Source organism: Lissotriton vulgaris, chromosome 1_1, assembly GCF_964263255.1.
Source record: "Lissotriton vulgaris chromosome 1_1, aLisVul1.2, whole genome shotgun sequence".
NCBI classification, from domain to species: Eukaryota; Metazoa; Chordata; class Amphibia; order Caudata; family Salamandridae; genus Lissotriton; species Lissotriton vulgaris.
Window position 1 is genome coordinate 1,256,296,056 of NC_141685.1, and position 288,358 is coordinate 1,256,584,413.

At 45.5% G+C, this 288,358-nt stretch overlaps 1 protein-coding gene across 1 annotated transcript; it reads left to right on the forward strand.

The window, feature by feature from the left end:
- Positions 1 to 57,685: 57,685 nt before the first annotated feature.
- Positions 57,686 to 238,967, forward strand: LOC147748951 (uridylate-specific endoribonuclease C-like). Its single transcript, XM_086964594.1, has 7 exons — positions 57,686 to 57,844; positions 103,007 to 103,184; positions 225,893 to 226,095; positions 228,784 to 228,897; positions 230,766 to 230,872; positions 237,160 to 237,302; positions 238,817 to 238,967. Exons 1-7 carry the CDS (start codon positions 57,700 to 57,702, stop codon positions 238,926 to 238,928), a joined length of 1,002 nt encoding a protein of 333 aa, XP_086820720.1. The 5' UTR covers positions 57,686 to 57,699; the 3' UTR covers positions 238,929 to 238,967.
- Positions 238,968 to 288,358: the final 49,391 nt, after the last annotated feature.

Here is a 288,358-nt window from a genome sequence, read left to right on the forward strand (position 1 = left end):
TATATATATATATATATATATATATATATATATATATATATATATATATATATATATATATATATATATATATATACAAAAAAGAAGCAGAGAACTATATACATATATATCTATCTATATATTTATATATCTATCTATCTATCTACATATATATATATATATATATATATATATATATATATACAAAAAAGAAGCAGAGAGCTCTGGGTAGTTCCCAAGTTTAGGTGGAAAGCGCACTCTCAACACCAGCGACACTCTAGATCTGCTCACCGCAAATGTCTGCTTTTCATCAGACTCTTTAAGCATAGGATTAGCACAGTGCTGTCCACGCAGAGCTCTTCCGGCATTTGAGGTGAGCAGATATAGAGTGTCGCTGGTGTTGAGAGTGCTCTATACAGGAGCTGCTTTCCACCTAAACTTGAGAACTCTGCTTCTTTTTTGCATAATTTATGTGTCACTCTATGCCTGAATGGGTATTGTTTTGACTTATACTTGGTGCTCCCTTGTGTCTGGACAAAGCTATACCTCTCTGAAGAGCTCTAAGTAGAGCGAAACACTGTGTCAGGGGTTGCTTTTACTCATTTCAGGTTGTCTTGGTTGGTATTGTACTAATTCAAAGCTGTCATTTTGTGCCTGGAGTGGTAATTGGCTTTGTCATTTTACAGTTCTGCATGGACAGCACTGTGCTAGTCCTACTCTTCAAGACTTTGCTGTAGAAATGGCAAAAGACTTTGTCCATTTCTATCTCCGTGTGGATGGCACTGTGCTAATCCTATGCTTAACCTCATCGCTGCTTGAGAGATTCCTCTGCTGTGCTGGACAGCAATAAAAACGGGTGTGGTCATGACGAGCTCAGCTTGTCATAAGCACACGAGCACTGTGCTGCATGACGAGCTGAGCTCGTCATGAGCATGGAAGGGGTTAAAGACTTTGATAGAAAAGCAGACATTTGAGGTGAGCAGATCTAGAGTGTCGTTGGTGTTGAGAGTGCTCTATAGAAGAGCTGCTTTCCACCTAAACTTGCAAACTAACCAGAGTTCTCTGCTTCTTTTTTGCATAATTTATGTGTCACTCTATGCCTGAAAGGGTATTGTTTTGAGATATATATATACATACACACACACACACACACACACACACACTTAAACATATATTAACAAATATATCACACAATGAAAAAGACTAAAATAAATAAAAAACAAACAAAATTAAATTACAAATTACAATGATTTTTATGAATATTATTAACATTAAAGAAAAAATAAAACACAATAAAGAACAAAATCAATCAAAAATAAACAATATTAGCTAAAGTGTTGGACTTCAAAGGAGTCAAATACCAATATTCTAACTCAGGTTTAAGTAAAAATTGTGAAAGCGTTGTATGTTGTAGGAGTTAGATTTACTATTCCTACTCAAACATAAGCAAAATCAGGTATAGTGTTGGACTTTGGAGGGGTTAAATTTACTATTTTTACTCCAATGTAACCAGCAGCATGGAAAATGAAAGACTTTGGAAGGGTTATATTTTCTAAACCCACTCCAGTCTAGGCAGCACCATTCAAAGTGTTGGACTTTCAGGGGTTACATTTACTACTCTCACTCCAAGGTCGCAAAATCAGAGAAAGGTTTACATTGTGGAAGGGTTACATTGACTCTCAGAAGTGGACAGGCATTTTAATCAAATAACCTAAAGATCTCATTACAGATAAAAAACAATAATTAATATTTTAAATAAATTCCCTCACTAATATACTGCAAACCCAACAGTACACTACTCAATTACATAAAAAGTAATTAAACTGTAGACAAATGTACACATCACAGGTCAGAAAATGCACTTAAGTAATTAAAATAAGTATTAATTAAATAATAAAATAATTAATTACTAATTATATAATTTGTTCACCTCGAAATGATATAAATACGAATTTCTCCTACAAACCAAACAACCTGTTGCTAAATAACAAATTAGCAAATAATCCTCAAAAACAATAAATTACACAATTAAAAAATCACAAAAGGTGCTTAAATATTTAAAAGACACATAATCAATCAAATAATTTACATAATTACCAATTAAAAATGCAATTGCATGAAATGACTGAAAAATAAAAAAACAATTAAATCTAAAGAACTTCCCACCCTATTCCCCACAAACTAACTACAAATAATTGTATTAATTACTAAATAAATGTAACATTTTGATTACACATTGAAACTTACACACTATAAAAAAAGAAGAAAATGTTTATAGTAACTAATATAAATTTAATTAATTAAAAATGACATTTCATACAACTATATTAAAGTAAAGAATATTTATGGAATATGTTTTATTAACGAGATTATACACAGAGAAAAAACAGTATTCTTACCTGCTATATTCTGTTGCATAATCTTTTTTACCTTACATTTTTTACACAAAATGTTTACACTACTTTATTTTTTAAACAATATTTTGGTCATTTACCCCATGAAATATGGTCCACGTAGACAATCTGCCATTGAATGGTGCATATCTTCAAATGTCTGAACATGTGCAAATTTGTTTGGGACAGTATGTCACTGTTACTCATTGCCTTGGTCTGAAATCTTTCTCAGCAAAATGGCCAAAGGTACACAGCCGGAACAACATTTAGACTAAAGCTGGATTGAGTTTTCTTGGTTTGCCATTTAAAGGGACCTGGCCTGGGGCTTGACGTGTCCATTTGAAACATGGCAAAGGCTTATGTGGCTGTGGCAGCTATCACCCTGAAGTGGCATAGTGGGTGAAAAATGAAAGACTAGGAAGCTGCCTGAATGGTTGATGGTGGCTAAGACATTTTTAGACTTACACCATCACATTTCAGTTTTCCCAAAAACAATTAAGTGCCACAGTTATAAGTTGCCCTGTGTCAAGTTCAAACAATACGTTGGTCATGTAACACAAGGACTTGTGGATCATTGTTGATGTTTTAAGTATGTCTGGGCCAAATGTATATTATGCTTGTGTAATTTTAGTAATTTAAACAATTTTGTGAACACTTGTTACCCACAATTCCTGAAATTACTCTATTATGCCACATCGTGCAACTCTGCCATAATTGTGTAAAAATTATAGCACATAAGTGCAGGAACAAAACGAACAACTGGAACGATGGCAGCTATTGTTTTCATCAAAAGGTTTTTTATGAGGTAAGAGATTTTTAGTTGTAAATCTTTTTATTGAACTTTTGCTGAGTGCACATCAAATGAAGCAATCATTTACACAAAATGTTGTAATGCAAGGCAATGAGGATTGACATTGTTACCATTGCAAATGTTGATAGACCTGACATAGATCATATACGTACAACTACGAATGCATACTATTATTACCTTTGACTGTTGTCCACTGGATCTCAACCCCCTCCACCCAGCCTCTTTCAATCTAACCTTCATGTGCTTCTATATAAGCCCCATTTATCCCATACTTTATAATAAGGTTTGGGGCAACTCCGACTATGATAAATCACATGCTCTGCCTGTTGGCACCAATCTAAATCATTTTCCCAAACCTGAACACTTGAGGGTCAGCTCACAGGGAATAGATTTAATCACGATTTCTAATTAGAGATCTACTCTCTTGCAGTGACTCCAATAACACACTATCAATGCAACACTATGTAAACAAACCATTAAATAAGACATGCAGGCATCGAATATTAAGAATTTGCTTTTAGGTTTTCCCAGTGAAGGCCTCTAGAGCCAAATGGCCTAAATACCAGAGCCTGCCTCAACAATGCAGACTTTGTCAATACCACCAAGAAACTATTGAGCACACTGTATCTTTCTGCCCAGGATTGGAGATTGTAGTGTCCTTTATCTAGGTTTAGAATGCTTGTGCCATGACGTTCTGACCACAAGCATTCTATTTAGAGTGTTGTGCTTTGAAAGATGACAGTTACTCTGACTGGGTGATTGCTGTAGCCCTTGATGGCTACATATACTTTGCCAAAAAAGGGGAGTGTGTTGTCAACCTCTTCAACCCATCGAGTTACCTAGTAGGCCTTTGGAAAAGATTGGGATTGACCTGGTTGGGAGTTTCAACATGCTTCCTGCTAATTCCAGATTTGTAATTGTGGCCATAGATTATTATTTGAAATGGCCAGAAATTCGTTTTATCAATGAAGCTAATTCGAGAAATGTTATTGACTTCTAGAAAGGTATTTTCTTGCGAGAAGGGTTCCGCTCCAAACTGTAAGTGACAATGGGGTACAATTTGTTAGTTTTGATTGTTTTTTGCACCAAAGTGGTATTACACATTCCAAGAGTGCGCTCTATCACCCACAGTCCAATGATTTGGTGGAGCGTATGAATAGAGTAATTAACAACTGTGTTCAATGGGCGTTGGCTGGAAAGTGTAATGTGCAGAATGCTGTGAGATCCATGTTATGGTTCTGTCGCACCACGCCGCACTCTTCGACAAAGGTGTCTCCTGACAAACTACTACGAGGGAGGAAACCGTGCTCAAAAGTTTGTCCTGGATGGATGCCCAGATGGGTAAAAATGGACTTTGTGAGAAGAGTGGTAAAGGTCACTGAACGTTTCAATCAAATTCCATCGTGTAGTCGTAATGATGATTTTATCAATCAAAATTCACTGTGTAATCAAAATGATGTTCCTGTTTCATCTCGTCTCACTATGGTGGGTTTACCCAGGGGTTGCTGTCAACATTTTGTTCCTGCCTGGTATCGTTAGAATTCCTTTTTCATTCTCCAAATGTTATAAGTATTTCTATTTTTTTTCTTCTTTATCTTGTCGGTCTTTTCTTCTTTCCTTTTCTTATTTTTTAAGAGGAGGAGGATAATGTAGTGTCCTTTATCTAGGTTTAGAATGCTTGCGCCATGATGTTCTGGCCACAAGCATTCTATTTAGAATGTTGTGCTTTGAAAGGTGACAGTTACTCTGACTGGGCGATTGCTGTAGCCGACTGCTGCGCAGCACCTGTCTATTTTAAAAACTTCATCTATACCATTCAATCTGGAGTGGATTTACTTGCTACAGAGATTGAACAACAGTTGTTGTTACAGCCACTCGTCCTGACTTACTGCATAAGAAAATGCACAGACAGTTTAAAATGTTATTTAAATGCTATGACGTTTTTGGAACTTGCAAAGTCTGGAAACATTTTACATAACACTTTTCAAAAATTGGACAGACCTCTTTTTTAGGGGAAGAAATATGTAACATTTGAAGTTTTTAAAAATGGGAGAATGTCCTTGTCCTTTTAACTGATGTAATAGGTAGTCATAGCTTTGTTTTGCATTTGAAATATTTTAACTTATTACTACATTAAATCTATCATCATCATCGTTTATTTTATTGCACTATTTGTTTAGCAAGAAATGTGTCATTGTGTGAAAAATAGAAATAAGAACACATTTCTTGCTAAAATACATCGTGAAATAATGGATTTGCATTTTATATAATTATATGTAATTTCACGTAATGTTGCCAACATTTTACGTAAGTAACGCAAAAGCAAATTACTCAAATTTGGTACACCCCTAGTTTTAAGGCACCCCACATATGGTGTAATTTATCTTATTATTTTAATTACATGACCATGACTGCTTCCTTCTACTTGCTATAAAGTGTTACACATTCCGCATTGAAATATCTAACATACTGTAAAATGTACACATATATGTGTTTTACACCTCTTAAAAAAGGCACAATTGTCACGGTTACTGAGCCATCACGACTACTAGCTTCACCGTAAAGACGGAAAGTAGGGTTCATACAGTTTTTTTTAAAACCTACTAGAAATATATGTGTGTAACTATGTTTTTAAGCAGTGATGTAGTTAGTATTGTGTGTATTTTAATAGTTCGAATATATTTTTGAATTTTCAATTTTTTAGTTGGGTCGTGGTTATTGAATTTCTGCTTTTATTTTGTGATTTCACAACATGTTTGCAATCCTTGCGACGTCATTATGAATTCAAAGATGACTTAATAAGAAAAGAAACAAAAGTTTCGGCTCTTGAGTGGCTCTGACAAGATCCTTTGTGTTGAGAGTGTTTAAAAGACAGATAAGACGGCATGCAGAGTTTCAGGTTGCTTAGAAACACCCTGTTCTCTTCATTCGTAAAGTGAACTCCATCACTTCTGTAGATTCCATGCATGTTAAAACGCAAGTTGTTGTTGTAGCTGGAGCCAATGTTATGGTCTCTGAGGAAAGCGGAAACAGTTTTATTAACGTTTCCTGGCTCTGTCAATCTGTGGACAGAATTGATTAGACCAATTCCATTTCTATCTTTGGCACATATTAGAGTACATCAAGCCAGTGTGAGGGAAAAGCTTCACCAATTCAGCAAAGGTATCCTTCATTAGGAATTCCAGTCCTACTCCAGTTAATGTGCCTAGGTCATTGCCACCACAGTGCACAATCAATAGGTCAGGGGTTGATGTATCCACAATGGTTTTAACCAAAGGTAGTGATTGATGCAACTTTAATTTAATCCTCTCTGTCCAATTCAAATAATCCTCACATTAGCCAAATCCAGGTCCCTGATAATACTACTCTTTCTTGCAGCCTCAGTAGCCTAACAAACATAGCTGTGACCCACAATCCACACTATCATCATTTTGTAGGAAGGAGGAGTAGCACACAGGACAGGTCTGCAGATGAATATCACAGTTGGTATTATGAAAGACAGTGAAAATGCATGTGTGCTGGTGCTTTGAAAAAGACAAAAAATTTGATTTGGTAGAGAGTATACGCAGATAAAAAAAATAGATAGCATTTGGAAATTATTAGTAAATAGATGTTTGATTGGGTCTGGTAAATAGAAGAACATGTAATAAAGAATTTAATATGCTTTACAGTATGTGCAGTAAACCACACCTTCAGTACTTCATTTTGTAACTAGTATGACCCTTCTGGAATGTGCTATGAACTTGTGACAGACTGGGTCTAGTGGGTTTCTATGGAGAATCTGCAGTGGGTGTATTGGGGAAGGGTGTTAAAGAGACAGGTATTCATTTTTTCAAATTGGAGAGGTTTAGGTTCATTGTTTTATAATGTAAGTAAGATTACCTAGTGAGGATTTAGCAAAAAAGTGTTGTATAGTGTTAGAAATATAAAACTATAAAGGAAATTAGGTTTTCTGAGTACTGTTTTCTCCACGAAGTCATCACGATGATTGTGATTACGTCCTGAGTATTGACACAGAGGCATCCATTTTGAGCTACCTCTAAAAAGAAGTGAAAGGGTTAACAAACAGTAACTATTTAGAAAAGCAGTTAGAACAATGAACTATGAAAGGAATAATTTTATTGGCTAACTTTTGCGGCATTAGGCAATGCAAAGTTCAGGAGGTTGCCATTTATGATCGCTTTGTATGAGAGTGGTATGCCATTCTTGTGCTACGTTTTTACACACCCTGAGAGTATTGCATCTATATAATAAGAGAAAAAAAGTGATTTTACTGAACTCAATATTCTGGTATGTTAATTACATTTCTATGTAAGGAAAAACTATTTGATTTATAAGGTATATCATTATGTCATATTGTGATTAAAGATTTTAAAATACATACAAGTATTTAAAAAAGAAAGGATGATATATAATTGAAATTGTGAGTGGGCCACCATCCCAGTGAATGCTATCCATTCCTAAAGGGAGCACAAATTGAGCCTGCCTCATTATTATTAATGAGGCATGCAATTTGCATCCCCATTAGGAATCACAAACAGTGTCTGAGACACTGTTGTGCATTCCAATTAGCGAGTCGCAGATGCGACGCAATATGCGACTTACTAATTGGCCGGTCATATATCTGGCCCCTGGTGTCTGTCAAGTTAGTTTAGAATGTGTTTCCATGGAGGTATATATTGCACTTTTATTCAATTATTCTATTCTGTTAGTGGTAGAAGAAAAAAGTGCACAGTAATGGTTAAACTTATATGTATTAATGTATAAAAGATGTCAAAGTTTTATATGTGTATATATCCTGTGCTGCTTATAATTAATGTTTTTATTTGACTTCTGGAAGTTGTAGTCTCATTTGTTCCTTTATAAAAGAAGACTAGAACACTCACATTGGAAAGTGGAATTTATGCACTGTAGCTGTATATGAATTATGAATATGCATCCAATCAATCAGGCACTACCCATGCAGTCATACACTTACCCAGGCACTACCCATACACATATCTGGTCACTTAGGCACTCTTCAAATCACCCAACCACTACTCATTCACTCATCCAATTACCAAGGCACTACCTTTGCACTCATCCAATCACCCAGGCACTACCCATCAATCACACTGGCACTACCCATATACTCATCCAATCACTCAGGCACTACCCATGCTCTCATGCAATCAATCAGGCACTGCTCATGCACTCATGTTAACACTCTGGCACTACCCATGCCCTCATACAATCACACAGGCACTACCCATGCACTCGTACAATCACCCAGGCACTACGGATGTACTCATGCAATCACTCAGGCACTACTCATGCACTCATATAGTCACCCAGGCACAACCCATACACTCATACAATCACCCACGTACTACCCATGCAGTCATGTAATCACCCAGGCAATACCCATGTACTTATGCAATCATTCAGACACAACCGATGCACTCATCCAATTACTCTGTCACTACCTATACACTCATCCAATCACATACAAAAACCGAGGCACTACCCATGCACTCATACAATCACCCAGGCACTACCCTTGCACTAATACATTCACTGAGGCATTAACCATGCACTAGTCCAATAAACCTGGTACTACCTACACACTAATCCAATCACCCAGGCACTCATCCAATCACTCAACCACTACTCATACAGTACTACAATTACTCGGGCTCTAGGTCTGGAGGCTGATGATCTGTTTCTCTGTGAAATTTTAAGTTGCTTCTTGTGGCATGTTTTCAAGTGGTCAAACATGCTTGTTGTAAACATTAATATTTTTTGCTGTGCCTCAAGATAATGTCTTCTCACATATGCTGCACTTCACTAATTTAGCAGTGGCCTTCGATTCACCAGGTGGAATAGTGAAAAAATCACAAGCTATGCTTTGTTTCTACATTGATGGTTCTTCATCAGAAGACTGTTCATGTTAACTGAGTTGTTCTGCACTTCAACAACTTCAGCCAGTTGTAGGTATTCCTCTGTTTCTTCTAATTCAATTTTTTTGTTCTTTAAATAGCCAATAAAAACAGAAACACTCTTCTAAATCAGTTTGGGCAACTCGTATAATAACTTAACCAGTACCTGTAGAGTTCAAGAAGGGAGAAATGGGTGTGTACTTCCTTTCATAAAGGAAACTGTGTAAACCAATGAAATTTCTTTCTTTGGTAGTCACATGCTAATCACGAGTACCAATGTTGTTGCGACTCCCGGTGTTGCCATAAAAAGTTATGTTTCAAAACTGCTCTTTTTGCCAAATGAGTAGAGAAAATAAACTTATACCAATATGTTACTAAACAGGTAGAGTTAAACTTTATGTAAATATGTCTATATTTGTGTGTTTTACACTTTGTCATAAACATGCGGTATTCGCTACTACCAGCGTCATTGCGACCGCCGGTGTCGCCGCGAACAAGGAAAATGCATTTTTGATGCAGCCTTTTTCAATAAATGAATACAAAGTGGTAAGTTAAATTGAAATCTTACAAACAGCTGGACTCAAACGTTATGTAAAATATGTCTATATATGTGCTCTACACTTTGTCAAAAACACACAGTATTCGTGGTGTGTCCGCGGCGATCGCAACGTTGCTGTGAAAACAAAAAATATCTTAAAATAAGATGCTTAATGTACTTTTTAAATAAATAGATGACAAATACAACAAGAGGTGCACAATGCTGATGTAATGTTTAATAACATATTATAGGAAAAAGAAAAAAAAGTTCTAGAAGTTCACCAAAAAAACAAAGGAAATATTGGGTTAAAGTTAATTTATACATTCTTAAAAACCTTTGAAAACCAATTAGAATCTAAATGTTACAGAGACATTATAGTTAGGAATGAGAATAAAAAGAAACGTACAAATTCACCAAAGAACACAAAGGTTACAGAAACACTACAGGTAGGAAATAGAATCTAAAAAAAACTTACAAATTCACTGAAAAAAAAAACCAAAGGTTACAGATGGTATATATATGAAATAGAATTAAAAAAACTTTACAAATTCACTGAAAAAATAAAGGTTACAGAGACGTTATGTTAGGAAATAGAATTTAAAAAACCTTAGAAATTCACTGAAAAAACAAAGATTACAGGGACGTTATAGTTAGGTTGACACTTCACTCATACAAAATCAGAGTAATTCAGCAGTTATAGTTACCTAAGATAACTATAACTTACTCCCCCATAATGCACTGCTTATGACCTCACATATTACATCACTCCTGACATGGTCAGTTACATCACTGATGACATCTCAAATGACATCACTGATGATATCATTCACAAAATCACTCAGACACCCACTCACCCCATACAACCACTCATATACCCACTCACACCCACAAACCACTCACATGCCCATTCACAGACCTATACAACTACTCACACACCCACTCACTCATCCATAAAGCCAGTCACATACCCACTCACTCTTTCACACAGAAACTCACACAACCACTCACTCACCCATCTAACCACTCATACACTCACTCATACAGCCTCTCACATACCCACTCACTCACACTCATAGACACTCACAAAGCCACTTGGACACCAATACAGCTACTCACACAGCCAGTCACACACTCATACAGCCACTAGCACATCAACTCACTCACTCATACAGCCACTCAAGCACCCTTTCACACACCCACCCACATACCCACTCACCCAGCTACTTGCACATCCATACAGCTACTAACACACCCACTTGCTAACTCACATGCTCACTCGCTAACTCACACACTCACCCACTCACAAATACAGCCACTGACACAATCACTCACTCTCCCACACAGCTACTCACACCACCACTCACTCACCCATTCAGCCAGTCACACAGTCACACTGACCCATTCGGTTATTCACTACCCACGTATTCACCTATACAGACACTCAGGCACCCACTCACCCATAAAGCTACTCACACACCCACAAAGCCACTTGCACAACCATTCAGACACCTACTCACTCACTAATACAGCCTCTCCAACAGCTACTCAATCACTCACCCACACACCTACTTATTTACCCATACAGCCACTCACACATCCATAGAGGCACTCAGACAATCAATCACATACGGATACACACAGCCACTCACATATATGTTAGAATTAGTACCATTCATTAGTAGTCCACCTAGCATGCTAATTTAACTTCTGTAGTAGTTTAGTATATATGTTTAATACTCATAAACTCTTAGAAAACACTTACACTCACTGGATAATGTCATCAGTGATGTCATTTGAGATGCCATCAGTGATGTCACCGACCATGAGTGATGTAATATGTAAAGACATAAGCTGCGCATTGCGGGGGCATAAGGTATAGTTAGCTGAGGTAACTATAACTGCTGAATTTCTCTAGTTTTGTACAAGTACAAGTGAAATTTGAGCATTATTATAACATCCCTGTAATCCTTGTTTGTTTCTCTGAATATATATTTAACCTGTTGAATTGTGGGGGGGCATGGCTTGGCCGGCTGCAAGATGGCCGCACTCTGAGTGGGCTCTGCCAGCCAAGCTTCCTTATCCTTCAAAATCCTGCTGCATCCTCACTGCTTTCTGCACAAAAGCTGGTATTTTGGACAGCCTGCGTTTCTGTGCATCACCCGCCCTAACTCCCGCTATCCTACTGGTCCTACGGTGGAGTTACGGATCTCGGGGCTGGCGCTGAGGTTCCATCTTGGCCCCTGTTGTGCCTTCCCTGCCGCTGCTAGTGCCGTGTGGGCCCTGGGGACCCTGTCTGGACTGCTACTTCCTCCGTTGTGGTGGCTGCCTATGCGCGGTGAGTGGCGCTCCCTCTGGGTGTTAGTTGGCGGGGTGGGGACCGTCTGCTCTGTGGCGGGGCTCCGGGGCATTGAGGCCTTGCTATTGTCTTCATCCCCCGCTTCTTCCTACGCAAGTGCCGCGGCGCCCGGGCCTAGTCGGGTGAGTGGCGGCCCCCCGTGCCTCCCTCATCTGATCTCTTTGGGGGTGCCCTTCTCCAATGTCCGGCTCTGACTGATCAAGCCCCTGCTGTGTGCCCACCTTTGCAGTCCTCTGGAGGTGCTGCCTCCCTTCATTGACTCGTCGGCCTGCTGCTGGATGTGCGGCGGGGTGGGCTTCCCCCATCTACCAGCCTGCCCATCTGCCTTCCGCTGTTCCGGCCTGCTGTCCTCGGCCTACCAGCCGGTCTGCTGCTATCCCTGGCACACTCTTCAGGCATGCTGCCTGCTGCTGGGTGTGCGGCGGGGGGCTTCCCTGCTTGCTGGCCCTATGCTGCGCACTGGTTGTGGCGGCCCTTTGAAGTCTGCCGCGGGATCCTGGAGCTGCGGGGTCCCCTCCTTCGGAGCCGGCTATCTTCTGCATTGTGAGGGGGCCTGACTCTGCCTTGTGGAATCCTGTGGTCTGCGTGCTGTGGCCTGCCCTCACCTCCCGGCCTATTGTTGAGCTTCTGGCTGTGGTGCTCCAGTGGGGATCCCCTACTGCTGCTCCTCCCTAGGTCTCCTGCTGTGCCCTCTCCGCACCTGCCTGGCTCTCCATGTTGCACTACATGCCTGCTTCTGGGCCATTGAGGAGGCCCCCAGCTTCTTCTGCTGTTTCCTGGTCTGCTTGGGCGTCTGGGTGTCTTGCTCCACCTTAGGATTTCCTCTCCTACTGCTGCTCCTCCTCAGGTCTCCTATTGTGCTCTGTCTGCACCTGCCTTGCTCTCCAGGTTGCACTGTTTGCCTGCTTCTGGGCCATTGTGGAGGCCCCAGCTTCCTCTGCTGTTTCCTGGTCTGCTTGGGCGTCCAGGCATCTTGCTACATTTTAGGATTTTCTCTCGCTGTATCCCAGTCCACATTGCCGCGCAGATTGCACTTTGAAACTTTATCTGGGCATGCCGGCCTGTCGCTGGAGGCTGCTGCGTTAAAGACTCTTTATCAGCTTCAAATTTACACTTGGGACCCTTCCTCGGACCTTCTTGTTGGGGCCGCCTGGGACCGGCCGGGTGCTTCGGGCTAGACTTGAGGATTGGCGCGGCACCGGCTACAGTGTGCTACTCAAACCTCCCCTGCTCCCTGGGGCGGTGTGTCCTTCCGTCTCACCTGGCTGGGCTCACTGCTCGCAGGGACTGCCCTGGCCTCGGTGCCCTCTGCTCGCCATTCATGTCTTGGGTGCCCCACACCTTGTTGCGCTTCTGACCCTCCTCGCACATTACCGGCTGGCGGCGTCTGGTTAACGTTCAGCATCGCAGGCCCACACTCTCCACCCTGGACTGTCTGCTGCTGGCTGTGCTGTGCTGCCGGGGATGCTCCTCCAGGCCTGCTGGAACCTCCTCTCTTCTGGTGCCCGGGCTTTGCTCCCTGTTGGACCCTGTGTTGTTGGTTACTGGCTGCTTGAGTATATCTCCCCCATCTCTTGCTCTCCTCGCATCTCGGTTGCCAGGTGCCCATTTTGAGTTCCAACGCCATGGGAAATCGGACCCTAAGCAGCCCAATATCGCCTTTGAACTCAGGAGGTCCTCACGTCAGGACGGCGCAGGCTCAGACGGAGCCGACTCCGCTGCAATGATGGACCCCCCTTCGAGCCGAGACGACGACCTTAAGGTGAGGTAAAATCTACTGTCACCGGTATCGGGTCCGAGCTTGATCAGCTTTCGGCTCGCCTCGACTCAGTGAAGGCTCGTGTTGACTCCCAAGATAACAGACTGCTCCATGTTGAATCCAGGATCTCGGACGCCGAAGACGCAGCCACCCAAGATAGGCAGAAGCTACTCCAAATGGATAAGATCCTGGCAGTGATTCGAGAGAAAAATGAAGATTTGGAAGCTCGCTCTCGTCGGAGTAACCTCCGCATCACGGGCCTTCCGGAGTCCGCCGACATCTCCAAAATGGAAGACGTTGTCGAGCAGCTGCTCAAGGAGCTCTTCGGGACGTCCTGTCCCACTTCTTTGTCGTGGAACGAGCCCACCGCTCTCTCGGCCCGCGCCCGGGTCCTGGTCTGCCACCCTGCCCCATTGTGGCAAAGATCCTGAACTTCTGGGATTGCAATGCTATCCTTCGAGCTGCTCGTGACAAGGGCACAATTACACACCAGGGTAACACCCTCTCCTTCTACCCAGACTATACCCTGGTCATTTAGGCCGCCAGGAGAGAGTTTTTGCCGGCCAAGCACATCCTCCAGAAGCACAACGTTTCATAATTCCTGGCCTACCCGGCAAAGTTGAGGGTCCGCCAGGGTTCCAAGACGCTCATTTTTCCTGACCCGAGGGAGGCCCTGGACTTCGCCAAGAGACTGGTAAAAGAATCTCGATCCTCCCCTCCGAAGTCCCCGCTTGAGAGTGCTAGTCGCCTCAGCGACAACGATTGACTGTGCAGACAATGTTTCTTGATCAGCATGTTATATGTTTAGTGTTGCTGCTTCCTATCTCAAGCTTGGCCACCCTGCTCTATTGCAGGGGTGTTCGCCGAGTCCTGCCATGCCCCCACTGGGATGATTCCCATCAATGATGCTACGTTTGTCCCTCCAAGTTGTGGGTCCCTGGGGCGGGGTGGGTGGTTTTCTCAGCCTGATTGGAATGGGTGTGGGGTGGCCGGGTTTCTTTCTGTTTGGTTTGAGGGGGATGATTTGGGGTGGTGGGTGGTTGGTATTGTGGGTCTTTTCCTGTTTGGCTCTTGACAATGCATCGCGTTTCCTTTACGGCACCGTCACAAGTCAGTCTCCAGTCTGCTTTCTGTATTGTTTGGGCTTTTGCATGGTGCAATGCCTTCTTACTGGTCTTGATTGTACTCATGGGTTATGTATTACGCTTCCATACCCTGCTCCACTGGTTTCTCCCTTGCTTCCTTGGCTGCATTCTCCTGTGGTCAGACATGTCCAGTGCTTTTGCCACCCACTGGCGCGCTTTGCACCCTCAGCCACACTTGCCAGTCTGACGCTCATGCACTTTGTCCTAGCTGCTCCGTTGGTGGGAACCCCCCATGTGCTGTCTGCCTTTACCTGCGCTGCTTACCATTAGCGTTTCCCCTTGCTTCCACCTGGCTCCCTAATTCCACATGGGTGCTGTTACGAGCTGCGCTGGCCGTCTTCCGCAAGATGCTGTACTCTTCCCCTCCCCCTAATGGCTGACATTGTCTGCTGGACTTGGAATGACTACCGCAAGGCCCGTCTGATACACTCCGATCTGCAGCGCCACAGGGTGGATATTTGCCTCTTACAGGAGACGCACCTGTTACCCGGTTCCGTCTCCAGACTTCTCTCTCGCTACTGGGGGGAATCCCACTCCTCAACATACTCCTCGTACGCCAGGGGTGTCTCTATCTTGTTGCGGCGTTGCCTCCCGGGTTCTTCTCTATCCGGAGGGTAGATATGTAATCCTCCACGGTCTGCTACTGGCCCAGCCTGTTACGATTGCCACGGTGTACGGCCCCAATTCTGATGACCCGGCTTTTTTTAATCATGTTTGGTACCTCATCTCTACCTGTGGCTCCACGGCAATTGTTTGGGGGGGGGATTTTAACGTTACACTTTCGGCAACCCTGGATCGTTCCGGCTCTTGCACGTCTCATCTGCGTGCAGCAGCAGCTCTTACATCTATCTTAACTGATAATGCACTGTATGATGCCTGGTGCCACCTACATCCCGTTGCCAGTGAAGGCACCTGGGTAACTGGCGAGCAGGGCTGCTGGTCACAAATTGACTTCTGGCTGACCTCGCCGGATGTCCTGTCCTGGCTTGCTGATGCTGAACATATGGCTCGCACCTTTTCCGACCATGCACCGTTCCAGCTCCGTTTTAGGCCTCCCCATGCCCAGCGATATGCCTTTACCCGGCGTCTTTCTCCTAACGCCCTCCGTGTTCTGCGCTGAAATCCATAAAGCGATCACCAACTATTTCGATCTCAATGCAGGTTCTGTTGACTCCTCCTCCACCCTATGGGAGGGTTTCAAGGTTGTCATTCGAGGCGAGTATATTTCCGAGCAGGCAGGTCTTCTCCGCCCCATTCGCGCCATCTCTGGATAGGCTTGAGGGGGAGATTAAGGATCTAGATGCCGCCCAGGCGAGGTGCCCCGGCCTGAGACACTGGCGTTGCTTCGCCAAAAGCATACAGAATTCTCAGAAGAGGCCGGCCGTGAATTGTCCTTCCTGGGTAGAGACGGTCGAGCGCGCCGCTTTGGGGAGGGGGACCGCCTTGGGCGTACCCTTGCCAACCTCCTACGTCCACCGCGAGCTGCCTCCTATATAACTGCCCTCAGTGACGGCGGCCCGGATAGGACTACCTCTCAGGATGAAATTAAATCCAGTTTTCTCAACTTTTACTCTCACCTCTATTCTGCCGGCACTCCCTTGCCACAGGAGGAGTTCGACCAATATTTTGAGTCCATCGCCCTCGTCTGGCTCGAAGACTACCATCGTAAATTTCTCGACGAGCCATTCTCCAGGGATGAAATACTGGCTGCCATCAACAGTTTACCTAGCCTGGATGGCCTGCCCGCCTCGTTCTACAAATCATTCGCTGACATCTTGGAACCGCATCTGGAAGCCATGTATAACGAGTCATTCGACACCGGGCTATTCCCGCCGTTCGTACGCCAAGCATTGATAACGTTGCTCCTTAAACCTGACAAGCCTGCCGACTGTTGTGAATACTACCGCCCTCTTTCCCTAATAAACATTGATAATAAAATCTTCGCCAAATTGATTGCCTCCTATCTTCTTCACCTAATGCCCACCATCGCCCTCCCTGATCAATCTGGCTTCATACCTGGCAGGGCAACCTCTAATAAACTTCGCACCATTTTCTCTGTCCTGCATCAAATTCACCCTAACATGCCGGCCGTGGCCGCACTACTCGACGCCACTAAGGCGTTCGATACGTTGGAGTAGCCGTTCCTGTTCTATATTCTACTGCGTATGAGTTTCAGCGCTCACTTTCTGCGTAATATCAAACTCCTTTACACCAGTCCCTCCCCATGTCTCCGCATTAATGGACAGGTCTCTGACCCTATCAACATTGCCAGTGGCACCCGCCAGGGGTGTCCGTTATCGCCCATGCTTTTTGCCATTGCCATGGAGCCCCTGGCTGCCAGGCTTCGGCAGCACCATACACACAGGGGTATTGGTTTCTCGTCCCGCTCTCTCCTAGTCTCAATGTACGCGGATGACATCACCCTATACGTCCGCCACCCCCAGGAAAACCTTAGCCCCCTGGATCGGGAAATCATACGCTTTGGCGGGCTCTCGGGCATCCAGGTGAACTGGAGTAAGTCAGTCCTATGTCCCCTGTCTGATGCCACTGTCCCATTCACACCAGACTTTCCATTTGTGTGGGCATCTTGCCCCACACGCTATTTGGGCATTTGGTTAAGTAGGGATTTGTATGAATTGTGGAGGTCGAACTTTGGGCGGGCTGTGGATTGGCTTGAATCCAGAATCCCTTTGTGGACCTGACTGCCGCTATCCTTGGCTGGCCACATCGCCATAGCCAAAATGGTAGTCCTGCCTAAATTTCCCTATCTTTTCTTGAACATCCCTATCCTCCTCACCTCTTATTTCTTCCGTAAACTGCGCTCTCTAGTCATTTAGCTTGTTTGGGCAGGTAAACAACCTAGGGTGGCCTACGATATCCTCACCCTCCCTATGTCTGCCGGTGGGATGGGTGCGCCTGACTTTCAAATCTACGCCTTATGTGCCCAGGCCATCTTCTTGCATTTTTAGACTCACCCCACCCCATATCAGCCCCACGTTGCAGTCGAGACCGATGTGGCCTCCCCTTGGCCCTTGTCCACTGCTCTGTTCGCGCCAGTGGTGCGTCCCCGGGTGGAGGTTGACACGGTTGAGACGCTGCGCTGGGCGTGGTCCTGCCTTCGCCTGCTCGCTTGTCTCCCTCTCCTCTCTGCCAATGCAATGCCAATTGTAAACCACCCGGATTTCCCATAACTCCAGTCTTCCAGCATGTCCTGACACGCGGCGCGTCTGGGCCTGCGAACTGTGGTGGATCTTTACCCGGGGAATTCCTTGGAGTCAACATTTCGGAGGCCGACTGGTTGTATTGCTGTAATCAGACCAAAAAGTTGTCCCCGAATTACCGGCTCTGCCTGATCCACTTCAAGTACTTGCACAGGCTGTACCACACTCCAGTGCAGCTCCACCGCTCCGGCTCACCCCTGGAGATACATGTGTGCGTTGCGCTGCTCCCGCAGCGGACTTTGCCCATTTAGCGTGGCTCTGCCTCAAGGTCTCTCAGTTCTGGCAGGCGGTGTGTTCCACCGTCTCTGACAACACCGGCGCTGCAGTGAGCCCAGACCCTCCCCTGTGCCTCCTTGGCTTTGTTAAGTTTTGCCCTGATGCTTCCCGCCGTCTGATCTTGATGCTATTGGTCCTAGCCAGACGTAGGGTGGCCATGTGTTGGGGTCAGCGTTCTGCTCCAAGGGTTAAGGACTAGTTGGAGGATGCCTCTCGTTGCCAGACTCTCCTCTCTGAGTTTTGGGATTTAATGCCTGCCAGGTCCCGCCCTTATTATTATTATTATGTTATTATGTTTCTTATATAGTGCCTGAATCGACCCCCGAAGGGGTATCTCCACGCTTGCCTTGGGAACCCGTCCTGGCTTTTCCCTGTGAGATAGCCCCTACAGGGCATCCCCAAGGTGAAAGCCAGGCATCCTTCCGCTGGGGGCCGTTGTGGAGATTAAGCAAGCTTAATGCCCAGAGTTGCAGAGTGTGAACCCATGATTAGGTCAGGCACCGAAGCGAGAATTATCGAGTCCATGGACATTTGAGCTCAAGACCCTGCCGCGTCGGGAATTGAACCCTGGTCCCGGGTCTGACCTCTGCTTCAGGGTCTGCCTGCTCTAACCAGTGAGCCACACTTCTCCACTGGTCGACATTTGGGGCCCCCTGGGCGCCTATCTCCTTTCCCGCTGGGTCCGCAGCGCCTGCCGGTGTTGGCTAGTGAATGCTCCCACCTCCCCTATTCCTCATCAGTGCCTCTGCTGCCTTAGCCTTTCATCTGTTCTGGCGCCTCTATGCGTGCTTCTCCTTGGGAGGCTGTAGCCCTGGAACGTGGAACTGTGTCTTTAACATTCCTGATTTCTGCTGAATTACTGCAAGCATAACCCAATTGTAACTCAATGTTTATGTTGTGAATTATCTTACTACTGCGTGCGGTGATTCTGCACGGTGTAATGTATCTGTTATGTAGATATTCCTTAATAAAGGTTTTTGAAAATGTTTTTAAAAAACTGTTGAATTGTGGGATTTGCAGTCCATAATCTGTCGTTTTTTGCCTCATATTCCCTGTGACTATCTTTTTTTCCCTCCTAATTTCTCCCTTGCTCTGCCCTCAGACCTGTATGTGAGCAAGTGAGTGAAACCAGACCACTCCCTTTTACCCCTTTGCAACAGGCATATTGTACATCAGAGAGTGAACAGAAGGTGCTAACCCTATACATAATTCTGTTTCAGCACCCACTACAAAACCCCACAAACCACACCTGTGCAGCCTTCTATCCCAGCTACCACACATTTGCACCATCACCTACAAACAGTACACAATTCTATCATGTACCACTAACCAATTCACTCATGACTAAACAATCCAATTCTGAACTATATCTCAACCAGACGCACACTCCCTGCTCTAATTACTCCTAACAGACCCCTTTTTGTCTCTTACATACCTATACTCAGCCTTCCATAATTTCTTCAGCCAACACCCACTTCTTTCTACCACAATAACACACCCACACAATACTTACACTCCACTACAGCATACATATTACCTCTTGCAGCAAACAAGTCAAAGAGAAACACTCACAACTCTAGTTCCCCTACACACAACATACACTCTACTGACAAACACATCACCACCCTTTTTACCTTACAACTTTCACTCACAAACAATACTAGCCCAACAAATGCATAACATAAAACAAATACAAAAACAACAGTTGATGGACAGAATTCAGAACAATCTAATACATTCACCCCAGGACAGAGATATGGACCTAAATCCAATCGTTTTTTTGCTCACCATGCCATTCCAGTTTGAACCCAGCCAAATGCAAATCAGTCTTGACCCTGTGCCCCATGGGAACAGTCCAGCCCAAACTGCCAAGCCAGGCCCTCCATGGACTGGAACCAAGCATCCTAGGATCGGTTTCGGGCTTTCAGCCGTCATCAGCCAGGATAGCTTGATTCCAGTGGCATGGAGAGCACGGGACTCACGTCTGAGCATACCCGTCCCACTCGGGTTGACAAATGCAAAAACAACAGTTGATGGACAGAATGCAGAACAATGTCATACATTCACCCCAGTACAGAGATCCGGGCCTAAATCCATCGTTTTTTTGCTCACCATGCCATTCCAGTTTGAACCCAGCCAAATGCAAATCAGTCTTGACCCTGTACCCCATGGGAACAGTCCATCCCGAACTGCCAAGCCAGATCCTCCCTGGACTGGAAACAAGCATTGTTTAAACCCAGATCTGTGACTGGGGGTGAATGTTTTGCCATTGAGCAACATTCCGTCCATCACCTTGTGTGTTTTGCTGTTCGTCCTGTGTGGGAAGGGTATGCCCAGACGTGGGTCCCGTGCTCACTACGCCACTGGAGTCAAGCTATCCTGGCTGCTGACGGCTGAAAGCCAGAAACCCGCACAACAAAATCTTTCAAGCGAAACACCTCATAATACTTACCATCACAAACTACAAATGTACACCCACCTTTCAAATTACACAAATAAACAAACTCCAATACCAAGCTTTCACTCTTCCAGCATACCCAACACAGACACAGCATCACAGCAACTCTCTTTTATTCGCCTCTCATCCAGTCGACAATTTAGAATCTTACTACATGACCCACATACTGCACCGCCACCCCTAACTCAAAACACCTTCTGTCCTAAACAGACACAAATAAAATAAGCAACGTGCCACACCTCACAACTTTGCTACTCCATGTCTACTGCGCAACAAGGTTACACTACAAAAACAATACTGCAAACCAACTCAATCTCAAACACAGTCTCCGACACCTACTTTCGCACACCTATCAAAATGCCTTCTTAGCCTGCTGGACGAAGAACACGATACAGAAAAGCTACACGATTGCTATCCTCATATACCTAATACCAAAACTAAGGACTAAGAACCAACTGCAAGCCCACAAAACACTGCTTACTCCTCTACAATACAAAGTCACACTATCTCCAAAGCACATTCTCTAAACTGTCTACTAATAAATGCTCGATTGCTCTCTAAGAACAAACATCACAATCACGACCTTCTCACTGACGCAAAACCAGACATGCTATTTATTACTGAATCATGGTTGGGAGATGATATGGCTCCAGTCCTGCATGAAGCCACATTAAGCCGTTCCTCTAGGCTATCAAACGATCACCCAAAATAGTATAAGCAAAAAACGAGGTGGCCTACCAGTTGTGTTCTGGCAAACATTACATATCACAAAAGTTGATGGAGTCTCCATAAAAAATTGTGATGCCCTTTTCACCAAATGCAATCCTACACCGTTTTCCTCCTGTAACTTCCTGCTCCTTTACAGACCTCCACCCAGCAAGGCAACTTTCCCAGATGCACTTCTAGACACAGTTTCAATCCTGAAAACACTACACACCAACCTATGCACTCTGGGTGACTTCAACATTTACAAACCAAATATGCCCTATCCAAAAACAATCATCGCTGGCCTAGAAGCACTGAACCTGCATCAGATCATCCACAAACCCACACACATCACTGGACACATCTTATATGTCATTTTTGGTAATACACAACTAGTTACCTTTCAAACAATGACTCTGGTCATATAGTCAGGCCACCATTTGCTTGCCTTCCAACATAAAACAACACTGAGCAACACACCTAAGACCACCTTATATGCATCCACCTATCGGCCGTGGAAAAAACTCAATTTGGAACACTTAGAAACCCAACTAACATCCAATAGAGAACTAGAAACAATAAATTCTGTTAAAAACAATAGGAAACATTCTATATCCTAATACTACTAAAAAACACACAACAGAGCAAATGAAAACAAGCACTGTGGAGAAATACAGAGAAAAAAGAGCTGCTATCAAAAAGGCAGAGAATAAATACCATTCAGACAGAATTCAAAATGCTAAATGTGAAAATAAAGAATTCTTTCAAATTCTCAATGAATTTCGTAAACCAAATTGCCTCGAAGCAGCTCAGCCTGTTACTCAAGAGTCCACAGACGAACTGGCAAATCATTACTCAGACAAAAGCAGACACATTGGACTCATCCTTAAGACAGAGACAAAGCATGCCTGACCTTACTATGGTTACCAGTGTACAGTACAGTCCCCTGCCTGACCCCAAGATGGCTTCCATAGTGGCCCCCTACACGTTGTTTTATTTCCCAGGTACAACAATTGGACATTTACCAGATCTTGTACCTATCCCCTAACCTGCCTACACATCAGGACTTGGAATCTGCTGAACTTACCCCAGACTGTGGAGACCTAGCGATTTCGCTGATGCCCAGTGGAACTACCATATAGCTAAAGAGGAGATGGGTTGTGGACTCCCCCTTCCTGCCGTCACCTACCCAGCCGGACCTAGGGCAGATTTTCCCCTCGTCTCTACATCCTATTTTCCTCCTACCCCTTTACCCTACCCCCTTAGCCTCCCTTGCTTCACTCACCTTGTCCCCTATGTTCTTAAATGCTTTTCTTGATACTTATGTAACTTTTAACTTATGTGAATTGCAACATTATTGTCCCTCATGTAAAGCGCTCTGATTCCATCGGGTCTAGCCAGCGTGGACTCCCCCTTCCTGCCGTCACCTACCCAGCCGGACCTAGGGCAGATTTTCCCCTCGTCTCTACATCCTATTTTCCTCCTACCCCTTTACCCTACCCCCTTAGCCTCCCTTGCTTCACTCACCTTGTCCCCTATGTTCTTAAATGCTTTTCTTGATACTTATGTAACTTTTAACTTATGTGAATTGCAACATTATTGTCCCTCATGTAAAGCGCTCTGATTCCATCGGGTCTAGCCAGCGCTATATAATAATTCATTAATTAAATTTGTTCCCATTTAGTAATCTTTCTCTCTTTGTCTACCTCTCTAGCTCCAGGCTCCTATCCACTCTCCCCTGAAATCTCTCACCTTGCCTGCTAGTCTGCCTAGCCCCCTGTCTTTTGTGCCCTTTGACTAAGCACTCCTTCTCCCCTTGTTGGGGAAATATCCAATATTTATACTCTGGAGTCTCAGCGTATCCGCTGAGAGAGTCCACTGCACCAAGAGAGCCACTCACAGCTGAGGTATGGTATGGCACCCCTTGCCAAAGCACTCCCTCGCCCCTTTTTGGGGAAGGATCCAGTTTGTAGACCTTGGAGTCTCAGAGACCCCTCTGAGAGAGTCCACTGCGTAAAGGGAACCTCCCGCAACTGAGATAGGGAAGTGAAACCACTTCCCCTGGGATCACAGCTTACTGGACTTTGGACGTTGCTTTGACTCGTCTACCGGTTTGTGTCCCCGTCGCCCTTCCCCTCCTCTTTCCATATGGTGTCCTTCACCCTCCCCTCCTCTCTCCCCCCTTCATTGCTTGTCTACTTCCCCAGTTCATTCCTCCTCCCCTGAATCTTTCCCCTTGCCTGCTTTTCCCCTTACGTATTTGTGCTTATTGTTTATATTGACCTTACAAGTAACTATGTTTCCATGCTTTAATACCTGTGTAACCTTTGTAACAATGTAATCCTGTAACTATGATCTGATGCCCATGGAAAGCGCTCTGATACCTCCGGGTCTAGCCAGCGCTATATAAAACCTTTTTAAATAAATTAAATAAAAATTAAATTAACCCTTTTACAAAGCTACAATCCAAGAATACTCTAACCCAGCCTCTTGGTTCCTTCCAACACATTTCACACAATAAATTTGTGGACCTTGTCAAGGCAAGCAGGCCTGCCGGCAGCCCTTCTGGCCCGTGTCCACCGCAAACCTTCAAAACTATTCTTTTAACAACGTTTGCTGCCACTCCATTAAGGAGAATCATCATCCACAACTCCCTAACAATGGGAATATTTCCAGAAGAACACAAAAAATCACACATACGCCCATTACTGAAGAAAACAAACTTAGACCAGCTGAACCCTGACAACTACTGACCGATTTCAAATGAACCTTTCCTGGGCAAACTGATAGAAAAAACAGCTGTCACCCATATGTCACAATTCATTGAAGAGAATGCCATACTTTCAGATTTCCAAACGGCATACCATCCAGGAAGAGGCACAGAATCTGCCCTTCTTGCCATCTGGGATGGCCTGAAGAACACAGTTGACTGCAATGGGGTTGCTGAGCTACTTCTCTTGGACCTCTTGGCTGCCATTGACACGGTTGACCATGACACTCTTATATAAAGACTCCACAAAGCTGGCATAGAGGGAACTGCTCTAGACTGGAACACGTCCTACCTTTGCAACAGTGCTAATGTCATCCATAAACCCACCTTTGCCGTCCAAACTGTATTTCACAAAAGCAGCGGTCCCTCAAGGCTTTATTATCTCAACATCTACATGAAGTCATTACCAGCAATGATCAATCAATTTCACCTCACATGCTATAACTATGCAAATACTCCTTCAATTAAAATGCCCCAAAAACATTGGAAACTCGCCAATTTTCAGTTGTCTCAAAGCTGTGGATCAATGGATGATGTGGAGCCATCTCTAATTGAATGCTTCAAAAATGGAAATACTCACGTGCGGCGAATGGAAACATTATGACCCACTCGCCATGTGGCCTGATGATCTGGGAACACTGTCTAAAATATTGAAGGAAGTAAGAAACCTCAGAATGACCATGGACTCCAAGCAATCGATGAATGCCCAAGTGGACAAACTAGCTAGATCAAGCGTTGTTACTATAAAAACTCTGTGAGGAATCTTCCCCCATTTGGGATTTCCCCACAAGGACCAGGCTACCATCTCCCGTGTTTTGTCTAAACTCGATTACGCCAATAGCCTCTACCATGGATCACCTTTAACAACCATGAAAAAACTACAATGGATTCAGAACTCGGCTGCCAGACTACTCTTAAATATAAAACCCTGAGACCACATCTCCCCTGCCTTGAAAGCCCTGCATTGGTTACTGGTTGCCAGAAGATCCACGTTCAAGATGCTCAGTTTCACCAACAAAGCGATACATGGAATAGGAGCCCTCTTCATAAGCAAACACATTCAACAAAGGAACCTCTGCTATGGAGTGGCACCTCACCTCAAAATCCCAAGATGCAAGAAAAAAACAATGGTTGGCACATCATTCTCTGTTCAAGCAGCCAAACTCTGGAACTCTCTACCCCCAACATAAGATCCATGGATAACCAGCTTATCTTCAGAAAGCTACTCAAGAATTGGCTCTTCGACACATAACCCCCATACAAAACAGATAGAAATAGACAGCATATCTCTGTATATAAGTATTTATTTGTACTATAGATATCTACCTATATCTGTCTATTGCTTTGTATAAACGTGTAGAATAGTTATGTTTTAAAGAATTATTATATATAGATATTCATTAGCTCTGCTTAACAAATGTACATACTACTGTTAGGTACATTATTCTATGTTTTCAACATGTATATAAGTGACTGCATAAATAAGTAAATATTTTTATCACAACAATTTATCTACAATTGCTTCACTATTGATCTAAAAAAAATAATATATATACACATATATATATATATACATATATATATATATATATATATATATATATATATATATATACATATATATATATACATATATACAACCAATTTAAAGTACAAAACTTGAAAGCCAGAGTTTATTTAATGCATCTTTAATCTACATAAACTACCTTCCTTTATGCATCTATATACCTTCCATACACTTATGGAACTATATATTTAATACTTTTGTATCTACATATTTATTACTTTTTCTTATTTATTACTTTTCTTCTAATTCAGCATATCCATAGCCCTACCCTATTTTTCAGCCTATACCTCTCTCCATATATCCTCTAGCTCAACTTTCTGACTCATCTCAAACCTCTTTCCACTAGACTATTTTTCTTTTTTTTTTAAATATAATTTTATTTTATACTTCAAAATCAAAGCACACATTTTAAAAGATTATACAAATTTCTCTCTTACATTTGTTCATCTCACAGTATGAAAGGAGAACTTAAACCAATACAAAATAAACTCAAGGAAAGGAAGCCATTGCAACAGTGTAACGTATTATAACATTTTCATAAAATCAGAAAATCAACAACAAATCCTATCAACCTATTCCTGTTCTCCACTTCTCCAAGGGCCCCCAAATTTTAATACCTCGAGCTCTCCCCATCCTACCTTTTCTTGCATATATATGTTTCTCTAGATTATGTATAGAAATAAGATTTGATAACCATGTTTGCATGGATGGGGGACTCTTATCTAGCCATAATCTAGCTAACATTAGTCTAAAGACAGCAGATACCATAAACAAAAACATTGCGTCGCCTGGATCCATTAGAGCATTTTCCGCGTCAACTCCCAACATAATTAAACTTGTTGTAAGGGTTATCTTTATCTTTAGTGAGTTATCCAAAAAATACTCAATATCCTTAATTAATGTATATAACTGAGGACATGTAGCAAACATGTGGACAATATCTGCCTCAGTGGAATTACATCTGGGGCAAGTAATACCCTCAGTACCCCCCCATTTCGCAATCCTGGCTGGAGTGTAATACAATGAGAACAAGGTTTTGTAATGTTGGGATTGCAAGGGGGCAGAGCATAGCATGGACCGGCCTAATTCAAGGGATTTGTTAAAGGATTCGGAAGTAACCTCTATTCTATCCCCCCATTTATCTCTATGCTTGTCGAGGTCGTCTGGTCTATTTTTTGACAAAAAAGCATATATTGACCTAATGGAGTGTTCCTCCCCCGTGGTTATCCCTTCCATCAAGTCATTAGGTTGAAAGCCCACCGGTTCCCCTTGTTTGTTTCTTAAAAAACTCCTAACCTGAAGGTATTTAAAAAAGTCTCTTCTATTTATTTTATATACATTTACCAAATCCTCAAATTGCACAATCGCCCCTGAATTTCTTAAATCCCCAATTTGATGTATCCCTTTATCTTCCCAGCCCGCCATTACTGAGTCAGCGAAAATCTCTTCGGGGAAGGATTTATTTTTATATACTTTGGTATATCTATTGAATCTTCCCATGCCTGACTTCTTCAAAAAGGAACTCCAGATTTTAAGCGCCGCCCTAAGAGTCTTATATGGCTGTCTTCTAAGATAACCCAAATCCGTAAAGTACAGGAAGCAGTTTTCTGGAAAGGGGCGACCACTCGGTCCCCCCGAACGTATGGTTGGGTGCCCCGATCCCCCCGGGAAGCCATTTTGGGCGGAGGGCGTGGCTCGGCTGGTATGCCCGAAGCGGCGCAGCCGGGGCGCGCCTTTTCCCACCCAAGAGGGGTTGTCCTAGACACCTACACCGAAGACCACGCCCAGTAGGCGTACCGGAGGAGGGTACACCCCCTCCCGCTGAAGAATAAATAGAGCGGGAATCCGAAGAAGCGTCCTCTTGTTTCTGTGCTCTGAAGGCTGCACCCACTCGTTGCTCGTGAGCCCTCGACGGAACAAGCAGCAATTTTGAGAACTTGTAATCTTGTTGTTTCTCTTTCAGTTATTTGGAGTACGAAGGATCCAGGACCTCGTGATCGACCAAAGAGCAGAATACTCAAAACCATGGCTGGCAAGAAAGCAGGAAAGGGCTCCGAGATGGAGAAGGTGTTACGCCTGTTGTCGAACCGAATGGCTGGCATGGACCGAAAGCTCGGAAAAGTTGATTCGATCGATCGATCGAGGTTTGTCGGAGGTTAAGAAACAATTGGCGGCCCTGAGCAATTCAGGTCGCCCCAAGAAGGTAATAGGCCCGGCCTTGCCGGGAATCGTTCCCGATGGTAGGGGGAAGCGGGTCAAGAGGAGGGCGGTTTCTGGGGAGGTCCCGGTTCCTGAGGTTCCCCCAGTCGCCCCCGTCACGCCGGCAGACAACCCGGTACCAAACCCAGATGCGGGTCAGCCGATACCGGTGGTGATTACTCCCGCTAATGATGAAGAAATGCCTCCCGAATTGACCATCCAGTTGGCAGCATGGCTCAAGAAGAAGGCAGGGGACGCAGTGGCCCCTGGAGTCCCGGCCGAAGAGGCCAGACTACTAATCGAGCAATTGCGGCAGTCGAGAGATGCCGCAAAGGCGAATGTTCCTCTTGTTTCCCCACAGGTGGCACCGGTAGGACCTGCAGTTAGTCACGAGAAGACGGCGGGAACAACGGCCGAACCGGGTAAGCTCGCTTTGCCAATGGCGGGGGAGGGTTCATTACCCTCGAGGCGGGAGAAGGTGGCACAGCACATCCCTATGGCCACGAAAGAGTTAATATGGGGAGACAAATACGTTAACATGTTTTCATTATTAACTGACCATCGCGAGATGGAATATGCTAAAACCCAGAAGGATTTGTGGCACCCGAGCGTCTGGCGCGCCAAGATGGCGGAATTCAGGGTGGATGAGACAGTAACGAACTGGGTTAAGGCCTTTTCTATATTTACTGCAGTTATGGGGGAACGTAAACCCGAGGTGTTGACTGAATTGTCTTGCTATCAAAATCGTATTATGGATTTTTATGCAATGTATGAGGGGGAGGAATGGAAAGGTTATGACATGAAATTCCGGAAAGCAAAAGAATATGAAGCTGCTCTGACGTGGGATTGCCTGGACTCGGTGTCATGGCACAAGCAGCTCCTGCCAGGGGCGGCAGGTACATCCTTGCCAGGCGGGAGTGGGTCAGGGGTCGTCCGCCAAAAGCCCGCGGTGCCCTTTCGAGCGGGCGCCAGAGGGGATTACCAGCCTAAGACCGGCGGGAATGGCGGCAAGCGTGGGGTCTGTTGGGGCTTCAATCGAGGCAACTGTAACAGACCGCAGGGAACATGTAGGTTCAAGCATGTGTGTGCGGGCTGTGGGAATTCCTCACACCCGGAGAGTTCATGTAGATCTAAGAATAGCGGGACGGGAGGAAAAGGAGGGTCCAAGCAGGAGTGAGGTAGAACGTTGTGACCGATTGCCTACACCCGTTGATCTCATGGCTATGACTCCTTGGTTGAACGGATACCCTGATCACGTATCCGCTGGGGTGTTGAGGAAGGGATTCTTACACGGCTTCCGCATCCCGGTGGGAGATTTTCGGGGGGACTCCTTTTGTAAAAACCAGTCATCTGTACAGCACAACCCAAGCGTGGCAGAGAGGAAAATTGCAAAAGAAGTCAGCCTAGGGCGAGTGGCAGGGCCTTTTCATCGCCCGCCTGTGGCGGAGGTCATCTGTTCCCCGTTAGGGGTTGTCCCGAAGAAAGACCCAGGGGAGTTTAGACTTATTCATAACCTGTCTGCCCCAAGGGGTTCCTCTGTGAACGAGGCCATTGACCCGGAAGTTTGTTCAGTGCGGTACGCATCGTTCGATGATGCCGTGGCCATGTTAAATCGCCTGGGCCCCGGGGCGCTGATGGCGAAATCAGATATCGAATCGGCGTTCCGGTTGCTCCCGGTACACCCACAGGATCAGCGCTTGCTAGGTTTTGCATTTCAAGGAGGTTATTACATGGATAAATGCATGCCTATGGGTTGCTCCATTTCTTGTGCCTATTTTGAAATGTTCCGCGGTTTTTTAGAGTGGGCATTCACCAAAGCCACAGGGCATAGGCATGTTATGCACTATCTTGATGACTTCCTGTTCCTGGGGGCAGCCGGCGATACGAAGTGTGCGCAGGCGCTGCACGACTTCTGCATCCTCATGAGGGAGTTTGGAGTCCCATTGGCACCAGGTAAGATGGTTGGACCATCTACTTCACTGGAGTTTCTGGGAATTGAGCTCGATTCTGTGGAGGGATGTTTCCGTTTACCGATGGAAAAGGTGGCCAAGTTTAGGGCTTCCTTGACGCAATGCCTGGGCAAGGAGAAAGTGACCCTGCACCAGTTACAACAAACAGTGGGTCAGCTTAACTTTGCTTTGAGGGTGATACCAATGGCCCGCCCCTTCTCACGCTCTATTGCACAAGCTATGGTTGGTCTCAAAGAGGGGCACCACCGTACGAGACTGTCGGCAGAGGTTCGCCAGGATATGCGCATTTGGTTGGCATTTCTGGCGGACTTCAACGGTCGAGTCGTGTGGAACAAGCCGCCAGCGTCTTCAGATGAACTAGGTCTGTGGACTGACTCAGCAGGGAGCGTGGGATTTGGCGCCATCTTAGGTAATCGATGGTCGGCACAAACATGGCCGACGTGGTGGCACTCCAGCGGTCTCACAGGTAACATTGGGTTCTTGGAGTTATTCCCCATTTGGGTTGCTCTGATGGCATGGCCTGACGACTTCAGGGACCGCTCAGTGGTGTTTTGGTCTGATAATATGACTGTTGTTGAATGCATTAACCAACAGGCAGCACGCTGCAAATGGATCTTGAGATTGTTGAAGGAAGTTGTGCTGCTTTGCATGAGACTGAATGTACAGTTCAGGGCGAAACATGTGCCAGGCGTACTGAATCATGCAGCTGATGCACTCTCTCGTTCACATATGCAGGCGTTCAGGGGTTATCTACCTACAGCGGACCTAGTGGCGGCACCATTCCCCAAAGCACTATGGCTAATCGGTGCCCCGGATTACAAGACCTCTTGGCAGCAAGCTTAGCCCCCAGGACAAGGAAGGCATACGAAGGAGCGTTTTGTTCCTATTGCACATTTTTGGGTCCGGCAGGGAGTCAGAGCTGGGGTCAGGAGGAATCCTTCCTGGGGTTCCTGGTAGCGCTGCACAGAGAAGGCCGATCAGCGGCAACGGCCAATAGGCATAGGGCGGCCATTTCATTCATGGCACAGGTGTATGGCATAAAAGACCCGACGGGTTCCTTTTTGGTTAAGAAGGCCCTTCGCGGCTGGCAGCACCTCGAGGGTCGCAAGCAGGATGCGAGGCACCCGATTGGCTTAGACAGATTGTCTCTACTTGTAGCGAAACTAGACGAGACGTGCTCCTCCCATTTCGAAGCAGTTCTGTTCCGGGCAGCTTTCGCATTAGCATTCCATGGGGCTATGCGGGTGAGCGAACTGGTCGCAAGGAATAAGAAAGACATTGAGGGAGGCTTGCGCAGGGATCACTTCCAAATCAGGGGTGATTCGATGGTGGTCTCGATAGCCAGGTCCAAGACCGACCAGGGGGCTATGGGAAATAGTGTTGTCGTGCAGCGCGCGCGAGGGTCCCCCACGTGCCCGATAAAGTGTATAGAGGAATACTTGGCACTGAGGGCGGCTACATGGGGGGGAGTTTGCTGAGACACAAGGATGGCACCCCACTGACGAGGTTTCAGTTCCAGAGGGTGCTAGCACTGACAATCGCTGCTGCAGGCATGGACCCGTGCGATTTTGGGACCCACTCCTTTAGGATAGGGGCTGCTACTGAAGCTACAGCCAGGGGTCAGAGTGCGGAGGAAGTGAAACAGTTGGGACGATGGTCCTCGAATTGCTTCAAAAGGTATGTGCAATTGCACATGTTGTAAAGATCAATTGACATGCACTCACGCTTCTTGTCTTTTGTTTGAATTACAGTTTCGCGAGCCTGTAACGCGGGCGGAATTTGCAGTCGACCCAGCACCAGGAGACCAGCGGTCAAGGACCACCGTCTGGAGAGAGAGTGGTATGGGTCGTGGGCCACTCATATGTGAGGCGCGCCGGGGACGTATTCAAAGCAGGTGACGCGACTCACGCAGCTGGGGAATACGGGTACAGAGTGGCCTTCCATGGGAAGGGCGGGCTCTGTTTTGACCAATTCGAATCATTTTTTGAGGGTCTCTTAGGGCGGCAAAGGTCACCGCCATCTGTAGTTATAGTACACCTGGGGGGCAATGACTTGGTGACACTGGGTAGACGAGTGTTGTTTGAACAAATTTTGTCTGCTGTTAGCTGGTTGGCTAAAAGAATCCCGGGGTGCACGATTGCCTGGTCCCACATAATTCCCAGGAAGGTATGGCGGGGGGCCTTTCGGTGTCAGCACTGAACCATTCGGTGCAAAGGGTTAATAATAAAATTGGTAAATTGTTTCGCTCTTCGCAGTTGCATAGCATTCCTCACGGGTGTATTCGGGGTGATCTCATGTATCTGAACGATGGGGTACACTTGTCCAGGGAGGGGAATGATTTACTCATAGGAGACTTCATAGCTTGGCTAAGGGGTTTGAGGAGGCATGACCTTTAGGAGGAGTTGGGGGGGCCGGATAGTCGGTCAACTATCCGGCCTGTGGCGGTAAGGTCATGATCGGTGAGCAGTAATTTCAAGGTCCCTAGAGGGGGGCGCCACCCAGAATGGATGGGAGTGCCCGGGGGGAGGCGGCCATTTGCCCCTTCCACGGGGAGGCGGCACCCACTAAGGATGGGTCGCCTAGGGGGAGACGGCCAAAGGCCCCTCCCAGGGGGGGAGGTGGCAAGATGCCCCTCCTACTAATTTCCCGGGGGCCGGATATCCGCGACGGCGGATAGAGAGTGTGGGGATGGGGGGGAGTCCACGCTGTCCTTCCTACAGATACCTCACACGGGAACTCGGACGACCTTTAAGATGGCGTCGAGTGGAAAGGGGGCCCCCACCACGACAAGGGAAGTTACAGTTGGCAATGAGGGGAGAGTCCTCTGCGCATGCGCCACTCACACCGTGAGGGCGAGAGTTTTGGTAGTAGGGATCTGACACCGGTTAAGACCTTGCCGTTGGCCTTTAATGCTAGGATGTACAATTTTAATTTAGAATGTATGCATTTGCAGGATGTTAGACTCGGCTAGGAAACCTTTGTATTAGAGATCTGTTAAGGTTAGCCAAAGAACATGTCTTCATTGAAATGTAATAAATGTAAAATTGTACATAATTATGAAACTTTTATTTAATGTTTTAAATTTTGTTTCATATTTTAATAAATACGGCCGGGTGGGTGACTCCCTCCCGCCTTCCAAAAGTTCAAACCTGTGTCCGACTTCACCCATTCTTGGGGATTGTGTTGGGAGGGGGTGGCGGGCATCCCGGCCATATGGAAAGGGGCGACCACTCAGTCCCCCCGAACGTATGGTTGGGTGCCCCGATCCCCCCGGGAAGCCATTTTGGGCAGGGGGCGTGGCTCGGCTGGTATGCCCGAAGCGGCGCAGCCGGGGTGCGCCTTTTCCCGCCCAAGAGGGGTTGTCCTAGACACCTACACCGAAGAACACGCCCAGTAGGCGTACCGGAGGAGGGTACACGCCCTCCCGCTGAAGAATAAATAGAGAGGGAATCCGAAGAAGCGTCCTCTTGTTCCTGTGCTCTGAAGGCTGCACCCACTCGTTGCTCGTGAGCCCTCGACGGAACAAACAGCAATTTTGACCCACCCACCAGCCCCTTATGGCAATGTTTGTTTTAAATAAAGTTTTTGCTGAGATAGGCCTTTTTCCCTTTGTAGAAAAGTGAAGGAATGTTTAAGATAAGGATGTGACTTCTGCCTGTAGGATAATGTTTTTCTTGGTAGGAGTGAGTAGTCGATGACACATCGAGGAAATGTCAGAATTTTTTCCTTCTTTAGTAGGTAAACAACTGTCGTATTTATTTTTGTTGGGCGGTAAGGTCATGATCGGTGAGTAGTAATTTCAAGGTCCCTAGAGGGGGGCGCCACCCAGAATGGATGGGAGCGCCCGGGGGGAGGCGGCACCCACTAAGGATGGGTCGCCTAGGGGGAGACAGCCATAGGCCCCTCCCAGGGGGGGAGGTGGCTAGATGCCCCTCCTACTAATTTCCCGGGGGCCGGATATCCACGACGGCGGATAGAGAGTGTGGGGATGGGGGGAGTCCACACTGTCCTTCCTACAGATACCTCACACGGGAACTCGGACGACCTTTAAGATGGCGTCGAGTGGAAAGGGGGCCCCCACCACGACAAGGGAAGTTACAGTTGGCAATGAGGGGAGAGTCCTCTGCGCATGCGCCACTCACACCGTGAGGGCGAGAGTTTTGGTAGTAGGGATCTGACACCGGTTAAGACCTTGCCGTTGGCCCTTAATGCTAGGATGTACAATTTTAATTTTGAATGTATGCATTTGCAGGATGTTAGACTCGGCTAGGAAACCTTTGTATTTGAGATCTGTTAAGGTTAGCCAAAGAACATGTCTTCATCGAAATGTAATAAATGTAAAATTGAACATAATTATGAAACTTTTATTTAATGTTTTAAATTTTGTTTCATATTTTAATAAATACGGCCGGGAAGGTGACTCCCTCCCGCCTTCCAAAAGTTCAAACCTGTGTCCGACTTCACCCATCCTTGGGGATTGTGTTGGGAGGGGGTGGCGGGCATCCCGGCCATATGCATTTTGGCCTAGTACCGCTGTGTAACCTTCAATTGACATATTAATGGTTTTTGATAACCCACCGCCTCCTCCTATTAGCTCCTGCATATACTGGAGAGCCGCAGCCAAATAATATAATCTAAAATCTGGTGCACCCCAGCCACCTCTATCCCTTGGTAAAGTAATGAATTTATAAGCCCTACGGGTTTTTCCTTGGGCCCAAATAAACCTGTTAGCTAGACTCTCCAACATGTTGAACCATTTGTTCTCAAAAATTAAAGGAATTGATCTAAATAAATACAAAAATTTAGGCAAGACCATCATTTTCAACACATTAGTGCATCCAACCAATGATAAGTGCAAGTTATTTATTCTTTCCAGGTCGCTTTTCACCTTCGCCAACAGCGGAGTCATATTGCGCTCGACTACCTCCTCCAAATTTGCAGAAATATCAATCCCTAAATAAGTTGCACTGTTAACCACCCTGTTATCCAGACTAGTTGCAAACCTATTCATAATTATCTGGGTGTTTGTTTTGTGTAGGCTGTATCCTGAAACCCGCCCAAAGACATGGGCCTCTGCTTCTACTCCCACCATAGCTATATCCGGATTCGGAGTCAATATAGGCACGTCATCAGCGTAAGCGAGGGTTTTCACAATGCATCCATTCAATGACATAGACTGTATTTCAGGATTTCCCTCCAATTTACGAAGTAGTGGCTCGATATATAGGGCGAAAAGCAGCGGGGAAGACGGACAACCCTGCCGAGTCCCTCTTTGTATATGAACTAGATCTGAGTGCCCTCCGTTTACTCTAATTTTTGCAACCGGGTCTCTATATAGGGCTTGAATGGCCAGTATATACCCTGGCCCTATGCCGCACCACTTCATAACTTCCCATAGATATTCCCAGGCGACCCTATCAAAAGCCTTCTCGGCATCTAGGAAGAGTACTGAAATAGGGTCGCCTGTAACTTCAGCTGCATCAATCATGGTTATCGCTGTCCTAATATGCTGAGTAGTACCCTTCCCGGGTATAAAACCATGTTGTGATGGGCTCACCAAATGTTCAATACAACCTGCTAACCTCTTTGCCAACATCTTTGAGTATATCTTAACATCTGAGTTCATCAGTGTGATTGGCCTGTAAGAGCCAGGGAGAGTTAAAGGCTTCCCTTTTTTAGCAATGACAATTATATCGGCCCCTCCCCATGAATCCGGTGGTTGCCCCCCCTGTTGTACATATAACATAACCTCAAACATATAGATCAACAAACATTCACGAAATGCTTTGTAAAACTCAACCGGAATTTGATCAGGTCCAGACGCCTTTCCTGATGGTAAACTACCCAATGCATCAATGAATTCCTCCAGGCTCAAGGTAGATTCTAATACTTCTTCTTCTTCCTTTGAGAGAGATGAGGGGACTATATCTTTAAGATAATTACTAATTTCTACAATTCCCCCTGTGTCTTCCCGTGTATACAGTTTTTCATAAAATACTCTGAAAACCTCTCTTATCCTATCCGGATCTGTGACAATAATTCCCTGTGGATCCAATATCTCTTTTATCTCTGCAGCTGCCCTCTGCTGTCTAGTTTTAACCGCAAGGATATGACCCACTTTCTCACTACACTCATAAGCCTCCTCCTTTTTAGCCAGATATTTCTCTGCCATCTTTCTCGAAAAGCTTTCTACAGCTTCTGCCATTAATGCTACCAATTTTAATAATAAGTGCTCCAGACTAGATTTAGATTCTACTGCAGCAGCCAGTTTTCCTTCCTCAGTAATCAACTTTTGCCGGATAGTTTCAACCTTTATCCTCTCCTTCTTGCGTCTTGTCAATACATAACTCAATGTTTCTCCTCTGACCCCAGCTTTAAAACAATCCCAAGTTTGTCCTATAGAGGCAGTGCCATGATTGATTTTCCAAAAGGACCTAATCCACCCTTCCATATACTTCTTGTATTCGATATCTTGAAGAAGACTCCTCTCAAAAGTCCATGTTGACCTCTTACTATGTGATTGCGGAATCCTCACTGTCAACATTAACGGACTATGATCGGAAATAATCCTTGGTTGTTTTTCAATCAACGTCTCCGAAGCCAGAGTCCTTGAGACTAGAAAATAGTCCAATCTTACCAAAACCTGATGTGGTGCCGAAAAAAAAGTACTGCTATCTAACAGTGGATGTTGCATCACCCAGGGATCTACCAATAGATTATGATTGACTATGCTGGCAATAGCCCTATATACCTTTCTCTTTCTTCCACTATACACCGCTCCTGTATTCAAAAATGAACTTGTAGGATCATGCAAATTGAAATCACCACAACATATTACTGGTTCAGGCCACTGTGCTAATTCTGTATCTATAAATTGCCATATCTCAGGATCATCCTCAGTAGATCCATATATAGTTACTAATGTTAACCTGAGACTTTTAAAACATAATTCCACCATAGCCCATCTCCCCCATTGGTCTTCTTTCTTCCTTTTAACTATCACATCTCTTCTTCTCCCCAGGATTGCAACCCCTCTTGTCCTAGATCCTTGCCTACTAGCTGCTAGCACATCAAACCCCAACTGATTCATTAAATATATCTGCTTTTCCTCTATATGCGTTTCCTGTAAGCATACTAAGTCCACTTGTAAAGTTCTAATATAAGCTGCTACATTCGCCCTCTTCCTTGGATCATTTAAACCACATACATTTATTGAAACTAACTTACAAGACATTGTGAGTTGTCAGAAAAAACTTTTCTTCGTATCCCGACTATTTCTTTAGCTATCCTTTCCCCCTTTACAACCTTTCTCCTCTCTTTTCTATTCAAAGATATAGACAACAAAATATATATGTAAACAATGTGTGCACCCGGATTCTTCGCCGGGATCAGTGTCTTCAGTGTCTTCAGCGCTACGGGCGTCTCCAGCTCAGTAGAGGTTGATTTACTGATCTCCATCCCGTCTTTAGTCTTCACTTTATCGGCCTTTGCAGACCTCAGGGGCATTTTAGTAATCAGCGAGTAGCTTAAGCCTTTTATTCCTCGTACCGATATGCTCTTGACTTGCGACAGCAGGCTGCTTGTGAGTGCTCTTAGGTTCCTTCTAAGCCTGTCAAATTCAGCAACCACACTGTCTCTAAGCCGACTAGTATTTGACTGTGCAGGATTGAGACAAACACACTCCCCAGCTCTGAATCCAGCTTCAATGAGGGCAGGGTCAACAGCCATCTGCGGGGTCTCGCGCTATCATTATAGCGCCCAGCTACTGCATGCTATTGCGTCCGGGTGGGAGAGAGGTTTTGGTCCGACTGCTCACCACAACCCACCCGCGGCCATCTTGCCTCTAAAACCCACTAGCCTATTTTTCAACCTATACCTCTATCAATATATCCATTACCAACACTATCTCATTCATCCAAAACCCCATACTACTACTATAATCCCCAAAATAACCCTTTCAAGACTCTTTTATACTTCACCTCTCCTTGCATCATCTCATATCTCTTTTTACTATTCTGATCCCACAAAACAATCCTTCTAAACCCTCCCTCAGACTCCTCCACCTCCAACTCCCTTTTACTCATCCCATTCCACCTCCCTTTACTCATCCCAAGTTTCCTCCTGCTGCTATGAGCTCCAAAACAAACAACAATATAATTCTGAAATAAAAATCTAAACCCTTCCCTTCTATACCTCCACTATTATTTTCAATCCAAATAACAGACTGACACCACTCAAATTAATTTCATATTTCACTATACTAATTCACCACTGATCATTTATGGGTTCCGGAGTAGCGTGCTACTCGCCAAAAAAACACTTCAAAGCCCCATCAGGGGTAGCAAGAGCTATATAAATGCAAACCTTTGTTCCCTTCTCTATTCCTTCACTATCCTTCTGAATCCAAATAATCTAACTAACATATCCACCACTAAAATTACTTTCATATTTTCAATATATTAATTCAATACTAATCCTTTATAGGTCCAAAGTAGCGTGTTACGCAGTGAAAAATCGCTACAACACCCCATCAGGGGTAGCAAGCGCTATATAAATACAAACCTTTTTTCCCTTCTCTATACCTCCACTATCCTTTTCAATCCAAATATTTTGAATAACATATTCACCACTCAGAGGGGCGTATTATCAAGGACGGCGTTAAAAATGATCGCCGGTTTAGCGGCAGAAAACAGCAGCTAAAGCTGCGATAATGGGCTTGATAATATGCCCTTGAGAATTCCAATAGAAGTCCATGTTCTTGTGTGAATATGGGCTTCTATTGGAATTCTCCGGGGCATATTATCAAGCCCATTATCATCGCTTTAGCAGTAGTTTTCTGCCGCTAAATCGGCGATAATTTTAACGCCGTCCTCGATAATGTGCCCCAAATTACTTTATTCTTTTTAGTATACTAATTCACCACTAATCTTTTATGGGTTCCAAGTAGCGTGCTACGCACTAAAAAAGCGCTACAACACCTCATCAGGGGTAGCAAGAGCTATACAAATGCAAACTTTTTTTCCCTTCTCTATCCCTCTACTATCCTTCTCAATCCAAATAACTGATTAACATATCCACCACTCAAATTACTTTCATATTTTCACAATACTAATTCACCACTAGTACTTTCTAGTTTACAAAGTAGTGTGCTACTCGCCTAAAAAGCTCTTCAACACCCCATCAAGTCTAGCAGGCGCTATATAAATGCAAACTTTTTTCCTTTTTCTATCCCTCGACTATTCTTCTCAATCCAAATAGCTGACTAATATATCCACTACTCACATTACTTTCATATTTTCACTATACTAATTCACCACTAATCCTTTATGGCTTCCAGAGTAGTGTACTACTTGCTGAAAAAGTGCTTTGACGCCTCCTCATGGGTAGTAAGTACCTTATAAATGTAGTTACAATACAATACAATACGATACATTTGTATTTTATTTTTAGTGCCACAGTGGGAGAATGCATTTTGTGAAAAGGCATATAGCAAGTATGGAGGGCACCTGTCCACATGAAAAATACTGGCCATTTGTTGTTTAAAGAGTCTGCAAAGGCCTTGCCTGGACACTAAGGGGCTCATTATGATGTTGGGTGGAATCACTTCCGCCCAACACCGACACCTGGTCATCAGTCCTGACTGCCCCATTAGGATACGACCGAACACTGTTTGGTCACATTCCAATATTTCACAATGGGAGCATGCATTACGGCTGTACACCGGCCATAATGCATGCTCCCATAGTGAAATGGGAGGTGCAGGGATCAACAGGGGGGTACCATAGGTGCCCCCTCGGCCTCCAACCGGAGGCCATGTACCAAAGGGGGCCCTGCTGGGCCCCCCCAAACATGCTTTCTGACATGTTTTCCATGTCAGACCGACCAGCATGGAAACCATGTCGGAAAGCGTGCATTGTAATCTCAAGGGCGGAAAGAGTCACCGTTGAGATTGCAGGCCGCATTTCAACTGGCGGACGGGCTCTTTGAGTCTGTCAGAAGCCAGCTGCATTGACTATTCAGATTCCTTTCCAACCGCCTCCATCAAAATGAGGTGGTCAGAAAGGAATCTGACCGGCCCATTACGATGCAGCCATAAATGCTCTGACTAAAGGTCAGAGCCTTTACGTGCCGTATCCTAATCGCCCTGTAAATAGGGTTGTAAATAAAAAAGTATGTATTGATTTGTGACACGACTTTTCTGTCTTTCTTTCCTTTAATTATTAGTCATTGATCATTAATGCATTCCTGGAACACATTCAAAACTGCTGTCTATTTATATTTGATGTTTAAAGTATGCACAGATAAGGGCTAAAACTACCGGCTTTAGGTGATTTTGCTTATTTCTGTACTGGCTTGGACATCAAAATACTGGTGGTGCTGTTAGAAATCTGATCAGCTGGCAACCCTAATGAGGAGACTGAAAGTTTGTTGCAGGATCAGCACATTATTTGTTTCCTCCACCCTCTATCCATGATTAATACCATAGTAGGAATGCTTTAGCTTATATCTGAAACTCTATGCCAGTCATCAATACAATGCTGAGTTACTCCAGGTGTCTGGCAATACATCCTACATTCAGATAACTCAGTCCTTATTCTCACCTCTCACCCTTCACTTTCACGCCCCCCCCTGGGCTCGCAGCAATCATTCTAAACTCACACTGCTCACTATGCACCCATGCCATTCACCGTTTTCCTACCCTGCACTCACACGAGCACACTGCTCACCCTGCATGCACATGACTCTCCACTCACTTGCCACTTTCACCACTCACCCTACACTCACAGCAATCAGACTGCATTCACGCTGTTACCCTGCACTCACACGGTTCATCCTCCTCTTACCCTGTGCTCACACGAGGACAGCACTCACCCTGCATTCACAGCGGCAACACTGACTCATGCCCCTTGCCATTAACTCATGCCGTTTTCCCTCCACTTACCCTGCATTCACATAAGCACACCACTCACCCTGCACTCACAGTGATCACACTGCACTCACACCACTCTCATGTACTCACGCTTTTTTCACTCTGCACTTACATGAGCACACTACTGACCCTGCACTCACCGGTCACTCTCACTGCTCACTCTGTAATCTCACTCAACAGGCACATCACATGCATTCATTCCTCCCATTCTGCACTTTCACCAGCATCCAAACTCATATGTCACATCACTCACCCTGCAGTCACTGCTCTCACTCTTGTCTCACGGTGTCACATCATATTGCTAACTGTGCGCTCACATAGGCGCTCCTGTCACTCACACAGCACACCCTTCACTCACATGGGCACATAACTCACCCTGCACTCACACCACGCAAAGAAGCACAGCACTCACCCTAAAGTCACATCACTCACCCTGCACTACTGTCAGTCAGCCTTCTTACCAGCACTCTGTTCATTCTACCTGCACACAGAGACAATAGTCTGCTGGAACTCACAGGGACACACCACTCACTCTGCACTAACTGCTCTCAACATACACTCACCAGTCTTTCTCACAGATTACCCTTCACTCTTGCTGCTCACACTGCACCAGACATAGACACACCACTTCCCCTGCATTTTCACTGCTCACACCCCCCGCCACTCCTCCTCCCTTTCTGCACGCACTCCTCTCATTTGATACTCAAATGGGCTCTCCTCTCACATTTCATTCCTGCCACTCACCGGACACTCTTCAGCACATTTTCACCCTACTCTTGAACCGCTCACACTGCACTCACTCACGCTGTTCACCCTCACCCAGCACTTACATGAGCAAACCTCTTACTCTGCACATATAAAAAGTACACAACTCTCATGAAAATATACATATTTCTAGAAAGGCTCCCACAGAATACCTGCTATTTCCGTAATACTAGATGCCTACTTAATTCCATCTGCAACAACAGGGCTGGTGCAAGAGGGGAGTGGAATGTGAGTGTGGAATGGCACAAGGAGGGGAACTAGGGCTGAGGCTTTGGGGTATGGTGCTGGATTGAATATTTTGTGACACCTTCCGGCATTCCTGGCTTTTCATTTACCACAATGCTTCATTCCGAGGCATGTAGTTTTTATTTTTACATTGTAAATTGGGTCTCAAAAACCCCAAAATGCTAAATGTTACTGGATAAAATCCATGGTAGCCCAAGAAGTCAAGCATTTCATAAGATTAGTTGGGTGCTGTGATATTACATGTTAGAACATGGATTAGTTCATTTGCAATAATTTAACTGCTTGATCCACACGTGAAACCGAATATAAGCCCCGTACAGCTATTTTAAGGAAGGTCATTTTTCATTTGTTTCCTTTCAATCACTTTATTTTGGTCAAAGACCTTAAAGTAGTAATCCACATCAATATTTACAATAGTACATGTACATTTTACAATTCAACATATAATATGAAAAACATTTAACCACTACGCTGCTAAGCCTCCCTCCCCACAGCCTCCCCACCCGCTAAGCCTTTTTCTTGGCTATTTGGTGTAGTTCGCGCTTAGGCCCCTGTAACTTTTTGTCCACATAAGGTATCCACACATGGGGGCCGATTATGATAGCGGTTTTTCAGCATCCTCCGGGCCGGCGGAAGCAACCGCCGGCCCGAAGGATGAGGAAAAACCGCTGCGGAGCCTCCAAAGACCCACCGCCAAATTAGGATGGCTGGTGGGTCTGGAATTCCGTCTGCAGCTTTTCCGCCGCGGTCGCCTCCGACCGCGGCGGAAAAGCTCTAACATGGCTGGCGGTGTCTATCAGACACCGCCAGCCATATTAGGATGGTGATGAATACATGCTTTTCCACGGCGGCTCTTCCGCCGTGGAAAAGCAAAGGGTCTTTCACTTTGGGGGCCCTTTGCGGGCCCCCTGGGTGAAGGGGGGGTGGGGGGTGCACATGGGGGGTACCTATGGTTCCCCCCTGCATTTGCGTGCACAAAGCAGCAGGCACTGCACAGTGCCTGCTGCTTTGTGCATGTAAATGCAATGCATGCATTTTTAACCTTGCGGCGGGTGCAGCTTGAAGCTGCACCCGCCGCAATGTTAAAGATAGAGGATGTGACCGCCACCCTGGCGGTCACATCCTAAACTACTCGGAGGGAACGCCACAGCCCCTGCGGACGTTCCCTCCTCCTCAGGGGTCGCGGACGGACTCAAGTCCGTCCGCGATCCTAATGACCCCCCAAATTCCCATCCTTTTCTTCCAACATCCTGAGGATTCTAAAGGCACCCAGGGTTTGTGGATTCCCCTGGAGGGGTCCCAGAAATTATCCAAAATAGAGCTAATTGTTTTTTTTATTTTTAAATGGGAAAAAAGTGCTGCAGAACAAAGCGTCTGTTTTTCCCCCTGCAAATGGTATCACTATCTTTCCAGCTTTCGGACACTGGAAGACTTTTGCAGAACACCAAACGTTTCTGCACAGTTTTGGCATTATACTGGGACATAGTCTAATTTTCCAATTTTTTGTGCTTTCAACCTCCTGGTAGAAATGGGTGTGAAAGCAATAATCGATCATGAAAAGCTATACGTTTCTGAAAAGTAGACAACATTCTGAATTAAGCAAGGGAACATTTCTGTAGATCTCTTCAAGGTTTTCCTATAGAAACTAATAGCTAAAATTAAAAAATTGCAATTGAGTTGAAAAAATTGACATTATTGCCAATGTTTTCACCTGTAACTTCTTCTAAGCATGGCTGATTTTTTAAAGCAATATATCATTACATCCGTTAGACCCTTCTGGTTGCAGGGAAATATAGGTCTTGTAGGTTCACCAAGAACCTGAGGTACCCAGAACCGACTATTTTAATTCTTTATAAATCATGTTCAATTAACAGTGTTGTACCATCATACATAGTAAAGTAAGTTTATTGTTTGTAGTTAATTAAAACCTTTACAATTTTGTTGCATAAAAACAAATGATTTAGAGGTAAAATGTACAAACTAACAGGATGATTAAAATAAAGATTTCTGTAATGTCTATGTAGGTAATAATATTCTAAATGAAATTACAATGTCTCTATTCATAGCACTTCACACTTCGGTTTTGTGCCTTTTTCTCTCCTATTTCTCGGTGTTCACGATAAACTGCAATGCCTTTTGACAAAATCTGGCAGCCCTGCAAGCTGTCTGCAGCTGGTGGCTGTTCAGTGCTAGCATGACGGCCTGGCGGAATGATCTAATTTGAAAGAGACGGAATATGTGGAGTAGATAATTACGTCTCAAAGTCCTCAAAGACGGACAAATACATAATATATGCATCAGTGATTCTTCCATTTGGCCACATATTCTACAGGCAGAAGTCGGCCATGTTTGTTTCCATGTGGGTGTCTAGTCTTTTAAAATGAAGGATCCCAGCCGTAAACTTAGTAGTGTTTTTTGGGTGGCTGGAGTTATATGGTTAACTAAGTAAGGTTGAGGTTCCATTTTCTCATACGTGGCCAGCACCGTCCAACCATGTTTTTTCTTCGCTAATGCAGCTTTATCTGTTATCCAAGATCTTTGCTTTGCCGCCCCATTGGCTGCTTTTTTGAAGGCCGCAAACGTTTGGTTGGTATTCCATGCTTTTTCCATTTTGAGGTTTGACAATGCATCCTCCAATACTGTTTTCCAGGCGTTTTTCGCCTTTGTCTGGTTGTTCATCTCAGTCCAACAGAGGCCCATGAGCGTGTCCTCTTGTGCTGCCCTTAGTTTCCAACCTGTTTTTAGTGCGGCCGCTTGTCTGACTTGGTGCTGTTCTGATAGACCAAATTCTAAGTGTATCTGCGCTTGGGATACGAATCTCGGGATCCGAAAAATGTATTTGAACAACTCTGATTGTTGTGTGTTCAGGAAATTTGAGTCTTTTCCTTTACACAATTCCGACCCGTATGTAAGAGATGGTAAGAACTTCGCCGCGATTACCTTCAACAGGTGTGAATTAGATGGGCATTTCAATTTCGTTTTTAATAAATTTAGAGCGAACAGTAGTTTATTTGCCAACGCCTTTCTATATGATTGATGCTCTTTCAGACTCCACCTGGCGTCGACTACTACTCCCAGATATTTATAGGAGTGGGTCTGCTCTATTATGTTGCCTGCGATGTGCCATTTAAAGGATTTCCTCCCTGCCTGTGAGGCGAAACAGACGATCTTCGTTTTTTGTGGTTAATTTGTAAGCCTTGTGCAACGATGCATTCATGGAGCTTCGAGATAGAACGTTGTAGGCCCATCGGGTATGACTACAAAGTACGATGTCATCTGCGTACTGTATGCTCCTAATTTTGTGGTGGGCCAGTTTCGGTGGATCACTTTGTGTCTCTGCAATGCACTTGTCCAAGTCTGCGGTGAAGATGTTGAAAAGAGTTGGTGCCAGTACACAGCCCTGCTTAAGGCCTATGTGGGTGGGGATTTTTTCTGTTGTTTTATCGCCATTGCCTAGTTTTCTTCTGACCCAGGTGGATGAATATAGGTTTATGATGGCCTGCAACAGCTTTGATGGTATTCCCCAATTGGCCATCTTTTGCCATAATGCCTCCCTCGGAACTGTGTCGAACGCCGCTTTGAGGTCTACAAAGCACGTATACAGCTTAGTTGACTTTTCCCTTGCTTTATCCACCAAGAGGTTTAGCGCCAGCAAGTTGCATGATGTATTAGTTCCCGGCCTAAAACCCGTCTGCGTGATCGGCAGGATCTTATTTGCGCTAACCCAGTCTTCCAAGGCCCTCAGAAGGTTCGAAGCATAAATTTTGGCCTCGACATCTATAAGCGCAATAAGGTGGTAATTGGCTGGATCAGACCTTATACCTGCCTTGAAGATAGGATGCAAAATGCTACCTCTCCATGACTGGGGAATACTCCTGGTCTGGAATACATTGTTGTATAGTGGGGTAAGATATTCTGCCCAAAAATCTTGATCTTGTTTAAAAAGTCCATTCGATAAACCGTTTGGGCCTGGTGCACCTTTAGACCTCAAGTTTTTAAGTACCCAGAACCAATAACTAAGCTGCACCTTGCGATGTTTTTTCATTGTGTACCAGGTATATGGCAATTAATTTGTTAAAATGTAAAGAGTGAAAAATAGGTATCGAGGAAATTAGAGGACATTTTTCAAAAAGGCTGCCTTTTTTACACATTGTCTTATATTTGGAAGGCAGAAATGCATAGAACGTCAATTGGTAAAAACACTTGTTCTATTATTATGTGTTCCCCTAAGTCTCCCGATACAAAAGGTACCTCCCTTGTGTGGGTAGACCTAGTGCCCACGACAGGAAATGGTCCAAAACGCAACGTGGACACATTACATTTTGCAAGTGAAAACTGACCCTTTTTTCACAATGTACCTAGCTGTGCATATTGGACCCTAGATCAGCCAACATCTAAGGAAACCTAGCAAACCTATACATTTTTGAAAACTAGACACCCAGTGGAATCCAGGTTGAGGTGATTTGTGTGCCTCTCACCAGGTTATGTTACCCAAAATCCCTTGCAAACCTCAAACTTTGTAAAACACTCACTTTCCTGTGATGGAAAGTTTTGAAATCTGCAGGGAGCCACAAACTTCCACCTACCCAACATTTCACCAAGTTTCCCGATAAAAATGGTACCTCACTTGTGTGGGTAGGTATTTTTTACAATTACAATTTACAATTTATTTTATCTGTGAAAGGAAAAAGCCCAAAACACAACGTGGATGCATGAAATTTTTCTAGTGAAAACTGATCCTTTTTGGCAATGCGCCTACCTGTGGATTTTTGTCCCTAGGCCGGCTGGCATCTAGGGAAACCTAGCAAACCTGTACGTTTTTGAAAACTAGACACCCAGGAAATCCAGGATGTGGTGACTCGTGTATCTGTCCCCAGGTTTTGGTACCCAGAATCCCTAGCAAACCTCAAACATTGTTAAAAAAACACATTTTCCTCACATTTCAGTGTTGGAAAGTTATGGAATCTGCAGAGAGCCACAAACTTCCACACCCAGCATTTTCCCAAGTCTCCCGATAAAAATGGTACCTCACTTGTATGGGTAGGCCTTGTGCCCGTGACAAGAAGCGGCCCTAAAACGCAAGGTGAACACATCACATTATTCCAGTGAAAACTGAACCTTTTTTCGCAATGTGCCTAGCTACGGATTTTGTACCCTAGCTCAGCCAGCACCTAGGAAAACTTAGCAAGCCTGTATATTTTTTAAAACTAGACACCCAGGGGAATCCTGGATGGCGTTATTTGTGTGGCTCTCACCAGGTTCTGTCACAAAGAAGCTCTTGAACACCTCAAACTTTTTCCAAAGAAACGCATATTCCTCACATTTCTGCGATGGGAATCTGCAGGGAGCTACAAACTGCCACCCACCCAGCATTCCCCCAAGCCTCCTGATAAAAATGGTACCTCACTTATGTGAGTAGGCTTAGTGTCTATGAGAGGAAATGGCCCACAAAGTACTGTTATCGATTACAAAAAGACCTTGTTCTGTGAGGGAGTTACCTTCATTTTTGATCCCAGGCTTGGCAGCCATGTAGGGAAATCCTACCGAACCTAGACATTTCTGAAAACTAGGCACTTGGGGGAGTCTACAGAGGTGTGGCTTGCGTGGATCCCCTATCGTTTTCCTACCTAGACTCCCCTGTAAACTTCAAATTTAGCTGAACAAATCACAATTTTCTCATATTTCTATGTGGGAAAGTTGTGGGATCCCCACGCTGACACAAATTTCCTATCACTCAGCGTTCCCCCAGGTCTCCAGATAAAAATGGTACCTCACTTGTGTTAGCGGGTCAAGTACCCTCGACAGGTAAGGGCCTAAAATGTATTGTGGAGACATCAAACTTATCTAACACAAACCAACCTGGTTTTGCAAAGGCAGAAAGACTGTCCAGTTTGTTTAGGGGAGTGGGGGCCCTAGCTCAGCTGGGACGGGGGCTCAGATGGGGGCTGCCCATTTCGGGCAGCCCCCATCCCTAGATTTACATTTAAAAATCCCTGGTGGCTAGTGTGCCTTCTGCCCCCTCCGAGGCATGCAGATTGGGGGCCATTGCCCTTATCTGTCCACCGGGAGGGGGGGAATAGAATGTTTGCAATTGCATTTGGATGGGGTTATGGTTTTGCCCCTTGTGAGCTTCCCCCACCCCTCTTTTATAAAAGAAAATCAGTGAGTCTAGTGGGCTTTCTGCACTCCCGGGGGCAGATCTGTGGTAATATCCCCAATCTGACCCCCAGAGGGACAGAAAGACTGTCCAGTTTGTTTGGGCAGCACCCATGCCTAAATTTACAATAAAGAAAAATCCCTGGTGCCTAGTGTGGTTTTTCCCCCCCGAGTGGGGCAGATTGGGGGCCATTGCCCCCATCTGCATCCTAGAGAGCAGAAATACTGAATTTCGCCCAAAATGTTGGGGAGAGCAAAAATCCTTGCCCAAGGGGCCGCCCCCCCCTCCCTGGTATCTAGTGGTAAATCCCTGCATGGGGACCACTGTTCTGTGGTGATCCCCACGTCGGGAGGGGTAGCAATGGAAAGGGGAGATTCCCCCATTCTAATGATACCTCTCTCATCTGCCTACGTTCTTGGAGGGCTGAGATAGCAGACGAGCACACAGGCAGTCAAAGTGAAATGAGACGATCGGCTCATTTCACTTTTGTTTTCAGTTAAACAACGTCAGTGCGCCATGTGCGCTGATTGTCATTTCACTGACAAAATCAGAACATCCTCAGGAGCTGGGGAGCTTCTCCAGCTCCCGAGGCTGTTTTGGAACAAAAGAAATCCCTCTGGTGCCTGCACCAGAGGGATTTCCAGTTCCATGTGCTCGGTTGCCCGTGAGCCGTCCAACGCACATGAGCACTGTTGCATAGGACGGCTCCCGCGTGTCTGACGCATAGAACGGGATAAAAACTTTCAAGGTTATTTGACAACAATCAATAAAAACAAATACAGTATCATAAATAGTATACACCCAAATAAAACTTTATAAAAACAAAAGATTTGTAAAATCAGCTCCAAGAGGATTACCCAATATTAAAAAAGCCATATGGCATAAAAACATATAAAATACAAGTTAGAATACTTTAAATCTGATCAATAGCACATTCAGCTGGGAGAAAACAGTTCATCCAATTTCCAAAGTACCTGAAAAACTTAGCTCGAGTCACGTATCTCCCATTAGAGAAACCCTTTGCAGACACTTGGAGCAGATAGGCCAAACACTTTCAAGAAATTTTGCTATATGGAATATTATATAGGAAGAGGTGTCTGATCTACACATTCTTAGTGCAACCTTCCACTGTCAGACACTAGAATTCCTACAGAGTGGCACAATCCAACTCTTTCTCTGACGTTTAAATACTGAGCAAACACAAGGAGATGATGGACGGAGTGCTGAAACTTTTCAGACACACCCTCAGTCACAGATCTGGGTTGAATCCATCATCATTCTTTACCTTACTTTGCCACCTCAGTTCAGACCCAGCTATATGCGAATCAGTCTTGACCCTGTGCCTCATGGGAACAGTTCAGCCTGAACTGCCAAGCCAGGTCTTCCCTGAACCAGAAACAAGCATACTGGGACCGGTTTCTGGGTAATACCCTTCATCAGCCAGGCTAGCTTGAATCCAGTGGCAAAGTGAGCAAGGGACCCACGTCTGGGCATACTCTGCCAACTTAGGGGGAATAAAGCACACACAAGGGGATTTTGGACGGAGTGCTGAACCTTTTGAGACACTCACTCCCAGTCACAGATCTGGGTTGAATCCATAATCTTGCTTTAGCTCACTTTGCCACCTCAGTTCAGACCCAGCTATATGCAATTCGGTCTTGATCCTGTGCCTCATGGGAACACTCCAGCCTGAACTGCCAAGCCAGGCCTTCCCTGAACCAGAAACAAGTACCCTGGGACCGGTTTCTGGGAAACACCCTTCATCAGCCAGGCTAGCTTGAGTCCAGCGACAAAGTGAGCAAGGGACCCATGTCTGGGCATACCCTGCCAACTTAGGGCTAACAAAGCCAACGCAAGGAGATGATGGACGGAGTGCTGAAACTTTTCAGACACTCACCCCAGGTCACAGATCTGGATTGAATCCATCATCATTCCTTAGCTCCCGTTTGCCACCTCAGTTTAGACCCAGCTATATGCGAATAAGTCTTGACCGTGTGCCTCATGGGAACAGTCCAGCCCGAACTGCCAAGCCAGGGCTACTCTGAACCGAAAACAAACATCCTGGGACCTGTTTCTGGGTAACACCCTTCATGAGCCAGGATAGTTTGACTCCAGTGGCAAAGTGAGCAAGGGACCGACGTGTGGGCATACCCTGCCAACTTAGGGCAAACAAAGCAAACACAAGGAGAAGATGGACGGAGTGCTGAAACTTTTCAGACACTCACCCCCCATCACAGACCTGGGTTGAATCCATCATCATTCTTTAGCTCACTTAAAAACCGGTCCTAGGATGCTTGTTTCCAGTCCAGGGAGGACCTGCCCTGGCAGTTCGGGCTGGACTGTTCCCATTGGGCGCAGGGTCAAGACTGATTTGCATATGGCTGGGTCCAAACTGAAATGGCATGATGAGCAAAAAACAATGGATTTAGACCCAGATCTTTGTACTGAGGTGAATGTATGACATTGTTCTGCATTCTGTCCATCAATTGTTATTTTTGCATTTGTCACCCCGAGTGGAAGGGTATGCCCAGACGTGGGTTCTGTGTTCTCCATGCCACTTGAGTCAAGCTATCTTAGCTTATGAGGGCTGAAAGCACAAAACCGGTCCTAGGATGTTTGTTTTCAGTCCAGGGAGGACCTGCCCTGGCAGTTCGGGCTGGACTGTTCCCATTGAGTCCTAGGTCAAGACTGATTTGCAAATGAGTGGGTCCAAACTGGAAAGGCATGGTGAGCAAAAAAACTAAGGATTTAGTCCCAGATCTTTGTACTAGGGTGAATGTATGACATTGTTCTGCATTCTGTCCATCAATTGTTCTTTTTGGATGTGTATATACTGGGCAGAAAAATAAAAATAGCTCATCTGTTTCGTCTGCTCTACAACAGGCTTGAAAGGTTTTGCTCCCGTCATCAGGGCTTTTCCATTTGGCAGTTAAACTGGCTAGCGGCAAGACACCCTGTCTAAATCAAATACAAAGACCCTTTATAAAAGGTGGTCCAATCATGTCCATAAAGGGGCTCAAATCCTGGGACTAGCTCTGTAAGGGAGCCCTATTTTTGGGAACATAGCATAACGGTATCTTCATTTCCCAGAAACGAGTTTGAACCAGTCACAAAGAGCTGGAATAAATGTAATCAGGATTAAACGAAAGGTCATCTGAGGCCAGATTTGCTAATATCTCTTTCACTTATTTCAGCCAAGGGAGCGTTGGTCGCAATATTTGTTTCCTCAGTAGGTCACTAATGGCATACCCGTATGGTGTGGCTCTGTAGTACTCTAGATTCTTATCCAGTATAGGACTGGTTTCAATCTAGCTTGGGAAGTAGAGTAAGGCATATCCAGGCCATATTTAAAAATTAGAGGGGTGCTTTAGGGAAGCTTTGGAACCACCAAAAAATTACTTTCAGCGCCTCCCAAAGAATCAGCATTGCAATAACTCCAAGTTTCAGCTCCATAAATTATAGCCGCCTGCGCTCTCCATATTTCAAGAGGAGGGAGAAATGGGATGTATGGAAGTGTTACTTACAAATTTCAATATGGCTGCTGTCCTGTGAGTTAGCGTGAGAACACTCTTTGAAATCTGATTAGCCCATGAGCCACCACTAGATAGGCAGATGCTGAGGTAATCACTATCCATTAGTCTCTCAAGAACTCTAAATCGCGGTGGGGAAGAATAGCCACAAACGTAGTTTTTGAAGCATTTATAGCTAATCCTTGTTCAGTGCAGAACAAGTCAGATCTATTTAGTAAGGTTTCTAGCCCTTTTGGAGTTTTAGACACCAATAAGGTGTCATTTGCAAATAATGTAGCTGGGTTTTAACCTCCCCTTCCCCTCCCCCTGTACAGGTGAATATTCAACACAATTCAAAAGAAGATCTACACACCCATTTGTAAAAATATGAAATAAAGTTGGAGCAAGCACACAGCCTTGCCTAACACCCTTGGTCACACTAAACCCCTTTGTTGTCTCACCCTATTAGCCCCACCTCACTTGCGCAAAATTATCTGTGTGAAGGAGAATTAAGATATCTAAGAGCGAAGGTGGCAGTCCCATTTCTTTCAAGGTGGATCAAAGTTTTTTTCTTGGGACCTTATTAAATGCCGAACTTAGGTTGACAAAGGCCACATAAAGGCTATCCCCAGAAAGATCCACCACCTTCCTTTTCAGAAGCAAGAATATGAATGTGTCCCTCCGTACTTGTTTTGGTATGGAATATCACTTGGAATAGAGAAAGGATGTTGATTTATTCTATCCAATCAAGGAGACAATCGAGTATTTGTTTACAATAATTTTGTTTGGGTAACATCTATGAGACTTATGGGATGATAATTCCCTGGCTCTGACTTACAGCCCTTTTTATGGAGGGGTATTATCTCTGCTCCGCTCCAGGTGTCAGGGATATAGGCACCAGCTATAACGGCGTTGGCAACTAGATGTAAGTAGGGGGCCTACACAACCAGTTCTGACCTAAAAAGGTCCCCTGGAATTCTATCAGGGCCTGGGGCTTTCCCAGCTTTCAGTGCGAAAATTGCTCGAAAAGTTTCCACCAGAGGGAAAAAGGCTTTCAGCTACTACCTTTTTAAAATCCCTGCACAAGAGCTACAGAAAAGATGCCACTATCAGTAGCTTTGGGAGCTACAAGGGTACCACAGCAAGGCTCACCTGGTCCGTCACGGTATAACGCTTGAAAATGTTATACCTAGTCCTGGGAAAGAGAGTTATTCTCAGGCTTCATTAAAGAGTTTTTTTGAGCTGTGGCTAATCAAATGCCAAAACATTGACTGATTTCCTACATGGGCAGCAGTTGGGAGGTCATTCCATACAGAGGTATCCCAAGCTACTTCTTCCTGCCCTTGTGCAGTTTCGTACTCAATTCTGGCAGACTGGATTAAAGAGCGTGATCCTTTTTTTATGGCTGAAAATTGTGTTTTTATGGACTCGCTACACGTTTTATTATACCAGGAATGTTTATCAATGGCAACAAAAGACTTTTGGGGGGAGAATTTAGTGATATAAGAGTTTTTTAACTCTGCAAAGCACTTGTCATGTGTGGCCATCATCACCTATGGGGAATCTCCTGAATCAGCGAAATCGGGTTAAATTGTGTTCATAGAGGCATAAATCCTGGAAAGTAAAACTTTTTTAGTAACTATAGACTCCCATTTTACATTCCTCCGGTGATTAGAGACGAACAAGCTACTGATTGGCTGAGATGTGTGTTTGGCCATCTGTCCCATATTAGCCTGAACTGTAAGGAGCATAGGAAAATGTTCGCTTTCATGTCGAGGGACGATCTCCTTATCAATTTCAATTTCAATTTCAAAATATCTTTATTTCGGTAAGAGTTTTACCATAAAAGAGCATAAAAGCATACATTTAAAACTGTTATTTTATAAAAAGTTATACAGAATAATAAAAAGTGTAAGATCATGCTTTACCAGAGTCCCATTTTACACTGCCGTGTCCTGGATACAGGGGGGTCAGTTGCCAGCCCTAAGGCATTTCCTTCTGGTAATCCAAATGGCACCCAAGTATTTGGCCACTGCAAACACAATGTAGTCAGTCAAGTTGGTTTTCAGGACTCTAAAGGCGGCCTGACAGTTCACAAAACCCAAGTTTCTGCATAATGGGACAATCCATTGTTTGCGAATTTGTCGGTAGGTAGGACAAAAGAAGAGAATGTGAAGTTCAGACTCATCAGAGGATCTGCATGCTGGGCAAGTACTGGTTGCGTCATTGCTCCATTTGTTAGTAAATGATCTCCTTATCAATAAGAAGGGACCATGAAGACAAGTCCACTAAGATATAATCAATATTACTCAAATAAATTTGCCTTTTAAAGGTCTGACGACTATTCAGGTCTGACTGAGTGCGACATTTACATGCTCTCAGATGGCAGTTTAGGCACAAATCTTCCAATTGTAGTGCTGCCTTAGCAAAGAACAATTTGGGTTGGCCTAAGAGTTTGGGAATACCCCAAAATTGATCTTCCAACTAGCAATGTCCTTCAGGAGGGCTGAGAGTTCCAAAGAGGTGTTGACATCTCCGCCTACAATAACAGTGGCATTGTTAGGTAGGCCTTTAATTTGATTCCTCAGTAGCGATATGGTTGGAGACTCCATGTTCTTCGGGGTGCTTCTGTCGTACACATTAAATATGAATTTTCCCATGCCACAGGGAAATCCCTATCCCTAGCAGATACAGTGAGTCGATGGATAGCTGTTTGATAGAGCTATCCAGATTAACACTAAGCCATAAGGCAAGGCCTCCTGAGGGCCTGCCAGCCACAGACTTTTGGGCAGGTATAAAAAATGGTTTATACCATTTCCTGTAGGAGGGGTTCCAGTACCCAGGTTTCTTGGACCATAACAAAAGCACTGGTGTCCCAAAAAAATCCCACAGTCCACTAGGGCTAATTTGCACCTTAGGCCCGCAATGTTCCAGGAGATTAATGATAAGTGGTCCTTCACGGAGTAATTTTGGGGGGGGGGATATAGGAAAATGGTCAATGTCATGACCTTCGGAGAGAGGCCAGTCCAGTTGTAATTTGGGTTATGTTAAATCTTCAGCAAGATCAGGATTACGATCTGAAGTAGGCAAAACTTCCCTGGGAATTCATATCTTGATTTAAAATGATAGGGTTAATGGTGAGTGTGTAAACTCCTCTGCACAGTTCTTGATGTAGCTCATTCGTCAGGTTGATAGAACCACTAGATGGTTGATCTAGGCTAGTGCTACCTGTGGGCTCGAGTCCATTATTTGCCAGGGCCTTAAAAGGAGTTTTGATCATTTTTCCATCTCTTTGTAATGGTGGTCAGGGTTTGAACTACTGGATGCTAGAGTTTATTGGGGGACAGGTTCAGGCTTCCAAAGCTGGTAGCCTATTAACTAGAGACGGGTGGTAAAGGGTTAACTCAATATGATCATATGAATCGTCTGCGGATGGTGACCTGATCGCCCCAAGGATATCTGAATGAATCACACTGTAACAACTACGGACATCCCTAATCCAATGTATGGATTTGTTAATAATGGAGACTTCATTTTCTCTGCAGTGTGGCGAAATCTTAGGAACCCCTGTCATGTATATAGTCCTAAAATGCAAAAAAGTACCAGATTCATGGCTGCTCTTCCGGTGTCCCTGTATAGTTGGGGGAAATAATTTTGAGTAACTATATTGTCGGCATTGCTATTAAGAAATCTCATCCTAGGATCTTTACGGCAATTATAATGAGTGAAACCTCTAGTGCCCCCTGTGAGAGCAATAGCGGAAGGCAATTTGAGGGTGGCAATAATAAAGGGACTTTGCCTAGAATTGCAGGAATTTACCTAATTGCTTAGGTTATCCAGGTGCCAGAGAGCCTTTCGAGCGGACACTCAGTGGACTGAGATGAAGACGAAATAGTCTTCCTAGCTCGACAGAATAGCTTGGGAATACAGACTAGCCTAGCGGGGCAGTCTTTCATTTTACTGGGTAATAATTCATTATAGGCTGGTTTTGAGAAAGCTCCATTCAGGCACCCTTCAAACCAAAGGTCTCTTCCAGGGGCGGCTTTAGGCATGTGCAAGCTATGCACGCGCGTAGGGCCTACAAACCCCAGGGGCCACTACGCCAATATATATCCTTAATATAATAATCCTCTGAGGATGGATACATATTTGCGTAACGGCCCCTGGCAGGGATTTGGCGGCCTCCGGCTCTGTTCCACTTCCAAACACCCTGACCCGCCCCTCTTCACTGGCGTCCGCGCTCCGCCCCGCCTGGATCCCCTCTTCCGGGGCCCCCTACCTACGCTCCCCTCCCAGGGCCGCCATGAGCCTAGAGCCGCCCCTGCCTCTATCTACCACTTTGCCCTCCCGCTGAGGTCGCACCCTACCTAGTTCAAAAAGTGTATGAACTTTTGATCTTAAGTCCGTGATTTCAGCTCTCATAATAGTTATAACCGCCCAAAGATCGTTTATTTGTTCTTGCGTCACCTCGATCTTAATTGGCTGCTCTATGGATAACGTCCTATCTCGAGAATCAGTCCTAGCCAATGCCGCGGGGGCTAATGCTGCAAAGCGGTTAGATCAAACTATCACTGGTTCCAGGGGGACTTGATTTAAACATACATTGGCGGGTTCTGAGTGCGAGTGAATTGATTGGTTCATGGATAACATCAAGGGATCTGAGTGGGAATCCTGAATGAAACAATCAATAGATAAACTATGCATTGCTAGAGGGCTCAAGGGTCCGCGAGTTTGCCTGGAGGCAGCTATAGAATCTTGGGAACTTTATCATTTGCGGGACATGTCTTTTTTACTGAATATGGGAGCAACTTTAATCAAATTGCATTGTTTAGCTTTAACTGTGGGTGGAGGATCTGCTCCACTTCTTGTATTAGATTATCTATATCTTGTAAAGTGCAATTATTTGAACGTGGGGGAGACATTTTTTTCTTGTTTATGGATTCGCCCATGATTTTTTTTTCTTTTCTCCATATTCCTCCCTAAAAAAATATTACAAAACTGTTCACTTTCGACAGGGTGAAGATACAATGCAAGTAAAAATCCCTGTGATTTTACCTTGGACCTGTCACTTTGTTTTAATTTGTAGTACCCAGATAAATTAGAACTTTGAGTTATAGAATTCCGGGCATTTACTTGCAATGCTTTAAACCAAGAGAACATACATCGACACTTCAATCTGCTGTTAACCCCATTTACATAGCACGAGACTATCTGTAGGGATTTAAGTGCCATCTCTAAAATAGAGTAAGTACTGTATACAAACCCAACTGTATTCTTGCACTTCTTTACTACTGCACAATTATTATTTTCCCCCTATGACCCCACCTCCCATTCTGCCAACCTCCACCCCTGTGACCCCGAGACACCTCACCCCACCTTTCCTCGGACCGTCTTGCCTGTTGAAGCTCCCCGTCCAGAGTTACCTAGGTGCCCCCCCCCCCCCCTACCCCCTTCGCTGCATTTCATGCAGGCCCGACCCTCCCCAACTCTAAATTGGAGCGCTGTGACATGGCACTCAAAGAAGTTGAGCGAGTGGCTGGCAGCCGTATTGGAAATTAACCCTCATGGCAGGACTCCCTTCCAATCCACAGTCTGCGCCCCTGCGTCTGATGTTCCTGCCATCGATTACTTTGTCACACAGAGAGTCTAACCAGCAGTTCCTTGCAGGTCTCTTAGTGTAAGGTAAACAAACACCCAACTTCATTTTTTTCTGGAGTGCTGAAGGCGGAGGGCCAAAACTAATCCAGAAGTGGAAAGGCTGCAGAGTTTACGGTTCCTTCAAACGTCATGAGGCCCCTGGGTTGGTAAAAGCAGCTGAAAGCCTTGCTGGCGTAATAGGATACTTTTTGGTAGCGCGCGTGGAGCTTCTGCCCCCGCCGCATGCAATCCCCGCCCGTAGCAAGCTGCCCGCTCTCCCTCGGCCCGCGGCAGGTGTCCCTGACTTCCTTTATCTGCGCATTAATAAATGTGCTTGTGTACCGCACCGGAGCGGGTGGCGCGGCTCTCAGACTTCTATCCTACGCGTTAATGTGTTACGAGAGCAGCTATAAAGTGCCCACGGCTCACGGTGGCTCCATCCAACGACCGACAGCAGGCGACAAGATGCAGTGGGCCGCTCTCTGGCTGTGTCTCCTCCCGAGCTTCGTCCATGGCGCGCCGCAGCAGGAACCCGGTAAGCAAAATAAAACACACACAGTAACACTACACTAACCTACACGCCTTCTGGTGAGATGGGTCGGGCTGGGGTGGTTGCTGTCGCTGCTCATCTACCGAGCTGCCCAGCAGTCTCCTTAGAGAGGCCGAGCACGGAATGGGCATGACACCTTGACTATCTTCTGTCCTGTAGAGAATACATTTTTCGTTTCTAAAGAAATCAAATGGGTACTTCTAACTGAGAAAAAACTGGTTTGCAGCCCCGGGCGTTGCTTTTTGCAGACCTTTGCATCCAGGGGTTGTTTGAGTCCGTCTGTTATAAGCAACATGATTGGAGCCGGGGTGGTGAGCACAAGAAAGAGGTGGAACCCTCCACACATTGCATCACAGGGGCTCGGTCTGTAATAGTGCCCTATGTTTCTGCGATTGAACCATAAATGACATCTCGATGAAAGCATGGAAGATGAAATACAAGGACAAAAAACATGGGACCTTATTCACAAAAATAAACTTCGACTACAAGTCTAATTCAGACCAAAAGTCTAACTTTAGGTCTAAACTTAGATTTTTGGTCGAAGTTTACATTTGTGAATCAGGCCCGATTTGTGTCCTGTAGGGCATAAGATAGTTAACTGTCTAGGAGCTTGTTCACCAAGTCAACTAAAAAGCCAAGAATAAATACATACTAAATAATAAAGACAGCCACTTGCGGTCGTGGATTAGACACACTGGGGCAAATACGGCTGTGAGAGAAAGTGGTGCTGGCTACCTCCTTGCAGAACATGAGGTCCGTGTGCAGTAGCTGCACAACTTTTCTTAAATTACGCAGCACTTGATTCGCTTTGAAGGCAAATCGTGCAGCACTTCTGTGGCATCATCTTATAGTTATTATCACATTTTAGAGGTACTGAAACAAAAGTGGATTCTAGCGCTTTCGAAAAGAGAGTTGAATAAGATACAAATCACGCATTCAGCCGTGTTTTTAGACAATGCTACCTGCCCATGATTAATTATTGAGTCTTACATAGGAGGACGGAAACATACATTTAAAGGTACATTTGTGTGTGATTCTGAACAACTTAGATTAGTGGGACTGCATGTATGCAGGCGGACCTCGTCAAAACTGTAATGTACTCATGTGGAGTCATTTTTACAAGCGACCTTTTCTCTCAGCCACTTTCCACACAACCTATAATACATTAATCATTAATTGTCTGAGTACTTTGGTACATAGGAGGCGCTTCAAGGTTTAAGACATCAACGTTTACAAACAGATGCAAACTGATTGGAAATGTAAATTGATACTTGTATTGCGCACTACTCACCCGCAAGGGTCTCAAGGTAAGGGTCTCAAGGCACTTGTACGAATACCGATTTGGAACCCATCCTGGCTTTCCCTGTGAGGCGTCCACTCCTGGGCACCCCCAAGGTGGAGACCAGGCATCCTTAGCGTTTGTGGGGGCCGTTGTGGAGATTAAGCAAGCTATTGCCCAGAGTTGCAGAGTGGGACCCCATGATTGGAATAGGCACAGAGGCGAGAATTATCAGGTCCGTGGAATTTTGAGCCCTAGACCCGCCAAGGCAGGGAATTGAATCCTGGTCCAGGGCTAGACCTCTGCATCAGAGTCTGCCGCTTTAATCATTGAGCCACACTTCTCCACTCCACTGTTTGAAAGAGCGCTTGCCCTCTTTCAATGCTTAAAAAACATTAGAGACACTCTTTTTTCATGATAACATCTGAAGCACAGGCAGCTTTTGAAGGCAACTTTTGATCAGTTACCTAGAAATACAAAATGTTGGTGTTGAAAATGTAATGGTTTGGAGCATATTGGAGATTATGTGGCAAACCACGGTCCATTCATAAAGGGGGAAAACCACATTGTGGCTGAAGAAATGGGACAATCAGATCATTGCCCTGGTTCGCAGAGCCACGTCTTTGCCTCCCTTGAGCCAGACTCGAGGGTCCACCCACACATAAATTCACAACAGCACTAGCAACCTGACAAGCATGATCATAATATAAACGGAGTAGCATGCAGTACAAAGACAGCAGCACATATATTACCGAGTAAGCTGCATGCCAGCTCTGTGTCACAGTGAAATAAAGTCCTGAACTCAGCAGCTTAGCACAAAAATCGAGCTGCACATTGGGAGACATTAGATATAATGAATTGGGCGAACTAAGAGGGGCATTATGATGTCGGTCGGGCGACTTCGTTGTGGAAAACAGGACCGCTGACAAGGAGTCGGCGGTGTTGTTGCCATTATTACAATGCGACCACCTTCACCGCAGATGCAAAGTGTATATTTTTTATTGCTGCTTGTGCTGCGGGCTGCAGCATAAGCGGCAATAGAAAATATACACTTTTAAAACATCCCTGCACCGTGTGGCACACAACATGTGTTGCCTGCCACAAGGTGCAAGGATGTTTAGGGGGCACCATAGATGAAGAGGGCCCTGCTAGAGGCCCCGAAAATAACTGGTGAACCGCCATGAAAGGGCATGCAGAAAAAGACATTCTAATCCCTACGGTGGTGCCTGAGCAGGCCCCACTCCATTGTAGGAATTACTGACCCTCTGACGGTCTGACTGCTCCTTGAGCCCGTTGGAAAGCATCAGACGGTCCCTGCGTCTGCTGCGTCCAACCGCACGCATTGTAATGCAGTGGTTGGACCGCAGCAGCAGGTGTTGGTCGGACCGCAACCAACAAGCTGTCAGTTGCAGTCTGACTGACATCAGAATGAAGGCCTAAGTGTTGGTGCATCACAGCTGCCTGCTTTACCTTGGAGGAATCCCAATGTCGTGGCAATTCATTTTGTGTTGCCTGTGAATGTTTGGACAGGAGGATGCATGGTGTTACATGCTTGGATATTTTATAATTGTTATAGATTTCCTTTCTCCTTCCACCCTTTCTGCTCTCCTTTCCTTCTGTCAACATACCCTTCCACTATCATATTGGTTCTGCTCTAGAATAATGAATAGTGCATTTTCCTGATATCAATCTCTCCTGTACTGACCATTCAATAAAGTAGAGGGTAGCGCAATAAAAAAATAAAAAATATTTATATGTACACTTACCTTGCTGCGGGTCCCGCGTCTCTGCTCCTGAGCTCCTAGTGGGACAGGAAGCCAGCAGCCAGGAAGAACAGCCAGGCTCCCCTGACCAATCACAATGATGCAATGCAGCATTGTGAATGGTAAGCACGCAGGCTCCCCTGACCAATTACAGCGCTGCAATGCAACATTGGGATTGGTTTTGAGGCGTCTTGGTTTGAAGCTCAACCAGGGAATGGGGACCAGGGCATGCTCTCCACATAGGCTGTAATGCAGCCATAGTGCAGGAACCACCACTGCTGTCTAGCACAAGCAATTTAGGTGTCACCACCAATGAAATTGTCTGGGACCAGAGTATGGTCAACACAAATAATAAGCACATACATGAGAAATAAGCAATAGAAAAAGCGTATGCAAGAGCATTTGTGGGTAATGGGTGACCCCACCTTAAGGGAAGTCATTAATTAATCAAAGGCCATTGAACAGTCTATATCATATGCCAGAAAAGAAAATTAGGTATGCTACACCAACGTTTAGCCCAACAAAATGATCAATAACAGATACAGAAGAAATAAGTCTAAATAGTCTGCAATAGGTGGGTCAGTAACTCTCATGTGGCCAATTACAAAGGATGATGCCCTGCAGCCAAATAAGCTACGCTTGTCACCCATTTTTTTTCATGGGCCTTTCAGGTTTTATATATCTTATAAGCATTGCATTGCATTGCATAGAAGTCACCCACGTCAGTTGGCATTGGTGTAACTTGTTAACGGATTCCACAAACAATTACTTGCCAGGGACTCAGGTGCACACCTACAAGACCCCATCCTCTGCCACACTGTATCCCAAGGCATGTAAGGCTGCATTACCTGTGTATAGAGAGGGGGTAACATTTGGTTAGTTGTGTGGCTCTTTAGTGCAGCCACTCCCAGGGATCAGTGACAAATGTAAAATGTAAATGTAAATGTATAGGCATTTATATAGCGCACTACTTACCCGGAGGGTCCCAAGGCGCTTCGACCGCTGCGAAACCCTTCCTGGCTTCCCTGAGAGATGGTCCCTTAATGGGTATCTCCAGGGTGAGACCAGGCATCCCCGGCGGTCTGGTGGGGCCGTTAGTGAAGATGAGGCAAGCTAATGCCCAGAGTTGCCGAGTGTGAACGCTGATCAGAGTGGGCACCGAGGCGAGAGAATTATCGAGTCCGCTAGAATGCCAGAATATCGACTTCCTATCTATAAACAGGTAAGTACAAAAATATCGACTCCAAAATATCGATAGGAAAAAATAAAGACAGTCAAAATTTTCAATTTTTTAAATATCTTAAAAGTAATTTAAAAGTAATATAATAATAAATATAATTAATTTAAACATACTTAAAATACTTAAATAAACTTACAATTAATAAATAATTATTGTAACGTATTTTTTTTATTTTTAAAAACATATATATATAACTAAACATATTATTAACAAAACATATACAATATTATTTCCATAGGATAGCGAGAGGGTTAAATTTACTATTCACACTCCAGAGAGTGCAACAGTAGGGAAAGCGTTGGATAGCGTAGGGGTAAAAATTACTATTCACACTCCAGAGTGCGCAACAGTATGGAAAGCGTTGGATAGGGTAAGGTTAAAAATTACTATTCCCACTCCAGTGTGCGCAACAGTGGGGAAAGCGTTGGATAGCGTAGGGGTAAAAATAATTATTCCCACTCCAGTGAGTGCAACAGTAGGGAAAGCGTTGGATAGCGTAGCGGTAAAAATTACTATTCCAACTCCAGAGAGTGCAACAGTAGGGCAAGCGTTGGATAGTGAGAGGGAAAAATTACTATTACCACTCCAGAGAGAGCAACAGTAGGGAAAGCGTTGGAAAACGTAGGGGTAAAAATTACTATTCCCACTCCAGAGAGTGCAACAGTAGGGAAAGCATTGGATAGTGTAGGGGTAAAAATAACTATTCCCACTCCAGAGAGTGAAACAGTAGGGAAAGTGTTGGATAGCGTAGGAGTAAAAATTACTATTCCCACTCCAGTGAGTGCAGCAGTAGGGAAAGCGTTGGATAGCGTAGGGATAAAAATTACTATTCCTACTCCAGCGAGTGCAACAGTAGGGAAAGCATTGCATAGCGTAGAGATAAAAATTACTATTCCCACTCCAGTGAGTGCAACAGTAGGGAAAGCGTTGGATAGCGTAGGGGTACAAATTACTATTCCAACTCCGGAGAGTGCAACAGTAGGGAAAGCGTTGGATAGCGTAGGGGTAAAAATTACTTTTCCCACTCCAGTGAGTGCAACAGTAGGGAAACCATTGGGTAGCGTAGGGGTAAAAATTACTATTCCTACTCCAGAGAGTGCAACAGTAGGAAAAGCGTTGGATAGCGTAGGGGTAAAAATTACTATTCCAACTCCAGAGAGAGCAACAGTAGGGAAAGCATTGGATAGCATCGGGGTAAAAATTACTATTCCCACTCCTATGAGTGCAACAGTAGGGAAAGCGTTGGATAGCGTAGGGGTAAAAATTACTAATCCCACTCCAGTGAGTGCAATAGTAGGGAAAGCGTTGGATAGCATTGGGGTAAAAATTACTATTCCCACTCCAATGAGTGCAACAGTAGGGAAAGCGTTGGATAGCGTAGGGGTAAAAATTACTAATCCCACTCCAGTGAGTGCAATAGTAGGGAAAGTAAATACTTCATATATAAATATAAATAACATAAATATTAATACCAATTACAAAATAATTAAAATATTTTACAATTTTATCAAATATATTAATTAAGCAATTAAATATTTAAAAAATGTAATTACTTACAATTAAACTACTTCCCAAGCTATTCCCCTATAAACACACAACCCACTACAGAAAATAATGTAATAAAAGTAACATATTTATCAATTAATCAATTACAATAAATCAAAATTATATTTTAATTAATTACCAATTAATAATTAATTAACAATTAATTCTAAATAAATAACAATAAATAAAATAACATATTTAATTAATTATAATTAAATTACTTCCCACCCTATTCCCCTATAAACCCACAACCCGCTACAGAAAATAAATGACTAAAATTAACATATTTATCAATTAATCAATTAAAATTAATTACCAAATATATTTTAATTATTTACAAAGTAATAATTGACAATTAATTTTAAATACATACCAATAAATAAAATAACATATTTAATTAATTAAAATTAAATTACTTCCCACCCTATTCCCCTATAAACCGACAACCCGCTACAGGAAAGAAATTACTAACATTAACTTATTTATCAATTATTCAATTAAAATTAATTACCAATTATATTTTCACTAATTACCAATTAATAATTAATTAACAAATAAATCTAAATAAATACCAATAAATTAAATAACATATTTTATTTATTATAATTAAGTTACTTCCCACCCTATTCCCCAATAAACCCACATCCCGCTACAGGAAATAAATTACTAAAATTAACATATTTATCAATTAATCAATTAAAATTATTTACCCATTATATTTTAATTAATTACCAATTAATAATTAAATAACAATGAATTCTAAATAAATACCAATAAATAAAATAACATATTTAATTAATTATAAATAAATTACTTCCCACCCTATTCCCCTATAAACCCACAACCCGCTACAGAATTATATTACGCAACAATTAAAAATGAATATTAACTTACCTTAAATTCGATATTTCTGTTGTCTATATTATGTCTAGTCGATATTATGTCCATTCTATATTTTTGATTCAATATTATGTCCATTCTATTCGATATTAAAATTTTCTAGTCGATATTTTGGTATTCTATATTATGTCTAGTCGATATTATGTCTATTCTAATTTTTTTACTCGATATTATGTCTAGTCGATATTTAAAACTCGATATTTTTACTCTATACCCACTCCCAGGCTGTGCATGGGTTCATGGGGACAGAATCCTTTGTGTGTTGAGCACATTACCACTGTGATGTCCAACTGTTCAGTTATGAGCATGAGTCATGGACACAGTTGCAGGTTGGATATGTGTATGCCATGTCACATACACCCTGAGTCCTGGGTGGGATGTTATATACTTCACAGCAAAACCCATTGCCACAATTCTGATGTACACCCACAGCCTGTGTGCATGTTTTGTCTCAGATGTCTCTGATTGCATGTGCCCTATGGGAGATAGTCTCCACATCCATGTGGTTTGTGCATTAACATTGATGTGTGTGTGTCTCAGAGACGGTTATGTATGGCATGCAGAGACAACAGGGGCCACTACCTGTGGGACTCATGGTTGTTTTGTGGTGTGTACATGATATGCCATGTCATGCCAGTGTCCATGTGGCAATACAGGGACCCTGGCTATCTGCCTGTCAAAGAGCTGTGATGCCTGGGAGACATTAGTCCTCACTGTCACTGTGGTGTGTGTAAGGTGGCGCCCTTTCCCCATTAAATAAATTGTCTGTTCCAGAGCATGTGTTGAGGGTTCCACCCTCAGCGGGGCCCAGTGCTTCTTGGCGTAGTGGTGTATTGCAACATGAGTTAAATATAGATTACCTGGTATCCTGTGTTTTCTGGCGAAGTTCTCATGGTCCTTCAGGGCTTGTCACTAAACAGCGCCCCCACTGTGGTGACCACCACCTCCAACTACGTTTGATGATTAAACCCGTTGGGGTGGGGATACCAAATAGTGGTGTGTTATCGGCATACAGGGGAAAATTATGCGTATAATGCAGTATTTTCCTCCAGTATGCGAGCGCCGCACATAGTAATGTCGGGGCTCCCGGTAGTACTGTGGCCCGGGGCAGCAGAAATGTGTGCAGAGTGCCTCGCTCAATGTCTCGGGCTGTGGAGATGCTCGTCACCCATGAGGGTATCCGGGCACTGTCCATGGGCAAGGGGAGATTAAGTGATTTGCCCACAATCACAGGATAGTTGCGCGGACAACGAGACTCAAATCTGGATCCCAAGCTTCCGAGTCAGCAGCTCTGGCTGCTGCACCACATCCTCTCCCTGCATGCACGAATGCAGTATCTGCAAAAGACTGGGTCACTTAACCAGAGTGTGCAGTGAAAACAACAGGAATAAAAAAATTAGAATGGCACATATTTATGAAGGAGTCTCAATTGATTAATACTTAGATAAGCAGGAATTAACTGCCAATGAGGGGTGGTGCTTATGGCTCGAGATAATTAACATTCTGTTCATGATAAGCCTTCCAAATTTTTTACCTGTACATTAACCATTCTAGGAGTTCATTTGGCCTTTATGGCAGATTCTGGCTCACCACGCAGAATCATATCTAAGGTGATCTTTGAATCCTCATTTTCTATGAATGTTCCTAGTCTATCAGCACCTGATGTGAATGAAATGAAATGAATGAAATGAAATGAAATGAAAGAAAATTTATAACGCGCAGACTAAGCCCCAAAGGGCATCAAGGCGCCTAGCTCAATATTGGTTATCCGTCCCAGGAGCTGATTACTGGTAGGATTTCTTAAAGCACCATGTTTTCAGGGCCTTTTTAAAGAGGGGCAGTGAAGATAGAGACTTAAGTTCCAAAGGGAGTGCATTCCAGAGACGGGGGGCGAATGTAGAGAAGGCTCTACCTCCCCATCTGATCTTCTTGGTCCGAGGGATAACCAGAAGATTTTGTTGCCCTGAGCGCAGACATCTGCTGGGGACATAGCTGGTGTAAGCTGCAGTGACCTATGATGGCAGCCAACGTAATTTCTTTGAATATTTTAATGCCACTGCAGAGTTCAAAAATAGATCCGCCAAGGTCAAAATATATGTTGCAAAGAAAATAGAATGAATGCTGGGTTGGAATGAACACAAATCGGAATGGATCCAGTCATGGTCATCTCAGGGGAAAACGTAAGTAACCAGATTACCAATTCGTTTCTGAAAGTGTTCAATATTAGTATTGGGAAACCAAAGGGATTTTCACACCACATAAAACTGAAGAATGCTCCTGTCACCGTTAAACAAAACCTAGTGTTCAAAAGGATTTAGAGTCTCTCTTAGAGAAGTTACAGAGAGATAATATAATTGAGGAAAAAGTTTTCAGGCTTGATCTCACCCATTGTTTTAGCAAAAAATAATAATGGCGGATTAACACTTTGGGGGTCATTAGGATGTCGGGCGGATTGCCTCCGCCAGGCTGGCGGTAACCACCGCCGGCCTGGCGGAGGCAATCCGCCCGACATCCACTGCCCAATTCCCCCGCCATATTAGGATGGTGGGGAGGACCGCGGCGGTGTTTCCCCGCCTATTTTCCGCCCGGTCGCCTTGCGGCCTGGGCGGAAAATGTTTAATATGGTGGCGGTGTCTGTTAGACACCGCCAGCCATATTACAATGGGCAAATTGGCATGTCTTTCCGTGGCGGGGGCCCCCAGAGTTAAGGAGAATGGGGGGGGTGCACACAGGGGGGTACCTGTGGTACCCCCCCCCCCCCCACATTTACATAATCAGAGCGGCAGGCACCGCTCGGTGCCTGCTGCTTTGGTTATGCAAATGCTGCATATCATTTTCAGTATTGTGGCGGGCGGTGCAGAGAGCACCGAACGCCACTGTGGTGGGCACATCCTAATTCCCCCTACGGGACCCCCGCACTTATGGCGGGCGGTCCCGTTCTCCATTAGGGTGGAGGGCGGACAAAGTCCGCCCGCCATCCTAATGAGCCCCTATGTATAAATCTAAGGACTTTGAATGACAATATCACAGTAGAGAGTCACCCGTTACCAAGTATTACTGACCTTTTGTCTATGCTTGGTGGTGCTACCATCTTCTCAACTTAGACATTTGCAGTGTGTTTCATCAGATTAAACTTTCAAAAACATTCAAATCACTCAAATCTCATACCTCCATCTGGAAGTTTATAGTATAAGGGGATGCAGTTTGGACTTGCCTCTGCCGGGTCTGTTTTCCAGGTTGTGGTGTATCATATTTTTAAGGACATGAACAAAAATGTAAGGTGTTTCCAAGATGATATACTTGTTTTCACAACAAACACTGAGGAACATTTTACCATCCGACAAGAAGTGTGCACAAAGTTATCCAAAGAAGGTTTGGTTCAAAGCCTATTAGATAAATGTAATAAATTGAAGCCTAAAGTTGACTATTTTGATTACATCATTTGATTTGAGGTAGTGACTCTCAACGAGCCTTTGGTGGATGACATCAGAAAAGTCTCTGCTCCAGATGAAAAAGAAACGTTGAAATCTTTTGAAGGTCTGTGTGAATACTATGCTAAATGTGTTAAGAACTTTGCCACAGTGATGGTACCACTGTGGAAGCTCACACTCAAAAATGGTTAATGTATGTGGGGCACAGAAAAACAAAATGCCTTTGAATCCATCAATCAAAAATCAAGTAACCAGTTGTTATAAATGGGGTTTCTGGTTGGCTAGGGTATGCACCTAAGCCAGGCAGAACCAACCACTCTAGTCAGGGCAAGGGAGTTACACTGAAGATAACCCCGGCTCACCTCCTTGGTAGCTTGGCACAGTAGTAAGGCTTATCCAAGAGGCGATGTGTAAACTGTTTACGTAATACACTCAAATAACAGTGGCACACTAGGCGCCTCACAAAAGAGACTCCACACAAGGATATATAAAAATATCCTTTGAAATTATCATAAAACACATTAGACCACAATCACATATATTCATAAAACACATTAGATCACAATCACATATATATCACTGCGCCACTAGCCACTTGTCATGACTTTACAGGGATTACACAAATCACTTTGCCAACGGGCAATTGTCATAAACATCACAGTTAGGATAACCAGTAACTACTGGTAGGATTGCACCAACATAACTCTATGCATAAAGAACTTCAGCAGTGCACTAGTAGGCATGCCACAAAGTTAACGCACATGTCCTACCTTTTACCTGCACAGCACCCTGCCATAGAGCTAGCCAGGGCCTACCTTAGGTGTGACTTGTATGTAGTAAAAGGGGAGTTTGGATGTGGCAACCACTTTGCCTGCCACGTCACTGTGGCAGTGAAGTCTGTGCGCAGGTCCTGCAGTGGCAGAGGCCTGAGACAGGTTTGAAAGGCTACTTTGTTGGGTGGTGCAAGCAGCACTGCAAGCCCTCCAGAAGCATTTAATTTACAAGCCCTGGGTATATGGGTTACCACTGTACAAGGGACTTACAGGTAATTTAAATATGCCAAACAGGTGTAGGCCAATCGTACCAAGTTTTCCATATATAGCACATGCACTTTTGCACTGATCAGCAGCAATAAAGTGCCCAGAGTCACAAAACCACCAACAACTGGTAAGAAACAATACAGGAGGAAGGCAAAAAGTTATTGGATGACCCTGCAAAAAGAGCCGAGTCCAACACCAGTGCACCTAAATTACAACCTTTTACCAATGAGAAACTTTGTATCATTTCAAGTGATGCCAGAGCCTATAAGTTAAGAGCTGTTCATTCTTAAAGATTGGGCAAAAGTCAATGAACCCTGTCCTATATGTCCAAGACACTAAGGCCCTTATTAAAATTCTGGCGGTCCAAGGATCACCAGACTTGTGGGGGTGCAGCAGTGATGGCCGAGCAACTGCTACACCGGCTATCCGACCACATTATTAAGACTTTGGCAGTCAGACCGCCATTGCACCGCCACAGCCGCCAGGATACAGCATTCCCTGGTGGTCCCTTGGTGGTCTGAGGACTGCAAGATGCTTAGTGGTGCCCTAAGGCTCCGATAAGCATATTACATCTTTTCTCACTGACAGCTCTTCCTCCATGTAACTGCTGGCGGTGAGGCAAGAAATGGCCCTGTCCTGCCCCTGTGCACGGTGCATGCATATGGGGGCACATGTTGTGCCTCCCTGTAGATTTTTACCCCAGTTCCTGCACACGGAGGAATGCTCAACATGGTGTATTTTTTCCAGTGCAGGAACGTGCACTGGCGGTCCTGCAGCAGTGCTGTGTAAGGCTCACAATGAGCCTTTAAATAGCACTGCCACAAGACAGCCATGCCACCAGCCCACCAGACCACAAAATTCCTTGTAATCTGGCAGGTGGGAAGTGGTAATTGTTGGCAGTCCTGAAACGTAGCGGTGGCGTGCCGCCTGCTCCAGGACCACCAAAACTTGTAATCAGGCTCCAAAGGGGTGATTATGAGTTTGGCAGTCCATGGATTGCCAAACTCATGGTGGTGCAGAGGTCCAGCCACCGCCTCACCGGCAGTCCGACCGCCGTATTACAACTTTGGCAGTCGGACCACCATTGGACCGCCACAACTGCCAGGGAACCATGATCCCTGGCCCCTGGTGATAGCCCAGCGGTCAGGAACTTACAATATGGTGGTAGTGCCACTGTGGCACCATCTGCATATTACAAGTTTCCTGACCGCCAAGGAGCTTGTTAGTCCTATAAACTGCTGGTGGTTAGTAAACAAAGGGGGCCCTACAGGGCCCACTTTGCCCCATACATGTTTGTGGATTTTGGTATCCCCCTGTGTGCATGGAAACCCAGTTCCTGCATTGCATGGACTTAACAGCCCATGCCATGCAAGTACTTGCTTAATCGTTCCCACTGTGGTGCCTTTTTCAAAAGCACCGCAGTGGGAACGCCAAAGGACCGCCCTCCAGACAGCAAGAAAACTCATAATCAGCGGTAGAGTGTGGCGGTGAGGGGTAGTGGCGTGCCACCCGCCCTGCCAAACTCATAATCAGGCCCCAAGTGTAACAGAGAGATGATATTTCGTCAATAAATGAGAGTTGCTAGCATGTGTGTGGGCTGTAGATCATTTCATACATTCTATATAGGGAAGTTGATTTTCCCTGCAGACAGACCACATGCCCCTTATGTGAATACTATCACCAGGAGAGGTTTATTACCACTGCACGTGTGACAAGACAATGCCCAAACTTCAGGAGTATACATTTGATAACAAGCAGTTGCCACTCTATCCTACCTGCTAACTGTTTATTTAGGTTAACTTTTACAAACTTCCACAGTACGTCTCTAATTGATTGTGAATTGTGTGTGGATGCGTCTGTTACTGATGTCTGTGGGAAAGTGTGGATGAAGGCAAATGGTTTTCTGAGAATGTTAAGAATGCAGAGCCAGCAATTGTTAAACAGTACACCTGTGAAGGTTAGTCTCAGTCCAGAAATCATAAAGTTTCTCTGAACTCCTTTTCTCAGGCTGCTCCTGCATTGATTGTAAAGGGGGATTTGGTCTTTCTTAATGGCAGATATATTTCCTCAGAAAGTGTAAGGGAGATTTTCATAAATGAGTGCCACTAGGGAAACATGGGTATGTCATCTCTTAAAAATCTTTTGAGAAATTATTTTTGATGGCCTCGAATGGATGCTGCAAATAAGGAAGTGTTTGTCTGTGTAAAATGTGCTCTGCCTCAGATAAAACCTGCAAAATTATCACACCACTTTTGCGCAATGTTCATTGGCCACTTCTGCTTCCAGAAAGTGGAGTTAGACATTGCAGGGCCATTCAAGAGTCTCTCTGCAAACATGAAACATGCATTAGTCCTTGTTGATTACTACTCAAAATGGCTTGACGCGATATTTACTGACAGTTTCCACTGCTGTAGTCATAGATTTTCTCATGGACATTTTTAGTTATGAGGAATTCCCCAAATTTCTTGTTACCAACAATGGTGTACAGTAACTATGGAAATACAACAGTGTGAAGTTCACATCTGCAGTAATGACTGTGTTCCTTAAAACGAACCTAACAACATCAAACAGGTGAGGACAACATTATACAATCCCCAGTGTAATGGCAAAGTTAAATATTTCAATATGTACTTGAAAGACAGCAATCACATGACACAAGTTGGGAATATTCCTCTGGTTCTATTCATCGGAAAAAGAGTTTGAGCCTATAGGATTACTCCCAAGTTAGTCACAGGCATTTCACTTTTTCTTTTGTTGAAGGGCTGAGAACCCACCTCTTCCATTTGTCCCTGGTGGCTCAGATTCAGTTCCCAGCTAAAGTAATTGACAAATCAGACACTAACTCAAGCAAAGTGCAGCGAGAGGACCACCAGAGTAAGCGTAAGGCATATATTGATGACAGACACAATGCCGCCGACACTAAGGTCAAAGTTAGTGACCTAGTCAGAATTTGCATTTCCAGGCATGTTGAAAAAGAGAGAAGTACACTTTTCAAGCCAATGTAAGTGGTCAAAGTCAACAAGGCAAGAATCCTCACGCAGAATGGCAGGGGTTGGACTTTGAGCAGAGTGTCAAAATTTACCAATGACTCTTTACCTCCTTGATAGTGATGAATTTCAATGTGACCAGTGATAGCTTTCAACAACACCTGTGACTAGTCAATCTCTGGTTAGGGAGGGTTCTTCACAAACCCAGACCTCAAGCACACAATTGTCCAATTCTGATCTATCAAGTTCAAATGAACCTGCAGTTACCCAAGGGAAGTTTGGTTCCATGGCTCAGCAATTGAAGAATCTATTCAGAACTAGTATTACGTCCATTAAAAAACTCTTCAGGAATGTAAACTGTGTTGTTTTCCTTTCTCATAAAAGGAGATGTGTTACATCATTTTATATTTCCTTATTGTTATTGACCTCCTCCCTCCCTCCCTCCATCCTTCCCCTTTCCCTGCTTTCCCTTTTCCATTATTATATTAATTCTGCCCTAGAATATTTTACGAGTGTTGTTGTTCAAGTGAGTTTAACTGCCTTTCCCAATGCCGATCTCTGCTGTACTGACCACTCAATAAAGGTTCTGCTCTTTCACCACTTACTGAGTAGATATCTTCAACTTATCACCTGGACTTGGAGTTTTTATGCTGGGAGAAGGATCTTCCTCCCGCCAGGGTCTTGCAGATCAGTGGGATAGTGGCCAGGGCCAGGTTGCTGGAGCAGAGGTGTCGTGTGGGAGTGTAGAAGGAGAGTCGGTGGTTGAGGCATGCAGGTTTGATGTTGTGAGGGCCTTGTAGACATGCGTGGAGAGCTTGAAGGTGATTCTTTTGATGATTGGGAGCCAGTGGAGGTTGGCGATGTGCAGTGGGGAATGTCCATGATAATAAGTCTTCCTGCGACAGCATTCTGAATTCTTTGCAAATTCTTTTGGAGCTTTTGGGTGGTCGAGGCATAGAGTGCAGTGCCGTAGTAGAATTTTGCTATTGACTAGCGCCTGGGAGACTGTTCTTCTGGACTTAGTTGGGAATGAGTGATGTTGTAAGCTGTACCATGCTGGGTGAATGAATGCAATTGGTGTGTTTAAATTATAGAAGGGTGACGTGGTATAAGAGGGCTATCATTTGTTGTAGGCACAAATAATATTGTATAGTGTTACACAAAACCTAGAATTTTTTTTTATACATTGCTTCTAAAGATCAACCGTTCATATCAGACAATGTGGCCAGGGCAACTTTCTATGACTAACCCGTCATTTTAAATGGATTACTGACACAATATTGGAATCAACAATATCATGTAACACATATATTGTGTAAAAAAATATTGTTTACAAAAATAGTGTTCCTATCCTTATAATCGTACGTGCAAAAATTGTGAATTTATTTTTCCGTTCACACTAATATTGTTAAAAAGCATACAAAAATATTGTTTCTTAATATATTTAAAGTAGTGCATCTTAAATATTTTCAAATATACCATTAATATAATGTTACTTAAATAAATCTCACTAGTATTTACAACTATATATATATATATATATATATATATATATGCATATATATATATATATATACAAACTCATATAAACACACATACAAATATATATCGAACACAAATTCCCGGTACAAGCTAGTACCCGCTCACGAGTGGGTCGTTCCTGGGGTCCCGGAAGCCCAATAAATCTCACCAAACGTTTTCCTTCAGGAAAATACGTAGACGACACACCAGGAGTTTGCTGTGCTGTGGAAGTTTATTGGCAGCAAAAAACAAACAACGCGTTTCACCTCACGCTTGCTCACGTTTGCTGAGGATTCTAAAACCTAGTCCTTTTACATTGTCTATACACTCGTCATAGAGGTAGGACTCATCCATAAACACCAAAAGTGCAAAGTGTGGGGGACATATTGGAACTGGAAATTACAACATTCATGTCAGGTTGATATTTACAATTTACAAACATAAAGTGGCAACAGTGTATAAATGTCTCCTGTATTGCGCAAAATAATAACGTTAGAGTCCTGACTGCAAACACGGACTTATTCGTGTGTGTCAATGCCAATCCTTCTTGGCTTACTCTAGCCTGTCAAACAATGATTTTAGTCAGTGTCTCTCCGCCACTTGATGTTGTAACATGTTAGGCATTTGAGGTAACATGAAATATGAGGTAACATAAAATATAATATAAAATATGATTCAAGGTCCATTGGAGGACTGCGATTAGGCCCAAGTGGGCATAGTTTTAAAGCTGGCATGTCTTAGTCATATCACAGTGTCGATGACATTATCTCTGTCACAATGTACAATTGCAGAATTGAGCCCAAGTGGGCAAAGTCAATAGTCTTTTAAATTATATGCATATACTTGCAACAGATTCAATATAACTGCGTTCATAGTTCGTTAACTCCAGACTTTCTCATTTCGTTTCAATCCTCCAAACACATTTTCCTCCATGTTAAGTAGGCTTATTGATTATAACTGACACTTCTGTGCGTTAGGGTTCCAATGTCCAACATCATATAAACAAATTCTGTGAATTAAAACATGGAAAAAAGTTTTAAAAAGACGCCTTACGTTCAGCAGCTAAATATTTCTGATGTGAATACATCTAATATTTCATGTTCAAGCTAATTCATATTTACATTTCTCTCTTATTGTTCAAGGTGCACAGAAAGTTCCTCATGATTATTCAAACCCTGAGGAAACGTGGTTTCGAAGTCAATGATGTATCTTGATTCCATCTTTCTAAGACATGTTGTTCTGTCCCCACCACGTACTCCTAGATCAATCTTATCCAGCACCACCATTCTAAGCAAGTTTTCATTTTGAAAGTGGTATTCGAAAAAATGCCTGGCCACAGGGTATTGTACATTATGGTTCTTAATTGCCCTGAGGTGCTGTAGCACTCTTTCCTTTGCTTTAAGTGTGGTGCTTCCTATATACCACTTATCGCATGGACAAATAAGTAGGTATACACAATACATGGTATTACAGTTTACATTCTTCTGTATAGAAAACACCCTTCCAGTGCTCGGCACAGTTACCTCTTTGCAATTAATGCTGTTGCGACAAGCTTTACAGGATCTACAGCATTTAAACCCTGGTGTATCAGTCGGTTTTGCAGTGCTTGTCACTGAATTCGGACTGAGCTCATCCCTCAAGGATTTGCTCCTCCTGAATGTAACCTGCGGATTGGGGCTTAAATGGGATTTTAAATGTTGATCTGTCAGAAGCACATGCCAATGTTTCATGAGAATCTTTTTCACATCTCTAGCTTGGCCTGAGAAAGTAGTGATGAATCTAATATTAGACTCTGTGTCGTTGATCTTGTTAGTGTCTAGAAGGTCTTTCTTTTCTTTGGTGTTCACCCTTTTCACAGCTCCCTGTATAGTTTTGTGATTGTACCCACGTTCTTTGAAACGTTTGATCATGGTCTCTTGCTCCTTTTCAAATGCCTCCTTAGTACTACAGTTGCGCTTTGCACGTAGTAGTTCTCCATAGGGGATACTGTCTATGAGGTTTCTGGGATGCGCACTTCTAGCATTTAATAGACTGTTGCCCGCTGTCATTTTCCTATAGAGACTGGTAGTTATTACAGTTTCTTTGATCTCAACACATATGTCCAGGAACTCTATCTTAGATTTGTGTATATGCTCAGTAAATCTAAGATTAATGGCATTGTTGTTCAGCTCACACCCAAATCTTTTCACTGATTCTTCCGTGCCGTCCCAGATCACAAAGATGTCGTCGATATACCTCAGCCACAGGACAACATTGGTGTTAAAATTGGCGACCTCGCTGGACACCTGCTCCTCCCACCACCCCATGAAGAGGTTGGCATAACTGGGGGCGAAGCAGGTGCCCATCGCCGTGCCCTGTGACTGCCGGTATATCAACTCATCAAAAATAAAGAAGTTGTGATGCAGACAAAATTCGATGAGTTCAAGCAACATTCTGGAGTGCTCTAGGTATGCAATGGATATAGATTTCAAAAAGTGTTCCACTGCTTGTATGCCTGTACTGTGTTTTATGCATGTATAGAAACTATTTACATCAAGGGTAACCAGGATGTAAGTAGGCTCCCAGACAATACCCTCAATGCTCTTCAAAAAGTGTGTTGTGTCCTTAAGGTATGTCGGTAAGGCTGTTACAAAGGGTCTCAGGTAATAATCAAAGTATTGAGAGGTCTTTTCGAGTAGTGAACCCATTGACGATACAATAGGTCTCCCTGGTGGATTAGTGGCATTTTTATGCACTTTAGGGAGCAGGTATAGAATGGGGATTCTGGGATGATCACATTTGAGAAACACATATTCATCCCAGGTTAGCAGACCTTTTTCTCTGAAGTCATATAGCTTAGCTTCAAATAACACTTTGGTTTCCCTGAATTCAGCAAATGAACTTGGTTCATAACAGTTTGTATCTTCTAACTGTCTACGCCCCTCTGCCAGATAGTTGCTTTTGTCTAGAACAACCACGTTGCCCCCCTTATCCGCATGGCGGATAACTATATTGGCATCTTCCTTGAGGCTAACGATTGCATTGTGCTGTTCCAAAGACAAATTCTTTTTCTTGTTGGGCATACGATCATGTCTCAATTTTTTCAGGTCTTGCAAAACACCTTTTTCAAACACTTCCACTGCCTCACATGCAATTTGGGGAATAAACTTAGATTTTACTTTAAAGTTACTTCCCGGATTTTCATTGATATTAACATCATTATTGTACAAAAAATCACTACTGTCAACAGTGCCAGATGAAATGATTTCCATTAGTTCAATGTCATTCAGATCCAAATTACTTTCAAGATTGTTTCCCACCATTGGTGGGGGCTTGGGAGGATGGGTTTCGAACCACTTTTTTAGTTTTAGTTTTCTTGCGAAATAAAACAAGTCAATTCTTGTTTGTGCATAGTCTAGATTGTTACAGGGGCAAAAAGATAATCCTAATGAAAGAACCTCATGTTCATATACAGTTAACGGTCTAGTAGATAAATTGATTACCGTCATAGTTGTGTCTTGCTGCCCCTTGTTTCCATTCCCATGGGCTGTTTTGCGGCGTTGTTGCCTGATTTTTGCTTTTTTGTTCCTTTCGGTCTTCCTCGAATTCCTCTGCCTCGTCCTTTTTGGTTTCCTTGATCCTGTTGTTGATCTGTCCGTCCCTGATTTATCACTTGAAACTGCAATAAAAAACGCTTCCTTATTTCCTCCTGATCATCCACAGCACTTTGATTTAGACCTGTAGCAGTAAGGTCTTGCAGACTTCCATCTGAAACATCACTTTCTACTGGTTCTGCTTGTGCCGGTGTTGAAGCATTATTGGTCATTTTAGATTTGTCGTACAAGTGATCATATCTTCGGTGAAAGGTTAAAGTGCGACCCGCCTGATAATCTTTATAGTCCCTTAGGAATTTTCGTTGCTTTTTAGCTGTTATTTCTTCCTCCAGTTTATGCATCTTTACTTCTAGATTTTTCGCGTGTACATCAAAGGCATCCTTGCCCATTATCGGGATTATTTCCGCAATCAATGTCTCAATCTGTTCCAATAGTTTTTTCCGATCTTTAAGTGCATATTTGACCAAAATGCGCATCATTGTTATGGAACAGGCCACTGAATTATTCGACCATTCATCCAGCATGTCTGGGTCTGGATCCTCAAAGGTGGGAACTGTGAAGATTCTCAGACCTCGCGGCACTCTTCCTGCATCAATGTACCGCTCCAGAGATTCTGCCTCCCACCATTTCCCAAGTTCTTTTTTGTATAGTTTCTCTAGTTTTGAAAGTAACGTTTGCAGCTGAACCTCCTTGCTCATATTCACCGCTTGTGTTTTTGGATCATCCATTTTGCCACCTTGCATAAAGAACAGCTTGTCTGCTGCCGCTTTGCGTCTCGAATCCATTGCTGCCATGTAAGATATTCCACACCTGTGTGATTAAGCAAACTCCCGCTGATTTCGGAGGACGCCTCCTCCTTTGTAGAATCAGTCTCTACCTCCGCTCAAAGTGTCCCGTGTCAGCCCACCATCCGTAACTGCACGTACTCCTGGAACACCGCCACAGTCCTACCCCCGCAAGAAACTGCCCGATAGTGCGAGCATCACAGGACCGCGGTCCCGTTTCCACACGCACCACAGACACACTCACGTGTAGGCAGTCCGCGGTCGGTGTCCCTTCTTCCGTACAGGAACTTCGTGCGGCTTGAAACTACAAGGACCACAATCCTTTGTACCTCACGTCGTTTTCCCAATGTTGAAAATCGCCGATTACTTTTTGTTCAATGACCAGGCGCGGTTCCGTTCTCGTTGGTACCGCTTATGCGAGACGTACGGTGAGGTTGGCTTTGGGCAGGGGAGCGGACCAGCCGAGGTAGCTAGCGAACACAAATTCCCGGTACAAGCTAGTACCCGCTCACGAGTGGGTCGTTCCTGGGGTCCCGGAAGCCCAATAAATCTCACCAAACGTTTTCCTTCAGGAAAATACGTAGACGACACACCAGGAGTTTGCTGTGCTGTGGAAGTTTATTGGCAGCAAAAAACAAACAACGCGTTTCACCTCACGGCTTGCTCACGTTTGCTGAGGATTCTAAAACCTAGTCCTTTTACATTGTCTATACACTCGTCATAGAGGTAGGACTCATCCATAAACACCAAAAGTGCAAAGTGTGGGGGACATATTGGAACTGGAAATTACAACATTCATGTCAGGTTGATATTTACAATTTACAAACATAAAGTGGCAACAGTGTATAAATGTCTCCTGTATTACGCAAAATAATAACGTTAGAGTCCTGACTGCAAACACGGACCTATTCGTGTGTGTCAATGCCAATCCTTCTTGGCTTACTCTAGCCTGTCAAACAATGATTTTAGTCAGTGTCTCTCCGCCACTTGATGTTGTAACATGTTAGGCATTTGAGGTAACATGAAATATGAGGTAACATAAAATATAATATAAAATATGATTCAAGGTCCATTGGAGGACTGCGATTAGGCCCAAGTGGGCATAGTTTTAAAGCCGGCATGTCTTAGTCATATCACAGTGTCGATGACATTATCTCTGTCACAATGTACAATTGCAGAATTGAGCCCAAGTGGGCAAAGTCAATAGTCTTTTAAATTATATGCATTTACTTGCAACAGATTCAAAATAACTGCGTTCATAGTTCGTTAACTCCAGACTTTCTCATTTCGTTTCAGTCCTCCAAACAAATTTTCCTCCATGTTACGTAGGCTTATTGATTATAACTGACACTTCTGTGCGTTAGGGTTCCAATGTCCAACATCATATAAACAAATTCTGTGAATTAAAACATGGAAAAAAGTTTAAAAAAGACGACTTACGTTCAGCAGCTAAATATTTCTGATGTTAATACATCTAATATTTCATGTTCAAGCTAATTCATATTTACATTTCTCTCTTATTGTTCAAGGTGCACAGAAAGTTCCTCATGATTATTCAAACCCTGAGGAAACATGGTTTCGAAGTCAATGATGTATCTTGATTCCATCTTTCTAAGACATGTTGTTCTGTCCCCACCACGTACTCCTAGATCAATCTTATCCAGCACCACCATTCTAAGCAAGTTTTCATTTTGAAAGTGGTATTCGAAAAAATGCCTGGCCGCAGGGTATTGTACATTATGGTTCTTAATTGCCCTGAGGTGCTGTAGCACTCTTTCCTTTGCTTTAAGTGTGGTGCTTCCTATATACCACTTATCGCATGGACAAATAAGTAGGTATACACAATACATGGTATTACAGTTTACATTCTTCTGTATAGAAAACACCCTTCCAGTGCTCAGCACAGTTACCTCTTTGCAATTAATGCTGTTGTGACAAGCTTTACAGGATCTACAGCATTTAAACCCTGGTGTATCAGTCGGTTTTGCAGTGCTTGTCACTGAATTCGGACTGAGCTCATCCCTCAAGGATTTGCTCCTCCTGAATGTAACCTGCGGATTGGGGCTTAAATGGGATTTCAAATGTTGATCTGTCAGAAGCACATGCCAATGTTTCATGAGAATCTTTTTCACATCTCTAGCTTGGCCTGAGAAAGTAGTGATGAATCTAATATTAGACTCTGTGTCGTTGATCTTGTTAGTGTCTAGAAGGTCTTTCCTTTCTTTGGTGTTCACCCTTTTCACAGCTCCCTGTATAGTTTTGTGATTGTACCCACGTTCTTTGAAACGTTTGATCATGGTCTCTTGCTCCTTTTCAAATGCCTCCTTAGTACTACAGTTGCGCTTTGCACGTAGTAGTTCCCCATAGGGGATACTGTCTATGAGGTTTCTGGGATGCGCACTTCTAGCATTTAATAGACTGTTGCCCGCTGTCATTTTCCTATAGAGACTGGTAGTTATTACAGTTTCTTTGATCTCAACACATATGTCCAGGAACTCTATCTTAGATTTGTGTATATGCTCAGTAAATCTAAGATTAATGGCATTTCACCGAAGATATGATCACTTGTACGACAAATCTAAAATGACCAATAATGCTTCAACACCGGCACAAGCAGAACCAGTAGTAAGTGATGTTTCAGATGGAAGTCTGCAAGACCTTACTGCTACAGGTCTAAATCAAAGTGCTGTGGATGATCAGGAGGAAATAAGGAAGCGTTTTTTATTGCAGTTTCAAGTGATAAATCAGGGACGGACAGATCAACAACAGGATCAAGGAAACCAAAAAGGACGAGGCAGAGGAATTCAAGGAAGACCGAAAGTAACAAAAAAGCAAAAATCAGGCAACAACGCCGCAAAACAGCCCATGGGAATGGAAACAAGGGGCAGCAAGACACAACTATGACGGTAATCAATTTATCTACTAGACCGTTAACTGTATATGAACATGAGGTTCTTTCATTAGGATTATCTTTTTGCCCCTGTAACAATCTAGACTATGCACAAACAAGAATTGACTTGTTTTATTTCGCAAGAAAACTAAAACTAAAAAAGTGGTTCGAAACCCATCCTCCCAAGCCCCCACCAATGGTGGGAAACAAACTTGAAAGTAATTTGGATCTGAATGACATTGAACTAATGGAAATCATTTCATCTGCCACTGTTGACAGTAGTAATTTTTTGTACAATAATGATGTTAATATCAATGAAAATCCGGGAAGTAACTTTAAAGTAAAATATAAGTTTATTTCCCAAATTGCATGTGAGGCAGTGGAAGTGTTTGAAAAAGGTGTTTTGCAAGACCTGAAAAAATTGAGACATGATCGTATGCCCAACAAGAAAAAGAATTTGTCTTTTGAACAGCACAATGCAATCGTTAGCCTCAAGGAAGATGCCAATATAGTTATCCGCCATGCGGATAAGGGGGGCAACGTGGTTGTTCTAGACAAAAGCAACTATCTGGCAGAGGGGCGTAGACAGTTAGAAGATACAAACTGTTATGAACCAAGTTCATTTGCTGAATTCAGGGAAACCAAAGTGTTATTTGAAGCTAAGCTATATGACTTCAGAGAAAAAGGTCTGCTAACCTGGGATGAATATGTGTTTCTCAAATGTGATCATCCCAGAATCCCCATTCTATACCTGCTCACTAAAGTGCATAAAAATGCCACTAATCCACCAGGGAGACCTATTGTATCGTCAATGGGTTCACTACTCGAAAAGACCTCTCAATACATTGATTATTACCTGAGACCCTTTGTAACAGCCTTACCCACATACCTTAAGGACACAACACACTTTTTGAAGAGCATTGAGGGTATTGTCTGGGAGCCTACTTACATTCTGGTTACCCTTGATGTAAATAGTTTATATACATGCATAAAACACAGTACAGGCATACAAGCAGTGGAACACTTTTTGAAATCTAGATCCATTGCATACCTAGAGCACTCCAGAATGTTGCTTGAACTCATCGAATTGTGTCTGCATCACAACTTCTTTATTTTTGATGAGTTGATATACCGGTAGTCACAGGGCACGGCGATGGGCACCTGCTTCGCCCCCAGTTATGCCAACCTCTTCATGGGGTGGTGGGAGGAGCAGGTGTCCAGCGAGGTTGCCAATTTTAACACCAATGTTGTCCTGTGGCTGAGGTATATCGACAACATCTTTGTGATCTGGGACGGCACGGAAGAATCAGTGAAAAGATTCGTGTGTGAGCTGAACAACAATGCCATTAATCTTAGATTTACTGAGCATATACACAAATCTAAGATAGAGTTCCTGGACATATGTGTTGAGATCAAAGAAACTGTAATAACTACCAGTCTCTATAGGAAAATGACAGCGGGCAACAGTCTATTAAATGCTAGAAGTGCGCATCCCAGAAACCTCATAGACAGTATCCCCTATGGGGAACTACTACGTGCAAAGCGCAACTGTAGTACTAAGGAGGCATTTGAAAAGGAGCAAGAGACCATGATCAAACGTTTCAAAGAACGTGGGTACAATCACAAAACTATACAGGGAGCTGTGAAAAGGGTGAACACCAAAGAAAGGAAAGACCTTCTAGACACTAACAAGATCAACGACACAGAGTCTAATATTAGATTCATCACTACTTTCTCAGGCCAAGCTAGAGATGTGAAAAAGATTCTCATGAAACATTGGCATGTGCTTCTGACAGATCAACATTTAAAATCCCATTTAAGCCCCAATCCGCAGGTTACATTCAGGAGGAGCAAATCCTTGAGGGATGAGCTCAGTCCGAATTCAGTGACAAGCACTGCAAAACCGACTGATACACCAGGGTTTAAATGCTGTAGATCCTGTAAAGCTTGTCGCAACAGCATTAATTGCAAAGAGGTAACTGTGCCGAGCACTGGAAGGGTGTTTTCTATACAGAAGAATGTAAACTGTAATACCATGTATTGTGTATACCTACTTATTTGTCCATGCGATAAGTGGTATATAGGAAGCACCACACTTAAAGCAAAGGAAAGAGTGCTACAGCACCTCAGGGCAATTAAGAACCATAATGTACAATACCCTGTGGCCAGGCATTTTTTCGAATACCACTTTCAAAATGAAAACTTGCTTAGAATGGTGGTGCTGGATAAGATTGATCTAGGAGTACGTGGTGGGGACAGAACAACATGTCTTAGAAAGATGGAATCAAGATACATCATTGACTTCGAAACCATGTTTCCTCAGGGTTTGAATAATCAAGAGGAACTTTCTGTGCACCTTGAACAATAAGAGAGAAATGTAAATATGAATTAGCTTGAACATGAAATATTAGATGTATTAACATCAGAAATATTTAGCTGCTGAACGTAAGTCGTCTTTTTAAAACTTTTTTCCATGTTTTAAACCACAGAATTTGTTTATATGGTGTTGGACATTGGAACCCTAACGCACAGAAGTGTCAGTTATAATCAATAAGCCTACTTAACATGGAGGAAAATTTGTTTGGAGGATTGAAACGAAATGAGAAAGTCTGGAGTTAACGAACTATGAACGCAGTTATTTTGAATCTGTTGCAAGTATATGCATATAATTTAAAAGACGATTGACTTTGCCCACTTGGGCTCAATTCTGCAATTGTACATTGTGACAGAGATAATGTCATCGACACTGTGATATGACTAAGACATGCCAGCTTTAAAACTATGCCCACTTGGGCCTAATCGCAGTCCTCCAATGGACCTTGAATCATATTTTATATTATATTTTATGTTACCTCATATTTCATGTTACCTCAAATGCCTAACATGTTACAACATCAAGTGGCGGAGAGACACTGACTAAAATCATTGTTTGACAGGCTAGAGTAAGCCAAGAAGGATTGGCATTGACACACACGAATAGGTCCGTGTTTGCAGTCAGGACTCTAACGTTATTATTTTGCGTAATACAGGAGACATTTATACACTGTTGCCACTGTATGTTTGTAAATTGTAAATATCAACCTGACATGAATGTTGTAATTTCCAGTTCCAATATGTCCCCCACACTTTGCACTTTTGGTGTTTATGGATGAGTCCTACCTCTATGACGAGTGTATAGACAATGTAAAAGGACTAGGTTTTAGAATCCTCAGCAAACGTGAGCAAGCCGTGAGGTGAAACACGTTGTTTGTTTTTTGCTGCCAATAAACTTCCACAGCACAGCAAACTCCTGGTGTGTCGTCTACGTATTTTCCTGAAGGAAAACGTTTGGTGAGATTTATTGGGCTTCCGGGACCCCAGGAACGACCTACTCGTGAGCGGGTACTAGCTTGTACCGGGAATTTGTGTTCGCTAGCTACCTCGGCTGGTCCGCTCCCCTGCCCAAAGCCAACCTCAACGTACGTCTCGCATAAGCGGTACCAACGAGAACGGAACCGCGCCTGGTCATTGAACAAAAAGTAATCGGCGAATTTCAACATTGGGAAAACAACGTGAGGTACAAAGGATTGTGGTCCTTGTAGTTTCAAGCCGCACGAAGTTCCTGTACGGAAGAAGGGACATCGATCGCGGACTGCCTACACGTGAGTGTGTCTGTGGTGCGTGTGGAAACGGGACCGCGGTCCTGTGACGCTCGCACTATCGGGCAGTTTCTTGCGGGGGTAGGACTGTGGCGGTGTTCCAGGAGTACGTGCAGTTACGGATGGTGGGCTGACACGGGACACTTTGAGCGGAGGTAGAGACTGATTCTACAAAGGAGGAGGCGTCCTCCGAAATCAGCGGGAGTTTGCTTAATCACACAAATGTGGAATATCTTACATGGCAGCAATGGATTCGAGACGCAAAGCGGCAGCAGACAAGCTGTTTTTTATGCAAGGTGGCAAAATGGATGATCCAAAAACGCAAGCGGTGAATATGAGCAAGGAGGTTCAGCTGCAAACGTTACTTTCAAAACTAGAGAAACTATACAAAAAAGAACTTGGGAAATGGTGGGAGGCAGAATCTCTGGAGCGGTACATTGATGCAGGAAGAGTGCCGCGAGGTCTGAGAATCTTCACAGTTCCCACCTTTGAGGATCCAGACCCAGACATGCTGGATGAATGGTCGAATAATTCAGTGGCCTGTTCCATAACAATGATGCGCATTTTGGTCAAATATGCACTTAAAGATCGGAAAAAACTATTGGAACAGATTGAGACATTGATTGCGGAAATAATTCCGATAATGGGCAAGGATGCCTTTGATGTACACGCGAAAAATCTAGAAGTAAAGATGCATAAACTGGAGGAAGAAATAACAGCTAAAAAGCAACGAAAATTCCTAAGGGACTATAAAGATTATCAGGCGGGTCGCACTTCAACCTTTCACCGAAGATATGATCACTTGTACGACAAATCTAAAATGACCAATAATGCTTCAACACCGGCACAAGCAGAACCAGTAGAAAGTGATGTTTCAGATGGAAGTCTGCAAGACCTTACTGCTACAGGTCTAAATCAAAGTGCTGTGGATGATCAGGAGGAAATAAGGAAGCGTTTTTTATTGCAGTTTCAAGTGATAAATCAGGGACGGACAGATCAACAACAGGATCAAGGAAACCAAAAAGGACGAGGCAGAGGAATTCGAGGAAGACCAAAAGGAACAAAAAAGCAAAAATCAGGCAACAACGCCGCAAAACAGCCCATGGGAATGGAAACAAGGGGCAGCAAGACACAACTATGACGGTAATCAATTTATCTACTAGACCGTTAACTGTATATGAACATGAGGTTCTTTCATTAGGATTATCTTTTTGCCCCTGTAACAATCTAGACTATGCACAAACAAGAATTGACTTGTTTTATTTCGCAAGAAAACTAAAACTAAAAAAGTGGTTCGAAACCCATCCTCCCAAGCCCCCACCAATGGTGGGAAACAATCTTGAAAGTAATTTGGATCTGAATGACATTGAACTAATGGAAATCAGTAGTAGTAGTTCAATAATCTTTATTCGGCAAATTTGATCACCATAAAAGAATACATATACATAATACATTTTCAATTCTCACGCTAAAACTATAAAATGCTACGGCGTATAAAAGAAGAGTCCTGGGTTAAGGAATGCACCACAGTCACTAGTTTACTGCAGGCGGTTACAAACATCAGACCGTTGGTACCCCAGAATGCAATTTCAGTAACCGGGAGCGCGTCACCCACGCACTGCCCAGAAATTTTGCCACCCCGCATATCATGATGGTGGATGATGAGTCTGAAGAAAGTACACGTAGTGCCTGACTATGACACCTCAACCCCAGCTCTCTACATACAGGTTTCAGCCAGATTTTCCGGGCCACTTTGTAGGCAGGGTAGGCAAAGAATAGGTGGGCCACAGTCTCCTTTGGTGCTGCGCAGCCTGGACATGAATGCAGTGGGGCACCAGAATTGGACCACCTCGCCGTGAAGTCATACACCGGGAGCGTCCCATACCTCAGTTTTAGATATAGCGCTCTATCTAGGGGTTTGGTTATCAGGTCGAGGAAGGGTTCCAGTTTTTTCACCCATTTAATTTGCTAGAAACGATCCGTGAGTGAACCTCCATCCAAGCCACTCAGTGCCTCGCTCTGTACCCAGTCCCAATATAGCTTTTTAATCACTTCCTTGGGCGGCGGCGTTTGGGACTCCCAAGCATCACTTAGTCCTAATTTAAGAACCAGGTTTCTCACATTATTCAGCCATCCTATTTTTTTTCCAGTGTCAAGCTGAAGAAGATCATCCAACCCTTCAGCATATTTAGCAAGCTCCTCAGTCCTTCTTAAACGGGTCCAGAAGAGCAATGGGCGTAGTCTCACCAGATCCTTAAGGGCTCTTCTGCCCAAATCTAGTCTCAGGGGGATCAATGGGGTGGAAGCGGGAAGAGCCACCACCTTCCTCAAAAAGCTATTTTCTGCTGTGGAAAGATCTGACACATTTTCGAACCCCCAGAGCTCGGAGCCATATAATGCCGCCGGGAAAATCTGACCCTCATAAATCGCCATGGCCGGGGAGACAGGTTTACTACATGACTCGCGGAGCTCCCTCAGAGTCACCCCAGATACTCTTTGGTGGCTGAGTAACATTTTGGCCAGATGGTCCTTCCAGGTCATTCGACTATTAATCCGAACTCCAAGATAGTCAAATGAATCGACCATCTCCAGGGGAGCCCCATTAAGCAAAAAGTTATTTTTAAATCTTTTGGAGGGGGAAAATGCCATCAGTTTGGTTTTCGAGGTGTTGATAATTAAGCCTCTATTGGTACAGAAGGAACTAAATTGGTTCAAGAGTTTTTGCAGACCCACTGGGGATTTGGAGATCAATAAGGTGTCGTCGGCGAAGAGTAAAGTGGGGATTCTTTCCCCCGCCAGGGATGGGGCATCCGACTCTTCCCCTTTCAGATGGTCCACCACTCCATTCACAAATAGGGAGAAAAGAGTCGGGGCCATGACACAGCCCTGGCGTACTCCTCTCCTCACAGGGACCCTATCCGTTAACTGTCCCTGGGATCCCCATCTGACCCTCGCATAGTTCCCCTCGTGGAGCTTTACGATTAGACTCAGAAGTCCACTAGGAAATCCCATCTCTCCTAGAATCTCCCATAGTTTAGCCCGGGGGACCAGGTCAAAAGCCGTCCTGAGATCTATGAAGGCCATATATAAACTGCCTTTCTTGATGGTAACTGCCTTCCAATAGATAACAAAAAAGCGAAAGACCTGGTCCATCGTGCCTACCTTTCTTCTGAAGCCCGCTTGAAGGTGGGAGAGAATACTAGCCTCCTCCATCCAATCGCCTACCCTTGAGATGATGACCCTGCCGACCACTTTCTGGATTATATCTATCAAACTGATAGGTCTGTAGTTCGCAGGATCATCTCTTGCCCCCTTCTTGAACACTGTTACCACCTCAGCCCCCTTCCAAGAATCTGGCACCGGGTGTCCTCTAGCGATCAAGTTCATAATTGTGGCGATTAAATTGGCCCAAGCCAGCGGTTCCGCGATCAGCAGGTCCCCAGGGATCCCATCCGGACCGGCCGCCTTCTTGGGGGTTAGATGTTTAATCGCCATCGCTACTTCGGTGGCCGTAAATGGGAGATCGTCCGCCCCTGAGGTGTCCCCAACGCTAGAACTAGCTACCCCGGGGCTGTTTAACTCTTCATTACCTCCATATAAGCATAAAAAGTGATTAAACCATTGCTGGCTGGTTATGTGAGCTGCTAATGGTTGCGATTTCCCCTGCCTGGCTCTGTTAATTAGATCCCAAAAGAGGTTCGGGTTCCTCCTACTCACAGCATTGGATAGGTCTTGCCAGTGCTGTTCCTCCCACTCACGTTTAGCCAGCGATAGTGCTTTCAGGTAGTCCTTCCTGGCCGCTCTAACCAGCAAAGGATCCCTAGAAAGCAGGGCTTTTGTCAGATTTTTCCTTTTGCCCTTACACTGGTCTGAATACCAAGGTTTATTTGAGATGGGAGGTGTGATAGTTTTTCTGTGACTTTTCCCTTTGGAGGTAAAAAAATGACCAACTTGTTCAATTGTAGCTTTATAAGCTGAGTCAAGGGAAGTGTGAGGAGACGTACTAGTCTGGTTTTCACAGTCCCAGGCCACCAGGTCAGAGTTCAGGCCCTCCACCAGGGATTTAATGGTTCCTAGGTCGTCCTCCTTCAGGTTAGCTTTGTCCCATTTCAATCTGCGGTTGTTATTGCATGGGATGATCTCTTTGGTTGTCTTTATGGGGGCATTCACTCTCCTGTCTTTATGGAAGCCCCAGTTAAACTTACAACACAGGGGATTATGATCGCTATCCTGACTTGGGAGCACCTCCATATCAATAAGGTCTGCCCACAAACTAACATCCATTAGGATGTAGTCAATTCGGGACGGCCCAGTAAGTCTATTGAAGGTCAGTGCCCCTGCCCGGTCGGATATGGTCCTACCATTGAGGGCTCTTAACTTATGGTCCCTAGTTAGTGCATTGATTTGGATTGCCCTAGCTGACCATTTTCTAATAGGGGGCAGGGATAGGGTTGGAATGGACCATTTTGAATCTTCGTCTTCAATACCCAGGGGGTCATCTCCGAGGAGGGGTTCAAACGTGCAGTTGAAATCCCCCCCCCACGATGATTTTTTCTGATGAAGGGCAGTTAGCTAAGGCTAAATCCAGAGCAGTTAAAATTGAGGAGGCGGTGTCCCCAGGTGCCCCTCTGGCATACACGTTAAATAGATCAAGCCTACTTCCCTCTGCGTTTCCTCTAGAGAAGAGGTGGAGTATGTCACTACACTCCATGTTGTGGCGTTTGACCTCCCAGTCTAGGTCTATTTTTATCCAGACCATGAGGCCTCCCGCCGGTCTACCCTTCCCTTTACTTACCGCTGGCAAAAAGTGGGTGGTGTACCCCGATTTATTTAAGGGTATTAGGCTCCAGGTCTCCTGAAACAGACAAACATCGAACTTCTCGATGAATGTGTGCCATTCCAGTATATATAACTTCCTTTTTAACCCCGCTACGTTCCAAGATAGCAAGTTTATTACCCGTCGACCATAGGGCACTTTGGTGTGAACCCCCTTATTCACCCCCTCATTATCCACTGTGGTCATGCAGCTACCCACCTCCTGGGCCAAGGGATTAGTATTTGCAGGGCAGCTACCCACCTCCTGGGCCAAGGAATTAGGATTTGCAGGGCAGCTAGCCATGCTGGCCATACTCCCGGCTACCGGGGAAGCCTCAATAATGGTGTTAGTAATGGGAATTTGAGATATGGGTGGTCTGACTTGCCCTGTGACTATACTGCCACGGAGTCGTGGAGCCTCCTCACCAGGGAGACCACTTCTCTCCCCCCTGGGTACTGAACATCAATCGCAATCTTCCAGCCCAGAGAGCTGTGAAAACCGATTGTAAGTGTCCAAGGGGGTAAAGGGTCTAAGATGTTCCATCCTGGTGCTGTGGTTCATTGTGTGTCTATGGGGCACCGTGGACCAGGCAGAATGGTGATCAGCCACCAAGGCAAAGTGTTGCCCATACTGGGGGTAAATGTTGTTATAAGGCAAGGTAGGGGGTGGCCTATAGGAGTGGAACGTATTTGGATATTTAGGAGCAAGGGCCACTGACCTGGGATAGAAATGCGTTAGGGCCCGAGGGATGATACGAGTGTCCCCGTTTCCAGGTGGCCAGTTTAAGATATAATCTACTGCCCGAGGATCTCTAAAGTTGACCACCACTAGGTCCCCCTCTATATCTTTACTTCTGCTACCCAGCCAGTTAATCCGTCTGACATGGACTATATCCCCATCTATATTGGGTGCTATGGGCCTATATGTCCTCAACCAGTGGATGATTTTATTTTTAAGATCAACGTACCCCTCCTTCTTGTTTTCTGCTAACGGAGGGACCCCAGTCAAGACCACCACAAAGGGCACTGCTTCTGGGGGAATCTCCACTTGTGGCACCTTTTTCCGTGGGTCTCTAGTATATCTACCTACCCCTTGGTCGTACTGTTTATTACTTGTCGGGCCCTTTGAGACTAGCTTTTTGGGGTCACCTCCTGTTTCAGTTGCTGGTGTGATTAGATGATTAGGAGGGGGTGGATTTTGGGAGCAAGGGTCGACCCTACCCTGGGGCTGTGGCTTGTGTTTGACCGGCTGAGATGGGGCAGTTGGAATATTAGGAACAGTGGTAGTGGGGAGCTTGGCCGGAGGTATGGAATGCGCCACCCCACTCCCCTGGGCTTTGGTCAGAGTGACCATACTGTTTATAGCAGTCTCCAAAATGGTCAGTCTAATTTCAACCTTTTTAATGGACTCATTAATAGGTAAAAGGAGAGATCTCAGCAGAAACTCCAAGTTCCCTATTAATGAGGGGGGAGGTGGAGTAACTGATGCTATAGTCCCAGCATTGCTGTCAGGAACCACGGCCTGTGCAACAGCTTCAGGTGAACTGTTTTCCAATGACGGTACTACTGCTGGTGGAGGATCCGACCCCTCTGCTAGGGCACTCTCAATTTGATCGAGGGTTTTTGGCCCTTTACCAAAATCAGAATGCAGGATTTTGGCTTTACCTAGTGCCACCCTTAGTTTCCTCCTCTTTTTGCTTGGCGGTGGGCGGTGAATCTGGGCAACAACTAAATGCTTAGGTTTCTGTTTCCTAGGCTTGGTTGTGACGATGGTGCGACCGGGGCTAGGGGTAGGGGAAACAATTATAATGTTATCCGAGGGCAAGCAAGGTGTGGATGAAAAATCACGAAACAAGAGGGGAACACCTTCTTGACTAGCATTATCCCCACTCATGTCTAGTGAGCCTCCCTCCCGGGTCAAAACAAGAGGAGTACTGTCAAAGAGGGGTCTATTTTTCATGCTCTCAACAGAGCGACGCCGCTCAGCCCTGCGCTCAGCTAAGATAGAGTCCTTTTCACCCTCACTCCGAACCTTGGGGAAATAATTGTCCAATGACCCATTACGTAGTCTTCCTTTCTTCCCAGGGGTTTCCTCTTCTGTCGACATAACCTACGTGTGGGGGGGCACGGGTCACTATACTGCAGATGTTAAGGGATAGGCCCAGCCCAGCCTGCTCTGGCCTACGAGGGCCTCAGAGGACCCGCCCTTTGCCCGGGCTTCGCCCCGAGCTACGTCCCGCGTGCGACCCGCTGCGCGAGGCGGGTAGGCTGTTTATATCCTCCTAAACGGGAGGGGCGGGGCCGCTGCGGGAAGAGGCTTCAGGTGTTAGAAGTGCCTCGCAGTCCCGCAGCGGTGTGGGCGGAGGGCGGGTCCTGGTCCAGACGGTGGCAGCTCGGGGCCAAGAGCCGCGTCCCAAAGAAAACAAGCAAAGTCACGGCGCCTCCTCGTCAGGAGCAGAGGCAGGAGAAGCAACCCTCAACACAGGTCAGCCCACGTTTCCAATTGAGTAGCACCCGCGCAGCGGGTGCTGCGAAAGTTTATGCTGGAGCACCGGGCGGGGGGCGGGGCAGCTGCGGGAAGAGGCTTCAGGTGTTAGAAGTGCCTCGCAGTCCCGCAGCGGTGTGGGCGGAGGGCGGGTCCTGGTCCAGACGGTGGCAGCTCGGGGCCAAGAGCCGCGTCCCAAAGAAAACAAGCAAAGTCACGGCGCCTCCTCGTCAGGAGCAGAGGCAGGAGAAGCAACCCTCAACACAGGTCAGCCCACGTTTCCAATTGAGTAGCACCCGTGCAGCGGGTGCTGCGAAAGTTTATGCTGGAGCACCGGGCGGGGGGCGGGGCCGCTGCGGGAAGAGGCTTCAGGTGTTAGAAGTGCCTCGCAGTCCCGCAGCGGTGTGGGCGGAGGGCGGGTCCCGGTCCAGACGGTGGCAGCTCGGGGCCAAGAGCCGCGTCCCAAAGAAAACAAGCAAAGTCACGGCGCCTCCTCGTCAGGAGCAGAGGCAGGAGAAGCAACCCTCAACACAGGTCAGCCCACGTTTCCAATTGAGTAGTGCATAAACTGGAGGAAGAAATAACAGCTAAAAAGCAACGAAAATTCCTAAGGGACTATAAAGATTATCAGGCGGGTCGCACTTTGACCTTTCACCGAAGATATGATCACTTGTACGACAAATCTAAAATGACCAATAATGCTTCAACACCGGCACAAGCAGAACCAGTAGTAAGTGATGTTTCAGATGGAAGTCTGCAAGACCTTACTGCTACAGGTCTAAATCAAAGTGCTGTGGATGATCAGGAGGAAATAAGGAAGCGTTTTTTATTGCAGTTTCAAGTGATAAATCAGGGACGGACAGATCAACAACAGGATCAAGGAAACCAAAAAGGACGAGGCAGAGGAATTTGAGGAAGACCGAAAGTAACAAAAAAGCAAAAATCAGGCAACAACGCCGCAAAACAGCCCATGGGAATGGAAACAAGGGGCAGCAAGACACAACTATGACGGTAATCAATTTATCTACTAGACCGTTAACTGTATATGAACATGAGGTTCTTTCATTAGGATTATCTTTTTGCCCCTGTAACAATCTAGACTATGCACAAACAAGAATTGACTTGTTTTATTTCGCAAGAAAACTAAAACTAAAAAAGTGGTTCGAAACCCATCCTCCCAAGCCCCCACCAATGGTGGGAAACAAACTTGAAAGTAATTTGGATCTGAATGACATTGAACTAATGGAAATCATTTCATCTGGCACTGTTGACAGTAGTGATTTTTTGTACAATAATGATGTTAATATCAATGAAAATCCGGGAAGTAACTTTAAAGTAAAATCTAAGTTTATTCCCCAAATTGCATGTGAGGCAGTGGAAGTGTTTGAAAAAGGTGTTTTGCAAGACCTGGAAAAATTGAGACATGATCGTATGCCCAACAAGAAAAAGAATTTGTCTTTTGAACAGCACAATGCAATCGTTAGCCTCAAGGAAGATGCCAATATAGTTATCCGCCATGCGGATAAGGGGGGCAACGTGGTTGTTCTAGACAAAAGCAACTATCTGGCAGAGGGGCGTAGACAGTTAGAAGATACAAACTGTTATGAACCAAGTTCATTTGCTGAATTCAGGGAAACCAAAGTGTTATTTGAAGCTAAGCTATATTACTTCAGAGAAAAAGATCTGCTAACCTGGGATGAATATGTGTTTCTCAAATGTGATCATCCCAGAATCCCCATTCTATACCTGCTCCCTAAAGTGCATAAAAATGCCACTAATCCACCAGGGAGACCTATTGTATCGTCAATGGGTTCACTACTCGAAAAGACCTCTCAATACATTGATTATTACCTGAGACCCTTTGTAACAGCCTTACCCACATACCTTAAGGACACAACACACTTTTTGAAGAGCATTGAGGGTATTGTCTGGGAGCCTACTTACATCCTGGTTACCCTTGATGTAAATAGTTTATATACATGCATAAAACACAGTACAGGCATACAAGCAGTGGAACACTTTTTGAAATCTAGATCCATTGCATACCTAGAGCACTCCAGAATGTTGCTTGAACTCATCGAATTTTGTCTGCATCACAACTTCTTTATTTTTGATGAGTTGATATACCGGCAGTCACAGGGCATGGCGATGGGCACCTGCTTCGCCCCCAGTTATGCCAACCTCTTCATGGGGTGGTGGGAGGAGCAGGTGTCCAGCGAGGTCGCCAATTTTAACACCAATGTTGTCCTGTGGCTGAGGTATATCGACGACATCTTTGTGATCTGGGACGGCACGGAAGAATCAGTGAAAAGATTCGTGTGTGAGCTGAACAACAATGCCATTAATCTTAGATTTACTGAGCATATACACAAATCTAAGATAGAGTTCCTGGACATATGTGTTGAGATCAAAGAAACTGTAATAACTACCAGTCTCTATAGGAAAATGACAGCGGGCAACAGTCTATTAAATGCTAGAAGTGCGCATCCCAGAAACCTCATAGACAGTATCCCCTATGGGGAACTACTACGTGCAAAGCGCAACTGTAGTACTAAGGAGGCATTTGAAAAGGAGCAAGAGACCATGATCAAACGTTTCAAAGAACGTGGGTACAATCACAAAACTATACAGGGAGCTGTGAAAAGGGTGAACACCAAAGAAAGGAAAGACCTTCTAGACACTAACAAGATCAACGACACAGAGTCTAATATTAGATTCATCACTACTTTCTCAGGCCAAGCTAGAGATGTGAAAAAGATTCTCATGAAACATTGGCATGTGCTTCTGACAGATCAACATTTAAAATCCCATTTAAGCCCCAATCCGCAGGTTACATTCAGGAGGAGCAAATCCTTGAGGGATGAGCTCAGTCCGAATTCAGTGACAAGCACTGCAAAACCGACTGATACACCAGGGTTTAAATGCTGTAGATCCTGTAAAGCTTGTCGCAACAGCATTAATTGCAAAGAGGTAACTGTGCTGAGCACTGGAAGGGTGTTTTCTATACAGAAGAATGTAAACTGTAATACCATGTATTGTGTATACCTACTTATTTGTCCATGCGATAAGTGGTATATAGGAAGCACCACACTTAAAGCAAAGGAAAGAGTGCTACAGCACCTCAGGGCAATTAAGAACCATAATGTTCAATACCCTGTGGCCAGGCATTTTTTTCGAATACCACTTTCAAAATGAAAACTTGCTTAGAATGGTGGTGCTGGATAAGATTGATCTAGGAGTACGTGGTGGGGACAGAACAACATGTCTTAGAAAGATGGAATCAAGATACATCATTGACTTCGAAACCACGCTTCCTCAGGGTTTGAATAATCATGAGGAACTTTCTGTGCACCTTGAACAATAAGAGAGAAATGTAAATATGAATTAGCTTGAACATGAAATATTAGATGTATTAACATAAGAAATATTTAGCTGCTGAACGTAAGTCGTCTTTTTAAAACTTTTTTCCATGTTTTAATTCACAGAATTTGTTTATATGATGTTGGACATTGGAACCCTAACGCACAGAAGTGTCAGTTATAATCAATAAGCCTACTTAACATGGTGGAAAATTTGTTTGGAGGATTGAAACGAAATGAGAAAGTCTGGAGTTAACGAACTATGAACGCAGTTATTTTGAATCTGTTGCAAGTATATGCATATAATTTAAAAGACTATTGACTTTGCCCACTTGGGCTCAATTCTGCAATTGTACATTGTGACAGAGATAATGTCATCGACACTGTGATATGACTAAGACATGCCAGCTTTAAAACTATGCCCACTTGGGCCTAATCGCAGTCCTCCAATGGACCTTGAATCATATTTTATATTATATTTTATGTTACCTCATATTTCATGTTACCTCAAATGCCTAACATGTTACAACATCAAGTGGCGGAGAGACACTGACTAAAATCATTGTTTGACAGGCTAGAGTAAGCCAAGAAGGATTGGCATTGACACACACGAATAGGTCCGTGTTTGCAGTCAGGACTCTAACGTTAATATTTTGCGTAATACAGGAGACATTTATACACTGTTGCCACTTTATGTTTGTAAATTGTAAATATCAACCTGACATGAATGTTGTAATTTCCAGTTCCAATATGTCCCCCACACTTTGCACTTTTGGTGTTTATGGATGAGTCCTACCTCTATGACGAGTGTATAGACAATGTAAAAGGACTAGGTTTTAGAATCCTCAGCAAACGTGAGCAAGCCGTGAGGTGAAACGCGTTGTTTTTTGCTGCCAATAAACTTCCACAGCACAGCAAACTCCTGGTGTGTCGTCTACGTATTTTCCTGAAGGAAAACGTTTGGTGAGATACAAATATATATGTGCATTTTCATACATATATATATATATAATGAAACACGAATATTAAAATATATATCTTACATTATATTATTTGTTGTTAATTCTTCAAATTCACTACTATAAAAACCCTATATATATAAAAATATTGTTTCACACACGCATATATATATATATGTGGAAGACATGACACATCAAAAATATTAACAATTTAATTCCAAAATAATAAATAAATTGCTAAACAAATAAAATAAAAATATTAAAAACCAAAAAAAGACATTTACAAAAAACTCCCACTCCAGTTTATGCAACAGCAGATAAAGTGTAGTAATTCAGAGGGTTACATGTAGAATTTCCACTTCAGTATGTGCAACAGTAGGGAAAGAATTAGACTTCTGAGGGGTAAGATTGACTATTCCCACTCCAGCCTGCGCAACAGTATGGAAAACGCTGGACTTCAGAGGAGCTAAATTTACTATTCCCACTCCAGTCTAAGCAATAGTAGGTAAACTAATTTACTTCAAACACATTACATATTTAAATAACCCTATTAATTTAGGAAAAATATAAAATTCTTAATATAAATGTTATTACTTAACAAAATATACATAAATAAAAAAATAAAAAAACAATTAACAAATTTAAAATATTCATAAAAAATTAATAATTAATTTGCAATAAAAGTAATGGCTATTTAATTACTACTTATGTTCTTGCCACCCTATAGCTCTACAAACCTAGCAACCCACACTTAAAATATAACTAAAATAATTAGGTATTACACAATTTATGCATTTTATAATCAATTACATAACTAGTTAACAATGAGTAATTAATTGTTAATCATTCCTTCACTAACGTTCCACCTAACAACCCTACAAAACCAGCAGCCCACACTTAAAATATATCTAAAATATAGAATTATTATAAAATATACATAATTATTAATTGAATATTTAATTAATCATTAATAATGATCGTTTTTAATTAGTACTTAATTAACTTCCAACCCTATAACTCTACAAACCTAGCAACCTACAGCTGCAATATAACTAAATTAATTCAGTTATAAACGATGTACATAATTAATCAATTCAATAATGAATAAAAAGAATAATTAACTGTTAATTATCACTTAATTAACTTCCCACCCTATACCCCTTCAAACCTAGCAGCCCCATATAAAATATAACTAAAATATATGGTTATTACACAATTGCATATTTAGTAATCAATGAAATAATTAATAACATATTAAAAATACATTTTTAACTATTACCTAATTAACTTTCAACCCTATACCCGTACAAACGTAGCAACCCACACCTAAAATATAAGTAAATTAAATCAGTGTTACATAATTAATATCAATCACATATTTAAAATGATTAATAATTAAAAATCACTCAACTTCTCACCTTATCTCCTACAAACCTAACAACCCGCAACTACACTATAAATTACTAATAGCAATTAAATAAAAATATCTAAATCACCTAAAATTACAAACTATATTAAAAAATATCAATTATACAATCAATAATAACACATAAAATTAATATATGAATAAAAAACACATTAAAATAAAGAAAACTAAATATTTACAAATATTTACAAATATACTTTAAAAACAACAACGTATTCTTAACAACAATGGGCCAGATGTAGGTAAGTATATTTTACAGATTCATAAATACCGAATGTTACCGATTCGGTATTTATGAATCGGTAAAATAGAAGGGGTGAGATTTAGGAAGAATCGGTAATTGAATTAACGATTCTGTAAGAATCGGTATTTACCGAATCGGTAAATACTGAATCGGTAATGCCCATTGATTCCTATGGGCATTGAAGCCCATAGGAATAAATGGGCATTACCGAATCGGTATTTACTGATTCGGTAAATACCGAATGTTGCAAGGGTGCAGGGGGTGTCACTTTGACACCCTCTAGTACCCCGATTGCAGGCATGTGTGACATGTGGCACACAGACATGCCCTAAGGGCATGTCTGTCTGTCACATGCCATAGGTGTGCATGCACACATGTGCATGCACACCTGGAATTGGTATTTTACCACCCAATTGGATAGGGTGGTAAAATACCGATTCGGTAAGGCCTGTGGGACTCAGAAGAGTCCCACCTACATGTCAAAATTACCGAATCGGTAAAAATACCGAATCGGTATTTTACCGATTCGGTAAATTTACTGATTCGGTAAATTTACCGAATCGGTAAAATAGGGCCCCTACATGCCAAATACTGAATACAGGTCGGTAACGGCCGAAATCGTCCGTTACCGACCGGTATTTTGGCTCCTACATCTGGCCCAATATTACTTAACTGAAAAAAATATATTCTTGACAACGATATTTCTGCATCACAATATTTTTGTATCACAGTCTTTTGGGTTCACCTTCTGAGGAAAGCACAGACAGCCTCTTTCGAGGTGTAAAAACCCTATGTTACAGATTCATAATTGCTATCATTCAGACATTATTCTTGCCCTACCTCGACAGAGGGCATTTAATACTCATTCTTTAACTGGGGTCCTCATTAACCCTCCTAAAGCCATCACTGGTGTCACAGATAAGGAGAACGCAAGCTTGAGTGCATTTCTACAAAACTTCATTACCTGTCACCTTCAAGTCTTGCTGTATCACATATATTGCAGTCCTGGGGAAATTTCCAGCATACCAGGAAGACAAACGTTGTTGTCTTCGGCAACAGCGGCAGCATTACAAGACAATCACTTGCCACATTGTAAGTCCAAGTCTGCGAGAGGAAAAGATGGAAATGCAAGGATTCTCGGTTTATGCTTCAAAACTGTTGAAAAATGCCAAGTTCAGACCACATTCACTCCTTCCTGCCCATAGTTTAGGAAACAGCTCAAGACATCACAGTGTCCAACTGGGCAATAGGCAAACCAACAATTGAAAAGATGCATGGATAATTTGCACAGACCTCCAGCCTTCACCCTTAAATACCAAAATCATACACTCAAATCAACGTAATACGAGACAGCCATCTGGCAATCAAAATAAGACCAGAAAAAAATCCTGAAACATATAATCACAAGCTAAATGAGACACTAGTTTACAGAGGTGACACCAGAACCATGAGGAAAGTCCATCGACTGCCACCATCACCATAAAGCTACTGCAGTGACAAAATGTGTGCTATTCAAATGGTCGTCCATAACATTTTAATAATGGCTATCTATTTAAAAGCGTTCAAAATCTAAAGGTCACTCCTCCCATGCTCAACTCTTTTTTGATCCCTGAACTTCTCAAAATTGCTCACCTACACCAAATTTGTGTGAACAATGTAATCTATGTGAGGCATGTAAGGTGCTCAGCTTCTTTCTGAAGCCAGGTCCATGCTACAGATACATGCCACCCTGACCAATAGATAAAAATATAATAACATTTAGATTCAAATCATGAGATTTCCTTTTAAGTGCATGCTGTTGTATCAAGCCCCTACCCTCCCGACATGTACCACCCTGAGGGCCTCATTTCGATGAGACCTGGAAAGCTTCCGACCGCAGGTAGGAGGCTTTCCTGGTCTCATTGCGAGTTTCAATTTCGACAGCCGCATTACGATGCAGGCGGTCGAAAGTGAAACCGGCCGGTCATTCCGGCTGGATTACGACGGGCTCAAGGAGCCCGTCGGCCAGTCAGAGGGCTGCCCTTAATTCCTATGGACGGCGTTCCCGCCATAGGGATTATGATGTCAGTTTACGACAGGCTTTCATTGTCGGGCCTTCCAACATGGAAAGTGTCTTGGAAAGAGACATTGGGGGCCCCCAGCAGGGCCCCCTTCACCCTGCGCCCTCCAGTTGGTGGTCAAGAGGGCACCTATGGTGCCCCCTGTTCAATCTCTGCACTGTGTGGCAGTCACCCTGAGGTGCCTGCAAGGCGGTGAAGGCATGAACAGATCCTCCCATTTGTCTATGGGAGCTTGAGCTACGGCCGCAGCACAAGCTGCCATAGACAAATGGGAGTATGCAACCGCACCATGTGCAGTTCCATTTTAATGCTGTGGTCGGGACCGCCGACCGGAGGTCGGTTGGGCCTGATTCCTCAAAGGTGTTACGTCCAACATCATAATATGGACCTGAATTTAAAAAAAAAAAGGAAATCCAGTAAAAGGAGATACTTCAGGATTTCTCAAATTGAGGAATCAACAGGACCATTCTACCCATTTACTGGTTTGGGTTTGCTGGATGGACATGGTAGGTCAACTCTGAGCCGACATTGACCAGAGACATGGAAATTAAGATTATATTGTTACACTAAAGTAAGTAGGGTTTTCTAGGTAAAAGTAATATCCTACAGTCTCCTGGTGCTAGTAACAGTCCATTAGGAAGGGAAGATGGGGCATATTTACAAGCCCCCAACGCCACCAGACCGTCACTTTTTCTGATGCTCTGGTGGCGTTGCTCTCAACTCGAAATCGGCTTGTCTCCCTGGGCACAAGTATAGGCTGGATCTCCAGCATAAATTAGTGAGACAACTGTTCAATTCTTCATTTGAATAGTTCCAATTTAATTATATACCATGGATTACAACGAAATCCATAATGTTGATTCACATCAATCAAAATCTCAGAATTTTCTTCAATATAGCATTCCTTTCATTATTGCATTTAATGGCCTCCCAATGCATTTCGGCGCGGGCAGCGCCTTTATCAAGGGATCTGTGGGTCAAAATGCAAGTCATTAGTACTACTTTACTCTCGCCAACCACATAGTGCTACAACTAGCTACTGACATAACGTAATTATAACTAAAATGAAATAAACTAAACAAACTCTAGTTAACTCATAACATACTGGTAATGCTCCTAAATATACATGACTATTCTATTGTGATGGTAAACTTACAACATGTCCCAATGTTGATTGAATAAAGAATAGTTCTATTGCCCCTGCTGCCTTGTTGATAATCATCTTGCTCGTATACATAAGGCTCAGTCATAGGCGATAATGCGTTAAAACTATACATAGACTGTAGTCTGCGTGTGTTTGAAATTTCGTTCGAATGGGAACCGCCAGTGGCTTAAAGAGGTGCGAATGGGAACCGCTCGTAGCTTAAAGGGGTGCGGTATGATATTGTGTCTAACTTATCCGCCAAAACATTACTATCTATTGTACTTGAATTAAATATGTGAAGTCACTTGAATCTATTTCAGAATGTTATAATGCTACAGTTTATGCTCACGCCGCTTACCGATAAATGTGGGTTTACTATGTCCCGCTCTGTCTGCTGTGCCGCCAAGCTCCGTTTGCAATCTACGGAGTGGCGGGAAGGAGACTAGGGAAATGGGTGGGTGGAGTCTATGACTACGCCTGGGCGCTAGGGTTGCTGGAACTTGTATTTTTGAAGCCACAGTAAAACAAGTATGAACAAAATATAGCTAACCAGATGCTCCATGACAAGAAACCTGTAATGTTAAAGGTTAGATTCAATTACAGATAACAAAGAAATTCCACTCTTTCATTAAGACCCCCCGGTCTTAAAGTCTTTAAACGATAAATCCAGTAATTTTCTCTCTTTAAGAGCTGCGTTTTGTTGTTGGTGCCTTCATGTTTCTCCACGATTTCTAAAATGCGTGCCTTTAGTTGTGTTATCTCATGTTTGGCTTCCGTAAAATGCGTGGCCACTGTTGATTTGAGCATTTTCGTTCTAATGTTGCTTTTATGCTCATTGAGCCTGATTTTCAGTTTGCGCTCTGTGTGTCCCACGTAGTATAGTTTGCACGGACAACTCAGTAGATATATGACGTTCATAGTGTCACACGTTCCATTTACTTTGAGGGTGATAGTTTCTTTAAATTCAGGAGATGATAACAAGTTACCTTTACTGATGTTTATACAGTTATGGCGGTTAATGCATGGTTGGGTACCTCTGAATTTGGTAATGACGCTAGTTTTAGGTTTAGGTTTCAATAGTTGTACCACATTCATGGACCTTGTATGCGCAAATAGGGGTTCTTTTTCAAAAGCTCCTTTAAAGTCTAGCTCCACGCGTAGTATTGACCAGTATTTCCTGATAATGTTTTTAAACAGTGGGCTAGAGGTAGAGAATTTACTAACGCATGTAATGCGTTGTTCCTTACTTGCTGGTTTACTGGTTAAAAGATTTTCTCTAGTCACATTTTTGATTCTTTGTCTGGCTTCATTCAAAATGGGTATAGGATAGCCTGTTTTGTGGAATCGTGCTGTCATTTCATCCATTTGTTTCTCGGCTTTGTCAGCCATGACAGCCAACATCCACCATCACTGAAAAGACACCTACCTTATTCCCAACTAATGAGGGTGAAACGAGTTGTCTCGGAACCGGACAAAGCAGAGAAACAAATGGATGAAATGACAGCACGATTCCACAAAAGAGGCTATCCTATACCCATTTTGAATGAAGCCAGACAAAGAATCAAAAATGTTCTGGTTTGTCTAAGCATTGGGAGTTTGTTATGACCAATGAGACACTGTAGTTAGCTCGGTAAGGGGATTTTGGGTACTGAGGTGAGTTTTGGGCCATCCTAATTCACCGAGGTTCCAGGTCTCTATGCACAGTTCTGTAGGAGAACGGAATTCCCGCTACACCCCTGCAGTGCAGTCACCCTTGCAACATGGCACAAGGCTGCCTGTGCTGGCACTAGGCAGATTTTTTAGCGCTAGGTGAAACGCAGGGTTGAGCTGTATGTTTATAAATATGGTGCATTCCTGCGTTTAAAAACTGATGGAGCGCGGCGTTAGCAGTTTTGGAGGAACACCGCGCTCCGACATTTTTTTGTAAATATCCCGACGTTTGCTGACTTCTTACACTGCACCGATATTAATAATTCTTACTACAATTCCATGAAGGTGTATCAAAAGCATAATGCATGTTGGTTACCCCTTATTCTTTTGCAGGTTCGGATGAACTGGTTGTGTCGCTGTATGCCGTGACCGACTCCGAGATCAGGAGCCTCTCAGAGGAGCTCTACTCAGCCGATGTCAACAGGGCTGATGCTGGGGACATAGTGCTGAACCTCCAGCATAAGGTGCCCAGCTCTGACACTGGCAAAGGCCAGGATTTTGCCAATCAAAGGTGAGCTACCATCAAGTCATTTTTCCAGGATTTTAGTCAAATAGTGAACATGCACTGCCAAAAAATCAAAATGATTAAAAAGCGATGTATAAGTAAGGGATAGATAAAAATAAGCAAAGATAGAAGTTACATGCAAGATTTCACTCTATCTGATATATGTCCTGAGCACAAAGAGCATAATTTTTGGTAAGCTCTAGGACATAATTTACCTCTTGGCTATCTCACAACCCTTCTCCAATTGGGCCTTTAGCTTTCTTGGCCGGCTCTTGGCATTGTGAAACAGTGACTCATTTCATTTTATATTGTTGTATTTATTTATTCAGGGCTTACAGCAGTCTATATAGCAACATATAGGTGGGGAATACAAAGAAGATTTTCAAGGCGATAGGCACAGGTTATCAATTTCTTTGTTACATCGACAAACTTAATAGGACTAGAAGATACAAAAATGGTGTATGGCACTCACAGGTTTGGGAGTGGAGGGAGGTGATCGGTTGCTGATTGAGTAGGCATGACTGTCTTGATCATGTCAGATTATTGGGAAGCACCCAGCCATAATACCTCTTTACAAGAGTCAGGGAAATCGGATTTGCACATGAAAACAAAGGCAATGTGATCCAATAAAGCCAGGAATATATTAAAGGTAGTAGGGAGGACGCCTGAAAGGAGAGAAATAAAAGAATTAAGTAGTGACAGGAGAGATCTCGAGAAAATATGTGGCGAGAACATTAGCCCAGGGTTCGGATGAGAGTTTTAATGGTGTACAAGTTGATGAAAGGATACAGTTTACAAAAATAAGAATCTGAAAGCTCAAAATTCTGGCGATCACAGAAATGTGGGAAAAATAGAACTAATATTAGATACACATTTGGAGGTGCTGGGGACACAGGGAGATGAGAAGGACGCAAGAAATTGTTAATGAGGATGAAATAGGGTGTGGTGCATGAAATAAGTGAATTTCTGTTTTTAAGGAGTGAAGGTGTAAATATGAAGAACCATTTGGGAATTAATAGCAACTCAGAAGTTATAGATGGTGTTGTTAGGGGAAGAGGGAATCAGAAAAAGAGACAAAAAATATAAGATTAATTGGCATAGATGTACCACAACCCTTTGAATCACAATACTGATAGGACATGAATGAGAGGAAAGATTAGCGCTGGTAGCTGAATAAGAGGGCCCGGTACCAATGCATGTATCAGGATCCATGTAGAACAATGTTAGGTGTAAAGCAATGGAGCATTGTCCAAAGAGTTATACATGAGAAGATGATGCCTGAGGAGGAGGGTTTTCCCTCTCTTCCTGCGGACTGAGGAAGCTTGTTTCATCTGCATTTTAAAACCAATAAGTAAACCACTAGAGAACAGGATCAGATTGCCTAAATCAAGCAAGAATAACAAGGAGTGAGCAATCCACTACGTCAGAGTCCACAGATGGATCAAGAAGAATTGGCAGGAAGGATAGCTCAGGAAGGCGGGAAGATGTAAGGTGATTATTGATGGCATGGAGGGAGCAGAAACTAGACAAAACAGGACGAAAAAGAGAAGGAATATAAAAAAAGTATACAAAAGAAAGTGGGTTAGACATTCCAGTAGACCGATGGGAAAGCAGAGAAAATGGTCAGAAATTAACTAAAACAGATTAAAGAGGGTGATGAGATATGGTAAGTGGCGAGGGTAGATTTGAGAACTAAAGGCAGTGGGTCTAAAGATGTGGCTTTAGAGTTGGCGAATGGAATTCAGAATGAAATATGAGAGAAAAGAAAGATAATGAGATAGGGTAGTGGTGTGGCAGTTGTAGATTGTATGGAAGAAAGGTGAGCTCAGGAGGTCAGATTTTGAACATGTGCTGCACGTCAGTGTTCATTCACAGACTTTACATATGCTCTTGGAAATCAGATCCACTCTAGATTCCTTTCCAAGGTCTACTTATCAACTCTTAATGCATTGCGGTACTTGTATGCCTTACCTGAGTATGAGAGCTAGAACCTTTTGTTAAATCCTATTACACGTTGAACTCTGCCTTACCATTCCCAGCATCATGCTGATGTGCTCCCTTGGAAGAATTCCTATCATGTTCTGAAACAAGATATGTTCCTTGTTCCTATCCTGCACTGTGCTGCAGGTATCTCGCCCCTGTTCTGGGTTCCAATCATCTTGTGAGGCTGTGAGCTGGAGGAGAGATTTAGGAATGACTTCTGATTTCAGAATGTGCGCTTCAACTGCAGTTATGGAAACTCCAGTTGCGTGCATTGCGAAACCTTTGCTTACTGAGATGAGTCCTGTTTCCTACTACTGAATTTACCTGTGCCCTCCCTTCCCTTGGCTACCCTGTGCCGCATAACGTTTTGTGTGTTTTCCTTGCTTTACAGTCTATCATTCTTTCTGCCTTTCAATCCTGTTTTTCCTGAAGTTCTGTGTTTTCCCAGTTGGGCATCCAGCCACATATTCGCTGAGTTGGCAGCACTTCCATTTGTTTCTTTGTTCTGATGTACTTTTCTGCCCTTGCTCGAAATCCCTATTTTGCGCTACTTGCTCTGCGAGGCAAGCTGTAGTAGGGTATGCTATAAAAGCCTTGTCCACTCTCTGCCCATATTTCTCATTGGCTTTGTGTCATTGTTCTTCGAAAATGCTGGATTTAGATTGATTACGAGGCTTGTTAGATCAGCCTTGGTACTGCCTTGTCTCCATTTGTTAATGCCCATAAGGACTGGACCTTTTACTTGGCTTGTTACATGGCGGGCTTTATCTGGTGGGTGAGCACTATTTTAATAATGGACACTGACAAAGGCGGCTGCAGTGCCATGCGCTCCAAATTGTATGCTTTTTACTTTAATGAGCGCGGTGCTCGCTTGAGGGACACCGCGTTCACTTTATTTATTTATATTTAACATTTGTGTTGAGTATGTCCACTTCTGGTACACTGCACTCTTTTTAATTATTTTAATTTTTTAACTTTCATAATAAGCGTGGTGCCCGCTTCAGGGGCACAGCGCTCTGTTTGCTTTTTTTACTTTAAAACTGAGCGAGGCACCGCTTCAAGGACACCATGCTCGGTTTCTTTATATTTTTATTAACTTAAACACTGAGCTGGGCGCCCGCTTCAAGGAAACCGCGCTCAGTGTTAAAGTTAGAAGAAAAAAAAAGAAACTGAGCGCTGTGTCCTTGAAGCGGTGCCGCGCTCAGTTTTGAAACGTAACCATTTGCAATGTAATAGGTCTCGCATTTACGCAAGTTTAAGCTATTGGCATTGTAAATGACAATGCCTTTTATTTATGATTTAAAAAAACAAAAATAATAGGCATTGTCATTTACAATGCCAATAGATGAAACTCGCGTAAATGTGAGACCTATTGCAATTGCAAATGCTTGTTATTCATGTGCCAGCAGGGCATTACTTGCCCCAGTGCCTGTTGGGTGCAGCCTGTTCTTTAACTCAGGATTCCTGTCCTTGATTTCTGTAGCCTCGTTCATATGCCTTGTCTTGGTTTTTGCCCTGTCTGCTTGCTATCTCTATTGTTCTCTGAGCTAGTGCTAGGGCAGTGTCTGTCTTCAGTTTCTGTCTCCTCTTCCTTGGTATTGTCCAGTTTTCTGCTCTTGATCTTTGTGTATCCTATATTCTGGCTATTGTTTCCACTCTGATTTCCTGTTCATTATAAACAGGGTCCAACGTCTGTTGCAGTCCACATCCATTTAAAGGATACACTCTAACTTTGTCTCCATTCCGATTAGGTAAGGGAACAAAACTTCTGTTGTTGAGTCCAGATTCACTGGGGTATTACCTGTCTCAGAGCTTTTTTCAGTCTTGTTCCTTTTTGCACTCAGTATATCAGTTTCTCTACAGCAGGCCCAAACTGTGACTTCGCTGTGTGACTGTTGTTAATGAGAAATCTGCTGAAATCTGGCTTTCCTAAGCTTCTATGGGGCCTCTTGGCATATACCAGTAAATCCCTTAGTTTCATTAACTTTGATCTTGTCTGTGTATGCTTACAGCCATCTTTTATCCAATGCTAATCTGTGACCTCAGTTATACTTTTAGTATTTTCCTTGCCTCAAATGAGTAGCCAGAAAATGGAAATAACCCCCACTTTGAACTAAAACTCTGATGGTACCAAAGAAGTGAAGGAAGTGAGCCAACCTTACCCAAAAGAGCGCCATTACCTCTTCCATTCAAGCACCTAGTCATTCATCCTTTCAACCTTCCACCCACCCACTGATATTTCTTATTTCACTTTTACATTTTACCATTCTTTAACTCTTACATCCATCATTCAATCTTTTTCCATTCCACCCATCCATCTATCCACTCTGCCATCCATTGATCTATCTAGCCACCCTGCCATCCATCCATCCTTCCTGCATCCATCCATCATCAATCCACTCTGCCATCCATTCACTCATCCATCCACTTTGCCATCTATTTCTTCATCCTTTCACCCATCCATCCCTTTACTCTACCATCCAGTCACCTGTTCATTCACCGATCCATCCCTTTATTCTACCATCCTTTAACCTATCCGTCAACCTATCCATCCCCTTACTCTGCCATCCTTTCACATTTCGATCCACTTAAACATCTATCCATTCATATCCATTCATCCATCCATCCATCTGCCATCCTTACACCTGACCTTCCACCATCCCATTCATCCCTTTAGTCTCCCATTCTTTCACTTGTCCATACAGCTATCCATTTATTCACTCATCCATCTATCCCTTTACTCTTCCATCCATTCACCCGTTCATCCACCTGTCCGTTCACTCATCAATCCATCCAGCCACCTATTCCTTTACTCTGCCATCATTTCACCTGTCCATCCACCTATCAATTCATCTTTTCACCACCTCATCCATCTACTCACTCATTCATCCACCCACTCACACATGCATCCATACAATATTCTTTCCTTCTTTCCCTTTTCTATTTGCCCATCTTTCATACCTTCTTGCTCCTGCTTTTACTTCTATTGATGCTGTATTCCTTTATAGTGGTAACTATCAGCATTTTACCATTGAGTTGCAGACAGAAGAGGCCCATAAAGAACCCCACCCTGCTGTAGTTGAAAAGCGGGGGTTCACAACGCCCCTGCCTTGCCCTGTCATCTTGGTATTGCATCTAGAATCACCCGTTCCTACCTTTGCTCCCTGACAAACATAGGACCTGCTCACTAACTTTATAGTGACAGCATGCAATCCACTCACCTGTTGTGTGGCGTTTTAAGCTCCGAGTGAATTTTCCCGATTCATGCCCTTATATAGGTACAATAAACATTGCCCTTATATAGGCATAGAAATCAATCCCTTATCTAGGCATAGCCCATGCTACCCAAATACAGGCATGGCTACTTCCACCCGTACCAAACGTCACAACGATTTCTTGGAAAACCAGCTTAAGCAGTTACGGAACTTCCCCTTGCTTGAATATTAATTTGTCCCAGGATTCAGTTACTTTACAAAACACAACTATTCCCTAGGGGTTCTTTCCTGACGTTCATATGCCCAACTTTACGTCAAACTATGGCATTCCTAAACACCTTCAAGGTATAAATATACCTTCACTTGCTCTAGCAAGATACAATGGTTTGGAGGAGTTCGAAGACCTACTTGCCCGACGCAGCTCGCAACAGCAAGTGCCGAAGGAAGCCGACTCTCCAGCTGACACACTGATCAAGAAGCTGCCTTTCTCCTGGCGAGAATCCAGCTCCAGTGTTTCTGACTCCCCTTGTTGGGTGCTGGGAAATCGAGTCCCGAGACAGAGATACCAGACCTCCTTCATTCTAAACCAAGGTATGGAGCTGATTAGGACCTAGAGAAACCTTTGGTAGATTCTTGGCAAAAAATAACTAAACCTATGCTACACAATACTTCTTCCCGCGTACTAGACTTAGGTTAGGTACATTGGGGTAGACGTATTTTAGAAGCACCAGTTGGGTATTTTAGTCAATGTTATTTATGTATGTATTTTTATATGGCTTAGAAACCATACAATGCTCTTACAGTATTATTTCATATTACTTTTTACGCTGTACGCATTATACTTTGCAGTCTGCATAACGATTGTAGCAGTTCACTTCTCTTGAATGAGAAAAAGAAGACTGTTCAATGAACCTTTTTATTGAAAACGCCCGTCTCTCTATTTCTCTGCAACTCTGTAGAAACAAAGCATGCACAATTGACTGAGTGAAATACTTATCTATTGTTTCCGCGACTCAGAGATATATTCTTATTCTTGGGAAACAAATTTGTCATGTTTATGCGGTTGTCTGAAACTAATCCCTTCTTGTGTATTCGAGAAAGTTTCTAGTGACCTCTGAGTTAGCTGGCACACATACAATTAAGTTTAGTATATTCGATAGAGACCTAGTTGACCTCAGTCCTTCGCCTAATCTATAGGATATATTATTCCAATGCGCAGAGCCTATTGGGAATATAGGAACTACACTACACATCTACACAGTAACTGCACTATAAATTAATGAATGCAAGCTTCATGACCATGTGAACAGACATTGCTTTTTAATGTCTGTGTGCGCCTCATTCAAAATCTTTCCCAATATGCACCCAAAGGATTGTACTACTAAATATCGACCCCCAGAATATCGTGATACAAGAATATTGAGGGACAAAATATTAAAATGTAAGTGCATATAGGGAAGTATAGATTTACTATTCCTAACTCCATATCTCTGTACCTTGAAGATATATGTAAAGTGTAGGTACATATATGTGGGGTTAGGTATAGAAAATCTAGACTTACTTGTCGATATTTTTGGTCAATATTTCTCCTTGATATTGTGCCCCATCCATATTCCAGTTTCAATATTCATGGTGCACGATCACTCAAAGGCCCGCCTCATGCACATATCTGCATCACAAGACCTGTGACATTTTCTTATGGTCCATAGTCCTATCAATAATTTGAATATGGTAAGACGTCATGACAACTAGATAATATTGCTATAGAAAGTACTTGTATACATAACTTGCTTTGCATTGGCACAATATTCACTCAGTCCTTCTAGAAAATGTGGGAGAGCAGTACTGATAATTCCTGTGCCCTTCAAACATGTAAACAGGGTCATTCTTGACTGGCCTTCAGTTCACATAAGGAAACGTTTTTTAAAAAGTTGTAATTAAAACATAAAGAATAAATGGACAAGTTCTAAACTGATGGTCAAGAATGTTTTACTTTTATGAAATCCCCTGGCAGGACAGCTCAGTGGTGAATTCCTAGATTTCTTTCAGATGTTCCCCAAACCGAGTGATGCCATAATCTGTCCACACGTTGGTGAAAACTCAAAGACCTGTAGGCATTCCTATAAAGTATCATTTTGAGATACCACAGAAAGTTTGGGCCTCATGGCAATACATGAAGAACCACTGACAAACGAGAGATACACACTATGTAGAGGTACTTATAGGGATAAACCGAGCTGTGTAACAACGAAACACTGAGAAGAAGAGTGCAAGTCCAGTACACAATTTACAAAATCATGATTTCTGTTATTAAAATTAAAGGCTGCTATCTGTGATGAATGTGTATTTAAAACCGTGAACAGAATTCTAGTAAACAAATTAGAGGCATGGTCCTATCTTCGTCCAAAAAGATGACAGATATACATTAGACACCACACATAGATTACAACTCTTCTTCTTAAGCTTGTGCAAGTTTTGTGACTTCAATGCAGAGAAATCCTGATTATGTGTGTATGTATATATATATATATATATATATATATATATATATATATATATTCACAACTCACATCCACCTTCTGCCGCTCCACTTTACCCCGGGTGCCTCCTTAACGCACGGTGGAGTGCGTAACATCTCTCCAACCCACAGTTCAATCCACGAACTGTTCCGCAAATAAGGACACTCCAGCCGGATTTTTTGGTCTCTACGCTTGGTTTATTTTCAGCGCGTATACTTCAAGTCAACAAACAAACGCGTTTCGGCGTTGCCGCCTTCGTCAGTGCTCAGAGACCAAGCGCAGAGACCAAAAAATCCGGCTGGAGTGTCCTTATTTGCGGAACAGTTCGTGGATTGAACTGTGGGTTGGAGATATATATATATATATATATATATATATATATATATTCAAGCTGCGTTTGTCCCCAGGGCCTCCCTGGTTCAAAACAAAAGAAGCCGCCACTCCAGTCAGGGTGTTTTTCAGAAATCCATCATTTTATTATTCGAACCTCTGCAGCATGTTATCACAGGCTAATATCCATGGATGTTATCGGACTGTATACAAACATTGATAATGATTTGGGACTAATGGCTTGTAAACACTTTCTGGAAAGACGCAACATACACTATAAAGAACATAATGACATGCTGTATGAAATGATCAACTTATTACTCTCCAACAACATCTTCTTCTTTGGAGAACAACTCTATCGCCAACGAAGTGGCGCGGCAATGGGTTTCTCATTCAGTCCAAGCTATGCTTGTATAGCAATGGGTTGGTGGGAGGAAGAGATAGCCTGGAATCAACAAAATGCCAAGTACACCCAACACATTGTACAATGGAAAAGATTCATTGATGATCTATTCATAGTGTGGAGGGGAAGTGAAAGTGAATTTGAAGAGTACTTTGAACTTCTGAATAACAGTACAAAAGATCTAAAATTCACCTACACAAAAAGCAGGCAATCAATATCCTTCTTGGATACGGAAGTATACATCCAAAACAACAAAGTGGAAACTACCTTACACAGGAAGACAACGGCCACAAATTCGACATTGGAAGCCACAAGCTTTCATCAACCCGCCCTAATATCGAGCATACCATACGGAGAGTTTCTCCGTGTGAAACGAATATGTAGTGAAAATGCAGAATGGGAGAAACACAGTGCAAGAACAATGGAGAGATTTCACAAGAGGAAATATGGAAAAAACCTGACGAGAAAATGTTGGGAGAGAGCCAATGAGAAATCAAGGGTAGAGTGTTTGAAACCCCAAACAAAAGAAAAAGAAATGGAAGAACCAATAAGACTGATACTGGACTATAGCAAGGAAGCAAAAGAAGTGATCCAAATCCTAAGAAAAAATTGGAAATTATTAAAACTGGATCCGACAATTGGCAAAAAAATGGGTGATCACCCAGTGGTTACATACCGCAGAACCAAAAATCTGAAGGACCAATTGATCCATAGCCATTTCATGAATCGCAAAAAGACACCCTGGCTGAAAACAATTGGATTCAACAAATGTCACAATTGCAAAGTCTGCGAGATAGCTAAACCAACGAAACAAATTGAAATGGCCAATGGAAAAATTTGGAAGATCAAAGAACTAATCACTTGCAAAAGCCAGTACACAGTCTATCTAATTGAATGTCCGTGCAAGCTACGCTATATAGGAAGTACTATTTGTGAACTTAAAAAGCGTATCTTGGAACATACTAGGGCCACAACAAACAAGGATAGAGGAAATGCTGTGGCCAAACACATGGAGACAAATCATAATGGCAACTGGCGACACTTGAAATTTCTAGGATTGGAAACTTTGCCCCCAACAGAACGGGGAGGACATCGAGAAAAATTGTTGCGCCAAAAGGAATCACGCCATATCTTGAACTTTCGAACAATGACCCCTTTTGGTCTGAACCAGTCCGAAGAACTTTATGTACACATCTAAAATAAGGAAAGCCTCTCTGAATGTACTCCATAAGAACTAATTTCCCTCCATAAACCCACGGCACAAAACTTTAAATAACTAACCTCTGGGACATCTGATAACATAATTCAACACCCCATTCAATGTCAGCCCACTAGAGGGCTTCAAAAGGTCGAAATGAGAAATTTAAAATGACCCCATGGTTTGTTTGTTAGAATTTTGAAAACGAATGTTGAAAAGGTTTAAAATAATGCATAGTACTGGAAACACTCAACTTGCATCAAACCCAATACAAATGATAAGCAATGCATACATATGACTAAGTCAGCCCACTTGAGGGCTTTAATTTCTTTTGAAATTTATTTTTTTGCATTGTAAAGCTGATATAAATCTTAATTTACTGGGTCATAGCTGAAAAAAGTAAAAAGAATAAGTATAGCTTTCCTGTACATAAGAAACTGTGAATGTAAATAACAGAAAAGGGCTTTACAAAAACAGTCAACCAGCGGGAAAGGGGTGTGAAAAAAGTTTTTCTTGTGAAAATAACATGAAATTACATTTTGTAATGTCAAAACTACGAATCCCAGAAGGCCATAGTGTGACAGAAACACATGGTCGAAATCATGTGACCGATGGGGGGGAGGGACTCCCTTTTAAATTATTCTCAGCAAACAGTGTTTGTAACAACCGTGATCAAGTGAGTTGGGAGCTCACGAAACGCGTTAAAAAAAGGTTTTCGCTGTGATAACATGCTGCAGAGGTTCGAATAATAAAATGATGGATTTCTGAAAAACACCCTGACTGGAGTGGCGGCTTCTTTTGTTTTGAACCAGGGAGGCCCTGGGGACAAACGCAGCTTGAATACATTGCGGTTTGGTTCTACCGCGTGAAGCAACGCACTTGCCAGCAGCGCCGAGGAACAAGAGGAGAGCGGAACCAATCTGGGTTTATATATATATATATATATATATATATATATATATATATATATATACGAAAAAACTCCAAACACCACTTCCAGGTCAGCCAACGTCAGACCGGCGAGGGAACACAGGAGACGGACCACAGAATGCGCTGCACAGGATCTTTTATTTGCAAAGAAGCCGGTAAGCCAGAGGGCACTACGCGTTTCGGGCTGGAAAAGCCCTTGTTCACATGCAAATGAGCCAGTTTCAACTTTTTAATTTTATACTGCTGTGTACACCCAATTGGCCCGCCCTGTCACATGGTATAACTCTGCATAGACATAAAAGACATTTTACTCCTACATTTTAGGGAGAGAAGTACTGCCAAGTATACTTTTTCCTTTGTTTTCAAACAAACCACATTTGAATATTATATATTATTTGCGTACAAATTAATATAAATAAAATGCGATGCCATGTTTAAAAAACAGGATCTTAGGAAAAAATAGCAGATTTGCATAATACGGTATCACAAAATAAATAACAGGATAAATCCTTATAGAAAAAAACGTAAAAATATCTATATACAGTATTATGGTGACTGGGGAATTGTAGGATTGCTGAAGGTGCCAATATTTACAATTTAGACTGGTTCCAGGTCTGCGTTTGGTGGAGAGTGGTAAAGTGCATAGGGAAAAGAGGTAAGTGAGAATAAAGTGCTGAATCCACATGTTATAAAGTATCTTGTGTCATCATTGCATAAATGCAAAATAATCAGAGATAGGAACATGACCCTATATAAATCTCATACAAAAGTTGTTAAAACAATGGATACTTAATAAAACTACCATGTGTAAAATTCATAGTTGCTAAAAACACCCGGTGTAAAATACAGTGGTAAAAAGTGTACAAAAATATTTTTTCATTTTTTTGATACAACAAGTGTATCTAAATTATTATACAACAATATTTACAACATTAGAGGAAGGTAAGGAGTTACATTTATCAATAATAGATTTACCAACAAGGAACTTGACTGGTCAACTGAACAGCTAGTGGATTCGGCACCGTCATAATTCACTTGGACTAGACTATTTGACCCACTAGATAACAGGGAACCTGACTATCTAGGGGAGAGGAAACCAAGGTAATATTTGTTGAGGGGCATCTCATAGAAAATGACGGAGATCCTCAGTAATATTAAGCCCGTTAGGCCATTTACTATCGAATTCAAGGATCATTCGTGATTCTAATTGCCTAAGTTTGAGCTCACGGTTGCCTCCACGTCTTAGTTTGGGGATCGAGGCTATCACGTAGTAAGATAGACAATTAATATCTTTACTATGAGTGCTCAAAAAATGACGTGCAACTGGGTATGCTGGATCTGAGTGCAGAATAGCTCGTATATGCTGTAAAATTCTGACATGTACAGGTTGTATGGTGCTACCTACATAATTGAGGCCGCACGTACATGTCAGAACATATACTGCATATTCTGTTTTGCAAGTATGCTGGCCTTTGATTGGGGTCTCTGTGTCACTAAAAGGAGTTTTATAGTGAGTCCTATTTATTCCGAATTTACACGCTCTACAAGTAGAGCATTTCCGGAATCCCTCCTTGATTAGCCAGTTCTGTTTGCACTTTAGTTCAGGACTACTTTGATCAAGCACTGCACCCATACTGAGAGCACGTCGGAAAGTAACCATGGGTTTGTTAGGAAGCATATTTCCTAATACATTGTCCGTTAATACAATAGGCCAGTTATGATTGATAATCTGTCTTATTTTATTTTGTTGGCTACTGTAATTGGTGATGAACCTGGGACATTCCTGTTTGGTGGTATCTATTGTCTCATCAGGTGAGTTAGTAGTTTCAGAAGATGTGCTTAGCAGACTAGCCCGGGTTCTGTCTTGTGATTTCGCTAATGCTTGATTAAACATTTTTTCTGTATACCCTCGGGCTTTCATGCGACTGCGTAGGTCATTAACACTACTCTCGAAATCATTAGTACTACTGCAGATTCTTTTCAGCCTAAGTATTTCCCCGTAGGGAATACTTTGGATCGTGTGCCTGGGGTGTAGACTGGAGGCATGAAGAGTAGTGTTGCCTGCAGTAGCTTTACGATGGAGAGTGGTTTGTACTCTATCATGTTCATCAATGTATACAGTCACATCCAAAAATTCTGCTTGTTTGTTACTTATTTTGGATGTAAACCTAAGATTGTATGGGTTTTCATTGATGGCATTTATGAACGCACACGCTTCTGTTTCATCACCTTGCCACACCAAGAAGATATCGTCGATATAGCGAAGGTATCGGACAATTTTTTCACGTACACACACATGATGCGTGACATTGAGGACCCGCTCCTCCCACCAGCCAACGTGCAAGCACGCATAGCTGGGGGAAAAGCAGGCCCCCATAGCCACGCCCCTCAATTGCTTCCAAATCTCTTTGCCAAATAAAAAGTAGTTGTTATACAAACACCACTCTATTAAGCCCAGGATCACATTGTTGTGTTCATAAAAATCAATTGGCCGTTGGCCTAGGAAATGAGAAACTGCATTCATACCATCTGTATGTGCAATGCTGGTATATAATTGTTCAACATCCAAAGTTATTAGGAGCATATCATTCTGCCATTCTAAATCCTCTATTTTGGCAAGAAAGTCTCCAGTGTCGCGTACGAAGCTAGGCAGTCCGCTTACCCACTTTTGCAGAAAGAAATCCACATATTGGCCAACTCTTTCACCGCAGCTGTTGATTGCCGAGATTATTGGCCTCCCTGGTATCGGTGATTGTCCTTTATGCACTTTCGGGATCAAGTACATAGTAGGTAGAGTTGGATGTTCATTGAGCATGAATAAATACTCTTCCTCTGAGATTAGGCCCTCTCTTCGATGTTTCTGTAGAAGTTTGTTTAGATTTTCATTAGCCTTAATGTATTCTTTGTTTGTAGATTTTTTATAACAAACTGAATCCGATAGCTGTCTTTGGGCCTCTAGAATATATGCTGCCTTAGGCCAAATAACAATGTTTCCACCTTTATCTGCCGTTTTGACAACAATATATATATATCAAAGCTCCAGCTTGTATCCCACAGTTTGAGAGGCACTCAAATAGACGACAAGGAGCTCCAAGCTTAAACTCCTTTATTAAAGGTATGAAGGACACTAGCCAGCCGATCTCTTTCACAGCCGGTCCACCGCTGCCTGACGCGTTTCGAATGTCTAATTCTTCCTCCGAGGCTGACAGTAAAAATGGAAAAGACACAGTCCGGTCCCCGCCTCATTAAATGCTTCTGATTGCGCGCCTTCCAATGGGCGGATCATGATGATGCTGCGCAAGTGTTTATGGGAGTTGGAGTCCCGGTAGGAAATACGTTCCTTTTGAAGTGCCTTAAATGTTCTGTTGAAATGTTTAAAACCCACAGATGGGTCCCAGCCGGCGGGTCTCCCTCTTAATCCTTTGTCGCCTTTCCACAGGTGAGGGGTAGTAATACCATTCCTCAAGGCCCCCTTTGTTCCCGGGGTGGTGCACTCTCGGTGGCTGGACCGCCACCTAAAATCAAAGCTCCAGCTTGTATCCAACAGTTTGAGAGGCACTCAAATAGACGACAAGGAGCTCCAAGCTTAAACTACTTTATTAAAGGTATGAAGGACACTAGCCAGCCGATCTCTTTCACAGCCGGTCCACCGCTGCCTGACGCGTTTCGAATGTCTAATTCTTCCTCAGAGGCTGACAGTGAAAACGGAAAAGACACAGTCCGGTCCCCGCCTCATTAAATGCTTCTGATTGCGCGCCTTCCAATGGGCGGATCATGATGATGCTGCGCAAGTGTTTATGGGAGTTGGAGTCCCGGTAGGAAATACGTTCCTTTTGAAGTGCCTTAAATGTTCTGTTGAAATGTTTAAAACCCACAGATGGGTCCCAGCCGGCGGGTCTCCCTCTTAATCCTTTGTCGCCTTTCCACAGGTGAGGAGTAGTAGATACCATTCCTCAAGGTCCCCTTTGTTCCCGGGGTGGTGCACTCTCGGTGGCTGGACCGCCACCTAAAATCAAAGCTCCAGCTTGTATCCTATATATATATATATATATATAATGAACGCTACCGCGATGCGTGCGGCTCATTCTTTCCGTTTGGGAGAGGCTTTGGATAATATAATGCGGCATGGTTCGGCCGCGGAGCAATGCACCACCTATGAAAACGCTCTATATCTACCCGAAAAGAAACCTGTTTGTGACTTTGGCGAAAGCAAGAAGAGTAGAGGCAGCCACCAGGGACTGGCCCCTGGTAGGTCCTCAGAACGCTCGAAAATGGTGTGCAGAGGGGATTGCGGTAGACTTTTACTGGCAGATTGTCACAGGCATCACCCACTAGAGGGAATGAATTGTGAGGCTGACATGTCACTACAGGGACCAGAATGCTTAGCATCGCAGTCCACCGCGGCACCCACTAGAGGGAAATCACCGGGATACAAAAGAAGCAAACACCTGGTTCCTGTGTGCTTGCACGGCCCCCGGATGCTTGACGCTCCTCCTCCGAAGAAGGCCAAAGGCTGGCCGAAATGCATCAGGAACACCGGAGCTTTTTTACTGCTGAAATAAATAATGAACGCTACCGCGTGCGTGCCGCTCATTCTTTCCGTTTGGGAGAGGCTTTGGGTAATATAATGTGGCATGGTTCGGCCGCGGAGCAACGCACCACCTATGAAAGCACACCATATCTACCCGAAAAGGAACCTGTTTGTGACTCTGGCGAAAGCAAGAAGGGTAGTGGCAGCCACCGGGGACTGGCCCCTGGTAGGTCCTCAGCTCCCTTGAAAATGGTGTGCAGAGGGGATTGCGGTAGACTTTTACTGGCAGATTGTCACAGTCATCACCCACTGGAGGGAATGAATTGTGAGGCTGACATGTCACTACAGGGACCAGAATGCATAGCACCGCAGTCCACCGCGGCACCCGCTAGAGGGAAATCACCGGGATGCAAAAGAAGCAATCACCTGGTTCCTGTGTGCCTGACGCTCCTCCTCCGAAGAAGGCCAAAGGCTGGCCGAAATGCATCAGGAACACCAGAGCTTTTTTACTGCTGAAATAAATAATGAACACTACAGCGTGCGTGCCGCTCATTCTTTCCGTTTGGGAGAGGTTTTGGGTAATATATAAATATATATGTGTTGGACTTGGCCTTTTTCCCCCAAAATTTTTCGCTTTGACCCCCTTACCTAGGATGTCTCCCCCATGGGATTAAACCTGTATAGGCCATGAGTGGTGTGAGACCCCTTTTGAAACATGTAATTACCTGACATAATGTGAGACACTTTGTGAAAATGTAAAATTACATGTTGTAAATGGTGCACTTGTAAATATCCCCCATTTTGAAAACGCACCTGACTGAAATGTATTGCTTTTAAAATGGATGCCATGGCCATGGGTTTTGCCACTGGACTGACATAGGTCAGCGGTCTAGATAACATTACCCAGCAACCCCTAGCTTTTGGAGGGAAAGCCTGGCACCCAGGGTGCTCACCCCCTCCCCTAGAACCAGTTTAGGCTAGATGTGCCAACATTCTAGAAGGTCCTGGCACTGCCTGGGAGGAGGGTATAAAGAGGGGAAAGTGTCACCAGAGGTTCAGTCAGCGCTGGGACAAGGAAGGGAGGGGGACCTGCTGTGAGGTGCGACCGCCACATGGGCCTGTGAGCTGGGCCCAGCACCCCTATAAACCCCCCCCCGCTGCTGTCCCCATGGGCCCCTGACAAGGAAGGGCCCTACCCAGGACACTGACGCTGTGGGACCTTGAACTACGCCAGCGCTGAAGGAAAGAGGTGCCCACATGAGGAGGAATGCTGTGGGTTTGAACCCCCCAGGAGGTGAGGAGTATGCCCCTGGGGCTGGCTGTTGAGCTGTTCGCCCCCTCCGTGAAGTGCGCCTGTCAGACGCTGTTTGGGGAGGATGGTGCCCCCTTTGGAAGTGCTGCTGCTGCATTGCCTTAAGCGCTGGATTATGAGGAGCTGCGTGTCCTTAGAAGCCCTGGACTGAATACCCAGCACTGTGGGAAGAGAAGCGCTGTATTAGTGTTTCTTAGCGTTATCTTGGGTGCCCCTGCGAAGCGCTGTGAGGTTATGAGGCGCTGTGTGCTCAGGATCCAGAGTGGCTGCCTGGTGCTGTGTTAGAGCGCGCTTCTGTGCCCAAGGTTACTACCACTGGTATCAGCGCTGGAGACTGTATGCCCCTGAGAAGCGCTATTCTCCTGAGGAGAACCATACTGTGAGGAGCCTACCCTCGCGTCATCGCGCTGTCTGCTATATAAATAATTAATTCAAGAAGGGAGCCTACCCCTGACTGGTGCCGTCGTCACCGCCGCAGCCCGGTGTCGCCAGAGGGACCCCCACCGCTGTGGATGCCGTTGCGGCGGCCCCCGGTGTGAGGAGAGGGCCGCCGATGTGAAGGGAGGGCCGCGCTGGGCCCTGAAGCCGTCCGGGGGCGCCCGGCCGCGTCATTGGCCGCGCCCCCGTCCTTGCCGCGCACGGATTGGCTGCCCAGTCAGGCAGCAGGAAGAAGCCTGCGGAAGCTGCTGAAGAAGCCCCGGGTTCCCGTGAGGCTGAGGGAACCCGGGCGAAGCCAACGGAGGTGTCCCGGGACTCCCGTGGTGAAGTGGGAGTCCCGATCGAATCGGCAACGACCGGAGCGGGAGGCCACCCCGCCGGTGAGTGCCCCGGGCCAGGTGGAGGAAGGAGGAAGAGCGCCAGTGTCGGCGGGGCTCTCGTGAAGAGAGGAGCCCCGCGCGAAGAGCGACAGCTGCCCGCTAAGGGTAGGAGCTGCGAGGGAGCCTCCCCCGCACTAGGCCCCCGCCCCCAAAGGAGCCGGCAGTCCCAGGAAGGCCGCGTTAGGCCGGAGAGGCCCCGTGAAGAGCGCCAGAGCTGCGCAGGCCTCCCGTGACCAGCCCCTTTGAAAAGGGACCAGCTTTGGAATAAAGAGACCGGAGGGAAGTCCCGCTGTGGCCACCCATAATGGAGCGAGAGGGAGGGGGCGTCGAGGTACGAGTCGGTGCCTGCCCCTCCCCTCATCTTGCTTAATGGTCCGAGCTGACCGGAGAGGAACACAAAGAGTCTCCTGACCGGCCTCCTGGAGAAAGGAGTCAGCAGCGGTAGGAGAGCCACAGCCCACAGAATATCCCCGGGAGCAGCCGGTGAGTGGGGCATCTGAAGAGGGTGGAGAGGGCAGCGGAGCACAGGGTCGGTGCTCGCCCCACCCCTCTTCTGTTGGAAACTGGGTAACACCCCCCGAGGACCCAGAGGGACTCCCCGCTGTGAGTAGTCGGCCAAGACTAATTGTCCCTACAGTGGACCTGTCTATTTGAAGAGTTGGGTTGTGCTTCTACCCCTGCTGAACCGCCCCCTTTGTTTATATTGCAGGTGCTGGTTCCAGGAAATGCTAATTGAACTCCTTTTTATTGCATTCCTTGCAGGGGCGGGCTTGGTGGAATGTTTATGGTGAAGCTACCAGGGTCATAGAATTGCACCCCTGTGAAATGTTTTAATAGGGGAAGGTAGGGAGAGGTTGACTACCCCCCCCCCCCTTTTTGCTCCTGCGGTGGGAGGATTAGTAAACTAAGCTGCATTGTGATGACATGCCCAGTGTTACACCTAAGCTAGGGGATTGATGCCCAGGTGCAGTGGGATTCAAGCCTGGTTCAAATGTTATTAATGCCAATGCACTACCTGATGTTGTGTTGCAGGTTGGGGGCTAAGGAGTCATGTTCCCCAGGTCTTTTCCCTAAGGCTATAGCACTGGGGTTCTGTATGTCCTGTAGAGCTTGCGAAGGTGGTTTAATAGTCCAATGGTTATACCCGCCTGCTAGTGGGTGCTGAAATGCCATGATGTCTTTCCTCACAGGGGTTACGCAGGATGCTGCCTGTTGTAATCACAGCCGCTGCCGAGGATGAAGGCCTGAGTAGGCCCTGCCTGATGCGTATTTCCCTAGAGGGAGGGGGGAAGAAACCTGATGTTTTATTACAGGTGTTCCGGTATGTTGGGACTTACCGTGATGCCCTAATGTTTTCCCTCTCAGGGGTCGTGGTGGAGTGATAATGCAGGTTATGTGTACTCATGCTAATGGTATTTTGCATTACAGTCTATCACTAAGGATGAGAGCCTGAGTTGGCCCCGCCATATTGGCCCCAGGCTCAATGTTAATTGGTTCTTCTTGATTTCAGATGGACTTACAGACTCAGCCCCTACTTCCCATGTAAATAATCCCCCCCCTGATACACTTGGCTCCGGTGCCAGTTGGCGCCGTGTTATGATGACACTGTTGATGCATTTTTGCCTTGCAGGTTGGAGATACTAAACTGCTTAATTTTCCAACTCAAATTGGTGTCCTGCCTCTTTTGTAGTGTGCCTGGTGTGTTGACTGTGGGTACTGCGTGAGTGCTTCACATGTCCTCCAAGTTTGGCCTGCCCGCTTGATGCCATGCTACCCCCTTTGAGACTTGGGCAACCCCCAATTCCAACATTTGGTGGCAGAGCGGTGGGATAGGACTTGTGCTTGCGCAGTACCACAGCGGCCACGGGTTACACTGCAAATAGAGCTTGGAGGTAATCCGAGCCTTGTTGTGGGGATTATTGTGTTTTTTTTGATTTCCTCCTCCTGAAAAGTGTTGTAGCAGAATTGTGTCCCCTTGTTCCACTGGGAGGGTGTGTCCCGGGTGTACCTCGCCACGATGGGGTTGGTTTACCAGGAAGTGGAACTGATGGAATACACCGAACAGGAGGTGATAGACTTCCTCCTGGAGAGAGGGATACCCCCAGTAGGGAACATTAGGAGGAACCTGTTTCTCTATGAGGCCCTCAAGAGGGGAGAGCCCTTAGAGATTGATGGGGACTTATCTGACTACCCCCCCGAGGTGTTGAAGGGTCAGTGGGTTAGAGACCAGAGAGAGGGCTCCCCATCCAGAACCCTGGGAGGTAGTTACTCCGATGAGGAGGAGGAAGAATTTGAGAGGGCGGAGATGCCAGTAGCTGTGGAGGACACCGAAGATAGGGAGTCTCGCACTGGGTCCAGTCCCGGGGGCACTGCCCCATCCCGTTCCCTGTCCCCAGAAGAATGGGTAGATAGGAGGGAAGAGAGGGAGTATCAGCTGGCGCTGGCAAAGCTCAGGCATGCCGAGGGCTTAGCGCAGCTGAGGGTGGAAGAGCAGCGACTAGAGACTGAAAGAGTCCTAGCGCTGGAGAGGATGGCGGAGGCGGAGAGGGCCTACGCCAGGGAGAGATCAGCTCAGGTGGGTAGGTTGACCCCTGAGAGTGGTTTCAGGAGTCTGGATTCACCAAGGAGGGTGGGATCCAGTGGTGGCAGCGAGTGTAGGTCCAGTGCGAGGTGTCCCACTCCCGAAGCCCAGGAGACTGTGCCTGATTCCCCGGAGGAGGAGGACGGGTTAGTGTTGAGGGGCAGGGGAAAGCTGTCCCATCAGTCCTGGGGAGAGTTTGAGGAGGAGTGTTGGACTGTACTGGAGGATTGGGTGGTGAGGAGAGCAGTGGAGGATTGGGAAGGGCTGTGCCATGCCGTTATCCGGGAGCACATGCTAAGGAGTTGTTTCCCAACACTGCGTCACCATCTGTTGCAGTGCGGGTTCTCAGACCCCAGGGAACTTGCACGGGAGGCAGACCTCTGGGTAAGTGCCAGAGTGTCTGGGAAGGCTGAGGGGAGTGATCCTGAAGGGAGTGAGGCGGGGAGGTGTCCCAAGGTGCCCCAGCTGCGGCCACCAGGCCTGGAGTGTTCTTTAAGAGAACCCCAGCTTGGGAGGCTAGGCTGCCCCGATGTGTCAACCCGAAGGAGGGATCCCCTTATGTCAGGAGAACCCGGAGCATCATTAATCAGAGCTCCAGGGGTTCGGGGGACTGACCAGTCACAGGGTCTAGATCCTGGACTGGGGTTCCAGGTTCAGGGGTTGCCTGACCTGGGGGGTGGGGTTCCTGTAAAGCAGGTCCCTTCCAAATTGACTCCCAGGGGTACCACTTCCAGTGGGAGGGTGCGGAACTCTGGGAGGGGGTGCAGAGGGAGGAAGGTCTCTTCTCTGTCACCGGCTCAGCCACAGGGCATAGATCCCGGGTTGGGTGGCCAGGGTCAGGAGTTGCCTGCCCTGGTGGGAGGGACATCTGAAACCAGAGTCCCCCCGGAAGTGACTCCCAGGGGTACTTCTCCGGGTAGGAGGGTGCAGAATTCTGGGAGGGGGTGCAGGGAGAGGGAGGACTCGCCCCTGTCACCGGTTCAGCCTGTGAGTTTCGACTCCAGGTTGGGGAGAGAGTTGTGTGAGGGTGTCCCCAGGCGTAGGAGATGGAGGAACCCAAGGAGGAGAAGTAGGGGGAGGGGAGCCTCGCCCCTAAGGGCTGGTCATTCTGAGGGTGTAGACCCCAGGTGGGTGGACCAGTGGAAATTTGGAGAGAAGAGAGTGGTTCCAGAGTATCACAAGCCTGAGGCTAGTGCCTCCCACTCTAGGAAAGAGAGACATCCCACTAGGGAACACCAGTGGGGTGGTTCTGTTGGTGAAGGGAGGGTTGCGAAAGAGAACCATTGGGTTCCAGAGTGGAGGAGAGACTGCAGGTGCTCCTGTAGTTGCAGGCCTGCGTCCACCTTTTTCCGCCCCAAGCAGGGAAGCCCATCAAGGCATTGATCGGTCTACCCTGGCTCTTGGCTGGGGGGGAGTCGTGTTGGACTTGGCCTTTTTCCCCCAAAATTTTTCGCTTTGACCCCCTTACCTAGGATGTCTCCCCCATGGGATTAAACCTGTATAGGCCATGAGTGGTGTGAGACCCCTTTTGAAACATGTAATTACCTGACATAATGTGAGACACTTTGTGAAAATGTAAAATTACATGTTGTAAATGGTGCACTTGTAAATATCCCCCATTTTGAAAACGCACCTGACTGAAATGTATTGCTTTTAAAATGGATGCCATGGCCATGGGTTTTGCCACTGGACTGACATAGGTCAGCGGTCTAGATAACATTACCCAGCAACCCCTAGCTTTTGGAGGGAAAGCCTGGCACCCAGGGTGCTCACCCCCTCCCCTAGAACCAGTTTAGGCTAGATGTGCCAACATTCTAGAAGGTCCTGGCACTGCCTGGGAGGAGGGTATAAAGAGGGGAAAGTGTCACCAGAGGTTCAGTCAGCGCTGGGACAAGGAAGGGAGGGGGACCTGCTGTGAGGTGCGACCGCCACATGGGCCTGTGAGCTGGGCCCAGCACCCCTATAAACCCCCCCCGCTGCTGTCCCCATGGGCCCCTGACAAGGAAGGGCCCTACCCAGGACACTGACGCTGTGGGACCTTGAACTACGCCAGCGCTGAAGGAAAGAGGTGCCCACATGAGGAGGAATGCTGTGGGTTTGAACCCCCCAGGAGGTGAGGAGTATGCCCCTGGGGCTGGCTGTTGAGCTGTTCGCCCCCTCCGTGAAGTGCGCCTGTCAGACGCTGTTTGGGGAGGATGGTGCCCCCTTTGGAAGTGCTGCTGCTGCATTGCCTTAAGCGCTGGATTATGAGGAGCTGCGTGTCCTTAGAAGCCCTGGACTGAATACCCAGCACTGTGGGAAGAGAAGCGCTGTATTAGTGTTTCTTAGCGTTATCTTGGGTGCCCCTGCGAAGCGCTGTGAGGTTATGAGGCGCTGTGTGCTCAGGATCCAGAGTGGCTGCCTGGTGCTGTGTTAGAGCGCGCTTCTGTGCCCAAGGTTACTACCACTGGTATCAGCGCTGGAGACTGTATGCCCCTGAGAAGCGCTATTCTCCTGAGGAGAACCATACTGTGAGGAGCCTACCCTCGCGTCATCGCGCTGTCTGCTATATAAATAATTAATTCAAGAAGGGAGCCTACCCCTGACTGGTGCCGTCGTCACCGCCGCAGCCCGGTGTCGCCAGAGGGACCCCCACCGCTGTGGATGCCGTTGCGGCGGCCCCCGGTGTGAGGAGAGGGCCGCCGATGTGAAGGGAGGGCCGCGCTGGGCCCTGAAGCCGTCCGGGGGCGCCCGGCCGCGTCATTGGCCGCGCCCCCGTCCTTGCCGCGCACGGATTGGCTGCCCAGTCAGGCAGCAGGAAGAAGCCTGCGGAAGCTGCTGAAGAAGCCCCGGGTTTCCGTGAGGCTGAGGGAACCCGGGCGAAGCCAACGGAGGTGTCCCGGGACTCCCGTGGTGAAGTGGGAGTCCCGATCGAATCGGCAACGACCGGAGCGGGAGGCCACCCCGCCGGTGAGTGCCCCGGGCCAGGTGGAGGAAGGAGGAAGAGCGCCAGTGTCGGCGGGGCTCTCGTGAAGAGAGGAGCCCCGCGCGAAGAGCGACAGCTGCCCGCTAAGGGTAGGAGCTGCGAGGGAGCCTCCCCCGCACTAGGCCCCCGCCCCCAAAGGAGCCGGCAGTCCCAGGAAGGCCGCGTTAGGCCGGAGAGGCCCCGTGAAGAGCGCCAGAGCTGCGCAGGCCTCCCGTGACCAGCCCCTTTGAAAAGGGACCAGCTTTGGAATAAAGAGACCGGAGGGAAGTCCCGCTGTGGCCACCCATAATGGAGCGAGAGGGAGGGGGAGTCGAGGTACGAGTCGGTGCCTGCCCCTCCCCTCATCTTGCTTAATGGTCCGAGCTGACCGGAGAGGAACACAAAGAGTCTCCTGACCGGCCTCCTGGAGAAAGGAGTCAGCAGCGGGAGGAGAGCCACAGCCCACAGAATATCCCCGGGAGCAGCCGGTGAGTGGGGCATCTGAAGAGGGTGGAGAGGGCAGCGGAGCACAGGGTCGGTGCTCGCCCCACCCCTCTTCTGTTGGAAACTGGGTAACACCCCCCGAGGACCCAGAGGGACTCCCCGCTGTGAGTAGTCGGCCAAGACTAATTGTCCCTACAGTGGACCTGTCTATTTGAAGAGTTGGGTTGTGCTTCTACCCCTGCTGAACCGCCCCCTTTGTTTATATCGCAGGTGCTGGTTCCAGGAAATGCTAATTGAACTCCTTTTTATTGCATTCCTTGCAGGGGCGGGCTTGGTGGAATGTTTATGGTGAAGCTACCAGGGTCATAGAATTGCACCCCTGTGAAATGTTTTAATAGGGGAAGGTAGGGAGAGGTTGACTACCCCCCCCCCCCCCCCCTTTTTGCTCCTGCGGTGGGAGGATTAGTAAACTAAGCTGCATTGTGATGACATGCCCAGTGTTACACCTAAGCTAGGGGATTGATGCCCAGGTGCAGTGGGATTCAAGCCTGGTTCAAATGTTATTAATGCCAATGCACTACCTGATGTTGTGTTGCAGGTTGGGGGCTAAGGAGTCATGTTCCCCAGGTCTTTTCCCTAAGGCTATAGCACTGGGGTTCTGTATGTCCTGTAGAGCTTGCGAAGGTGGTTTAATAGTCCAATGGTTATACCCGCCTGCTAGTGGGTGCTGAAATGCCATGATGTCTTTCCTCACAGGGGTTACGCAGGATGCTGCCTGTTGTAATCACAGCCGCTGCCGAGGATGAAGGCCTGAGTAGGCCCTGCCTGATGCGTATTTCCCTAGAGGGAGGGGGGAAGAAACCTGATGTTTTATTACAGGTGTTCCGGTATGTTGGGACTTACCGTGATGCCCTAATGTTTTCCCTCTCAGGGGTCGTGGTGGAGTGATAATGCAGGTTATGTGTACTCATGCTAATGGTATTTTGCATTACAGTCTATCACTAAGGATGAGAGCCTGAGTTGGCCCCGCCATATTGGCCCCAGGCTCAATGTTAATTGGTTCTTCTTGATTTCAGATGGACTTACAGACTCAGCCCCTACTTCCCATGTAAATAATCCCCCCCCTGATACACTTGGCTCCGGTGCCAGTTGGCGCCGTGTTATGATGACACTGTTGATGCATTTTTGCCTTGCAGGTTGGAGATACTAAACTGCTTAATTTTCCAACTCAAATTGGTGTCCTGCCTCTTTTGTAGTGTGCCTGGTGTGTTGACTGTGGGTACTGCGTGAGTGCTTCACATGTCCTCCAAGTTTGGCCTGCCCGCTTGATGCCATGCTACCCCCTTTGAGACTTGGGCAACCCCCAATTCCAACAATATGTATATATTTATATTTATTTATTTTCACTGAAAAAAACAAAGGTTAAAGTGACTTTATAGTTAGATTAATATGTCAGTGACAACAATAATGTTTTGAACAAAAAAATATTGACTTATAGTTATCAGAGCTAACTATAACTTGCACCCCAAATGCACTGCTTATGACCTCACATATTACATCACTCATGACATGTTCATTGTCATCATTGATGACATAATCCAATGAGTGTATTAGTTTGTTTTATAGTTTACATAGTGGCGGATAACTACCATATTACTTCTCTATTTTTGTACAGCCTGTGTCCAGCTAATGGATGTGTTCCTAATGCATCATAGGTAGGGCCACTGGAATTATGTCAGGAGAGGGCCAAATTAAGCCGCACGGTTGACTAAATTATGTGCCAAGAATAGGCAAATTATGCTGCATAATGTGGCACATTTTTTATAGTATTTCTGCATTATTTTGTCATTGTTACAATTGTTAACACTGTCTGGCCCTAGGTAGCACCTTATTAGTACCACTTTAACACCTAAACACAGCATTTACCAGGGCCACTGGAATTATGCAGTAGGGGAGGGTCAAAATATGCATTAGGATTGAGTAAATTAGGTGGCAAGAAAAGGCCAATTATGCTGCATTATGCGCCACAGTTTGTGATAGTATTACTTCATTATTTAGTCATTTTTAAACTTGTCTGGGCATCAGTTGTACATCAGTAGAACCAGTTTAACACCCACCTATAGCAATAAGCTACATAAAGGTGACTAGTCAACCATTGCAAAAGGCCCTCCACTATGCGGCACTTTACAAACATCCTTTCACCGTGTGCCAGGCACCATCTAGTGCCTGGCACACAGTGCATGGATGTGTGGGTGGCCACCATATGTGCCCCCCTTGCCACTTAGCAGTGGCCCACGGGGACAGGGCCCTGCTTCGGGCCCCCAAAGTTCATTTCCGTTTGGCTTTCCATGGTGGTCCCAGCAGTCAGAAAGGGACATCCTATTCCCTACGGCAGTGCCTGCATAAGCACCACTTCCATGGGTAGAGATTGGAGTCCGACAGCCGCCCGACAGGCTCCTTGCGCCTGTCGATGCTGCCGTCTTTCTCCCAACATTATCGTTCCGACCACCGGTATTGTAATCCGGCATTCGGACCGATGGCCTGGGTGTCGGGCGGACCACCACTGACAACCTGTCGGTGTCAGTCTGCCCAACATCAAAATGAGGGTTAAAGTATTGTGAGCAGCCTAGAGTTTTTAAATAGAATCAAAATAGAATGTAAATTTAAACATAACATAGAAGACTGACCCCATGTACATGTGCTTGTTTAGCTTCAAAAGATGGGGAGTAACGTTTTAATCACAGTATGAAGGTTGCAGGTAGTATGACCTTTAGCAACTTCTCTCCTCTCCTTGTGTATTTTTTAATGACTAGTGTCTCTCTGGACACGTTTGGCATAGAGTGAACACTGTTCTTAGTATATATTTTTTAATACTCTGTGGTGTATTTCTCATGAGAGTTTCACTGTCTGCCAATAGTGTGGTACAGAGCAAAATCTCTCCATAGAGTAAAACACTGTTTACAGTACCTACTCATATCCACTTCATTTCTCACTGTAGGTTCGGTGACTGTGAAGTGTTTGATACAGATAAAGGCTGTCCGTAGACATTAATTATATAACAGAAGTTGAGTATCGGGAGGAACTTGGTTTTCTCTGAGCAGTTGTCCACAGATTGAACACTGTGTGCAGTAGGGGTCAATCTGTGATTGCTTGTTAATGTCAACTCAGCTACCCTATGAAGTGTATGTAAAGGGTCAATGTGGCAGATAACTCAAACTTGCTACACCAAAAGGAACTGTATGTGTGATAGCATTACAGATGCTCCATATTATTCTGAGCTATTTTGTACTTACTTTCAGACCTCCAATACCATACTCTTTTATAGAGTAATGTGTTCAAAAGAAGCTTGGATGATGTCATCAGTAATATTATCAGTGATGTCATCAATGATTTCATTTGAGATGCTATCAGTGATGTCATAAATGATGTCACAAAATGTCATGAGTGATGTACTATTTGAGCTCGGAAGCAGTGCATTGTGGCGGCACAAGCTGGTTAGCTCTTCTAATTTCAGTGATTTTTTTAGTCCAAAACATTAATATTGTCACTGACATATTCCCCTAACTATAACATTACTTTAGCCTTTGTTTTTTCAATGAATTTCAAAGATTTTTTTAAAACAAAAACAGATCTTGTTATCACACCTCAATATAACATTACTTTGTGCCCCAGGGAATGGGGTCCCAGGGGCTGCTTAGGTTCAGGGAGCGGGGGCTGTGAGGCTCCTCTCTCCTTTCTTTTTGATTTTGGCCCTGGCAAATGGGTTCCCCTGGCTTAACAAAGCTCAGGGAGGGGGGGGGCGGGACTCTCCACCTTAAATAATGCATTAGACCTGGGGTGATTGAGTTCTCAGGGCCAATACTGGATCGTAGAGGAGGGGCCCGCACCGTCCTACCCTTCATTATAATACCTGGCCCTGGGGGATAGGGGATGGGGTCCGTAGGGCCAAAAATGTGCCTGGGAAGTTCGTGCCCTACTCCAGGCCCCCCTCCCTATGTATTTAGGTAAAAAATGGCGGCCTCTCTTTTTTTCCCACAATACCACAGGATCACAGAAAAACCCACCAATTTTGTTTTTATTTTGGCCCTTAGGTGGGGTTCCCTCTCGCCCCCCCCCCCCCCCCCAGGGGGTCTAATGGGGTAGGGTCTCCCATCCTGCCCTTTATATTATCTTTTTTTTACTAAGTCTCTGTGTCGTGTAATCGCTGCCATCAAAATTTTTCTCATGTTGCTGCTAGCCAATCAGAGTACTCACTCCCAAAGGAAAAAACAGGCTTGGAAGAAAAGAGCTCCATGGGTCAACCAGAATTCTCCTTATTTTAATTTACACTCCTGCGAGACTCTCACAGGATTCCCCTGGACGTAATCGTCCAGATATACAAATATTTTTTAGACTAAATATCTCAAAAACTACTGAACAAATTTACACCGTCAAAAAAAGTATGCTTTCTGGTCCAAGATCTAGCTTCCGGAGAAATTTGGTATAATTCTGTTCAGCAGTTTTTGGCGTAGTGCTGTCTGCAAAAGTCTATGGAAAATGCACAGGCATTTTGTATTTAGGAACTCCTCTTTTTTCTAGCCCCCCCCCCCCCACTTTACAGATCACTGCAAAACTTTCCGGAAAGGACCAGAGGTGGATGAACTTTTTGTTTTAAAGTTTTGTGAAGATTCGTCGAACGGCTCCATAATTTTTATCAAACGAAATTATTAGCAAACGAAAAAATGCTGTGTCTATCGAAAAGCTAACCTAACTGTAACTAAGCAAAAACAAAAGGGGATGATGAACGGAGTGTTGAACATTGCAAGCACTCACTCCCAGTCAACTGATCTGGGTTTAATCCATCATCATTCTTTAGCTCACTCCGCCACCTCACTTCAGACATGGCCATAATTTAATTTAATTTAATTTGCGGGTTTCTAATGCGCTAGAATCGACTCCCGAAGGAGTTTCTCTGCGCAATAGACCGCTGGGGAGCCCGTCCTGGCTTTCCCTGTGAGATGGTCCCTACTGGGTATCTCCAAGGTGAAACCAGGCATCCCCGGCGTATGTGGGGGGCCGTTGTGGAGATGAGGCAAGCTAATGCCCAGAGTTGCCGAGTGTGATCTCTGGTTAGAGTAGGCAGCGAGGTGAGAATTATCGAGTCCGCTGACCCTGGTCCAAGACCCTGCAGCGCCCAGAATTGAACCCTGGTCCTGGGCCGTCCTCTGCTCCCGGGTCTGCCGCCTCTAACCAGTGAGCCACACCACTCCACTCCATATGCAAATCAGTCTGGCCCTGTGCCTCATGGGAACAGTCTAGCCCGAACTGCCAAGCCATGTCTTTCATGGACCGGAAACAAGCATCCTGGGACCGATTTGCATATGGCCATGTCTGCACTGGGGTGGCGGAGTGATAATAAATGGTATGGACCGTCATCTGGCATAGAAAGGAGGAACAAATGAGCAGTAAAAAACAGAGTTATCAGTAGAGAAGGGAAGTATGACCCTACCAACCTACTGCTCTCGGTGTAAGAGAAGCAGAGATGGCAAATCAGGAAAAAGGAGGGTGGTGTGGGCCTATAAAGGGCTGGGAGACGGAGTCTATCTTTGGCCTCTTAGAGGCTGTGGGAAAAGGGTGACATCCTATGGAAACCACACTGTATGTTCTAATTATAACATTGGTTACTGAGAAGATGTCCTCTGGAAAGTAGTGTCAGACAGCATCAAGATGAAGAAAAGAAAAACTCCAATTGCAGAGTCTCAACTGCATCACTAGTTTTGCAAGGCCAAATCCAACCATGTGAGCCCACAATTGGTGCTTGCATGCCTTGAACCGAGTTGGTTCTCGTTCTGGAGCAAAACTAGTTTAAGTTTATAGATCTATATAGCGCGGTTTTCACCTGTGAGGGCATTCAGGCGCGGTCCATCGGCACGGAGAGATTAAGGGCCAGATGTATCAAGGCTTTTGCGACTCGCAAACGGCCTTTTAGCATGATTTGGTATGTATCAAAAAATCGGAATTTAAGGAATCGCAAAAAATTGCGATTCCTTATTTTGCCATAGCATTTAAGGAATCGCAATTTTTGCGATTCCTTAAATGATATGTATGTAACTTTTGGAAATTGCGAATTTGTGTTAAGAAATCGCAAATTACCACCAACTTGTGGTTGGTGGTAATTTGCGATTTCTTTTAAAAATGTCCTATTTGGCATTTGTGAGGGTGGCATGTGACACACATACATGCCCATAGGGCATGTATGTGTGCCACATGCACACACATGTAAATTTCAGGGGTGCAGCAGGGTGTCTTTGAGACACCCCTGCACCCTTGTAATAATTCTCAAATTGCGATTAGCAAATTGCGAATTCGCAATTTGAGAATTATTTCACAATCATTCCTATGGGCCTCCTGGCCCATAGGAATGCATGGGAATTATTCCTTAATTGCGAATTCGCAAAATGCGAATTCGCAAATAAGGAAAAATAAGAAATCGCTAAAAAACTGCGATTTTGTACATACATTCCATTTTGCGATTTCTAAATAGCGATTCCTTAAAAATCGCTATTTAGAAATCGCAAAATCGAATCTTGATACATCTGCCCCTAAGTGACTTGCCCAGAATCACAGGGTGTTGTGCCACACGGAGACTCAAACTTGGATCCCCAGCTACCAAGTTGGCAGCTCTGGACACTGCACTACGTCCTGTTCACTCTCCCTCTCAACTAGAGCTTACAGAGCTGGATCTTCAATGGACTTTAAATGTTTGAAGGAAAACCGGAGCTTGCAAGAATGAGAAGGTCTGGAACTTGCAGAACTGTTTTGTTTACACACTGGGGCTGAATTGAAGCTTGGTGTTGGAACAGACATAGGGCTTGTGAACCAGAGCTCGTGTAACTGAATTAGGATTGGAGTGGATCTTGGGGTTGCAGAACTGGATAGGGTGTGAATCAAGAGTAAAGTCTCCAGCACCAGGATCAAAATAGAGATGCTGAGGCTCTCTGGTGCACTCAGCAGAAACCCTTTACTTATTGGTAGGCCAGGAACCCCTTGAACTGAAAGGGATGCTTTTAGAGTAGTAGAAACTTGACAAAAAAGGGACTGTGATTGAAGATACTACCACAGCTATGCTGCCATTACAGAACAATGAACTATAATGGCTCTTTTATGAAGAATTTACACTCCACAGACATGGAACTGTCCGACCAGCACACTCTACTTATGTTGCGCTGTTGGCAAACACCCTAACATCTTTCTATGTTTCAGGTAGGGTAAGAAGGACTGGCCTATGACTAGGCACGGAATTCTATAGTACCGTAAATTCATGCATATCTCTCCTGACCCATAGTAATACTATGGAACAATCCTGTTTATTAAATCCTACTCAGGGCAATACACAGCAGTACTCCTACAACCAAATGCTGGCAATATTCAATAAAACATACAGTGCTCTTATCACAGCTTTTCCGCCAACAACGCTTGGGCTGTCATCATAAGTCAGGCAATTTTAAGGAAACAAAAATAACCATCAAACAGCCCCACACCCCCAATTCCTCGTAAAAAAGCAATTATATGGTCAGTAATGTTGGCTTCACAATTTGATGTGTTGTAGGAAGGGGAGATAGCAGGATTCCCAATAACGGCTAGCTATTTGTGGGTCTCATAGGGGATCTAGCAGAGTAGCCATAGATAGTCCGGGCATGTCAGTTCTTGAAACTCATAGGAGAGAATTTGAATGAAGGGTGCCCATCTGTCAGGATAAGAGGTGCTGCTTGCATCCACCAACAAGGACAGTTTCTCCATCCCCAGGATAAACCGGAATTTATGTGGCCAGGAGGTGTGGTCAGGAGTCTTATCAGTGCCCCAGAATGATAGAATCGACTGATGAGCTGCCCCCAAGGCTAGGGCCATTTGTCTCCCCCGGTTAGAGTGTAGCGGATACGTCAAGGGGTTTGGGAGTCATAAGGATAGTGTAAGCTGAGAACCTTGGGATGGAATTGTTAAAGGCAGAATCAATAGCGGTCAGCACTTGATCCCAGTAACATGTGAGTTTCAGACAAAGCCATGGAAGGTAAAGTAGCTTGCCAGTGTCCCCGCACAAGCATTCTTTTGAGCGCCCTCATTGCATTTGTGGAATCTCGATGGGGCCAGGAACCAGTAAGAAACAATTTTATAGGCAGGCTCAGTACTGGCCTTGTTATGTGCTGTGTGATGTACTCTGTAAAAAACATCCTCCAACTACTTGGAAGTAAGGGCTCTCTCCAGCTCCGCCTCCCACCTCGTTGCCCTTTGGATTTCACCAGGAAAGACTCCTTGCCCAGCACGGCATATAGTTCAGTTATGAGGCTCTTGTCACCAGTTTTAAGGAGTATCCATTACTCAAATGGGGTCAAGTCGTCCTGCCCCCTGCCTGTTCTCTGGTCTTGTCACCCAATGTCACAATTGTAAATATTGTATGCGGTCAGAGTCGGCCAACGAATAATCAGCTTTAAGCTGGTCAAGGAAATAAGCCTGTGTGCATCAAAGAGGCATCACATTTGTTTGCAACCCCCTTCGTGGAAAATCGGAACATTTCTGGTTGCATCACTGTGGTGAACTCTGGCAACAGCTAAAATCAGGGTCATGGGTGAGGGGAAAGTCGTGAGACCTGCCCTGAGTGCTACAGAGCCCCACACCTTGAGTGTGGAGCTTGTCACCGACAAGTAGTAGAGATCCCAGGCTCTATCTTTACGTGACAACCAGACTTCTTTCCATATGTTGGAACCAGTGACTGCTTGAGCCATAAAGGAGCAATGTTTTCTAGAGAGCGGGTGGTTCCATTCCACCAGAAATCTGAGTTGTGTAGCTTGGTTGTAGCAAAGTAGCATAAGACTCACCAGCCCACCGTCTCACTTCAAGCGGAAAACAACATGTTGATAAAGGTGGTTTTTTTTTGCAGTCCTAAAGGAATCTTGTTGTTGTCCAGTTGGAGGGAGCGAAGGGCGGTGTGCGTAGGGGTCAGTGGTAGGGCCTGTACAGATAAAGTATACGAGGTAGGATGGTCATTTTATCTGCTGCTATACAGCCCATCCAAGAGAGGTGGAAACGGCTCCATGCGGACTGGTCACCCCGTATTTGAGAGGTAAGGGTGCTATAGTTAGAAGCCAAGGTCTTAGGAGGCCTCAGTAATACTAGAACACTCAGCGGTTGTGCAACTGATTGCGGTTCAAGCAAGTATAATAATTCCCTATACTGCTCGAGCCTTTTTCTCTCACATAGGACAGAACAGCTACTGGTCATGCCCATCACCTAGTCTGTACTAGTCCACCGAAACAAACTACCCATCATCATCTGAACAAGAATGGTACAATTAAGGAGATCTGCCAGATACCGCTGACCCAAATTTGGTCCACCACTTCAGGTCCAAACTATCTACATACTATGATTGGTTCTTGACATCTCACAGACATTCGTATAAGGAATGATTGTAACGAAGTCCATCCTAGCAGATCTTACCTCCCTCTCATGACCATAAACAGAAACAAAAATCTTGGATTGGAAAACTCTGTGTGGTAACCAGCTCAGTGGGTTGTCCAGTGGTGTAACAGCCCACACAGCCCCCGCAGCACAGTACACTGACTGTCAGACCCTCCAGCTTTTAGATACTTTGCTTAAGGCCCAAGATGTTTGCAATTCTCATTTTATCTGCTATGATAAAAGAAACAGACTCCTTTGGTGTTTGTTTCCTTTTCTTGAAAATGCTGCTTGTCTTTTGGCTCTGTGCATTTTAAAGCAAAATACATCAGACAACCAAAAAAGAAATGTTTACTTTCTTGCTCTAAGAAGTGTGTCTTTGATTTTGAAGTACCATCACTGTGATCACAGAGGCTGCTCCTGGAGTCCTGTGTGTGTCCTGGCCCCACTCCCTCAGTGCGACGCCTCAAATAGTGAGCAAAGTGCTAGGCCAGGCCACAGCGTCTAGCATGAAGCCATGTTCTTGGGAAAGAACAGCAGGCTCCACTAAGCCAAAGTCTGAGGCTGTGGGTCAGATTCTCTCATGCTGGTTGAGAAGGAATTATGTTGCTGTCGAATTTGGAAAGGTCTGCAGAGTATGGCTGAGCAGAGGTCAGAGTTGTTTCTTTCTGACTGTCAAACACTTATTACCATAATATATTACCAGCAATGAATAGCGCTGCATCGTCATCGTCTTGTGTACCAACCACTACATCTGATGCTGTGTTCACCCCTCTGTAGCCAACAAATTAAGGGTCTGGCTTGGATCATAGTACCTGTAGGAAAGTAGGATCTGCTTTCATGGTTACCCCCACTTATTGCTTGGTGTCAGTGTGTTTTTTACCTAGTTTGCTGGGATCCTGCTAATCACGGCCCCAGCAACTATGCTTTCTTCCCTACATTGACATAGTAAATACTTTGGTACCTCCACAATTGGCTACTGGTGTACCCTTGTAAGTCCCTAGTATATGGTACTAAGGTAACCAGGGCAAAGATACTTCAGGAGTCTCTTATGGCCTGCAGCATGTATTATGCCACCCATGAGAGTCCACTTAAACTGTGACTATAGGCCTGCCATTGCTGGTGCTTGCGCCTCTCACTACAGAAACGTTTCCTTATATCTGAGGTCACTGCACTTAAAACCTATAGGTCACCCCATATCAAGCTCTTCAGTCCTGAGAGCAGGGTGCTTGGTTATGAGTGTGAGGGTGCCCCAGCAAGAACAGGATACCCTGACAAACCCCGGAGTTGATTCTCCAGGCTTTGTAAGTGCGGTCAGCCATTTTTAGACATACAGTGGGCATCGGTCATTACAAGATGTCTGACTATATAGTGGCTTTACCGACCCCGGTCATGTTTGGTATCAAACATGTTGGAATCATACCATAACTCTGATTCCAGTGTTGAACGTATGATCCCATGTACTGGGGGCTCTTTAGGGGACCCAATACTCCCTGTAACAGTCTTACAGTGTCTGCAAGCAAGCTAGTGCTTCTGCTGACCACAGACACGTTGCTGAGCCAGGCTCGAGCAGGGGAAGGTAGGACAATAGGTTCCTGTTGTAATCTTCCCTCCCTTTCCCTCTCCTTTCCTTTGGTACAGTCCCTCCTCCTTTCTCTTCCCCCTTCCCTTGGAACGTTCCGTTAGAGTTCAACTTAGAATGTTGGCATGCCTTTAGCAGTTACGGAGAGTGGATGACAGAATAAAGACATTGTACTTACTGCAGCTTCTGAGATCTTCATTACTTCACTTCCTGTCACAGGGAGGTGTGACCATTTGCCAGACAAGACTTAATATATTGGGCTGGGGTGGGGGCGCTTGCCAGCACCACCAGACTCCTTTGAAGGGCACATTTGGTGCCCTCGTTGCATACTTCAGTTTGAACCAGTACAGGGGACCCTTGGCTCTTGCGCTGGCACAAAACTGGACAAAAGACATGAGAGTATCCTCCCCTCTGTCCAGCCCCTCCTCTGGGAGCATCCCCCTATGTGTCCCAACACTTTCCTTAGGGTACTTAAGGGCTTACCAGTGGGTGGGTCCTTAGATCTGTTGTGGAACAAGACTCAACCCTGAAACTACATCGCTGTTCACTTGTCTAGACACTTGGATTTTGGCTGGAACCAAGACAACACCAAGGAAGATTCTTGCTTCTCCAGGTCTTGCTGTTCTTCAAGTCTTCCTAATTGTCTCTATCTGCTGTTCTTTAACAGACCTGTGGGCATCAAGGACACCCGGAGAAATCTCCTTTCGAGTGAAGGAGTCACTCCACTGCATCTGCAGGCACCACAATGACGCTGACCGGTCTGCTGCCCCTGTTGTCCTACGGACTTTCCGAGGCCCAGCAACACAGGTGGTGATTCTGCAACTCCCTCAAGGCCTGACCTGTCCTCTCTGCAATTTTGAGGACAGTATCACTCGTCGGAACCACTGGAGCCAAATCCCTGTGCACTGCGTTGACGTGCCATAGCCAAGGCTTGTTGGCTCTGTACTCCAGAGATCTTCGGGTTACTAGAAGCTCCAGCCTCCAGCACCTCTTCCCTCTAAGATCAGCATCCTCGCCACATCCTCTGCATCATGGGCCTTCATCTTTGATGAGCTGCTCGAGGTTCTCTTGCGACTCCTGTGCCTTTGGCCTGTGGGTACTTCTGAAGGTCTTCACTTGCTTCAGTGGGCTCCCATGCTTGCTCCTGTCCTGCTCTGATGCTCCTGCTGTTGGTGAGTCACTTGGATCCTGCTGATCCCAATGCTGCTCCTATTTCGTCTTCCACACCAGGTGCGGCTACCAAGACTTGGTCCTCCCACTGGACACCGACCAACTAGTCACCAACATCCGACGTGGGACAGCTTGTGCACGGATCCTGGTCTTCTTCAGCATTGCCTGGTCCTCAGAGCTGCAGCAATAAGGTCACCGTAGAGTCTTCAGAACCTCCCGACATCGGTGGGCCCTGTTTCTCTGTGCCTCCTGGTCACTTCCAAGTGGCACAGACTCTATCCCCTCTGCCTGTAGGTTTTTTACTTCCAGAATCCACACTTAGATTCCACCAGACTCCTTCACAGTCTTCTCCAGAGGCATCTTCTTCAAAGTCGTCCATTGTTGTCTACGGCAGGTTCCGACATCACTTCAACTCTATGCACCTGGCTTCCCTGGTGTAGGTAACCTGGTACCTGGGCATCCACGGATGGGATGGCTCTCCAACCTTATGTCTTCCAAACGGTTTCTTCAGGGTCCTCTGGGAAGGGTGCTTCTTCTTCAAAACTGCAACTGTGACTTCTCCAGTGACTTACATTGGGCACTCTGCTGTGTTTCTACTCTGCATACAGCCTCCGTGGGGGTTCCTGGGTACTTACCTTGGGTGGTTCCTTGTAGCTCCGGTGCCTCTGGGTCTTCTGGTCCAAGTCCCATTCTCCTTTGCAGTTTGCATTCCACTTACTTAGTGTATAGTTTGGTCTCCCCCTGCAGACCACTGTATTCTGTGCTACTTATCTGATTGTTTTTAAAGTAATATTGTGTTTTATGTTGATATCTCCGGGTAGGAGATATACCAATGTCGTAGTGACATTGTGTTGTAATAAACAGACATATTTGTCCTTAAGACTGTGTGTTTTCCTTTAATCTAATCTACACTACAGATTAAACTCGTAAAACAAGCTGCTTTACACTCCTTCAAGATAAGCCTGAGGGTTGCTTTCCACAGCTACCACCTTGAGACCTTTCTCTGGTTAACAAAGTCCACTATAATCCCCACAAGGGGTGCCTGGATCAGTGCAAGGTGCACCACTTGAATAACTGCCCACCATATACTAAGCCAGCCCCCTACAGTGCCCATACAAGAGTAAGCTCTGATAATGTTTGGTATGTAAATTATACAACAAACATCACTTAAAATATTATAAAGTCTCATCAAAATTCAAAACAGTGTATTTCTATAACATGCGAAAGCTTTGACATTAATACTTCACATTATAGCACTTCACTGAGAGGTACTTACAAAAAGTGATAGTTTTTAAATCTGAACAGTTTGCGAACAAAGAGGCAATATAGTTGTCATTTAAACCCTGTACATTGCCCAAATTATTAAAAACAATAATAGTCTATTAAATACACAATGGGTTTTTGTACAATTGGTATCCTCACATATTTGCAATTATTTTCATGCACGCTAATGAAGAAAACACAGTTTGTGTAAAATAAAACACATGCCTAAAATCACACCATTTAAGTGAGGAAGACACAATGTATCCAGGTTTTCTGATTCCACTTCATACAAATCTGCCACTAAATGGTACCAATTTGTCTTTAGTTACATTAAGGATTTATTACTTCCTCTTTTGCAGTTTTTATATAGCACAAATTCAGCTCAAATAAATTGGAGCTCTTTACATGGGCAAACACAAGGAGATGATGGATGGAGCGCTGAAACTTTTTAGACACTCACCCAGTCCCATATCTGGGTTGAAACCATCATCGTTCTTTGGCTCACTTCACCACCCCAGTTCAGACCCAGCCATGTGCAAATCAGTCTTGACCCTGTTCCTCATGGGAACAGTCCAGCCTGGCCTGCCAAGAAAGGTCTTCCATGGACCGGAAACTAGCATCCTGCGACCAGTTTCGGGATGACACCCCTCATCAGCCAGGCTAGCTTGAATCCAGTGGCAAAGTGAGCAAGGGACCCACATCTGGGCATACCCTGCCAACTTAGGGCAGACCAAGCAAACACAAGGAGATGATGGACGAAGCGCTGAAACTTTTCAGACACCCACTGCTAGTCACAGATTTGGGTTGAATCCATTATTGTACTTAGCTCACCCCAGTTCAGACCCAGCCATATGCAAATCTGTCTTGACCCTATTCTTCATGGGAATAGTCCAGCCTGAACTGCCAAGCCAGGTCTTCCCTAGATCGGAAAAAGCATCCTGGGACTGGTTTCAGGGTAACACCCATAATCTGCCAGGCTAGCTTGAATCCAGTGGCAAAGTGAGCAAGGGACCCACGTCTGGGCATACATTGCCAATTTCGGGCGAACAAAGCAAACAAACGGAGCTGATGGACGGAGCGCTAAAACTTTTCAGACACTCACTGCCGGATGTACGACGGTACGATGCATGGTTTTACCACGCGTACCGTTACAACGCGTTTTTTACAACGCAAGTCGTTACCACGACTTGCGTTGTAGGGGTGCGGACTTAGGAATTTTTTAATTTACTATTCCAACACCAGCCTACCGACAGTAGGGAGGGTGTTGGATAGTAAATGAAATTATTCCTTGTCCTGTAGCGCCCTCCAGTGCAAGTCGTGGTTACGACTTGTGTTGTAAAAGACGCGTTGAAAGGGTACTGCAGAGTAAAATCCGCGTGGTAAAGGATGTTCCCCCCCACTGCCAGTCACAGATTTGGGTTGAATCCATCATTGTTCTTTATCTCACTTTGTCACCCCAGTTCAGACCCAGCCATATGCAAATCCGTCTTGACCCCCGGCGCGGGGGTGACCCTTGTGGGACACCCCCGCGCCGCACGGCCACCAGCTGCTGCGTGTGCCCCTTGCCTGCCCTCTGCCTCGCTGCCTGCCTCGTTGCCGGCTGCCGGCTGCCTCCGCTGTTGTTGTTGTTGTTTTTGCCTTGTTTTTGCAGTAATTTGTGCCTGTTTTCATTTATTTCATTGTGCCTGTGTTTTGGTTTTCCTTCCTTGTTGTCTGCCTACCTCGCCGCCCTCCGCTATCCCTTCCCGCCACCGCCGCTTTTCCCCGCCCCTTTTTCTATTCTGTACCCTCCCCGCTCCCGCCTCCCAGCTGCTCCGCCCACCCGCGCACTTGGCCTTAAATGGCGACCGTGCGACGCAGGTGAGTGTGACCCACTTGTGGGACACCCCCGTGCCGCACGGCCACCAGCTGCTGCGTGTGCCCCTTGCCTGCCCTCTGCCTCGCTGCCTGCCTCGTTGCCGGCTGCCGGCTGCCTCCGCTGTTGTTGTTGTTGTTTTTGCCTTGTTTTTGCAGTAATTTGTGCCTGTTTTCATTTATTTCATTGTGCCTGTGTTTTGGTTTTCCTTCCTTGTTGTCCGCCTACCTCGCCGCCCTCCGCTATCCCTTCCCGCCACCGCCGCTTTTCCCCGCCCCTTTTTCTATTCTGTACCCTCCCCGCTCCCGCCTCCCAGCAGCTCCGCCCACCCGCGCACTTCGCCTTAAATGGCGACCGTGCGAACGCGCAGCGGTCACGCGCAGCGGGTGCGCCGTTTGTGCGCCGAAGGCGCGCCAAAGGTAAGCCCGTCTGCGCCCGTCCGCGCCTGGACCGCGCCCAGGGCCAGGACCCCTGGCCCACGAGGACCCCGACCGACCCGCCTGACGTACTCCGCCGCCACCCTCACCGCACTCAACACCGGCCGACTCCCAGAATGCCATCAAGCCACTCCACGACGTACCCACGGACCTTTCAGCTGCCACGCCTGCAAGTTCACCTGCATCCGGACTAGCCTCGCACCAGCACCCGCCAAGTCGAACACCAGCAGCACCCACCTCAAGTGCATCCTGCTCAACACCCGCTCCGTCCACAGACACGCCATCGAACTCTGGAACCTTCTAGACGCCACAGCCCCTGACGTTGCCTTCCTCACGGAGACCTGGATGAACGCCTCTTCAGCTCCCGACATCGCCATCGCTATCCCAGAGGGCTACAAGATCGTCCGAGGGACCGAAACGCCAACCAGATGGGAGGAGGCATCGCCATCATCCACAGGAACACCATCCGTCTCACGACCAGCACCGACAACACCCTGACCAGCGCCGAACACCTGCATTTCCAGATCCACACCAACCCGAACACCACCCTCAGAGGCACCCTGATCTACCGACCCCCTGGACCACGCACACAATTCAGCGAGGACATCGCCGACTTCGTCAGCCCGCATGCCCTCCCCTCCGCTGACTACATCCTCCTGGGAGACCTCAACTTCCATCTGGAGAACAACAACGACCGCAACACCAGCACCCTGCTCGACAACCTCGCCAACCTTGGACTCAAGCAACTGGTGTCCACCCCCACCCACCTCGCCGGACAAACACTCGACGCAGTCTTCTCTTCCAGCACAGACATCGACTTCAGCCACGCCACAGAGCTTCAATGGACGGACCACAGCTGCGTCCACTTCACCTTCAAGAGAACGACGACCCACCAACACCAGCAACAGGCCGCCCGCAGAAGCTGGAACAAAATCACAGCAGACCAGCTCGCCACCTCCCTGAGCCAGCACCCTCCTGCCAGCTCAGCGAACCCCAGCCAGGCCGCCGACAACCTCACGAAGTGGATCAGCAACTGCGCGGACGAGCTCGCCCCGCTGAGGACCCCGCCCAGCAGACCCGGCAGCAAGAAAGCCCCGTGGTTCACCGACGAACTCAAGAGCTCCAAGAAGAACTGCCGAGCCCTCGAGAAAGTCTGGAGAAGGGAACCGACACCGGACAACAGGACCTCCTTCAAACTTGCCACCCGGAAGCACCACCAGCTGATCCGCGCCGCCAAGAAAACAGCATTCAAGGACCGGTTGGACAACAACGCACACAACTGCAAGGAACTCTTCAACATCGTGAAAGAGCTTTCCAACCCCAGCGCAGGAAACAACGACATCACCCCATCGCAAGACCTCTGCAACTCCCTCGCTTCATACTTCCACAACAAGATCGCGGACATACACAACAGCTTCAACAACCAACCAACGCACACCATGACCGAACAACCACCCCCCACCACCACCCTCCACGCCTGGACCCCGATCAGCACCGAAGACACCATCCGCACGATGAACTCCATCCACTCCGGATCACCGACCGACCCCTGCCCTCACCACGTCTTCAACAAAGCCGACGCTGTCATCGCACCCCACTTGCGAGACATCATCAACACATCCTTCGACACCACCATCTTCCCTGAGAGCTGGAAACACGCCGAACTCAGCGCTCTACTCAAGAAACCAACAGCGGACCCCACCGACCTCAAGAACTACCGCCCCATCTCGCTCCTCCCGTTTCCAGCCAAAGTCATCGAGAAGACCGTCAACAAGCAGATGGCCGCCTTCCTCGAGACGAACGGATCCCTCGACCCCTCACAGTCCGGCTTCCGAGCCAATCACAGCACCGAGACCGCCCTCATCGCCGCCACCGATGACATCCGAGCCCTGATGGACAATGGAGAAACAGCGGCCCTCATCCTCCTAGACCTCTCCGCGGCATTCGACACGGTCTGCCACCGCACCCTAGTACGGCGCCTCAGCAACATCGGAATCCAGGACAAGGCGCTGGAATGGATCATCTCCTTCCTCGACGGAAGAACACAGAGAGTCCGCCTACCACCGTACAAGTCAGAGGCCTCCGAAGTCATCTGCGGCGTCCCTCAAGGATCATCTCTGAGCCCCACCCTCTTCAACGTCTACATGAGCCCCCTCGCGGCCATCGTACGCAAACACAACCTCAGCATAATCTCCTACGCCGACGACACCCAGCTGATCCTCTCCCTGACCAACGACCCCGCCTCCGCCAGAGCCAACCTGCACGAAGGGATGAAAGAGGTAGCCGAGTGGATGACGACCAGCCGCCTGAAACTGAACTCTGACAAGACGGAGGTCCTCATCCTGGGCTCTTCACCCTCCGCCTGGGACGACTCCTGGTGGCCTCCCGCCCTGGGCACCGCACCCAAACCGACAGACCATGCACGCAACCTGGGCTTCATCCTGGACGCCTCCCTCTCCATGACCAGGCAAGTCAACAACGTCTCCTCGGCATGCTTCAACATCCTACGCATGCTACGGAAGATCTTCTGGTGGATCCCCACCGAGACCAGGAAGACCGTCACCCAGGCCCTCGTCACCTGCCGACTGGACTACGGCAACGCCCTCTACGCCGGTACCACCGCCAAGATCCAGAAGAGACTCCAACGGATCCAGAACGCCTCAGCCAGACTCATCCTCGACATCCCACGAACCAGCCACATCACCGGACATCTGAGAGACCTTCACTGGCTCCCCGTCAACAAAAGAATCACCTTCCGCCTCCTCACCCACGCACACAAAGCCCTACACGACCAAGGCCCGAGCTACCTCAACAGCCGGATCAACTTCTACGCTCCCAAACGCCACCTCCGATCAGCCAACCACGCCCTCGCCGCCGTTCCCCGCATCCGAAGAGCGACTACAGGAGGAAGGTCCTTCTCCTACCTGGCCGCCAAGACCTGGAACTCCCTCCCGTCCGACCTGCGCCTGACCCAAGACCACCTCTCCTTCAGGAAGAAGCTGAAGACCTGGCTGTTCGAGCAGTAGCGGCACCCCCCCCCCACCCCCCCCCCCAGCGCCTTGAGACCCTACGGGTATGTAGCGCGCTTTATAAGTGTCACTGATTGATTGATTGATTCCTCATGGGAATAGTCCATCCTGAACTGCCAAGCCAGGTCTTCCCTAGATTGGAAAAAGCATCCTGGGACTGGTTTTGGGGTAACACCCCTCATCATCCAGGCTAGCTAGAATCCAGTGGCAAAGTGAGCAAGGGACCCACGTCTGGGCATACCCTGCCAACTTAGGGTGAACAAAGCAAACACAAGGAGATGATGGAAGGAGCGCTGAAACTTTTCAGACACTTAACCCCAGTCATAAATCTGGGTTGAATCCATCATTGTTCTTTAGCTCACTTCACCACCCTGGGCACCAGTTATATTACACATGGCCACTTTATAGGCATTGGAAAATTCAAGTGATTTGCCCAGAATAACAGGTTGTTGAGCTGACACTGAGACTCAAACCTGGTTTCCCAGTTCCAAAGTCAGCAGATATGGCGGTAAGGCCACCATCCTGGGTAGAAAGAGGGTGCCAGGCAGAAGCCACATGAAAGCTCAGCTTGTTATGGGCTCACGGTATAAAAGGACCTCGAGCTGAGCCAGTTAGTTTTCAGGCTTAAGCAGGGCCTGGCTGTTTCAGTCATCCGGCGATTCCCCAGAAGGCTGGAAGGGTAGGAGCGAGCTTTGCAGTGGTGGGGGCTGGTTTTGTTACTGGTCGTCGGTTTTGCAGTGGTACTGCAATATCCGACCCCAGTAACAAAAGCAGCAAGCAAGATTTTCTAGTCTCCTGGGGACAAGCAGTGCTTTTCAATGGCCTGGTCTGAGAAAATTGTCAGGGCTACTTTGGGTTCGTAATTCGGCCCAGGAATCAAGCCTGGCTTGAGCATTTCTGTTGCTCATTCACCTTTACCCCTCATCTCAAAGCTAGTACCCAGAGCACAACACCCCAGTGAAGTGACCCCTGAACTTCACTCCTTTTCTTCCATTACATTCATACCAACATTCTCAGAGCACTCCTTTAATTTCTCCCACATTCACCCCTCCCTCCTATTGTTATATTAAATGTTTATGGCTCACTTGATTTCAATAAAAGTTCTCTAACATAAAGCGCAAAATTGTCTATGGGCCCAGCAGTACACAAAAATGTGCCACAAAATTTCCATTTTGGTGGCACTAAATTTTCTAATCGAAGCAGCAATATCCTGGGGAGTCTGACTAACTGGGTCTGAGACCAGTTAGTTTGATATGCTTGTGCACTGCCGGCACTGTGCACGGGCAGTGTGGCCCTGGCCTGAGAGCTCCTGACCAGGGCCGGGGTCCCTGCGAGTACTTTGAAGGGGGCCCCCTCGAGTTTCGTTATGCCACTGGGACAGTCATCATTAGAAATGCCAATAAAGGGAGCTGAGGAGGAGCTGATCAACCTTACCAAAAACGAGAAACTGTACAACTAGGACTCCGAATTTTTCATCCATCACACTGCTAAAGTGCTGTGTCCCATTACACCATAACCACACCTCTTTGGTCATCAAGCATCACATGGAAACTCTTTCCACATAAACGCAAGACAAAAAGAATCACTCTTCCGACTACACACCTTACATGGTTTACAAGCTATCCATGGAGATAAATACTTCAGCGCCCCACAAAGGGGTAGCAAGTTGTTGGACTTGGCCCTTATGGCAGGTTCACCCCTAATCTTTTTTTCTTTTAATATGTGGTCTGTGTTGATGATTTTTGGTCTCTGCGCACTTTTTCCTGTGTCCCAGAGTAAAGTGCCTGCATGTAGTTAGGCTGGCCTGCTCTCCCATAGGAATGCATGGGGAATGTCTGTGTCCCTGGTAGTTCCTGATGCGTGGGGAGTGCAGACTCGAATTTGGTATGTGCGAACTTGTGAGAATGAATGCTTCGCAATGATGTATGTGGCATGAGTGTGTCTTGTGCGCAAGTGCCACTTCTAGAAGTTGGCATATTAGTGTAAAATATGCCTGGCGTGTGATTGGCTGGAGCTGGCTGGTGAGCCTGGCTCCCGGAAGGCTGGATGGGTCTGCCCGGTGGTGAGTGTGAGATTAGCATGTTGATGGCTGGGAGGAGTGCACCTGTGTCCTGGATGGGCCTGGACTTTCCCCACACAATGCTGGCTCCACCCCCTGTGGTGCGACTGATGTCCCTAGCCCTGCTAGTGAATGAAAGGGGTGGTTGAGCTATCAAGGGTACTTCAAAACCAGCTATGACTGGTTTCTCCCCCACCCTGCACCTACAGACAAAGGAATTTACTGTATAAAAAGGGGCTGTGTCCCCATACAATTTGTTCTGCTTTTGAATCCTAGCTGAGGGGGCTGCTGCTGTTGCTGGGGCCAGGAGGGCCGCCACTTGGACTGTCTCCCTGCCTGGAGACCCAGTGAGCTGGCTCTGGGCCCAGCCTTGCCCCCTGCCTGTCTCCAGACCTTCCTGGAGCTTTTGCTTTTTCCCTTGCGCTTAAGAGCGCTTTATTTCTTCCCTAAGCGCTTGAGAGCGCTTTATTCGGCCCCTAAGCACTTGGGAGCGCTTTTTGCACAGCCGGTGCCCACCCGGCGTTTGCCCGTCTACTTTTGCCGATTTGGGAATCCCCTGGCAGGTGCCCACCCCGCCAGGGACCTTGCCGCTATCTTCGCGGCCCGATCGAGTGCCCACCTCGATTCATTTGGTACTTTAAACTCGCCGGTGCCCACCAGGCATTGCCCCTCGACAATCACCGCCGCAGCCCAGGAGTGTGTGCAGCCCCTGCCGGGCCGCCGCGCTGCCTGCGACGACCCGGAAGTGCTGGCCAGCCGGCCAATCGCTGCGCGGCCCGGGAGAGGCAGCCGGGAGTCCCGCCCCCGCAGCCGAGCAGCGAAGAAGGAAGCGCCGCCAGCGAGGCTCCGAGGAAGAGGAGCCCCGCGCTGGCGAAGAGGGGAGCCGTCCTGCCAGCAAGACAGCCGGTGAGTGGGGCCCCAAAGCGCAGAATCAGGGAGGAGGGCGTCGGAGCACATTGCCGGTGCCCGCCCCTTCCCATCAGAGTGTAGAGCTGATTGAGGCTCTTGGGGCATTCCTTGGTGATTAGAGCCACGAGGCTCTGGGGGCATTTTGCAGTTATCCTGAGTCCCCCGTGAGGGACTCCCAACAAGCCCTCATCTGTGTTTAGGAGCCCCGAGGCTCCTGGGGGCCATTTGTGTATTTCGAGCCCCGAGAGGCTCCCTCCCTAACTAGATTTACGAGCCTAAGAGGCTCTAGGGGCATTTCATTTGTTTTAGAGCGCTGAAGCTCTATAGGGCCAGCATATTTGTTTAAGAGGCTCTGAAGTGCCTATTTGCTTTGCGGGCCCAGAGAGGCTCTTAGGGGACACGAGTGTGGTCAGAGCCCCGAGGCTCCCACGCAGTACTTGCCCTCACCCTTGTTCTTGAGCCCACGAGGCTCCAACGTTGGCCATATTTGATTTACAACTGTCCAGCACTTAGTGGACAGTTGCTACGTTTAGGTTTGTGTTCTGTGCTGCCTGCGCAGCTTCCCTGACATTTGGACTCAGGGCATTTCAACCCTTGCGAGGCCAGTTGGCCTGGGGGACAGTTCTAGTGTTGTGCTACATGCACCCTGCGCATTGTGATTTACTTGCTTATGTGATTCCTGCGCAAATGTTCTACCTGCACCTCTGAATGTGTTTTAATGCCTCATGTGCAATGTATTTTATGTTTTATCCCCTTTGCTAAAAGTGACCTGCTTAGAGGATTGTTGATGTCCCATTACCTTTGCTAAAAGTGACCTGCTTAGGTATTTTATGTTTTATCCCCTTTGCTAAAAGTGACCTGCTTAGAGGATTGTTGATGTCCCATTACCTTTGCTAAAAGTGACCTGCTTAGGTATTTTATGTTTTATCCCCTTTTCTAAAAGTGACCTGCTTAGAGGATTGTTGATGTCCCATTACCTTTGCTAAAAGTGACCTACTTAGGTATTTTAGGTTTTATCCCCTTTGCTAAAAGTGACCTGCTTAGAGGATTGTTGATGTCCCATTACCTTTGCTAAAAGTGACCTGCTTAGGTATTTTATGTTTTATCCCCTTTGCTAAAAGTGACCTGCTTAGGTGATGGTTTTCCTTCTATAGGTCCTGATGATAAGGTCCTAGTTCCCTGCGTGATTTTCCTACAGTGTTTAGGGTTGCGTAGGAGGTATTTACCTTTACCAGTGATTACTGGTTGTGTGCTACATTTACTATTTTGGTGCTACAGTCATTATATGTTTATGTGCTAAGTGTTATACCTACAAGTGCTAATTCTAAAAGTGCCTACCCCTGACAGTGGTCCACGTGGCCCTGTCCTGTACATAATCCCTTGTAAATTCTGCCCGTGCCTGTTGGCACATTGTAAAGTGTGTGTGTTATCTAATGTGTTTTTGCTATAATACAAAGGCTATTTTTTTATATAACCTTGGGTCCTTGGGTGGAGTTTCCTTTGTGGTGGGTCTTGGGTGTTGTTGCTGGGTGCGCGCGCAAACGCTTTACACATCGCCTCCGAGATTAGCCTTGCTGCTCGCGTCACGTTACCTAGAGGGTGAGCAGGGGTTATCTTGGTGTGTAACTCCCTTGCCCTGACCTTAGACATGGTGATCTCTGACTGACTTTGGCGTGAGCCTTGGCCAGCCGGGGTCCCGGGTCTAACACAAGTGCTGTATAATTGTTACAATACAATGCTATAACTGAGCCACATAACACATTTAGACGACCACTTGGAGGCAAGGGGGCCAAGAGGGCCAATTGACCTAGGCCAGGTGCTCGATGCAGGCCTCAAATGTAGATGCATTTTCATTTTTTGGCATTTAATATTACTAGGAAAGGATTTTTTTTGTATTAAGAAGCTCGACAGCTGGGCTGCCCGTGGGGTTCTGCGCATATACATTCACGTCTTATGTAACAGGCTACATTCTTTCCCAGAAAACTATTTAAAAAGTACATTTTTGCCTGTGTAACAGGATCTGATCACCCCAGGACCCACACAATTTAACACCTCTGCTCTGTTTCTGCTGGCAGAGAAGCTTACAAGAAAGCGTTTCACGGGGATTCAGCATTACTGAACAACAGCAAGGGAAGCAGTACTGGCTTTAAAACAAGGTATTTACAGAGAGGAAGGTAAAAACCCGCACATCATCGAATGGCGTACATCATGGGAAGACAAAAATGTATTCTAGCTTTCTTACCATTTGTGTGAGGAGTAGTGTAGAGTGTGCACTCAGTATGTCACGTCCTCTCTGTTTGATCCCACAGGCATGCGCATCACAGGGCGTGTTGGATAGATTTATCAGTCTCTCTCCTACACGCACACTAACCCCCTTGTACCCTCACACTTGCACTACTAGCACCCCTCTTAAATGCACACCACTTACACTTAAGGCCCTGATTACAAGTGTAGGTGCTATGTAGCGCACCTGATATATAAGGTTACCACGGGGTACGTTATTTATCGGGTGCAAAACATAGCCTAATATGAGTTATTGGGGAATAACATGCGGGTTTTGTGTTTAATATACCAACATCTGCAAGGTATGATAAATAATGTACACACATCCCCTGTTAAATTTCAGTAGGTTTGACCTGCCTAAATGTAACAAAGCTTGAGTCATTTAACGCATCCGATCATTATTGGATGCATTAAATGCCTTTTAACTCGTAATTCCGATCTACGATTACAAGAATGCAACTACCCAGTTGTGCACCATCCAGGGAAAGACCAAAACCCTGCTGACTACTTCTCAAGAGTACCTCTACAGTGCCATGGTACCCCTTCCAAGACGACCAAAGCCTACATAAATTTCATTTGTGCGTAAACACATTTTATGAGGAAGAGAAGCTTCAAAAGTGCTTCAAAAGTACTTCAAGCTTTAGGATAAATTATGTCGTATTCGTTTTTCCACACAATAGAAACACAGAACAAAACATGTAACCATACATACAAACTGGAGTCAAGCATAGTGGTATAAATACAAAATAAATAACCCTCGTAGATCCTCCCATCACCCGGAGACAAAGAATTACCCGCTATTGAATTTACATTTGGCAGGGACAACATGGGTCCAAGTGCCTCACTGTTTCAGGACGAGGGCCCCCACCCGCCTAATAGGGTGATGGCGCAGGGGGGAGTTAGCTCTTTCTGATCTGCCTACTGTGTAGACTCACAAAGTTTTATTCTGTCTCCCAGTGACAGAGTTAAACAAGCATTTGCAATGCGATAGGTCTCGCCTTTATGAGAGTTTGAGCTATTGGCATTGTAAATGGCAATGCCTTTTATTTATGTGTTGTTTTTAAAGCAGATAAATAAAAGACATTCAGGCACATGCATCAATGTAGACTTTTGAAATTCCTTAATAGCGACTCGTAAATGATGAGTCGCAATTAAGGAATGCCTTCCCATTTAATCCTATTTGCCAATATACACACATACTGCAGGCCACACTTTAGACTGGGTCTTCTCCAACTCCCCAGATACAATCTACAAAACCACCAGTCCTCTTCTATGGTCAGACCACTCAATAATCAATTTTAACCTCAATGGTCCATACGAACGTGCAGTCAAGAAAAACCCCACCAGACAGGCTCACCGGCAGTGGCACAAACTCTCACCTGACCTCTTTCACGAACAATTTTCTTCCCCTGAGGAGTTAGCCTCAGACACAGTGGACAAATGCCTTTCAGCCCTACAGGATGCAGTAAAATCCACAATAGATTCCATTATCCCCCTCAAACACTCCTCCCACTCACCCAAACGCACCCAGACCCCCTGGTACTCTTCAATGCTCAGAGAAGAGAAAAGCACATGCAAACAGCTCGAACACCGCTGGCGCCGTACTAAGGACATCTGTGACAAGGGGAAATTTAAGGCCGCCCTCCATATTTACCACAAGAACCTCAAATCAGCCCGGAAAAAGCACATAGCCACTCAACTGGAGCAAGCCGGGAATGGACCCAAAACCCTCTTCCAGGTCCTTAACAGTATCATCAACCCCACTGCATGCAGCCCCGCCGAAGAACCTACTCAGCTCCTATGTGATGAAATCTCCAGTCACTTCTCCCATAAAATCAATGAAATCTATAAGAAAACATCTATATCGCATGCCAATCTTAAACAGAACATAGTATCTGACCCCACTCACAAACCACTTAGTATCAACACCCTGGACAGATTCGCCTTTTTGACCATTCCTGAAACTGAATCCCTGCTCACCTCAGCCAAATCAGGCTCTCCCAAAGACCTTCTCCGAGCCAAAAATGGCAAAAAAACATGCAGCCGATCTGGCTGCTCCCCTATGCGCTGTCCTGAATAGTTCCATCAGCGAAGGCAAACTGCCGTCTGAATGGAAAGCGGCCCAAATAATGCCCATCAGAAAAAACAACAAACTGTCTCCTGACATTATCACCACTTATCGGCCAATATCACTACTCCCCCTCTACAGCAAATTATTAGAAAAACACATCAATACACACCTCTCCAATTTCTTAGAATCCTCTAACTGCCTCGATCCCACACAATCAGGATTCTGCCCCAAGTACAAAACTGAAGCCGCCCTGTTCAAGGTAATCAATGACATCCGCATGCAGGCGGATGCAGGTTGAGCAGTCATTCTTGTACTGCTCGACCTCTCCGCCGCATTCGACACCATTTCACATCAAATCCTGCTGGATAGACTAAACAGGTGGGATCCAGGGCACTGCACTTGACTGGATAAGGGACTTCCTCAATGGAAGAACACAAACTGTTCAACTTGGTCCCTTCAGCTCAGAAACCACCCCAGTGACCAAGGGAGTACCGCAAGGCTCTTGTCTCAGCCCCTCCCTATTTAACATTTATGTTGCCCCACTCGCTGCCCTCCTCAGGAATAGCGGGTTCACTCCACTCACCTACGCTGATGACACACAGCTCCTCCTCACCTTCGACAAAGACACCCCGAATATTAAAGACATCTTCTCAGAAGGTATGAGGACAATAACAACATGGATGAGTAGGAATTTTCTCCAGCTAAATGCTGATAAAACTGAGATAATGCTCTTTAGAGATGCAGTATCCATCTGGTCCCCCTGCTGGTGGCCGGAAGAAATGGGCCTGGCACCTTCCCCCAAACCACTAATCAAAAACCTAGGAGTCCTAATCGATAACAAACTCAACCTCAATGAACACATAGCCACCACAAAACGTGCCTACTTTCACGCACTAAGTCTTCTCTGCAGAGTCTTCCACTTTCTCCCCTCGTCCACCCGGAAAACTCTGGTCCATGCCTTGGTCCTCAGCCGCCTGGACTTTAGCAATGCCCTGCTGAGTGCGGCCAAGGAATCCGACCTGGATTGCCTTTAGGTAGTGCAGAACACAGCAGCCCGCCTGGTAACCAGTTCTCCCTACCATACCCCCTCACTGCCCCTACTGCACAAACTCCATTGGTTACCTATCCGCTCGAGAATTAGATTCAAAATTTGCTGTCTGGTGTTTAAGAGCCTTAACCAACTAGGCCCCGTGTACCTATCTAGTAAACTGCCCAGGCACTCTCACATGCGGACTCTCCGCTCTAAGGAGAAAGGTCTCCTCACCGTTCCACTAATCAAACAAACTAGATTGGGAGGTAAATCACTCTCCCATCTGGCGCCCCAATACTGGAACCAGCTCCCATCGGACATTGGCCTCTGCACCAACTATCTTAGCTTTCGCAAAAAACTGAAGACCACACTCTTTTGTTAAACTCCCCAGTTTCCACACCAGCTGCATCTATAGCGCGGAGATACCCCATGTGGGGTGATTCAGGCGCTCTACATATGACAAAAATAAATAAATAAATAAAATAAATATAGGAATGAATGGGAGATTACATGCGTAATTTGCGAGTACCAATAGGTACTCGCAAATTGCGCATGCAATTTCAAGGGTGTAAGGGTATCAAAAGGACACCCTGTTGCACCCCTAAAATTGATATCTGCACACATGTTCCGCACACACATGCCCTAGGGGCATGTGTGTGTGTAACCTACAACTTTGAAAAATGCACTTTAGTGCATTTTTCAAAGTTTTTGCAAATTACCATTAAGTACACACAGGCACATGCATCAACCATTTTTGCGAGTGCAAACAGTGCGATTTGCAAAAATTGGCTCTTTGCCCCCGCAAAAAGGGCTTTTGCAATGCATTAACCCGTCAGCCTCTCGCAATTTAAGAAATCGCAAATTATTGAGATTTATTAAATTGCAATTGCATTTAAGGAATTGCAAATTGCGATTCCTTAAATGCAATGCATGATGGAATCGCAAATTGCAATTTTGCTAAAAGGGGGCACAAATTACCACAAATTTGTACTTGACGGTAATTTGCAAAAACTTTTAAAAATGCAATAAAGTGCATTTTTCAAAGTTGTAGGTTACACACACACATGCCCTTGGCGCATGTGTGTGCGCAACATGTGTGCACAGATCAATTTCAGGGGTGCAACAGGGTGTCCTTTTGACACCCTTGCACCCTTGAAGTTGCATGCGCAATGTGGGAGTACCTATTGGTCCATGCAAATTGTGCATGCAATCTCCCATTCATTCCTATGGGCTTGTTGGCCCATAGGAATGGATGGCAAGGCATTCCTTAATAGCGACTCGCAATTTGCGAGTGACAATTAAGAAATGTTTGGGGATCGCTAATTTTATAGCGATTCCTACATGCATAGCCTTTTGCAATTCCTTAATTGCGATTCCTTAGTAATCGCAATTAAGGAATCGCAACAGCCTACATTGATGCATGTGCCTGAAATTGATGGTAATTTGCGCCCCCTATTAGCAAAATCGCAATTTGTGATTCCATCATGCATTGCATTTAAGGAATCGCAATTTGCAATTCCTTAAATGCAATCGCAATTTAAGAAATCTCAATAATTTGCAATTTCTGAAATTGCGAGAGGCTGATGGGTGATGCATCGCAGAAGCCCTTTTTGTGGGCGCAGATGGCCAATTTTTGCGAATTGCACCATTTGCGCTTGCAAAAATGGTTGATGCATAAGCTTAATTGTCATTTACAATGGCAATAGCTTAAATTCTCACAAATGCTGGACCTGCTGGACCTATTGCATTGCAAATGCGTGCTATAAAATTTTTAAAAAGCTTTAGGAGAGAGAGTGTCCTGCTTGCAATAGCAGGCAGGACAAAGCGATTTGAGAAAATAGTGCTCGGAGGCTGTAAAGTAAACCTACCAAGCAACAACACACATAACCGTGGTGTCACAATGGGAGGTTACAAAATGAGAAAAGGCCGTTCTAAGGAGGGACTACTAAGCCTTTTAACCAATGAACAGCCACAGTGGACAGTAACAGTCCAATGAAAATGTGGGTGGAGTGTGGGCGGACCTTCAAGTGCCTACCACAATACAGCATGCCTCTCAGAGCAGCGCATGCGCTGCCCAGGTTCGACCTAAAAAACAGTGGCGGTCGACATGTTTATGCCATTATCAAACCCCTTAATGAGATGAATGTGATATTCGTTAAGACGGGCTCGCCATCTCTGCTTAATAATAGGCAAAATAAAAACAGAATGTCTAATAGGTACAAACATGGCTTTAAGTGGACCGGGTCCTACAGGTGCTCAGCACCAGCATTTCTAAAAGGCAGGTGCTAACACAGGTCCCTATTGTGCTCTCCATTTCTTCTCTCACCCTCAGGGTGAAAAACAATCTTTTTTTTTTTTTTTTTTTTTTTTTGCGCAAGACCTTTATTGAAAATCAAGCATTTGACACAGCATGAGCCTACAACCCGGAGGCCGGCTCGCTACGTTTATTCCATTAACCATCATTGTGATCGAATGTTACACATGTCTCAGCATATTGCAGGGTTTCGTATGCATGGTTAATAGCTGGCATTAGAACTGAGTCTCACTTTTTCTCTTTTAATAACAAGAACAATAAAACAACATACCCCAATTCCGACCGTACAGTGTAATCTTAATGTACTACCCAGCAGTAGTGTTGACATACTTAGGGTCCCCCTCTTCCCGCCGTCATCTCACACCCGCCCCATCAGCACTCATGCAGTCATGCAACCCGTTCAGTCCGTGGGTGGAAGTTCCTCATCATCCTGCAGGGAGGTCAGATAATCCTCCAGATAAACCCACATATTTTTTGGTCGCGACTTAACTGGCAGCAGTTCTTCGTAAGTTTGTAACTTGTCACGACAGGTGGACATGTCATGCAACCATGTTTTTAACTTCGGCACTTTGCGACTATGCCAGCACTGTGCCACTTGTCTCTTAGCCAATAAGAGTGCTATCGCACAGAACTTCCTCTTCAAGGCCCTGAACTGCGGTACTATCCCCAGTAAGCAAACTTTGGGTGTACAGTGTACCTCCTCCTCCAGCATAACAGATAAAGTGGCAGTTACCTCCCCCCAGTATCCTTCCACCTTGGCGCAGTCCCACGCCAAATGTGCAAAGCCCGCACCTTCCTTGTTACACCTTTTACATCTGTCCTCCTCCTGAAGCCCAAATTTAAACAATTTCTCTGGTGTGTAATACACTTGATGGAGGAATTTAAAGTGAATTAACCTCAGATTACCATTTGGTGTAAGTATCTGTGTCAGAGCGCATGTGCTAGCCCATTCTTCATTAGACAATGGTGTGTCCAGTAGTGCATCCCACCGCCCTTTCGCCTTCAACACTTGTCCGTCTAGTTCCAATTGTGCGGCTGAATACAGCCTAGACACCAGGTGTGACAAATCATTAGTTGTGATTAACAGTTGCAGTGGTGCAAGGCATTGCGGCTCCGAAGGGAACGTAGGGTAGTGCTCCCTCAGGGCTCTAGTGAGTCTGAAATATGTGAAGCGAAATAGGATGTTTGGTTATGAATATAACCCAGTTTGTCTAAGCCCACGAACTCGCCATCTTGGAACACGTCCCCCATCCTGTCAATACCGGCTTTGGACAGTAGAGACATTCCGACGCTCTCCCCAGTTACCGAGAGCTCCTGGTGATGGTGTAGCATCATGGCCGGTGCATATAGTGGGGTCTTGTGTGCTAGTTGCCCTAATTTATGCCAGGCTTTGACCGTAGCATCCACCGTGTTGATATCTCTAGCATGCAGCGGGGGGCGGGTGTGTGAGATTATTGCTGTGAGTGGAATAGGGTGTGCGTCGCTCTCCTCTATAGCGGTGTGAGTGAGGTACGGAACTGCGTGATACCAATACGCCGCATATTGTGCCTGTGCGCACAAGTAATACAGGAGAAAGTCAGGTACCCCGAAGCCGCCCCGTGCAAGTGGAAGTGTCAGAGTCCGCAAATCCACACGGGCCTGTTTACCCGCCCAAATCAAGGTCCGCACCAAAGAGTTTACATGTCGGAAGATAGCCTGTGGTGGAGTGAGTGGTATGTTGTTAAACAGGTATAGCAGCTTGGGCAGTATGTTCATTTTGACAATCGCTATCCTGTCTGCCAATGAAAGGGGCAGATGTATCCAACGTTTTACACTGTCCTCCAGTTTCGACAGCACCACTCCGTAGTTTGCCCTAAGCACCTCATCCGGATCCCTGTGGTACATGACCCCTAGGTATCTTATAGGGTCCTGTTGCCATCCCAGCGGAAAGTCCACCACAAACGTAGAAGTGGTGTCCGTGAGGGGTATTATAGATGATTTGGACCAGTTTATGGCCAGACCCGAATGCCCCCCGAACCTTATGTATTCCCTGAGTATGGCGTTCAAGTGAGTCTCCGGGTCCCGGACGTATAGCAACATGTCGTCCGCATATAAGGATATGTGAAGCGGCCTGGCTATGAAGTGCAGTGCCGATTCCTTGTAGTTCTGTCGTATCAGACATGCCAATGGTTCTAGTGCTAACGCAAATAATAGCGGCGAGAGTGGGCAGCCTTGCCGCGTCCCTCGCTCAATCGCAAATTGATCCGAAATATACCCATTAATTCTGACCCTGGCATTTGGTTGCGTGTAAAGCAGGGTGACCCATTGCACAAAACGTTTAGGGAACCCCATTCTATTGAGGACAGTGATCATATACCTCCATTCAATAGAGTCAAATGCCTTCGCCGCGTCTAACATGACCGCTACAGCTTTGACTGAAGGTTGTAGATAGTGCGATAGTGCAAATAGAGTCCGGGTGTTATGTGCCGTCGATCTGGAGGGCACAAAGCCGGACTGGTCCGGCAGCACCAGACTGGTCATCAGTGGTGACAGCCGCTTGGCTATAAGCTTCGCAAGAATTTTCGAGTCTACGTTTATTAAAGATAATGGTCGGTACGAGTCACATTCCTCCGGATCTTTAGATGGTTTCAGGAGAGCGATAATCATGGCTTCGCGTAACGTGGGGGGGAGCATGCCTTTCTCAAAGGAGGTGCCATACATATCTACTAAGTGCGGCGCTAGTATGTCTGCATATTGTTTGTAAAATTCCGGGGTGAACCCATCCGGGCCAGGTGCCTTGCCATTCGGAAGTGAGCCTATGATCTCTGTAACCTCATCTGCTGTGATAGGCCTTGCTAAGTACTCCCTGTGCGCATCTGACAGCCACCCTATCGCTACATCGTGCAGGTATTCATAGGTGTCATCCGCCGGAGCAGTGGGCTGGGATTTGTACAGGGATCCAAATGAATTAACAAAGCATTGCAGTATGTCATTAGCATGGGTTTGTGTGTCACCCTCCCCGTTCTTCACCCTAAGGATCGCAGTCGGGCCGCGACCTGTGCAGATCTTCCGAGCTAAGACAGCCCCCGGTCTACCTCCTTCCCCAAAGGCTCTAGCCACATGCGTGCGGTTTAAATATTTCATTTCAGAGTCTAGAAAGGTCTCGTGTTCTGTGTGTATTTCGCGGAGTTTGGCCAGGTGTATGGTATCCTGAGTGGACTCATATAGGGATTCCAGGTCTCTCATTTGCTGTTCACACCTGCGTATCTGAGTTCTAATATCCTTCAGAACCCCCACTGTGGTGCTAATACAGACCCCTCTAATCGTGGCCTTGAATGCTTCCCAGAGGATGCCAGGGTCATCAGTCGATGGGGCATTAAGGTCAAAGTAATCTTTAATCGCCTTCTTAATCGTGTCTGCATAAATTGCATCAGTTAGAGCACGTGCGTTAAAGCGCCATTGGAAGGGGGGGGGTGCGTATCGTGGAACGTCCAGCTGCAGGAGGACAGGATTGTGATCAGACAGCGTGCGAGGGAGCACCTGTAGGTGTCGCACCCATAGTGCCAGGTCAGAGGAGCCCAGCCAATAATCCAGCCTGGACCAGCTGTTGTGGGAAGCATTAATGTGCGTGGCCCCAGGCGCGTCGGTGTTCCTCAACCTCCAAAGATCCTCTAGACCCAGATCCTTCATCATGTGTCCCACCATTGTGCGTGAGTGTTTGTGCTGTTCCACTGAGTTAGCCGAACGGTCCAAACCGTCACGTAGTGTCACGTTCCAATCACCACCACACAATATATGCGCGCTATTGTGTTTCTGTAGGTGTCCCCATACCTCCCTGAAGAAATCCGGGGCATCTGTGTTAGGACCGTATACATTCAGCAATGTCACCTTCTGCCCCCTCAATGTACCTGATACCATTAGAAACCTGCCTGAAGGGTCTTGTGTTACTGTGTGATTCACAAAGCCCACCCCTCGTTTCACCAAAATGATCACCCCTCTAGAGTAAGAAGAGTACGAGGCCCTGAAAACCTCCTCCGCCCATCTTGCCCCCAGTTGTGCATGCGAGTGTGGGGCCAGGTGAGACTCCTGTAGGAACGCTATATCCACATTCCACCTTGTCAGGCTTGCAAAAATCTGCCGTATTTTACGTGGCTGTGAGAACCCTCTAATGTTCCAGGTTAGAACGTTTAAACTTTGTCTACCCGCCTCCCTGGTCCCCATCAAAATCCAACGACATAAGGCATGAGCGCTCATCATAAATCAATTGCATAGGGATTGTTAGCTTCTCCCTTTTAGTTGCTCCAGTCGACCCAGCAGCAGCTGGGACTAACTTGGAACCAGTACAAAAAGACATTACACATTCTGTCGGCCTAACAGTGCAATCATACATCCCCCCCCCCAGAACCCACCCACTCCAGCAACCCCAACCTGCCGAAGCCAGTCCCATCCAGTGCACCAATCCAGAACTCCCATAAACAGTAATACAGTGCCAGAACCAAACTTTTACTGGGTAATACCCTTGTAGAGGTCCGCCAGGGGCACAACTCACCACCTGGTGTACAGGTGTGGGCGATGCTAAAGTAGCTGTATAAAACGCAGTTCAGGTGAATACTCGCCGTCCCCCCCCCCCCCCACCCCCCGAACAACCAACAACAAAACCACTGGCTGAGCAACATGTCTGGCACAGTGCGTCTCCAATGCAATTTCAACAGTTCATCATCAAGGCACAGTATCCCTCTCCTCCCACCCTTACTGCTCGCCGCACAGAGTGCATTGGGGATCTCTCACAGTCAGTGACGGAGGCGTCCCATAGTCAAAACATATTGAGCAGAGCACAGCAGACAAGGGGGCAGTTTCTCGCCACTCGCGCACTAGCCTGCATTGAGTAATCGCCACAGGGTGATAGTGTCACTCAGTTGTGTACGCCAATATTGCCTTATGTGATGTGCATGTGTCGTGATGCATTCCCAGTACAAAGTTAGTAGTGAGCCGCATCTCCGAACAGAGGCCTCTTGGCCCCATCAGGACCTCTCCACCCAGACACTCCGTGTATGTTGAGTCAATCCCACTACCGGGCAAACTGGAAAACAGGTTCAAGCAGTCTAGTAAGTGCGGAGATTAAAGTCCATGCTAAAACGCATGATCGGTAACTGAACTGTACACTCACCAGTGGCATACCATGAAACAACCCCTCATTGTTAGTCCGAGTCTCGTCGTTGTTCATTTTGCGAATTGTCTCTGATCTCTCGTTGAACCCTTTTGACAAATTCTTGTGCTGCTTTCGGTGTCGGTAGTACTGTCACTTTCTCCTTCCACACCACCCTGAGGCGTGCTGGATACATCATGGAGTAGACAATGTTCAACTCACGCAATTTGGTCTTCACTGCAGTATATTCTTTCCGGGCCTGCTGGACCGCAACTGTGTGGTCCGGGTAAAATTCCAAGGAGTTCCCTTGATGCTGGATCTTCCCTTTCTCTCTTGCTAGCCGAAGGATCGTGTCCCTGTCGCGGTAATTGAGGATACGCGCAACAATCGGTCTCGGCGTGGTACCGGGCGGTGGTTTCGGGGCCAGCGACCTATGAGCACGCTCCACGATGAATAGGGGCGACAGGGCCTCAGCTCCGAACAGATCCTTGCACAGTGTTTCCACGTAGGTTTCCATGCGGCCTGTGTTGGTGGACTCCGGCAGGCCCGTGATCCGTACGTTGTTGCGCCTCGAGCGCGCTTCTAAATCCTCCTCCTTCGCCTTGATAACCTCCAGTAACCTTTCCATATCTGCGCATTTTGAGGTGGAGGCCCGCGCCTCATCTTCAACCGCGGATATTCGCGTTTCGGCCTCATCCAGTCTCTCCCCATGCTTTTCCTGTTGTGCTGCCATGGTGTCCATTCTGCAAGTTAAGTTATCCAACTTGCCATTGATATCCTGTAGGTTCGATTGTATCGCTAGCAGGATCTTTTCGATGTTGTTATTGGGCGCCTGACCTGCCTCTTCCTCCAGCACCCCGTCAGTGGATTTCTGCGTTTTTTTCGTCTCAAAGGGCAGCTTCTGTTGGTGTTTGTCTGGTTTGCCCATGCTTGCGGGTGGGGAGGTCGCCTTCCTGCACGTGGACCCCGATGCCCTCGTATGTCTGGTCGCCGACGCCGTGTTGAACCCCACCCTTGGGGCGATCGCCGCCTAAAAGACCGTCACAGCGCTGAAAGCACCGGGCGAGGGTGACACTCCCCCGGTCGTGAGGCAACGTGACCGAAGGCCGGCTGTTCGCTGTTCGCACCGCCGTCTAACAAACCCCCTCCACGTAGTGGACTGGTGGCTCCTCAATCGTGCAGAGAAAGTGTCCCAGTGTGGCAGCTCGCAGGGCAGAGGATATCTCAGGCCTCTCTGATCCCACAGGTGGCGTGTCGTCGCAATATGGCCAGCACACTCCCCCTACACTCAGTGTTTAAGGCAGGCAGCTATCACCGCAGGTGTGTCGCTTCCGCAGGCCTAACGCATGTCAGGTCGTTGTCTCTCCGTGCAGCCTGTGCGGGCCTGTAATGCCGGGGTCTGCGAGCGTCCTACCAAGAGGGGCCGCCTCGCACGCGGTCGCCAGGAAGGGCACGTTATTCACAGCAGACACCAACCCTGGCGCAACAACATGAAGATACCTGCTCTCATGGGCTGATGGGGTCGGGCAGCGGCGTCCACAGGTCTCCGAGGTGTGGGCGAGCCCACGCAGATCTTTAGGCAGCACCGACAATCGCAGACTGTTTGCTTCTCATAGCGCTCGCCGCCAGTAGCCAGCACCACTCACCCTGCAGGAGCGTGGGTATGTCTCCCTCTACGCTAGCGCTCCGCACCGTTCTCCACGCTGGGCGCTCTTCCGCTTGCTGGTCTCCCCTCCGCTGTGTCAGGCCACCGCCAGTGTCTCGTCACTGCCACCGGAGTTGGGGATTATTTGATTATGCCCGCGTTTTTCGTGTCGCGGCCGCCATCTTGTCAGGCAGTGCCTCCAGCGCCTGAACGTGGGTCCCTGGCGCACCGCAGCGCTACAAGTTTTGATGCAGGGGTAGTGGGGAGGCCAGTCCTCAGAATCCTACCTCCGCCACGTGTTCCCGCTCCTGGACAGCAGAGTGGTGACTGTCCTCCGCTCGGCTGCTGTGTGCACGTCCCAACGCGGCGGCCATCTTGTCAGGCGCCCGGACCTCTCGCCGCGGTCATCCGCAATTTTCAGGGTAGTCGCTGTCCGCCGGGGGCCGTTTCTCCACTCGCTATGTGCTCCACCATTTCGCACATCTTGCTAGGCGATCGAGGGGTCGGTGGCTTGGGCGAGATCGGCGATATTCACCCTAGTTGGCGATCGCCCGGCGGAGCTGCTTCTCAGGCAGCCATGTCGCCGTGCGCCCCCTAGCGCCTCCTGAAAAACAATCTTAACTCTTTTGCAGTACCGCCCTTCACTGCGTTTGAGGTAACTTCAAAGAGACTAGTTATAGTTCTTTCACAGTCTCACTATTTCAGAACTGAAGGATTCTCAGTGTTATATACAACGAAGCCATAGTTGTTGCTTATTTTCCTTATACATCTAACAACCATTGATAAAGCTAATAGTCCTGGCTTGTTGTAAGTGCAATGTGACTTGTATTATATATCTGGTTGAAATGACAGAAGCAGCAAAATACTAGTCATGGGGCGCACTATGCTAAGCACAGATTTTTAGCTTATGTGTTTTTAAGCCACGCCCTTAATTACATCGGCCACACCCCTGTGAAAGACTCCAACGTTTTTTCATCCCACTTAAAGCTCTGCCTGGGTAAAACTCGCATCTTGAGGAGGGTGTTTGGAAGATGTCAAGTGTGATCCTCTAGGACCAAAAACTATTGATGAAATCATGACAGGATCTACTGTTCCAGCCTCACTGCTGGGGACGATGAACCATCCCCGGCCGGTGGCTTCTCCATGCAAGAGGGAACCACAACACTCATTCCAAACAACGCCCCACTGCTTCTGCTTCCGTAGCTTTCAGTGTGCAGGTAGTAAGAGTCTGCTTTAGGGGCGGATGTGCAGAACTTTTAGGTACACAGCCATGTTAGTTGAGCAAATGCAGTAGACAAGAAGTGAATAAAAGGGACATGCACTTCCCGAAAGGCCTCTCATTTCCTGATCTACAGACAAAGACAACGGGTCCATGCCCGGTTAGTTGCTCCCGGATTCCATTGGGCAGTTTTTTCTGTTCAGGGTTTTTTGTCCGTGCTCCACAAAGAGAGTATAGTCTGATGCGGCGCGCGCTGCACTGACACCACTGTTGGCACCTCACAGATTAGAGTGGAAATGTTTGTTGCCTTGGGAGGCCATCAGTGTACACGTGGAAAGCGTGGACGCTGCACCTCACAAACAGCATCTATGTCGTCAAAGTCTCTCTTCCACCAGTACCAGGAGTGTTTGGGACATTTCCAAAGCAGGCAAAGAACTGCCTGGTGTTTCCGCAGACCCCCAAGAACACTGCCGCACTCCTGTGATCTCTTGTGTGCCCGAGTATGCAACCGAGCCGTGCTCACATACCAATTCAAGGTGATTTTCATCACTGTAGGAAGGGCACAAGTTCTAAAAAAAGAAGTGGGGGGACTAACCTAGTTAGGCAGCAGGCAAGTGACATCGCAGCGCGCGATATTACAGCGCGCGACATCACGACGCATGACATCACACATGGCATCACAGGAATTGACATCATAGAAAGTGGCATCACAAGCCATGACTTTACAGAATGTGGCATCACTAGAAGTGACATCAGATTTAAAACCCTCACATATATGTTTAGCAGGTCTATCATGTGTACTTTTGAGCGCATTGAGAGGATAATAGCACAGTGAGCTATGGAAGATGAAAGGTGACTTCTACACCTTGTTGTCCCCCAGTTTTATGTAACACATCCTGTACATTCATTTAGAAACGTATATAATTTATTGTACATGTAATATGCACGTGACGATCAGCCACGGTCGGTAGAGGGAGTACCTGCCGGGCGGTGACGTGGGGAGGGGGAGGGGCAGGGTTGGGGGTAGTAATCTATGGATTACGGAGCTGTACAGGTAAGTAAACATATAAATAAATAAAATGAATTTCGTTGCGTGCACTGCATCCCCAAATGGGATGCAGTGCGTGCAACGAAATTCGTTTCATTTACTTTCAAGAAAGCAATTTAATGAACAGGCAAGCTACTGGGTTTAATAATTGCATTTTATGTATGCTCTAACTGTCTGTTCTGTAATTCTCTGTTGAGGAGCGCTGTCATTCCATGCGCTCGCTTTAAGTAAAACTGTAGTCCTTCTTCTATTTTCGTGAAATGTCCCGGTTTTTGGCTTTAAAATTCTGGTCACCCTAGCATAGAGGCATCCCCTCTCTTGTTAAGGGCTAAATTGCGGTGGATGCACAGCCGTGGGACTTTTAGGTATCTGTAATACAGTGTCCAGGAGCCTCCAAAGGCTGCGGAGTGCACAAGCACCTTCAGAGTGTAAGGAGATACTTACTGGAGCAGGATCACACAGGAAGATGATCTCCATTTTCACCACTTTGACCTTGTGTTGTACTCAATTGACAAGAAGACTCCATATGGTGAAGGTAGGTTTATTACTCAAAACCGTGAACGGAGGTTCCATGGCATGTAATCACTGCGTGCATAAAGTATAATCACAACTCCTTACTCCTGACAGGATGTGTGCCTAGGAAATCGTCTAAGCATGCATAGGATGTATGGGCCCGGGAATAGAATGACTAATCTCTTTGTGTAAGGTGCATTTCCCTCCATAGGTCCTCAAGGCCATTCTTGCGCAGCCAAGAAAGGTAGTTTTAGATAAGGTCCTAGTCTGCCATAGCTCTGTCCACACCTGCTCAACTCATTATAAAGAAATAGGTGAAAGTCATCTCCTATCAAAATACTATCTACTGGGGATTGTGGGATCTTTGAGAATGCCTTTTTCAGAAAGCGCTCTTGACAGGAGTTAGCAGTGTAGTGTCCTCCCCAGCCTGGGGAAACCCGCAAAATGACTACACCACACACGGAGCTTAGTAGAACGCGTCTTTATTCATCTGCGTGTAACCGTGAACTCAACATTCGAAACCTGCATTCACTTCACTACGCTCCAACCCTTATGTAGCAGTTCTACAGAGTCCATCAGAAGTCAAAAGAATTCCTCCATTGCTATCTCACACAACACTATATCTCCAAATCATATCTCCCACTCTGTTTAATATATATATATATATTTTTTAATAAGTAATATATACAATCATAGCTCCTGAATGAGTCTTCATGGTGCTCTGATCTAATTTCCTGCTGTGTCTTTGGTAACTGGGGACAGGCAGTGAAAGTGTCCATAATCTGCGTTGGCGATGTAGGAACAGCAGCAGTCATGGGGTTGATAGGGCTGAGTTCCTCCCTACCAAATTACTATGGAACTCACAGCCGATGGACCTTTAATGTCTGCTGAGAAGTGTAGGGGGCGAAATAGATCATTTACATAGGACCTTAACTTATAAAGTCCATGACTCTGAAGATTTACAGACTCCGACTTCCAAGGTAGTGGGTTCATTACAAAGCCAAAAATAACTAGATGTACAAGCACCTCATTACGAGGTTGTAGAACTATATGGGCAATGATTGCCCTCACGCCAAGTTCGGCTTTCATCTGTGACAAATGAATTAAAATATTTTGCCTGTCCCTACACTATCACTACCGTGACATCCCTATTTAGCATTTCACGGGCAAGATCAGGAAAGGTGTCAGCACGTGAAGACTTCCTAAGAAGTAAACTCACATTGTAAGGGTCAAGTAGACAAATCTACAGAGCTTGTTCTAAGATGCTCCTTCACTCTTCTTCAATCTCCTCACCTCTTATCCTCACTCTGACCCGGGGCACTCTCCCTAATACAAAAACACAAAATGCAAAACACGCCCACAGATCACCTCATCTCACTGGACACTTCCCATAGGTGATTTTCCAAACAGTGTTGGTGCTCTCAGCTCCTGGCTTGATGACCTTGCTTCCCAGGCCTCCCTCAGTGAGAAAGAACACTGTCTCCCAATAATCAGCTAGCCTTATTCATTTGTATCACATCCTCCCGAGCCTAACTCTCCTAAACGAAAGATGTTATTCGAACTAACAAAGAGGACTTTCTCCACCTGCAATGGAAACGTGAGAACAGATCAAATTTAACGTGCACATGGATTCCACTAACAGCCCTATTCCTGAGCCCACGGGGAAAGTACATTTCAGGCCTGCAAAAATTGGCTAACATAAGAGTGAAACACAATGGCCTTTCAAATACGAACATGAGTGAATATTTTACTTAGGCCTCACTACATCATTACGTTACAAAAGAACATTAAATTCATTATAAATGCAAGCAACTTATAAAGTCCTACAAGTTAAATTCAAATAGTCACTTCTATGTGCAACTTTAATATGGTGAACGTTTAAATCATATGTGTTACATTACATGGGACCATTTTGTTAGATAAATGACATTAAATACTAAGAACTACGATATCATAACATGAATGCTATGTTGTCTCCTTTACATGGCACAACACTTTTCCTACCACTTACACTTTCATGTGTTATTACTGAACACTTCTAATGATCAAATGTTAACACAACAAAGGAATATATGTGGGTGCGGACTATCGGTGGTTATGATGCACCCCTACAAACAACAGAGCACCCCCGTGCTCCATCAGGGTCTTCAATTGTTCTTTCAGACACAGTCTCTACATTGAAATTAGTGCCTGATGAGCAAAGAGCTACATGTTGGAAATGGGAGGAATCTCACGTAATGGACTTTTCAGGACGTTTGACAGTCACCATGTGTCCTTTGCTGGTCACAAAATGAAATTGCTCAGCATCGAAGGGAGCATCAGATTTCCATTTTCTAGGCTGACGAACAAGCTCTTGATCTCCTTCAGTGAATGTACCATCTTTTGTATGGCTGCACTTGTCTGCATAGGCATACCTTTTCTTTTTATGATCCAAGACTTCCATACAGGTTTCTTCCTCAGTACTTGATCTTATATTGGTTCATTGAGGTAACTTGGCCGTCATGGCTCTCCTGAACATCAAAGTTGCATGGTTTTCACCTGTGGTCGAGTGAGGGGTCGAACAGTAGGCTTGAAGAATAGAATTCAAATCAGCCTTAAGTTTGAGCTTTTCTAAAACAGCACGCGGAAGAGCTTTCTTAAGAGTGCCTATGAAACGTGGCCAAAGAGGTATATTCGTCTAATGCTTCACACACATTAAGATGACTGAGAAAGTCTGTGAATTCTCATCTGTTGAAAGATGGGCCGTTGTCAGATTTTAGGATCATAGGAACACCCATGCCGTCTAATCTCGCAATGACTCTATCTTGAGTGATAGATGAAAGATTTTCTATTAATGGAAAATGGGAGCATTCATCAACAATCACCATCAGGTGATGTCCAATGTCAAGAGGACGGAAGAAATCAGCGGAAATTCTTTCCCATACTTGCTTTGGCAGCTATGACATGTTTAAGGTGTGTTAAGTGGTTTTCGATGAAAGGCAGTTGCATAGATGACAGGCCTTCAATTATTTTGCAACTCTCTCATCGAGATGAGGAAACCAGACTCGGATTCACAGAGCTCATTTTTTTGGACAAACTTCTGCTTGCATATGCCACTTTACATCTTTGAGCATTTGGTGTCCACTGGATTGTGCAACAGCTTCCTTCTGAAGCTGTTGATCAAAGTACGCCATTTCAGTAGCACTTTCAATAGCTTGTTTGATTCTCTTGAAACTTTGCTTGCATTCACATGAACAATGTAATGAAACATTTTTTTCCATCAAGTCTTTTAATGGAGCACTCACAGTGGGGAAGTCTTGTATGTATCAAGAACAGTAGTTGGCCATGCCAAGAAATGAATGCAACATGGAAACATATTTTTTTAAATATATTTCTTTACTGATATTTGACATGTACATACAGAATATGTTGTAGTACACATTGTATTACTGCATACATTAACAGGATATGGAAGTCTGCTAGCCCTTCACTCCAATCGATAGTGATATTGCTTAGTACAATATCCCATTGGAGAAAAGGAAAAGCAGAAACTGCATACCATGATCCGAACAAACATAACTATCACCAGACAACTGTTCTGGTGTTAACAACCCTCTCACTCAAACCCTGTAGCTTCCATTGATTCAATTGGGTACAATCTTATGTGAAGCCCTCACTGCTGATAGTAGTCAAGGTATAAGAAAACTGTCAAATATGGTTACTCATATTGTGCTCGATACCAGACAACCCCATCCCACCGGGGATTCAACTCAACAGCCCACTGAGCAGGTCAGAGGCAGAAAGATTGATTAGGGGGCTCCAGAAATGCCTGTGTCATTGTACTCCAAGCCAAATGGGCATCCTGTACTTTCTCGTCCCTCCTATTCCTCCTCAAATGTGCCTCCTTTGCCCCCGCCCATTCCAGGAAAACTTTCTCCCAAGCTTGCCTTGTCGGGGTTCACGTGCTAAGCCAATGAATAGCCAGGCGCCTTTTCATCACTGTAAGGCCCAGTATTGTAAAGAACCTGCTTAGCCATTGTTTTAGGCTTTCTGGAAGATGCCCCAAACATACACGCCTTGACTGTGTGTGAGACAGCCCAGTCTGTTGCTCTCTGAAGCTGGAACAACAGTTCAAGCCAGCAGAAGACTATAACTGGACAGACTCAAACTACATGTAGAAAATCTGCTTCTGCAGCTCCACATCAAGGAGAACTGCGGTCCCTTGATGGATAAATGAAATGTGATCTTTAGGGGGATAAGTAAGTCATATATATCATATTACACTGTATTTGCTTGAACCTGGCACACACCGACACCCTTCAGACCCCCGCATGTATCTTGGTCCAATCCTTAAGGGATATGAGATCATCCCTGAGACGCTGCCACGAGTCCTCTATAAGCAGTGACTTGTTTGCCTATCAGTACGCAGTGTGCAATATAAGAGAGTTATGAGTCTGCGTCTCCCTGCCATTGACAGCATGCATGGTCACTAGTGTATGTGTAGGTTCAGGAGCATCAAGGAACATCGGCCAAAGCAGTTGTACCATGGCTACTAGTTTGGTGTATTGAAGGAATTGTCAAAGCCAAATTACTTCATCACACCCTGTATGGTAATGAATCCATCTTGGTATAGGTCCGATAGCATAAAGCATCCCCCTTCCTTCCATTTCTTGACCAACATTAGTTGAGTAATCTGGTCGAAGGGACGTATTCTACATAGCTGTAAGTCAGGGACAAAGGGTGCCCATCTTATTATCCGCTGTACTGCACGTTCCCGCAGTATACCCATGGGACGAATCAAATGATGGTATTCGTGAGATATCCCCCCCTCCCCTCATTAGCAATGTTCCAAGTTGGTGCCCGTCATGAGTGCCCTCCAGCAGTGATCTCTCCTTGTTGGGTTCTCCATCCAGCCAATGCACAGCATGTTGCAATTGGGCTGCCAGAGAATATAGTTCCATATCTGGAACCTTCATTCTTCCACTATACCACTCCCTCCTCAGAGTGGCAAGTCCCATTCTACAGCATCTGTCGTTCCAGAGGAGCTCCAGCCAGAGCAATTCTAGGTCTCGAAACACTCTCCATGGTATTTCGTAAAAAGACCCCTGCATGACATATAAACACAGCGGCAGCACTACCATTTTCAGGAACCCTATCTTACCCAGTAGAGAATAGAGATAAGTGCAGTGAGTTCCAGAACTGGATTGAGGGGCATAGTACATCTAGAAGTGGCCCCATGCTGTACTTGTAAAACCGTTGCTCATCATGCATGATGTGAATACCCAAGTATTTGTCCTTTTCTACTGTTCAAAGCAGGCCCGACTCCGGGAGCCGCTCCACCGGTAACCCTGCAAGCTAACCCTGTGGAAATGGAATAGACTTAGTTGTATTTATTCGGAGTTCAGAGATTTCCCAGCACTCCTTCAGCACATTGAGCAAGATTGGGACATAAATGTTGGGTTGTCTCAAGTACATCATTGTCATCATCAGTGTACAGTGACAATATATGTACTACAGCGCCCACCCATATACCACATCCCCTGATGGTCTGTCGGAGCCTGCAAGCCAATGGCTTCATTAAGATAGCGAAAATCAATGGAGATGGCTGGCATCCCTGTCAGGTGACACAGTGCAGCGTAATCTCAGCAGATACACAGCACCTTGTACGAACTCTCACTCACTGATTTGTGTAAAGCAACTGGATCCACTTTATAAGCTGGGGTCCCAGTCCTATCCTGCGACACATCAGCCAGGTATACTCCCACCTCACTGAATAAAAAGCTTGCTCAATGTCTAAAAAAGCAAGAGTGTATGGATCATCTTGTTACTGTAAGCAAGCCTACGTATGTTGCGGATAAAGCCCATTTGATCTTCATGGATCAGCCGGAGCGGATAAGAGAGTAGCCGTGCTGCCAGAACATTATTAAGAAGTCAGACATTGCCTGGGCCCTGACAACATATTGCAGTGCAGCGCACACCTGTTGCAAATGTTCCACGAAGACTTCATTTATTGCCTGCTGTGTATAAACATTGCGTCCCTCCCACTCTCTTATTGCTACAATGGGGTGCATCGTCTTCACAGATCTTATCAATCATGCCAATAGGTGCCCAGTCTCATCACCCTCTAAATGCCATCGCCTCCTCCCCAAAGTCTTGTTGTGTTTGTCTAGTTGGTCCCATACCTCGCACACCTTATGTCGCTGTCTATCCAAGTCTTTTGAAACAATCCGATTCATGGAAAGCAACTTCTCCAAACTTTCTAATTCAATTTCCTGTCTCGTCAAGTCCCCTTCTAGAGTGCGTTTGATATCTACTGTGGTTGCGAGGCACACCCAGACTCACAATTTTCATGACGTCCCATTCTACCGCCCTTCTTCCTGCAGTTTCCCAGTTCTTTTAAAATATTGTGTCAGTCCCTCCTACACCGTGTCTCTGAATGCTGAGTCTGTCAGTGCACCAGCATAAAGTCTACCCAAAGGTACCAGTGGTATATGGCGCTGAAGTAAATATGTGAGGAAAAGTAGAGAATGGTCTGATATATAACGGGCCAAGTATTGTAAATCAAGCACTCTATGGGCAGTGGCTGAGTGGATAAAGAAGTAATCTAAGCGGCTATGTGTAGCTGCTGCTGGGGTGTAACAGGATTAGGCTTGCGTGTGCGGGTCCTGCTGGTGCCAAATATCAACTAGGTTGAGACTACTCTGCGCCTGCTTAAGGGCAGCGGTCAAGCAGAGTTTAGCATCTAGGCGGGGCGGGAGATCTCTCTAGTCTACCGTCCGATGCGCAATTGAGATCACCTGCTAGAATAACCGATGCCTATGGACAGACCTGTGCAGCCTTCAGCACCGAACCCATGAAATTCCCATCGTCAACGTTAGCTGCATATACGTTGATGAGGCATATATCATGGGCATCTAGGGCATCCTGTAGGATAACATAGAGGCCTTCAGTGTCTAAGCACGACCAAGTGGGCCTCAAAGGAACCCCCGGGGCTATCCATATTAGAGCTCCCCGGGCATAGTCTGAGTAGGATGCAGTAAAACTCTGCCTGTGCCAAATCTTTCTCAAGTTCTTTATGCATTCTTTCCAGATGTGGGTCTCTTGTAGGAAGGCCACTGCTATGCCATATCTGCAGAGGTATGCATACACCTTATTTCATTTATTGAGGTTGTTCGAACCGCACACGTTCCATGTCATATGTTTATATGTAGCTCCCAGACCCACCATTTGTAAGCATTAAATATTAGCCAAGCCCTAAGTGTCAGGATGTGGGCAGCATGGTGCCACAATTTGCATCTCCCATGCATGAAAGCTCCCCTAACCCCACTGTCTCAACTAGCCGTCAAGAGGGCCGTGAACCCCGCCCCAAGTTCCCTCCCAAACCCATCTACTTTAACTAAATTATCACTAAGTGTAGAGTGTAACAAAGAGACCAGCCCCTTCGCTCATCACAAGCCCTCAACAAAGACTCAGCAAACCGCATTAGGCTAGCACCCGGACTATCACGGCTCGGGAATTGAAGTGTCACAACTGGTCTTATGCCCCGGTAGCTCCAGATAGGCCCCAGAAGTGGAAGAGGATTAGCACTAGGCAATGTCATCTATACACATAGTCTAATCCCAGCTTGCAGAGGGCCACAGACCACTCAGTGGGTATCTGGGGCCCCTTCACCCCGTTGCAGTGCTGTTGGGCCTTCTGTAAAGGGCATAATGATGAGTATGGGTTTTGTGTTTCTAGGGGTCCCAGTCCCGCCTGTAGTGTACCATCCGAGCAGGCTAGGATACACTCCTCGCTCAGCTTTGCAGGGGTCTCCAACTGAGGCAAGGACTGCACAAAGCTGTGTGATGATCACCGCAGTGCCTCTGCTCTCGCCGTTCTGGGCCACCTGACTCAGTCCTAAGTACTCTATCCAATCAGCTACCTCTTGTATAGTGGCATGGAAAAACACCTTGCTATCATGCTGGACATGTAGTCCAGCTGGAAACAACAGACTATGCTTCATGTTATGTTCTCTCAGTCTTCTCTTGACTAGCAGAAAGCTTTTGCGGAGATCTTGGACTTTGCATGTGTAATCAGGTAAAATCTGTATAGTGCCATTCTCATAACATGGGTGGCCATGAGCATGCACTTGTTGAAGGCTTATGTCTCTGTCTCTATAATTGAACATGCGGGCTATGAGTGCTCGGTGGTGCGGTGGGTCAGGATACCAATCCAATCGCCCAGTGGGCACATTCTATGGGAAAAAACAAGGAGAAACATTTAGGTTGGAAAGTGGTGATAATCCATTCGACTAGAAATAGTTCAGCAGAAAGGTCCTCTGCAAGTTCAGGAATTCCAAGGAAGCAGAGGTTATTACGTCTGGACCTCCCTTTAGCATCTTCTGGTCGTACTTGTATCTCAATAGCACTACACTTCAGGACCGCCACAGTTGCCTGCAGGTCTTTGACATTTTGGCAAAGCGTGACAACCTCCTCATCCATACTCGTGACTCTCACAGCCACTTTACAGAGATCCAGTCGCAAGTGATTTATTTCCATGGCCACGGAGTCAATTTTTGTTTCAAGTGCCTCTCGGAAACCCTATATGGCCTCCAGGATTTTGTCCGTTCTTTGCTGTGGTTTCCTCTGCTCCAGGCTCGCCCGACCCAACTTACTGGGACCAGGACCAGCATGGCGTACTGTACAATTTTGTTGGACTGCACCCCCTTCTGCAACTTGTCTTTTACCATGGTGTAGTATGCTCAGGGGTGTGGCGCCCAGTGAAGAGAAGTAGACCAAATGCCTGGGTGCTTCGAGGCACAAGGGTAACACCCAACTCTTTGTGGGCATACCTCGGGCAGCAAGGGCCCTAGCTAATCCCAGTAGACACTGCTTCAGTGCTGCCAAGACAAGGAACACACTTGGGCAGCAGGTCAAGTGCTCAGATCAGTAAGAGCAGGAATTGAATATGCATGTCCCTTTAGAGCATAGGGGGCTAGATCTCATCTCCACCGGTCGTCTGCAGGCTCAAATGTGCAGAGTCTCACCATCTGCAGGCACTCCAGGGCCACTCAGGTCACCTGCATGGTGGTCACATGAATGGTCGCCACACTGTATGCATCTTAATATGGACCTCAAGTGCCACGTCGGGCCCCATGCCAGAGCCGTCAATATGTTCCCTGTCCAGATGGCAACCCAGGTACCAAAGTGGCGATGCTCTGTCTCCCAGCGATGCCATTTTAGGGGTGAGGCCTTTCCTCTGCGCTCAAGTCTGGTGGCTGGGTTGGCAGAGGTAGGCGCTGTATTAAGATGATGGGGCCCGGAGGTCAAATAGATAGCGCGGGCTGTAGCACCCAGTCACGGTCACATGCACACATGTCTGTCCCCACTCTAAGCGCAGCGTGGCTCAATCCAGCTGCAAGATACACAGGGTACAGTTTCTGCGCAGGTAGCAGCTCCAGTGGCCTAAATCAGGTCTCCAGTCCAGTCCAGCCCGGGACAAACAAACACACTTTCAGCCAGGAGCAGATCTCTCCAAGAACGGCAGCAGATCCCACTGACGACCGCCATGCACCAGCTGTCCAAACAGTAGCGCTGCTATCTTCACAGAGCCGCCATCTTGTGCGACAGTACCGGCCTACTCCGTTCCTCGGTGTCCCAACTGGCAATGCACTCCGGCATCTGTACAGGTCTCACTGGGAGTGGTGACTAAGTTCTTTCTCACATAGCCCCACCTGCAGTGGGTTTCACTGCTTCCAGGCTGCTCCATCTCTCAGAAGCCCCACTCCTCGCCACGCCACACTCGACTGGGGCCGGACACGGAAGGCCAGTTCCGTTTGCCCTTGCAGTTTAGGGACCATAACCGAGGCATAGGGGCAGCCCGAGGGTTGCTAGGCATCTACGGTGCATGAAAGCTCAGTTGCATCAGGATGCAGAAAGATTTCATTCTCCAGGCCGGGAGCTCAGCTGAGGCGCGTCTAGGTGGCCATCTTGCTTGGCCACACCCCTCAACCAGAGACATCTTATGGATATTGGGGGCCCTGGGTCAAACATATTTTAAGAGCCCCTGTTTGGAGCAGTTTTAATTTTAGATCCAGTTTCAGCTCTTTCATGCCCTCTTTGCCAAGGTCACTGACAGTGCATTAGGACACTGGTCCAAATTCTAAATTTGTTTACATCTAAACATTCAAGGAGGGTGATGTGTGTTTCCAATATTGTAACACAGCAGCAGCTAACTAATATTACTGGAAATAATCTCAGTGACATTCTCCCATATCTCATATATGAGGTGCTGCTTTGATATAAAGGAAACTTTTTTTATTGATGTGGCATGAAAATTAATATGACGCTTTCAATAGGTAATGTCCATTTGGATTTTTTATTCAAGTTTCCTCATCGTTTTCATTAAAAATGTTCTGATTTGTTCTCTATCAGAAACATTCTATATCTCATTGACATTTCAGCATTATTTATCTCCATAATTCTCCAATGCATTTCGAGCAAAGAAGCTCTTCCTCAGGGAGCCACTATAGTGAACAAAATCAGTACACACTTATTCTTAACATGAATATGTATGCCGAACCAAAGTCATATATTATTCTTTGACAACTGTGTCATAATGAGTGCATTCCCCACGCGTGTAAGTGTGAAGAATTTCCATATTTTTTGCGTGTTTTTTACCATTGCACCCTATTTATTGCAACGCAGTGATGTGAAAGTGAGGAAACAATATATATTATGAGTGAAGCAAACGTGAGTTCCGTTGAACTGGTGCCGACATGCGAGCCTATTGTTTACTTACGAGTTTGGTGGACTCTTCTTTTTCATGAAGTTTAACCCCTTGCGTGCGGCCGCGATTCTGCGCCTGTGCGGCACTTCTAAAGAGAGGGCGGGTTCATGACGGTCCCCAGCCGTCATCAGCACACGCCCACCGTGCTGCATGACGGACGGGGGCCGTCATCAGCATGCAAGGGGTTAAAGGAACTGTGAAAAAAATGATTCCGATTGACCGCATTACAAAAAGCAGCTGGTATTCGTTTAAAAACTTTACGTATTATAAATAAGTTCTTATTCTATGCCTCCCTCAACGGTGATTGCATGCACTTACTGTCTCGTACGGTCGTCAGTTCCCCGATGTTTTGTTGTTGGCTGGATTTTCGTGAAAGAAAACAGTCAGTTTCTTCCGGTATAAATGCTGCGAGTAGAGATAGGACTATCTGTGGCGGCCATCTTATAACGCCTATGTGTTAGACCTTCTAAAAGAGGTAGGATAACGTCCGTGTTTGCTGTGAGCGAACGCGGCGGTCATATTAGAGGAGTGAATGATATGTGCCACAATTAGACATGTTACTGTCCCTATGTGAAAGTGTTATGTGTAACATGTGAGCGAATGTTATGAATATTCAACAATATTTAAAACAGTGAGCATACATATTCACTAGATAAAAATTAAACTTAGAAATAAACCATTAGTGACAAAGGATAAGGCAACTAATACAGTTTCTCAGTCCAGAACATTATTCCAACGATAATAAGGATATCTAGAGATAACAAGCATACTCTATTTGTTCGTTTAGACCATTGGGTTTACATGACTGTAATTTCATGATCCAATAATTCTCACTTCTAAGGAGGTATCTGTTATTGTCTCAGCCTTCTTCTTTTTCAATGACTTCTAAGACCAGAAATCTCAGTTGAGATAAGTTGTGTTTTGCCTCCATAAAGTGCATGGCAACTGTAGATTTCGTTTTTTTTGTTCTGATATTGGACTTATGCTCATTGATCCTTATTTGTAGCTTTCTTTCTATCTTTCCCACGTATACTTTGCTACAAGGGCATTTCAGCAGGTAAATTAAATTGTCGGTATCACATGTCGCTGAGACATGCAGCTTAATGTCATTGCCTTTCATGGGATGATTCATTTTATTACCTCGGATGATTCCATTACAATTGTTACAGTTCAGACATGGAGATGTACCTTTAGCCGTAGATACTACTTTGCGTTTTGTTTTTAATATCTCCCCTGTATTCTTATTTCTCGTGTAGGCGAAGATCGGGGTCTGCGCAAAAATCTTTTTGAAGTCGAGTACCATTGTTAACATGAGCCAATGTTTATTGATAATTTTTTTTTAAGTTTTACTAACTGTCTAAAATCTTTATACCATCACCATCCTGGTGTTTTCAGGTTTTTCTTTACATCTCAATAAATCGTTTTGGTCCATTCATGCATATTTTTATTTGGCCTTCTCTAGAATAGTTGGAGGGTACCCGCTTAATTTAAATCTCTGTTCCATTTCGATTAGTCTTATTGAACATTTTGCAGGATTAGATGCGATCCTCTTCACTCTCATCATCTGTGACAGTGGCATGTGTGTTTTTAATGATGTTTGATGATGACTGTTAAAATGTAAAATATTGTTCCTATCAGTTTTTTTTCGATAAATATCCGTATCCAAACCACTGTCAGTTCTTGTAATCAGAACATCTAGGAAAGTTATTTCTTTTTCCGATGTTTCACTTGTGAACTGTATCCATTCATCAATCATGTTCCATGCATCAAGCATTATTCTCGCTTCTTCCTGTGTGCCTATCCATACCATGAATATATCATCAATATACCGAAAATGAGCCCTGATCTGGTTTTTCCATTTTGGGTTTCTTAAGATGTGTTGCTCTTCAAATCTTTGCATGACCAGATATGCGTAGGCCGGAGCTGTACAATTGCCCATAGATGTACCCATGAGCTGAAGATACCATTAGTTTTGCCTTTTAAAGTAATTCTGGTACAGGGTATAATGTACTAACTCCATCAGAAATATTTGCATTGAGGTTTCCCAATCTGTGTGCATGAGTGTGTGTTCCATTGCTTCCAATCCCATTGAATGTGGGATCGATGTATACAGAGATTTTACATCTGCAGTGCATTATATTACTGGCTCGTGAGTATCCAGTTGTACTTCTCTAATTTTGATTAAGAAATCCGTGGTGTCCTTGATGTAAGAACTTATTTTTTTGACACTGGGCTGTAAATATTTGTCGATGAAGGGGGATGCAACCAAACATATTGGAAGCACGATTTAAATACAATATTTGACGTCAAAAGGGTCGACACATCACCCCAGGAGCTCCCCAAAACACAAATAAACCACAAAAAATCAAGGTTCAAAATTCACGTTGTGCGTAAGCAATTTTCCAGACCAATTCGCATGAAAAATAAACACATTTCTCTGCAAAATGTCTTTAATAGACTCTCACACATCACTCACATTAAAATGAAAGGAAATATCAGTATTTAAAACAATCTGTTTAAGAATTATTCAAGACCATCAGGTTAAGACTCTCTGTATAACAGAGCTGGCTCTATCAGAGCCACCCCTGAAAATGTTTTGCCTTGGGCCAGGGCCCACTTTGCCCATGCCTTAAAACTTTTCTGCCCTCAACATGTAAACATCTTGCGAGGGAGTGGCAGTTTTTCAATGCTTTCACTTTAGCTGGGTCGGGTGTCATACCCTCATCAGAAAAGATATGGACAATGAATTTTAGCTTTGTCTTATGGAATTCACATTTATTGACATTTATAGTTATACCTGCATCTGCAAATGAAATGACACACTTGCGTGACAGCTTTATCGTGCTCTTTCTGTGTAGCTCCAAAAAGTAATATGTCATCACTATAAATAAACAAATGCATGGCAGTCTGTATGCACACCAAAACTTAGTAGGGCCTGATTACGAGTTTGGCGGTGTGGGTCGCCACACCAGCGCCCCATCTCCACACCGCCAAACATGCTGACCACCCGTCAGATTAGAAGTTTTAGCCTGGTCTGGCGGATGGTACTTTGGCGGTCCGGTGGCTGTGCCTTTCGAAGGTTCATATCTGAGACTTACAAAGGCACCACTATGAGATCACCAAAGCACTTTCCTGCACAGCATGGAAAGTGAAGTCCATGCTGTGCAGGAATTGGGGGTACATGCAGACAGGGAGGCACAACATGTGCCCCGTGCATGCATCCTGTGGCCCTGAGACAAGAGACCCCCTTAGTTTCCTCACCGCTATTGTTTTCATGGCAGGCTCACCAGCATGAAAAGGGTGGATGTGAGGAAACTCGCAATACGTACGCCATATTGTGGCACAACACTGCAGAGAGATCATGGATCCCCAGTGGATGAAGCGGTCCTTTGGCGGTCTGACCACCCAACTCATAATAGGGGTTCAGACTGCTAATTGACGGTGCCTGCACTGCCATCTTGAGTTTAGTGGTCCATCGGATCACCAAACCCATAATGAGCCCCTTAGTCTTTTTTACTGGATTAGACCAATATGTGTAGAAAAGGTTGTAATGTACCTTCAGCTTTCCTTGAGTTCCAACTGATGATATCCTTTATTCAAATCAAGGTGAAAGAAGATCTTCACACCATTCAATTGTGTTATGTCGCAGATGTGCGGACCTGGAAGTCATTCTTGTTTAATGGCTAGTTCGCTTAGCGCATATCAACGTAGACATGTACAGCTCCTTCAATGTCCTTTTTAGGCACTACCACTATGGGACAAATCAGAGCATTGGACCAGTGGAACTTTCAATGATATGTTTGAGCAATGATTCAAGTTCTTTCAGCAGCTTCCTGTAAATCAAAGGCAATTCGCCTGTGTCTTTGAGCAATAGGATGGACGTCCTCATTAATGTATAATTGCACTTTCGTAGTCTTTAGTTTTCCCAACCCGTGAAACAACAAAGGGAACTGACTTACTTTTTCATGATGAGCATTCATGTTATAGTTCATGGATATCAGTCCCATTTCAGCAGCTGTGCTGAAACTGAGTAAAAAAGCACTTGACGCCGTACCTTGAGGTACATGAATGGGTGCTTGTACTTTCGTTTTCTTGTGCTTCACTGTTGCTCCTAATGAACCATGACTTTTTAATGGCGTTGATGCAGCCCATGTATACACTTTAGTGTTCAATGGTGTAAGCCATGGCAACGGAGATAGTTCATTGTATTTCTCCTCAGGCTTTAAGTTTATCGACACACCAATATCGATAATAAAAGGTATTGAGCAACCATTTACTTTAAATGTAATCTTCAAACAATGTTTGAATGACTGGTACCTTTTTATGTCAACTTTTTTATGACTTGTATTTTTCTTCACAAGTGGCCAGTTCAACATGCGAACATTTTTCTGAGGTAAACATCAACATTGCACATCCATTGTCTTCACTTTCACTTGATGTTGATGCGGAAGTACTTTGTGATGATGATTTAGATGATGATCTACTTAGTTTAGTGTTGACTTGCCTCAATTGATGTGGTGCACAACCATCATCTTCACTTTCACTGGATTTTGATGTGGAAGTACTTTGTGATGATGATTTAGATGATGGCTACTTAGATTAGTGTTGAATTGCCTCAATTGATGTGGCCGCTTGTGAAGAGTTTAGGTGGCCATTTTGTCTTTGCGCTATGATGCACTTACTTTTTCCTTTACCTCGCAAACCATTACAAAATGGTTCTCCTACCCAGAGCCTTTTCAGATCTGTCAAATGGCAGGACATTTACCTTCATTTGAAAATGAAAATTCACACCTGAAACACAACTTCTTTTTCTGTGGAGACATCACCATGTGTCTCTCTGCCTTGTGCTTTGAGCTACTTTTCATGTGCATGACTGACTCCATCTGGCACTTCCGACCTCTATGGCAGCAGCTTATCAATCGGCACTCTCTTCAGCTCTGGAAGCCATGAGAACTCTCTCTGAAGTAAGAGTTTCTCTCTACATCTCACAGCATCTGAAGGACGTATAGCTTCCCCATCATTAAATTAATTGAATTTACCGTGTTTGGTGAGCATATCCAGTCCCCCAACAAACTCATTGATGGTTTCACCGACTTTCTGATGTTCTTGGCTGAAAATGTACCTTTTGTAACCTACATTCGGCATTGGATTGAATTTAAGATTAAACGTTTCTCTGATTTGATGGTATGTAATTTAGTCAATTTATGGCACTTTCCTTATAACTTCTTTTACACCTTCACCAGCTAGATTCTTCAGGTATTTGATAATCTTCTTGTTATCTGTTACTTGTAGTGCATCAATGAACTTGTCAAATGTCTCTATCCAAGCAGTCGGTCACCAACATTCAGCTTTTTAGTGGTATCGAATGGTGTTGGTGGTTTCAAGAAGGCAGCAGCATTGTAACCATTTATGAGATTGACTGACACTGAGGATGGAATTTTCTCTGACACTATCTGATGTCCGCTAGGACCTGCTTCATCCATACCGTTTCTAAGGTACTGTGCTGGCCTCTGGGTCATCTATGACAGTCTGTGGAACCTTGACCTCTCTCTTGTTCTCCATGGTAGCCCCTTCGTTTCTGGAGACCTTTTGGAGTTTTTCTAAGCTGCCACCCGGCATCTTTGGTGCAGTGCGCTTCGTGTATGGATGGCTCCATAAGCACAACCCAGAGTACTTCCTCTGGGGTTACTCCACCCAACCCTGTGGTATGATGACTCTTATTACTCTTTTCTGGTAAGCAGATGACTGTTTCTTGTATTTGACTTGCTTTGCCTTTAGGCGTCTTTTTGTACTGCCTGACACCTGGTTAATCTCTGCCTCGCAGCATTTCTGATCGCATCTTTATCTTGCAACTTGCTATCGCCTTTTGCTGCTCTTTCAAAACCTGGTTGTATCCGTCTTTAACACTATCTCTCTGTATAATGTAAAGGTTTAGGATTCGTGGGAGTGCGGTTCCTCTTTTTATGGACTTACCAGCAGGTTCTTGGCCAACAATGTGTATACTTCTCAGTGAAGCTTTTGTTATCTTCAACTGCTTTACACGGGCTGGAGTTGTGCTTTGACTCCACATATTCCAAATGTTGATACGCACTTAGACTGAAGAACACATGCCATGCACAAGTGGTTTGTTGGACCACTACAAACTCTCTGGGAGAGCACTGTCGATCTTTGGGTTACTGATCCCCTATCTCATTGCCAGTGCCCTCCCCAGCTTCGGTACCCACAAATGACTACGCCACACAAGGAGATTAGTATAACACATCTTTATTCTTCTGTTTGTAACTGCAAGTTCAACATTCCAAACCTGCATTCATTCCACTAAGCTCTAACATTGATGTCACAGTTCTGCAGAGTCCATCAGGAGCCAAAAGGGTTCCATCATTGCTAACTCACATGGCACTATAAGAAGCATAAATCTTTGCATGAATAAAGGACTCTGGACTGACCCTCGCGCTGCATGCAAGCACTGTACCCCGCATCTCAGAAACCTTGTCACCCAAGTCTCCTTTGAATCTCTGTGATAATAGTATGCAAACCCTCTCTTTTATAGAGGGGCCTGTGGAAAGAAATTTCTTTGGGAACTAGCATCCTTTGGGTCTCTGTCCATCTTTTGAGTTGAGATGTGTCTCCTGAGTCAAGCAAATGTCACAGTGAGGCATGGGCAGGACAGCTAATAGTATTGTGACGTTATTTAATCCTCTCACATTGAAACTAACTATTTAATGCTGTGTGTCACAGAATAAAAGATACTTTCCTTCAAGTGTATTTATAAGCAAAACAGTATATGGATTGTCTAAGAACTAATGGTTGTGCCCTACCTCTTTGGAATTGGTTTCAGTAATTTGGAATCGGTTAGGGCCCCTCTGCAATAGTATTCCATGTAGGGTAGTTCATTACTCCATTTTTGTGAGCCCCAAAAACCAAACCAGACATAATATTAAAAGCAAAATCAAACCAATGTCCATCAAACATTGGGTCGTTAGGTAGCATCCATTTGGATCGTCCTGGACTAAGTCGAAGCAGGTTGTTGTCTTGTCCCATAATTTCGCACTTCCACTCAGCCAGAGACAGCCATTACTCACAACAATGCAGACCTCCATCTGGTAAGTGGGTGATTCTCATGTCTCTAACCTTCATGCTCTGTCAGAGAAGGGATTTTGTTGGGCTCATAGTCTCTCATAAGATGTCCAACACAGCCTGAGTTCCTGGGTTCTGATGTTGTGGTGAAGTTTCAAATCTTTCCATCATCTTCCAACTCACTGCCATACAAATTCTCTATGTTTACATTTACGTGTATTCTTCTGTGAAGGCACTTGAATTTCAGTGTCTGGGTGGTCAAGAAGGTGATTCCCTTTGGTGAGGGTGCATAAAATGCATGTCAATCCTGCCCCTTGAATATGAGTCAGAAGGGGGCTCCAGCCATATCTAATCTCCTTTTCGTGCAGTAAGTTGGCCACTGGTTTGAATTCCCTATGTCTTTGTAGGGTGATTACAGAGAGATCTGAGGAAATTGAAAATCTTCATTCTCAGGGGTCCTACTAATATCAATAAAGAACTTGGCACAGAAGCTGAAATATGAAAAGACATCTTTATTAAATTTAATAAGTGAGGCCACGTCACACAGATGCCGTAGCAAATGAATGAGGCAGTCTGAGGAATACAGAGAACAGAGGCCTTATGTATGTTTTAGAGTTACAAAACTCAGCATAAAAGAAAGGGGGCAGTCCTAGCTTTTGCAAGCATGCAAAAACCCAACATTCCTTCTTACACAAGCTGGACAAACCCATAATAAAACACCATAACCCATATCGTAAACAGGTCATAAAAAAAAGGAACAGAAACAGATGAGAGGTAGGATAAGGGGTGTGTACGTGTATACCAAACTTTACAATCTCCTGTGCTCTGATCCTTAATCTTGATCAGCTACTGGGCAAGGAACTGGTTTAACAAGGTCAGCTTCAGGCAACAGGGTCAGTTCACTCAGGTCATCCAAAAGTCAGCTAAAGTCATAGGCCTATGTGAGGGCAACCACAAAATGGCTGCCATGCACAAAATGGAACCCAAGGGTTCAGAACGAAATCTTCAAATACACAGTGAATCCATCGGTGTACCATGACGAAAACACTCATACTTGCTGAGCTCACTGTTTACGGTTCGCTGTTACCAAAATCGTAACAGAACCACGACCTTTATGACCCAGGTTCAGAATTTACAGAACCTCAGATCTTTGAACAGGGATAGAGTCTTTGGCTGTCTATAAGATCCTTTCTTTCAGTTTGTAGTCATGTAGAGAGGCTAGGATATCGGATGGTTGCATGTCTGCATCACCTGTGTGTTCCGTTCTACGAACTTCTTGAGTTTGACATCGGAACGGATATAGTCAGAGGGTCTTTGTACATAGGCCTCTGTGTCATCTCCTACATCATTACAGGTAATTCCTCTACTCTTATGTTTTATTTCCAGGAACGCTTTTCCAAGTCCTTAGTGTGAGCTTGGAGATCTATGTGTTGTTCTTTGAGGGTAAGTATTTCCTGCTGGAACATTTTCAATTCCTTGTTCTGTGCTAGTCCAGTATCTTCCAGTGTGGATACACTGTTTCTGGAATTTGTGAGATCATGTCTTACGTCTTTAAGTGTATTGGAGATATTGTTCTTAAGTGTGAGCAAGTCAGTTTGAAGTGATTCAAACAGAGACCACATAAATGCTCTGATGAGTGGAGCATTCTCTTCAGAATGTGTGAGTTGCAGTTTCTTGGGAGGGCCCGCCTTCAAAACATTGTTTCGGGTGAGGCTATACTAAAGTGGCTCTGTTGAGTGCAATTTGGACGCTAACATCTTTTTAATGCTTCCTTGCTGTCATAGTGTGTGGTGTGTTGAATTTTACCCACCACAGTGTGCTGTGTTTTATAAGCGAGAAGATTGGGGGAGCTGGCGAATTCTGGCATATCTGTCAGTCTCACTCCTTTAGGGGAGCCTCAGGTATTCCTGAAGGCAATTGCGAGCTTTTCCTGTCTGTACAGGGCTGGCACAGTGCTGTATAGGAATGGTGCACAATACACAGATTGTCAATTTGGGCCCAACAACCACCTCTGTTTCTCTGAAAATTATTTGGCCTGTCCTCCAATGACGCCCAACACTTGTAGTGGAGTGTAATGTAGGGATTGGCACCTCTTCCCCACAGGACCTTGGTCAAGTAGCTGATTTGCCCCCTGCCTTGTTCGTCTCTAGTAAGCCACTTTAACTGAGCTAGTCTACAGATATCTGATGGCTCGTTTTGTGGTTGCCACAGGAGCTGCAGTCCACCACCTAACCTTTCTTCAAGTAGCACAAGGGCGCTCCTGCCTGTGGTCGGGATCAGGCCTTTTCTCTCGGACAATGCCATTGTCATGCATCTGGACACTCCCACATCTCTTAGGTGTGGGCCTTCAACTTGCAATAGTTGTATGCCTGCTTTAAGGTCTGTGGCAGAGAGCAGGCCCTTTCACTAGCCATCACAGCGGCATCAAGCTTCACCTCAGCCCCCTGTCTTTCAAGTGCTGCACCTGTACTTTGGTGCAGACTCCTGTCTGTCCACAATTACCTACACAACACATGCTGGCCACAACAACGCGGCAGTGTAGCTCACTCTCTCCGGGTCCTGTGGGCAATGGCTCCGCTGTTTACATTATTGGGCGTTTCTCTTCCCCCTGTGTAGCTATCCAGCTATTTCAATGCAAATATGTTACTCCGAGGATCTCCATGGGTAGGCTCGAGGCTCTTGATGTGGTTGCCTGCCCGTGGAAGTCTGCTTCAGGCTGATACAGGTCCTAAGTCGGATGGAGGTGCCAGTAAGCACATCCTCATTGTTGCCACCTGGCCATGCTCCCTACTTTGCGTTTTTAATCTGTGCAGAATACCTTTGTCTAGGCTTACAACTATGCCTAGGCACACATCAGAGTAAATAAACAGTGTATAGTCACTACACAATTTATGCACATTCAAATCAATGATCCATAAATATATAAAGGTAATGTTGCTTTGTCTTTAATTCATTTTTTCATTCGACCAAAACAGAACCAGCTGACACGTGTTTTGTTGCATTTGGAAATAGTTCTGCGACTTCCTCAGGGCTGAATGGAGAAGAAAAGGTCTTTGTAATCGCGCTGCAGGTGATAATTCCAACCCGGCTGGGCAATTTCTGTTCAGTAGTATGGGTCAATGTACGTAAAAGGGTTGCGCTACCGGTTAGGGATTTACCGGCTAGCTTCAATGTGTTCTGAATAAGGACCCGAAATATCCAATATCTATAACACGACAAAAGTGGAAAGGGATCACATAACCTGATTGGGATTAAGTTTCCTGAGGAGGGTGCCGTGAGGCTACAAAGCGACAGACGGTGGCTACACTTCGCAAAAAACTGTAGCGTGTGTGCTGTGGACTGCCTCACGGACGATCACCGTACCCGGAACAAAGTCTGATGCTTTGTACCCTCACAACACCCTCATTTGGATAAGTAACTAATCCCAATAAACAGAACAATCTAAAAAATGGAAGAAAGAGTAATAAGTGACATACTATTGAGACTGCGTTGCGTTCATTTGTTGACATCTATGCTAAAAGAAATCCTAAGAGTCTGAAGACGTAATAAGAGTTTCCTTAGAACAATTTTGTGGAAAATTGTCTGACTTACCAAGATGCTGGTGGAAATCCTACCATCTTTAGAGATATATATCAGAGCACAGGATGTTTCTCTGTTAAAGTGAGTGCATCTGCCATGAAGGAGAAACTTTAGGGTTGGGGAACTCTCAGAAATTCTTCCATTGACGGCACTGCTGTTGGAATGCTACCCATCATATCTGTGCACTGCTAGCGCGCCTTGAAAGTACCCGATCTCCATAACATGTGTAGGGGTTTTCAAGGCATGTTATTTTACCTGCAAATCAGCCACCCTTGCTTTAGGCAACTAATCTGCCTATATATCTCATAGGATTAACTTCAAACATTGGTCAAACTGAAGGCAGGACTGGGAGGCTCTACCAGCAACATGCCAGCCACCTGGTGCACACTAAATTGGGCAATTAAAAACGACATGAATGTTTTCAGGAGAATTGTCAGTTCTCACACTTTTACTAACCAGGCACTGTAGATCTAACCATATATTACCCGTAAGTCAGTCAAAAAACGTTATTCGATTATACTCAGTGATCATAATAGTGTGAAGAAAAATTAAAAAAGACGTAAAAATGTTTAAATACCCTACTTTTACAACAACGGACAATACATTTAATAAGGATCCGACAGCGAAAGCAGATTCATAATCGCAGAGGTTTGCAAATAAGAAAATGCCAGACTATAATTTCTACAGTTAATGGCTTTCAGTATTGGATATAAAAACTGATTTGTATAAAAAGAATAAAAGGTACAGAAAACAGTAAAAGGTATTAACATTTGAGGGGAGATGCCATCACAAGGCTTGACAATGAGATTATCTCAATTGTACTGCCATAATGGGAAACATAATAATGATGAACAAAGGAACCTGGACAGAATCTAAGCAAAAGAGTCCGCTCCCACAGACTGGGCACAAGCAATCAATAGGGTTTAGTTCCCTTGGGTAGTTTATAATTAAGAAAGTGGCAATTAGTCGATTTAGCAAACTCCCTAAAATCCCTATCCTTGTGCTTAGATTCTATAGTGGTATATATAAGCCAACATTTTGTCATTGTTTCATTATCAGGTTTGGGTCAGTAAAAAAAAAGTATTTTCCAATTTAGCTAAACAGCGGCTAACATAGTATAACTAGGGAATATAATCCCTGAATCACATCTAACCCTAATAATTTGAGGGCTTATTTACAAGCCTCTTCCGCCACCTTTGCGTCATTTTTAATATGGGAAAAGTGACGTACACTTGGCGCAAGGGGATTGTAAATAAGCTCCTTGGTGGTTAAAAATGACATGGAGTTAGGCCAGATAGCTAGCCACAGCATTGGCAGAGAAATTATGATTAGATCTTCTATGTATGATAGGCCAAGCTCTTGGTGACAGATGCAATAGGGACAGCAAGGTGGTTGTGAAAGAAGTCACTGACAAAAGAGATTCGCTTTAATTTGAATATACACAGTTTGAGCAATTCCCACCCCCTACGTAGCAACAGGTACACATTGTGTTCTGTAAATCTCTAAAAAGGCTGAAGTGGATTTGCCTCCCAATAAAGAGGTCAGTTTGAAAAGAGAACCAATAGACTGTATACATTTCTAGCATTTGGCTCTAAGGTCACCACGAACAAGAAACATCGAACCAAATGTCTAAAGAGAGAAAGCTAGAAACTTTAGACAACTTCCAGAAACTGATGCTCAAGGATCTCAGATTTAAGTGCTTCTGGTTGCAAGCCATGACATTAGATTTAGAGTAATTAATGTCCATATCAAGACTAGACATAAAGTTGCAAAAGGACAAAGAAATGGGAATCAAAGCATAATTTGCCTGCACTAGTCTTGTAATCCCTATCAGTATTAATGGCGAAAAAGGTGCAAACCACGGGCTGGAAGCACAATTCCCTATACTTCCTAAATTTAGAAGCTGATTCAAAGAACCTAGCATTCATCAATATACAAATACATGATAGCCCGGCACACTTTATACACAACTTGTAGCAGATTCAGAAAACAGTTCAAAGGATTTTCTTCCATAGACGAGTCGATGTTCGATTTCAGTTTATTCTTTATTTTTCATTCTTTAAAAAACTTTTGAAAGCACCACTTTTGAAACCACCAACGCGTTTCGTCCCATCCAGGGACTTCTTCAGGGCTACAAAAGAACATATAAAAAGTCTATTTACAATTCATCCATAACAGTTTCAAAACAAAACACACACATCGACTTTTACAGAGATATCAAGATGGTCTCTAATGTTACGAAATTTCTTTCTTTATGGGACAGGCTTTTTACAATCAGATCCCATTTCATTTACATTTATTGTTACATAGGTGTTGGACCCATACCCAACACAGATGTTCCGAAAGAAGAGGGAGAGAGGGGGAGGAACAACTTCATCTATTACAACATAATAAGTCCATCAAAGTGGTCAAATAAAGGACATTGAGGGATAGAGTGCTGATCTTGGTGCCACCCAGATCTCATGAAAGTATGGGTGTGATTGCATAAAACTTTCCACAGGTAATCTGGCCCTTAGCCAAAGGCCTATACAAATTGGGCAGGTTATCAATAACTTTAAACAGTCTCAAGAAGTTTGCGCTCTCAATCCAATCTGTTGCAATTTAGGAAATTGCTAAAAACGTGGCTTTTCTTGAAGAACCATAACTAATTCTATCTAATCCGTCTTAGTCTCCGTGGTTCATCTGGGTTGCATGCTAGCGCTAAGACACCTTTGGGTAATCGTAATCGTGTGCTATATAAAACCTAATTATATTAATAGCGTAGGAAAAATCATTGTTATAGAAATTAAGCATACAGAATTTAAATCTGTTACTACAAATAATAACTACCATTTTAAGGCTATCTCAATTAACATGGGTGCGAATGACCTTGTATTTTAGTGCTAATTTAAGCCAGATAGATAAGCCGCCCTGTGATCTCCTGGAGCTAGAAGGCTGTGCTGGGATAGAGAAACAGCAATAACCAGGGGCGGCTCATCTAAGGAGCCCTAGGGGTGCTGACACGCTATGTGCGAATGAGCTGTCACATACGGGGCAAGTATTGTTCTCTGTCTGTGTCTCTGTTCTCTGTCTGTTCTACCCGTAACTTTACCAGGGGTGGAGAAGTGGGCAGCTCCCCAGGCATGATGATTGGCAACCAACCTGCCTGTCCCTGTGAGATGAATAGCGCATGTCAGTTTGACAATCTTTAACCACGGGCAACCAGACATGCGAACTTCAGCTCTTGCGACTAGCTCTGCGTCAGTGAGCCCGGTCTCCCTGGGAGCCTGGCATCGGGATTGGTTTAATTGACGGGCTACCTTTGAGTGTGGCTTCGTACTTGAATTGTGAAACCATCCGAGCATGGCGCAGGGAGTGCGGGCTATGGAGCTGAAGAGTTTGGGCACAGTGTATTGAAGTTGAACGCAGGCGGTAAGATAAGTTATATAAAACATTGTGCATAATGCAGTGTGTGCTGGTAGTTGCCATCGTGCATGGAGAGTGAAATGCCCTACCACTTTCAAAAGTCACCAGCCGCCACTGGCAATAACCATTCTGTATGACATCTGACACTTCCCAAGTCTCCTGTAGTAGGATAATTTCAAACTTTTCAATTAATTTTACTCCTTCATCATACCGTATTTCAGAAGTAAGGCCAGCAATATTCCATCTAATCATCTATCTATTTATACTCACTGTAGCCCTAGAGTGTCAAATGGAGGCGACAGAGGAAGCTATTCCATTGTTCACGGTCAAATCAGAGGCAGATGGGGGGAGGGGTGGTGTAGCCTGCAGCCGATCGAGTAGGCGGTTCTGCTACCAACTGCGACCAGCCAATCCCACCCAATGCCATCCTGCAGATCTGAGACCGCTTTGGGGGCCCTGACTATCCCCCCAGGTCTGCAATAACACCGAGGAGGTTGCTGGTGGCCCCATGTCTTCTAGTGATGGCCGATGAACACCATTTTGACTCGTCACTAGCTGGAGCCGCAAGGCCGCGAATCAAGATGGCGGCTGCCTGGGTTGCGGAGCCACGGAGGAGAAATAAGACTGCCGCTGGCCTCTGAATCTGACTGCATCGTGATGAGCGTCCGATGGAGATGGGGACTGCTTCCTGGGACCCCTGACTGGGGGGCTTCCCCTGTAGACCCAGCAGGGGGCGGACCGAACCTGTGTTGAGTGGCCTTTCAGAAGTAGGGAAGATACAGTGGCTGAGAAGGGCTGCGCCACTGGGGCTTAGGGACGGATCGGAGGGGCGGCCCCTGTTGTGCTGAGACATAGAAGAGAATACTACCCAGGCCCAGTTTCTGGTGAACAAAGGGTGGAGCGATGGCCTCACGGAGTAGGGCAACATCGACTCTATGTGGGATGGAGGAGCAGTGGAGCGGCCTAGACCCTGCTGTGGGACTAATCAACGCTGAGGCAGGGAGTGAGGGGCTCAGCTGGGGCACACTCTGCCTGCATACCAGCAGGTGCCTGATGTACAGCTGAAGGCTCGAGTTGACCGGAGCCGGAGGACAATGGGGGCCGTCACCAGCATGGGGGTTTCAACCCGCACTGGGGACCCCCTTTGCGGGTTTGTCTAGAAGCGACACTCCAACGGAAAAGGAAGAGTGCCACCCGGTTGCTGCCGGGACAGCAGTGAGAAAATGAGCGTGGAGCTTGGCTGGGACATCATTGACCTGCATATCAGCACATGCCCAAGAAGCAGTTCATAGCGGTCCGCCCCTATTGAGATGGAGACGTCGGGTGGAGACTAGAGACTGTCGCCCACAGGGGAGCCACGTACGGAATTGGAGCCTCTGCATTGTATTTGCCCGTGGCCTGGCAGTGACCTTTAGACTCCCATGAAGGCCGCATCCTCAAGCCTATCCTACAGAGGTGCAGTGGAGATGTCCAAACTTGGCATGTCGGGGCGACTACTGCGAGTGAGGGACCCCTGGAGGCATTGCCCCATGGGAAGGAGATCTGGAGGTGCTGACATGCTCTTTTGCTTCTGAAACGCTTCTAGCAATGAAAGTCACCTTGCGGAGAGATGAGCAGGCCCACTTGCCTACAGTGCCTTTTATTAATTTTCTCAGTAGGCTACCTCTATCCCTGCTCCAAGAAGCAAAACAAACAAAGTGTGCGCACTCACTGATGCTCTGATCCTGTCTCTGGGGACAGGGGCCTGGTGGTGAAGGGCCGGACACCCCCCGAGGATGAGACTTTGACCCTAGAGATTCTGGGGGACATGCTTGGGAAGGCAAGGAGCCTGTTTGCTATCAGGGACAAATAGACCCCCCCCCCCAAAAAAAAATTTCAGCTATACCCCAGGGTCATGCAGATTATTAGATGACACTGGAACTTCCCTGGGTTCCAATCTGTCCTTGCTCTCAACCTGATATAAGCGTGCCTTATACATTGAGAAGTGTTCGGACTCTTGTGGAGAGGCCAGTGCTGCTGGGACTGGGGCTGCCCTGCTACTGCTGGCACAATGGGGAAAACTATCAGGAAGCGGACCCTGAACCAGCAGCCCTGACTCAGGAGGACTTGTCGGAGTCTAATCCAACAGAGCCCAGCAACCAATCACAGTGGGATCCTGGTGCCGGGCCAACTCTACAGGATATTCTTAAGGCAATAGGGACCTCCAGAATGACTGTAGAAACCAAGATAGACACTCTTAGGGACGATATGGGGTTCCTGAGGTCTGATCACTGCCAACTAGCGGAATGGGTTACCACAACTGAGACAGAGGTAGTTGAAGTGAGGCTGACACTAACTTCTGCAACAGACAGACTGTCAGCATTGGAGGCGCAAGTCTGCATACTCGAAATAAGGGCTGAAGATGCAAAAAATAGGTCCTGCCGCAGCAGCGTGCAAATAAGTGGTCTTCCGTAGAAAGTGGAAGGCAGCAATATGGTAGAGTACCTGGAGAAATGGATCCGGGAAGAAGTAGCAGAGGAAGGCCTGTCCCCGTACTACACTCTAGAGAACACCCACAAAGTGCCAGCGAGCCCCCCTCCTCCAGGAGGCCTTCCATGTCCAGTGGTGGAGAGGTTGCTGTTTTACAAAGATCAGGATCAAGTGCTGAGACGGATCTGACAGAGGTATCAGCTGGTGGTCGACAACAGCACTGCCAAAATATTTCCAAACTTCTCAAGGGAGGTCCAACGACAACGTTCGCCTTCTTTGGCAGCAAAGAAAAAGTTACGCCAAATGGAGATCCACTATGCCATACTCTTTCCTGCACAGCTCAGGGTGGTCACACTGACTGTTGCCCAGTTCTTTAACTCACCATAGGAGGTATGGGATTGGATGGATCAACAGCGCCCCCCCCCTCCCAAAATCCTGATCAGATAGCAAGGAAGCAATGCACGAATAAGAGAGGGCGACAACACTGGAGGAGGAGCAGGTCCTTGGCGGCCAATCCCGTGCTGAAACACAACAGGAGCTAGATAGAATGGTACTGGTGGTCACCTCAATGAATGCTTCTCGAATATAGCAGGGCTCCCCTATCATTATATAGACTGCAGCTTGGCCCCTTCTTACAGTGTAAGGCCTTCCCGCTAACAGTTTTTCCCATAGAGTCAAGCCCCCAAGAGCACTTGCGTGGCAGGACCGGCATTGCTGGGGTCTCCAACACCAGGAATCGTGCAGGCACGAGGTCAATCTTGGTCGTCCAGACTGCTCCCTCTAAGGTATCACGCTCCGGGCTTGCTCGTTGCTCCTTGGCCCATTCCTTCATGACTTATTGCAAGGCCTTTGGATCTGTGATAATGCGCAAATGGCCATTCTGGTTCACGCGCAGTCTGGCCGGATCGAGCATGGCATAATCTATGTGCTGGTCCTTTAGCTGACATTTCAGTGGCGCGAACTGTCTGCCCCCTTCTTGGACCCGAGCTGTGAAATCCAGGTACAGAGAGATGTTGCCCCCTTCGTACTGTAAGGCTTGTTTGGCTTTGGCAGCTGACAATGCTGAGTCTCTATCCCGATAGTTCAGTAGTCTCGCAATGATCGTCCTTGGAGTAGCTCCGGGAACTGGGCGGGGCCCAGGGACCGATGCGACCTTTCCACCACAAACATAGGGGAAAACGTTTCGCTGCTGAGGAGGGTGACTAGAAGTTTCTCGACAAACTTCTCCATGTTGCAAGTTTGTGTCGATTCCGGAAGGCCTGTGATTCTCAAGTTGTTGCATCGAGAATGTGCTTCAAATCCTCAGCTTTATCCTGCAAAAACCTGTAGCACTCTCCCCATCTGCTTGTGGTCCATATCCATTGTTGTCTGAGCTTCCTTCACCTCTGTAACTCTGCGTTCCGCCATATCTAACCTTTCCGCATGTTTATCCAGTCTCTCAGACATCCTGTCCATTCGATACGATAGTGAGTCCGTTTTTGTGCCTAATACTGAGAGGTTGCCCTGTAAGCCCTTTTCCATAGCCACAAGCAAAGAGGGGATGTCTTCTTCTGTCTCTTCCTGCGAGTGGTCTTGCACGCAGTCGCCATCTTCAGCTGCATTGTCTCGTACCTTCGCTTTCCTGTGGTCGAACGTAATTTTTGGTTAAGTTTTGTCGACTCTGCCCATCGTGCTTAGGCCACTTCCATGACCAGCCAGCGCAGACACCAATCCCCAAAGCAATTAGGTACAGCAAGTTCCCCTCTCAGCAGCCTTCCCGTGCTGTCCTAAGAACTTCTTTCAGGTATCAGGGTCAAACCGCTCTTCCGTAGTGCGGCCACATCTCACCACCCGGGTCTAGGTATTAGCTCCCTCGCCTAAACTGGTGTCTCTCTTAATCACCTCTAGTGTCCATTTTGCTTCATACGTTGCATATGTCTAGCCGCTATCAGCAGGAGCACAGCAGTGTCTTCAGACCGGGTGTCTCTCAGGGGCCTCTACATAGGGGGCTATTCCAGTAGCAGTAGTTCAAGGCGTGGCCGCTCGCTGCCTCCTCAGCTCACTCCCTAGTAGGCCAAATTGCAAACCTCCATCTTGCGCCAGCCTAATATACAGTTCTGGTGGGCATTCGCCGCGCAATAATGTTGGCAGACCGTACATTAGTTTTGCCCTGCAGCTCGCTGGGTGAAACAGTCTATCCCTGGCAGGCCTCAGCTGCCGTGGCTGACTAGGTGGCTGAGACTTCAATCGCAGTCACCACACGGCTTCCAGCACCGCTAAGTACTCACTGCGTCTCCTGTGGCCGGCGCGGACCCGTCGGTGCAGCAGCGTCGACTCCTGTCTTCAAACCCCCGGTGTCTGAGCTCCAGTCAGGCAGATTCCAGCATCTGCGCCCCCCCAGGGCTCTCCAACAGTGTGTCTGAGCAGTGGGTGCAGCTCCAGCATCTCCAGCGCCTTGGCCTCAGGGGGAGACGGACGCGGTCCGCTCTGTCTGCGTCCGTTGCATGTAGTCGGGCCTTGACACGTCGCCCGACTCTGACCTCAGCGGGGGGCGTCTGCGGTGGCTCGGCCTCTGTGCCACGGCCCATCTCTCTCCCTTCACCACAGTCCGGGGATCTAGGCCTCTCGCTAGGCACCAGGTTTCAGACATGCCAACCCTCCCGATTCTGGCGTGAGACTACCGATTTGAAGGCTAGTCTCCCGCCTCCCGATTCCTGCAAGCCAAAACCCGATTCCTCAGGGTTTCAGCTGACAGGGCTTGGTATTGTGTAAAATGCCAATTCTTCCAGGAATAGTCAGAGTGGCCATGCAGGGGCTCTAGAAGGGGTGAAAAACCAACAAAGCGTAATTAACAAGGGAATGGTCTTTTAAAGACCTGTGAAGTATTGGTTGGGGGGGGGGGTCTGAGTGTGTGCACAAGAAGCTGTTTTAGCCCAGGCTGTCACACAGGGGTGGGGCGGGGAGCATGCACTGCCAGAAACCTGCCAGGCCAGTACACAACACTTGCATCACCCTCTCTCTGCCTGCCATTGCGCTCCATGCTTCTGAAGGGTATGAAAAAAACTTGCATTTGTGTTTCAAATGTCAAATCCTGCAGCAGCCACTTCCAACGCCCATACATGCCAGTAACCCGATTCAAGGCCCCATTCTCCCGATTTTTTTTTTAATCTCCCTCTTTGCTCTTCTGAAATGTTGGCATGTATGCCAGGTTTGTCTCCATCTCCCTCGCTCAGCGGGGGAGTTGGAAAGCTCCATCCGTTCACGAGCCTTTCCGACACAAGAGGCTGGTAATCGCAGGTTCGTAGGGCGCTGCAGACGCAGGATATATACAGGATAGTGTGGCGGTATTACGGAGCAAGGTGCGCAGGTGGCCATCTTCGCGGCTTGCAAGCTCCGCCCCCGGACATGCCCAATATTTCTCGATTACTGGGACGAGGTCACGAAAATAGTGGCGGCAATCACTGAGCGATCTGTTCCCGGTATGCCGACTTGCTTTCTCTTGGGACTGTTCTCTCACGTGGGTCTCCGGCAGGTTCCAGGAACTGGCCTTTATTCTTGTTAGTGAAACAAAAGAAGAGTGTTGTATGCAAAGGTGTCTGTGTAGAAACACAGAGGCAAAGACTGTGAAAAAGGACGATAGAAAGATACCCTCTTGTTGACACATTGGAAACCTTCAAGGGTTTTGTGGGAAGCCCTCACTCACCAACCTGGTTGGTGACATGCTTCATCATCGGGCCCACCAGGAGATGCCGAGTGCCTCCCTGGTGTGCTACAACGCCAGATTACTGCGGAGCTGGATTTCGTGACAGTCATGTGAAAAGTGATGTTAAAAATGTCTAATACTGTACCAACCGAAATTATTTATTTACTGGTCAGTTTAGACATGGTTAAAAAGGTATGTGTGGAAGAACTACCACAGATTATGATGCGAGTTTCCACTTAAAGTGGGGTCAACATGTTTCTGCCCTGTATAAGTGTAAGAATTACGTGGGCATTCGTCAGGACCGTGTAGCGTGTACCTTGGCGGTATGGGCGCGCTAAGGCCCACCCTAACCAAAGGACGTGAAAGTTAAAAATTGTTCTATGTGTAAAAAGTGCAAAACAAAACACAAACCACAAGTTGTGGGATTTACCTCCACTCAGAGGAACCTGTATGGTCTGGAAAGGAAAGAAAGACAAACATACATATAGGACAAAACATTTAATTAATGATTGTTAGTTTGTGGTTGTCAGGACAGTCTCTGCGTTTAAAACGCTGTAGATTGGTCTAGAGATAGACCTAGTGCCATAAATCTATTTTAGTGCCAGAAGCGCTGTATGATTGCCCAAGGGGCATTACAGGCATGTGGGCATGCACTATGGCGAAAGAAATGCAGGCTGTAGGACAGAGCGGCTATATTACAGCACTTGTGGATAGCGATCAATTGACCAATGATCATGGCCTGAAGTGTTAACTCCTAAAGGAATTAGGGTGACACACAAGTGTAGGTTTAAGAGATCTCACTTGTGTAGTGAAAGATCCTTGCCCCATGGGTCTCGGGAGGGGGGTGGAGGCGAAAATGGCACTCCCTGTAAGTAAAACAAAGGAAAGAACAGCCTCGTGAATTTGGGCGGCTAGCAGTGGTGACAGACAGGGCAATTACTTAGCTCAAGGTTACTGATGTGAAGGATTCTTACGCCCGCAACGCCTGGCACCCTCTTGGCACCTAGCTACTCCTGCTCCGGACCCCGTGGATGTGGGCCGCGGCGCCGGGGACGCTGATATGGAGTGCCGATGGGGGCCGGGATAGGCGGGGCAACTGCAGCCAATCGGGGGCTGACTTCAGAGCGAGGCTTAGAGGGAGAGTCCGGAAGGGACCAATCCTGGGCTGATCTTAGAACGAGGCTTGAGAAGCAAGCTGGCTCGTTCTGTCTGTCCTCAGAGAGAGGCTTGAGAAGGGGAACGAGGCTTGAGAAGCAAGCTAAGTTCGTTCTGTAGGATACTGGGATTGACTCAGCATTGCCTGTAAGTTGTTGGGGAAACAAAGACTCGCCTCCGTGTTGGGGGAGAGTAATGGACGGCATTAACACAATAATTACCATCTGAATTGAGAGAAAAAGGGATTTAGATTATAAATAATTTATTTTCACAAAAAAGAGAGAGGGTTGTTATAAGAAAAGGACAAAAGCGAGGTGTTCGCTTAATAAGGAAGGGAGCCTTCACTGTGGCTACTTGAGATGACTACAAAGTGTGGCACCGCTGGGGGCAAGGGACTGGTGCTGTGCCCCAGGTCAATGTGCATTATCAGGTATTAACATTAGGTTAAAGGTTGACCACAGATACAGAAGGAAGTTCAGCGTTTCAATACTGTGGACCTAGGGATCTGGTCGTTTAGGCCATCAAGGTGTGTGCCAAGTCTGTACACCCAGCGTTGTTCTTTTTCAAACAATATACTGGCAGTGTTGGTTGTTGATTCGATTTGCTCTATGATGGTCCATCTCAGGTCATTTGGTGTGTGGTTATGTTGGATGAAGTGCTCGCTTAGTTTTGTAGTGACTTTGCGGCATCTGATGTTGCTGCGATGCGCTGTTTCACTTTGCGAGTCGTTATACCAACGTACCTTTTCCCACATGTGCAGGTGATAAGGTATACGACGTTCATTGAATTACAGTTGGTATGTTTCCTCTGGAACCATGTTTTCCCTGGTTCCAAAGAGAGTTCTTTTGTGTGGGTCGTCAAGTGAAACACGCTGCAATTAGAGCATGGGAAGTGCCCTACTATTGGCGGAAGGCCCCATGCATTGGTGATAGATCCAGAGTTGGGATGGTTCAGTTTATCGACCTTGGGTCTTGTATTCACCAGGGTATCCTTGAGGCTGGTTGCTTTTTTGAAGGAGAAAAGTAGTTTCTGCCAATCTTTTCTATTGCTCCTGATAATACTCCAGTGTTTATTGACAGATTTCTTCATCTGGTTTGAGAGGGTACTATAGGTGGTGACACATGTTAATGGTATTTCCGCTGGTTCTCTGATGGTATCCTCTAAAAGGGCCTCACGGGGTTGATTCCTGGCCCGTTTGTTGCCCTTCTCAAGTATCTTGGTCGGATAACCTCTTGACTTTAGTTTCTGTGTTAAGTCTGCTGCCTGGCTTTTGTAGTCAATGACACTGCTGCAATTCCTGTGTATCCTGAGGTACTGACCATAGGGAAGATTCTCCCTCAATGGTCTCGGATGGAAACTCGAGAACTCCAAAAGGTTGTTCTTTGCTGTGGGTTTGTAATGTGTTTTCGTGGTCAGGGACGTGCCACTGACCATGATTTCCACATCAAGAAAGATGACTTCTTTTCTGCTGTAACTATGTGTGAACTTGAGATAAGTATCCAAGGTGTTGATCCAGTTCAGAAAGTGCTCCAAGGACGCTTGACTACCCTTCCAGATTAGGAGGATGTTGTCAATGTACCTCCTCCATAGTCCTATGGAGGATGAAAAGGGGTTGTCAGATGGTAAGATGTGTCTAGATTCAAAATCGTAGACATACAACCCTGCTACGCTGGGAGCAAATGTGCTGCCCATCGAAGTTCCAGTGGTTTGTAGGTATAGTTTGCACTTATGTTCGAAGTAGTTCTCCTTCAGGGCTATCGTCGCACACTGGAGTATAAATGACTTTGGTGTTTGGTAATCCCAGACGATGGAGTCTAGAGCTGTGGCTAGAACTTTCAAAGTTTCGCCGCTCTGTCCTACGGCCTGCATTTCTTTCGCCATAGTGCATGCCCACATGCCTGTAATGCCCCTTGGGCAATCATACAGCGCTTCTGGCACTAAAATAGATTTATGGCACTAGGTCTATCTCTAGACCAATCTACAGCGTTTTAAACGCAGAGACTGTCCTGACAACCACAAACTAACAATCATTAATTAAATGTTTTGTCCTATATGTATGTTTGTCTTTCTTTCCTTTCCAGACCATACAGGTTCCTCTGAGTGGTGGTAAATCCCACAACTTGTGGTTTGTGTTTTGTTTTGCACTTTTTACACATAGAACAATTTTTAACTTTCACGTCCTTTGGTTAGGGTGGGCCTTAGCGCGCCCATACCGCCAAGGTACAAGCTACACGGTCCTGACGAATGCCCACGTAATTCTTACACTTATACAGGGCAGAAACATGTTGACCCCACTTTAAGTGGAAACTCCCATTATAATCTGTGGTAGTTCTTCCACACATACCTTTTTAACCATGTCTAAACTGACCAGTAAATAAATAATTTTGGTTGGTACAGTATTAGACATTTTTCACATCACTTTTCACATCACTGTCACGAAATCCAGCTCCGCAGTAATCTGGCGTTGTAGCACACCAGGAAGGCACTCGGCATGTCACCAACCAGGTTGGTGAGTGAGGGCTTCCCACAAAGCCCTTGAAGGTTTCCAATGTGTCAACAAGAGGGTATCTTTCTATAGTCCTTTTTCACAGTCTTTGCCTCTGTGTTTCTACACAGACACCTTTGCATACGACACTTCTTTTGTTTTGCATACGTAACCCGGGGGACTAAGAGTGCCTCCTACCCTCTCTCTCTCAAATTGTTTCAAGAACGTTATTCTTGTTAAACAGGAAATAATGAGGCTCTGGAAATGAGCTGAAGAACTTCGAATAACACTGCGGAAAAAGATGGGCGGGATGTGAGGGGAGGGTCTTGCTCAGGAATGCTGGAAGGGGGAACAGCTCAGTTGAGAGGTCAGGGCCTGGGAGGCACTGGTGGATACCATTAAAAACCCAGAACCATAGTCCCATCAGGGCAACAGCACCCCCCGCCCCCAAACATACCCAACATCCCACGAATTACACACAGACACCAGTGTTAGATTGGGAAAAGATGCTGTAGGTTTATTTTATTACATACAACATTATGTAATCACGGTGGGTTATCTTACGGGCGATCCAAGGGCAGGCCGCATTCTCGCCACCTGCCCGCCTGATGATCCAAGCAGCACAGTGGCGAACCACCCATCTGCTGCGTCATTATGGTAATAACTCTACTCACGCCCCTTGCGGGGCGTATCTAGGCGAACCCCCGGTTGCACAGGCACACAACCGCCCGAAGGACTACTGGGGCGCCGACACGGGTTCCCGGCCTCCCATGAGGTTCCAGGTTAGGCTCTGGCACCCCTATGTGCCCGCTGAAGTACAATGCTGCACCTCTCTGCTTCCGGATCGCCCCGTAACTCCGCCTGCAATGAAAAGAACACATTAAAGTTCCCACAGGAAACCCCCCCTTTGCTGACACTCAGGGTTAGAGGTAGGGAGGGAAAAGAGTGTCCCGTGACCCGACCCGCGACGTCCGGAGCGGCAAAGAGGCTGATAAAATGGCGAGGGGAGGATATATACCCCTCGCCTGCCTGCCGCCCCGGATGTGCGTCGCTGGCCCGCCCATGCTCCAGCCGGGCACCACCTGCCCGGGGAGGAGTGGCTGACCCAAATAGGGGGGCGGGGGAAGCCCTCTGGGACTAAGGGCCCGCCCTCCTGATGGCCACAGGGTGGCCTCGGGCAGCCGCATAGTCCCATCAGGGCAACAGAACCCCCCGGCCCCAAACATACCCAACATCCCACGAATAACACACAGACACCAGTGTTAGATTGGGAAAAGATGCTGCAGGTTTATTTTATCACATACAACATTATGTAATCACGGTGGGTTATCTTACAGGCGATCCAAGGGCAGGCCGCATTCTTGCCACCTGCCCGTCTGATGAGCCAAGCAACACAGTGGCGAACCACCCATCTGCTGCGTCATTATGGTAATTACTCTACTCACGCCCCTTGCGGGGAGTATCTAGGTGAACCCCCGGTTGCACAGGCACACAACCGCCCGAAGGACTACTGGGGCGCCGACACGGGTTCCCGGCCTCCCATGAGGTTCCAGGTTAGGCTCTGGCACCCCTATGTGCCCGCTGAAGTACAATGCTGCACCTCTCTGCTTCCGGATCGCCCCGTAACTCCACCACAGCCCGGCCGGCGGCCACCGTCGCCGTCCGGGCCCCCCACCACTTTGCTACTTAGGCAACCTGCAACCTACGCTCTGCAGAGCTTTCTTTAACACAAGAGGAACAAGCCCAGACCGACAGGTGAGAAGTGGCCACTACCACCTCAAAGAGACCTCTGCTCCGGTCCTAAAAGGTAAAGGCCCCTCTGTCACAATCTGCAGATTACCCCTGGGTCAAAATACCACTACAGCAATAGAGAGACCGACCTGGTATGAGGGGTCATACCCCCAGGTGAATGACCAAGTGTAAAATAGGGCCCCCCCCCCGCTGCTAGCGCTTCAAATTTGTACCATAGAGTTCCAGCGCAAGCCACTTGGACCCAACCACAACCCTCTCACAGTGTCAAAAGACTACACCCAGGTTACGATTCAACTTCTGCCATAGCGCGGTCCTCAGCAAATCAAAGTATAATATATGACTTGTGTGGAGTCCATCATAAGATCACAGGAAAGCACAGGTTGAAACTGCTGGCTACACATGCCCTCGTGAAATTAGCCTGAAGGCTGCTTAGTCCATGCTACCTCTAGGAAAAATCGTCTACGAGGTTGACATACAACCACCACGAGGGGTTGCCTAGACTGATACAGGTGCCCACAGCATTGGAGACATAATACCTCTACAAAATAGCTGCGAAGGCGATTCCAATACCTTACATACCAAACTCGCTGTACGAGTTGCTGTACTGCCACCTGCCAGCTAAACAGGAGGATGACAGGTGTCGCCTGCTGGACCATGAGCCTGTGGTAATTACCTCTTGGATACATCGCTACCCAAAGTAATGTCAGAAAGCGGATGCCCCCAAAATACTGTTGTGCAAACAGCTCTACTCCTGCCGCGCTGAGCGGCTCTCTGGTACATCCGGCCCAGAGAAATGGAGCAAACCGCAACAGTGTGCCCTCTCCAGAGTAAAGTAAGAGGGCATGCCAAGGTCAACGTACCCTGTCACCAATGGCTCTACCACTGTGTACTCCATTTTCAGTGCAACAACGCTCGACAGATGCAACTACCTCCCCCGCCTGCTGCCCTGGAAAAGGCGCGGGTGGAAATGCCATAACTGAAGTGACCAGCTCAAAATGGTCAAAAGCTACCTCGGGTTACCCCGATTGACAGACACCGCACCATCCTGTGCCTTGTATGAACATGGCCACCATAGTATGAGCAGCGCCCCATGATGTATATTTGGCTTAGTGGCCGCAGATGCACCAGAACGGAGAAGAAGAGATACAAAACTACATAGTCCTGGCCAGGACGGCCAGCAATAACTAATTGACATCCATGGCGCCTGCATCAGTTGGACATACAGAAGGGCCACATGCAAAACTCCTGGTGGCAAAAGGACCATGTTAGACATGCAGAGAGACTCCGCTCACGCCAATATCCGAAACTAACTTGTCCCAGAGTACGCCACCCGGCGCCAAAAACAGACCACAAAGTTACACCGAAATCCAACCACCACGGAAAGTCACCATAAAACATGCTTCTCACAGTGCCCGCCCCTCGGCGCCAGACAGGACACCCCGGATACACCAAACAGCCCAACACCAAGGAGGGGCACCCAGGACGAGGGCTATGCCTGATGTGGGGGGTATTCTAATGCTGTGAATGGGTTGTGAGTAGAATTCTCACTACCGGGACAAGCTATGTAAAGTGACTGACAACCACAGAAGCGACTTGCAGAAACTGTTTGCCCACATCTACACAAGTGACACTCCTTCTGAACCCAGGCCAGCTGCTGGCTTAGTCCCTGCTTACTGTTGCACAAACTACTCAGCAACCATATAACTTCCTTGCCTCGGCAACTGAGAGCACACCGCCCCCATCCATGTCTGCCCAGGTCTCAACTGCCCTGTGTGACGTATCCGGCCTTTCGATGCACTATGAGTGACAGCTAAGAATTACACTCATTGCTGGCTCTAAACCATGAGGATGGGGGAGCCCATTACAGTAATTACTCCCCTTAGACCAGCAAGGAACTCTAAAGAGGCCCTGTTATGGGGAAGCCTATGTGAGATACCCGATCATGGGTTGTGCATGCGTGGGACAGACATAAATACAATCTTAGTGAGACAATAACCCTCGTGGATACTCCTCCTATCGCCAATGCGCAGCCTATTGTACCTGGGCACACTTGGGGCAAATGTCAAGGTCGTTTGCGCAACCGCTACGCTTAACACTACCTATATTCCCCTACCAAAGTCTGACTTGGAAGTGACCTCGCCCCCAGAGCCCCTAACCAGGAACAACCTACAGGCCCCCAGCTCGGAGAACGTCCTGGCTCTACCTGCTTACGTTACCACCTGACCTTCTCAGATTGGTGCCTGCGCATTTGAGGCTCCACAGATGATCTACCAAGAGAGAACATCACTAAGTAAAGTAGGGCTGTTCCCCAGCGCGGATCATGCTCTAGGGAAAGAAAACATTAATTGTAAGGCCCACCCCACCCCTCATCTATGAATTTTTTGGCGCACTGCGACAGGGGCCCATAATGCCCCACACGCTGACCAGGCAAGCCTGTTTGGAGTATGATGACTAGTTTGTCTCCTTTACCATCACAAATCATAATTTTAACACGGGTCCTCTCTATTGTCTGAAGATAGATATTACAACTAGACATTATACTCTCCCAGACTCTGGGCGAGTACCTCCAGTGTGTACCCATGGCTTGCGTTTGCCCATCGTTTCGTGTTGGCCTCACCCTGAGATTGGTACTCGATGAAGGGCGGGACAGGGGGCAACCCTGGACAGACGCAAGCAGAGATTTGTCTATAAGGCATTGACAGACAATATGAAAAACTCAAAGCAATAGCCGAATAGGGGGATGGACTTAGAACACAGACTGATCACAGCCGGTCTCAAAAGGTAGCAGCGCTGTCTAACTTGACCTGAAAAGCCCAATGAATTATTTAATCTGATAATTTAAATGAGCGCAGAGACTGAGTCTGCGAAGGAGATAGATCTGCCAATACGACAAGAGGGAAGGATCGGAGATAACTCTTGACTTAAAATTGAGAATTTCTCCAATATACTCTAGAGAGGGCAGGCATGTGCAGACAGACCTAGACTGGAGGAAAGATCTACGATGGCAGAACGCTTTCTTAACACTAGCGCACCGGTGTGCACAGCCTTACCACTTGAAACCTCACCATGCCTCGCAAGGGCTTAATCAGCGTGCATCTTAGTCATAATACAAATATGTGTAAAGCATGCGACCGACTCCTGATAATAATCTGTGGAGTGGATGTACTCAATCTCGCAATGGAATACATGGGATGACAATGAGCTCGGTCTCATAAAGGTACGTGGCATATCTAATTAAGGGTGTGGCTTAATAACAGGCAAGCCAAACCAGTACTTAACATAATGTGCCGCTCAATAGGCCTTTTGCTCCTTGTGTCATGTATCCAGATATATAATACATAAGAATCCTACACCAACCAGGGAGCCTGGTTGGTGAGGGCAGCTGGCCCAACACCGATCCCAGGGTGCTTGTATCCGAACCAGGGAAGGCCAGGATTGGTAGTTAGGGCTGGACTATTCCCAAGATGAAACAGGACAAGATTGATTTACATATAGCTGCGTCTAAACTGGGGTGGCGAAGAGAGCTAAAGGACGATGATGGAAGCAACCCAGAACATAGACTGGGGAGAGTGTCTGAAAGGTTTCAGCGCTCCGCCCAACAATCTTTTGTGTCTATTTACTAGATAAAAATTAGCATCCTCAAGGTAGACACGTGTGCCAAAATCTGCCCCAGTAATGTTTAGTAAGTCAAATTTAGCGCACTCCAGCCAACAAATATAGTCCTGTTGATTGGTAAATGACCTGTCCGTTCACACTGTTATAAAAGAACTTGGCCAACTCGCACCCTACATGTTGTAGACCACATGACCCTAAATGACCGTCCCTGCCAAGGGAATCGTAATGTTGGTGGGTTCGTAGAGGTTTGTGTGCAGAGGGAAACCGCCCCGCCCCAACTAACTCGGCATACAGATAGCCGGACCGCTGGCAGAAGAAGGCCCGTTGATGCCTGTTATGGAGGAGCTCTGGACACGGATGCATATCTATTTATATAATGCAAATTGTAATCTTTCACCTGTTGCACGGAAACCCACCAACGGTCTTTGCTATTTGGCAGGGGCTGTCAGTTCTTAGTCCACCGCATATATTGAACAATGTTTTGTGTTTTTGTGGTTTCTTGGGCTAACAGCTCCGTAATTGAATGTAAATTCACAGAAGCGCATGCGCAGCTAGCTATAGAATTGACTATGTGCGAGACAGGAGGCTGCCGCTATTCTAACAGGTTTAGAGAATGCTACTGGTAAGGGCGCAAGGTGGTCAGCCATGCCTCTGCCACCCAGCGCCTAGCAAGAACCCGGGGCTCGGCTCAGCCCCTCCCCCACGCCCCTTTGACAAGGAAGGGAGCCGGGGGTGGTTGCATTAGGAGGAGATAACACAATATCTGGACTGGGCAAAATTACGAAGCTGCTCGGCCGAGATGCCGCACTTCGGGGAATGTACTAACAACAGCAGCTGCAGGATGCGGGCAGATGATGGGCAGTCCCGGGAAGACCCATGCCCACGCGGGTCTGGTGCCCGAAGTGGCTCACCAAATGTGCAACACCCGCCCTGGCCGGGTGAACGGGCCCAAACGCTCACCAACCTCCTGCCCTTGGCCCCCTGGGACAGACGGGCACCCGAATGGCAACTGTGGGCCAGCACTATGCCCGTAGCTATCTCCCGAATGAAATGGGCGACCCGCGGGGCAGGAGACATGCGGAATGTATACCCCCCCTCAGCTCAGCCTCTCTACTGCTGCGCAAGCGACGCCTTGTCCCCCAACTGTGGCTCGGAGGCGCACGTATACGACGAGTTCCCTGCGAACTTCTGTTCTACGTTCGCCAGAGGCACCTATGGCTGACGCATAGCATCTGCCCCCTACATGGAATCCTGCCTCGCTCCAGCACGGGCCAAGCGTGGTGGCCACTGACAAAATTGCTGAAGGCTGGTGCCTCCCCTACGCGTGCTGGCCTAGCCGCTATCGTCTGGAATATCGGTGCTTACCTACACCAATGCGGTCTCGTGATACCCGAGTACCGCAAGCATATGCCCCACGCTCGCTAACCGAGGGCCACAGGCCCGTATGAAGAACGTGCAATGCCCTCATAAACGTGTTTCTATTCGAGAGGGGTTCCATGGATTGACGTTTGCCACTAGGCAGGACTCTATGCTACTGGCCTTTAGTGCAGGTAGGAGTAAGAGAAGCTTGGGTTGCTGCAGTGAACGATCCATACACGCAATGGCAGTTATTAAATGTATGGCTGTATTCCGCAAGCTGGATACGCGCTGCGCCTTCTCAGCACCGGCCTTAGATCGCACAGTGTTTGATCCGGGCGCTCCCCAGAATTGGGTGCCAATAACCGCTCATGACACGACTACTCACTAAAAGTGCCCATTCCATTGATATGGAACTGGAACCACGGAGGCACCTCAAGAGGATGAGGAGCGAAGCTGAGGAGCGCGGCTGTTGGGACGCGCCTCTATGGCCATGGCTTGCTAGTCCTATGATTCAGAAGGCCCGGTCCGGTATCAAGGATGTTGAGCATGTGTCCACCGTTGTAGCACAGCCGCCCCAGACATAAGCAATTCCCTGGGGTGTTCCACACTTTGACCAAAGGGATTGGAGCACTTTTGGAGCATCGTATTTACATTACACATTTATGCACGGGGAGATTATGATATTTGCCTGGAGGCGAAACTGAGGCTCGAACCACGGTCTCAGCACCCAAGTCGGCAATGTAGCCGACTGACCACGTCCTCTCCCTATTAACTAATCGTAGAAAATTAAAATAGGCTCCCAGCAGAGCTCTGCCAGCGCCGACACTGTGAAATGGATATGTGCGGCAACTGTGCTAGGAATGCAGGCTGCTAGTCTATGGGGGCCCCAGGGCGTTACAAGACTGACCCCTGGCCCGAGTAATTGCGACCGTCATGATGCTTGCCCCACCCCCCCTGAGGGCGTAGGAGGCAGACACAGGGCCTCAGAATAGTTGCAGTGTCCCACGACATTGCTGTCCCTATGGGTGGCCTAGACCGACACCAGCGGACCGGAATAGGCCGCCACGATGACACCTAAGCAGCGCCTCCGTTGGGACCGTACCGCAGAGGAAGGCAGGGCCCGCGCACATATGGAGCAGGACCGCACGCCGTGGCCCGGCCGCGCCTACTCGCTCCCCATCGTGTGCTCCCATCCTAATCGCAGATGCTACCGCTATCCTTGCGCAAGAAGAGCCCCAAGAGCTCACTAAAGAGCGGGAGTGCCCGTCGGGAGTACCCCACCCACCTCACCGCAGTGCTCTGAATCGACCCCCGCAGCCACAAACCGCGACCATGCGGGCGGAAGGGGGGGTGAATTGAATTGCAGGGGCGAAGGAAACGCCGAGCCCCCGGGGGGAGGCAGTACCCGGGGCCCGAGCAAGGACTTGCACGGCAGGCCGGGGAAACCTGCCCCCTCCCCGTGCACCCACCCGCGAGAAGAGAGCGGTAGTAAGGTGCCCCGCACAGGCCAGCGAGGCCTGCTCTACCTAACGCCGAGGCCACGAGACATCTGGAAGGGTCAAGGCCGACTCTGCACCCCCTCCTCCACAGCGGCCCGTCGCTACACGGGCCGCCTAGCCCTGCTCAACCTCCGAGAGGAGGGAGTAGGCGGAGGGGGGGAACAGTCAGAAGGCCACTCACCTCAAATCCCAGCAAAAAGAGTGTCCCGTGACCCAACGCGCGACGTCCGGAGCGGCAAAGAGGTTGATAAAATGGCGAGGGGAGGATATATACCCCTCGCCTGCCTGCCGCCCCGGACGTGCGTCGCTGGCCTGCCCACGCTCCAGCCGGGCACCACCTGCCCGGGGAGGAGTGGCTGACCCAAATAGGGGGGCGGGGGAAGCCCTCTGGGACTAAGGGCCAGCCCTCCTGATGGCCACAGGGTGGCCTCGGGCAGCCACAGATTCGGAGAAATCCACGCCACTGATGAAATCCCTTTCTGGGAGCCCAACACTGCACGACCCTGGGGGAGGGGACCCTGGAAGGAGACCTAGAGGAATTTGAGGGTAGTCATTAGCTAGCTTGGTGAATTGGGAGAGATCACAATTAGGAGAATACCCAGACTCGGAGTTGGAATTATCCTGTTCACGCCTTTAAGGCATGGCACCGATCTGCAGAACGGGATGGGATTGGGGGAGTTTGCCTAACAGATGTCATGTATGAATGTTGTTGATGCATGCTATTATACACACTTTTCTTCACCTTAATTCAATACCATGCCAGGGAAAGATTCCTGGCCAATGTTTACACTGCATGAATATTAAATTCAATAAAAATCTGTTTAAAAAAAACAATCTGAGGCAGATTGGGAGGTATGATAAGCTAAGTTGCTCCTTTGTAAGTCTACATCTGGGCAAGATAGTAACAGCAGAAAGTTACTGTTTCTCCATACAACCGATGTAGGCATTTCTTTGCTGCACAGAAAGGCCATCGTCAATTCTCCCTAAATGTAAACCTACTGCTCCCCTCTGGAACAGTTAACAACTATTACAAAGGGTATACCCCAATCTGTATGCTTCTATATTGCTGCCAGGGTTTCCAAACGTTGTCCCATTTTTTAGACATCTCTTTTGCCCATACACAGGTGTATATGTCCGGCAGGTCGTTCGCGCCGCATCTCCTTGCAATATTTCTTTTTGCATCCATCAACCCTAGTACCACTAGCAGCTTGGTATTTTTGGTGGACCATCTTCCATCCAAATGTTACGTTTAAGTGTCTTAACTGTTCCCTCTACTTGGACCTCTGTTGTCGCTCGAATACAGTCCCCTCCCTGTCCCAGTAGTATTTTATTTGTACACAGGACCATACTGTATGTACGAAGCCCCCACCTGGTCGCATCCCATACTACATTTGTCAGTGCTTGCCGCCCCCATCCTCTGTAGTGTTTTAATGGTGTAGTATGATCTATTTAATACATGCAGTTGCATCAAGCGGATCCTAGATAGTATTACTACTTCCTGGGGGGCTTGCAGAGCCACATTCCATTACCCTTCCTCAAAGTTGCCCACATCCTTTACCCAATCTGCTTTTAATTTAACTAAGACATCTAGGGAGTTATACATGATGTTCCTATAGATCATGGACATTGCTTTTTTGGTCAGTGGTTCCCCCACTGTTGGTACATGGCTAGCAGGGAGGTAGGGCAGTAGGCGATGGGGTTATAGAAATAACCAAGTGGTAAAACCAGAACACTACTGGACCATACATTGGATATCCTGGAAAAAGAAAGTAAGTGACTAACACATGCCGTTTTTTAAAAGTTTATCACAATTGTGTCTCTGGAATAAGTCTTCACTGCAGGCCAAATCCAGGATGCCCCTCTCACCATGAGGGTTTGTTTAGTGTTTGCAATATTAAACCATGGTGTTTGGAAAATCAGTGTATGATGTTATCCTTTAATTGCAAAGCGTCTTCAGTCATCCCTTCTCCTAAAAAATAGGTGTTTTCCCAAAGTTAGATCATTAGGGTAGGCCTGGGGAAGTAAATTAATAGATGGCAGAGGTGACTGTGATTTGCTTGTAGAGCAATAGTTCCTATCCTCCAGTGCATCCTCATTGCCCTTCGCAAGATGTAGGTTGTGTGCTGAAAGCTTGCGTAGGCGGAACCATATCTGCAATGGTACCCTGATGCCTAAGGGTGAATCACCATGGCAGAGGGGCTAATCTTAGGAGCTTCTGTGCCTAAGATCATACAACTCATTCAGTTTGAACTTGATGCGTTCCAACCTAGTCAGAACTGGACTCAAATGCTCCTTCAGTAGACTGCCAAACTGTTGCACAAACGTTATGCCTGCATCAGTAGTCCGCCAGCCTAAATCAGACCCATTGCTTGTGAGCTTTCTCTCTGCAAGTTCAATTTTCTTTTTAATTATTCTGTCTCCGACGAATTTATGACATTACCACGCCATCTATTACCCAGCAGTAGGTTGCAGCGCGGACGTTACATTGTGGAAAAAATTGCCTTTTTAGCGGCTCACTGGTGCAGGGGTTCACCCTTATCTGTCCACTGGTCCTTAAACCAACATATAGAAATTGGCACTGAAGCTGGAATATCAAATAACAAGTTTATTAATCACTCATGAGTGGGACTACATCAATACAACACCATCGGACACTGTATGAGGTAGTCCATGGAATATAGAAACCAAGGGCCTTTTATACACTATTTACCGCTAAATAAGCATGGAGACTCAAAGAGGAGGTAAAGGCTTATACAGGAATAGTTATTGACTAACATGGGCAGACAGAAATTGCTTGGTCAACAAAGGGGGAGGGGAAATAGTACTGCTTACTTCAGTTGAATAGCCTGACAGTTACATTCTAAAACAGGTGCATTCTAGCAGCTACAGGCCTTTCTGAGCATGGGCAGTGCTCTGCCTCAGTACTGAAGGAGTTAACTACAGTTGATGACTCTAGCGAAATAGAAAGGCAAACAACAGTGAAGACGGCAGAATCACATGGCTAACACATGGCTAATGCAAATGGATGCCACAAACAAAATGGCTTCAGCTTATGCTAACAGTAATTCCTGCGATTTCCACAACATTGTCAGTGTTGTTACCACGCATGGCTTTACATCGTTCATTTCTACGACTTGCGCGAGATGGAGTGCTGGATTTAGGAATAGTATAAATTCCTATTCCTATTCGGGTTCGCGCAACAGCAGTGAATGTGTTGGCTTTAAAATCCAACACATTCCCAGGTATTGCGCGCCATCTAGCGCAAGTGGTTGAAATGACTTGCGATGTAATGCCATGCGTGGTAACAACGCGGACGATGTAACGTCTGCGTTGTTATCTACCCTTGTGGTATTACCAGCATTGTAAACGCTTGCAAGGACATTATCAATAGTAGTCCTGGGAGCAGTAGCACCAATATTACCTACCGCCTTGCATTTGCCATTCTCAGCTGAATATAGTTGCTTGCTTTTCTGGCGGCAAAAGATGGAGGAGTAGCCCAGCCAGGCCCGGCTTGGGCACAGATCGTCAGGCCTGATCTTAGCCAGTCTTCGCCCAGGCACAAGTCAAGCGCATGGACCAGCGGGAGTATGGGCCTTGTAGTCCTGGCCCCAGCAGGCAAGCAACTGAAGAAAGAAACGTCCCAACTCAACACTACTGGTGCTGCAATAGTTGATAAATGCCGGATGGTGTAAGTTAAAGTATTCTCTCGCCTCAAATTCAGGGATAGTACCAGGAGCAATTAGTGTGCGAGATAGTGTTCAAGATTTCGCAGTCCAAGTACAGCATGTGCTCAATATAATGTGAATTGTCACTTTTCACATTTATACTTATTTCACTTACGAGGCACAGATTTTAGTCAGGGCTGAGTTGCCTAATAAAGTATTTTGAACCCTGAGCCCAAAGTACAAACTGTATGACAAGCCACTGACTCACTGGGACCACCCTGGCCTGCAGGCAGGCACAGCTCTAGGTTTCTTGCTCTGGGAGGGCCATAAACAGGGATGGGTGGGGCACAGAGATAAATGGGCAGTGGCTTAAAACCAACAAAGTATTGCGGAGATCTGATATTTTAGGTACTGACAGCGAGGTAAAGACTCTGCTTTCCCTGCTGCGCTTCCGGCTTTGTGGAAGTAGGAGGGGCTCTGCAACATGCTCCTGGTCATGTGCAGCAGCAGAAATGTACTTCCTTTGCATCTTTTAATGCTTTAAAAAAAATAACGTTTCCAGCTTTGCACTTTGCAAAGCACTAAAGTTTAAAAATGTGGTGCAGTAAGCCCTATAACTACTTTGAACACCCCTAATTCCATAATGTGCGCTTTACCATTATTTATCCTTCCTTTCTATGCCCATGTTCACTGAAAAAATGGTTAGAAACTGAGTAATGGTTCTGGCCGACACAGAAAATCATTGAAACTCACCAGTTATGGTAACCAATTTGCAAAACAAGACCATCATTTGTGTTGCCTGTTCTTCTTAAAACACCAGTTTCGCAACGGAACAGAAATAAAGAAAAGGGCAGCAACATGGTGAATGGCACACGTTAGGCCATGTGTTGTGTGCTTTGGTAACCATAAGCGGCAAATATCACAGATTTTCCGCATTTGAGCCAGAACCATAACTCAGTTTGCAAACTCTGATTTTTCAGTGATCTGCTAACCATCACCATTACTGATTTTTTTCTTTTTTCTTTTATTTTAACTGAGCTTTATATAGCGAAAACTTGACCCAAGGGTATCAGAGCACTTTACACCAGCACCAGTTGCGTTACATGAGGACACATTTATTTTTGTTAGGCACGGGAAGATTACGCGATTTGCCTAGAATCACAGGATGTTACGTGTCCTTGCAGAGACTCAAACCCAGTTCCCCAGATTTGAGGTCAACCACCTTAGCTGTTAGGCCACATCCTCTCCTATAATGATGGGCATATTAAATATTGATTCATTCAAACAATGCAATGCAAACAAAACCTAAACATTCCAATTCCCCTCATTGTCCATTTTTTGCTGGACTTTTAAGACAACCCCTTCGCCAGCTAATTACCCCCAAAATAAACATGTAATTTAAAAAATACTTAACAGTTCCACATATAATACGGTGCTGTAGTGCCATCTTGGGGTTCTAGTGGGATTTACAAACCATTCGTCCTTCAGCTGCATGATGATTAAAGTCCCCAGAACATCTTGATGGCAATATTGGGCTATATTACACAGTTACCATTATGTATGCCATATAAATATCTAAATCCTTTTTCGGCTAATCATTTAAACATTTTTAATGAAATTTGCCAAATTTCGGCTACTATCCTGGGATAAACATTTGGTAACTTTTCATGACAACCTTCCATAAGAAAAATGTGGAGCCTCTGCAAATTGTACATATTCAGTAATAACCAAATACAGAAATAATGCAGGCAAGACAATCAGCATATAAGCAGTTTCAGCTAAGAAATATTAATTACAGGGTAGTTTTTGACTTCTTGTAAATACCAAGCATTTATTTTATCCTACTATCCTCTCATAAAGGAAACTCAACAGGTAGGTTTTACTCAGTGCTTAATTTGCCCAAAAAAATAAGTGTCAGGGTCCTCGTCAGAAGACCACTGCAGCTTGCACCACAAATTACCACTGCCACCGCTGCCAGTGACAATACCTTCATTACTATTACCCATCACACTGTTACTGTTACAAGTGTGACAGTTCACACTATTCGAGGCCCCCAAAGCTATAGGAGTGACTAGGATGGCAGGTATTCGCTGTTTTTAATGTATATTGAATTAATAAACAACTGTTCTTCTGCTCATCTTTAAATTACACGAACATCGTCACCATGTGGCAGCTGTGATTAGTGCCTGTGCTGAAAATTAAGTGCCAGTACCGAGCCCCGGAAACCATCAGCTCAAATTAAGCACAAGTTATACTCCAGATTATGCACTCCCTCTATGTATCACCAACCACTAATTTAAGCTGTGGGCTTCTGGAAGGTTAGAACTATGAAGTGTGTGTGAGGCCTTGAGCAATCCTTTTCTTATTACTGATATGGGGCTGTATTACAATAAGTGCCCCGTGGGCACTTTGGATTTACCGAAGGGTGCACAGACGCTTGTGCGTTTCCTTCAGTAATACCGATAGTGCACTTAAAGTGCCAGCGCTACCATCGGGGGTGTTCCCTCATTGGCATAGGGGTGTGCCCTATGCATATGAGGCATATGATGTGCCCGCATCTGTAATATGGCATGAGCGCAGAGGCAAAGAAGCTCTCAGTGGGCGCACTCACTGAACTCAGGGGTCCCCTCAGCACAAAACTCAGCATGGAGGGCTCCCGATTGAGTATGGAGGGAGCCCCTCCACGTATATTGCAGGGGGTTGGCCCTCAAGTATCGTTACGCCAGTTCCTTGGGTAGGCCAGAATCTTCCTTGGCTGGGCCTGGCCCACCCTGAAAAACCGGGCTCGCTTGCAGACATAGAGCTTCCACCACTAAAAGAAGTCCTCACCTAGCCCTGGCATCCCCACCATTCCATCCGACTCCTCAGGGGCCTGCCTCGTTGTAGCACTCATCTCATCTTAGGGGTAGGACCAGAAGCCCGGCTTCGAGCAGCAGGCACGAGCGCAGCAGTTGCCTATGTAGCGCTCAACCCCTCCCACACTCCTGGGTGCTCTCCCCCGCAGTGGCAAGGTCAGGTGGCACCCGGTGCGGAAAATTTCTTGTCACCCCCCACATTGAAATTATTTAAATAAGAAAAAAAAAGACAGTTACACATATTTTTGCTATTTTGTCACCCCTCTCAGTGATGACACCCGGGGCGTCCGGCGCCAGGTGTACACCCCTTTTTACGCAACTGCTTCCAGGTGCCGGGCTCGAGTTTCAGTGGCTCGATAGGGGTTGCCGAGCTCACAGCGGCTGTGTAATCTCTGCATGTGAAATGGGATGTCAGTCGTGATACCGATTTCAAACCTGTGGAGGAAAGAGAAATACTTTGACATTGAGTAAATGAAATATTGGGATAACAGTTTGGTGTGAATAAGAACATGTAATTGTTAATAATAAGAACATCAAGTAAATCAGAGAGAATAATTCAAAACACGAGCTGCTATCATTGAATCACAACTTCTGATGTGATGAAAAGTAGGTGCAACACAAACAAGTAATCTAAGCACGTCTCAGTTCCCAAAGGGTCTTCTCCGGGATCCAAATACTTAAATATTTTTTGTGAATAAACTGTATGTTACATCTTTGGCCATTTTCAGTATTATATCTGCAGTCACACTGAAGTCAGCGGCACTTTGAGCTCAGTGTGTACATGCTCTTCCCCTCCACCTCCAGCACAAGGATATCTCTGTGTACATATATAAAAAGTTCTGAATGACTCTCTTACTCATATTCCCGGGTGTTACATTGGTGATGTCAGAACTTTGAGGTGTGCAGGTCAGAACAGGTATTCTTCTGGCCTTTGCAGGTGGAGTGGTTGTTTTGTCGTTGGTGAGAAAGACATCGAAGACAGGCATGTTTTTAAGAGGAAGGCATGATGGATTGTCTATGTACTTTTTGGAAAAATTGTGCAGGTGGATGCAGTGTTTTACTATCGGAGGGACTATTTTGGAGGCAGTACATCTGGCATGACATTTGTCTTCTGTTAAAGGGGACAATCTTCTAAATGCCTGCACTAGACTTGATTGGAAACTAAAGATAGTCAGTGGGATCTGTGAATATCTGAATAGGGTATCTAACAAAAAAGTGGACGTTACAGACAGGGAGAATCTTGAGAGGGTTTTTTCTCAAGATGAGATCGTAGGAGCCCTACAGGACTTGCCCTCTGGAAAAGCCGTTGGCCCCCGATCAGATCCCTTTAGAGTTCTACAAGATCTTTAAGGATTCTATTGAATCAGACCTCATGGAGTTAATGATGCTAGCTCAAAAGGGCGGATCTGTTCCGGATTCCTGGGCGGGAGCTGATATTGTGTTTTTTTAAAAAAAGATAAGCCACCCAGAGAACGAAGGTCATACCGCCCGATCACCCTTATGAATAGTGATGTTAAAATCTTCTCCAAAATTTTAGCTACCTGTTTAAATATTATCTTACGAAAAACCATACACCCGAGTCAGCATGGGATTATTATTGGTCGAAGTACAACCCAACATATACGTCGGGTGATTACTCTTTTTGACGCAATGGAGATCTCAGGAGACCCTATGTCTGTTTTGCTATTAGACGCTGAAAAGGCATTTGATAGGGCTTTCAGGGATTTCCTCTGGGGAACAATGAGATGGTTCGGATTGGAGGAGGGATTTATTAAATCTATCCAAGTGTTATATAGGGCCCCGACTGCCCGAGTAAAGGTTAATGACAACTACACGCCTTCCTTTAATATACAGAGGGGGACGCGGCAGGGATGCCCTTCTTCCACTCTATTATTTGCCATATACATGGACCCCTTTTTACGGCTACTTGTGGCTAGTAATGGAAATTGTCCGGTCATAAGTCAGGGGCTCGAAGCAAAGGTCCTTGCCTATGCGGATGACATGGCTATTACCACTGCTGATCCACGTAATGCATTGGAGGCAGTCGAGACTATCGCTATAGAGTATGGCAAGTTGTCAGGCTATGCACTTAACAGCTCTAAGACCCAAATAATAAAGAATCAGTGGATAAGCTGTGAAGGCTCGCGTGTGGTTGACTCAGCAGTATATCTTGGTATACGGATTACAGCAGATCTGGAGAAACTGGCAGATAAAAATATGGAACCAGTAGTCAAGAAAGCAAGAGGGGATTCTGATAGATTGAATAATCTCCACATGTCCCTCGTCGGAAGATGTAACATCATCAAGATGCTGTTTTTACCAAGGATATTGTATCTTTTTAGGGCAATACCATTAGAATTTCAGAGATCTTGGTTTGTTGTTTTGGAGGGTTTAGTTAATCGATTTATGTGGGCACAGGGGAAAACTAGGCGGGCACTTAGATTTATGTCTTTACCACGGGAAAAAGGGGGTTTTCGGTTCCTGACTTTCGAAGCTATTATTGGGCAGCCGCCTTACAAGATATGGGGATACTGGTTGGAACAAGCTCAGGAGATATGGATATCGAAGCCCAAATCAATCTTCCAGATGTCTACAGATTGTTATTGGGAGATAACGCAAAGAATTCCTTTTTTAAATTGATAGAGCCAAGCTATTACAAAAGGACAAGATACAAGACCCTGATTGCTGCCTTTAAAATCTGGGGGGGGGGGGTAAAAAGGAAGATTGGCTTGATGGAGATTCAACTACTATACGGTTTTATATAGGAATCCCACACTTCCAGGAATCTTCTCAGATGAGATAACGACAGGGTGGACCAGAAAGGGGATTCGAAAGATTGGCGACTTAATTAATAAAGTAGGGTTTCGCCAGTTTAGTGATCTACAGATGGAGTTTGGGCTAGAAAGGGCCAATTTCTTCAAATATCTACAGCTGCGTAGCTTTTTTGGCAATAAAAACAGTGGGACGAGTGGTTTTGAAAGCAGTGTAATAATTGACACCATTAAAGGCTGGACTAAGGGGGTTATTAAGGCGATATATGGAGAATTGATAAATTTAAAACCAGACAATTTGCCTAAACATGTGGCCAAATGGGAAGAGCTAGTGGGTGCTGCTTCTAACGCAGTTTTGAAATCTTTGGAGTTAGCTCAGTTGGTGTTATGCTCAGCCAGCTTTCAGGCTCAATATTTTAAAACGGTTTTCTCCTTATATTATACACCGGCCAGAATTGCACAATGGGGTGGAGTGTCAGGGATCACATGTCCCAGATGTGATGGGCTTGAGGCAGATCTAGTTCATATGTTTGCTTCATGTCCACGGTTACACGGAATCCTGGAATCAATCACGAAATATTTAGACCACTCAATTGGAGAAAAAGTTGTATTAACCCCTGAATTAATCTTGTTAGGGATAAGTAGTACGTGGGAGACTAGTGCTGCTGATCACTTTCTTTTTGTGTCTATGGCAGTGCTAAGGATTAACATTGCATCTGCCTGGTTAGATCCTCTCCCACCTACATTTCAGCAATGGTTGGCTCGATTGCTCTCTACATTTATGTTGGAGAGAGCTATATATGAAAGGAAGGGAAAGAAAGCTAAATTGCTGGGACAGCAAATCTGGGCTCCTCTTATAAGATGGAAGGCAGCGGCTTAATGGAAACTAATAGCAGTGGGATTAGCTTGGCTTAAACTGACGAACATGATGTGAAAATTAGATTTGTGTTCAATTCAATTCAATTTGACTTTATTCGGTTAAAAGAATAATAACCATAAAAGTACATAAAAAATAGTTCATAATAATACAGTATCAGAATCAACACATAGTGCAAACAAAAGAAGAATTCAGGTAAAACATAAATTAAATTTAAGTACAAATTGATTTACGTAATCTAAAAACATTGCTAAAAAATTCCGAGATGCAGGCAACATTAAAAATAACATCTAATTTCTGGAGTTCCAGGAAGGCAACCCTACAGCGTCTCACACCCATTTCCCTTAAAATTGGTATTATCAATCTTTTCCTGGGTAAAGTATAATATTTACAGAAAAATATGATATGGATGTCAAACTGTTCCGATAGGTCATCACATGGGCATTTAGTCAAATTACAGGACCAACAGTTCATTGCGGGTAAACTTAGGGCCCTAAAGAGGATGCCTTACCTGAATCGGGTCAGAATGAACCGCGAAAATTCAGTCAAAGAAAGGGTTAAGTATGGTTGGATTTTCCCTTGAATTGATACAGGTAGGTAGGCTAAGACAGTTTTCTTCTCATGTTCCGCTGTCATTGTACGTTCTTCCAGGTGTTTCATACATTTTGTTTTTAATACCTTTCTCGTGATGTTACACATAGACAAGGGATTGTCATAGTAGCTCATACAGCCAACATCTCCAAGAAAGTCCCTAATGTATGTAAACCACCTTATCCTCCCAACATAATCCAAACTTAATCCATCAGTTAGTATAGCACGGTTCAGTACACATCCATCACTAGTCCAAGCCCTATGCCACAGCAGTATTGGTTGAATTCTAATTGTGTCTTCAATATAACATTGGCCTAGTTCCGTATGACAAATGTAGCTTGAGGCACTCTCAGGTACAGCTAAGATGTGTCTCAGGAATTTGTTTTTGGCAACTTGTATAGATTTGACATTTTCATACCCCCAAAGTCCCGCACCATAAACCGCAATAGAAACACAGGTGGCATTGTAAATTTTCAAAAGTTCTACAGTGGGTTTTTTCCCCATCTTTTTTGCGAAGTTTTTAAGGGCAGTAATAGATTTGCAGAACAGGGCTTTCCTTACTTTTATCGCTTCTGTCCAGATCCCTGCTTCATGAAATAAAATACCAAGGTAAGAAAAGGTGACGGTATAGTCTATAGGGCTTGCTTTAATAAACATCCGCCTCCTACTTCTACTAGCACCAGGGCCACAATTCATGGAGAATGTCTTGGAGCAGTTGATTTGCAAATCCGGATTAGTCATGAATGCATTAAAAGATGTTACAAGGCATTGTAGAGCCACCGGCGTGCGAGCCATTAGGACTGCATCGTCTGCGTATAATAACGCAGGGATTGGTCTTTTAGCTACCCTAGGCATATCACAAGTTGTTTCCACTAGGGCATTCTCTATTCCATTTATATATACCAGGAATAGGAATGGTGCTAAAACGCAGCACTGGCGTACCCCACGCCCTATATCAAAAGTTCTAGTACATTCACCTTTTTTACCATAACGCACTGTTGCGATGGCACCCGAATACAAGTCCTTAAGAAAGGAGATTATATTTCCTTCAACACCAAGAGATTCCATAATGACCCACAATTTGCTGTGTGAAACACAGTCAAACGCTGACGTCAAGTCAACGAAGGTGAAATAAATGGGTTCACGTCGTGCCGTGATATATTTCTGCTGGACGATAAATAAGTTTAGGCCCTGATCTACTGTCCTCTGCCCCTTTTGAAACCCGTATTGAAGGTCACTGATTATAGAATTATCTTCCGACCATTTTTGTAGCCTACCTAGGATTACTCTTCCTAATATCTTTACAGTGCTATCCAATAAGGAGATGGGGCGATAGCAGATAGGGTTTTGCCTGTCCCCTTTTTTAAAAATTGGGACAATAACAGACATAAACCATGATGGAAGTAGGCTCGTCTTTAGGGATGCATTAAATAATTGCACTAGAAGTGGGCCCCATAAGTCGATATTATTTTTAAACAGGTCTGGAGGTATGCCATCTGGACCTGGGGCTTTACCGCCCGTGTTGCTTTGAGGCTCTCAGTTATTTCTTTTAGGGTAAATTTTAATTCCAAGCCATTCGCTCTCACTTCCCCCTGGTTAAGCATTGGTAATTGCAACGGAGGAATCTGCTCGTCAGTTGAGGTACTATACAGGCTAGAATAATGGTCCACCCAAGAGTCCTCGGTAATGGCAATTTCAATGCGTGCTTTTCCTGAGTCAAAGAAGGGGGCATTTACTGCTTTCCAGAAAGCACAAACATCCTTGCTCAATGAAGCCTCACAGAGCTTCTCCCAGGCCTCAATTTTAATTGCCATCTTCCTTCTTTTCAGTGCATTCTGGTAAGATTTCCGCGCCTCCCTGACCCTTAAAGAATTACGGGGGACAGCATGTAAAGCTCTCTTGAGCTCGGAATGAGCCTTTGTACATGTGAGATCAAACCATTTTCCCGTCTTTTCCTTACTTGATTTAGAAACCACCCAAAGGTTACTCTTAATTTGAGAAGCAATGACCTCAAACTGCTTAAGAATCTCCTGACTGGTCACACTTTCATCCAGAATGGTCAAGAAGCTAGGCAAACATTCAATTACCAGATTACGTAGAAAGTCACTTGGAACCACCCTGTCCCACTTTAGTGCGTAACCATTTTGTTTTGCCATACTAATATCAGACACGTTCTGCACAGATCTCCCTTCTATGGCCAATGCCTGAAAGGGATTTATGATCTCCATGATTATCGGGTAGTGGTCGCTAAGTGGGGTATCGAGGGTCCAGCCCCTTTTGACCATATGTCTGTGCCTAACAGAAGTTATTATAAAGTCTTTTATAGACAATACACCCCTACCATTAAACGTAGGGGCAAAGGGGAGCTCTACTTGACCAATTTCATTTGCATACCCTAGATCTTCAGAGTGAAGAATTTCATTTAATAGGTCTCCACAGATGGAATGCTTAAAGTGTGTTAAGTCAGTATCAGGGTCCAACATGAGCCCACATACTCCTTTCTGGCTTTTCTTGCATATGGTACAGTTAAAATCTCCCCCCCAAAAAACCCAAACATCCCTAACATTTTTATCTGTTTCTTTACCTAAATCATTACCTAGCATCTTAAGGGTCGATTCCAGGTCTGCAGGAGGGATATTGTTATAAAAGTTTATAATTAAAAGACACAATTCCTTACTTGCATCAATCCGCACTAGCTGATAATAAGGGTTGTTGGAAAATAAGTGGATCTTCTTGCAGTTTACGGAATTAGATATAAACGTCATCAGTCCCCCTTTAGCCCTGCCATGGTGAACCTCTACTGCTGGTGTAAACAAAGTTTTATAGCCTGGAAGATGGAGGGGTTCTAAGGTCCAGGTTTCCTGTAGACATAGAATTTCCATCTCTTCTATTGTTTTTAACCAGATGGGATTCAGTATTTTGGACCTAAGCCCTGCAACATTCCAGAACATTACACTAACAGTTTCCCTGTTTGATGAATTAGCTGCTGAGCATTGGCCCATGTCTGCAACTGGGTTATTAATGATGGTTCCTATTCCCTGAGAGGATGAGTGCACCGGAGCAATAATAAGGGGCGTTACAGGAGTGGGAATAAGAGAAGAACTGATGCCAGATGTTACAACAAGACCATTGCCAGAAATGACTGGGTTGGAATCTAGGGCTGAGGGCAGTCAGTCAACCCCATGTAGTCCATTAAGACAATTAAATCGGTTGTAATCATAGAAAGGTGTCTCCGGGGGTCGAAAAACCGGTCGTGCAACATACCCCCGATATGTAGCCCTCCGTTCAACCCTCGTCCAATTACCTTGGACTAAATCATGGTGCATATGGGTAGGGGGGAAGAAAAAGGACACTGGCAAAGTCTGAATGGTAGAGTCAAGAGATCTATTTGACCCAGCACATATATGTGAAACAGTCCTAGGATCTCGAAAACTCACCATAATGCATCCCCAATTATAGATTTTCTAGTTTTACCCAGCCTCACCATGATAATTTCGTTGTTAAGATAGGCCGGGAGGGGTCTGTTCCAGTTCAACCATTTAATAATTTTTCTTTTAAGTGAGTGGAAGTTCTCACCTTCACCCACTTCAAGAGAGGGAACGCCAGCCATAACTACCATAAAGCTATTAGCCTCAGGGGGCAAGTCGGGTCTCCGTGGTCTGGGGGCAGGCTTCTCAGGGGATGGGGGAGCAATACTGTCATTAGGTATAGCCCCATCGGAAGTTGTCACGGGGGGGACTGGGCCTTCTGGTTGTAAAGATGGAATATTGGGTTTGCTAAGTTGTGTCGGGGCTAAGTTGGCCATAAGAGGTTGCGGAAGGGGGGCAGCAGTAGTAACCAAGGGAAGTCCCAAATTAACTGAAAGGTTTTGGGGGTTAGGGGGACAATTAGAAAGGGGATTAGACTCAGAGGGTCTGCCCTGAATAATAGCCGAGGTTTTCAAACTACTTATAGTTGCCTCCAAGATAGTGAGTATAATCTCCACTTTCTTTAAGCTCTCACTGATGGGCAGGAGCAGTGATCTAAGTAAAAATTCCAGGTTCCCTATAGAGGTAACGGGGGGTGATGCATTAGATGGATTATCCCCAGGGGCGTTAACAAGATCAGTAATATTAGTACCCTTAACAGGAGAAGCTTTATGCGCATCCACTATTATCCTACCAGAGATGGAAGGGGGCTTAGGGACTTTCCCGAAATCGGAGTGGGGGATTTTGGTTTTGCCCTGCCCTCCCCTCAACTTCCTTCTACGCTTGTTTGGAGGTGGGCCATGCATCTCTGCCACAACTACTTGCTTCGGCTTTGTTTTCCTTATTTTAACTACAGGAGGGGTCTGAGTAATTAAGTCGACAGCCATACTGCTGGGACTGGGGGGTGGGGGTGACACTAGAAACCTGCTCAGTAGATAAACAGGGGTTAGGAATACCATCCCGCAGTAAAAGAGGGACGCCTTCCTGGGATAATAACTCCTGGCTAGTGTTAAGAGAGCCTCCCTCTTGGGAGATAGGATGAGGAATAATGTCGCCAAGAGGCCTGTTTTTCATATTCTCAATAGAGCGGCGGCGCTCCGCCCTACGCTCCGCCAGAGAAGTTTCCTTATCCCCATCACCCAGTGCCCGAGAAAAATAGTTGTCCAAGGTCCCATTTCTAACTCCCCCCGCCTTCGCTGATGTTCCCTCCATGGCCGGTGATGGCATGTCCGATACCTATACCAAGGTCCACAGGAAACCAATGCAATGCAGGCGAAAGAGAGTATGCCCAGCCCAGCCTACTCTGGCCTACGAGAGCCTCAGAGGGCCCGCCCTTTGCCCGGGCTTAGCCCGGCGCTCCCGCGCAGCGGAAGGTTGCCTTGGTTAAATAGAACGTCTAGCGTCCTGTGGGCGGGGCTGAGAGGCAGCGCGGACCAGGTGTGCTGTACGGACAGGGACTCCTGGGAGAGCGAGTCCCTGCTACAGCCCCGGTCACTCCAACCGCCTCGAGATCAGGAAGTGCCCCCGCAGGATGATTCACGACGAGGCTGTGAGCTTCAAGATCCCCGAGAGCTCCCAACAGCCGCTTTGTAGCCCCAAAGTGCGGCGCGGCACCCGCAAAGCGGGTGCTGCTAGTTGTTGTGCAAATATCCTCCCAAGGTCCAGGGCAGCAAGAAAACACAGGTAAGGGCGCTGAGGGTGCAAGAATCCCACCGCGGGGCTGGAGGGAAAGGATTTTAACAGGAGAGCGTCCTGTGGGCGGGGCTGAGAGGCAGCGCGGACCAGGTGTGCTGTACAGGCAGGGACTCCTGGGAGAGCGAGTCCCTGCTACAGCCCCGGTCACTCCAACCGCCTCGAGATCAGGAAGTGCCCCCGCAGGATGATTCACGACGAGGCTGTGAGCTTCAAGATCCCCGAGAGCTCCCAACAGCCGCTTTGTAGCCCCAAGGTGCGACGCGGCACCCGCGAAGCGGGTGCTGCTAGTTGTTGTGCAAATATCCTCCCAAGGTCCAGGACAGCAAGAAAATACAGGTAAGGGCGCTGAGGGTGCAAGAAGATTTGTGTTAATACAATCTTCTGTATTTCTATCTAATGCTATAATGGTATTTTGTTTTTCTTTTTTCCTTTTCTTTTTTCGTTTTTTTCCTTTATTCTCTGATCTATATTCTAGCAGATGGACATATGAACTCTTTAAATTTAAATTTAATGCACTATTTTGTTTCGATGATTTCTTGGACTTATTCTTGCATCTCTGTTGTTCTTTCCTTGACTGGTTCTTGCATCTCAGTTATATTTTTTGGTGAAGCAATTCATATTTTGAAGTGAATATGTACTGCTGATGTTGTGGGAGAAAAATGGGGTGGGGGGATTTTTTTTTTAATAAAGAAAGTTAAAACAGGAAACTAAAGATAGTCCTAGAAAAAAGACAGTGCCAGATCCATACTGCACCAAGCATGACCCTCTCCATTGCAGATACCAGAAGATTCCACAAAACATTTATCAAAAGACTTACTTTATTTCATATTTATCCAAATATATTGTCTAAAAGCCCACAGGCTCTGACAGGAACTTATGAAATGTTCCTTTTCATCAGGGTCTGCCACAATATCCAAGAGCATTGTTCCTTTGAAGCAGAAAATAATGAATGACATAGTGGAAAGGATCAGGACCAAATAGAATTATAAAAAACAAAAGCCCGCGCTTTGTCCAGAGAGCCATTAAGAATCAAGTATATGCCTTATTCTCTTTAGGTGAACTAGTGCCGAAATGAAGGCTCTTAAGGATCCGCTACAAGCTCCAGGAAAAAATTGCTTGCAATCAATCAATCAATCAATCACTGCATTTCTAAAGCGCTCTACATACCCGTGAGGGTCTCAAGAAGCTAGGGGGGGGGGGGGCTGCTACTGATCAAAGTCTAGGTAGTACTAGGTTTCCATTTGGGGGCATGGAAAAGCGTCTTCTGTGGCTGAGTCCCTTGTGTAACATGAGCCGGGTTACCACATACTGACAAAGCCTGATCGAAGATAAGGGATAAGGACTTAAGTCCTTTTTATCCTGTGGGCTGCCATCTTAAAGAAGGAGTCACAGGGTCCCTCCAAAGATTCTGGTCTCTTGTGGCTGTCCTCCGCCATTCCTAGTTGAGTCTTCATCACACCTGTTCCTGTGTGATATTCGAATTCCCTACTGCTGCAGGAGGCTGCAGATTCTAGATGGTAATCTTACTCACTGGCCCTTCAAAGATAGAACCATAGCTGTCTGTCTCCTAGACTTTCAACTCCATCCAGATGTCTGGACCATTGGACCTATGGCTGGGGAGCCACAGTGTCAGGAGAACCACCAGGTGTGAGGAACCAGGTAAGTGGAGAAATGGGGGCACCATAGACTCCATGTACTGCCAGATGTGCTTGGGTTACCACCATATAGGGAAGTGTTAACTCTCTTGGCTTGAGTCCTAACAACCCGTCTCTCCCCTGCAGACTTTTCGAATATGTCAATGAAAACAAGTTGTTCGCCAGACCTACTTTTGCACGACTGAAGGCCCTGCTCGACAACTATGATCGCATGACTGGCACTGCCGAGACAGTTCCAAGCTCAGAGGTCCAAGAACAGGACGCCTTCCTGGAGGAGATATTCAAGACTCAAGTCATTAGCAAGCTCTACAGTTTCTTATCCTCCAAAGGTAAGCCGGTAGGCTCGGGGATCGGTTATGAGTATTCCAGTTTTCAGGAGTAGACAGCCTACAAAAGTGTTGGGAGTTGTCTGACAAATCATTGCCTCTAATAGGCAGAAGGGTTTGGGCAGTTCCAATCAAATTTCAGTTGAGCCTGACATGTGCCTGGCTCTGCCACAGCACCATAAACTTGTAAGACCTTGGGGCCTGATGAATGCGGTTGTGGAAGGAATGGAATCTGTTTTCTGGGTAATTAGTAATGTGTGACTGGGGGAGCCCTTCTAAGCCACAGACTGAGTAAGATCCATTGACAGTTCTACACGGTGCTGTTAAAATCAGGGATCGGTGGCAATAGTCAGCAGTTCACACCTGCCATTCTTATAAGGTTCCTTTCCCATTATTTCTACCCCTTCTCCTCTCAAGTGATGGGGGTCAAAGGAGGATTTATTTAGGAAGGGATGCTGGATGTTGTCTCTCATAATATAAACTACAAGGAAAACATAAATATGATGCTAGCCCTGCTTAGGCAGTTGGAAGGGGAAAGAAAAGCCCAGTCTCTTCTACAGTATCACTTCGCCAAATGCTTCTCAATATAAGCCACCGGGCACATGTGGCAGCCAAGACCCGTCTTGCCTTCGCCAATGGTGAAGAAGCAAATAACAGCAAAAGTAATCAGGAAAAGTGCGAGGTAGCTTCAAAGAGAGGCATGATTTGGTCATTAAGTGGTGCAGAACAGTGGTGGTTCCTATCAATAGTGCAGAAGGAGCAATGGCTCCGGAACATAGCAGGCCCTTTGCACTTCAGGTAGGAAGACCTATTTTCCTTGTTGCTGTAAGGCCCTTGCAACCACTGCTACGCCAATGTGCAGAAGTAGTATAGCTTTCGGATGTATGACGGTACAAGGCGTACCATTTCAACGCGTGCCTTTACAACGCGTCTTTAACAACGCAAGTCGTTACAACGACTTGCGTTGTTGGGCGCGGATAGTAAATAGTGTAATTTACTATTCTAAAACCAGTCCCCGTGGATAGTAGGGAAGGTATTGGAATAGTAAATATACTATTCTTTATCCTTTAGCGCCCTCCAGCGCAAGTCGTGGTTACGACTTGCATTAAAGGACGCGTCGTAAAAGCACTGCAGGGTAACATCCGCTTAGAAAAGGATGTTCCCCATAGCTTTCCTGTCCAGAAGGTACTGTCATTTCCATAACAAGCCCTCGATAGGGTGGCTACCTCACTCCACATCATTACAGACTCTGATTCCAGTACTGAGATTTCCATGGACAGCCAAATTCCTTCTGGGTGTTGTAGTTTTGCTTTGCTTCTATTGAAACGATTGGACTAACATCTGAGATCAGTGTTTTTTAGTTTAAAAGCCCAGGAATGAAACAGTGATTGGGATGACTTGGAGTGTATTGTCCACCCTACCTGGTCACCATCTACCATACACAAGCACCTTTACCTGGGACAACCTTATCCAACCTCATAGAGGAGGAGGGCGACCAAAAGAGTAACACAGACAAGCACCACCATTATTTAAACAAGCATTGGATTAGCAAATACAAATGTTTGTCCTTTACATGCAGGCATGTTTTTGTTTATTTTGCAAACGAATGCAATAGGCATCACAATTTTAAAAGTAAAAAAAATTAAAAGTGCCAACATTTAAAGTGGCATTCTTATGTTTGTCAAGAAAAAAGTAAGAAAAAATCCCAAAATAAAATGTATAAAACTTTAAATAAAAGCAGAGATAAAAGCAATGATTGACTCACCAGCCGTGACATTGCAGCGGACTACGTTTTAGGCAGATGTCCACAATCAAAATGCTGTCTGCCTTAGTGAAGAGAGCTAATGGTTGAAGTGTGCTGACCCAATGGCCATGTTGTATGCTTCTGTGGGCAGAAGCAAATGTGAATTACATTTGAACAGACCAGTGGTTGAGGAGGGCAGAACCAAAGCCCCTCTTTATATGTATGTATTTTTTAATTTATGATTTTCATTACATCAGGCTGCCGAGACAGCTAAAGCTGTCCGAGACTAAACTTAAAAAAGATTCATCACAGAAGCAGACGTGTCTGCAGGGTGGGTGTAATGTTCCTGATGGGTAAATATGACCGACACACGAATGGAAGTAGGGAGCTACGAAAGGCGCCTTGACCCTAATGCAAGGAAGGGAAATGGGCTTCCTACATGGGTAGTAATAGACAGGGCTGTGATTAGATAGTAAAATACAGCCATGATTGGGGTGTAGTGGACATCTCAGGTTTTGGGGCCACTTTTCCTGCTGTACTGCTGCTAGCTGTATTACTTCCCAGTAATCTTAATTACAAGGACTCTTCATTCTCCCTCCAATTGCTAACACATTGTCACATCCGACCTTCCATCCTGGAGGTGCTTAGTGTGCAAGCCTCGAGTGTTTGGGCAGTATGGGTGGTGGATGAAGCAGGTGCTGTTAATATTCTAGGAGGGGGTAGGCATCCTGGAAGAAAAGCCAAAAAATAGGTGGTGGTGTAAGGGGCAAGACCTCCTCAGAGGGTAAGAAAAGGGAAGGTTTTGAGGAGGTAATGATGGCTAAGGCCCTGAAGGGAAGAGTTAGTCAGTTATCAGACTGACTGTTTCCACAAGTCTATCACAAGTCCATCAGACAAAACCCTGCAGGCTCAAATAAATTAACACACACTGGCCTTCCCTCCTACAGGTTTCTACACATCCCATCAGGAATTCAAGCGTGACCTAAAGGAAATGTGGTTTGGTTTGTACACGCGCTCAAAAGGACCTCTCGATTCATCAGGGTTTGAACATGTTTTTCACGGTAAGACTAAATTCATGTGAGCCTGAAATATATCATTTAGAGGTAGCCGCAGAAAAAGGTCCATGTTGTTTGTCCATTTTCTGACTGTTGTTCTGACCCACGTGCTATTGATATCTCTGGGTTGTGTCTTAGTTGTTCAAGGACCAGTCTTGCTTATAACATCCTCTCTGCTACCACCCAGAGGGAGGATCTCCTCTATGTACTGAGATCTCTCAACTGTGAGGGTCAGTGCCTGCACCCCAGGAACTGATGTCACTACCCCTCAAGAGGGCTTCCCTATAACACCGTATGGGGATCACCCTTTCTCCCTGCTCATGCTCCCACAGCGTCACAGGTCCAGTTAGATACGAGCGCATCATACCACAGAAGCAATGACCTGTAGATCAACAAAAAGAAAACCAATATAATCGACTTTTCTGGAAATCCAAAACTCAAGGCTAGGAACACGTAAGGGTGGACAATCAAGGACAAGAAGCGGCAAAAGTCTTCTCATATCTGGGAGTCAAGATATAGAGAGATTTAAGATTGAGACCCCATATTCCCTTTGCAATTGACAAAGACCAATCAGTAGCAATGACAAGCATACACTTCACCAGAAGACACTGAAACTAGCTAGATAAGAAAGAGTTCAGGCTGCTGCACTGAACTATGGTGCCTGGATCCAGCAGTGCAATGGAACACTATCCTATTGGGTACCTCAATATGCGAATTTTTCTGAGACATTTTCCAAACGCAGCCCTGGAAGCAGGCCTACCATTTCCCCTCCGCCTCCCCTTTTACTCATCCTAAACCTCCTCCTACTGCTATGAGCTCCCAAAAAACACTTTCTAGACCCTTTCCTCTTCTATCCCTCCACTATCCTTTTCAATCCAACTAACAGACTAACATGTCCACCGCTCAAATTAATTTCATATCTTCCTATACTAATTCACCACTGATCCTTTTGGGTCAGGGAGTAAAGAGCTTTGACGCCTCGTCAGGGGTAGTGAGCGCTATATAGATGCAATTACAATTACAATTTACTTCTGGTCAGAGCAGGAGTCAAACATGAATGCTATATCAACAGTCACAAGAGCATCCTCTACGGGACTTGTTGAGTGAAGCGATCGTGGTTCAAACATCTGAAATATTGGGTACAGGCACCCTGTATAAAATACCTGCAGCATCCACCCACTAGGACAGTGGCAGCTCACACCATGCATTGAATACAGGCAGACATGGCAAATGAACTAAAGAGGTTAGTATTTTGTTGATGTGGATAGTAGGTTCTCCATCTTCTTGGGTCAGGTTGCTGTAGGCTGGGCTTTCTCCAATGTTCAGAGCTTAGGAACAGTTGAGTTTAAAGCTGGTTAATGTGCATCTCTCCATTCATAGCACAGCACAGTGGTCAAGTCTTTATGGGTCTAGCCTCTTACGGTTTCCCAGTTCTGGGATGATCAGTGCGCCATCCACATAATTGTAGCAGGCTAGGTTGAAGGAATTAATCATGTCTGCTAGAACTGTGTGGTGGATATGGATTAGAAGTGGAAAGACAGCCCATCCCTGCAGTACTCCCCATTAAGTAGCGAAAGAGGGTGATGTAACGAGGGTCGTGTGATGATACAGGCCACCTCCAGTTGAGCTATGGGAAAGCTCTTAAGCCATCAGTTATTGTAAACTGAGACTAAGAATAAAGAAAGTAGAGAATATCTCACCTACTACCTCAATTTTCCAGTTGTCGATCAATCCGCCTGACTGCGCCTTACAACTGATTGCATAACCCGGGGGTTTTGTGCTGTGCATACACTTCTCATATAGAGCACTTTACCGATGGCACCATGGCAGCTGGCGATCAGATACCAATCTTCCTTTTTCCATCCATGCTCCAGGTGAAATAAAGGGTGGTAAAATATCCGGCCTACACAACTGGGTCCAACTGTATCTGCTGGAAAAATCCGGGCAAGCCAACTACCTGAGTTACAGCTATGACGGGCCGGTGAGTACAGCGGCTTAACGCATAATGATGCCCCCCTTGCAAAATGTGAGTAGGGGGACCCTGAGTCTTATGTAGCTCACAAATATTCATTGACCTTGAGCTGAATGGCTGGCCCCTGAAGGATTGGGGCCCCTGAAGGGTTGGGGGCCGCCCTTTACCTCACGGCCCTGCATTACGCCTCGGGTAAGAACCCAATAATAACACACTCTTACTCCGTGTAAGCAGGGGTTGCTGGAGTCAGAAAGGCCTTGTCTGTTCCTGGATGCCTATAGCAATAAATGCTTTTGTGAAATTAACTGGATGTTTTCAATCAAACAGGCCAAGGTATATGGGGCACCATTACCCTCACCACTGTAAACCCAGATATTGACAAGAGTAGAACTCCCTTTTGCTCAATCCATTCCTTTTGTACTTTCTAAAGTGTGTAGCTATTTCTTTTGTGCCTTTCCGTAAAGATGCAGAAACCCCTCCATTAGTGAGTAGACAGATGAGGCTGTGACTATGTCACAGAGTGGAATGTCTCCCGTATACACGTTTCTGTTGGTCCCCTAAGGAAGCAGTACTGACATACCTGCCTCCAGCGATATTTACTGGTATTCTCTAGCAACGTGAGGGAAAGTGAGAGCACTGAGTTGGTAGGGTGGGGCTGAGCCAATGTGCACATAGTAGTTCTGTGATTGGTCAGGTGATTGGATGGGTGTGCCAGAAGTCTGTCTGGATCTGAATGTTTTTGAAAGTGGTTAGTTAGCTGTGAAGGGGCTGTAGACTCGTTGGTGGTGTCTAGTCTGGGAAACATGGCGCCGGCCCACAGAGTGGGTGGTGGGGTGGGGTTATGTAACATCGTAGCAGGTACTCTATCTGGAAGGGTGGATGGGGGCTGGTGTGTGGGCCAGAACATTGTATACGCCCTGGGGAGGGGGTGGGGGGGCGTGAGTGAGGACAACCAGCAGCAGACACACTTTCCCATGCATGGCTATAGTGCTTAATTTGAGCCGGAGAATGCCAGTACTTATTTTTGGGGACCAGCACTTATTTTTGTCCTCATCAGTTATATACCGAACTCAAGAGATGGAAAACAAACAGAACAGAAAAACAGAGGAAGAGAAAGACAGCAAAACTACCACAAAGGGATAAAGGAGGAACCTCCAAGAGTTAGATAATGGGGAAAGGACTGTCAGGTAGTATATTAAAAAACCCTGAAATTGGATTTGAGTCTGCACAGCCTTGGTATTCAGCGCACTGGAATTCCTCAAGAAGCTGAAGACCTGGTTTCTCAACTAACACCCAGCAGACAGCCTTCACACCTGCTCCAGCACTGGAATACCCCTCGGGTGATAAGTCGCTCTTTGCATATCCTGATAACATAACATATAGCATAGCATCACATATCATAACACTAACATTTAATTGCCCCAGCAGTGGGCTTCTGAGCAGAGCTTCGGGCACCAACACACTTTCTTTCACAGACATTTGTTTGATTTTGAGTGATTCTAAATGCTCTCAGTCGGGAAACATCCTTTACGGAGCAACTTTTACAACGCAGTGCCTTTACAATGCGGTATTTACAACAAAAACCATTACAACGCATTGCGCTGGGGGGCGCTCTAGGATAGGGAATAAGTTTAATTTACTATCCAACAACTTCCCTAGTGACCACGGGGACTGGAGTTGGAATAGTAAATTAAACTATTCACTATCCAGCACCCCAAAGTACTATGAGTAATGAGCACTACCCAAAAGGTTTTCGTTGTAAATACCGCGTTGTAAAGGCATGCGTGGTAAACGTATGCGTTGTAACATCATACATCCCTCTCAGTCATGACTGCGAGGACTGTATCAGTGTGGATTGACAGGTAAAGGGGTAAAAATAGAAATACATTTTAGAAATGAGGCTTAAACAGCAGTTGATATGCAAAAGGTTGATACTAAAATGTGCATGTTTTCATACTAGTATATTGATTTGTCCTCTATGGGTGTTTCATACCACTGGAACCTGATGGGCATTCAAGTAAGAGTGTGCATTTATATGGTAAGTAAATGTGGAAATATAGCAGTTTCAACGTCAGTTTTCACAACCCCAAAAATAAATGTGAATAAGTACAGATAAAAGCAGCGAAAAATAAATATGGGTTAATACAGATGGAAATGTCAAAAAAATAAATACCATAAAACTGATTGTCGACTCATAATATTTTTATCTATGACCAGTAGCGGTGTGCTATCTGTGGGAGAATTGCAATAAACACAGCTTCTAATGAACGCAAGTCAACTGTCTGTTTGCAGTAAAACTCAACTATGAGAAGGAAGGTAGCAGCTTTAGTTTGTTCTCTCCTGCCAAGTCAGTACATGACCTGGGAACCCAGGTGAACTGCACACCGCCAGACCACCTGAGGCCTCAGACAATATACTATGAATCATAAAAGAGCCCAGCCTCAACATAAAATATTTCTTTTTACAGTCCAGAAGTCCTCGAGTCCTAGAAAAAGGAGACTTCAAGTTTGTATTAATAATTTAGTCAATTCTATCTACTGAGGAATAAAATCCAAACAAAGAAGGACTTTTACCTCTGGTAAAATCCCAAGTCTGACCACAGCTGCTTTCCTCCATTATAAACCCAGGAAACAATTAGGGTCCGGCAAAGGAAGGCGTGAACACAGGCAAAGTGAGGTGGTGGAGGCCACCTTATAGAGAGACTAGAAAGAAGGGTTTAATAAAGGAATCAAAAATTTACATTTTAGGTAGGATGCTGGATGCTGCTTCAGGGTTCTGATACAAATATTTAAGTAAGGACTGGGACGAGGAAGAAGGACGTAATGGGGTCAGGAAGAGCTGTTTTTGTCAATGTGTCATGCAAGAATCCATATGAATCAGTGTATCACACCTCCACCCAAATATTTTGAAGAATTCATGACAAATCCAGACCTGGTACCATATCTAGACAGCTAATTTTCAAACTGTCTTGACAATTTCTTAATATTGGTAGAGCGAGTATCACCAGAATAAAATGGTTCAGTACTCCCTCATCCAATTTTAAATGCACTTTTTCATTTTTTTCATTTTCTCCTTTTGCACTGCACTTTTCTGGTCACCTCACTTTTTACAACTCACCCTTGTAGGGGAGTGGTAGGACCATACTGCCTCCTATCTCAGCTGAGAGGACCACTTACCATCTTGGTTACCTTTTTCCTGAGAATAGTACATCTGGGTGTATGGTCTCAAAGGAATCCCAAATGATGAAGGGCAGTTCCGAGTGGTGACTGATGGGTATCTTTGAACCATCTGCTAAGGTGTCTTAGTTTACCACTATTTTTTAGTCAGTTAGGAAGTTTTTGTGCCATGTGGTGATTTGCACCATTAACTTACACTACCTACAGACCCTCTGGTACTCTTGTCTGTATTGCCATCCAGCAACTCAAAATGTTGACTGGTCTGACTTCCCTTAGAGGATTTACCGCTCAGAACCTCTTTCGCTGGCAGTCCCCAATAATCCAGCAAAACCATCAATCAATCAATCAATCACTGCATTTGTAAAGCGCACTACATACCCGAGAGGGTCTCAAGGCGCTGAGTAGGGGCGGGGGGGGGGGGGGCGCTACTGATCGAAGAGCCAGGTCTTGAGGAGTCTTCTCATGGCATCCTCTGGACCCAAGAAAAGTGATGTTTTCTCCCCCGTAGAGTCCTCCAACTTTGCTGGAAAAACTGTTTGTGTGGGTCTCTTCATTCTTGTTGGCATTAAACCACAACTATACAATCTTCTTTAATCCATCTATTCCCTTAGGGTGGGAGCTTCCCACAAAATTCATACTAATCTGGGGAGGAAGATTAAACGGTCCAAAAATAGCTGCGATGATGAGGAACTACAGGCACACACAAGCTGACCACTAGTGAGGGAGAGCCAACCGTAGAAATTTTTCTTTAGGGTAGCAATACGTTTTTGGGAGAACTAGAATAAGTTAGCTAAGACATGGAAAATGGTGCTTTGCAATTTCCTACTCTGCAATATTGAATTTTTTGTGACAATGCTTTTCAATGTAGCAATCAGTTATCGTTGTTCAACTATTATTTATTGCTCCTGATCTTTCGATACCTCGTTTTTTGTACCATTGGTCTGTGATTATTTCCATAACTAAAGTTAGGGGAATTCTCTTTAACCCATTTGCTGGCTGACATTTGGGAATACGTGAAAGAGAGATTTCTTGAATTGTGGTAGATCGCTCAACTGCAGTTCCACTTTAATACACTCTTTACTTCAAGCCTACCTTTTAGTCAAAAAAGTTTGTTATCTCCAATATAACAACATCCAGATCAGGTGCCTGGGTCTCCAAAATAGACCACATCTGAAGTCCATCTTCTTCTTCAGTGAAGAAATTGACTGCCTGTAGAATATACCCTCTCCTAAAATTCTATAGGGCCATCACTTTACTTTTCTGATGTACTCGACTAGCAAAAGCCTCAGGCGGGGAAGGGGAATTGTGCCTATTCCAGTCTGTCCACTAGGGACCAACGGCCACATGCATCAACCTATTTAGGAAGTGCAAACGGTGTGAATCGGTAAATTCGGCGTTTGCGATTCCTAAATAGGTTTTTGGGATGCATCAAACATTTTTGGCAAAATCGCTATTTTTAGCGAATTCCAAAAATGCGATTGCTTTTAAGGAATCGCAAATTTGCGATTCCTTAAAAGCAATGCATGATTACTTTTAAAATTGCGAATTCGCAATTAGGGGGTTCAAATTACCACGAGGGTGAACCTCGTGGTAATTTGCGAAAATGTAATAAAATGCTGAAAATTGCATTTTAAAACACTGTCATGTTACAGACACACATGTCCTTAGGACATGTGTGTGTGAAACATGCACTTCAAAATACATTTCAGGGGTGCAATGGGGTCCTTTGGACCCCCCCCCCCCCCCCCACACCCATGGAATGCATTAACATTTTGCGAATCGCTAATTGAAATTCGCAAAATGTCAATGGCTTCCCATTGATTCCTATGGGCCTTTTGGCCCATAGGAATCAACGGGAATTGCGAAATCGCAAATTACAATTCGCATAATATTTGCGATTCGGTAAAAATTGCAATTTTTACCGAATCGCAAATATTATGCGATTTAAATCATGCATCCCATTTTGCGATTCCTTATTTGCGATTCCCTAAAAATCGCAAATAAGGAATCGCAAAACCGGACTCTGATGCATGTGGCCGCAGGCACCTTGTGGACTTCCCTGTTTCTGTCAGCAAGGCCCCAGTCACAGGAAACTCAAGGGGGTGCCTCCACCTTTCCTCACCAAATAGTCTTGAAGTCGAAACACACTTGTTTGGTTGGTACTGCCACTCCCTTGCACACTTTTTAATCCTACCTATAAACGCCTCTTGCGAATGCTGGTTAACTCTCATCAACTCTTGTTTGTCATATTACTTTTTTTTGTGCCCTGCTGCTCAGGAGCCAGAAGGTGCAGAGTTCACTTGTTTCTCTATCCATGAAATGCTTACAAAATACAAAAGAGTATGTTATAGAAAGTGAAATCCCACTGCATGTGCGCTCTGGGAGAAAATAATTATGAAGATTTCAATATGATTTGAAATCCATTGAGAATACAGTATGGAAATTCCATGCTAATTATTTCCATCCCTAACATGTGTTGAATATTAGTTTCCCAAAGTTTGCCTGAAGGTTTAATTCTCACGAGATTTACCAAAAAGTTAATATTACGACAAATCAGGGAATATTGCCTCCACCAGATTAGGAAACTCGGGGAAGTGACCCAAACGACATTAAGTGAAAACGTTTCATGTCTAAAAAGATTTTTAAAAATGTAATTAAGCATTTTGTTGGTGCTTATTTTTGATGTATGACTTGAACTGAAATGTGAGGTTGTCTACAGTACATTTTAATATGCGAAAATCTGGAGCAAACTCAATATTTTATTGTTTCTGATTATTATTTACATTCAGGTTAAACCTGATGTTTTTTGGTTACAAGATGTGTCCCTTGTGCGTCATATTATTGGTAGTTTAAATAATTATCAATATTCATGTTTTTTAGTGTTATATTATTTTAAGTTATAATGTTTATTAAACGTTTTCTAGTGCTTATTTTTTTGTCATAATTATTTGTTGGCAGGGGCCAATACCGTTTGCTGGAGAAAACTTTTGGAAATAAGAACATTTGGAGAAATCAGTTATGTAATATTCTCTCAGAGGAAAACAGCACATTTCCAGATCTGTACTGATAAAGCTGTGTTCTTTTTCATCCTCTTTTCTGGTGCTTCCCGTGTGACCTCAGTGGACAAGCTTCCCTGATGTCATGGCGTTTCAGTACAAGTGGTCGACGTACCTGAAGTCTGTTGGTTCCTTCTACATAGGTTCAAGCCCTGAGTTCGACGTTGCTGTCTACACCCTCTGCTATGTAACAAGACCAGACAAGCTGTAAGTATCCGGGAACGCTCTGCTACCATTCGGGTTTGTTTATTTTGACCTTAATCTATTGATTTATTTTTTTAGATAGGTTCTACATTCAAGGAGTAGCTATAGTTCCTCTAATATACTGAGAATCATTGCCAGTTCATTTTAGTCTGTCTTAAGCCATTAATAGAGCATGTGAATCCGGCTTCCAATAGGTTTTGTGTTGTATTTGAGTAACTGAGACGCAACAACTAAAGGCATCAATTTGGAGGTACAAGCAATAGATGATATTGATTTAGGTCGCCTACCTAAAAAAGTGGTGGCAAGGTAACAACATCCCACACCATCCCACATCATCTCCTACATAAACGTCATCCTTCCTTATGCAACAGATTCCTCCTAATTAGAATACTTTGTCCCACTAGACCACTCCTATGTCATTCTCAGTGTACTACCCCCCCCCCGCCCACACCATCAAGTAGAACACAGAAAATCCTCTCTGGACAGCCATGCTTTCCTCTGTAACACACCCTTAATCTCTTGATCACACCTCCTCCCTTCTTGCCCACACATCATACCTTCAACACCACACCCTTCCTCTGTAAACAACAAACACTCTCACTGCATCCTCCTCTCTACTCTAGATCACACTCTCTAGAATTCAGAGGCATTCCAAAAATGATTTGGGGGAATTAAACAACATGACTCATGGTATCAGGAGGAAAAGAGATATTAAACATCTGGATTAGGGAGGTCAAATAATATGATAGGGGATGTTATTGAATTGGAATATAGGTATTACATTAAACGATTAGAAGTTGTAAATAAGTTGATTGGAGATATTTTGCAACAAGATTGGTGATATTAAACAGTCTGCTAAAATGTATCCTGGAACAAGATTGGCTCTATTAAATAACTGGATTAGTGGTATTCCGTTACAAGATCAGATGTGTGAGACAGCTAGATTAGAGGTATCCAATAACAAGGTTATAGGTATGAAACACCTGGAATAAATCTATTAAATAACATGATTAGAGGATAACATAACTGAATTAGATGCCTTCAATAATAGGCTGAGAGGTATTGAATACCTGGATTCAAACTATTCAATAACATGATTAGAGATATTAGATAGCTGGATTTGACCTATTGAAAACTAAGTGCATAATATGCAGAGGGAAAGCATCATCATGATTATACCTAGAGGTGCATGATTTCTAAACTACAGGCAGGTGGGATTTGGTGGGATGGTGGAGATAGCAAAGGATACATTTTCTCTCAAATGGACATATTAGGTTAAAACATAAAAGTTCAGGTTTCTGTGGCTCAGTTAACACCAGTCCCATGGTATGATATGCAAGCCATTCCACCAAGGGGAAATCTGGTGAGAATTTAGCCATTGCTCAAAGAAAAGAGGGCGTCTTATGGAAAGGGAGAGTTCTGCAAAGACTGGGAATATATCAAATACATATGAATGTTAGATAAAATTAAGATAATATCTTTTTGTCCTAGTAATGCTGCCTTCTTTTTCTCAAAAGGTGTGATCTTCGCATCGGTGGGCAAACTAGCAAAATTCAGACCTACTCCTGGACCAACTCCACCTATGGCAATGGGAAGAGATATGTTGCCTCTTCTTATCCCAATGTCTAGTGCACATGCCACAGAAAATAAAGATCTTGTTCGCTGAAATTCCCTTCAGTTTGCTTTTGCTTTGAGTTATTTTAGGATTTAAATTGCATGTCTGTGTTCTTCAATTTCAACTTTTTAGTTGTATGAATATCCAAGACCTCTGTCTTATTTGATTAGCAGAAAATAGTACCCTCTAATCACATTGAAATTACTATGGCAATTAAGTATCTCAAGAATTTTAAAGATAAGTTTGCAATATATTTGAATGAAATTTGACATACTGCAAAGGTACCGCTAAGACGGTGAGATGTCCCATTCATGGCTGTACACGTTACCATCATGTGTGTACAATGGAGGCACAGTTGCAACAAGGATTAAGATCCAGAGCTGGGCTCTGTGGTCAGAGGCGCATACAGGATGAGGAATGAAAAGGACTACTGTCAGTACATCGGCTGCAGAGGACTGACAGTGGTGGCAGAGATATGTTTCAACAAGCATGAAATGCCTTTTCATGCATCACTTGCTGTTGACTGGCCTCTTCGCTTGCTATCCTATTGGCATCTCCTGTGTTTTTAAATTGGTCTGTCAGTCCCCTGCAGCGGTGGCCTTTCTCCATCCATGATGGACATAGATTTCACATATCTGTACACTACATGTGTGTGAAGGATGTGTGTGGAGCAGGTGTGACAGATGCAGCTATAGTCACACTGCATTCTATTTCATATTTATTACATTCTAGTGGTACCTAAGATGGGCGGTTAGATGGAGAGTCCAGACAACAGATGTGAATACCTGGTTTCCTTTGAGAACATTCCGAGGAACCTAGGTAGTGGGTCAGACAGAGCAGTGTTAAGGAAATGAGATAGAGGGCCCCTTTGACACTTAGGTGTTTCACCCCGCCTTTTCCTCTCCCATTGTTCTCTGGAAGGGGTACACCCAAAAGTTATTAGGTAGCCGTTTCCAATGCTTTAGTGCCCTTGCTGTGGGTTTCTCCGGAAAGAAGACTCCCATCTCCACCTCATCATCCTGCTCTTCATTCTGACAGAGACGTTGGGGCAGATTTACAATAACTGGCGCATCCACAGGGATGCAGCAGTTATTGTGCGCTGCAGGTCCGCCACCCATGGTGCGCCGCATTTACAATGCGGCGCACCACCGGGCACAAATGGCACAGATGCGTGACGCATCTGTGCCGTAAAAGTGGCGCATTGCTGGAGTTGCGTCGCAAGCGCGACGCAGCTCCAGCAATGCTCTGGGGGCCCATCTAGTTAATGCTGCGTCAATCCTTACTCCTGCTTCAGGCAGGCGCAGGGTTTTGACGCAGCATGGGCCTAAAAGTGACTGAGTGAAATCTTGTAGATTTCACTCAGCCACTTTTAGGAGGCGTTCCTGCGCCGGAATGCCCCCCCCTGCACAGGAACGCCTACATGTGGCGCAGGGCATTACAACGTGACGCATCACCCAGATGCGTCACGTTGTAAGTACCCCCGCACCATGGAACATGATTCGCGCCGCCGCTGTGTCACAAAAGTGACGCAACAGTGGCGTAAATGAGGCGCAAGGGGCTTGTAAATCTGCCCCATAGACTGGAACAGTTTCTGTGAAATAACCAAAGGGCCAAACTGTCCAGATCCTATCTCAGACCTGGTTGGTGGACAGCCACGGCCCTGGAGAGAGTTTTGGTGGGGCGGAGAGGCGGGCGGGGGAGGGGCAGGGTGGGGGGTGCTAAAAACTGGAGTATGGATAATTGAAGGTAAGTAAACAATTTAATAAACAAAACGAATTGTTTACTTACCTTCAATTATCCAAACTCCAGTTTTTAGCACCCCCCACCCTGCCCCTCCCCCGCCCCGCCTCTCCGCCCTACCGAAACTCCCTCCACGGGCCGTGGCTGTTGGTGGAATACATAACTGTCTGTAACTTTAGTATTAAGCTTTAGCAGAAACTTACAGCCAGGGTGCCAGATTTATTTTCCTGTGTCCTGGGTTTGCACACCAGTAGTGTCCGAGAAACTCTTTGAGCACCAGATTTGGGTGAACTGCCACCACCTGCTCTAGCTAGTTTCAGGCCCAATAACCTGGGGGAAATTTGACCAGTCTACTAGGAAGGGCTGCCTGAATCCTGCTTTTAAGGGTAAGAGCTGACTCACTCCTCAGGAGGGCGGCAGGGAGAGCTGTGCTGGGATGTGAGTCAGTGTGCTCTCAACCCCCTTTCTGTTCAAAAGGCTCCCTTGAGCCAGCAAGCTGATGTGCTTTGGAGACGCACCTGTGTGCCTGTGAGTGGCTCTGTGACCTGAGAGGAATTTGGCAGCATTTCCAGCAACCCCAGATTACTTTTCGTTTGGTTTCTACAACTGCGGCTCTCTGCTAATGAAGGGATGAACCCAGAAACACGTGTTTAGAGATATACAGCAATGTCTCCACCAACTTTGGTGAAAAACTATAACTAAATTACAAGTAAGCATGCATTTTGTACTGCATTTACCAGCATGCAAAGGGGCGAACTGTGCTGGGATGTGAGGCAGTGTGCTCCCAACCCCCTTTCCCTACTGTGTGGTTGACAGCATAAACTGGGGTGTTGTAGAACTCAAAATGGTGTGAGCTTTTGCCCAACCATCTACAGCCCAGAAGCACCCGAGTGTTAAAAAATGTAGATGGCACACTAAAATGACACTGTTAAGAAATCTACACCTACCAAGACAAATTTGACATCAACAGAGGAGACTTCCCCCTACAAGTGGCATTATCACTGTGACCCAGGGTGAGCACCTTGCTTGTTTAGGTGGTGGGATTTTGTGACTGGACACAAGGAAGAAACCAAGCAGCAAGATCTCAGTGATGCAAGCTCCACAACTCCAACGCAACCTCAACTGGTGTTAGCTCAGCATCTGTTTATCTGATTTGAGCGCTGGTCAGCGGCGCCTATGCGGAGGAGCGTTGCCCTGTCCAAAAACAGCAGGGAAAGGAGAAAATAAATTACACTTGTTTTATTTCTCTTTTCCTGTCGAGTCTGGCCTGGGGGGGGTGACGGAACTGAGGGGAGTGGTAGTGCACTGCCTTCACTGTGCGTGATGGTTTGGCCTGCCATCTCAGGCTGGCCAAACCATCATTTGCAGTGTAGCCCTCTCCATCCCCAGCTGCACTGCTGGGGCTAGAGAGAGCAGGCACAGGCTCCCAGTCTGTCCTAGGGTACTAATTGAGGGCATGCAGACCAATCCTGAAGCTGCTGTCATGTGAGAGAAGCTTCAGGATTGGCCGCAGGGCACGCTGGGAGCCTCTGTCTGAAGCAGAGGAGTGCAACACGGGACAGGACCAGCTGAAGGTAAGTTGTATTGATTTCATTATTTTTTATTTTGCCCCCTAGGTACGCGACCCCTATCCCCCCTGCACAACCCCCGCCCACCCCACCACTCATCCCAAATACAGGCCGCTACTGGTGCTGGTGCCCATTTCGAACGGTGGTGCCCTTGTTGTGGAGTGTGACTATGTCAGATGGCTTGCAATGAAAACACTGACATAGTTACATGGTGGGCTGTGCAGAACGCACACCACCTGGAGACACTTCCTGCCACTGAAACGACTGAACACAGACAGAAAGATACTGTGCATTCAGACGAAGAAGGAACTGACCAAGTGACCAGAAAATGGGAGGAATGAAATAGAAACTCTGGGAACGATTAATTGACTACCAAAATATTAACATAGTACATATATGTAAGCAATTATATCTTGACGATATTAATATCTTCACATAGATGTGGAAATAAGTATTGTGAACCTAAATGTACCTATACAGGCTTACCTCCACAATATTTTGATAGTTGTTATTTTAGCTATCATATTTGTGTAGCGTGATTTTTCTGTATTTGATATTTTGACAAACATTCTGATTATATGTTTCCCATCCAAATTGTCAGTTTCTTTGGGCATTAGACCATTAATGATCACACCTAAATGGTATTATTATAATATATCACAAAGTAACTGGAGTGTAAATGCATGCAATTTTTCTTAAGAGCACATGGAAAGCGCAATAACCAACAATAAACACTAGATTAACCTCTAACCTTGGTTTCCGGAGTTAGTGCTACTCCCAGTAAAGCTCTTCAGTGCCTTGTCAGGGTAGTAAGCGCTATATAAATACAATTACAATTAAAACAACTCAGATGATATAGATTTAGACTGTGATGGGCAAAATATTTCTAAGGTACCTTGACGCTATGGGCTTGCAGTGTGCTCTAAAGACCACGTATCATACAATACCTTACTGTACCATACCACTGATTAGGTAATTCTGTCGTTTTGTAATTTTATGTTACCTTGCCTTTTTTGATGCTCCCCAGTCTAATTTTTTTGCGCATTTCAGTTTTTCTGGTGTGTGAGGGATTCAATATTATGCACAATACATTTATAATGTTTGTGTAAGGATATTTGTTAAAAGGGGACAAGGAGGAGTGGAAGATTGGTCTCTTCTCTTTTAAGAAAACATCTTCGGAGCTTGATTAGTTCTGAGTAGCGCATGCATTGATGACCAGAAGTAACCCTTGAGAGACACTGTGCAATACAAACACTGCATCCTCGGCACTTTATTGGCGATGATGTACAGCTTCAATTGCCTTGGAAGAGGTGGACTGGCCACAGGACATGTGATTAAACTCCTGATTGACTGGTGACTGAAAGGCTGATGGCGATATGAATTAGTAAAAAGACACAGCCACATCTAAGGCAATCGATTAGGTTGACCTTGAAATACATGGCTCAAGGTTGCAAGGATAATAAAATTAAAAGATTGGCATGCTTCCATGGTGTCACCTTGCCAGAATATGTTGGTGAACAGCCATGACAACGCGGGGATTACCCCGCAATGCCATTACAACGCAGGGATTACAACGAAAGTCGTTACAACGACTTTTGCTGGGGGGCGCTGTTGGATAGGGAATAGTTTAATTTTCTATCCAACACCTTCCCAATTGTCAACGTGGGCTGGAGTTGGAATAGAAAATTTAACTATTCCACTATCCAGCGCCCTCCAGCGAAAGTCGTTGTAACGACTTTCGTTGTAATCCCCGCGTTGTAATGGCATGCGGGGTAAAAGCCAGCGTTGTAATGCCTTACAACCCAACATGTTTCACCTATTGTGCGACTCCTCACAGAGAGAAGCAACCAGCTCTCTCCAGCGAGAGTGCTGTCAGTGGAGCCCAGTAGCAATGTGAAAAGTAAAGGGCTGCAATGTCAGCCTGTGTTTTTCATTGATAAATGAACACTCGCTGTTATTCATTTAACCTGTAATATTGCCGTAGGAGCGATTCAAAACAGGCTACAAGCATACGCCACATAGGTGATTCGCAGATGTTTAAATGGCTGGATCAAGTGAGAAAATGTGCTTATAGCAAAGGTCGACTGTATCTACTCAGTCAGCGAGCTGGGCACTTACACCCTCCTATAGAGGAATCTGTTTGTCAAGCTACTAAGGGAACATGTATCACTTTCTATTTGACTAGTGACCGTAAAACCACAAATGTGGGTGTTTACGTCACAAGTTACTTCAACCTCGAATATCTGTCAAAGTTCACCTGACTTAGAAGATCTCACTACAGTAACAAAACAAGTCTACGTGATTGTGCAATTTATCATTCCAGTATATCACCAAGGCCTGACTCCTGGGACAATAAAATGTCTTAGCCATATATCTTTATATTTATCTATATCTTCACCTATACCTGAGTTTAAGGCATATGTGACACAGGAGGCCTACCTTTGGACTTCTTCGAGAACTGCTGACGTTCTGTGAATTATACAGTAATAAGCAAAAGCAGTTTACAAAGACTGCCTCTACTGAGTGGAGCGTAGACTCCCTGCCCATTCACACCATGGCCCGTCTGCTGCAGCTGCCAATAAATGATGGTGCAGATTTTTTACTGAAATGGATATATGTAGACATTTTTTTTTCTGAATGTATCCGAACAGCTCTTAGGTGTCACAGAATATCTGGCAACTAGTCTGCCCACCAAGCTCATGAGTGCATCCAAACTTGTGTTTTCCAGGAACCGCTCACCACTTCTGACCACATGCGTCTCGCCCTTGTGCTGTTAGAATTAGGGAGGGGTTTTGCAAAATGTAAAAATGCTGCCTATAGTGATCTGCTCTGCTACCATTTCGAATTCAATGTTTTACCAGCACTGGCCGATTAACTAGTCATAAGATTTAGCATAGTGCTGAAAGCTGCTGTTAGGTGTCAGAGCACTTTCACTGAGCCGGGCTGCTCGAAGCGACTGCCAAGCTAAATCGCCTAAACTAATGGACTGTACCAGGCCAAACCTTCAGTATATGCAAAGAAGGAGAAAATTATCGCAAATTCAGTTCCTGTGTACGTAAATGCATCTCATTAATATTCATCTTGAAAATCTAGAGTGGTTAATTGGATTGGGCCCTTGAAGGCCATCAGGCTTTTGTGGTACATAAGCCGTATGAATAGACCCATAATGACTTCTACACTCTTGGTGACCCAGGAATCATCTCATGTGCAGCTATTGTTCTCATCTGGTCGCAGAGTAGTCCGTGCCCATGTCAGCGGCATGTGTTTGGTGACCTTGGCTATAATACAGCCCACATTCCGAGCTATTATTTTAGGAAACCCAGGAGCTGAAACCAATTGAAGAGAATGGACTTGCTCAAAAGGCATTTTTAAGTTTGCATTTCATGGTGGCCTGTATAGGTTTTATAGCATTGCTAGCGGTCCCAAGTTTCCTTATGTCAAGAGTTAGTACCTCATGCAACCCTCTTTTTCCCTTTGTTTTCTGGTTCTCGTATTTTGCCCTTTCCTCTAAAAATCCAAGAACAAATATTCATAAAGTCAAGAGAGATAAAAGGGTTGGGATGAGCTACTCTAAAAATCCAACAACAAATATTCATAAAGTCAATGAGATATAAAGGGGTTGGGATGAGCTACTCTAAAAATCCAACAACAAATATTCATAAAGTCAAGAGAGATAAAAGGGTTGGGATGAGTTACTCTAAAAATCCAACAACAAATATTCATAAAGTCAAGAGAGATAAAAGGGTTGGGATGAGCTACTCACGCCTACCACATGTGGGGGTGCAATCTCAGGACTTAATACTGCCTCTACGTCTGCATCCAAGTGCTTCCTAAGAGTCGGAGAAGCTGGTTGTCATTTAACATTTTTGGGCGAAATTAGACACCAGCCATCCCACGGCTACTGTCCTTTCGTTTCCGTCACTTTTGCTCTTGCCTTTTAGGTCTTCTGACAGCCAAGCCATAAAGTGGACTACTGAATAGATGCTCTCACATCGGGTTAAGAGTCTGTGAAGTTGGATTTGTCTACTTTCTGTTCTCTTTTTTTTTTTTTTTATCCTCATATTGCGGTTTATGCAGATAGGAAGGTGTTTGGGAGTTTGACGGTCTTTTTGCGATTGTTCCACCACACTGCCCCTAATCGTCTATCGATGGATACAAGGGGAGTTTCTCACTATCTTAGTTCTTACCAGTCAATTTTCTCCAGTGCACCTTTATCTTGCTCAATAATTCCATTGTTTCTGGGGGTATCTAGCCCGTAGGCTGTTTGGCAGATTTCAAGTCATGCCTGGAATTATTGTTCCGCTTAATCATTGGAATCAAAAAAGAAAAAGAAAAGGAAAAAAAAAAAAGAAACAAAAAACACCAGAAAAGGAGGAGTTCCGGTTTATCATCTAGAGGTAATATAATTTTCCCAAATCTCCCAGTACATCATTCTTTGGAGTTATTTCCCCTTTCTATCTAATCTGCTGGTTTTTATTGCAGAGTTTAGCCAGTTTTCATGGGCTGGTGGTGCCGTTTTTATCCAATTAATACAAATTTCTCTTCGTGCCAACAGGATCAGAACGAACAATAAGCTTTCTTGATGTTTACTTAGCCTAATCAGATTTGGTTGAGTGGTACAATGAATCCCAAAAATAATTAAAAGTGTAGTTATAGGTGTTGCCATTACTGCAGTTAGTGTCTTACCAATCTCTTGCCAATAGTGCGTAAGTGCCGGACAGCCACAAAACATGTGAATATCATCCACCTTTTCTTCACCGCATTTGTGGCATGATTTTACTGCCGTGCCTTTAAATTTTGATAATCTTTTGGGTGTCCAATAAGCTCTATGTATAGAGAAAAGATGTTTTCTTTTTAGGGCTGCGGGCTTTACACACAGCCAACATTTCTCTACTGATGTTTTCCAAATTTGATTTAGATCCATAACTTCATTTGGTAGGTCTTTTCTCCATATATTTTTTCCGGAATAGTAACATTTTCTTCGCCAGATTCAATTAGAGCCCAATACCATTTTGAGACTTCTTTTTTTATTACCGTTTCTTTCATCATTTCTGTTTCTAAATTGTTCTGATCTATTGCTCCTTTCGGGATGGTATTGGCCCAACTGCACAGCTGATAATATTTAAACTTTGAGACTTTTCGTTCTGTTATTATATGCAGATGTTCCCAGGATATTAAAACATTTTCAACCAGGAGTTGTCCCCATTTTTCAATTCCGGATTGTCTGAGTGGGATAGATAGTGAGTCCTTTAAGCATTCTGGGGTGCCTGGCGAGTCCCATATTGGGGCCATACTACTGTAGTAAGGTATCTTTGTGGCAATTCTTATCTGACTCCAAAGCTTAACGGCATTGTTCAAAATCTTCAGTTTTACTTTTTTGAAGAATTTTGGGTGACCAAATTTGAAGAGGAAATAGTCTTCTCCATTTGTTAGATGTTGTAAGAAAATTGGGTAGGCATAATGTTCCTTTAACAAGGCTCTGAAGTTTTTGAATTGAAAAGATCTATAGTATTCATATATATCAGGGCTTGCTATTCCCCCTTGTTCCTTCTTTCTCCTGAGTTTGTTCCATGAGATTCTTGTACTTTTTGCTGACCAAATAAAACTAGATATTTCTCCTTGTATTTTTTTTAGGGCTTCTTTTTTAAACTCTAACGGAATGTTATTAAAGATATAAGTAAATTTGGGAATAATTGACATTTTTATTGCATTGGATCTGCCTAAAAAACTTAGCGGCAGACCTGACCAGATTTTAAGGAGTCTTCTAATTTCTTTTACCACTATATTTCGGTTTAGTTGTGGTAGTTTTTCAAGCTCTTTTGTTATAGTGATGCCTAAATACTTTATTTTGTCCTTTAGAAGAGATGAATTTGAGTTAGTATTCCAGCTCATTGCCTCTGTTTTATCGTTATTTATCAGATATCCTGAAACCTTGCCAAAATTATTCATTGCATCCTCGATCGCTGATTTGGAGAAGTTATAGTTGTCAGTAAACACCATTAGGTCATCTGCATAAAGTGCAACTTTCTTTGTCCAATCTTGATATTTATAGTGTGTTATGAGCGGTTGATTTCTAATAGAGCAGGCCAAGGGTTCGATATACAGATTAAAAAGTAGCGGAGACAAGGGGCAACCTTGTCTTGTGCCTCTCTGGATCTTGATGTTATCTGTGAGGTTCCCGTTAACTGCTATCTTCGCTCTTGGGTTTGTATAGATTTCTTTCACCATATGGCTAAAATTACTCCCTAGTTTGTTTTTTTCTATGATTTTATTTAGAAAGGCCCAGTTGACACGATCGAAGGCTTTGGCAGCATCGTATGTAACAATCGTTAGAGGTAATTTTTCGCAGATAGCAACGTCGATTGCTGCCACTAGTTCATGCGTAATTTCCTGGATTTGTCTGCCCTTTATGAAACCCTTTTGATCCGGGTTAATTAATTTAGCCATAACTTTTGATAATCTTTTAGCTATCACATTCATGAACAGCTTGTAGTCACAATTGAGAAGTGATATTGGCCTATAAGATGCGCAATTCTTTGGATTTTTTCCTGGTTTTAATAAGATACTAATCGTCGCATCATTCCATGAGTCAGGTATCATTTCGTGTCCCAGATAAGTCTTATTCATTATTTCTGTTAGGTGTTCAATTAATGTTTCTTTTAATGCTATGTAGAATTCATTCGGCAGCGCATCCGGACCCACAGCTTTTCCTCTCTTTAGGTTACTTATGGCAGTTCTTATTTCTTCTGGTGTAATTTCAGCGTTCAAGAAATCCACTTCTTCATCTGTCAAGCTCGGAAGGGGGACTTTCTCAAGATAGTTCTTGATGTCTTTATCTGATGGATTTATGTCTTCTTTATATATTGTGGTAAAACATTTTGAGAATTCTTGCCTTATTGAAACATCATCTGAGCAAGTTGATAATTGGTCTTGGGTATAAATGCTTAATATATTATTTCTAGACTGATCCGTTTTCATTTTCCAGGCTAGCATTTTTCCGCAGCCTTCTCCATATTCATGATTTGCTAATTTACTGTTCTCCCATTTTTCTTTGACTATATTCTCCAAGTAGTCCACCAGATTCTCCTTTAAGTTACGTCGCTTCTCTTCTAAATTTTTCCTTAATTCTTGAGTTGTGCCACACTCTAGCTGTAATTCGACTTCTTTGATTTCCAGTTCCAACTTATTAATATCCATTTTTTTTGTTTTATGCTTGTGTGCTCCCAAGCTAAGTAGTTTACCTCTTATTACCGCTTTATAAGCATCCCACATTACTCTTTTTGATGTTCCGACAGCGTTATCTACAAAGTAATGGAGGGAAGTTGTTATGAGCTGGTCCACACTTTGTTCATCTCTAAGAATTGAACGATCGACAGTCCATCTATTGGATAGCTGGGATTGTGGAAGTGAGAAGGTTAACTGTACCGCCGAGTGGTCTGATAAGTGTGCAGGTAGGTGTTCAATACTTTTTACATTAGCTCGCAGAGATTTGTTCATTAAGAAAACGTCTATTCTGGACTTGTGGCCTAATTTCTTATTATGGAAGGTGTACGGATAGTTTTTCTCTCCTTTTAGCTTCCACATGTCTTCCAGGTTTAGATCTTTTTTGTAGATCCCTAGCCATTCCCTCATTTTTGGTATATTCCATTGTTTTGTTGGGGGCATTCTGTCTGTTTTGGGATCCTCTATAATATTGAAATCTCCTCCTATAATAATCGGAGCTGGAAATGTTAAAAGTTCAGAGTATAGTTTTTGGAGAGGCGCTGGGTCATCCCTGTTTGGGCCGTAATATCCCACAATTGTGAGTATACAGTCCTCAATCCTGACTTTAGCAACTGCCCATCTACCTTTGCTATCGACTTCTTTGGATACTATTTTGGCATTTAGAGATTTTTTTATAATAATTGCTACCCCCTTTATGTTGCATTCTTGTAATGTGTGTATGCTTGATCCAATCCAATAAAGATTTTTTACCAGTTGAGTCCACTCTGCATTTATTAGATGTGTTTCTTGGAGAATAATAATTTCACTTCTTTCTGTTTCTTTCAAGTATTCCACAATCCTTCTTCTTCTTGAAGGGGTTCTGAGCCCGTTAACATTCCATGTTAGAATTTTTATAGTTTTCTCTTTTGTCATCTTAAGTTGTTATTTCTTGCTGTGGATTTGAGATTGAGGCAGCCATTAACTCCCGTACTATTCCTTTTATATTCCAATTTTGAGGATTTTTTTTTTCTTTTTTTTCCCTACCTTGCTCCCCACCCGTGTGTATTTAAGAATTACATTTTTGTGGTACAGTGTTGCTTGAGATTCCCTCCCTGAGGAAGCCTCCCTTTTTCTCCTTTCAGGTGTTATTACACCCGATTTCGTGCTCCGATTCTCCAGGTATTTTATTCTTTGTTCTTTATTACGTGGGCGCTTCCCAATATATGTCCTGCTGCAGTTGTTCTTTCCCATTTTATGTTTATACATATATATATGTATTTTCCGTTTTTTTTGTTTTTTTCAAAATTCCTTGGTTCTTCTTACAGTTTTTAAGAAAAGTGTGTTAAAGTTTGTTCCTTCTATTACTTCATTACTGCATTATTCCTTATTTAGTTTATCAGTTTCGATTTGGTCTTTTATCAGCTGAATGAGGTTTTCTACCTCTTTTGGCTCCCTTAGATTGTGCATTTTATTTCGCCACATTATTCTTAAGGAAGCTGGAAATTTCAATTGTACGTTCGCTCCCAAAGCCTTCAGTTCCTGCATGTGTTGCCCCAGATCCCAATGCCTGTCTTGTGTGGCTTTACAGATGTCTGATCGTATACGAAATGACCAATTATCTTTATTGAAATTCCCAGTTTTTAGTCCCTCACTCAATATTTTTTCTTTCAGAGAATAGGTTTTGAAATTTACCAAGATTTTTCTCGGGCCTTTCTCTCCTTGCTTTTTCTGAATGGGTCTCTATGGACTCGTTGAATATCTGCAGCTAGGTCACAATCTTTCGTCCAAGGAAATAATTCTTCTAAGAGAGAGAGAACTTAAGCCTTAATGTCAGATCCCTCTGAGTTTTCAGGGACATTTAGCACTCTAAGGTTGTTTCTTCTTCCTTGGTTTTCCAAAGATTCTAATTTCTCCTTGATGGCTTTCTCGCTGTCTTTTAGATGTCTTATTTCTTTTTGATTTATGTCTATCTTTTTGCTTAAGGAGCCAAGTTCATTTTCGACCGCTGTAACTCTGACCCTAAATCATTTAGTTTCTGATCTAGGTTTTCAACGACTTCTTGTATTTTATTCTGGTTTCCTTCCGAGATTGAGAATTTTTCTCTCATTTCCCCCAATATTTTGTCCATCATTTTATCCATGTACACCTCCAAGACTTTTTCTGTCTTATTTTTGACCATACAATCCATATGTTCCTGCTCTAATGCATCCTCTTGAGTTTCTTGGTCAATTTCTTGATCATTATCTATTTCGGTTCGCGGGGAACTCAGGGAGCTTGTTTGTAATGGTTGTACTGGTGGAGGTGACTGGTTTATCTGTGTTGGTGATATTGATTGTGTCAATGGAAGGGTCGCGATATCGTTCGGAGACGAGGACGACTGCATATCTGCTCTCTCTACTGTTTCTTCACCTGCGAACTCCTCCACTTCTTCTTCTGAAGTGGGACTGACACACTGCTTGTCCGATACTGACAAAGATGTTGCGCCTGCTGTGATTGCTATGTTTGCTGTATTGATCGTATTCGTTGCTGAACAATGACCCCCTCCTCTTACTTGCACCACTTGTTGTACCTTAAAATATGATCTCAGAGATGGTGTAATTTTGATTTTCTGATCTTTACTTTTCCTAGACCCTCTGCTTTTTATATTTTCTGTTAATTCCTCTGAGCGTGGAGGGTGTTTCACGGTTTTCTTTGTGCTTCTCGGGGTCATGCACCTTTTTGTAGTCTGTAGAAGGTTCTGCTTAGATAGATTTTGATTCCTAAGACAGTATGCAGACCTTACTCCTCCCTCTTCCGATCTCTCTAACACAGAGGACAAGACTGCTCCTACTGCTTGTGTCTTCTTTGTTCTTGATCTTGTGGTGTAAGCAAATTGTGGGGGGCCTTTTTCCTTTTTGTTTTTGCTAATGTTGTGTTTTCCCAGAGATAAGGCAGTGTGGTTATTACCAGCTTCCGAATTCTGTGGTAATGGGTCTTTATTGTATTGGGGGTTTTTTTCGTCTTCTTCTGCCTCAGTTCCCTTCTGTTGCTTATTGTGTGTCTGCTCCCCTTCTGCCAATACTTCCTCTGTTCTCGTAGGCAGGATCTTCAGGAGATTCACATAGGACACATTTACTAAATTTACTAAACACATCTAAATGAAAAACATTTGAAAGTCAGTAGATTGCATGAAAATATGGCAGGGATCCTTGACCATTGTATTACTTAGAAAGTCTCATGGCATACGCTAGCTCCTTACTCAAGGTTCATTTCTTAGTATTCCATAGATTAACATTAGAGTAAATTTGGGTGGTAAAACATTTCTGATTGAGAGGGACTTAATTTCAGAAACATTGTTGACTTCCACAATAGAGAATACAGTAGTGTAGCCAGAGCAAGCAGGTATCATTCTACAAGAACTAGAGTGTAGCAAATGGCTTCTGCCCATTTAGTCTACAAGGAATAATTGCTTTTGACTACCTGTTTTTTAAAACTTTTATTGAGAGTGAGTCTCACTACCTGAATCTCGCTGTAAATTCAAGGATAATTAGACTAAGAGTGTTAACTACCTGTGCCTACCGTTTAAGATACAGCCGCTGCCTCACGGCTAAGATGAGAGACACTGAGCTGGTTAAATATTAACAAATGAGCACATGCATTTGTGCTCGTGTGGGCTGTATGTGTGACTGTTGTGTGCAGCTCTGCATCTGCGCACAGGTAGCCTGTCGTAAAAGAGACTCTGCTGGGATAGGTGCTGACCTGTGGTAGATCTTGCGTTATGAGTGGGTATTCATACTGTAGTGCTTACTTCAAAATGTATTGTGTTTTCATAGTTACATACATATAGGCAAAATTGCCTTGAGTTGCAGTTTCACTCTACTTATGCCTACAAACTGGGGTAAAACATGCACAAAAAGTTTGAATTTGCAGTTCATAATAACCCTAATAACCCACATCCACATCTTTAGGGACTTTAGGATTTGTCATATTTCTCTGGCTCAGTTCGTAATCAGAATCCAGACTTTTGCCCCCCGTATTTGGGCACATTATTTACTCTGCTTCCCAGCAAACAGGTCAAACGCCTCCACACACAAAAGGTCATCTAACAGTGCTTGACTCAGTTCATGGGAATGGAAAAGGGTTTGTAAGGAATCTGCATCTGATAATTAGCTTGTCACACTCCACCTGGGCTGTCCCAGCCCAAGGACACTGAACCAAAGAAGCGTGCCAACAGAGGAGGGGCTTACCACCATTTCCTGGGAAGGCAATGGTGTCAGCTACGGGCAGAGTTTAGGCCCTCAGATGTGACCTATCCAGAGACAACTTGAAGTTGCCATTTTGGATTTTCCCAAAATGCTGTGCAGGAGGGTTGGGGCCGGGTGGAGGGATGATCTGGCATCCTAGGATTGGCCAGTGGTGCCTGCCCCACAAACCTACCACACCCACTTAGAAACCCATGCACAATGGAGAGACTATTGAGAAGACCCTGCATCTAGGGGTGACAACAGTGAAAGGATGCCCAGCTGTGAAGAGAAGCCACCAAATGTCCTGTAGGGATGGATTAAGGAGTTTGACTCAAGAGGACCCACAGAACTAGGATGGGGCTCCACAGAGTCAGAGGCACTAGCCCACTTATGTCCCCTGAGGACCAGCTGGAGTAAAGGTCCTGGACTCCACTTCCACATGGTGCCCTTCAAGAAGCCATGAAGCTCTATAACCTGGGCAGGGCAGCAAGGATCTGCTGGATGGTTGTGGAGGGCCTGCACAAGATGCCCCTACCAGCAGGAGAGGAGCACCGGGAGCCAACCAGAGGACTGGTCTGGTGCAGGGAACCCAAAAGACTATCTCCTCACTAAATGCACCATTTGGAATCCAGGAGGCCAAACAATAATGCTCCTGGTGGCTATTCTAGGGCATTGTGAGCAAAATGAGGCAAAAATAAAGACAAATGGCCAAACGGCGTCTCTGATATGCATTTTTAAATACTTGCCTGTTTTAAAAAAGATAGAAACCCAAAACCGAGCATATGCAGTTCTGCAGTACGTTAAGGAATTAACCCTTGGATGGGCCAAGGACTGCAACATCTGCGAGTACCCATACCAGCATGTGAATTAGGGGGCATTTCTCAAAATGACTTCTTTCTCACACACTGTCTTACATTTGGAAGGCACAAATGCAAAGAAAGACAACTTGCAAATAACATGTGTTCTACTATTCTGTGTTCCCCTAAGTCGCCCAATGAAAATGGTACCTCACTTGTGTCTGTAGGCCTAGTGACCGAGAGAAAACGGCCCAAAACACAACATGGACACGTCAAATTTTTCCACTGAAAACAGACCCTTTGTTAGCAAAGTGCCTAGCTGTAGATTTTAAACCCTAGCTCTGCCGGCACCTAGGGAGACCTAGCAAAACTATACATTTTTGAAAACTAGACACCTAGGGAAATCCAATATGGGGTTTCTTGTGTGGCTCTCACTAGGTTCTAAAACCCAGAATCCCTTGCAAACCTCAGAATTTGTCTAAAAACACATTTTCCTCAACTTTCTGTGATGGAAAGTTCTGGAACCTGATGGGAGCCACAAACTTTCTTCCATCCAGCATTCCTCCAAGTCTTCTGATAAAAAATGGTCCCTCACTTGTGTAGGTAGGTCCAGTGCCCGCAACAGGAAACAGCTCAAAAAGCAATGTGGACACACCACATTTTTCCACTGAAAACAAACCCTTTTTTTGTAATCTGCCTCGAAGTGGATTTTGGGCCCTAGCTCAACCAGCACCAAGGGAAATCTAGCAAACCTATACATTTTAAGAAACTAGACACCTAGGGGACTCCAGGATGGGGTGACTTGTGTGGGTCTCACTGGGTTCCTTTACCCAGAATCCCTTGCAAACCTCGCAATTTGTCTAAAAAACACATTTTCCTCAACTTTCTGTGATGGAAAGTTCTAGAATCTGAGGGGAGCTACAAACTTCCTTTCACCCAGCATTTCCTCAAGTCTTCTCATAAAAATAGTATCTCACATGTGTGGGTATGCCTAGTGCCCGCGACAGTAAACGCACCATGGACACAACATATTTTTCCACTGAAAACTGGCCCTTTTTTGCAATGTGACTAGCAGTGGATTTTGGGCCGTAGCTCAGCTGGCACCAAGGGAAACCTATTAAACCTGTAAATTATAGAAAACTCGAAAAAGAATCCAGGATGGGCGGCTTGTGTGGCTCTCACTGGGTTTCGTTACCCAGAATCCCTTGCAAACTTCAAAATTTGTCTAAACACGCTGTAGATTTTGGGCCCTCGCTCAACCAGCACCTAAGGAAACCTAGCAAACCTTTACATTTTAAAAAACTAGACACCTAGGGGACTCCAGGATGGGGTAACTTGTGTGGGTCTCACTGGGTTCCATTACCCAGAATCCTTTGCAAACCTCGCAATTTGTCTAAAAAACACATTTTCCTCACATTTCTGTGATGGAAAGTTCTGGAACCTGATGGGAGACACAAACTTCTTTCCACCCAGAATTCCCCAAGCCTTCTTATAACAATGGTACCTCACTTGTGCAGGTAGGCCTAGTGCCTGTGACAGGGAAGGGCCCAGAATGTATTGTGGAAACATCAAAATGATCTATCACAAAACAACCTATTTTTGCAAGGGGGTCACCTGTATTTTTGCCTGCGCTCAGTAGCCATTTAGGGAAACCTACCAAACTTAGAGATTTCTAAAAACTAGATACCCTGGAGACTCCAGGGAGGTGTAGTTTGCATGGATCCCTCAATGTTTTCTTACCAGAATTCCATGCAAACCTCAAATTTAGCTAGAAAAAACATATTTTCCTCCAATTTCTGTGTAGGAAAGTTGTGGGATAAACGGGCCGGCACAAATGTCCTACCAACCAGCTTTCTCCCAGGCCTCCTGATAAAAATGCTTCTTCACTTGTGTGAGTGGACCAAGTGCCCACGACAGGAAAAGGCCCAAAATGTATTGTAGCAACATCAAAATTATCTATCACAAAACAAACTGGCTTCGCAAGTGGGGGTCCCTTGTGTTTTTTGTCCCACCATCTAGGGAAACTTACCAAACCCAGACATTTTTTAAAACTAGACACCGGGAGGAGTCCAGTGAGGTATGGCTTGCATGGATCCCCCAATATTTTCATTCCCAGAATCCTTTGCAAACCTCAAATTTAGCTAAGAATAATTACAATTTCCTCACATTTCTGTGTGGGAAAATTGTGGAATCAAAAACCCAGAATTTCCCCAGGTCCCGCCATAAAAATGCCCAAAGCATATTGTGGCAACATCAAAATTATCTCTCACAAAACAACCTGTTTTTGCCAGGAAGTCACCTGTGTTTTTGGTCCCGGGCCATCTAAGGAAACATAACAAAACCCAGACATTTCCGAAAAGTCGATACACAGGGGAGCCCAGAGAGGTATGGCTTGAGTGGGCTCCTCAATGTTTTCTTACCTAGAATCCCCTGCAAACCTCAAATTAAGCTACAAAAATCATATAATTTTTCTCATAATTCTGTGTGGGCAAGCTGTGGAATCACTTGGCTGGCACAAATTTCCCACTGTTCAGCGTTTCCCCAGGTTTCCGGATAAAAATACTAGCTCATTTGTCTGGGTGGGCCAAGTGCCCGCAACAGAGAAGTGCCCAAAATGTATTGGAGAGACATCAAAAGATCACAAAACAAACCGGTGGTGAGTCAGCAATTACAGCTGGGCTGCTAAAATGTACAGTTCGAAGTTAGGGGTTCCGTGGTCACCAAATTACAGTGAAAGCTGTAACTAGTCACTCTCCCTCTATTGCAATACCGGATGGGGTCCCCCAGAAGTTGGTGTAGGCCTCTGAACAGTGTCTGAGAGTGGTGAAATGATAAAACAAGCTTAGGAGCATTATCATCTTCGCAAGAACTATGCACCACTTCACAGAGAGCGGCAGGGTCTTCCAGAAGGTGACTTGGGCCCGAAGGGAGGACACCATCTGGGTCAGGTTACCCTTCAAACAATCTAAGTTAGTATAGAAAATGTGGTTCCCAATGGTCCAAAAGATCCAAGTTAACATGGAAAACGTGGATGCTGAGGGTTCGGAAGGACACAGCCTCCCATCGCAGGGGGCTTCTGCCCGCAACAATTTGGAGGTAGGGCACCGAAGGTGTAAATGGACAATCACAGGATTTTGCCCAGCTCACCCAAAGCCCTGATAGATCTCCTAATATGGATAGGACATCAACAATGTTGGAAATGTCAGGAGAAAGATCCCTAACGTAGAGAAGGATGTCATCAGCGTAAAGGGAAATTATGTGGGTGTAATCTGACAGAGGGATCCCTCAGTGGTTCCCTGACTGTCGAGTGTGAGCGTAATGGGCATCCTTGACTTATGCCTCTCCTCAAAGGGTTGGTGTGGGATATAAGGCCTCCCATACAGACTCACATCATAGGTGCTTTGTAAAGGAGGGAGATTAGCTTAATAGTACAATCTCTAAATCCGAAGTGGTATAGCACTGGAAATAGTTAGCCCCATCCAACTGAATAGAAGGTCTTTTCCAAGTCTAAGAACAGGGCGACTGCTCAGGGCCAGCGGAGTTGCATTACTTTCATGATGCAAAAAAGACATCTGATATTAAATGCAATATTGCAGCCTGGAAAGAAACCGCATTGGTCTGCCTGTAGCAGGTGCGAGAATCTGTTGGATTTTAGAATGTAGGATTTTAGTAAGGATCTTATAGTCTGTATTTAGGATGGGAATGTGGCTATAGGAGAGTGGGTCATGGAGTCCTTTCCCGGTTTCAGCAGAGAAACCGGGAGATGTCCCAACCATATTGCTGAGTCGAACACTTTTACCAGTTGAGGGGCCAAAGCTATCACATATTGCTCGTAAAGTTCTGCTGGGACCCTATCCCTGGCATTTTCTCAGTCGCCATGTCTGTTACTGCCTCCCTGACATCTGTAATTGTAATAGGGATAACAATCTCAAGACGTTGAAGGTCATAGCTCAGGATCATCTACTACCCATAGTTCCATGGCCACATAGTCCTGCTCTACCCAGGCCAATGCCTCTGAGAGGCACCCGGCACTCAACGCAGATGGCAAGAATGCAGGAGCCCCTGAGGACCACATTAACCCCTTGGATGCTCATGACAAGGTCAACTCGTCATGGGTTTTACCTGCCCTGTGCTGATGACGAGTTGACCTTGTCATGAACAATGGGGATCCAGAAATATCAGCACAGGAAGGGAAAACCCCTTAGCAGCCAAGGTGTTAAAGCCTTCCCACTCAACGGTCCTAAAGGTTGAGTCCTCCAGGGTGGAAGCTTGCAGTTTCCACATAGGTTTCAGGGAGGGGTTCATACCCACCATAGACCCACCAACAGGGGGTTATGGTCGAAAATGTCTCTGCCTAGGAAGTCCGGTGAAGAGACCAATAAGCAGATCAAAGTGGATCATACTATCTGATCCAGGCAGACATAGAAGTCATGGACAGGGGAGTAATACGAGGATAGTCTGGCATGAAGATTTGATTGTCACCAAGCATCACTGGGTGACCACTGATGGAGCCAAGAAGTCAGACTATGAGAAGTAGTCATTGTGGATGTCGCTGAGAGAAGAGAATGAGAACGATCTAAAGTGGGGTCTAGGATGCTTTTAAAATCTCCCCACAGTACCCACAGGAGGTGGACCCACCATGCCAGATCTGTCAACAGGCAGTGCCGGACTGATCAAATTAGGGGGTAGATACCATCTATCAATAGGGGTATGACATCTAGCCTGGCCTCCAAAAGAATAAAGCAGCTTTCCGGATCTATCACCTGGGTTAGAACCTGAAAAGGGATGCCTGCCCATACCCAGATGTGAGTACCCCTGCCATATGGTGTATAGCTAGTAGAGTAAACTTGACCCCTCCATTGTCTCTTTAGGCACCTGCTTCTATTTGTGTGAAGTGCGATTCCTTTATCAGTACTATGTCAACCGATCTGCGCATGAGAAAGGAGTAACTTTAGTAGTAGTCTATAGATGTTTGCATACCTCTACTATTCCAGGAAATAATTTGAAAGGTACACGGTTGAGACATCATGTTAGGGTGGCTCCCGGCCATTCCCGGGTGAGGGGAGGGGTTTAGGATGTGATGGACACATCAAGTCTGGGCAGTCCCAGGGAAGGGACAATACGGGGCTAGGGATGGGTGCTGTGATAACCTCATTAGCAACCAAACTAGATACCAACTGGGTATTGGTGAAAATGAATACAAAGGGTGTACAGTCCGAGGCCCATCATCCGACTCCAAACCTCATGGGAACAACCTTATTCTGTGGACTGGTTACACTAGGTAGCAGTGTATGTCGAGAGCAAGACCAGACTCATATAATGAAGGATATTATGGGTGCGGGTTAGTGGGCCTCCCGGAATAGGGTAGGAAGCGTGAGGAAGACCCAAAAGGAAGGTCCCTCATGGTGCCTATTTTCAGGCAGAGCATGGGGAGGGGAAAGACCAAGCATAGGAAAACTTGGGGCATCCGGGGGATAGGTGGCCCTCCAAAGCAGGCGTAGACATAGTAGGGGTGGAGGGGAAGTTACATAGGGGGGTCAGATAATGCCATCTGCAGCCTATGGAGTCATAAGCCAGTTGGAGTCGACAAGGGAGTAATGTAATTTCCAGAATCTTCTCCAGAAAGACCAGAGGAAGTTGAGTGAGAGTCCTAGAATGCAGCAGCAATATCTACAGCTGAGCGTTGACTTTTTTTGATCTGGGCCTGGAATGATACTGCTGACAACTGTGGTGTGAGCACAGAGCCCTCCCCAGGATCGTCAGCGGCACCTCCAAAACAGTGGGGGGGGGGGGGGGGGGGCGGGATGTACCTGTCATGGGGGAAGTGTCTTCCAGATCTGTAAATAAAATGTAGTTTTAGTTTGCTACGACTGAGTTTGGCTAGGAAAAGCAAAGCATATTTTAGGCCCAGGTCTTGGAGTCGCTGCTTGATCGCCATAAATGATGTCCTCTTCATCTAGACCACCAGGGTGTAGTCTATATAGACATGGATTCGGTGGGTATCTCAGAGAATGAGATCTAGTCTTTTAGCCCATCGCAGGATAGCGTACCAGTCCTTATAATGTAGGATCTTGGCCACTATAAGTTGGGGTGCCATCACCGGTGGGGGGTGCCACAAGGACATACTATGGGCTCGTTGTACTGAAAAGTAGAGTGTCAGTTCCTCATTCAGGACCAGCTCCCGGATCCTGGTCTCTAGGAAGGGATCCATTCATCAACCATCTGTGCCCTCCACAAGACCCACTACTCCAATTTTGCTATAGCAGTATCGACCTTCTACATCTTCGGATCGGGTCTCCAGAAATTGGACTGCTCTCAGAGGTCTGGCACCTGGGCTCGAAGGTCAGCTGACTTGGGCGTTAAGTCAGCCAGACTTTTCTCTTAATGGGCAACGCAGGGCACCAGTTTGTGATAATCGGCACGCAGTTGGGTCAAATCACCACCACTGAATCAATTATGGCAGAGAAGGACTGGAGAATGGCATCCAATTAAGCAGGTTCCACTGTTTGACTTGCTATATCAATGGGGGTAAGAGATGGCCAGTTGGGTTAAGGTGGTTCAGCGCGTCCCATCATATAATGTCTGTAGAGGTCCAAGCATGGTTAGTCCAGTGAAGGAGGTGGGGCATGGCGTGGGCTAACTTTCAGCCTTGGAGCTCCCCTCTGAGCCCCTGGTGCCCCCCCAGTCTTGACACCTTAAGGTTGTCAGAAGAAATCTCGGGGGGCATCTCCATGTCACCCGCTCTGCTCCCGCCTAGGTTCACTATTATGGACGGTGGGAGCCAGCCCGCGCAGCCGCAGGAACCATGGCCCCCGCTTCTCTGCCCCAGGCAAGGCCTGACTCTATGGCGAGGAGATGATGGTGTCTCGCAGATGCGGGATTGCCACACCCACTGTATCCTGCACATAGGCCACACCACGCAGTCTCAGGTCTCACTGGTGGCAGCTTTGTTACATGGTACATGTGGTTGAGCCCCTGCAGCCCGTAATGAGAAATTGGGTTCCTCCGCGCTCCCCGCAGTACCCCTACCTCAGAGTGGTGCCTAACAGCTTTCTCCCTGGCCAGCGATGGGGATTTATGTGAGTTAATGAGTCCAGTGGTCGGAGATCCACGATTAAGCATCTGTCATGTTGGCTAGCCTAGCCATGCCCCCTGATCTGTATATATCATTGCCGTGATCTTCTTGCATTATTATGCTTCTTTAATTTGTGTTTGTTCTAAGATACATCTTTTTTAAGGATGAGGGGTGTGTTGTGGTTGAGTGGTTTGTAAAGTTAGTAGGTATGTAGTGGTGCTATTTTGAATGTATTTTATAAGAATGTTACCTAGGTCATTTTGCTGCTATCCGTTGAAGGAGATCATGAAATTAAGCAGTGGTGCCAAAGGTTTCTTTGTGTACTTTGATGGTGACATTTGGAACCAATAAATCTGTACGTATGTATTTCAATACTGCTTTGTCTAGACACAGATTTGTGCAGACGTTCCAGATAACCTTGATTATTCGCATTTCAGATCTGCGTTTTCATGATTACCATTAACTGCACATGCTATAATATTTGCTGTGTTAACTGTTCCCCAACTGCAGTCCTCTAAAATCAAGCAATGAAGGTCGTCAAACAATCCCACACTTTGCTAGCTGCAATAGAAGTTGACAACCTTGATTTTGTCAATGGTCAGAGTATTGCCCGTTTGTATCTGTTGTAGCTGGATGAGAAGCAGAATGTCTCCCACTGGAGGTAGGGCGCAACAGCAGTTGAAGCCTAGTCAGCAGTTAGAATATTTTGCTCAGCCCACACCTATACCTCCTATGTAAGGCTTCATATGAGTGCCCAGTGGCTCTAGATGTTATCCCCTGCTGAGCCCATAACCTTTCCATGAAGAGAAAAGGAGGCAATCCTATCCTGTTCCTTCGTCTGACAGGGCACTGATGGTTTACCTGCTTCAACATTCACTGTGTGCTATTTATAACTACAGGTCTGGGAGATGTCATAAAGCAAGCATGTGTTACAATTTCTCTGCTTTTGGAAGTACCTCCTTTCCAGTCATGAGTGACACACAAAATTGCTTTACACCTTGAAACAGAGCTGCCAATTGTAGTGGCTAGGACACTGGTCTGTAGGATCAAATTCAGTCCCAATATTGTAGGTGTGTGTGCTCTCTGCGGCATTCCTATATTTTGGCTAATTTGCCACATCTCTTTGGGATATAGGGGGGTGTGCTTGTCAGGATTGGAAAGCACTTCCTGCAAAGCAGGAAGAAAAATATCTCATGAAGAACAGAATAAGAGACGTTAAACAGATTTAACTTTAATGTAGGTATTTGACATCGATCGCAGAGCAGTAAATGGCAAAAGAACTAAATTACTTTAATCAAATTGCCAAATACTCCCAACCAGGCAATTTACAATCTAGGACTGCACTTCATGCAACAATTCTAGTTTAGAGGAAGACAACCGTTGGCGACACCACTCTCTCCGCTCAAGATGCAAAATTATGGAATTCCCTACCTGCAAAGCTTAGAGCCACTGAAATTCACTTGGAGGTTCATGAGAATTGTTGAGAGTTGGTTATTACCATCCTTATCCATCAAAAAATCTTTATTATCCTTTTCACACCACTCGCAGCGGTCTTTCAGGCTTTTTTTTGTTTAGCCTCAGCTCACTCGTAGTCCTTACACCACCTCCCACCCATTCCTATGACACTTTTTTGCTTGGGCAATCGTGTACTTATTATTTTAATTGCACTATCCATGTTTTTAACATTAGGACCACATTCCAGTGACAAATCTTTTGACCGCCGTTACCCATGAGTTGCTATATGGGGGCTGCACTGCCGATCCCGGAATACTTGATAAGTCTGTACAGGAGCGTACATATGGGGGTCCTGTTTGCTTTTAAGAAACAGTGAATGTTTTTTGTTTTTTATTTTTCGGTGTCACGCTGAAACTTATGGTTTGGGACCGGTGTGCTTTAGGTTACAGGCTGATATCAACAGTCATTCCTGGACTACTTCCAGTAAGTGTTTTGCATTGTATCACGCGCAGACATGGATTAAGGTAGCTGTTTTGAGGACGCATGCGCACTAGACTTGAATTGGTGCGGTCTAGTGCTACCACGTGGGCGTGGTTATACCGTTAAAGACGGCTTCTTGGAAGGGCCATGGTTGCTTGCGTGTGGTTACGGACACAGCAGACAGGTCACAATGCTTTGCTGATCACGGGTAAGCAATATCAGGAAAGTAATGCTAGTTGTTGTGTGCTGCTTTCAGGGGCAAACTCAGGCCTCACTCTAGCATATGAGGCAGCCCGGGGGCAGGTCGCGCAGCAGCAGGCAACCACACAGACACAGTGCTGCAGTCGGAAGTGACGTCCTCGAGCGGGCGTCTTCTTTTTATTTAACCCCGCATGCCACGCCTGGCCTGCGGATGTGTGGATGCGTGTGTGCGTGCGACCACTAGACCGCTGGGGACATTACATCCCTATCCAACTATATATTTTTTTGTTGTTTACAAAGCAAACACAAACAGTCCCGGACCATAACATTTGAAACAAAAAGCCTGGGTACTTGCGTGTCCCTTGGTGACAGCTTCAGGGTCTCAGCTAACAGGCATAGTCTCTCAGTCTCTGGCTTGGTGGCGGGTTGGGCCGCAAGTTGTACCGCTGCGGGTTGGCCCTACCGTTTTCAGCATCTTGGCAAGCACTACTGGTCATGACGGATGGTGTCAGAGGCACTGACGTATTTTCTGGTCCTTCTGACTGTCCTGCCATCAGCATGTTTTCTTCTTCGGGGGCTGTCGTCACACTCGAGTCGGGGCTCCCTCCGTTTAGCTCTGCGCGTTGACTGTCTCCTGACGATACGGCCTTGAACCAGGAGGCATTCCTTGACACTTCTTCCTCTCCCTTCTGGGCCGTGACCATGGTGCCTCTGGTGGACATAACCGTCCAGGTGCCTGGCTCATACCGAGTTTGACATTTTCCCCCTGGGCGTCGGCTCCGTATGATCACCCGGGTCCCCGGGCTCATTCTTCTAGGAGTGGCTTTTCTGCAGCGACTAGCTCATTGGTTCCCTTGACGCCTCCGTTCCTGGGTCTCACTGGTGTCAGCTGGGGGCGGTGTCCACCCCGGAGCATTGGGGAGAAGGTTTTTTCGTGGTCCCTGAAGCATGAGAGTCCACAGACTTCTCTGGGTGGTGCAGTGAGGGGTGCCCCTATACTCACGCAGGAATTCATGTAGCCTTTGCTCCGGGTCGGCCTGCTCTACCACTGCTATCCGGAATACTTTGTTTAGTGTGCGCATAAATCTTTCAACATCTCCATTTGCCTGGGGCCATTGAGGGGTGATGCGGTGGTGTTGAATTCCCCTTTGTCGGAGAAAAGTGGCAAATTCAGCCCCTTAGAATGGTGGTCCATTATCACTTCGTATCTCCAGCGGATATCCAAACATAGAGAACATCTTTTCCAGTGCCGGCCCCACATGGGTGAAAGCGGTGGAAGTTACTTTATCTACTAATGGATACTTCGAGTAGGAGTCGATGACTACTAGCGTGTGTCCCTCTCCCGGAAAACTACCGAAGTCTATGCTCATCTTGGTCCAGGGGGAGGTACAAGCTTCTTCAGTGATCACAGGTAGGGGTCTTTAGGGTCGCTCGTCAGCTGGCAGGCCATGCAATTCCGCACGTATTCTTCCACCATACTCTCCAGCTGGGAGAACCATACTTTTTCCCTCATGCGCGCCTTCATCTTCGTGGTGCCTTGGTGTCCCCCTTGGGAAAGTTGCACCGCCCTGCGTCTCAGGCTCTGGGGAATAACCAACCGAGACCCTCGCAGCAATACTCCCTCTTCAGTAGCGCTCAGATCATGTCTGACTCTCCACATCTTTGTGAGGGACTCTCTGTCTTCGGCTGACCAGGAGTTGGAAGGGCGGAGGTATTCAGCCCACGAACCTTCTTGAACCGCCTTCAACGACCTAAGGTAGATGCTGTCAGTGGGGGCCGCTTCTTTAACTTCTTCTAGCGTCATGCTTTGGGGGCATGAGGTGAGCGCCACCCACCGGGTATACTCCTCGCACTCGTCGTCCACCGACTCCGGTTCGGGTAGGGATGGATGGCGTGAAGGAAAATTTGCGGGGTTTTTGGCTCCTGGTCGGTATACGACTTCCATCTCGTATGGTTGGAGTTGGATTACCCATCGTTCTATGCGGGGTGGCGGATGTGGAGCAGTCCCCTTGAAGAGAGACACCAGGGGTTGGTGATCGGTGACCATGACGAAGGGATGTCCTCGCAAGTATAGATGGAAATGGCCACAGGCCCACTTGATAGCTAATGCCTCTCTTTCAACCTGGGCATACCTGGTCTCGGTTGGGGTAAGGGCTTTGCTTGGCGAATGCTAGCGCTGTCCATTGGCCGGGTTTGTGTTCCTGTGTCAGCACCGTGCCGAGGCCCACCGGGCTGGCATCCACTAGCACCTCCGTGCGTTTCGTGGGATCAAAATATGACAGGGTGGGTTTCTCCAGGAGAGCATGCTTGATCCCCTGGTACGCTTCGTCTTCTTTCGGACCCCACTGCCAGACAGTATCCGCCTTGGTCAGCACCCGTAGTGGTTCACTCCAGGTGGCTAGGCCCGGTATGAATCGGCCACAGTAAGTGGCCATCCCAAGAAAGCTTCTTATTTCTGTTGGGGATTTTGGCGCTAGGGCATCCTTGATGGCCTTGGATTTCCTCGGGTCTACCTGGATACCTTCCTGATTGAAGACGTACCCGAAGAATTCTATGGAGGGCTGGAAAAACTGACATTTTTCCTTGTGAAGTGTTGCTCTGTGGGCACTCAGTCTCTTCAGGACACCCCGAAGGTGTTTGTGATGGTCCGAAGCGGTGGTGGAGTGGATCAGGATGTCATCGCTGACATTGATTACCCCCGGCAGCCAGGACAGAAGTTCTCGAATGGTATTTTGGAACACCTCGGCCGCTGAGGAGATACCAAAGTTCAACCGCTTATGTCGTCGCAGGCCAAGATGGGTACTAAAAGTGGTGATGAAATGACTCTCCTCCGCCAATGGTAGCTGGTGGTATCCAACGTTCAGATCAATCTTCGAAAACCACTTTGACCCATTTACGTCTGCAATAATATCGTCCATGGTAGGGGTCAGGTGTCTCTCCCTCCGGATTGCGGTGTTCGGTAGGCGCATATCAATTAGGTTTTTCCACTATAACCATTGGGGAGACCCATGGAGTGGGTCCCGTGACCTTTTTGATGACTCCTAAGCTTTCCAGCTTTTCAAGTTCTCTCTCTACCAGTGGACGTAAGTGGAACGGAATCCGACGGTGTCGTAGGGCGGTGGGGGTGACGGACCTATCGATGTGCAATTTGATTGGTTCACACTTTATGCACCCCAGGCCCCTGAAGAGTTCGGGGAATCGTCCCAGTTGCTCGTCCACCTGGTATGCTCTGATGCGGTTGGCGAACGCTATTAGCTTCAGGTCTTCAGCCGTGTGGCTGCTTAGCAGAGTGTCAGCCTCCCTGTTAATTATGTGGATCGTCGCCATCACCTCCGATTCATCAGCTTTAATGGGTACTGTGATCTTGTCTTTGAGGGGGTAGTGGTGTATCCGCTCCATATGCGAATATTCTTGTTTTAGACGGTAGCACCTGGGGGCGCGGGCGTAGTTTCCTGAACTGCTGCAAGCCCATGACATTCACGGTGGCCCCGGTGTCGATTATTGCTTTAACTTTGTTTCCGGCCATCTGCACCACACACGTCGGCTGCGGCCGTCGTCGCTGCTTGAGTTCCTGCGCAAACGAGACGATGTATGCCTCCTCATCCTCGGACTCCGACTCTTCGTCCATTGTGGTATTTCTCTGTTTTCAGTGGTGGTGGCTCAGTTAGCGACAACTGCCGAACTGCTTTGGTAGGCGGGCGTGGTTTCTTGAAAGTCCTTGACGTGTTCCACCTCCGGCACACCGTCGCAAAATGGTTTGGAATCCCACAGTTTGAGCAGGTTTTGCCCTGGGCTGGGCAGTCTTTGGCCGCGTGGGGCTCGTGCCCGCAATACCCACACCGTGCTCGGGACTGGTCTTTCCGGTACTCCTTTTGGGATGGCCCACGTGGCTGGGTCCTCACAGCGTCTGCCCGTTCACTTTTGATGGCCTCTGGTTTGCTTTGGGGTTTATGGAGTGCTTGTTCCATAGCGGTGGCCCTGATGTTCGAGAGGTCATGTGACCTGGCCAAAACTAGGATGTCCTCAAGTGAGATTCCTGGCTTGCGTAGTATTGATCCTCTCAGTGCCTTGTCTCGACACCCTTGAATGATCTGTCTCCGTATGGCTTTCGGTTGATCCTCGTCAGTACAGGAACTTGCTAGCTCTCTTACACGAGCATAAAAACGGTCCATGATTTCCCCTTTCCTCTGACGTGCCTGTCCCAGTTTGAAAACTTCAAAGTCTAGGTTCAGCTGCGGGTCAAAATGACCGTTGAGAGCGGCTACGGCTGCGTCGTAATCCTCCGCCGCCCCCGTATTAGGCAAGTGTTTGAATAGTCTAAATATCTCATCCCCTGCATAGTGTAGTAATAGAGACCTTTTCACTGCTTTGTCCGTCTCTCTCGTGACCACAAAATAATTTTCCAGTCTCTCAAGCCATGTCTTCCAACGGGGGGACGCTGTGGACGGATCCTCCATTTCGCTGAATGGTGGTAGGACCCCAGATGCAGCATGTTGGAACGGAATGTTAATAGTGGCTGCTGGCGCTTCTTCATCCCCCATGGTGGTACCTCGTCGGGATGATTACCCTTTCTTCCCCCTTTTCTGTACCCCTGTTGGGAATGTGCGTGCCCTTGCTGAGCGTTCCCGCCTTCACACCTACTACGCGGTGCCACGTGGCAGCTGGGCGGCCTACCTCAGCTCCGTCGAGTGTTCTGTGGGCGTTTGGGTGTGTGGAGATGCTGGAGATCTTCCCCGGGCTAGGATGCTGCTTACACTCCCTCCAGGGTGCAGTTGGGATCACCAGGAGGCTTTTGCGGTGACTCACACGAGATGCGTGAGGTATGGCACCAGGTCGCACCGCCGGTCCGGTTCTTTCCCCCCCGATGCGCCGACTCCCGGGGCAGCCACTGGGGCCTCCAGCGACCCCAACGTGGAGTGGCAGGGGTGGCCAAGTGGAGAGACAGGCCGGGTGAGTGCCGCAGGCAGACACGCGGTAGGCCACGTAAGGGAGCAGGGTGCTCCGCTCCACTCTCCGGTGCACGGGCGAGGGTTGGGCCCCCTCCGCTTGTCGCCAATGTTGTGTGCTGCTTTCAGGGGCAAACTCAGGCCTCACTCTAGCGTATGAGGCAGCGCGGGGGCAGGTCGCGCAGCAGCAGGCAACCACACGGACACAGTGCTGCAGTCAGAAGTGACGTCCTCGAGCGGGCGTCTTCCTTTTATTTAACCCCGCAGGGCGGATGTGTGGATGCGTGTGTGAATGCGACCACTAGACCGCTGGGGACAATACTCTAGTGACCTACGGGTTTAGAATGTTAGTTTGCAGACAATGTTTGCTATACGCTCATGTGTACTGGACGTGTAATGTGACTAAGGAAATATGCCTCCTCAGTGCAATTATTAGCACTAGATTAGGATACAGTTGTTTGTAATAAAAAACAATCTGGACCATACGTCTCTGTAAATTCTGATACCATGAAGGGAGGTAATGTTTATAATGTGTCCAATGTTCCTGTAAGTGTTGTTATATTTTTGACTGGCTGCCTCCATAGTGGGAATAAGGATACACAAACTGTGCTTATTTGTTGAGGAACAATCTCATATCGGACTGTGCATGTTTTTTGTACTTTGAAGCTGTGCCTCCATTACGTGAATGATGACAAATGGCTCTGTTTGTACAGGTATGCCCACCTGATATACTACTTTAGAGTACGTGCATAACACCTATTGGGTTTAGAGTGGTTGAAATGTCCAATGTTGTTCATAGTATAGTCATGTATAGAATTCATATCGCTCTGCAAAACCCAAAAGAATCTAAAAGTTACCAGCAATAGCGAAAATTATCCTTACCCTTCCTTGATCTTATTATCAAACACGATAATGTGAAACTGATTATCACCTAATACAGAAAGGAAATACTTCGCTCAAATACCACACAAACCCTGATAAAAGGCTACCCTGTGGGTAGTTTAACGGGCCTCAACTCAGTTGCATAACATTTTTTCAGTTTTAAATTATGTCTTTTTGGTTATAAATAAGTTAACAAAAATGCTTTTAACACTTTTTTTATTATAACTTTTGGGTATGCCTCACAGCAGCCACTCTGCTCTTGAATATAGCTTACAGACATTGACAAAGCCAATAGCTCTGGCAAAAAATGTACAAGGTCCCAAAAGCGAGACCTATTGGCTATGCCAATGCTTGTTATTAGATGGGGCCAATATTTGCAGCACTGCTGCAAAACAGGCCTCCAGTAACAAAACCACCCCTCAACGGTCCAAAACTGGCCCCGCCATTACGGCCCACCAGGAAAACCCCCAATGCCCGCTACGGCCAGTCGGACCCTGTACAATACCCTCTAGTGATCAAGCACGAATCAGATCGGCCAAATCCCCTCAGATACAACCCTTTACTAAAATGAAGGGAGAGCCGACTCAGCAAGTGCTTTGTGCAATTTTCCATTAAAATTTTCGATAAGGTACAATGGCCTACATATTTTTACATCTACAAACTGCATGATATTTTTCTTTTCAAATCTGTTTATTAAAAAGATTGCCATCTTATATCACAATGTGAAGGCATTTGACAACATAATATACAGCAGGCTTCATAAGTGTAAACATGTATAGTCTCTGCATTCTCACTGTGTATCGTATTTCTATAATCATAGCAGTTATTATGCCTTGCTTCAAACCATTAGCTGTAGTACTAAACAGTCAACAAATAACAGAGATAGAAGATAGTGAGAACGAAGAAAGTATCAAGAAGAAAAGAAAAAAGAAAAAGAAAAATAGGGGGATAGGGGTTCATTCTAGGCAAGGGGTCTCCAATTTCCCCATCAGGGACTAAGGGGAGGATATCAGGCTCCCCATGTTGTCATGCTGAAGATTCTCGTGTGGAGTGTCGGTGTCTGGAGCTAGCGTAACTTCCTCAAATAATTGGAGGACACAAAGCTTAGTTGGAGCAAAACGCATATGTACCAGTTTGGAAAAGTATGCTAGCAGAGGCTGCCAGGTACGTGTAAAGTTAGATTTAGTATGTGTCACCTGGGACGTAAGGAGTTCCATCGCCATAGTGTGCCAAAGACGTGTAAACCTCATCTTGTGAGTTGCAGCCTACCTGTGCCCCACATTGCAGTGAACAGAGTCCAGGAAGTGGTAAGGAGACAGACCAGTGCTGTCTCTTCCCAAGACAAAAAGTTGTTTAAAAAACGATTTTCACTTTCTGTGTTTACTGTCTATGCCCGTGGTTGAAACAGTTAAAAATTGCAGTTTTTCGCCTGCCTGTTATTGCACATTTTATCGCCAGTGTTGTGTTTTCAATTTGTGGTTTTCCTGCCCATTATTGCCTCCATTTAGTGTGTTGAATTGTGGGATTTGCAGTCCAGCCTCTGTAGTTTGTCCCTCTCATTCCTTGGTGACAATACTGTTTTCCCTCCAAATTTCTAATTTGCTCAGTGCTAAAACCTGTATGTTAAAAGAGTGCACTCCCAGCCACCATTTTGTGTTCAAAAGCCATTAAAACCAGCCCCCGCTGCCTCCCCCCCGCCCCCCCCCCACAGCAACAGGGATTTTTCTACATCAGAGGGTGCTTCTGTGAGCTGTTTAAACTATGTTTTACTAGGGCCTGTGCACTTCGTTTTTTGGCCAGCAGGGGGAGTAAAGTTTTACTCAAACAGTATTGTTAGATTTCAAGTTAGTGAGGCCCTTACCTGCTGAAATCCAAAGTGTGGATTGAGCCTGTCTGTCTCCTATGAGATTCTGAACAGGAGAAGCAGCTGCCCAGCCCCCACCCCCAGGCCAGCAGACCATTGGCTATTCCGCTACCTGGCAAGTCTGAGCCCTCCTCTCACACCTGCCAAGGCCCCTTAAGGCCTCGCAGGGTGCACCCCAAATCATTTTCCTCCATCTTGTGAGTTGCAGCCTACCTGTCCCCCAGATTGCAGTGAGGAGAGTCCAGGAAGTGGTAAGGAGACAGACTAGTGCTGTCTCTTCCAGGACAAAAAGTTGTTTAAAAAACGATTTTCACTTTCTGTGTTTACTGTCTATGCCTGTGGTTGTTACAGTTACAAATTGTAGTTTTAGCCTACCTGTAATTGCATATTTTATCACCTGTGTTTTGTTTTAAATTTGTGGTTTTCCCTGCCCATGATTGCCTCCATTCAGTGTGTTGAATTGTGGGATTTGCAGTCCAACCTCTGTAGTTTGTCCCTCTCATTCCTTGGTGACAATTCTGTTTTCCCTCCAAATTTCTAATTTGCTCTGTGCTAAGACCTGTATGTTAAAACAGTGCACTCCAAGCCACCATTTTGTGTTCACAAGCCATTAAAACCAGCCCCCGCTGCCCCACCCCCACACAGCAACAGGGATTTTTCTACATCAGAGGGTGCTTCTGTGAGCTGTTTAAACTGTGTTTTACTAGGGCCTGTGCACTTAGTTTTTTTGGCCAGCAGGGGGAGTAAAGTTTTATTCAAACAGTATTGTTAGATTTCAAGTTAGTGAGGCCCGTACCTGCTGAAGTCCAAAGTGTGGATTGAGCCTGTCTGTCTCCTAGGAGATTCTGAACAGGAGAAGCAGCTGCCCAGCCCCCACCCCCAGGCCAGCAGACCATTGGCTATTCAGCTACCAGGCAAGTCTGAGCCCTCCTCTCACACCTGCCCAGGCCCCTTAAGGCCTCGCTGGGTGCACCCCAAATCATTCTCCTCCATCTTGTGAGTTGCAGCCTAGTTGTGCCCCAGATTGCAGTGAGAAGAGTCTAGGAAGTGGTAAGGAGACAGACTAGTGCTGTCTCTTCCCAAGACAAAAAGTTGTTTCAAAAACGATTTTCACTTTCTGTGTTTACCGTCTATGCCTGTGGTTGTTACAGTTAAAAATTGTAGTTTTCGCCTGCCTGTTATTGCATATTTTATCACCTGTGTTGTGTTTTAAATTTGTGGTTTTCCCTGCCCATGTTTGCCTCCATTTAGTGTGTTGAATTGTGGGATTTGCAGTCCAACCTCTGTAGTTTGTCCCTCTCATTCCTTGGTGACAATTCTGTTTTCCCTCCAAATTTCTCCTTTGCTCTGTGCTAAGACCTGTATGTTAAAAGAGTGCACTCCCAGCCACCATTTTGTGTTCACACGCCAGTGAAACCAGCCCCCCTGCCTCCCCGCCCCCCCCTCTAAGCAACATTGATTTTTCTACATCAGAGGGTGCTTCTGTGAGCTGTTTAAACTGTGTTTTACTAGGGCCTGTGCACTTCATTTTATGGCCAGCAGGGGGAGTAAAGTTGTATTTAAATAGTATTGTTAGATTTCAAGTTAGTGAGGTCCTTACCTGCTGAAGTCCAAAATGTGGATTGAGCCTGTCTGTCTCCTAGGAGATTCTGAACAGGAGAAGCAGCTGCCCAGCCCTCACCCCCAGACCAGCAGACCATTGGCTATTCAGCTACCAGGCAAGTCTAAGCCCTCCTCTCACACCTGCCCAGGCCCCTTAAGGCCTCGCTGGGTGCACCCCAAATCATTCTCCTTCATCTTGTGAGTTGCAGCCTACCTGTGCCCCAGATTGCAGTGAGCAGAGTCCAGGAAGTGGTAAGGAGACAGACTAGTGCTGTCTCTTCCAAAGACAAAAAGTTGAAAAACGATTTTCACTTTCCGTGTTTACTGTCTATGCCTGTGGCTGTTACAGTTAAAAATTGTAGTTTTAACTTTGATTAAAATAAAATTTTAGTTTTAGCCTGCCTGTAATTGCATATTTTATCACCTGTGTTGTGTTTTAAATTTGTGGTTTTCCCTGCCCATGATTGCCTCCATTCAGTGTGTTGAATTGTGGGATTTGCAGTCCAACCTCTGTAGTTTGTCCCTCTCATTCCTTGGTGACAATTCTGTTTTCCCTCCAAATTTCTCCGTTGCTCTGTGCTAAGACCTGTATGTTAAAACAGTGCACTCACAGCCACCATTTTGTGTTCACAAGCCAGTGAAACCAGCCCCCCTGCCTTCCCCACTCCCCCAGCAACAGGGATTTTTCTACATCAGACACTGTTTCTGTGAACTGTTTAAACTGTGTTTTACTAGGGCCTGTGCACTTTGTTTTTTGGCCAGCAGGGGGAGTAAAGTTTTATTCAAACAGTATTGTTAGATTTCAAGTTAGTGAGGCCCTTACCTGCTGAAGTCCAAAGTGTGGATTGAGCCGGGCTGTCTACTAGGAGATTCTAAACAGGAGAAGCATCTTCCAACTCCCTGGCCAGCAAACCTTGTCTGAGGTCGCTGGGACCTTATATGGTCTGCTAGTGGTTGGTACATGTCTGCACTAATTGGTGGTTGTATCTGGTGTTTCTATTGGATTAGGGTTAATGTCCTCATTGGTTAGGGATTTGAGGGTTTCGATTGGTTTCTGGGTCTGTGATTCAATCATTGTAGGGTTGGGACTAGGGCTAGGGTTAGGATTTCTATTGGAGGTAGGGACTAGGGCTTCCTATGTTATTGGTTGTTGGAAGTAGGGTGGGACTAGGGCTAGGGTTAGACCTTTAATTGGAAGTAGGGATTAGGGCTTCTGGTGTGATTGGTTGCTGGGCTAGGTGTGGGATTTAGAGTAGGGTTAGGCTTTCTATTGGAAGTAGGGACTAGGGCTACCTGTGCCTATGGTTGCATGGACTTGTTTTAGGACTCCTGGTAGGGCTAGGGCCTTTATTGGACATAGAGTTCAGGGTTTTTGAACTGATTGGGTGCTTGGACTAGGGCTAAGATTGGCTGCAAGGTCCTTGTCTCCTATTGGTTCTAGATTTTAGGGCTAGTGTTGTGATTGGATAGTGTTAGGGCTAGGGTTCCCATTGGCTGAAGGGGTCACTTGATTACTAGGGCTATAAAAAAGGCCAAGCTTAGGGCGTCTCAGCCCGGGCGTCGAGGCTAAGCGCAGAGAGGACAAGGCCAGTTTCCTGTTTGAGACTGTTCGAGACTGGATGGGACTAGGGCCAGAAATGCTGCCCTTTATCTCGTTGATGAACTGGGATCACTGCTTAAAGTATCGAAGGAAGTAAGAAACCTCGGAATGACTATGGACTCCAAGCTGTCGATGAATGCCCAAGTGGATAAACTAGCAAGATCAAGCTTTGCTACTATAAAAACGCTGCAACAAATTTTCCCTCATTTGGGATTTCCACACAAGGTCCAAGCTACCATCACCCTTGTTCTGTCCAAACTCGATTACGCAAATAGCCTCTACCACGGATCACCTTTAACGACCATGAAAAGACTACAACGGATTCAGAACTCGGCTGCCAGACTACTCTTGCATATCAAACCGCGAGACCACATCTCCCCTGCCTTGAAAGCCCTGCATTGGTTACCTGTTGCCAGAAGATCCACGTTCAAGCTGCTTTGTATCACCCACAGAGCAATACATGGAATGGGACAGCTCTTCATCAGGAATAAAATCACCAAACACATTCAACAAAGGAACCTCTGCTCTAAAGGAGCATTTCGCCTCAAAATCCCACCATACAAGAAAAAGACCATGGGTGGCACATCCTTCTCTGTTCAAGCAGCCAAACTATGGAACTCTTTATCCCCCAACATAAGGTCCACCGACAACCACCTTATCTTCAGAAAACTACTCAAGATTTGGCTCTTCCCCACATAAGCACCATACGCAAACAGAAATTTACAGCATAACCCTCTGTATACAAGCAATTTTTTTCATTAGAGATGTGTACCTATCTTTGTGTATTACTTTGTATAAACATGTAAAATAATTATGTTGTTGAGAGAAAAAATAATAATAATAATAAATAAACATAATCTTTGGTCTACATGTACATACTTAAATTGTGCATCTATGTACCTTCCATGTACTTGAATCTGTGTGTCTGTTACTTTTCTCCTGAAAAAGCATATCCAATGCACTACCCTATTTCTCATCCTGTGCCTCTATCAATATCTTTAATCTACATATACTTACCTCCTTAATGTATCTATATACTTTCAATGTAATTATGGATCTATACATTTATCACTTTCTTCTAATTTAGCATTTCCAATCCACTACCCTATTCTTCGCTCAATATATCTTCTAGCCCAACCTGCTGACTCATCTCAAACTTCTTCTACTACTCCTTTTAATGCACTACCCTATCTCTCATCCTATACATTTATCAATATGTCCTCTACATTCACTCTCTCATTTATCCCAAACCCCATACCTCTACTATGATTGCCAAAATAACCCTTTCTAGACTCGCTCCTACTCTACCCCTCCTTGCATCATCTGACACCTCTTTTACTATACTGATCCCCTAAAACAAACCTTTCTAAACTCTTGCCTCTGAGTCCTTTCCTCCAAAACTCCTTTTTACTCATCCAAAAGCCTCCTCCTATTGCTAAGACCTAAAAAAAATCTACACAAAAATCTTTCACTCTTTTATCCCTCCACTATCCTTTTCAATCGAAATTACCAGACTAACATGTTCACTTCTCAAATTCCATATTAAACTATACTAATATACTACCCAAATAACTGAATAACATATCCACTACTCAAATTACTTAATATTTTATATTATCCCTCCGCTATCCTTCTCACTCCAAGTAACTGACTAATATCCACCACTGAAATTACTTCATATTTCACCACATTAATTCACCACTAATCCTTTGTAGGCTTCCTGAATAGCGTGCATCAACAAGCGCTATATAAATACAAACCTTTGTCCTCCTCTGTCCTTCTGCTATCATTCTAAATCCAAATAACTGACTTACCTATCCACCACTTAAAATGTACTTGCATGTTTCACTATACTTATTCAACACTAATCCTCTATGGGTCCCGGAGTAGCGTGCTTCGATGCCTCGTCAGGGGTAGTAAGTGCTATATAAATGCAATTACAATACAATAACAATAGCGATGGAAGGCGTAGCTAGCTTCATCCAGTAAAGGGCTATGAACTATTTGGCAGCTCCGAGCATGTGTGATAGGAGGCGCCAGTCTGCGTGGGTCATAGCTAAGAGCGTTAGGGGCCTAATTCCTAAGATGACCACAGTGGGGGTGTCTGGTGTGGGAAAGCCAATGTCATCTTTAATGTGACTTAACAGCTTTTTCCAAAAAAAGGATCAGCATTGGACAAGACCACCATATATGTAAGTGGTCTCCAGGCAAAATTTGGCAGCACCAGCAATTAGGTGAAGAGGTGGGAAACATCTTATGTAAATGCTGGGATGCATAGTATCATCTTGTCATAAGTTTGCATCCGGTTTCCCGCTGGGGTATGCTTTTGAATATTTTCAGAATGTCGCCTAATAATTTCTCCAACTCGTTCGCGGTGACCTCTTCTGGAGTATCTGCTTGCCATTGTATTTGATATGTGTGGAGTCTGATCGGAGTGGAATGCTGCAATACTTGATAGGTGTTTGAGATCAAGCCCCGCGAGCCGTCATATGAGCGCACTACCATTTTAAAGGGGGTATAGGGTCGAGCTGCCCCCTTGAGTGTTTAACGGTGTATGCAACCAATACCAAATCTGGTAATATTGTAATCTAGACTCCTCAGTTAGGTGATAGTCTCTCTTGCATTGATCAAATGTTTTAAATTTATCATCCTCGAATAGGTCCCGGAATGTGCGGTATTCTCCCTCTCTCCACACTGGAAAGGATTGAGGTTGCAGGGCTATGGGGAAGTTCGGGTTACGCGCCAACGGTGTGTTGGGGGAGGTGAAGGAGGTGAGACCTCTGTTTACTGCAACTTTATCCCAGATGTCTGGTACTGTCTTTGTGGGTGTAGGTATGTAAGCACTGAGAGGCCGGGCACCCAGTGGAAGCCAAGCTAGGTCTCAAAGCGGCCTGCAGGCCATCACCTGATCCATATGTAGTCTGTGCTACTCGCTCTTGCGGACCACCCATTAGTATTCTAGGAGATTGGGACATGCTAGCCCCACTCTATCTCTAGGTAGCATGAGGAGTTTGTTCGGAAATCATGGCCGCTTCCCTCCCCACATAAAATTTGTGAGGTCTCGTTGCAAGCATTGTATATCAGTTTGTGGTATTGGAGTGGGGAATGTTTAGAATAAATATAATATCTTCGGCAGGATGGACATTTTAATTGCGTTAAGTAGTCAAGCCACGAAAGTGGGAGCAATTTCCAGGTTCACAGGTCTTCTAACACTGCCTTTCTACATTCCAGCCAGTTTCCCTCTGTCCATGGGTCCATGTAGACAGGAAGGGGGTAAAGTTTAACCCGAGAAAGCGGATCGAGTGTGACGCCAACTGGAAAGGGGTGAGGGAATGCGGTTCTGGGAGGTTCTTGCTAGGGATCGACAAGTTCTGTGCCCATTACTTAGCCAGGTTGATTTTAAGTCCAGAGGTTACTTCGAATTATCTTAGGATTGAAATCGATGCCGGCAGCGAGGTCCTGGGTGCTGTCAGGGGGAGTAGGAGATCCTCTGCAAACAGTGCTATCTTGTGCTCAATACCCCCAAAGGGAATACCCCTAATATCTCCTGATTGACAAATGGATATTGCTAGTGGCTGTATCGCAAGGGCAAAAAGCAAGGGCGGGAGAAGACAGCCCTGCCTGGTGTCTATGTGCATGTGTATTGGTTGTGCAAGCTGGCCATTGACCCTAACCTATGTCTGGGGAGTAGCATATGACACCATGATTCGAGAGGCCATTATGGGTCCTAGTCCTTTTTTCTGGAAGACAGCCTGTAGAAAGACCCAGTCTACACGGTCAAATTATTTTTCAGCATCAAGAGAAAGTAAGCTAGCTGGGATCTCCTGAAGGTGGGCTTTTCTACTAAATGGGCTATCCGGCACACGTTGTCCACCCCTTGGTGCAGGTGAATAAACCCCACCTGATCCGGATCAATCATGCCGGGCAGGTAGGGCTCTAGTTGGTTAGCCAACATTTTTGATGGCTCTAGTCGGTTAGCCAAAATTTCTGTCTCGATTTTTGCGTATGTGTTAAGGAGTGCAATAGGGCGGTATGTGGTATGACGAGCATAGCATGATCCTTACCAGGCTTAGGGATGTGACCTATCTCAGCCATTGCCATTGCAGGAGTGAGACCAGTACTGTCAGTGAATGAGTTAGAAATTCATAGTAGCTGTTCCTGTATTTGCAGTAAAAACATGCAATAAAATTGGACGAAAGTCCATCCAGACCCGGTGTTTTGCCTAGTGGCAAGTTCTTTAGTGCCTGTTGAAGCTCGGTTAATGTGACTGGCGCTTCAAGAAGTTGTGTTGTCATCTAGGGGGGTTCATGGGCAGGTTGAGAGAAGAGAGAAAGTCCCATCTGGAGGAGAGGGGCCTCTGTCGTATAGAGCTGTGTAATAAGTGCGAAAGGCGTTTAGTTTGTCTTGTTCCATTATGGCCCAATTATCCTCTGTGTTTTTTACTTTTGCAATATGAGCCCTTGCCTCCCGCTGCCACTGCCTACTAGCAAAAACAGACCCCACCTTCTCTCCCCTCATAGTACCTCTGTTTTAGTACCAGCAGTGCTCGCCCAGCCCTATTTGTCCTATGTGCCCTCAGTTGTCCCCGAAGCATAGCGAGGTGCGTTTATGAGTTCTAGAGGGTGTCTTGTGATCTAGTCTCTCCAGGGCTTTAATGTCCCTGACAAAGCCAGCCTCTATTAACCGGACCTCCCGACTGCACGCTATCGCAATTGATGTGATAACACCCCTGGTTGTCATCTTGAAGGAGACCCACAGGACAGAGCACGGGGTTTCAGGGAAGTCGTTGGTTGTGAGGTAGGCAATATCTCTTTCCTATCTCTGCCACATCCACCGGCTCACACAGGATGTGGGGGTAAATCGCCATCGAGGTCTGGGGCAGGCCGAGTTAGGGTGTTCCTGCAGCAGTATTTCCAGGTAGGCGTGGTCAGAAATGGAGATAACTGAGATACAGGCGGATTCCATGTCCCGCAAGAGTGAGTGGGAAAGGAAAAGGTAGTCGATCCGAGAATATGAGCGGTGTACACGTGAATAGAAAGAGTAATCTCGTGCATCTGGAAAGGGATAGCGCCAGGCATCTATAAGGTCTAAGTCAGTGAGGGTTCACTCCAATGCTGCAGACTTCGCTCCAGTGCCCTGAAAGGAGCTTGAGCTACGGTTCAAATCTGGGTCCCACACTAAGTTAAAGTCTTCCCCCAGTATTAGTTGGTTCCCCTTCTGTGCCACTTGGTCTCTCAATATGTTTCTAAGAAAGCGGTCTTGTGCCTGGTTGGGTGCATATATATTGAGGAGGGTAAGACGTCGTGCCCGACGTTGTATTTCAACTTTTATGAAACAGCCATCCCTGTCTCTCACTGCCTGTGGTTTCCCTCGACATGTCCCAGCCTTGCATAGGATTGCAACTCCAGCAGTCTTTGTCTGGGAGGATGCCCAGTATTGTATCGGGTACTTGGCATTGGCAATGCGAAGTATGTTTGATTGCAAGAGATGTGTCTCCTGTAGGAAGAGAAAACTGGGTTGTGTATGAGCAAATGGCGCCAGACCTGTCTCCTTTTATTAGGGGCGTTGAGACCTTTTACACTGAGAGATAGGATTTTGATGCAAGGGGTAGTACTTATCATCAGAGATTGCTAATGGTGTAGAATTGGCCTGTAAAAGGGCCATCTCCAAGGGTCGGTTGTCGCCCTCCCGGGGTTGTCGACGGTATATATATGGCATGACATCCCAACGTATTCGTAGAGAAGGAAGGACAAGACGGGCCCGAGTGCGCAAACGCCAAAACTAGTAAAAACAGACAAAGGTCGCATTAGACCCCACACAAAACCCACCTCTAGCTGTAAGGCTTCCAAAGTTAAGCTCATCTTCCACCCCCATCCCCCATTGGGTTGAGAAAGGAGATGATAGAGAAAATGAAAATAAATTATCAACAATGAGAGGCCAACAGGGCCAATAAATTCCGTTCCATTCCAGGAATAGGCCTAAATCCAGGGCATTGGCCATTCCGGAGATGTCACTCTCCCAGTCATAGGATTGGTCAGGGTGGGCTGAAAGAGAAGAAGTCATCTCCATTCGTGAGCCCCAGACCTTGCAGCCAGCCCATGTCAGGTCAAGAGAAGAGTCCCCCACTTTGTCCTGTTCCATGTTCACTGCGAGGCTCCAGATATCATCGGGCTTGCCAGCAGTGAAAACTGTTGAAACGTAAATGTTCACTCCATTTGGATAGTCTTTCCTGAATGCATAAGTTCACAGTGTTGCTCCTCCAGGCGTAGAGCAGGTATACTAGATTAGGGCTACGCTCAGAGAAGATGTACGTTCCATGTCCCAGACAAATCAGTAGGATGAGTAGTGTCACTCAGAAGTTGCCTGAAAATGGGTGGGAGACCGCCCGCCATCCATGGAACCGAAGGTTCTGTATGATATCTTGCTTGGCTTGGTGGAGGATTGCCCCCCGGCTCAAGCCCCTTGCCATCGCCTGGACACCGTGAACCACTCCGGGCATGTGGGATCCCTAGATGAGGAAAGTGGTGGAGATGGGCTAGCTATCCCGGGAGTTTATTGAGAGGTGTAAGAGCTGCTTGGCCTCTTGTAGGGAGCTCACTACGCGGCGTCTGCCTTCCCAAGTGAAAAAGCAAGGCAAAAGGATGGCCCCATTGATATTTGAGGTCCAGTTCTCGCAACTTATCTGTGATTGGTTTGAAGTCTCTACGATGTTGCAACGTTACTGGAACAATATCTTTGTAGAGTTGAATAGTGTACCCCTTATGGATTAATTCTGTCTTACTTTGTGAGGCCTTCAAGATGGCTTCTATCTTAGTGAAAAAGTATACCTGAGTAAGGATATCTGGCATGAAGTCTGGGTGCTCAGGAGCAGTCGAGGAGCCCCCAGGCTATTCTCTGCCCCTTCCGATATGTAGGGAACCCACGAAGGGGGGGGGGGGCAGTGTCTCAATGCTATATGTATGGCTTTAGAAGGCCGCAGGGGCACGGACACTCCACGAGGCACCTCCAACTCCGTGTGCAGCTTGGCCAACCCCCCCTGCATTACATTTTTAAAGGTATCCCCTATATTTCTAAATTCATTCATGAAAATTTGACCTGTATATGTTCTTTTTCATTGAATGACTCTTTCCTTAGCCTTCATCCTCGATGTGACTTCCTCTTTCTGAGGGTAGCCTGCTCTAAGCCACGTGCTTCTCTTCCTACGCTCTGTTATTGTATTTCTGCAAATTGTCCTCACCCTACAGATCACAACCTCCATCTTTGTAACTTTATCCCTGCGACCTGATAATGCCCCAATGTCCTCACCCCTATCCGTTCATCCCACCGACCATGTGCATGAAAGTACATGCACCCACATACGTTTAACTAACTCTCATTAACTTAAACCGCCACATAGAAACTGGAGCAAATGCATGACATGGTATTCCTTTTTATTGGAAAAATATCAGATATCAAAAAACATTGCATCATGGCATTTGCAAATCTGGCAAATAAGTACAAAATAGCATCTCATAAAGATAAGCCAAATTTGGAACAAACAATATAGAATAAATGCATCATGCATAGGGTTAAAAAACTACACGTGAGATAGAAAATCGAGATGAGAACAGAAAAAACACATTGCTACTACAAAAAAGAAAAAGTGAAACATCATATCTACAGTAGGTAACCAGGTGTGAAATCAGGCAAACCCCGTCAGACTGGTTCCCACATCTTTTGCAACCGTCTATGTCTGGGGTCATTTTGCATCACTGGCATTTGCAACCTGCACAGAAAGACAGATTCTTATGTCCAAGCAATGGGATATGGGGCATGTTTTTGATGCCATGTGTGGGGATTAAAGAGCCCGGCAGAAGTTATAGCAAAAAGAAACACCCTACCACACTAACTGGGGCACTGCATACATACCCCAGCATGATGATTGTAGGCTCCAGGAGAATACAGGCCTTCAGAAATTGATTGATTAAATCAAAGACTTCTATCCCAATATGATACAATGGTGATACAAGGGTCTGCCTGAGATTTGCTGAACCGAAAATACTCAAATGTCGCCTTGAGACCTCTTTGGTGTAGTTTATACGGCGGAATGGTTTTCCTTGAAAGCACAAGACCAATCCCAATAAACATAATAATCATTAACCAAGCAACGACTAATAATAACCATTCAGTCAATCAAGGACTTATAAAGCGCGACTACTCACCCGTGAGAGTGTCAAGGTGCTGGGGGCACAAAGCTCATTTTCATTTGCTTCACATTTGTACAGGTGTGCGGACAGTTTTATTTATTTATTTTTTACCCGATGTAGCCCTGACTAGCACAGGTGTAGTTATGAAACGCTTCTTATGCAAGGCATCTGAAACAAAACCTATCATCCAGGGCAGCAAAGAACACCACGTGGGCTTCCGTAGTGGCCCTCGCACGTCAGTGAATGGACTCATTGTCAATCTAAGCGCTTAGGTTTCCAGTAAAGTAAAAGAGGCCAGCCCAATTTCCCTTCTCCAACACAAAACCAATTAAGAAAAAAACAAGTCACTCAAAAACCCGCTCTGCAGGAATTTCGCACGTGTGTCGTGTCTCGGGTCCACCGCCTGTTCACTCCGGTTTCTGGGTTACTCCGGAACAGTCCAGTGACGTGGGTGTGTTAGGATGACAGAAAAGTATCCCAGGACGACTGGTTAACCATCGCAATGTGCAGATATTCTGCAGAGCGGAAAGCTGGACATTGTGATGATGACGTGCAGGTTTTGTTGAGTTACTGCTTACTATTAATTTTCTTTTTTCATCAAAGCGGTTTGCTGCTAAATCTCTGGCAAGACATACATGCGCACGATTTTTTCATGCCACAAAGAATCTTCTACTCTGCCGTACATATTTATACGTGGCATTGAAAAAAACAATCCCACATCTCTGTTTCCAGGCGCTCTATTTTGCAAGAATCAATTTTCCCTTGCGATAAAAAGCACTAAAAAGAAGCATTTGGACTAAAAAATATATTTTAAAAGTCAATATAAAAATATTCACTGCATGTTAGAAAAGATAAAACCCCTTGGAATCACTCAGCAGCAATAGTGGCCCTCCTTTTCCCCCACAGCAGGCCCAAGAATTTTGCAACTGCGCATTCATGCATTGGAAGTGTGTCCGCGCGTAATATTCTTAATGCTACCAGATAGCTAGGGGTGCCTAGCTGCATGCACGCCGGTGCAATCCAAAAAGAGCAATGCTTAGTATACAGAGGAGTTGCAGATAGCATGTGCAGGATGGGCTCTTATTGGGCCTTCCCAAAATGGACAATCTTCACTGGATGCACACTTCCATTTCACACTGAACGCCTTTACTGGAAGTGCACCCTCTCTACACTGATGGTAAAGCTTCCCATCAGATGGAACAGTGACTTATTATGCTAAAGTTGCATCTTTCGTACATTATAATTATCCCCATGCCAAATGTAAGACATTTATGCAGATATTTTTGCACTCTAGGAGCTGCAGTGGTGTTGTTGTCCAGCTGGAGAGTACTCACTAAATCATAGTGGGAGATGCTGGCACCTTGCTTGGATTTGAACCCGCAGTGTTTACACTGCAAGCAGATTTCTGCAGCAGATATATTGATATATTATATATTACATGTCCCAGACGCAGGAAAATGTGCACTTCAATCCGGAGCTGTAAGTATGTTTATTCTAATCGAGTTAAACTCAGGCATTCGCTGCCACAACAGCTGGTACTGTTTGTATTACACATTTCAGCTCACTTTTGATGTGTGCAGTGCCTATATGTTTCCAACCTACATCATACCACTCCTCTGCCCAAAAAGTTCAAACTATGGAAATAGGTGAGGTCTACTGATCGAAACGACCAATCCAGGAAATGACTAAATGGTGTTTAGCCTGAATGCAAACTGCTTCCCAGTCTGCAAAAAAGAACAGATGATGGATGGAATGCTGATAAAATCAAACATTCACCCTCAGTCACAGATCAGGGTTAATTCCTTCTTTTTTTGCATGCCACGCCATTCTAGTTTTGACCAAGCCATACGGAAATCAGTCTTGACCCTGCCCCCCATGGGAACAATCCAGCCAGAACAACTAGGCCAGGTCCTCCATTGACCATATACGGGCATCCTGGGAACAGTTTTGGGGTATCAACCCTCATCAGCCAGGCTACCTTGAATCGGGTGGCATTGCAAGCAAGGGACCAACGTCTGGGCATACCCTTCCCATGCTGGCGGCAAATGCAAAAAGAACAGATGATGGACGGAATGCTGAACAAATCAAACTTTCACCCCCAGTCACATAACTGGGTTAAACCATTTCAATATGCTTGGCATGCCATTTAAGTTTGAACCCAGACATATCCAAATCAATCTTGACCCTGCTCCACATGGCAACAGTCCTACCTGAACTGCCAGGCCAGGTCCGCCATGGACTAGAAACAAGGATCCTTGGATCGATCTCAGGGTATCACCCCTAATGAGCCAGGCTAGCTTGAATCAGGTCACATAGTGAGCATAGGACCCACGTCTGGGCATTCCCTTCCCACTGAAGGCAACAAATGCAAAAAGAGCAGATGATGGACAGAATGCCAAATAAATCCAACATTCACCACCATATCTGGGTTAAATCCATTGTTATTTTGCTCGCCATGCCATTCCAGTTGGGTCTCGCCATATGCAAATCAGTCTTGATCCTGCTCCCCATGGGACTGTACTGCCAGGACCTCTATGGACCAGAAACAAGCATCCTGGGAATGGGTTCGGGGTATCACCCCCTCATCAGCCAGGTTATCTTGAATCCAATGGCATTGCGAACACTTTGCACTTAGGGTGAAAAATGCAAAAAAGAAATGGTGATGGTCCCAGGGCATTTGTTTTCGGTCCAGGGAGGGCCTGGCCTGGCAGTTCATGCTGGACTGCTCACATGGAGAGCAGGGTCAAGACTGATTGCATATGGCTGGGTCCAAACTTGGGTGGCGTGGTAAGCAAAAACATTGCACTGGCGTGAATGCTTGATTTGTTCAGCATTTCGTGCATTATTTGTTCTTTTTGCTTCCAGTCTGTTGCATATAAACGAGTTAAAAATCAGATAAACACGATTTCTCAAGAATCACACAATTTAATCAAAGGGGAAGCCAAGATTTAAATTTTGGTCTTATAATTCCATGGTCAACACATTTCTTTATATCAGAAACAAGGCCCTAAATTCTACTGTCGACTGTAGCGAGAAAGAGAAGCGAGAGAAATTCCAGAGCCCACTCTTATGGACAAAATGCAGCAAAAGAGGGCCTATTTACCCCCTCGCTCCTCGTCATCCTTCTAGAGAGAAAGAGCCTGCATCCATTAACAAAATGAGAGTAGATTGATTTGGTTTGGTTGGCCAAGACACTATTCAAATATGCAATCTTCTTGTTACCGACAGGTTGGTGCCGCCGGCAAAGAACCCACAGAGATTCCTTTCATAATTTGAAAAGGCCAGAGAAAGGTCGCATTCTTCGAAGCACACCATGGAGCCACCTGATTTCCCCCAACAAGCCTTCCTATTTCTGAGCCCTGTAGTTTGGGACCCATTTCACCAGACGCACTAAGATGGCAAAAAAGGACTATATGTTTCGAGAACATGCTGGTCCCTTCTCCAGGTGCCTGAACTTCCCGGGCAATCTGTGTTTTTGCACAACTGGTGTGTTCTCTGGAGGCTCGGCGCCCCTGGCAAGGGAAGGGGTAAGTGCAACTGGCAAGACAGGTCCTTTTAAAGAGCAGTCACACATTCCCTCTTGCTGTGTGCACACACTCCTGGACAGCCGGCCCGCGCCCTGGTGTCACTGTCAGGTAAAGGGAGACGGCAGCGGCGGCGGCACTGCGGCAGGTTCCTTGAAACTTGACACTCAGTCAGGAAGTGCGGCGAAGAGACGAGAGACAGCTGCACAGAGAGAGATAAGTAGACAATATCATCTCTCGGGGCTCTGACAGCATCTGAAACTTTCGGGGCCTCGTTCGTGGTGCTTCCGGTTCCTGCCGGCCGGATGGAGAGGTGCGCTCTGGCGGGCCCCGGGGCACAGGCGGGCAGGGCCTGACACCGGGTACAGCGATGCTGCCCTCGCCGGCGGGATGAACGTCCAAAAGCAGCAGAGCTCGGCCGCCATCCGGGCCGAGGTGCGTCGCCACGAGGGCCTCAAGGCGCATCTCAGCAGGCTCTTCCGGCTGGTGGAGCGGGTGGGGGACCCGCAGCTCAAGGTGGCCCTGAAGAGCTCGCTGCACGGCGTGAGAGGTGAGTGCACATGCTCCAGCGCGGGGAGTGGCAGCTGGATGTGCGGCCGGTCCTGCCTTTGTTGCCTTCATCACTTAGTGTTCTGTGTTTGTAATCCTGTCCTCACCCCTCCCCGGTGGCTCTATTTCACAAACTTGCTTTTGAACTTCTATCACCCTGCAGTGGGTACTTGTAAGTGGTTCAGTATCACAGACTCGGCTTTTGAACTTATATCACCCTGCAGTGGGTACTTGTGAGAGGTTCAGTATCACAGACTTGGCTTTTGAACTTATACACCCTGCAGTGGGTACTTTAAGTGGTTCGGTATCACAGACTTGACTTTTTAACCCACATCACGTTGCATTCTGGGATTGTTTAGTGCTGCATTTACATCTGTCAGTATCTGGTACTCAGTGCTGCAAGTGGGATGAAAAGGGCATGTGGGCTCTCTGTTGGGTGCGTGACCCCATCAAGCCCTTTCGTCAGGGGGGGGGGGGGGGGGCGCTTATGAAACTAACAGCGTTCCAAAATGTCGATTGGAATCCTGAACCTCAAAAATTCAGAAATGAAGCTTTGTTTACAAAGATCTCTGGATCAGTAAGCATCACAATATTTACAATTTTATGGCACCCTTGTCCTAGGCCTATAGCAGTAGCACAACTGACACAGCACGTATACATGTATGAAGCGCCAGCATTGCATTATTAACAGTCCTGTCCGGTTGTCATCTTCGAAATCAGGGTTTACGCGCCCAAGTGCATTAGCACACTGAATAATGCAGCTCGGTCGGTTAAGACACCTGCTAAAGAGACGTGGATTCGGCTATCACCTAATACTTGTAAAATATCTCAGAGCTTAGTGTATCTGCCAAAGTGCATTGTGTATAATCTGCACGTTACAGGTTTGAATCATAGAAGGTTGCTCAGTGGGTTGCTGCAGATATTCAGGTGTGGGTCACAGGCCACAAGTTGCAATGATCGGGTGTGAGATGAAAAGATGCTCAATCCTCTCAAAACAACAATTAAAGGGTGTTAAGTGCTTGTCAGCAGGTGAGCTGTTACTGAAAGGTCCCCTTGCTATATCCGTTATAAACACAAAAATGAAATATCCTTATTTTCGCTCTCCATCGCCGCTGTGTTTTTTGTTGTTGTGGTCTAATAGAAATGGAGGGCCCAGTGGGTTGTCCCGCATTCATAGCTGCCAAGATGCCACGTGTAGCACGTGACATCGTCTTGCCTCTCATCACATTGCATTCTGGTACTTGTAGTCCTGCACTGATAGGTGACACATAGCACCAAGCCTTTCGCCAGTCTTGACTGTTAAACACAGGTCACACGTTTTCATCTTTTGTATATCCTTCCAGTCAGGTCTAGCGGCGCTACACAACTGCAGGATATGTTTTTTAGGCTAGCACTACTTTGTATTGTGGTACCTAGGCTAGAGAGCCCTACTTCCCATGCCCTACTTCCCATGCATAAACCTTTATAATGACTTGTTAAAAATGCCACGCTGGCCCATGTGTGCTGTGATCAGCGTACACAGCTCTGTATGCCTTTATGTGACATGTAG

Bases quoted from the DNA above. Each gene is read 5' to 3' on its own strand.
- LOC147748951 (XM_086964594.1), top strand. From the start codon at position 57,700: ATGTGTTACGAGAGCAGCTATAAAGTGCCCACGGCTCACGGTGGCTCC. The intron at 57,845-103,006 runs GTAAGCAAAATA...ATTCTTTTGCAG, and splicing joins CGCGCCGCAGCAGGAACCCG to GTTCGGATGAACTGGTTGTG. The intron at 230,873-237,159 runs GTGAGTACAGCG...GTGTGACCTCAG, and splicing joins GTTACAGCTATGACGGGCCG to TGGACAAGCTTCCCTGATGT.